Genomic DNA, 243,793 nt, shown 5'->3' on the forward strand with positions numbered 1-243,793 from the left:
CTTCCTCATTGTGCTCTCTACCCCACGCCCTGCGGCCCCGCCACACCCTGGAGGAACCCTATGAGGGGATGGGCACAGGGCTCGGTAGAACCAAGGAGCCTTCTCCGCCCCGTGTTTGTGAGGGTGGCGCACCAGGTATGGCCTGTCCCTCCCTTGTCGTCGTCGGACCCAGCAGGCTCTGCTGGACGAGGCTGCGGCCTGGCCCCTCATGTGTGCGGGGCCCGGATCCAGCCCTGAGACCTTGCACCGGAGGCCGGAGCCTGGCTGAGCCTAGGGAGTTGCTGTAGCCCCCGAGCCAGGAGCCAGCACCACGACTGGGGGGGTGGCCCCCACCGCCCCTGCGCCGCATCCCCGCCCCCGGCCCCACCTCGGGCTCCCACCTCGTTGGCCTCCAGGCTCATTCCTGCCCGGGCACCTGAGCACCTTCCACAGACCCCGCCTGGGGCGTTCTTCCCCAGAGTTTTCAGTGATCTGCCTCTTGCCATCGTTCAGGCATCAAAGTGAATATTGCTCTTACGGACTAAACACCCCCTTGCCCCCCACCTCCGACATTCTTATCCCCTAACCCTTATTATGTATTTGTCCACGGCCCTCAGCACAACGGGACTGATTTTGTTTGTTGCTTGCACGTTGTCTGTGTGTCTGTGCTCCCCACTGGGAGAGCAAGAACCCTGACTTGTTTGTCTCGCCTTCCCCAGACACCCATAGCGGTGCTAACACAGAGCGGGCACGCAGCCGTGTCTGCGATGTGAATGAACGAATGCGTGAATGAATGAATCGTCAGGATGGATTTCAGGACCCTGCGCTCCGTGTCAGCCCGCACAGGATGGGCTGGTGCTGAGCAGGGGCGTCTGCCAGCTCCCGCGGGGGAGGCTGGGCCAGGCCTCAGTGGCCCCTCGCTCTCTGACGCTCCTTCTCACACGTGACACACCGCCTGTCCCCAAGGCCCTGCTGCATTTCCACCACCCCAGGAGCCCTGCCCAGGCCGCCCCGCCCCCGAGCCCGCCTCCTGGGTGTTCCCACGCCCCACGGCTGCCACCTCCCCTGACAGACCCCTGCGGCTGCCCCCATGTCTCCCGTGAGACGGAATGCACATCAAGGGCAGAGAACACCATAAAGCCCCTTTGTGTCCTGTGAGCAGGCATGGACCGAACGAACAAGGTTCGGTTTGTCCGGACATCGGCTCTGTCACCCTGTGTTCTTGGCCCCCGGAAGGCAGGGCATGAGCGGGGCAGGCGCGAGGGGAGCAGCTTCTCCAGAGCATGGGCACAGTAGGGAAGGGCACACAGACTCGGAATAAAGACAGAACTGTTGGAGGGTACGGGTTCATTCATGCCCCTCCGGCTCCCCACGGGGTCCCCACGCGGCGCCAGGACCCAGGGAAGACAGGGCTGCAGGATTCAGTGCCCACTGTGGGGGGTGGGCCACGAGGGGGGCCCCCCGTCCTTCCTCCCCTCGCGTTCAGTCCGTGATGAATTGCCTCCGCCCTGTAACGCTCCAGCCGCGAGTCCAGACTTGCAGCAGATGGCTGCACTTGGAAACTGCAAGACACTGCAGAGCCTTCAAAATCACTTTATCCCCTTTCTTAACCCAGGACCCAGCTCCACTGTGTCTGCTTCGGTTTGGCTTCCAGAGGTGTGATGTTGGAATGACTCGGCGGGCATCACCCGGCCTCTCTGGGGCCCCCAGCGTGGGCTGGCCAGGTGGGCAGGCGCTTCCCCACCAGGCTGAGGTCTGCGGCTTAGGCTCCTTGGTTAGAGCGCTCCAGACAGGGAGCGGCAGGGCAGATCCCTCGGGAAGACTGTCTGTATGGCCAGCAGGGCGTCTGGGACCACGGTTCAAGGGCAAGGGTGGGGCCATGCAAACATCCCGGCAGCTGCTTTAGGTAATTATTAATTTTCATATGGAGATAGTTTTATTTTCTACTTGTTTGCACATATTGCAAGGATCCCTAAATGGGATTATACAGTCTTCACAGTCCCTGTTAAAAAAAAAAAATATATATATATATATATCCATGGCAGGCACACCGTAGCACTTTGGACGTAAGGGGTCACACGGCACCCATCATCTTTTACGCACAAATCTGTCACGTCTCCATTGAGTTCTTGACTTCCGATGTGTTCCCAGCGGTGGAATTACTGCGAAAAAAGGGACAAACATTTTAACAGCTCTGGAGCTGTATTGCTCAGTTTCTTCCCTAAAAGGTTGTGCTAATTGACAGGGCCCCTGGCGATGTGTTTAAGGGTGAGACATTATCATTTCCTCAGCATGTGCTAATTTAGGAGGTGCAAACGGCTCGCCAGGCTGCTCTCCCATGCACTTCCCCGTTACAGTGGGGTATCCGCGGCTGGCCTGCTCTCTGTCACCCACTCCTGGCGGGGACCTCTTCCGTGTGCCAGGCACTGGGTCTGTCTCTCCCGCTGCACCTCCTGGCCTTTCAGCTTCCGAATCCTCTCTGTCTGCAGTGCCTAACAGGGCAGGCACATGGCTGGTTCACGGAAGTCCTGCACACACCAGCCGGGCTACCGGCTAGACCCGGACACTGGCCCTGGCCTCTGCAGACTCCCTCCCCATCTCATCTCTGCAGGTGGCCTCATCTGCTCTGACCTCCCGAGAAGTGGCTGGGAGTGACCCGGCTGCCCCTCAGGGACCCTCGCCACGGCTCACCAGATGGGCCTGCGTGTCCTGGCAGCTGGGGATGTGTGGTCTAACGGAGCCAGTGAGTGGGGTCCCCAGAGCCCAGAGGTGTGGACAGCAGAGGGGCCCCCAGATGGTCTTCCTGCTCCGGTGAGCCCCTTGCCTAAAGCAGTAGGAGAACTCAGCTCTCAGGCAGAGAGCCCGCTTGGCCCCAGCTGGACCGGGGGTCACTGGTGCTCCGTATGCAGGGGGTGGGGGGGCAGGACGGAGCAGGGCTGGTGGCTGCCCCACTTGCACGGTCACTGACGGTCTTGGGAAGATTTCAGAAAGACAGGTGATCTCCACGGACACATTTGGTGAAGCCCCACGGTGGGCAAATCTCTGATTCCAGGCACTGGACCCATCGCTGCTGGTCGCCAGGGCAAGGAGCCTTGGGAGCCCCGGTCCCTGGGGTCACCTCGCAGACCCCACGGATGGCCCTTTAAGAGCCAGATGGCAACGCAGACGGCAAGTCCTACCCTCTAATTGTACATAATACTTTTAACACCCGGTCTTTTAAGGTTATTATTAAACTTGATACAAAATATTGGAAACTACAGGAAGCAATAGAACTGAAATTCAATCCTACAGATTCGCCAGTGATCACCGCTATTATATGTCCACACACACTCTCCCTCCTCATGATCACCGACAGCCGTGCGGGAGCTGAGCCCATGCATCCGGCAGCTGCCCGGGCTCGCACGCCGCTCGGCAGAGGTGGGGCCGGGCGCTGAGCCCACGCCTGCTCCGACCACGCGAGCGGCTGTGGGCTGTGGGCCGTGGGCAGTAGGGAACAGCAGGGGTCTGGGGAGGCCTCCCTCACTGAGCAAGGGCCGTTTTTATGTGCTACACGTCAGGCCAAGCCGGCGCCAACTGCCCAAGACCCCACTTCCAATCTAGCAAATAAGAGAGAGGACAGTATGGATTACGTTATATTTAAAACAAGCCCACACAATGCCTGTAATTTTTCATTCTGACTCCGTGATTATAGCCCGGGACCGGCTGGATCATAGTCATCCGCACACCGACCTGCCGTTGGGACACATCGAATTAAAGGCTTTGCTGCTCCTCAGGCTTCTATTTTGAACGCCAAGCCCTGGCAGGTAACGGGCCTTTCACGGGGCCAGTCTTGTTGCAGCTTCTTCCAGGCAGCCTGCACGAAGGCCAGGTCAGCACCGGCTTTGGGGAAGACCCCCAATGCTCGTGAGCCACTGGGCCCGAGCCAGGGCCCTGGAGAGCTGAGCGGGGCACTGCCGCCCTCGGTCAAGCTGATCTCAGCCTCTGCCCTCTCGAAGGTTCCTGAAAGCTGCTATACCTCCAGCCCTGCCCGGGGTCCCAGGGTCAGAGAGGACCATGGTCACAGACAGGCTGGCATCGCCTAGAGGGGCCCCATTCAGAAAAGAGGAGAAAAAACGCAAAGGAGCGCTAAGGAACCAGGTTTACACACACAACCCCTGGGACTCCCAGGGGGCTGCACCCTCCCCGTCCCGGGACCCACCCGGGGAGCACCACGTGTCAGCCCCACAAAGACACCTCCGACGGAGCAAGAGTGGGAGCCGGGCCCTGCTCGCAGACCCGCAGCTGCATCCCCCCTCCCTCCGCGTGGCTCCCCCACCGTCCCCCCCGCGTCCCGGTCGCTCTGCAGGAGACAGAATAGCTCCCTTTGGTCAACCGAAGGACTGGCCCTGCGCGTGCACACCTTGTCCGCTCGCATCTCCTGGCCAGGTCGGAGCAACTAGTTATCACAATAAGGCAGACACAAGGCAGGGGAGCCCAGAGAGACACGTGAGGCTCCGGTGTGAAGGAGTGGGCACTGGAAGCCGGTTGTCCGAGCGCCCCCGCCCCCAGCTGACCACACCGCTCATCCACAGGCAGCTGGCCTGAGACCACCCCTCCCCCTCCCGGCTGCCACTCGGGGGTCCCACGGCCGGGGCAGCTCGCAGGCACATGGGCCTAAGCCCAATGCCGCACCTGTCCTCCACACACCTGTCCTGCAGCACACAGCTCGCCTCGCCTCCGCCAAGCCCCAGGACAAGCCAGCCGATGCGTGGACGGCTCTCTTCTCCCGCCCTGGACCCGTCTTGCACACACTCCTATTTTAACGTCAGCCCTTCTCAGGGTTCACGTGACTGACCTACCAGAATTCTCAGGGCAGGGTCTGCTTCTGTCTCTTTATCGCTGGTTTGACATCTGGCACATAGCAGGTGCTTACTGTTTGTGGAAGGAAGGGAGGAAGGGAGGAAGGGAGAGGAAGGAAGGAAGGAAGGAGGGAGGGAGGAAGGGAGGGAGGGAGAGAGAGGAAGGAAGGAAGGGGAAGCAAGAGAAAGGAAGGAAGGAAGGGGAAGAAAGGCAGGAAGAAAGGAAGGAAGGAAGGAAGGAAGGAAGGAAGGAAGAGAGAGGAAGGAAGGAAGGAAGGAAGGAAGGAAGGAAGGAAGGAAGAGGAAGGAAGGAAGGAAGAAAGGAAGGAAGGGGAAGGAAGGAAGGAAGGAAGGGGAAGGAAGGAAGGAAGGCAGGAAGGGAGAGAAAGAAGGAAGGAGAATCTGCGCAATTCCTCATCCTTCCGACCTGCTGACTCGCGCAGACCCAGTGAACACGGCCCTCCCTCCCAGTCTGCGGGAGGGCTGTTTCCTTGGGCCCAGCCCGGAGGACAGGGACAGAGCCTGACGCCTCCCTGTGACCCCGTCTCTCAGGCATCGAGCGGGGGCCAGTCACTGTGGACCTGAATTGTCCCCTGCCTCGGAGACCCAGACTGCGGGCGGCACAACCTGGGCCAGCCAGCGGCCCGGTCACCAGGCTGAAACCACCACGGGCTGGCAGGCCACGGCGGGTCGCTAAAAATGGGAGCACTGAAATAAATCCTAACTTTAAAAAAGAAACGCACCCTAAAGGTGTTCTATTTATATGAAAATCAGCTCTGTTTTTAGGTAGCTACCCTCCTGCCTCACCTCCCAAAGGTGGGCCCTGCCCTCCCACAGGCCCCCTCCACACCCCACCCCAGCACCAGGGCTCTGCCTGCCCTTTCCCATCCTCTCCCCTGATTGCTCTCTGGGGTTTCCCTGGATTGTAGGGTGTGAGCTTCCAGACGCCCCAGAGGCCTGTCTCCTGCCTGGCCCCAGACTCTCTCCCTGCCTCCCTCCCTCCCTGCCTCCCCCACCTGCCCTTCTAATCCCTTCTACTCCAGAGTTCTCAGAGAGCAGGCCAGAGTCTGGGCCAGGGTCCTGGGGGTGGGGATGGGGGAGGGGCAGGCCAGAGTCGGGGCCAGGGTCCTGGGGGTGGGGATGGGGGAGGGCAGACCAGAGTCTGGGCCAGGGTCCTGGGGTGGGGATGGGGGAGGGGCAGACCAGAGTCTGGGCCAGGGTCCTGGGGGTGGGGGCGGGGAGGGCAGACCAGAGTCTGGGCCAGGGTCCTGGGGGTGGGGGTGGGGAGGGGCAGGCCAGAGTCTGGGCCAGGGTCCTGGGGGTGAGGATGGGGGAGGGGCAGGCCAGAGTCTGGGCCAGGGTTCTGGGGGTGGGGATGGGGGAGAGGCACGCCAGAGTCTGGGCCAGGGTCCTGGGGGTGGGGGCAGGGAGGGGCAGGCCAGAGTCTGGGCCAGGGTCCTGGGGGTGGGGGTGGGGAGGGGCAGGCCAGAGTCTGGGCCAGGGTCCTGGGGGTGGGGGTGGGGAGGGGCAGGCCAGAGTCTGGGCCAGGGTCCTGGGGGTGAGGATGGGGGAGGGGCAGGCCAGAGTCTGGGCCAGGGTCCTGGGGGTGGCGGTGGGGGAGGGGCAGGCCAGAGTCTGGGCCAGGGTCCTGGGGGTGGGGATGGGGGAGGGGCAGGCCAGAGTCTGGGCCAGGGTCCTGGGGGTGGGGATGGGGGAGGGGCAGGCCAGAGTCTGGGCCAGGGTCCTGGGGGTGGGGATGGGGGAGGGGCAGGCCAGAGTCTGGGCCAGGGTCCTGGGGGTGGGGGTGGGGGAGGGGCAGGCCAGAGTCTGGGCCAGGGTCCTGGGGGGGAGGGGCAGGGCAGGGAGTCCATCCGTGACTCAGTGGCCCCTTACCTGAGCCACAGCAGAGGAGTGTGCGGGGCTGGGTGCACAGGAGCCAGGTCTCTGTTAGGCCAGCAGGACCTCCTCCCCGCTTTCAGACAACTCCAGTCCACACAGGGCAGTGAAGAGTGGGCCTTTGGAGTCAGAACCATGTCTGGGTTGGCTCCTCTGGGGACACCCAGCCCCCTCCCCCTCCTCAACCTCTCCCAGCCTCAGAACCCCCACTGGCCAGACGGAGACCCCGCGTGTGTGAGGGTCACACCAGGCAGCAGGCAGAGCACAGGGGTCCACGGCACTCGGGATGCGGGGTTGTATGCTCCCCGAGGCCCCTGGCCATCCAGCCCTTCCACGAGCCCTCATCCCTGCACCAGCGCCTCGGCCCAGAGCGCCACGGGGGCCGAGGGTGCTCCCTGCCCCCCAAGGGCGGCCTGATGGGCCCAGGGTCCCAGGGCCCCCCCCCATCCGGGTAGCTTCCCCCTCCGCAAGCCGGGTTCTAGGAAGGGCCCGGTGGGCGCTGGGCCTCCCTCCCAGCGCAGGCTCGGGGCTGTGGCCAGCACCCCCCTCGCCACAGCGGTACTTCCCTGAGAGCCAGGCCCCACCGCAGGGACAGTAAGCTGAGAAGCCCTGTAGCTATAAATGTCAAGTGGCCAACCGCGGACGCCGCAGAGCCCGCCGTGGGCAGGAGGCTCCAGCCCCTGGAAGCTGGCCTCCCAGCTCTCCGTCTGCCAAGGCCGCTGGGACCCTGGAGGGAAGCCCCAGGCCCAGGGGAAGGCCCGGCTGGGGGCAGAACAGACAGGACACAGCGCAGCACTGGGTGGGCCCCTGTCAGGCCTCCCACCCCCCACCCCGGAGCATCAGCTTGTCATCTTTTCAGAGCTTTGTGCTTCTGTGGGTCTTATCCCTGCCTGGGGTGGCCCCAGGTCACAGCCTCAGACCTATCTGGAGCTGCCTTGGGCATGGTCAGGGTGACCTCAGCTGGGCCTGGGGCCCGTGTGGTCCTGACTGGGTCCTCCCAGGAATAGCCAAGCAGGAGGTCCAATGATGACCCAAAACTCTCAGAACTGTGGAAAGGTCCTTGTGCCCCTCACAGGCCAGGGTCCACCCTGGGAGCAGGGGCCAGCGCCCTGCTGTGGCCGTGCCTGGCCTCCCATCCACTCCCACCCTGCAGGCCTGGGCAGGTGTGCAGCACCCGGTGGGGGACAGGGTCCAGGGGAAACAGAGAAAGGGAAGGTGGAGCTCTCCTCTAACACCCCTACCCTACTGGACGGTCTGGTCTGTCCCTAGCACCAGCCCCTCTGCCAGTAGGCTAGGGAACTGGCCGAGAAAGCAGAGGTCACTCTTGGGCCTGTCCTGCCCGGCAGGGAGTCAGAGATGAGTCCCTGGGTCTCCGGAGGGGCCCCGTGCCGGCACCTGAGCAACCTCTCTTCCCTGTCCCTTGGCTGGAGGCCCTCAGGGAGGACATGGAGATGCACAGCTGGGAGGCTCTCTCAGCCACGTCCCCCACCCCCAGACTTGAGGGAGAGCAGGGGACAGAGGCAGCTTGGGGCTCCCAGACACAGCAAAGTCACTGGGGCCTGGCCCCGAGCCCTGGGAGGGGGTGGTGCAGCTGCCCAAGGGCACTGACCAGGAAATAAAAACGAGGCCGGACAGATGTTTACTGCAAAAAACACTCAGTGTTTCTTATTTACAGTGGACTTCACACCACACAGGAGGGCACAGAAGGACACTCTAATGCGCGGAAAAATGCCATCTCGTGTAGAAAGAATCGTAGTCATTTCTCGTCTAATCTCGTCTATAACTCTACTCTGATCTATTCGTTTATCCATGGTTTTAAGATTTTATTTATTTATCTGACACAGAGAGAGAGCACAAGCAGGGGGAGTGGCAGAGGGAGAAGGAGAAGCAGACTCCCTGCAGAGCAGGGACCCCGATGCGGGACTCAACCCCAGGACACCGGGATCAGGACCTGAACTGAAGGTTCAGCGCCCCTCATTTATCCAATTTAAAAGCAAAACTAACTATTGAATGAAAAAAAACCCGAGTCAGCCTCCACTATGTGCCGGATGTGGTCTAGGCACAGGGGACACAGCTCAACAGTCAAAACCCCATTGCCCTCGTGAGGCTTACCCTGCTGAAGGTGGGGCAGAGACAGACGGAAGAGAGAACTTGAGCACAGAATTCTATCATACGCTGGAAGATGAACAGAGCCCCAGGGAGTGGGGCAGGGGTGTACCCCGCAGGCTCTGGGAGCAGCAAGGAGTCCGGCTGAGTCCACAGTTCCAGACACTTGGCACCGCATGGAGCCGTGGTTCATTGTCACGGTGGGGGTGGGGGTGTCGGGTTGCTCTTGGCCTCCGGTGAATAGAAGCCAAGACGCTGCTGAATACCCCACAGGGCACAGAACAGCTCCCTACAGCAAAGAATTGTTCTGGCCCCAAACACCAACAGTGCGGAGGCCAAGAAACCCTGCAGAGGGAGGGAGAGCGGTAGGAGAGATGGCCGGAGAGGTAAACGCTGACCAGGTTGTTTTTGGAACTAGAGAAGCTGATTCGGAAATTCTTATGAAAAGTTTGTGAGAATCACTAGGGCGGGGGTGGGGGGCAGATTATGAAGAAGAATGGAGAGTAACTAGCTTCTTAGCATACACTATAAATATTCCTATGCCAGATGACTAGTTTCCTTAATATATAAAGAGCTCTTACAAATGAATAAGAAAAAGGCTTTTTAAAAAACTCTTGGAAAAAAGTGGGGAAGAGGGAGTTCACCAAAAAAAGAGACACAAACGGGTTGTAAATATGTGAAAAAAAATTGATGTTGCTCATTCTATGTAATTTAAGGAAATGGGATGAAAATCATGAGGTAGTATTTTTCAAGTGTCAGATTGGCAAAGATTGAGAAGTTTGATCATACACAGAGTTGCTCAGATGTGCGGGAATAAGGCCTCGTGCACAGTTTTCGGGAATAAATACTGGCCAGGCCTCTTTGGAAAGCACCTGGGGAGCATCTGTCCCAGGCTTAAGTACACACAGCCTTTCATCCAGCCCACCCTTCAGGAAAGTGCTCTCCCCACGTAGGTTCACGCAGATGTAAGGAGGGACACGTTTATTACGGTGTCAGGGAAACACTGGCAGGGACCCGGATGCCCGTCAGTAGGGGCTTGTTTCTGAGCTGGGCTCACGATGGAACACGGCGCAGCTTCCAAGAAGGCTGGGGCTTACTCCCGGCCACGCACCGGAGAGAGACCAAAAACACATGTCCACAAACAGGCTCGTGCAGAGAGCTTAACAGCTTTATTCACGATAGCCCCAAACTGGGACACCCCGAAGGTCAGACAAACCATGGCCTATTCACACCAGAGAGCACCACTCCCCAACAATAACAAAGGAACGGAATATCAGAAGTGTTTTGTTCAGCAGATATGTCAGACGGGAACAAGTATGTGCATTAGGTTCCATTTGTATGAAGTTCAAGGAGCGAAAGGGGCCCGTGCCTCGGGGGAGGGACGGGGTATTGGAAAGGGAGGGAGAAGGGAACGGGGAGGGGGTGTCGCTTACAAGGTGCATGCAGGTGTCTAAAACTCTGAACGGTACCCTGAAGATCTGTGGAATTCGCCGAATTTCACGTTACCTCAATTTAAAAACAAAATCAGCTATTAAATGAAAAGATAGTCACAATTAATAGGTCCTGAAATGGAATGATCTCCAAATAAATTAAGGGGGGCGTGGAAACAAGGACAGACGCTACATGGGGATGCTCCCCCGTGTGCTGAAGGGGACGTGCGTCTACGGCCGAAGCTTATACATAGGGCATGTTTCTGGAAGGTCTTGGGAGACACTGTGGGCAGCTCCCTCCTGGGTGGGGGCGGCGGGAGGCCTCGAGGTCTGTGCCGGAGGGACACCTCTCAACCCTGTTTTGCACTATGGGGGTTTCTTGTATGGGTTTGATGTTAACTTCTTAAAGACAAAAACTAGCCAAGCTTTCCCGATTGGATAACAGCATTCTGAGACTGAATTCTGGTATTTCTCGACCCCTGAGGGCCGGAAGCAGGTGCCAACGGCGGCCAGCCAGGGGCAGCCTGCGTCTCCAAGGATGGATGTGGGCATTCGGACAAGCAGACCAGGGACGCGAGAACCCGAGTCCTGAGTCCAGACATCGAGAGAAATAAAACTGAATATCCGAGTGCAAGGGTTTCAGACCCTGATGACAAGATTTCCATCGAAGGACGTGGAAACCCTTCCCGTGACGTGGAGGAGTGATCTTGGAGGAACCTTATTTGTTTTTATTTTTATAAAAATAAAGCTTCCCTGGCGATTTGGGAGACACAGCTTTTAAGAGGCTGTGGAACCAGAGGGAGGGAGCACGTTGAAGACGGGTTTCGGAGCCAAGAGGAGGGTTGTCATGTGCAGCTTTTAACCAGCCAGTCCGCCTTTGGTCTTTATTTCTACGAGCAAGGACGTGCCCGTATTCATTCCGAGGACTGGACCTGCTGCTGAGCTCCTGCCCGGCTCGGGGCCCAGAGCAGACCTCCTGCTGTCCGTTAGTGGCCGGCGTGAGAGGCATGATGGGAGGAGGGACCCGCTCACTGGCCCTGCCGAGGAGGGAGCCTCAGATCTTTCCCTAAGCAAGGTCTCAGCCCTGCGGGACAGGGAAACACCCCACTTCTGGGGTCGTGGATGAGCACCTCTGCAAGGCACGGGGCCCTGGTGGAGTCCTAAGTCGCTGGTGCCCAGTTCAGACAGCAGTGCTGGTCAGGATTGTGTGCTCAGCGCACCTCGGGCCCAGACGTCTGATCCAGGGGCTAAGAAGAGAGGACAGGGCTCTGGGGCAGAACCTCATTACAGAATGTAAGAGGCAAAATGTTGACGGGGAAGAGGTCTGAGAGGACTTCCAGCAAATGGCGAAGACCAGAGGGGGACCGAGTTAACAGACTCCAGGCCAAGCCCGCGGGGGGCGGGGGGCCGGGCTGCAGCAGCCCAGACAGGGGCCCCTTCCTGATGGAAACTGAGGCCCAGAGAGGAGCCTGGAGGGAGGGCAGCCCCTGAAAGGCTCAGAGTACAGACCCTGTTCGTCACCAACCCAACAGCACCCCCACTGTTTTCCTGCCAGAACCCAGACTTTGTGGTGGGTGCAAACCTCCCGGTTTAAGGAAAGGCAGGCCCATTCCCTGAGCCCAGGTGAGTCCTGATTGGTCTCCTGATACACTGACGACGCTCGATGCTGGGATTAGCCTTTGTCAACGCCCGAGTGGGGCTGTTACATGCGGAGGGCGGGCTGCCGGCCTCCCGAGAAAGGGGAGGACGCAGCAGGCCCCGTCCCGCCCCTTCCTCCTGCCTGCAGTGCACACGCGTGTGTGCGGCCTGCACGAGGCTCGGGTGTGGCCGTGAAGGCGCGGCCCCAGCAGCCGTGTCCCTCCGACTCCCTGTCCCGTCGACATTAAACGCCCGCCTGGTTCATGCTGCCGTCACCTGCAGCCAAACCCAGTCCTGATGGGCCCTAAACTCCAGAGCAGCTCCGGCTTCAGGAGAAGTTGTGCAGCATCAGACTGTGGTCAGAGTCCTCAGCCTGGGGGCCACTCTCCAGAAGCCCCCGGCCAGCTTGCTGCCAGCCGCGTGGAGCCCCACACCTCCCCCCCACTGCAGCCTGGTCACCCCGGATGGCCTTGGTGACCTCACTCATGACCCCTGGATGTGCGCCGACTGGCCGCACGGATCGCTCTCTCCTTCCCCACCACACGCACGGTGGCCCGCTCTGGGTCAGCCAGCGTCCTGGAGCTGGACCAGCAGGCAGCACAGGTCCCTGGGGCCACCCTCAGTCGTCCACAGCAGGAGTGGCCCGGCTTGCCTTGGAGGGGACGGGCAGCCACCCTCGCGCTCTCTCCAGCTAGACGCCCCACGCTGTCCTGAGCCTGCCTCTGAGGAAGCAGCTCACGTGACACCGTTCCCTGAGCAGGCAGGCCGTGGGGCAGACGTGCTCACGGTTCCCTGCAGACTCCTGGGGGACCAAGGCCCTTAACGGCTAGATGAGGAGCAGTGGACGCGAAGGTGGAAGGTCCGGTTGGGGCCCTAACTGCCACTAACTTAATACACAACTTTGGACACATGACTGGGCCCCTTGGAGCCTCGGGGTCCTCGGGAACAACTGAGAGTGACAACTCTAGTCTGTCTCATGGGGCTGCCGCAAGGACCCAGGGAGAGAGCCGGCCGGAGAGCCAGGGACGGGAGGGGGGCGGCGAGGCCCCTGCCACGGCAGAAAGCTGGAGCCAGCACCCCTCCCTGTGGAAGACACGCGGGGCCGTCAGGAACCATCCCACCGCAGGAGCTGGAGACACCCCGGTCCTCGAGGGGACGTCCCCATCCTCGAGGGCGTTTCCTTGAGTTCCCAACTTTCTCCTGCCCCGAACGATGCCGTCAACGAACCTAATACGCTCCTGTCCCCACTCCTCTCCCACAGAGAAAAGGAGGGTGGTGGGTGGGGGTGGGGGTCTGTCACATCTCTGTCGCAGGGTCCCCGTGGCCGCTCGGCAAGCGTTGCCCCGGCAACTTCAGATGCTCAGGGGCCACCGAGCACGGCTTGTCCTCAGCAATCTTGGCTGCCACCAGGCACGGCTGGAAAGGCCGCTCAGCAAAGGGGCACTCACACCCTGCCGTGACCAGCTCTGACGGGCCCCTGCTCCCGGCTGGCAACAGCCGCGTCCACTCTGAGCCTGCAGGTGGGAGAGGACCCAGATACCCACTGGGGGCCCCAAAGGAGCCATCGCTGCCTGTACTTGGAGTGTGACCCCAGCTGCGTGGGGTGGCCGGAGAAGCCGAGCCGCCAGGGAGAAGCGGGTGTGCTGGAGGGCCCCGGCCAGGGGGTCCAGCACACGTTGGCCCAGACGACAAAGGGGTGCGTGGGAGGACAGCAAGGGGTCCACCTGTCTGCTAAGACCGAGCAAGGTAAGCAGGGGAGCAGGCTAGCCAGCGGCGTGCTGTGGGCAGAGGCGGCCGGGAGTTCTCAGCCCAAATTCCTCATCCTTCGGGGGTGGCACTGTTCTCCCTGTGGTTCCAGGAGGCTCTGCTCTTAGTGGCAGGAAGCTGCCCAGGACCAGATATCGTGTCCCGGGGTGGGGTTGTCCCTTCAGGTAACAGGAGAGCCCGGAGGCAGCCCGAGGCGAGCTGCAGGAGGCCCACGTTCTCCTGCTTCCCAAGCTGGGATCTGATCCCCACCTCGATGACCCTGGGGCAAAGCGAGTGGACACCAGAGCCCAGCTTGGGGCCAGCTGGCAGCCTGCGTCCTGGTCCCTCTGCAGCCTATACCTGTCCCAGAGGGATGGCAGTCCCCCCGGGAAGATCAGACGCCCCAGTGTCTCTGGAGGCTCCCTCCACTTCCGCCCAGCAGTTGCCCGTCCCCGGCTCTGAACCTGGGCCTGGGTGGGTCTCCGCGGGGGTGTGGGCATCACTGGATCACTTTGGGGAGTGAACCCCAAAACTCTGCTGCAAGGTGTGCTGGAAGGCTCAGGGGTCCTCAGGAGGGCGGGGTGGTGTGCGGCTGTCCCTAAGTCTCGATATTCGTCACGTTAGCCCAGTCAGGGAAATGATCCAAGTCAAATATGACCCGTCCCCAGGTGTTGACCGCCAGAAACACACAGAAGACTCCAATTATGTTCATCATGAGTCCTGTTTTCACCTGGGGGAAAAGCAGGGTCAGAGTCAGCACCCCCTGGGTGGGCCGGGCTGTCCGAACAAGGGCGACGGGACACTGGGAGCCCTGAAGACGCCCAGCAGAGACTCTGCAATAACTAAGCCTCTGTTTCTGGCTTCCCCTCCCCTCACAGGTGACGAGACACAGCAGAAGAGAGGGGGTCCTTCTTTGTCCACATTGTTCCCAGGACGTCACCTGCTCCCAGGCAGTGGTTTCTCTCTCTCTCTCCCCCCCCCCCGACTGGTGTTACATTCTTGCTAGTTTGCAAAGCCCATCCTGGCCACATGGGACCCCGCCCTCACCCCTTCCAGGGGCTCGGCAAGGGCTCCCCAGGTGGGAGCTTCCGGAACCCACCTCTCAGCTCTGGGAGACAGAACAGTCTACGAAATTTGAGATCATTTCCAAAAAGAAGCAAAGCTGCATATAAATGCAGAGGAAGGGTACAGGACTGGACACATCGTATGACGTCACACGTCAGTAAGAAAGGGGGTGTCCGCCCCTCACGACAGAACGTCACAGCTGACGGAGCAATAGAAGCCTGCGTTACCATGTCAGAAACCTTGAGGTGTCCGTAGGCAAACACGATGGCGTTAGGTGGGGTGGCCACAGGCAACATGAAGGCAAAGGACGCACTCAGTGTGCAGGGAAGCATGACGTACAGCGGGTTGAGGCCGATGGAGCGTGACTGGGGAGAAACACAGAACTGCAAGGTCACAGATGCCCAGGACAAAAGCTCCCAGGACGCTCTTCCTGAAAAGTGTCCCCTAACGCCCTGGCTGCAGTCCCAGCCCCATGCCCTTTGTCCCATGACCCTTCTACTGTTTGCCATGGGCCTGGATAACAACTGTGCTGGACTCTCAGGGCTGACCTCAGAGCTCCCTCCCGGGGAGGCCTTTCTGAACCCCCTTGTTCATTCAGCATATATCTCTTGGCCACCAGCTGTGCCAGAGACCACGCTGGGCACTTAGACTGCACCGAACCTTGGGGTGTTCCCGCGGGCCCACCCCCTGCACCTGTCTGTCTGTCCTGCCCCAGACCTAGAAGGCCCACCTCTTCTTGCGTGTGGATGCACCTGTGCTTACACACACTGGGGATCGTTTTGCATATGGAATTTGGTATCCATCTTTTTTTACTCTACAGCCTAAAATTCAGCCACATCTAGCCGCCCCCAGTGCAGAGCAGACATTCACTAAATGTCCGTTGAATGAATGAATGATATAATTCACAATATGTTCTGACCTCTATCAAAATTCACAGTCCATTGTGCAGATGTGCACGCACATGAGGACAGACGCATGCGTGACATTGTATCAGCAAAACACTCAGGAGACAGACTCCTCGATACGCCAACCCCCACAGAAGCAGGGGTCCACTAAAACATACAAACAACGGGGCGGCTCACGGCTGTGTCTGATCTGCTAACACGGGAAGATCCCTGATCGGTGGTTAGAGGAAAACAACATGAAGGTGCGAAACGGAACCATACAGTGATGCCATTTGTCTAAAAAGAATGCGTGTGTGCGTGCGTGTGTGTGTGTGTGTAATACTTCCAGAAAGATATACCTAAGACATTAATAACAGAAGTTGTCCCTCGGCAGGAGGCTGGAGGGTCAGGGTCTGTGCACCCTCTGGGGCTAATGGACATTTTATGTATGATGTTTTGTGTGTATGACGTTTTCAACTTTAAACGCCCTTCAAAGCTGTGATTTCCTCCCAATGCCTGATGGTATTATATCGTATGACTCTACCCCCTCCTGCTATGAAAACATGTTTGTAACAAACAGTTCTGTAATATAGGCTTGTGAGCACCCCTGATGATCTTCCTAAGATATGCTCCCAGACATGAAATTGCTGAGTCCAAGTGCCAGAGCGGGCCACCCTTCCACGTACCCCTACTTACTCCAGACCCTCCGTCACCTCCCCGGCACTGGCTCACCCCTCCTTGCTGCAAATTCTGTCTCCTCGGCTTGAGAAATAATCAGCCACATTTATACATAAATTTTGAGTGCCTGGTTCTTGCTTTGCACTTCAGTGAGCATGGGGGATACAAAGAAGGACCTCGGAAGCGTGCTTGGGCTCCGGCCCCCTGTCTCACTGTCCCTCTAGGGACTCAGGTTATGGTCGCTGGTTGACAGCTTCCTGTGACATGAGGGCTAAGGGTCATCTCCCGGCAGGTCACTTACCATGGAGGCAAAGATGGGCAGGAACAGCGTGGTGGTGGCCACATTGCTTGTGCACTCAGTGAACACGGCAACCAGCAGGGACAGGATCAAGGTAATGGCTGCAGGGGGCACAGAGTGCAAGGGCTCCATCTGCTTCCCCATCCATTCGGACAACCCCGAGGCCTGGGAAGCACGGGAGGGCAGTCACCGAGGGCCGGGAGCAACCCTGGTCCTTCTCCAGGGAGCTCAGCCCCTCCTGAGCCTCCGACTCTCTCCACCCTCGCCCTGCTGTCTCCTAAGTCTGTTTCCAGCCTGGCCAGTCTACTCACTGAATTTTGGCCCAGAGTCACACTCAACATGCCCCAGCCTGCATTCATCCTCTCTGGCCCAGAGTCTGCTCCCCGGGGCTCCCCATCCACCTGCTGTACAACCTACGGGGCTGGGTGCCTCCCCGGGGGCCTTGTCCCCCTTACTCCTTATGCCCACTCAGCCACCCGGTCACCCAGAACATCTCACCACCTCTCAGCCCCCTGTAGCTCTTGATGCTCAGGAAAGGAATCTGAGCCAGAAACTGACGGTTTAGAGGGGGAGGGAATCTGAGGAAGGACAGAATGAGTTAGATGAAGGTACCGAGCACTGCCTGGGTCTCCCTCAGCCCTTCCCTGCCTGGGTCTCCACCCCACACTTCAGGGGGTTGCCCCACGTGTAGATCTGACTGAGTCACTCTGGCCTCAACCCTTCAGCGGTTGACCAGTGAACGAAGTCCACACCCCCTATCTTGACTCTCAGTAAAGTGGCTTCTTCGAGCCACACCAGCCTCATCTTCTGCTGCTCCTGAGCTAGATACTGCACGCTTATTCCTTCGCTCGGGTGTCAAGTCTTCCTGACATGCTTTTCCAGATATGACCCTCTCTCCAGGCTGCAAAGGCCTCAGAGCAGGAACGTTATCAACCTCCTCTGTCATTTCCAGGCCTGATCAAACATGGACATAATAGGAATGTTCAATGAATGAATACATGAATGAATGAATCAATGAGAGACGATAGATGGATGACTGAATGCAGAGGTGACCAGATGGATGGATTTATTCATCTAAAAGATATTTATGTTCCTGTTATTCACTGGGCTCCATTCTAAATGCTGAAGGAACAGCAGAAACAAGATAGACCAAGTCTGTCTATGACCTTCTACTCCTGGGTGGATGGATGAAGGGATGGATGGATGGACAAATGGATGGATGATGGAAGTCGGATGGATGGATGGATGGATGGATGGATGGATGGATGGACAAATGGATGGATGATGGAAGGTCGGATGGATGGATGGATGGATGAGCAGGTGGAAGAATGGATGGATGGGTAGATCAATAGATAGATGGATAGATGGATGGATGGATGATAGATAGATGGATGGATGGTTGGAAGGATGGATGGATGATGGAAGGATGGATGGATGGATGGATGGAAGGATGGATGGATGGATGGGTGGATGGATGGATGGATGGATGGATGGATGGATGGATGGGTGGATGGATGGATGGATGGATGGATGGATGGATGGATGGATGGTTGGAAGGATGGATGGATGATGGAAGGATGGATGGATGGATGGATGGATGGATGGATGGGTGGATGGATGGATGGATTGGATGGATGGATGGATGGATTGGATGGGTGGATGGATGGATGGATGGATGGATGGATGGATGATGGATGGATGGATGGATGATGGATGGTTGGATGATAGTAGCACCAAGTGGGCTCATCTCTCCATCCACCTCATTTCTTCCCTATTGAGAAAGGAGGGAAGTGAGAAAGTTACATTTTGGGGTGTTTTCTCCCAAAAGCTGTTCCTCTCCTTCTGTGCTGCTATATACCTAGATAGAGGAAAATTTTTTTTAAATAGAGAAAAAAATGTTTAAACGTCAGCTATATGAACGAAGAGTTCAGTGAATAGAACAAGATGGCGTGGTAGAAAGAGACCTCCCAGAACAGAATCAAAGCAGAGGTCATTGTCGCCAAACCCCAAAGGAGACCTCACAGCATACTCCACCTCTCTTGGCTAACTTATTCTCCTGGTCACTTATTCACTCATTGCTGTAATCGTTCAAAGAGCACTTTCTCTATTCCAGGTCCATCCGTCCATCTATCCATCCATCCATCTGCTCCTTGGTGACAAGACAGAGTCCCTGTCCTCAAGACACCTGCAGCTCTCTGGAGCAGACAGACATAGAACCAGAGCCCGCAGTGCAGGGGTGTGGGCGGAGGGACAAAGTTCTCTCATGCCCTCTTGTACAAGAGGAGCCCTGGCAGCCTGCAGCGGGGGGCCTTACCTCACATCCTTTGGCCAGCGCAAAGCCGCCCCCCAGCAACAACACGATGCCCCAGGGCACTTTCTCCTGGGTCACCTTCCAGGTCAGCAGTGCAGGGGGATAAAATGGAGTTTTCCTTTCTGAGAAGAAACCATAAAAACACACATACACAACCCAGAGCCCAATCAGGAAGCAAAAGAGATCTAATCAAGGGGAAATGAAGCCCATGAGCACAATGGGCAGCTCTCCTATCCATAAATCAGCTAAAACTCACAATAATCACGACATCTACTGCTGGTAAAGATGTGGTAGAAATGTTACACACACCTGCCGGCATAGAAATTGGCACAATCTTTTTGAAAAGTGATTCGGCAACACATTTTAAGAGCCATTAAGACGTATATAACTCTGACAATAATATTGCTCCTGGAAATTTATCCTAAAGAAACACCCTCAAAGAAAAAGCTATATACGTGAAAACATACAATAATATATGTTATAATGTATGTGGCATAATAATGAAAAATTTAAAACAGCCAGAATGTTCCATAAGAGGAGAACAGAACAGCCCCTCAACTTGATACGATGCTGTTATTGGAGAAAATAAAGTTGGAGGCTGTGTCTTTAACAGAACGTGTGCGCAGCGTAAAGATGCGAAAACCCACACGCCAGAGAACCAGAATTCAAGCTCTGTGTGCGTGTGTGTGTGCGTGTGTGTGTGTGGATTGCAGCCGTGTAAACACATGCATCTTAGCAAAGTCAGGAAGAAAAGTCAAAAATACACTGATGGCATTGCGGGAAATCGGGAACATTCCTCTGTTCCTGTTGTAATATTGATAAGATTTCCAACGTGTAATGAGCACAAGAGAAGAGAGTTTGCACTGAACAGTCCCCGGGGAAGGGCTGACGACTGTCCCCCTGCCTGGACGGAATGCCCCCCGCCCAGACAGTCAAGCCAGGTCTCTCCAACAGGGCGGGCTCCCTCCCTCAGGGCCCAACCCTGATGAGTGTGAGGCCTTACCCTCCTCGGTCTGGCCGCGGAAGTTGAACTGGGGCCTCTGCGAAGGCATGACAAACAGCAAGGTGGCCACGAAGGTGGCCACGGTGGCGTCAGACACGTACCTATAGGGGAGAGCACACAGGACGTGCCCAGCCCGGCTTCGGGGCCTCCACTCAACAAACCTACACTGTGTCCACAGGAGCTCTGAGTGCAAGGATGGAATGCCAACAGCCCACATCGGGAGTGCCGTACAGACGAAACCGTGGCTGGGAACCAGGACAGCCGCATCTCGGCCCCGCTCTGCCCCAGCGGGGTAACCCTGAGCCGCTCGCTCCCCTCTGGGTCTGTGTGGCTCCGGGGCGAGCATCGTGACGTGTTCCCATCAGACTGTCTAGGATCCTGGGTTCCCCGGGGTGTCTGCAAGGGCCCGGTGCTAACCCCAGCAGGACTTCATACGCAGCAGGTGTAATATCGGGCATCCCCCCGCCCTCATCGCCTGCGTCGTCTAGGAACCTTGCTTCCTTCTGACCCCAGAACAGCTCAGCCTGGAGGGAAGGAGCGCATACACTCTCCGCGGGTCTCTCTGCCTTCAGAGGGCGGAAAGCTGGCAGAGCAGAGGTTTGGAAGCAGGAGCTCCTGGCTCAGCACATCTCTCCCTGTCAGCCCCGCCACCGTGCCTGGCCAGCAGGGACACACCTGCGGGCTTGTCGTGAGGACCGGGGAGAAGAGAGTGGGCTGCAGAACTCAGGCAGGACGAAGCAGCCCGCGACTTACTTTGTCTCGCCCTCCTCCCAGGCCAGCGACACCCAGCCGGGCATGAAGCCGGGGTCCCGGGAGAACCACAGGCCGACCAGCAGGAGGAAGCAGAGCAGGACGTTGGCCTCGGCAAACGAGAAGGGCCCCAGCTTCCTGTACTCCTCCTGCAGCACCTGGTAGGCAGCCTTCTCGTGATTCCTGCTCTCCAGCCCACAGCCCCAGGACTTCCTAAAACTAGAGGGTGCAGAGATGAGAGGCCAGTGAGGCAGGCTGGTCGGCTCAGGGCCCGTCGGACGGTCAGATGGAAGCCTGGACGTCGGGCAGCAGGTCGTGGCGAAGGACACACGGTGTAGCCTCGAGCGAGCCTCTCCCCGGTCCTGTTTGCATCCCCTGCCGGCGCTACTCCGCAGAACGCGGCGGAGGCAGTGTCTGTGCCCAGCGCATGGCCCACGGTACCCGCAGAACCAGAGGGGCAAAGAGTGGGGCAGCCAGGCCGGACGGGGTCTCACGGCCAAGGAGGCAGAAATCGGCAGAGGTGGGGCCACCCCTGGTAAGGGGGACATGGCAGGTGCCTGGTCGCCCGGGAACCAGCAGCTCCCATCATCTGGGGGAGGGCCGGGAGAACATCGAGAGCCAGCTCGGGGGCGGGGTGCTTCCTCACCCGGCGGTGGTCCCGCCGGGGCCCGGAGCCGAGACGCCAAGCCCCATGATGGGGCGGCACAAAGACAAAGACGGGTCTAAGGAGCCGGGGGGCAGCTTGGGGTGGCGGGGGCGCCGGTGTCGGGTGGCCCTGCCCTTGGGGGCTTCCCGGGGGCCAGCGGCCACGGCCTGCCCAGGGTGTCCAGCAGGACCTCCCCTGGGGTGCTGGCGTGAGGTTAGGGAGGAGGAGGGGTCCGTGGACAGGTGCCGAGGGTACCTCGGCCACGGGGAGGGGCCGGCCAGGGCCACGGCGCCCAGGACGCAGGTCTGCAGGAGCGTCTGGGCATTCCAGCCCCAGGCAGCCTGAAGGCCAGGAGAATTGTCCCCAGAGAGCCCTCCCTGCTGGGAGTCCCTCCTGGGCCCTGGGGCAGACTTCACGGGAGGGCAGGGGTCCAGAAGAACCCCCATCCCTGATCCAGGGGACAGCGCGGTTAGCAAAGCTGGATGCAAGCCAGACGTGATGTCCTGTTAGTCCTGGGGGGCCAGTGGCCCCTGTGGCTGGACGTGGCCTCAGAGGCCATCCGTGCACCCAGACGGGTGGTTTTCCTGGATGAGGTTGGAGACAGCTGCCCTGACATTGCTCAGATGAGGCACCCGAGTGAGGGTGACAGAAAGGCCCCCCCCCACAGCTGCTGCAGGTGCTGCTTCTACAAGGCCTGGGGGCAGGGGCCACGGGGCCCGGGGCACGGCAGGCATGGCCTGGGCCCCAGAACATCCACTGCTATTCTCCTCAATCAAGGCTTCCTGGGGGCTGCCCCCCCCACCATGCTCCATGTGGGGTCGGCAAGGGCCCCTGAGCTGATGAGGCTGGCTGGCTGAACACAGCTGCAGGAGGGCTCCCCCATCAGAAGGCCGGGCAGGATTCCTGACGGTGAGACCCCCAGAGGCTAGCGGTGCCCCAGTGGCCTTGGGGCCAGCCCGGCGCCCCCTGCTCGCAGCTTTAGGGCAGCCCCCCACCCCGTGCTGTGGGGAGGCCACACCTCGTGCCCCCAACATCTGCTGTCCCTGGGCCTCAGGGCGGTCAAGGCCAGCAGGCCTTGGTCTCCCCAAGAGGGGACCCTTATGGACTAAACTGTCCCCGCAGGGTCACGGGTTGAAGCCCCACGCCCCAGGGTGACAGCATCAGGTGAGACTTTTGCAGGTAACTAGGTCCAGATGAGGTCCTGAGGCTGGAGACCCGGGGGGACTGACGGGCACCGGCGGCCAAGTGTAGGTCTGCACAGGGGCCGAGGGTCTCCTCAGCTGCTCTGACCCACAGCTGCTCGTACCCCCACCACCGGGGGCCAGGGACAGGGAGGGGTGGTACCAGCTCGGCCCAAGGGAGGCCCCAGTGAGCAGCTCATGGGAATCGCAGCGGGGTAGGGAGTTGGGGCCAGTGTCCCTGCGGGGGAGCCGGTCGGAGCTGGCCTTGAGGCTGAGGGGTCAGAAGGCCGGAAGGTAGGGAATGGCCTCCCAGCAAGAAGGACAGCAGGTGGGGAGGTGTGAGTGGCCAGGGGCAGCCAGACTAGCAGGGGTGCCTGGGGAAATGGCCGGGGCCAGGCAGGGAGAGTGCGCGCCGGCCAGCCGGCCCCGCTGCGTCTGGGCGTTTTGCAGGGGTGCAGGGGGCGGGGTGCGGTGTGTGCGTGATGAGAGCGCGCTCACCTGAACCTCAGGTACACACACTGGAGCCACAGCCAAGCCAGCAGCAGCATCACCAGCATGTTGGGGAAGGCGAACCCAAACCAAGAGGCGAAGTTCACCAGGTCTTTGCTGGCGGGAAACAACCTGAATGAAGGGAGAGACGCTGGGCCCACCTCCACGGCCGGGGCTTGGAAGAGCAGCTGGGCCCCTGGCCACACGCAAAACAGGCCCGAGGAGCAGCCGGCTGCCCTGCCTGCAGGTCCAGACCCCACTGGGGGCCCTGCAAAAGTCAGCGCCCGTCCCTCAAACGTAACACACCTTTGTGCCCACGGAAGCTGGGCCCGAGCTTCAGGGCTCCCGGACGCCTCACTCCCCGGGGAAAGTGAGTCTCCAGAGCTCCCTGGAGGCAGGCGGGACAGGGTGGGGGGACCTTCCCTGGGGCTGGCGGAGGGTCCTCGTGCTGCAGGCCCCACTCTCCAGCCCCAGGCCCGGCTCCCTCGACCCGCGGGTCCCCCTGCTGCCCTGGAGGACGTCAGGGAGAACCGCAGTCTATCATTACAGAAAGTCCTCACAAGTGTCTGTGGGCTGGGCTCCTGCCCACCTCCCAGCGGCCCTGCCTGCCTGGTCCAGGGATCCATCTGCACGGGAACCCTCGGGCCACCTGCCCGGGACCCTGCAAGGGCAGCCGTCCGCTGACACTCGGTGCCCCACGGGGTGGGACCGGCCCCACCTGCACACGCTCTGTGTCCCTCTGTGGCCGAGGTGGGAAGGTGCAGACCGGCCCTGTGGTCCACCTGGGGCCCCCCAAGGGCACGTAGAGGCAACAAGTAATCTGACCCCTGGCCCTTCGCTGACGCCATAGGGCACCGCTGTCCACAGCCAAGGTCAGCAAACCGGTGGTGAGGGGGACTTCTATTTTCTGCAAGTTGTGACCCAGGACCAGCATCATTTGCCACAACTTTAGCTCGGTGCTCAGTGCACAGTCTCACTCGGAGCGAGCGCCGGGGAAGAAGGGCAGGACTCGCCCCAGAGCAGAAAGCCAGCAGGCCTGTGAGGTCCTGGGCAGGTGTGGGGCTGCAGCAGGAAGGAAAGGTGGGGGTGCCCCAGCCCCGGCTCTCCTCACGTGCCCGCGACTCACTCATGCATCTGGCCCAGAAGCACCACGTTGGGTCCCGTCCCCGTCAGTGTGGCGGTGCCCCCGATGCTGGCTGCGTAACACACGCACAGAGTCATGGCCTTGCACATGCTCCTCCTGTCCTGGTCAGCTGGCCGCCCCTCGGGGGGGCCTTCAAAGGTCGCTTGGCTCCCTGTGGGGGGCACGCCGTGGGCTGAGCCGGTGCGGGCCTCCAGCTCCAGCTCCGGACCCTGCCCTGGCCTGAGGATGGGACGGGCCAGCCCGCCAGGTACGTGGTCCCCAGCCCGCTGCTCCCCTGTAGCCGGATCCCGGCTGGCTGAGCGCAGCCCTGGGGACGGGGCATGAAGGGGCGGAGAATAAAGCAGGCACTCTCTGAGCTCCCGGGGCTCGGGGCCTCGTCGGGAACTCCAACACCTGTGGGAGTGGAGGGGGGAGGGGCGCCCCGCGGGTGCTCGAAAGATGCCCAGAGGAATAATCGATGACGGCACCGGTTTCTGCGGTGGGCAGCAACCACGCGTGGGATCTTGCCGTGAGCTCTGCCGCAGGATCTAACTTTTATGCAACGGCCACGTTCCTAAAACTTAAACCCCAAGCAGCATTTTCTGTTTCCCCTGTTTGAGGGAGGGCTCCAGGTGGCAGAGAGGAGAGCGGCCCCCGCGGCCCCCTGGGCCCCTGGGCAAGGGCTCACCAGGCAGCTCGCCGGCCTTGCCCTTGTCTGCCAGCTCCAGGCCCCCCGGGCTGGCCTCGGTGGCTGTGCCGGTGGCTTCCATCTGCTGCAGCATGGCCTCCACGATGGGCACCATCATGGCCGTGGTGGCAGTGTTGCTGATCCACATGGACAGGAAGGCGGTGACGCCCATAAAGCCCAGCATCAGCCTGCAGAGGAGGGACGGGGAGGAAAGCCAGAGAATGCCCCAGGGAGCCACGGGGGCTGGGTCCCCCTGCAGGGGTGCCACGGGCCACGGCCGGCTCAAGACTGGATCGTGGCGGGGGAGGGAGCACAACGTGGGGCCTCCCCCCCCACCTCGGCCCTAGAAGCATTACTGATGTCCCTGGCTGGCTGCTGGGCACCGAGAGGCCTGAGACCCAGTCACGGCTGTAAGGAGCTCCCACCTTGCAAGGGCGAGCCGTGGAAGGGGCCCGGGGAAGCGGGACTTCCCTCCGGGCTGACCCCACCTCTCTCCTCGCATGTTGCCACCTCCACGCGGCAGGGGACCAGGTCCAGAAACCGTTCAGGAAATGTGCTCCCCTCACTTGTAACACCCCGTGGTCCCCCAGTGTCCACCTCTGTCCCCCACGAGAGACGACCGCCTCGTGGCCTTCAGAACCTGTCCCATGACATCCCTTCCCCGTGGCTTCCCTCCCTGCGCACGGCAGCTAGGGCTGAGCACACCGCCTCCACCCTCGCGCGGACGCGCGTCCCCCGCCGGATTTGGAGGAACTGTTTCCACGTCTGCTCCCTCCTTCTACCGTGAGCTGGGGAAGGGTCTGCTTCTGCTCCGTGGTCTCCATGACCGTCTGGGCCAGATGCCTGCCCGAGGTCACCGATCGGCCCGAGGAAGGGGTCCAGGGCTGCGCACCGCACCAAGGTTCAAGCTGCTGTCCGTGTTGGCAGAGCTCACGGACCCGTAAGATCAAAGGCTGGCACCCAGGCCAGGAGCAGGGCCAGAGTTTGCATGAATGAATGACATGGTGCTTCATGGTCCCATGGGGGCTCAACTAAAAGGCCCCCCCAGCCCCCAGGACGGCTCAAGCTGAGCTCACAGCGGGAGCCGAAGTGTGTGTGACCTTCCTGGATTTGGGAGCCGAACCTGAGCGGCACCCCAGAACGAGGCCCACCCACTGGCAGAGAAGAGCCGTCAGGATCCCGAGGCGGAGAACACTGCCACCCCTGAAGTCTTGAGTCTCTAGAACACGCAGTGGCCCTTCATTCAGCCCTGTAAACCCTCCGTGGCTCGAGGCCACGGAGCGTGACAGGTCAGGGAGTCACAAGCCCTCTGCACAGTCCCTGGCACACGGACGTCCCAGGAGGGCTCTGCCATGAAGTAACCAAATGGGGCCTCCCAGGGCCCGGCTGGGGACACGCCATCCCTGAGAGACCACACTGCCCCTGAAGAAAGGAGCAGCCCGAGTCCCCAGTGCAAGGGGCGAGGCTCAGACTGGCCGGTCTTGTCCCATGTGCCCATCAGCAGATTATTCAGCCCTTCCTCAGCTCTAGAACATGGTGGCAGGGACAAGTACCCCTGCCCCCCATCCAGGTAAACCGCTCTGTCCGCCAGGGGTCCTGCAGGTGCTCTCGACACCCAGGGGTCCAGCTCACATCTACTCCATGGGCTGGCTGGAAGTGGCCTGTGGTGGGCAGGGGAGGTCCTGCAGAGCCGTGAGAAGCTGAGGGATGGAGTGATGTGGGGGAAGGCAAAGTAGGGGCTTCTTTGCAGAGAGGGGGAGGAATACACGTGGCAGCTTTAGAGGGATGACCTTTCTGTTTCCCCTGAGCTGGATTGTTAGACAACCCTTTCCTGCATTCTGCACAAAACCCCTAGGGGTTTCAGGCAGGGCTTGATCCAGCCTCCGCCCACCTTGTTTCCTGGGGAACCTGCAGCCCCACCTCCAGGAAGTCTTCTGAACGTGCAGAAGTCTCGTTCAGAAGTCTCCCCGGGCATTCAAAGAGCCCTTACCCACTGCTGCTCACACGCCCCTCCGGTCACCCAGCTGAGACTGTCACGTGCCCATCCAGGGGGCCACCTGCCTGCCAAGCCCAGGAAAGCCGGTGGCCATCACTGGCCTGTGGGTGATCTGGTCTGAGCCCCCCCCCGCTCCTGTCCCCGGGGCCAGAGAGAGAAGGCATGCTCACTGTGCAGGCTTGGCCCCCACCCAGAGGAGCGTGCGCAGGGCTATCCTCTTGTGTAGATTCCAGCGCTCCACGGCCACCGCCATGATGAGGCCACCCAGAAACAGCATGTTTGTGTCCTTCATGTACTGGACACACACCTGGGGGACAGCATGGGGCCTGTCAGGGTGGCCCTGGGGCCCCCGGTCCCCAAGATGGGCGCACCGACCGGATGCTGACTCCAAGGGCCACTTGGAGTGGGGAGGGGAGGTCACGCGGTCTACGTCCGTGCCAGACGCACGGGGTCCCCCGCGGCCCAGGCAGCTCTGAGAGGGGCTTGGAGGGTGCGCCGTGGCGGAGATGCCAGAATCTGCCCGGGGCTGCTCACCTGCTTGGAGTCCAGAATCTTTAAGAGCGGGAAGAGCAAGGCGGGCATGAGGGAGGTGACGGCGAGAGGGATGACCTCGGTACACCAGTAGACAGCCATGAGGGTGATGACATAGGCGCACCTGACGAACTGCAGAGACAGCCTGAGACCTCCGCGGGCTGGCGCCCCCCTTCCCACCGCAGGTGCCGGGGGGGGCGGCCGGCTCGGGGGGGCCAGAGCAGGGCGCTGGCATCAGAGTAGGAGGGGAGGGTGTGGAAGAGCAGGTGGGGAGGAGATTATTACAGACCCCCCCACTTCTGACGGTTCCACCTGGCCATCCTCCCACCCTACAGCGTGTGGAAGCCGTTATGCACGCGGTAGGAGCCATGCTTAGAATTCTGAGTTTGCATCTTCCCCTGGGCTCTCCACGCAGTGTCCTCGTGGTGCTGGGCGGCTGCGCGCTCTCCGGGCCAACAGCACCCACACAGCCCTTCTGTTTGTTGCCCCCCGCCAGGACTCCTCCAGTGTGGAGGCTTGTGCGCCCCTGCAGGCTGATGTGCCTGAGCGTCCCAGCCACCAAACCAGCCACCAACACTACAGCTCCTACCTCTGACTCTCCAGCACCTCCCCCTTGCACCTTCACCGCGCCCACGCGCCTCCCACCCGGAGCCTCCCAATCTGACCTCCCCACACCCAGCACCGCGTGGCTCCCTCTTTCAATCTGCAAATCTGTTCAGGTCATTCCCTTGTTCCAAAGGCTTCTTTAGGACAAACCCAACTGCCTCAGCGTGATTTGGGAGACCCTCTGCGAGGAGCAGGCCGTGCAGACCAGTCCAGCCCCCCTCCCTGCCCACTAGCACCCGAGTCCCCACACTCCACTGGCAGTGCCCGAGGCTGGGCTCTGGGTCACCCGCACTTTGGCGCAGGCTGCCCCAGGCCTGGAGGGAGCGCTGGCCGCCTGGGTCCGCGTTTCTCCTCGGGCGCCTCCCCCCTGCCCGCCACAGCCTGGCTCTGTGCCCCCAGCAGTTCCCACCCTGGGGGCTGCCCCTGTCTGGCCCCTACCCAGCACACACACCCAACAGTGAGCAGCCAGAGAGAACCCGTGTTAGTGGATTCACTGTCCTCGGCACGCAGCATGGGCCTGACCCTCAGGAGACACTGCCCGAGCGCTTATGAGGGGAGTGGGCCGGCAGAGCTGAGCTGTCACCCCAATGGCAAGTGCACGTGTGCACCATCGCTCTCCTGTCTCCCACCAGAGCACCTACTGCGTGCACAGAACATTGCACGAGGACCCGGAAATTCTTCATCTGCATTGTGCTCTCTCAGTCACAAAAGAGAAGCTGTCCTTCGGCCTCCCAGGAGCGCCCCAGGGCACCTGCCTAGTGTCCGAAGCTGACATTTTGGCACTGATGTTCTGTGGCGGGGAGCCAGGCGGAGCAGCGCTGGGCGCCGCCTCCATGGACCCTGCCCCACGAGACGCCAGGAGAACCCTCTCCAGCTGCAACCGTACAAAGTGTCTCCAGACTTTGCTCAGGGTTTGCAGGGGTCAATGCTGTTTGGAGCCACGGGATTCCAGGCAGGACCACGGTGCGGCTGGAAGCCCAGGCTTTGTCACCAGACACGCCTGATCCCTGTCCACTGTCTGCCATTGTCTGGCCGTCAGCGTCCCACATGTCTCTGGACCTTGGTGCTGGACTGGGGGGTGGGGGAAAGTAGGAATGAGCCCTTCCGGGGCAGCCAATAAGGGGGTGCATCATAGAGAATTTAAAAACAAGGTCGCCTGGGTGGCTCAGTCGTTAAGCGTCTGCCTTCGGCTCAGGTTGCGATCCCAGGGTCCTGGGATCGAGTCCCACGTCGAGCTCCTGGCTCAGCGGGAAGCCTGCTTCTCCCTGTCCCTCGCCTACTCCCCCTGCTTGTGCTCTCTCTCCCAAATAAATAAAATCTTTAAAAAAAAAAAAACACAACAACCAGCAACACAGTCCACAGATCCTCCTCTTTCTCATCATTGTGCCGGAGCATTTCTCAACAACGTCACTGATAAAATACTTCCCCCGCTCCCAGCCCCAGCCCCCTCCTGCCTTGTTCCCTCAAGAGTACCCACTAACGTACTGTGTACAGAAAGTGCTTGGTGGCCTTTATCATCTAAACTCAGAAACAGTGGCATGTGTCGTCAATTTTCAAGGCACGGTTCCAGGAGGTGCCACGCGTAACCAGGTGGGGATGCGTCTGGAAGAGCACTTAATGCCGAGAGGGAGGTGGACAGTGGATTGACAGGGCAGCACCCAGCACCGAGTGGGGCTCAACAGCTATGCGTTCAATGCACAACTGACTAAAACCGTAGCTCGTTATTTGTGTAATTATTAACAAGCCAAGGTGTCCAGGACATGGTGCTTCGGGAAAATGTGGGTGAGGGAGCATGTCTGTGTGTGGCTGTGAGTTACGGCATTTGAGGGTGTTTTCATTTTTACTCCATACTTTGCAGACCTTGAAAACAATAGTTTTTAAATAATTTTAATAAACAGTACCATGAATGTATTGTCTATCTTATTAAAGAGCAATTTTTTAAAGAAAGGACCCAGAGAAAAGGCGGCAAAAGTGAAGCAGAGATGAAGCTGGCAAGGGAACAAGGTGGAACAAGACGGAGAGCCGCTGGGGGCCCCGCACCAGCGGAGGGGGCCGCAGTCGAGCCACTGCCCCACTCAGACAGGGCCGCCCACGCTGCCAAGAGCTCGCCGGCTTCCCGGGAGCCCTGCCCACGCTGGGTACCTCTGGGTTTCCTTGCTCAGCGGTGCGGCCCGCCGTGGGGGCTGGGGTGGGAGCTCTTTCACGGTGACCAAAACAAGAGGCACAAAGCCAAGAACACAAGAACACAGGGGTCCAGGCGCCTGATCCACCCAGAGGGAAAGCACCTGAAGGCCACCGTTAGAAGGACTCTCCCACCTGTCTCTCCTTCCCTGGCCTGATCCTCACTGCCGGAGTTGAGGGTCCCAGCTCAGGACCCACCTGCGTGCACACACGGGTGTGTAGAAGGGTGTGTGTGTCAGGGTGGAAGTGGGGTCTCTGTCACGCTTCCCCTGAGCAGGAAGGTCATCATTATGCCAGGGAAAATCACTCCCTGCCAGGAGAACTAAGACCAGTTCTCCTGCCTGGCTCCCTCCCTTTCTGCAGAGGAGATAAGGCTGCTCACAGTTGGGGCGGCACCGGGGAAGGGGGCGCCCACAGCTAGATCTGCTGTCCTTGGCCCCACCAGGATTATGCTCAGCCCACCCAAGGGTCCTCCCAGCCTCCCCCCCCGCCAAATCCTAGGAACTGGCATTATTGCTTTGGGCACCCTAAGTCATAAAGCATGGGAACACACCCGCTTGCCCATTGTACAGATGAGAATGCCAAGGCCCAGAAAGCACAGGATGGTGGCTAACGTCACAAAGACAAGTGAATGGTGGAAGTACCGTTCTCATGCAGGTGGGCTTCCTGACTCCCCCTCTCCCAGGACTGCCCGCAGAGCATCCCCTCAAGAGCTCCTCTGTTTCCCAAACCTGCCTGGGGGTGGGGGATGGGGTGGGAGGGTGGTGCCGGAGGTTTCCTGTCTGGGCTCAGAGAGAAGGCGCTGAAAGGGGGAAGGAGGAAGGAACAGCCAGCAGCCACAAAAGGCTTCAAAGGGCTCGGGCCTCTGCCAAATGGGCTCCCACAGCCCAGCGCAGCCCAGCGCAGCCAGCCCGGGGCCTGGACTCCCGGCCCCGCCCCCGCCCTGCGGCCAAGGCCATTCATCCTCGGCCTCCCTCCCGGGAGCGCTGGGCAGCAGGGCGAGGGACGCGGCTTCCCCTGCAGCCCTGGGTTGTGCCACCCAAGGCGCGAGCCTGGGAACTCGGCTGCCTCCTGCCCAGCCGTTGCAGGCTGCGGGTGGGCGGAGAAGGCCAACTCGGATCCGCCTTTCAGCCAGGAGAGGATTTGGACTCAGCTGGGCCTTCCAGGGCTTGGGAGCAGGGAAGAAATGTGGATCACATATGGGGAAACTGAGGCTCGAGAGGGGGCCAGGGAGTGGAAAAGACAGCACTCGGGATCCACTTAGGTGGTGATCTTTTTGTGTGGGTCCTTGACTGACCTCGGAAGCCACACACGGCTGGGAAGTCCCTGCTTGCTGAAGAGAGAGCCAGGACCAGAGGGAGGGAAAGACAGGCACCCAGGCTCCCTGTGGGCACTGGTGACATTTGGGGGTGAAGGGGAGGCATGAGGTGGTTCAGTCTGAGGAGATTCTGAGCCAGGGGCTGAGCCTATGGATGGGCTGTGTGGCCAAGATCTGTGCTAACTTCTAGGTTCCAGTGCTCACCGGGTTAGGTTCTTGCGCCCGGGGATCTGTGAACCCCAAGGTCCGAGCGCCCCCGGGTCTCCGTGCCCCTTGAAATGCTTTGTCGGCACCTCCCATCTGGCACCCGGGGCTCCCGAGTGCGCGCCCAGCTCAGCGCTCCAGCTCAGGGCCCCCGGGTTGGTGCCCACTGCTGGCGCACGGCGGCCGGGGTCCGCGGAGATGCAACTGACCTTGGCGGGCATCAGAATGACGAGCGGCAGCAGCAGCAGCGGGGTGATGAACAAGATCACGAAGGACTTGAACTTGGAGACATAGCTCAGCGCCGAGGCCATAGCGCGGGAGGGAGACCCACGGGAGAGGCGAGTGAGGGGCAGGGAGAGGCTCCGCCGGCTTAAGAAGGGGCTGCAGTCCGCGCGGATTGGGGGGCAGTGCCAACTCCGCCCCCCACCGTGGGGCCTCCCCGCGGTCACGGGGCGGGGCCACCCCGCTCGGGGTCGGTGGGGCGCGCCTGCCCCCAACTCCGCCGCCCGGCGGCGGCGGGAGGGGCCTGCGGACTCTAGCGCCTCGGACCCGCGCTCCAGGAGCGTCCTGAGCCCCGGCACCTCCTGACTCTCCAAGCCCTTCCTGCGCCGCCCTGGACAGAGGCGCGCCCGGGGCTGCGGACCAGAGAGGGGCGTCGGCCGATCTTTGTGCGGGCTCTGGCGAGCGCCCCCGTCCGCAGCCGCACCTGCCGGGATCCCATTCGAAAGTCTCCGCCGGCCCCTGGGTCTCTCAGAACTATCTCCCCAGCCCCTCTCTCCTTTTCCCCTTGTTACTCCCAGCCCTACCTCCCGCATCCCGGACGGGTCTCTGGCAGAGCCGATGATTGCGCCCCCGCGCCCTCCGTTCCGCAGGCCCTGCGCCCGCTGGCCACCCCGGGCCTCCCAGCCGCGTCCGTGCGCTGCTCTGGGCGCAGGACCCCTTGCCCCCCCCCCCCCCGCCCCTTGCCCCGTCCGCCCCGCGCATCCCGCGCGCTCTCCAGCGATCTCAGAGGGGGCCAGGCCTTGGTCCTCGGCAGACTGAGCGCTTTTCGCCCTCCAGCGGACACCAGCGGCCCGCCACGCCCGCCGACCCAGGCTGCTATTGCCGTTTCTCAGAGGGAGACCGGAGTCCACAGAGGAAGGGACTTGACCAAGGCTGCGCTGAGAGCGTTCATTCATTCGGCGAGCCGCCCGCGTACAGGTACTGGGCTCCTATTCTGTGCCAGCCCCCGTCTGGGGCACTGGAGACCCAGGGATGCAGACAGCCTTCTCTGTCACTTTCTTCTTCTTCCCTCCCCTCCCTCCGCCTGCCCCGTCTGTCTCATTCCCCAGTTCTCCGTTGGGGAGTCTCACCCAGCTTGTGACTGAACCCCAGACTGCCCCTTAGAGGTCACCGTCCCGGTGCGGGAGCCCCAGCTCTCCGCTTTTCCAACCTCTCCTGGCCTGGATGTGCCCGGGACCCAAAACAACACCTCCTACGTCAGATGCATGACTTTTCCTGTGACCTCCTCCCCCCATGCCCAACTCCCCCCCTGCAAGTGTCCCCCAGGCCCCTCCTACCAGTATATGTCCCTTCCGCATGTGTGTGCACGCAGAGCCTAGACCAAGTAGTTTCAACAGTAGAGAGATTTTTCCTTCACTAATTATGTTAAACACATGAGAAGTTTGAGGATAATATCTAGTAAAGGAATAAAATTATTTCTCATTTTTTATTCATGAATTTTATTTAGTTATTCTCAGGAGCTGAACATAAAGTTTTGATTTTTTAAAAAAGATTTTATTTATTTATCTGAGAGAGAAAGAATGAGACAGAGAGAGAGAGAGCATGAGAGGGGGGAGGGTCAGAGGGAGAAGCAGACTCCCCACTGAGCAGGGCGCCCGATGCTGCGAGACTCCATCCCAGGACTCCAGGATCATGACCTGAGCTGAAGACATTTGCTTAACCAACTGAGCCACCGGGGTGCCCCTAAAGTTTCGATTTTTAAAAAAGATTTTATTTATTTGAGAGTGAGAACACCAGCACGGCAGGGGGTGGGGGGCAGGCAGCGGCAGAGGGAGACGGAGAAGCAGACTCCCCCATAAGCAAAGAGCCCAACTCAGGACTCGATCCCAGGACTCGATCCCAGGACTCTGGGATCATGACCTGAGCCAAAGGCAGACACTTAACCGACTGAGCCAACCAGCCGCCCCTAAAGGTTCAATTTTCAAATGCAAATGTATTTATCAAAAAGAATGCTCCATTTTTTTTTTCAAATTCCCACTTACGAAGAACTTTCACTTTTGGCCTGTTACATTGCATGGTAACAAATGAAGTAATGAAAAAGAGTGTATCAATTTATATCTTGTATTAATAACTTATCAATAAATGGATTGATTATATTAGGTGTCAAACATTGTATCACAAAGTGGCTTCTTTGAGTATCCATCATCAGGATGTGTTCTGTTTTTTTTCCCCTGGGTTTTTTTTTTAAATAATTTCCTCAAAATAAGAATTCAAATATTAGAATATATTTCTTGAACATAAAAATAAATAGTTCCCTAACTAAAAACATGTTGTTACTGAGATACACAAAATTAAAATTATTTTGGAATATTTAGTCATAATGATATGTTGTCCATAATTGTGTAAAGCAACTTTTATCCCCGTTTGAATAATTTTAATCTTAGGGGTGCCTGGGGGGCTCAGTGCTTAAGTGTCTGCCTTCAGCTCAGGTCATGACCCTGGGGTCCTGGGATCGAGCCCCGCATCGGGCTCCCTGCTCCGCGGGGGGCCTGCCTCTCCCTCTCCCACTCCCCCTGCTTGTGTTCCCTCTCTCGCTGTGTCTCTCTCTGTCAAATAAATAAATAAAATCTTAAAAAAAAAAGAATTTTAATCTTAAAACTGAGGTGGTAAAAGTCTACTTATGGTATTACATTTTTTTCATTAGGTGGGTTTCATCAATTTGATCTCAGTTTCACTTTGCAGTTGTTACTTTCTGATCAGAATTAACTGGTATTGCATGCAGTTAAAATTTCTGAAAATTACCAACCTATGGGTGGATTTCTAAGAAACTGAAATGGGGATGTTGATGAAATAGAGATGAGAATTCTCTTAGATACACTAAGGTGGCAGATGCAATTTCTCATAAAAGCATACTCCGGAAATTATACAAATATAGTAACAGTTTTTCGATCCCACAGAATCCAGGTACAACCATATCAGAACTTAAAGCAGAACACTGGTGCCATGCTGAGCCTCCATGCCACCTGTTGAGCAAAGTTAATTTACAAAACCGTCTACTGAGCAAAAGTGATTTGCAAAACAGCCTCTGAAAGTACACCTGTTAATTTTTTATGAGAAAAGGTGACAGTGTTAATAAGAATGTGAAGCAAGCTTAGTATTTTCACAGGGTCATCACAGGGAGCTCTGGAAAACTCATACAAATCAGCATCGCTCGGTGCGAAGACTAGAATGCTCTTACAAATATTCATGGCAGATAACACCGCTGATGCTAAGTTCATTTTTTCAACCGAATCTGCCTCCCCGTCAGGCACTGCTATGCTCTGCACGGGGAGCGAAGAGGCAGAAATCATTGATCAACAAATTCTGTCAAAAGTGGCGTATAGGGGCGCCTGGGTGGTTCAGTCGGTGAAGCGTCTGCCTTCGGCTCAGGTCGTGATCCCGGGGTCCTGGGATCGAGCCCCACATCGGGCTCCCAGCTCCGCGGGAGGCCTGCTTCTCCCTCTCCCGCTCCCCCTGCTGGTGTTCTTCCACTACCTTCCCCACGAGGACCAACAAGGATCATGAACAATGCCTCCTCTTACACCCCGACTTGGAGGGTGAAGTTTGGCCTGAACTACTCACTGGCTTTTGGCATCATAACCCGGCGTGTCTACCGGGACAACCAGCTCTGACTTGGGGACCGTCCTATCTTGTCTTACGGAACTGAGTGCAGCGGTGGACACATGGCAGAGACCATTAAAATACCCCCCATTTAATGCCTGATGTACTTTGTGATCTAACATTTTGTAGAAGAGCCGCTCCTGAACACACAGAATGGACATTAACTTATTTGGATATAAATAGGCCAGAAATTGGGTCTTTACTCTACTTCCAACCTAAGCTGTTTGATCCCTATCGGCCGATTAGAAAAGGAACAGTAGATGCATGGACTCTATGTCCAACTTTAAAAGAACAGGGATGCCTGGTGAGGTGTATGGAGGACACGTCAGAAACGTAGCACATAACACACAGCCCTGTTCTTGGTGGTATACACGTAGCTTCTACTTCACACCACAGATTTTTACCCCAAGAGTATGGGAGCCTCTGCTAATAAAACCTCTCCTGGTCAGAGCGGAGCCTACAGCAGGAACCTGTGGCTTGAAATTTAATATGCAGGGCTTTTGAGATGGATCTAGACCCCCACAGCCTGCTCCGTTTTCTCCATCTTTGTTTATGCCGTTTACCACCTGGGCCAGAAGCAGATTCCCTAACAGAAAGCAACCCCTCTCAGCTCCTGTCGGATTGGGGGTTGGGGGGGGGGGAGTCTCATCGGAGGACCAAGGGCATCCACTTCTTCACAACTCCAAATCGATCAAATAAATTAAAGTTTAAAATTTTTGAAACCAGACAGTCTCCATTTAACACACATCCAGGGGTGGCCCTGTCGTTGGTGGGCACTCAGATGGTGACAATTAGCAACGTATTACAAAACAGCAAGGCATTTCACACAGAAGCCAATGGAGCAACGGAAATCTGACACGAAGCCGTCGGAGAAAACACGAAATACTAAAAAAATGACTTAAAAGGTGTGTCTCTAACTGGAGACTCTCAGTTGTCACGGTCAAGAGTGGCTGAGATGCAGAAATGTCTCCGAACAGCTGCAGTCTCAGTGCCGGCTGTCCGAGGTGACACGCCATCCCCGCAGAAGTCAAGGGGGTAGGGTCCCTGCTCATGGCTGTGACCCCTTGGGCAGCTGGGAGGCTGCACGGGCGGCCGAAAGGTAAACACCTTCCTAAGCATGTTTTGATGGAATAGAACCAAAATGCCTTTCTTGCCGCTGGACCTTTGGCCATCCCTGTGGTTGAGCTGCCTCTGCCCACAGCCTCGGTGACCCCTCAACCGGCTGCCTGAACCACGGGCCACTGGCCTGGGATAGTGTCCACTCTAAGCCAGACGTCACCCTAACCCACTGGAGTCGAGAGAAACACGACGTGTCAAAGCAGAACAGGTCTGACCATGCGAGGGAAGGGGTGTTATCCTCAGGCAGCAGGAACTATCAATAACCGAAAATGTGTTTGTCGCAACGAGCCTCCCCAGACAGAGCTGGTATATGTGAATCGTTAAGACACATAAAGGAACATTGGGAAGATGAGACGAATAGAGTCAAAATAACTCTGCAGGAACTGAAAAGAGGACAGAGACAGAAGTCGTGGCCGCCTTGAACGCGCGTGTCGGGCGGCTGGACGCAGGCTCACCAGTGCTGAGCCAGCCAGTGCCCCCCGAGCTTCCTTATGGTGATCCTTGCTTCCAAGTGTCAAAGAAGTCGAACGGAGTGGCTTACGAAGGGCGGGTTTTCGTGGCTTGGCGACTGGATGCGGTGCCGTGTCAACGAGTTCTCTGTTACGCTTGTATTGATGATACTGGGGTATGGTCGTTTAAACTGGCCATTGAAAGAATGCGTGTCAAATAAAAATACTCCACAGATACGACGGTATGTGACTGAGATCGTAAGTGACGTAGACTTACAGGCTGGACTGATATTTCTGTCAACCGAGATCTCTCCTGGGCATTCGGCCCTTAGTAGGAATGAGCGTGGGAGGGATTTGGAAGCACAGGGTGGATGCTGTGTGTTGGTTTGCTGTGATTTCAAGCCCACTGGTTTATGACAAAGACAACGAACGCTGGCTTTAGATTACAGAGGTCCTGAAATAAGAATGCTGAGCAAGGGCTGACGAGGGCGTGAGGCTCCCGGGTCTCCTCACACACGGCCGGTGGGATGGAGAAGAGCGCAGATGCTCTGAGAAAGAGTTTGGTTGTCTCTTATAAAGTTGTACATTTACTGTAAAACCCAGCATCACGGGCCTGCAGATCTGTCCTAGAGAAATGCAAACATATTCACACAGCAGCCTGATTGTAAGCATTCACAGCCCTTTGATGAACAGCAGCCCCAAGCTCGGAACGACGCACCTGCCCTTCCACAGGTGAGTGGGTGAACAGCCTGCCGTCCCCGTCCATCCCAACAGTGGAAAACCGCTCAGCAGTCACAAAGAACAGAGCTGGATGGATCTCAAGGGAATTACGCTGAGTGAAAAAATAAAACCACACCTGTCTCAAAAGGCGACGTAGAGTATTGCTCCATTTACTTAACACTCTACAAATAAAAACGTTAAGAGGGAGGCAGAACGGACCAGTGGTTGCGGGGAACTGGGTTGGGGGAGGTGTGGCTCTAAAAGGTGACTGAACATTCTCTACCCTGATCGTGATGGACACACGAATGTACACATCGTGCGTGTGAAAATCATCACATCCAAATACGACCTGCACTGAGCTGGTGCTATTCTGCCCGTGTTGAACTCCCCATCCTAAAACGCTCCCGGCCGAGCGGGTCGCCGCCACGGGGCCCGTCTGGAGGATGGCACTGGGGAAGCCTCCGGACTATTTTTGCAAGTCCTTATGAATCAAACGATTTCAAAATTTAAAAATCCTTTTAAAATTGCAGTGAATAAAAAACATACTTGAGGTGGGTGCATCCAATCCCTCCGAGTTCATAGTTTACGGCTGATATTGTAACAGAGAAATGGCATGGCCGGTGAGATCGGGGCATGCCTGGGGAAGCAGCTGGTGAGTAGATTTTCTTAGACTTTGGATATTTCCATTTGAGTCTATTTGCACATATCTGGGCACAGTACGAAACATTTCTAGGGCTAGGGCTTCTCCAGTGACTGGTCACAAGAACAGGTATTACTTGTTTCCACATATTAACTTAGGAACATTGTTTTATTTGCAAACACACTTTGGTTGCTGAAAAGCCAGGGCCTGGTTTGCTCAGAATATTGGGTGTGGCCCTTGGAAGGGAGTATTGGTCAGCTTCCCCCAGGTTAGGTTTTGCAACAACAAATATTGAGTCGAGGGCTGCAGGTGGGCTGGCTGGCTGGGTCTGCGGCTCTGCTCCCAGCTGTGGGCAGCTCCACACCCTCCTCGTTCTGGACTGTGGGTCCACGTCGCGTGCTCTCCCGTTCCGAGACCCAGGCTGAGGAAGCAGACACCCCCGGGGACGTGTTGCTCTCGTGGCAGAGGGCAGGATGAAGAGGGCTGGGGGGCCTGCAGCAGGGGCAGCCCACCTCACACCTCCCCCACCCAGGGAGCCAGAGCAAGGCTCAGCCAGGTCCAAAGTCAGGGGGCGGGGATGTACTCCGCCTAGAGGGGAGGTCGGCCAAGGGGGAGGAAATTAATCATAATAATTGTGAACACGTAATCCGGCCTACCACACATGACAAATATTATCAAGTGCAGGGGGTTACCCTTACACTTTTTAAAAGTGTACTGTGTGGAAACAGGATCAACTTCCAAGAGTCACTTGAGCTCAGTTAAAAGAGTTCCGTGAACTCAGAAGGGAGAGGTTTGCTGGAGGGAGGCAAGGAAACATAGCTGTTCAAAGGAAACATGAGGTCAGACGTAAGTGTGGACTGGACGATTAATTTGACAGTAAGGACTGACTTTGCCAATTATGTTATATGGATGATGCTTCCCGCAAGCTCACTGGGTTCGCTTTGCAGCACCAACGTTTTGACACCAGCGCGGTGAGAGCACACGATCCCAGGAAATCATTGTCTATCCCGTTAGATGGATTGAAATCAACAATATTGTCCTTTTCCCAAATCTTTATGAGTATAGGAAGTCTCGGGAGATGCCTCGATGTGAAGGTGATATTTAACTATAGTTGAAAATCCTAATAGAGCCTTTTGGGAGGCTTCTCCAAATTGCACAAGAAAATGACTCTTAAGACAAAGCCAGGTAATTTCCAGTTCTTCTTGGACAAGAACCCAACCAAAGTGTCAACAGATCCAGCACCACAAACAATTTTCCAAGATTGATCATTCCCTGTTTTGTGATGCACTTGGTGTGACTTGGGGAAAGTTCACAGAAGTCAGAGACGCTGCTTTCAGGAATGTTCTAGTCGCATCTGTCCATTGACACCGGCAAAGCTGCTCAGAGCTCACGTCTATTACAGAGAAGATGAGTACAATTGATGCTGAATCCCGACTCATCCAAATAAAAAGTGGCCTTCATCCGTGGACTCACTCAACACAAAAGAAACCCCATCAACCTTACTGTGCTGGCATTCCCATCAAATCCCACTTCCTATATACAACAATTATTTATCAAAATCTTCATGACGTTTCTGTGGCTTTGGTCAAATGTACACTAATAATTGTTGTTGTCATGACCCAAAGCAGAAGAGAGTTTGTAACATTCACAGCCTTCCTGTCATAAGAAACTTGTAAACGTGGATATTTCAATTTATGCACATAGTTTTTGTTGCAGAAAAAATACAGTTGGGAGAACCATAGAAGACTCCAAATGAAAAGTCCCTTAAGAGAGTTTTCAGGAGCTACATGGAGTGGAAATCGAAGACAAACAAGAAAAAATATCCACATAAAATTTTGGTTTATCAAGGAAGAGTTTATTGGAGTATTTCTGAAGTAGATCATAGCAAGTATTAAATTACTATGATATTTAGAGCTCAGTGGCTACATCTTGAAAAGCGAACGTGAAGCAGCAGTTTTATTTTTAAATGATATTTATGATAACTGGACATGACTTTCTTTGCGACTGTAAGTGGGAAGCATATGACATGGTTAATATCCCTCAACTTACAGGTACAGCAAATTCATATGATTCAAGCTAATATTTAAACTTACAATACAGGATTTTAGATGCCAATGTTAAAAATGTGGAAGGAGAAACATACTTTTTCTGAAACTACCTTAGGGACTATGAGCCAGGAAGTCCACAGACCACTGCCCTAGAGAAAAAGCTTCTCTTGCCCTTATGTACAAGGAGATACATATTTTTTTAAGTTATAGTAATAGTGTTTGCAAGAGCAGAAAAATCAAAACATCCAATCACAGGAGAATGAATGAATAAATGGCGGTATTTTCTCTTTCTTCGTTTTTTAGAGGAGGGAAGGGACAGAGGGAGAGAAAGAAGCTCAAGCAGACCCCTCACTGAGCACGGAGCCCGAGTCGGGGCTCGATCTCACAACCCTGAGATCATGACCTGAGCCGAAACCGAGAGTCAGATGCTCAACCGACTGAGCCCCCCAGGCGCCCCCAAATTGGGATATTTTCATGACAAATTTTTATGCAGTAATAAAGAGGGATGAGAAGTATACACATACATATGAACGAAGCTTACAGATATCTGGTGAGAGCTTACACTATTCGGTGAAATCAGTAAGTTACAGAAGAATTCTGATCGCATGATAGAGTTCATTACATTTAAATATCACATTGTGGTTTGCTTTGGGATCCAGACAGAAGTGGTAAAACTATACAGAATATAGGGATAAGTAAACATCAAATTGAGTCTAGTTCCAGCCTGGTGGGAAGGCGGCCAGTGTTCAGAGAGGGGCCTCCTCTGTGTCTAAAATGTTTTATTATTTCACTGGGTATGGATACAGAGATATTTATCATATTATCCTTTGCCCCTGTTCACAAATTTTAAATGTTGCAAAAATAAATGTTTATCCCATTTTTAAAGGGGCCTGCATACACCTTTACACTAGAAAAGCCTGAGCGAGGCTCCAGGTATAAGGTAAAGGAAACAATATCTCAGACAAAGTAAGAATCCGCTGTGGTCTCACTTACTGAAAGTCACCCCCCGCAGCCCCCCGGATGCCGGCGCTGCCTCGGTCGGGGCGGAGAGTGGCACCGGGGGGGAAAAGCCTGGCTGTGTGTTTTTAAGTAAGGCAAGCTTTGTTTTGTTTTTATCACGGTGTACATCACTGATGTTTGGATTAAAACGCGAACTTTGATCCCTCTTCCAAATTGATGCTGGGTCCAAAGTTTTGTGTCATGAAATAGTAACGTTGCCTTGACCGGCGGGCAAGCCTGAAACCACAGATCCGGCTGGGCTTCCCCTTTCCTCTAATTAGTCAGTTCCCTTCTTGCTGAATGGCATATGATTATTTTCCTGAGTCTTCTTCTCTTTCAGGTACGGCCGTCAACGGGAAAGATGGGGGGGTACCTTTCACTGGGAAAATGTGAACCTGCTTATGGCACGTTGCGTCTCACGGCCAAAGACGCCATAGAGAGTTCTTTCTATAAAGAAATCTGTTCAGGGTCCCGGGTAAGACATGTGTAGTGGACGGAGGGACTGAGGGGTGTGAGATATTTGGACACTGCCCAGGACAAGCCTTCCCTCTCCACAGTGTCCTCGGTACCACCGCTGTCTCTGCAAAGAGCCCGCTTTTCTCCAGCTCCCGAGAGGGACTGCTACACTCCTGCGTCCTGGGAACACAGAACTACCCCCGGCCGTCTCCACTCGCCGCCCACAGCCTCCCCCCCCACTCTTCAGTCCACGCCAATGCCGTTCCCGTTGCCATCACTGCGCTGAGACAGGGACCAGTGGTCCCATGTCGATGGTTCCGGTGGCCGGCCCTCTGCCCTGGGCTCGACGAGCTCCTGGTAGCACCTGACATTACCGAGCTCTGTCCTACAGACCGCACGCCCCACCTCCGGGACACCCCACTCTCTGGCCTTCCTGTTTCTCTCACCTCCCTGGTGGCTTGTCCTTGGGTTCTGCGGCTAGTTCTTGGGAAGCTCCGACCATGCAGGAGCCCCAGGGCTGAGCTCCTTCCCCAGTTCACCCAACTCCTCCTGAGCTCCAGGGTCGCATCTCCAGCGGCCCAGTTGGTGGGAATTCCTAACGGGCATCCCACCCATGAAATGTCCAGATAACTCCGGAATTCCCTTCCCAGCACAAACTGCTCTTCTGGGCGTTCCCACCTGAGTGCATGGAGTCCCGTGGGCTCCGCCTTCTAAACGTAGCCGGAGTGTCTCCCTGTCGTCACCTGCAGGGGAGCGACCCGTCCCAGCCCCCAGCCCTGGATGTGCACCCAGGCTGCCTCCCTCTCTCCCCCCTCTCCCGCGTGCATCCTAGCACGGCCCCTAGAGAACGTAAGCCAGCTCACTTCTCTGATGAAAATCCCTCGACTTTCCCCCCCACTCACCGTGAAGTCAATGCCGGGAAATGCTCACGGTGTCCCGTGACCTGGCATCCCAGCTCCCCTGTCTTCTCCGTGACCCCACTCTGCCTCACCCACAGCTCCAGCGGCTCCCCCTTCCTGTTCCTCCAACAGAACGCACCTGCTCCCACCTCAGGATCTTTGCAAATGCTGCTCCTTCATCCTGGAAAACTTCCCCTGCGTGTAGATCCGGAGGAGCGGCTCCTTCACGTCCTCCAGACCCGGGATCCATGCCACCAGGCGAGAGGACCTTTCCCCTCCACCCCACATCAAATAGCATCCCCAGGCACCACTAACAACCCCCTTCTGTGCTTTGTTTACTTTCGCAACTCTTCCCACCACCAGACAGGGTATGGCTTTACCTTGGATGGGTTCGCCCTCCCTCCCCGACTAGAACGCAACTGCGGTACCCACCATTGCCTCGCACATCGTAGGTGCTCAACAAACCTTGGCTGAACGAATGAAGGAGGGATGGGGAGGGAAAAGCCAGCATGACTTCCAGCTTTCCGGCATGGGTGACTGGTGGGTGGCAGTGTCATCCACTGAGATGGGGGTTCGCGGGGAGGGGGGGTGGACCTCTCCCAGTTGAGGTAACTGCCACTCTGACCTCTGACACCACAGATGGTCAAAAGTGGGAAGAAGAGGTGAGCCCAATCTCGTACACATCGCTCCTGAAAACAGAGGAGGTTGACCTAACTTCAACGCCAAGTCCAGACAAGGGCGGTTCCTAAAACGAAAAGTATATGCCGGGTGCGCAGGTGAACTTAATGCCAAATCCAGTCCAGCAAAGCACCGAAAATGTCTTTGTGCAGCACCCATCCTTAATTAGCAGTTTGGCCGCACAAAGAATTCCGTGCTGAAAACCACTTTCCCTCAGAAAGCCAAAAGAATTTTCTCCTCTGTCTCTTAATTCCAGTGTTTTTATCAAAAAGTCTAAATGCATTCTTGCTCTTGATTATTTTTAGGAAACCTGCTGTATATTTCCTCTCTGGAAACCAACAGGAGCTCTTCTTGAGCCCGGTCCTCTGAAATCTCACATCAAATGCCTTCTGGTCAGTATTCTGTGTGTGTGTGTGTGTGTGTTGAGCACTTGGAAGCTTGGCAAACTGATGTCCTTTCATTCTAGAAATTTTTGTTAAATTATTTCTTTGAAGGACGCCTGGGGGGCTCAGTTAAGTGTCTGCCGTCAGCTCAGGTCATGATCCCAGGGTCCTGGGTTCAGGCCCTGTGTTGGGCTCTCTGCTCAGCTGGCGAGTCTGCTTCTCCCGTTGCCCGCCCCCGCCCCCCGGCCTGTGCTACTGTGCTCTCTCTCTCTGTCTATCTCAAATAAATAAATAAATAAATAAAAAGTTTAAAAATTTTCAAAAATTGGGTGCCTGGGTGGCTCAGATGGTTAAGCATCTGCCTTCGGCTCAGGTCATGATCCCAGGGTCCTGGGATGGAGTCCCGTGAGGGCATCAGGCTCCCTGCTCGGAAAGGGGCCTGCTTCTTCCTCTCCTTCTGCTGCTCCCTCTGCTTGTGCTCTTTCGCTCTCTCTGCCAAATAAATAAATAAAATCTTTAAAAAAAATTTTTTTTTCGAAAATTATTTCTTTGTTTCTTCCTTTCCGTTTTCCTCAACTTTACCTTCCAAGATTTCTGTTGAGTCGTTTTTTATTTCTGCTATCACATTTTTAATTTCCAAGAACGCGTTTCTGTTCTTGGAATAGTCTTTTGTTATAGTATTCCCTCCTTGTGTCAGGAAGTATCTTTGCAAAAATCTCGTTATTTTGAAGACTTTCATTATGATACTGTTTCCCATGACAAAAAAAAAAAAAGGAAGTCCTAAATCCTAATTCCCAGAAGAATGAATTAACAGCTTGAGATATACATAACCATACAATTAGCTGTCTTTCAGTAATCAAAATGAGTGAACCAGAGCTGTATGTTTGAATGTGGGTAAATCTCAGAAACATAAGGCTGAGGGGGAAGTAAGCTATAGAAATATATACATTTTAACTCCATTTATCCAAGGATTAGCAACATGCAAAAATAACATTATACATTGTTTCCAGGCCCATGCACATGAAGTAAATGTTTAAAAACTGGGCAAGTGGGGCGCCTGGGTGGCTCAGTAGGTTAAGTGTCTGCCTTCAGCTCAGGTCCTGATCTCAGGGTCCTGGGATCGAGTCCTGCGGTCAGGCTCCCTGCTCAGCAGGAAATCTGCTTTTCCTTCTGCCTCTGCCCCTCCCTCTGCTCATGCTCTGTCCCTCTCAAATAAATAAAATCTTTTTTAAAAAATAAGAAGAAAAAGCCATGAAAGGGAATAATAAACTCCAAATCCAGAAGAATGGTTATATACAGTTACATATGAGGAGCAAGGAGACAGGAGACTTCAGTTGCTTCTAATGTTTTCTTTCTAAAGTTGAGTAGTGACTGAACGGATTTTTTGTTTGTTTGATATTTTAAAATATTCACAATTTTCACATTTTATATGAAATAAGTGAGGAGATTAGTTCAAAAATAACTTAGTTTATAGAAAGTTCAAAATTGTTTTAAGTAGGCTCTATGACATCGGGCTCAAACTCACCACCCTGAGATCAAGAGTTGTACATCCCCCCAAAACCATAACATACCTGGGAATAAACCTAACCAAAAAGGTAAATGATCTGTACTCTACAAACTACAGAACACCTATGAAAGAACTTGAGGAAGACACAAAATGGAAAAATATTCCATGCTCATGGATTGGAAGAACAAATACTGTTAAAATGTCTATGCTGCCCAGAACAATCTACACATTCAATGCAATCCCTACCAAAATAACACCAGCATTTTTCACAGAGCTGGAACAAATAATCCTAAACTTAGTATGGAACTACAAAAGGCCCTGAATAGTCAGAGGAATGTTGAAAAAGAAAAGCAAAGCTGGCGGCATCACAATTCCGGACTTCCAGCTCTATTATAAAGCTGTCATCATCAAGACAGTATGGTACTGGCACAAAACAGACACATAGATCAATGGAACAGAGAGCCCAGAAATGGACCCTTAACTTTATGGTCAACTAATCTTCAACAAAGCAGGAAAGAATGTCCAATGGGAAAAAGACAGTCTCTTCAACAAATGGTGTTGGGATTTTGGACAGCCACATGCAGAAGAATGAAACTGGACCATTTCCTTACACCACACACAAAAATATGGATGAAAGACCTAAATGTGAAATAGGAGTCCATCAAAATCCTTGAGGCAAACACAGGCAGCAACCTCTTTGACCTCAGCTGCAGCAACTTCTTGCTAGACACATCTCCAAAAGTAAGGGAAGCAAGGGCAAAAATGAACTATTGGACTTCATCAAGATAAAAAGATTTTGCACAGCAAAGGAAACAGTCGACAAAACCAAAAGACAACCAACAGAATGGGAGAAGATATTTGCAAATGACGTATCAGATAAAGGGCTGGTATCCAGAATCTATAAATAACTTATCAGGGGCACCTGGGTGGCTCAGATGGTTAAGCGTCTGCCTTTGGCTCAGGTCATGATCCCAGGGTCCTGGGATTGAGCCCCACATCAGGCTCCTGGCTCAGCGAGGAGCCTGCTTCTCCCTCTCCCTCTCCCTCTCTCTCTCTCTCTCTCTCTGTATCTCTGCATCTCAGATGAATAAATAAAATCTTTAAAAAAAAAAAAGAACTTATCAAACTCCACACCCAAAGAATAATCCAATCAAGAAATGGGCAGAAGACATGAACAGACATTTCTGCAAAGAAGACACCCAAATGGCCAATAGACACATGAAAAAATGTACAACATCACTCAGCATCAGGGAAATACGGATCAAAACCACAGTGAGATACCACCTCACACCAGTCAGAATGGCTAAAATCAATAAGACAGGAAACAACAAGTGTCGGTGAGGAGGTAGAGAAAGGGGAACCCTTTTATATTATTGGTGGGAATGCAAGCTGGTGCCGCCACTCTGGAAAACTGTGGATGTTCCTCAAAAAGGTAAAAATAGAGATACGCTATGACCCAGCAATTGCACTAATTGGTATTTACCCCAAAGATACAAATGTAGGGATCTGAAGGGGCACGGGCACCCCGATGTTTATAGCAGCAATGTCCACAATAGCCAAACTGTGGAAAGAGCCAAGATGTCCACCGACAGATGAATGGGTAAAGAAGATGTGGTGTGTGTATATATAATATATATTATATAAATATATATAATGGACTACTACTCAGCCATGAACTCTTGCCATTTGCAATGATGTGGATGGAACTGGAGGGTATTATGCTGAGTGAAATAAGTCAATCAGAGAAAGACAAGTATCATATGATCTCACACATATGTGGAAGTTAAGAAACAAAACAGAGGATCATAGTGGAGGAGAGGAAAAAATAAGACAAGATGAAACCAGAGAGGGAGACAAACCATAAGAGACTCTTACTCACAGGAAACAAACCGAGGGTTGCAGAAGGGGAGTGGATGGGGGATGGGGTAACTAGTGACCGGCATGAAGGAGGCACGTGAGGCAATGGGCACTGGGTGGTCTACGCAACTGATGAATCACTGACCTACCTCTGAAACTAATAATACATTATATGTTAATTAATTGAATTTAAATGAATTTTTTAAGATTTATTTATTTATTTATTTGACAGAGAGAGACACAGCGAGACAGAGAACACAAGCAGGGGGAGTGGGAGAGGGAGAAGCAGGCTTCCCGCGGAGCAGGGAGCCCGATGCGGGGCTCGATCCCAGGACCCTGGGATCATGACCTGAGCCGAAGGCAGATGCTTAACGACTGAGTCACCCGGGCGCCCCAAAATAAATTTTTTAAAAGAGTCACGTGTACCGCCAACTGAGGCAGCCAGGAGCCCCTAGAAAGACCAAATTTTATTGAAAATTGAAAGGTAACCTGAAAGGTCAAGTCTCTGTTTAGAAAAGTTAGTAAAATACTTTTCCCGTCACTGCCCCAACGTCCCTGCAGGTGTCCCCAGTATGAAGGAGGACAGTTCATGCTCCTAATGACGTTTCTCCTCTGGGCATCCCTGGGCATCCTCGAGGCTGCGTGCCGTCCCTGCTGCTCTCCCAGGCCCCCTCACACCACCACGGAGGGCCGAGAGGCCGCCGGGAAGGAACTAGAACAACACACTCAGCAGCACAAAGCAGATTATTTCAACACAAGTCAATGCCCCCCACGAGCCTCTGCCCATTCCCCAGCGGCACATAGAACAGCCATTCCGGCCCTTGTCCTCCAGTCCATCCCTCGGTATTTCTATATAAAATGACTAAACTTCTACTTTGTGACTTCCTAATTCCAGGCACTATTTGCTGACTTTCTATCATAAAAGATGAGTGTTCAGCCCAACACCAACCCTGCCATGTTGTGCCCACCCATTTCTCCTCTCCTTCCCCGTATCTTGTCAATATAGTACATCAGCATTTTGGTTAAATCAGTATTCAAATTATTAGGAGAATGGAATGTTTCCAAACAAGCTAAGAAAAATACTGTGTAGAAGAAGTGGGATGAATCACTTGGATTTCTGGTCCAATATGGAGACTTGAACACAGGCATTTAATTCTGTGCCTTCTTCAAATCCTATTAAAATGATAGAAATAAGATAAAAAAAATATGATCTCGCAAGGACCCACAGGGGAGGAGAAGAGAAAACAAAGCAGTTTTGAACGACAGAGGAAGCGTAGCTGACTTGACTTGAAACAAACGCGCTTGCGTGTGGGGCACAGACGGGAATGCGTGCTCACCCTCTAAGTTTTTACGGAGAGCCTGGTACGCCCCAAGCAAACACCAGTCACTGCGGATGTAAGAGGGAACAGGCAGACAAAAATACCGTCCTTCGTGGGGCTAGAGTCTGCTTGATGAACGATAGATAAAAAATAAAGCAAATATATAGAATAATGAGGAGGAAAGCCTGGACAGACGTAAAAGAGGAAATATCGCAGAATGAAGTAGAAATGTTCTGTGGGGTGGCCTGGAAAGACCTCACTGCGTGAAGTGAAGGAGCTGCCCATGCAAATTCCAGGGGTGGGAGGCTTCCAGGCAGAGTGAATGGCCTCCTGTCATGGGAGCGTGAGTAAATAGTTCACCGAACAGCAAGGAGGTCAGTGCGGCTGGAGCGGTGTGAGGGATGGGGCAGCGGCGGGCTGTGAACAAGAAACACAGCTCTTTGGCGAGGACACGAAGAGCAAGGGACCCTCGTGCACTGTTGGTGAGGATGCAGACTGGTGTAGCCGCTGCAGACAACAGTATGGAGGGTCCTCAAAAAATTAAAAATAGAACTGCCTTATGAACCAGCAATCCCACTACTGCATTATCTACATCAGCCAAGATATGGAAGTGACCCAAGTGTCCCTGGGTAGATGAACAGGTAAAGAAGATGAGGTGGACATTACTCAGCCATAAAAAGGAATGGGACCCTGCCGTTTGCAACAACCTGGATGCATCTTGAGGGTATGATGCTAAGTGAAGTAAGTCAATCAGAGAAAGACAAACACCGTAGGATTTCACTCATATGTGGAATCAAATAAACAAACAAAGAGCAGAATCAGACTTGTAGATACAGCGAACAAACTGGTGATTGCCAGAGGGGAGGAGGGGAGGGGGAGGCCCAGACTTGCCGTCACAGGATGGAAGGCACAGCGTAGGGTTACAGTCCCGGGTATCGCGATGGCGTCATGCGGTGGCAGGTGGCAGCCACGCCGGGGGTGGGGGGGGCGAGGTACAACCCAGACGTGTCGAATCCCTGTGTTGTACACCTGACGCTAATTGTGTGTCAACTATACTTCAATAAAAATAAGCAAAAAACACTAATAAATAAATGAAATTATTAATTTAAAAAAGGAACAAGACAATGGCTGTGGAGACCTCAAGACAGAAGCAAGGGCATCCCCACTTCCAATACGGCCAAACGACGATGGGATGGTCGTTCTTAAATGTATTAACTACAGATTCTGGGAAAAAGAAAAAATAATAACTTTTTTTTGAAAACTACCTGAAGGCACTGCAGGGAAAGCAACAATAGTACCACCCACATTCAGGCGAAGCCCGACATCAGTTAGCACCCGGGAGAAGGGAACCGGGGGGATTTCCATTCTCAAAGCGTTCGGGACGGGCAGGCCACCTGAAGCCGGGAGGAATTCCAGTTTTTCTGGCCCAGGGGGCCAGAGAATAACCACTCCAGCTGGAAAGTGACGGGGGAATCTGCGAGAGGAGGGTGTGAGAGAGAAGGAGCCTTAAGTTCTGCAAATAAACTCTGCCCCAAATCCCCGGATGACCCTGAACTGCAGACAGGAGGCGCATTTAAACAGCCACACATGAAAATCTGCACTGGGATTTGAGATTCGAAGTCTGCATTTGCATCCAATCAGTTAATTACCTGACAACAACAACAACAACAAAGTGGTGCTTTTCAGACAATATCACAGAATCCAGAATCTCTAAACACAATTGTCACAGTGTCCAAGATTCGATCCCAAGTTGCTCCTCAACAAAGAAGCCAGCAGGTGGGACCCACTCTCAAAAGAAAGCATATCTGTAGAGTCCAACCCCAAGAAGACCCAAAGGTAATCAATAGAGGTTTTGAAAACAGTTATTGTAGACAGGCTTAATGGCAACATAAAGGAAAAAATGTCTGTAAAGGATAAGCAGATAGGAAATCTCAGAAGATAAATAAAAACTATTTTAAAAAAATAAGTGAAAATTCTAAAAATTGAGAAATACAATATCTGAAATTAAAAATTAACAGCAGACAGGAGGTGCCGAGGGAAGACATTGAACTCGAAGCTAGAGCAATAGAAATCATCCCATCTGAGGGGCGCCTGGGCGGCTCAGTCAGTTCAGCATCTGACTCTTGATTTCAGCTCAGTTCATGATCTCAGGGTCGTGGGATCGAGCCCCGCATTGGGGTCCACGCTCATCGGGGACTCTGCTGGAGATTCTCTCTCTCCCTCCCCACTCGCTCTCTTTCTCTCTCTCTTTCTCTCTCAAATAAATAAATAAATCCTTAAAAGAAGAATTGAGTCAAAGTGAAGGCACTTTCAGATAAAAGAAAACTGAAGGAATTCATCGCCACAAGACCTGCACTACAAAATAAATAAAATGCTTTAGGTTGAAAGGAATGGCCAACGACTCTTCTTTTTCCTCTTGATGTCTTTAGAATTCGTATGGCCATCAAAAGCAAAATTTACGACGTTGTCGGGTGGAGCTATGGATTGGACTGTTTCCTCCCAAATTCATCGGTTGAAGCCCTAGCCCGTGCTGAGACAGTATTCGGAGAAGGGACTCTTAGGAGATAATGAGGTCATACGGGTAGGGTCTTAATCCAATAGGTTTGTGGCCTTATAAGAAGAGGAAGAGAGAGCTCTCTCCCACACGCACACACCCAGAAAAGGACACCTGAGCCCCCAGCAGGAGGTGGGAAGAGCGCCCTCACCCCGACGCCATTGAGCTGGCACGTCCACCCGCCCCAACCCTGAGAAACAAATTTCCGTCCCGCCCATTTTGGTAGTTCGCCAGGGCGGCGCACGTACACCGGCACAGGTAGGGTTTGATGCTCTGACGAGTCGGGGACGCAGGACGGGAGGTCAGGGACAGCAAACAGTCCTCCAGGGCTGCTCGGCCCTGCCTTTTACGTGAGGTGATACAATGTCAGCCCTAATTAGTCCAAGGAAAATCAAAAATGTATATTATAACTGTATTAGTTTCCTGTGGGTGCTGTAACAAGTCACCGGAGAATTCATCGTTGAAAACAACATAACATTTGTTCTCTTCGGTTCTGGAGGTCAGAAGTGTGAGCGGGGCTGCACCCCCGGGGGCTCTGGGGGCCCATGTCCCTGCCTCATCCTGTCGCCAGGGCTGCTCCCAGCTCCAGCAGCGGCGCCTCCCGAATCTCTCTCCTTGGTCACCACGTGACCAAGGACACACCTGTCTCGTCAAATCTCTTAAGAACACCTGTGATTATCCGTAGCCGCTCCCCCCCCCCCCCAGGACCCAGGACCATCTCCCATCCCCACGCCCTTAACTTAATCACATCTGCAAAGTTCTCACAACTGTGTGAGCCTCCGTCTCTCTCCCCCGGCACAGACTACCTGCCACGGGGCGGTGTTTTCCAGCCCGGTGTGGATCTGCCCGAGTGCCCTGCCCTATTCCCCTCCCATACACCCCCCTCCCCCCAGCGTGCCCGCGGGCACACACGCACGCACACACCTGAGCGGGTCAGTCCGACCTGACCGCCCCCGCTGACACGGGTCACACCCCTCTCACCTCCGCGGTGAAATTATATCTCGGTATTTACAAAATTCAAGCGCATTCCTTTCCTTCAGGCTTCGCTTCTGTAGCCTGTGGGCTCTCTGAGAGCAGAGACTTGATTTTATTTGAGAGTATCGTCCCTGAACCAGGTGCTTATAGGCCATTTGGCTATAATAAATTAATAAATAAAATAAAGTGGAAAATACAGTGGCCTATCCTCTGTCTACTGTATCTTGAAAAGCAAACTGGGATCGGGGAATAATTCACCCCCGACTGGGCCCTCTGCTCTGTAACATCATATCCCGCCAACTCGGCCTGGTGCCCACCTTATCTTTCTCCCGACATTTGGCGCAGGCACAGTAAGTGCACCCTATTTCAGATAGTTAAGAGATGCTCAGAGCATGAATTTTTTCTGTTTCACCCCCAGACAAGTGACAAGTGACAAAGATTTGATGTGCGTGGTCATTCGTCCTCTGTCCCCTGACCCAGCCTTTGGCAGCTGCTAGGGTGGCCATTCTATGATTGAGACCAAGGGCCCCCGAGCACTGACCCTGAGACGCCCCCTCCGGGGCTCCGGGGAAATGTCCGTGTGGAGACAAGGAGGGGAGCTGTGGTTGCTGATCGGGCCAGGGAGGCAGGCGAGCAGGTGCTTTAATGAGTGTACAAAAACGGACCTCAGACAGAAGGACGGGCGGGGGAGGCTCGGGGGCCACGGTCAGACGGGACGCCTGGAGCCGCTGCCTCTCACCCGGCAGCTTAATGACACACTTCCCCTCCTTCGCACGCCAGCCAAGCAGGAGCCAGCAGGGCATCCCCTGATTTTGCCGCCCAGCCGGGCCTGGAGACTGCCCCAAACACAAACACAGATATTCCGGGCCTTGAAGTTCCTCCAGAGACTACTCATTTGATGCAATTGCATGTGGTCTGATCGACAAACTCCCACCCAAACACACGGCCCTTGGAGAGACAGCAATCTCAATGATCATGTCTCCCGGAACTCAGGTCCACCCTGACCACAGGATCCTTCCCAAGGCACCACCGAGAAGTGTGCACAACGGCACCATGTAATTTCTGTCTGGGAAGTGAAATACCTTTGCCATGAGTTCATCGTCCTGAGCAAAGCGATCCCTTGAGGGAACGACGCCCAGCTAAGTTGGTTCTTGAAGCCGACCGCTGAAACCCTCTCCCAGGGTGTCCCCTCCCGTCTCCCGTGACCTTGGACACCTTTCACACACAGTCTCTCATTTTCAAAACCATGCATCCATGTTGTGTTGTCTTTCCTGTTTGCAGACCAGCCCAGAGTTGGCGCTCGGCCCTTTCCCTCCTCCCGGTGAAAGGTAAGGCTCCGAGGACTGGCTCCCGTGACAGCCCAGAACCCCTCCGGCGGGACAGCGGCCACGGGTAGCCACAGTGGCCTGGAGAGGAGTTCTGAGCTCACACGGGGCATTTCTCGTCGGGGGTTTTATGGGATGGGGCTGGGGAGGGTTGGGGACCAGCCAAGGGCGGCTGGCTGAACGATGCGATCATGCCCACAGCTCTGTCTCCTGTCGTGGTGGGAATGGGGACAGGCTCCGGGGCCCCCGAACGCGCCCGCTTCCACACTGTAAAAACAGCGATGGCTTGGGAGCCGGCGCAGTGGCCAAAAAGAAACTTGGCTTTGTCCATAATATTCCAACTTTTTTTAAAATGAAAGCATTTGTGCTTTAGTGATAGAATTATCAGTTTTGTTTAAAATCAAAGGCCATGCTGCCGGGTTCTGGGAGGGGCTCCTAACTTTTGCTCTAGTTACCTCGGACGCGGACCCTGCAGGTCGGTTCAGGACGGCCAACGCCTGACCAGCCGCCACCACCAGGCGGCTCCAGGGCCTCCTGGGCACCGCACGCGGGTCCCTCTGGCGGAAGGGACTGGTCGGCAGCCCAACAGAAGAGGCGGTGAGTCTCCGGTCACTTACTCGGGCAGACAAGCAGCGAACCACATGCAGGGACAAGGGACGTTGGTCCTCTACCAGCCCTAACATAGGAGTCGTTCCAGAAGGGACGGGATGGGGTGGGGTTGGGACGGTCGGCAAAGAGGGAACATCCTGGAAGAAAATGGGGATGTAGACGAGAAAGCTCGTGGTCATTTCCAGGTCAGCCCCCCCCCCACTGGCCCTTGCCCTCCGGAGGCCTCCCCACGCCCCCCTCTTTTCCTTCCTGGCCGTCCGTCTGTCCCGGGGGTCCTGGCAGGAGACCTGAGACCGTGGGAAAGCTCAGCTTCTTCATCACTGCCGGTCTTCACAGTGGCCTGGAGACAGACAGGAGTGAGCAGCCCCGACCGAAGTGGAAAGAACCAGGAGGCCAACCCGGCTCTCTCCTGGCCCGGAGCCCCTGCCCCGTGTCCAATAAGGTGGGTCGTGTCTTGCTGAGGCACCTAGGTCCCGGAGTCCCATCAACCTCGTTTGAACACCAGCTCTGACAGTCACGGTGCAACCTCGGGCAAATTGCACAACCTCTCTGTGCCTCGGTTTCTGTAGCTGCAAAACGGGGCTTTAACCAGTACAGCCGAGCAGCTGGGAAAGGCGCTGTGCACGCCGGGGCCGTGGGAGACATGTCGGTGTTCGTGGCTGGTTCGGGGCCCGAACTGAAGAGTCTGGCAGGAGGCTGGAGTCCCATCCACCCTCCTCAGAGCGGCCGCTCCCGGCCCCTCTGCAGACTTACCAGGACCCTCCAGCTCGCTCTCTCATGGTAGGTAACGCCACCGAGGCCCAGCGATCAGAAGAGTCTTGGTCCTGATCCTGAGTTGTTGTTGGCATGCCCCCCAGCAGACCAGGGTTTATAGCCTTTTCCCTCAATATTCTACCTTTTTATACCTTAAATTATTTTCTAGTAATCATAAGAATTGGCACGAGAGGTACTTAACCATCGTGTGTCAGTGACAACATGGAGTTCTTTATAAATGGTTCATCTTCATTAGGAACAACAGGCAGGTATTTTATTCCTGTTTCACAGATGAGGAAACTAGGCAGCGTGGACCGGGAGCCCCCCGGGGGACACAACGAGAGAGTGGCCGAATCCAGCGTGAAATCCACGTGGACATAGTTCCAAAGCTTATGCCCGTCAGCTCCACACTGGATGTCTCATTCAAAAAACAACAACAACAAAAAAAACAAACGTTCATTATTTTTGTTTTTCAAAATATAAAAAAGTCCTAGATTTTGTTGCAGTCAGCTGATAGAATACCATACAAAGAAATAGAAGCTAATCCTCCCCCACCGCCGCCCGCGGGCCCTGACACACCGACACCAGCAACCTGGTAGGTGTCCTCTTACAGCCCAGCCCTTGCTGACACAACCCTGAACAAGTTTACATGGGGCGCAAATTGTTTCTTATTCCCCACACAGTATCTTACTGTACGCATTACTCTGCCATTCGCCCTTTCACTTGATATATGATGCACATTCCTTACAAAAGAGTAGACCTAAACTGTTTTTTCTACCTTCTGTAAGGTGTCTCCAAAGGCACACGAACATATCATTTCACAAAGATGGACGAACTTCATTCTTGGTGGGGGGATTGGTGCCGTGCACCCTTGCCATCCACAATTTGTCACTTCTTTCCATACTTTTGTCCACCCTTATATAATGAGGTTGTCAGATTTAGCAAATAAGAAATGCATTACTTGGGACAAAAACAGTTAACAAAATAATTGCATGGGATATACTTATACTAAAAAAAAATCTTTCCCTGAAGGTGAAATTTAACCAGGCATGCCCTATTTCACCTGACAGCCCTGTTATATAAACACAAACATACACATTGGGAGTCTGATGATACACATTTCTTGGTACCTTAATGTTCTGATCCAAAATACCCAGGGACATGTCTCCAAGCCAAATGATGTGGCTCTTTAACAGGGCAATGGCATGGGTGTCCTCTAATCTGCCCCCCTCCCCATGAAGACAGGCCTCTAACACCGTCCCAAGCCCCCAGAAGGCCCCCCCATGCCCCGTCGATGCCACCTCTGGCTTGTGCTCTGGGAACTGGGGACAGCGATATGCAGAGACCGCCCAGGAACTGTCTCCTCCACTCTAAACACACCAAACTTTTCTGTACCCACTTCTTTAGGAGAGATGCTGGTGGCTAGCGTCCCCGAAAGGAAAGCATGTGGGAAACTTCAGCTAACGTGGAACCGACCGTTACTACCGATAGAAAAGACCTCTCTTTCCACGGGTCTTCCTGCAGACTCTCTGTGGTGGTCTTTACTCGTGAGAAGAGATGGGATTTCTTCTTTAGGTTTCTTCCTTTTAGAAGAAAAGGTTGGACTTTAACTGTTTTCCTTCTTTTGAACAGAGATGTAGGTATGCCGGAAAGCTACAGACAAACCAGGAGAAGAAAGGGCTCCAGCTCTTCGGCCGGAGAATCCCAGGCGTCGGGCATCTGGATCAAACATCTGGGGCCCCACAGTCCGGACACCTTGGGAGACCCAGGCTTGTCCCTGGGGAATAAAAATGCCCGCCCTGAAGGCTGTCCACCTTTCTTTAGATTCCTCACTGGTCTTTCCCAGTTAGAGATGGTGGCTGGTGGGACAGACGCGAGGCAGTGTCCAGGGAAAGGGGCAGAAACAGAGAGGGGGACAGAGGGAGGCTGTGCAGCACCGCTGGCCCACAGGGAGCCCTGGAGCTGTTGGGGAGAGGCCCGCCCCCCAGAAGCAGCCTCCCCACAGGACAACTGTGCACCCCCTTTCTGCCTGGCCTTTGGGGAGCCCCATTAGGGCTGCCGGGGAGGGGGAGCCAAGGAGAGTGGGTGTGTTAGATGCACCCCACCCTCTGGACGCTGGGAAGGTGGGGCAGTTCTCAAGCCCTGTCCTCAGGTAGGTCAGGTCGGCCAAGGCTTTCCTGTGGGACCGCATCTGAGTTGGGGAAAGTGGAAGCTGGGGCAGAGCAAAGCGTCCTTTCCCACAGGCCCGGGGCTGCGCCAGGACCAAGCGGGCCTGAGCCTGTGCCCCAAACTCCTCACAACCTCTTCCCTGAGAAGAGAGGGAAGGGCGGGGGCAAGGTGGTCCCCAGCCCCACCGGAGCGAGTGGACCCCTGGCCCCAGCCCAGGCCCCTACCCCTGCCCCACCCCCCACTCTCTGACCTCAGACCCTCGGCCCTCTGGGATCCTGGACCCAGATCCCCGCTCCAGCCCCCCAGACCCCCAAGCCGCAGCCTTGGCCCCCGCCCCCTTCACCATCTCCTGGCTCCCTGGACCCCAGACCCCAGTCGCCTCCCCTGCCCCACGGACTCCAGGCCCCTGGCCCCCCATCATACACTACCCCCTGCTCCCCCTGGTGCTCAAACCTATCTCCCGGCTTCCAGGAATTGCAACCCTGCCCCCGCCCCCAGCTCTGGCTCCCTGGACCCTGGACCCCGGCCCCCAGTAACACCCTCCCCAGCCCCCTCAGCGACGCCCCCCCCCCCCCCGCCTAGCCCTCCCATCTCGGACACCCTCGCCCCCGTGCCGGGATCCCCCATGGAACCCCTGGCCCCCAGGCACCCCTGCCTACGGAACCGCAGTACCCAGCGCCCAGGTCCCCGAACACTCCTGCCTCCCGCACGGCAGAACTCCCGCCCTCCTGGACCCCCGCTCCGGACCCCCAGACCCTACACCCCGCTGCCCACGCCCTGGTCTCCTGGCTCCCCAGCCCCAGCGCCCTGGACCCTGGCCTCCGTCCCCTCCTCAGCCCCCCCCCCCCGCCCCGTCATCTGTACCCTCACTCCCTCTGGTGCCCGAACCTACCCCTCCCCAGCCCCAGCGACCACCCCCCACGGACCCCCGGATCCTAGACACCCGGACCCGAGACTTCAGTCACCCCTCACCCCAACCACCCAGCGCCCTGCCATGCCCGAACCTCCCCTCCCATCTCGAGACACCCGGAACCAGGTCCCCCACCACCTCGGCTCCTCCGCCCTCCGCCCCGGCCCGCAAGCCTTCTGGGACACTCCGCGCCGGGCCGGTCCTGCCCTCTCCATGCACGGTCGCCGGCTCTGACGACCCCAGGTTTGGGCCCCGGCGCCCTGCGCCCCGAGGGGGTGGTGGTACGAGCGGAGGCCCGCGGACGGCGGCGCGTCACAAAGGCGGCCGCCCTTGGCGCTCATCCCCCGCGAGGGCGCGCGTCCCGGCGGGCGCAGAGTCGGCGACCGAGCGCAGGCGGCGCGGGCGGAGCAGGCGGGCGGAGCAGGCGGGCGGCTCGCGGTCCCCGCAGCCCAAACGGGGCGCAGCGAGCGGGGTGCGGCGAGCGCGGTGCGGCGAGCGCGTAACCGGCCCCTCAGCTATTCCTGGAAGCAAGCGTCCCCGGGCACCTCTGGGCCGAGGGTGGTGGGACTTCCTTAGCTTTCTTTCCCGGGTTGGCAGCTCTGGGGCAGGTGGACAGCCCTCGGCCTGAGAGTCCTTGGGGTGGGTTCGAATCCCACTTCTGCACTTAGTAGGGCGTTTGCTGGGAGCCTTCCTCAGCTTCCTCTGTTTCCCCATTTGTAAACTGGGTGTGCCCACCCCTCCCATACAGGGATCCTGCAGAATGCCTTGGCATCAACTTACTCCTGGCAGCGAACCCTGGTACAGTATCTGCTATGTGCCAGGCACTGTTCTGGCACCTTCCACGTATGGGGCTCATTTAACCCTCCCAACACTGAGAGGGGCAGCATTTTCGTCCCTGGTTTGCAGATGTGGGGTGTGAGGCACAAGGAAAATTAACTTGCCTAAGGTCATCCATAGCGGCCGACAGAACCAGGGTCCAACCTGCTAAGCTCCCGGGCCTCTGGCTGGCCTGGAGGGTTAGGTGGGGAGGGGGACGTCGCCGGTAAGGACCTGGACTTGTGGACCGCTTGCCACTGCTTTCCCAGCCTACCAAATATGTTCTTCAGACACCACCCTGTGGCTTAGCGTGTCCAGTGATTCCTCTGAGCAGTGACTGCCGGGCAAAGGCTTCTGCTGAGCTTGGGAACTGGTTTGGCTCTTCTTGAGCACCTTGCCCCGAGCGAAGCACCGAGGGGCCCCTAGCTGCCGGCAGCTTCTATGGATGAAGCAACACCCTACCCCTTCCTTCCATGTGAAAGGGCCGCTCCAAAGAAGAGTGTCTCAAGGGTGACACAGGCTGGGACGAAGATTACCCTGAGGGATGGATGCGGGCGTGAGGGGAAGCCAAAGGCGGCAGGGCGGGCAGTGGCTCTGGGACCCCCGTGGAGGCCGTGAACTGGACGGGGGCAGGCCGCCGCCACAGCCCACTGGGACGTCTGTCTGGATCTGGAGATGGGAGAGGCTGCTGGAGGCCTGGAGGGAAAGTGTGGGATGATGAGGGCAAGGCACCAGCGAAGACCCCGAAGGACCCCCCCACCACACAGGAGCTGGGGGGCGCTCGTGGCCGCTGTGGCGGTGGTGGGAGCTGGGGGCGTCTGGGAATCCGTGACAGGGAGAGCGGCCAGGAGAGAGGCGGGCATGGAGGGCAACATGACGATGCTCACCAGCATCAAGCACACATCTGGCAAAGCACAGGCACAGACCCACATCGACACCTCAGAACAGGTCGGTGCGTGCGACAAGGACAGCGGGTGGACGGGGCCAGCAGTGCGGACAGCAGTGAGGACAGCGACAGCAGTGAGGACAGCAGTGCAGACAGCAGTGAGGAGAGCAGTGCAGACAGCAGTGCGGACAGCAATGCGGACAGCAGTGAGGACAGCAGTGAGGACAGCAGTGAGGACAGCAGTGTGGACAGCAGTGAGGACAGCGACAGCAGTGAGGACAGCAGTGCAGACAGCAGTGAGGAGAGCAGTGCGGACAGCAGTGAGGACAGCAGTGAGGACAGCAGTGCGGACAGCAGTGAAGACAGCAGTGAGGGCAGCAGTGCGGACAGCAGTGAGGACAGCAGTGAGGACAGCAGTGAGGACAGCAGTGCGGACAGCAGTGAGGACAGGAGTGAGGACAGCAGTGCGGACAGCAGTGAAGACAGCAGTGAGGACAGCAGTGTGGACAGCAGTGAGGCCAGCAGTGCGGAGAGCAGTGCAGACAGCAGTGAAGACAGCAGTGAGGACAGCAGTGTGGACAGCAGTGCGGACAGCAGTGCGGATAGCAGTGTGGACGGCAGTGAGGACGGCAGTGAGGACAGCAGTGAGGACAGCAGTGCGGACAGCAGTGAGGACGGCAGTGAGGACAGCAGTGCGGACAGCAGTGAGGACGGCAGTGAGGGCAGCAGTGCGGACAGCAGTGAGGACAGCAGTGAGGACAGCAGTGAGGACAGCAGTGCGGACAGCAGTGAGGACAGCAGTGAGGACAGCAGTGCGGACAGCAGTGTGGACAGCAGTGAGGACAGCAGTGCGGACAGCAGTGAGGACAGCAGTGAGGACAGCAGAGTGGACAGCAGTGCGGACAGCAGTGAGGACAGCAGTGAGGGCAGCAGTGCGGACAGCAGTGAGGACAGCAGTGAGGACAGCAGTGAGGACAGCAGTGCGGACAGCAGTGAGGACAGCAGTGAGGACAGCAGTGCGGACAGCAGTGCGGACAGCAGTGAGGACAGCAGTGAGGACAGCAGTGCGGACAGCAGTGTGGACAGCAGTGAGGACGGCAGTGCGGACGGCAGTGAGGACGGCAGTGAGGCCAGCAGTGCGGAGAGCAGTGCGGACAGCAGTGAAGACAGCAGTGAGGACAGCAGTGTGGACAGCAGTGAGGACGGCAGTGCGGACAGCAGTGAGGACAGCAGTGAGGACGGCAGTGCGGACGGCAGTGAGGACAGCAGTGCGGAGAGCAGTGAGGACAGCAGTGCGGAGAGCAGTGCGGACAGCAGTGAAGACAGCAGTGAGGACAGCAGTGTGGACAGCAGTGAGGACAGCAGTGTGGATAGCAGTGTGGACAGCAGTGAGGACGGCAGTGAGGACAGCAGTGAGGACGGCAGTACGGACAGCAGTGAGGACGGCAGTGCGGACAGCAGTGAGGACAGCAGTGCGGAGAGCAGTGCGGACAGCAGTGAAGACAGCAGTGAGGACAGCAGTGTGGACAGCAGTGAGGACAGCAGTGCGGATAGCAGTGTGGACAGCAGTGAGGACGGCAGTGAGGACGGCAGTGAGGACAGCAGTGAGGACAGCAGTGCGGACAGCAGTGTGGACAGCAGTGAGGACAGCAGTGTGGACAGCAGTGAGGACAGCAGTGCGGATAGCAGTGTGGACAGCAGTGAGGACGGCAGTGCGGACAGCAGTGAGGACAGCAGTGCGGACAGCAGTGAGGGTAGCAGTGAGGACAGCAGTGAAGACAGCAGTGCGGACAGCAGTGAAGACAGCAGTGCGGACGGCAGTGCGGACAGCAGTGAGGACGGCAGTGCGGACAGCAGTGAGGACAGCAGTGCAGACAGCAGTGCGGACAGCAGTGAGGACAGCAGTGCGGAGAGCAGTGCGGACAGCAGTGAAGACAGCAGTGAGGGCAGCAGTGCGGACAGCAGTGAGGACAGCAGTGAGGACAGCAGTGCGGACAGCAGTGAGGACAGGAGTGAGGACAGCAGTGAGGACAGCAGTGCGGACAGCAGTGAAGACAGCAGTGAGGGCAGCAGTGCGGACAGCAGTGAGGACAGCAGTGCGGACAGCAGTGAGGACAGGAGTGAGGACAGCAGTGAGGACAGCAGTGCGGACAGCAGTGAAGACAGCAGTGAGGACAGCAGTGTGGACAGCAGTGAGGCCAGCAGTGCGGAGAGCAGTGCGGACAGCAGTGAAGACAGCAGTGAGGACAGCAGTGCGGACAGCAGTGCGGATAGCAGTGTGGACGGCAGTGAGGACGGCAGTGTGGACAGCAGTGAGGACAGCAGTGCGGACAGCAGTGAGGACAGCAGTGAGGACAGCAGTGCGGACAGCAGTGAGGACAGCAGTGCGGACAGCAGTGTGGACAGCAGTGAGGACAGCCGTGCGGACAGCAGTGAGGACAGCAGTGCGGACAGCAGTGCGGATAGCAGTGTGGACGGCAGTGAGGACGGCAGTGAGGACAGCAGTGCGGACAGCAGTGCGGACAGCAGTGAGGACAGCAGTGAAGACAGCAGTGCGGACAGCAGTGCGGACAGCAGTGAGGACAGCAGTGAGGACAGCAGTGCGGAGAGCAGTGTGGACAGCAGTGAGGACAGCAGTGTGGACAGCAGTGAGGACAGCAGTGAGGACAGCAGTGCGGACAGCAGTGCGGACAGCAGTGAGGACAGCAGTGAAGACAGCAGTGCGGACAGCAGTGCGGACAGCAGTGAGGACAGCAGTGAGGACAGCAGTGCGGACAGCAGTGAGGACAGCAGTGCGGAGAGCAGTGAGGACAGCAGTGAGGACAGCAGTGCGGACAGCGGTGCGGACAGCAGTGAGGACAGCAGTGTGGACAGCAGTGAGGACAGCAGTGCAGATGAGGACATCAAAGGAGTAAAACCAAAGAGTGCTCTTGCACAAATGTCTGTCCTGAACTGAGAACTATGCTTACCGTGTCCCTCAGCCAAGACCTGTCACCAACCTGCTGTGTGACCATAGGCAAGCCCCTTCACCTCCCTGGGCCTCAGTTTCCATCTGTAAAGAAGTAATTCTCAGAGTTCCTCCAGCCCTGCCTTTTTAGGCGCTACGTAATTTTGGGCCACTTGGTAATGTAGCCACTGAAAGCGTTGTGGAGCGGTAGGGCTTGCACCTTGAAGACGGGGGGCTTTGGAAGTGGTAAAGGGAAGAAGGAGAGTTTTCAGGCCGGGGAAGCACTGAAAGCAGAAGGTCACAAAGGCTTCGGCAGATAGCTGTAGAAAAGGCTAAGGGCTCATTGGCCTGGCTGTGCGCCAGCCTCCCTAGCCTGGTAGGGGGAGCACGTGCAAAACCCAAGCATCATCATGTTGCCCTTCCTCAGAAGACACTCTTCTTCTGAGAGGCCAGCTCAGAGACCTTCCAGCGCTCCCTGCCTCGTTACCCAGTTTCCAAATCGTGTCCTGCGAAAAACCCACAAACCCACCCATTCCTGCAGTCCCGCTGCCCTAGCCCCAGGCTCGGAGCCTGAGCTCTGCTCTGGGCCATCCTTCTTCCTCCTGCCTGGAGGGCCCTTTCTGTACCTCAAGACTGACGGCATCGCTTCCGAACAGGTTGACCTTGCCTGGCCCAGTGCCTCGGTTCCTTCTCTACCACCACCAGGCCAAGCTGGTCGGCTTCACAGCTCCTACTCACCCTGCAAAGCCCCACTCGGGTGTCACCTCCTCTGAGCAAGCCCGTCTACTTCCTCCTTCCCCAGACAGAATTAACCAGCCCCCGTTTGTGCCCCCTGCACCGCGATCATGCCCGAGCCTTCTTGCTTCTCCCGCTGTGCTGTAACTGAGTCCTGGGTGCAACCCCGGGAGACCCCCAAGGACCGAGTCTTTGCATATGTGCCCCTGCAAGCCGGATCCATGACTGTCCCCGCCTGCGCGGGCCCAGGGCCTGCTACCCATGCAGAGTGTCGAGTTCATTCGGCTGGGTCTAATTTCCGTTTGGTAATAATGGTTCTTCCTTTCTATTCCCCACAGAAAACGAGTGGTTGCTTTTCTTTTCTCATTTTTGAAAGCCCTGCCTACCACACAGCTGCTCTGGACATCCAGTTCCTTGATGGATGAAGACAGCCAACCGATCCAGCCCCAAGACCAGAGCTGCTGGGCCAGTCTGCCTGATGTGTGCCTGCGTCGTGTTTTCTGGTGGCTGGGAGACAGGGACCGGTCCAGAGCCGCCCTGGTCTGCAGAAAGTGGAACCAGATGATGTTCTCGGCTGACCTCTGGCGATACAGGACCATCACGTTCAGCGGGAGGCCCTCCAGGGTACATGCGTCTGAATTCGAGTCAGCTCTTTGGTACGTCAAGAAGTTTGGTCGTTATCTGGAGCACCTGGAGATCAAATTTCTGAACCCTTACAACGCCATTCTGACCAAGAAGTTCCAGGTCACCATGCGAGGCCTCCTGTCGTGTCTAGGCAAGAGCAACAACCGTCTGAAATCTCTGTCCGTCCAGCAACTGGAGCTGGACCGCCTGGTCTGGAGGAACAGCATCCGGAGCTCCTTCATCAAAAGCTTGAGCTTCTTCTTAAAGAAAGTGGGCAAGCACCTGGACTACCTCAACCTGAAGGGGGCCCGGCTGACCGTGGAGCAGGGCTGCGTGGTGCTCAACTCCCTGAGCTACTTGCGGAGTGAGAGCGTGGTGTCACAGCTCAACATCGAGGACTACTTCAGCCACCACCTGGCTGTGTACAGCAGTGCCCAGTTCACCAGGACCATGGCCACATTCCACAGCCTGGCGTCCCTGACGCTCAATTACAACTGCATCTCGGACGAGCTGCTCGAGAACCTGTGCGAGAACAATGCCAGGACCCTCTGGACCATGAACATCAAATGCCACATCCACGACCCCCACGGGCAGGTCATCTGGGGCATGTCCTGGGCCAAGCTGGCCAGGCACGCCACCAACCTGAAGGTGAACTTCTTCTTTGAGCGGGTCATGAAGTACGAGCGCCTGGCCCGGATCCTCTTGCAGGAGATCCCAATCCGGAGCCTCAGCCTGAGGAGCTGCTACTTCAGTGACCCCGACTGGTCGATGAGGCCCACGCTCACGGATCTCCTGCCCACCTTCCGGCACACTCTGCAGGTGGGTGGGGCCCGAGGGCCGGGAGGCTGGTGGGGAGCGGCCACCGCTCAGGTCACCGGCTTCCCCAGGGGAGAGGCTCCCGGTGGGGCCGGCATGCACTGGGTCCACCCTGAGGTTCTGGGAAATGCTACCAGGCTAACAGAGCAGCGTCCCCAGGCCCCCCAGGATCATGGTGGGTGACGGCAGCGCACTTCTCTGCGTGGAACACAAGGGAGTCTCTGGCTGGCTGCCAACCGAGGAAAGCCCCTGTGTGCCCCTTCTGAGCAAGAAGGGGCCCCCACGGGGGACGGCAGGCCCCCCCACCTCCCAGCAGCACAGGAAACAGAGAGTCCAAACCAGACAGACCGAATCACTGAGGAGCACCAAGGGGTGGGCTGTTCTCTAGCCGACCAGCTTCCCCGTCTATAAAACCAGAATCGTTTTGTCCTTCCCAAGGGCCGCGCAGAAGGCTGGGGGATTGATATCCGTTGCTACAAATACCACCAGCAGGGGGCTCGAGGGGCAGTGGCTGGCCAGGTGCCTGGCCAGTTGGCGGCAGGGCTGGGACCAGCGCCGTGGTCTCTGAACCCCAGATGCATCTTGCCAAGTTGGATGGAGTCACCCGCGTGTCCCCGTCTCTTCCCTGCAGCCTGGGGACCACCGTCAGCTGGGCCATGGGGCTGCAGCAGAATGACCCAGCCAGTTCCAGCATCTCTGCCCACCCCATCTCCCCTCTGGTACTTTTCCAGAAACTGACGTTCGAGTTCAACAACAACCACGAGTCCCTGGATGAGGAGCTGCACCTCCTGGTCTTGTCCTGTAGGAAGCTGTTCTACTTCAAGATCTGGGCTTTCCTGGACGTCAGGTTTGTGGAGCGGATCCTGAAGAGTCAGGAGGAAGGGCAGTGTTCCCTGCGCACTCTCAAGGTAGGGCCCCTGGCTCCCGGGCCTAGAGCAGGTGGCGGGGGTGCATCTGGCGTCAGGGTCAGGCGTGCGGCTGGGCGGCCGGACGGGCAGCGCGTCCCCCTCGTGTGTGCCCTGGGGGTTTGCTTCCCGGGAGGGAACCCGGAGCTCCCTTCCTCAGCGGCTGGGTTTGGGCCGGCCGTGCATGTCCCGGGCTGGGGTGGGCGCGGTGCCGCGGGGCACAGCCCCACCGTGTGCGCTGTGTCTGTGCTGGTGCAGGTAAGAATTTACACGAACAGGTACGAGACCAATGACGAGGACAGGACCCTGCGCGAGATCCACAGGAGGTACAGAAAGCTCATCGACGCGGAGCTCAACTACTTCGTCATCGCGTACCCCATGATGTAGCGAGTGCTCTGTGAGGGAGGCCCCGGCGCCCACCCCTCCCCCTTCCTCCAGGCTCCTTTTTGCCAGTTCAACCCCAGCTGACGCCCGGAAGGCTGGGATCGCTGGTGGTGGGACCTTAAAGTGCTATCTTTACCAACGACCCAGGGCTGGCCTCTCCTCTGTCCTGTGGCTCTGCTTTTTCACACCCTCCCTCAGGCACTCGGAGTTGTCCCTCACCACCTCACTCCCAGCACACAGCTGGGGGCAAATGCCCGCTGTCCCTGGTGACCCGCGGGAGCCCCCGGCGCTGGTGCCGCCTGCCCAGGTGGCAGTGTGCCCGCAGGTCCTCCAAGAGGCGGGGACGTTCCCGCTTGTCCATGCAGCCTGCTCCGAGCCAGAAGGGGCTCCTGACTCCCGCGTGGTGGTCTCCCAAGTGATGTCTTGTTGTTAAAATAGTTTGACCCGTGGATCCCCTGACCACAGGTCTGGAGGACACGGAGACTCCCCCGACCGGGGAGCGGAAGCAGGACCCGGCGCAGCCGAGTCCCCTGGGAAAATGCCGCGCGCATGAGGCCCGTAAACCCAGTGGTAGATGGAGCCAGCCACAGACTCGTGACCTCCGTGGGCCACAGCCTCCGGTTCACGCCCGTCCTTTTCCCACGTGCCACGCCCGGCTGTGGGTCTGCAAAGAGCAGCAGGTTCTGGGAGGAAACACGCAGAACTTCGACGTGGTCTTGACCCCGTCGATGAACAGGATGTGCATTCTGCCGCCCTGGTGTCTCCTCCAGGCTGCTGGGGGGAGGGGAAGCAGCCCTGGGGACAGATGGGGGCCACCTCCTCTGAATTTCCAGCCGGGTAAGGAAAGGGGGACCGTGGTCCCCGGAGGTGCTACACCATTACCCACAGGCAAAGTTACAACCAAAGGGCAGTTCTTGTTTTTGAAAAGACTCTCAGAGAGGGGCCTTCGACTGCGGGCTGAAGGGTCCTGAAACCACGCTGATTGCTGTGACCCTGAGTTCTGTGCCCCATTCAGGCCTTAGTTGCTAAGGTCCCTAACACACAAATAAAGCTGGGATGGGGTCCCGGACACTGAACCTAAGTGTCAATGGCCACATTCGTGCCTTGGGTGCGTATCGGCCTCCCTGGGGGCCAGCTTCTCTGTTGCACGTGGAGAAGGGAGCGCACGCCCCATGGAGTCTGCCTCGGGGAATGGTGATTTAATGCGTGTTCCTCCGTGCATAAGCCTGCCCCTAGGTGTTCCACAGATGGTGGCTTTCGTGGTGTTTAATGAGGAAACAGCCTCAGAAAAGGGGGCGGCTTCCCAGGGGTCACGCAGGTGTTTCAGCACCGGGACTCTCCCTCCCGCCCCAGCACTCCGTGGCACGCTCCGTGCGTGCGGGGTGTGGGGCACAGCCTCCCTGAACCCCCCACAACGGCTCTGGCAGGTGGAGACTGTCCCCCCTCTTTCAGAGCTAAGAAAATGGGGCTTAGCAAGGCGAACCTGCCCAAGGTCAGTCGCCCAGGAAGCGCAAGAAGTGTGTCAAAGCCACCCCGAGTCCACGGCCATTCTCTTAATGACCACTGACCGCCTCCCATGGCAAGGAGATTTGGAGTCGGATCTGCAACCTGTGTGAAGCGCAAGAGCGCTCGAAAGAATCGTGAAAACCTCCGTTTACTATGTTTAGCTTAGAAATGCTGCAGTGTGAGATGGAGTTCTCAAGAACCAAGCTTTCTGAGTAAAACAGATATGAATACAACAACCTTTATGACCTTGTTAGAAAGACGGATGTCACTGTCCCAGAAAAAATGTCACCCAGTGTAACCTGATAGAAACAATCTTTCATAAACACAAACACCCCTCTTGGTGGGTGCCTCCCCCTTCCTGCCTCCCGCCCAGACACCCCCCAGAGAGGGCGCTCACGGAAACTTCCACTCACTGGCCGAGCATTGCCGTGTGAGAAATCTGCCCGGCTTCCCTGGGTGGTGCTTGGATAATTAATCTGGTTCCCATTCCTCCACATTTGGCAAAGTACAGGTTGGAAAAAACCCAGCCTGGGCCCAAACCCACCCACTCGCTGTTCATTGAGTGAATGAAGACTTTGTCGAGGTGTGACTCCACCTTTGTTTGCAGCAACTCATTATTCCAAAGTCCTGTTTTGTCTTGGCCCATCTTACGAGCAATAAGACATGTCCTTCCTTAAGCAGCAAGACACGCCCCAATGTCATGGACACCATGCACAACTGATGTGGCCAAGCCTACCGTGTCCCGTCAGACCACAGGCTTACTAGCCAGGCTTCATTTGTCTTGCCAGTGGGGCAACTGAAGCTCTGGGAGGTGGACCAACCTGTCAGGGCCACACCCCAGGCAAATCCGAACCAGGGGGAGCCACTGAGCCCCCCCAGAGCTGTGTCCACAAGAAAGGGTTCCCACAGAGTCCTCACCCCCTGCTGGCCTCATCCCCAGGGACAGGCCCCATAATCCTGCACAATCCCATAATCAGCACAAGCTCAGATCTGTCTTCTAAGCCGGGGAGGGGCACTGGGACCCCTCCAAGCTAGAGCAGGAGAGCACCCAGCAACGTCCCTAGGTCGTCGGCCTGAGAGGGCTGCATATTTGCTCAGCACCCAGAGGTGACACTCAGCACCGGGGAGGTAACGCTCAGCACCGGGGAGGTGACGCTCAGCACCCGGGAGGTGACGCTCGGCACCGGGGAGGTGACGCTCGGCACCCGGGAGGTGACGCTCGGCACCGGGGAGGTGACGCTCGGCACCCGGGAGGTGACGCTCGACACCGGGGAGGTGACGCTCGGCACCTGGGTGGGCAGCACAGCTTGGCATGAAGCTGATGCCCTCAGCCTCGGAGAGGGCCTCTCCACCCCAGGTTAGGGGCACCCCTTGCTGATAGCACAGACTCTCTGGACTTAGACAGTAAACCTCCTGGGAGTGGGGACCACGTCTGAGACTGTCTGTGCCTCAAGACACCACGAGTGGAGCCTGGCGGCCAGACACAGAGACCGTCAAAGATGGGAAGGGGTCTGGGCCATCCGGCCAATTGTCCCTTTACAGGTGACCCTAGGAGTGGGAGGAGCTTGGCCGACCCCAGGCGTGGGTCACCCCTAAGCACGGGGAGCCGAATGTTAGCACAGAGTGTTGCAGCGGCTCCACAGGAGGGCCCATGGAAGGTGCCCCTTGGATGTCAGGAGTGAGGGCACGGCCGTGGGCCTCCCTGGGACAGCGGGAGGCTGTGGGAGGGGCCGAACCACCCTGAGTGTGGGACACGGACGAGAAATGCAGCCCCAGCTGCGGCTACTGCTTCGCAGAAATGACGTGGGTACGGGGTGGGGGCTGTGCCCACGGCTCGCTCAGCCCACGGAGCCCCACGGGCTGGGTGTGACGGGAACCTCAACCCAGCTGTCTCCAGAACCTACAGTCCAACCACTGACTTGAATCTGCGGCAGGAACGGGAGGATGTTTTCCTCTTTGGCTTTACTGTTACTTGAGAACGGAGAAAGAAAAATACTCCCAGTGATTATTAATCGATCTGGAGACCAACACCTCTCTGTTTACACTCAGGAGGGAAAACAATAGCCAAAATCCTCCCCGTGCCCTCCTGGTGCTAAAGGAGGCACCTCCCTGTCTCCCTCCGTGGCAGCCGCCCAGACCCACCTGCCCTGAGCAGCCCCCACCCTGCAGCCGACAAGGGCCCACGGTGCCCCTGCCAACCGGTGAACCGTGAGCGTCCCTGCCCCCCGCACCCCATGACCCCAGACTGTAGCCGCCTGGCCCACCGGCTCCCCAGGCCCCACCACTCGGCTGACTTCCTGGGGGCTGGACGGCCCTCTGGCCCCGTGTGTCCTCTTCACGTCTCCCAGCAGAAAGGGGCCCAGAGATGCCTGCAGGTGCCAGGCAGCTGGGGGCTCTGGCGTCAGGGCTCCCATCTGCTCTCTGTAAGACTTGAAGGGGGGTCTGAGTCAGCAGCGCCCGCATGGTCTCCCAGGGAAGGGGAATCGGGACAGCCAAGGGGTATCCGGTGCCTGTGACGAGGAAGACGGGCGCGTCTCCAGAGGGGAACCAGACCCGCACTCAGCGGAATGTGAAGGAAGGAAGGGTCCTGCACTGCCCCCCGGCTGCAAGTCCGTCATGTGGAGGAATGGCCCGCGCGGACAGACGCAGGGCTACGCGGGGATGTAACTCAAGCCAGCACTGCCCACCAGCAGCACGGAGCCATCCCCCCAAACCCTCAAGCCACACCCGGGGTTCCAGGCCCTGCCTGCAGTCGGCCTCCCTGAAATGAGAGTTCTGCACCCGATTGTGACACGGTTTACTCAGCGTCTGCCCCACGGGTGCTGTCAGCAGACGGCGTCGGGGCAGAGGCCCCCGGCCCACTCGCCCTGGTCGCCCCCGGCCCGCAGGGGGATGGACTTCCTCATGTGCATGCACAGCACCTCGTCGATGTAGATGGTGTTCTCCTTGACCTGGATCTCCTCCTGCAGGATCAGCTGCCTGCGATTCAGGCCCTTCAGCTCCACCTGAGCCCAGGCTAAGGCTTCCTTCAGTCTGGAGGAGAGGGGGCACAGGACCGTGACTCCTCTCTCTGCGTTGCTCTCTCCAGGGGAAGCCAAAGGACACGTGCCCCCTCCCTTCCCTCCAGACGGAGACTTCAAATCAGTGGCCCCGGGCAGAAAACCCGGAGAACCACCAACATTTAAAACGCCGACTTTGACCTAAACATCTGGGTTGGGGCTCTAGAAAAATGTAAATGTCAGGACGGGTTTTCAGTGTGGCTGCCTTTAGTGAAGGCTGCCCTGGGGAGAGACCCGAGCACCCAGCAGACTCCCCCACGCACACGCGGCCCACCTACCTGGCCACGTTGTGGGCAATCTCCCCGACCTCCTTGAGCAGCCGGTACTGCACCACGTCGCGGCACAGCTCCACGTTAGGCCGGTGTGTTCTGGTCTCCAGGCGTGTGTGAACCACCTTGGCGGGACCTTCTTGGTCCAGGATGGCCTTTTCCAGAACAGTGATGTTCTTCTCCTGGCAAGCAATCTCCTCCATGACCTTGCGGAAGGGTTGGAGGAAGTGAAGGCTGGTGGCGCTCACGCTCAGGTCTGTTGTGATCCCCAGCAGGACCCCACAACGTGCCTGACCTCTCCTCCCTGCAGCGTGACTGCCGGTGGGCGAGGGGCCGCACCCGCCCTCGGAAACTCGCAGGCGGAATGGACATGACTGGCCATTGTGGCATCGTCCCCTCCCGGGGGGTGGGCTCCCTGGAAGCGACCCGCTGGCCCGAGTTCTGCCCCTAGAAGCCTGAAGAGACCATACAACCAGTTTCTGGGGTTTCTCTGATGGTGGCTTTGTGCACAGGAAAAATCACTTAGAAATTACTTGGGCCTTTAGATTAATATTTAACTAGCTTAAAATTTAATTTCTTCTTTAAGCTTTTTTAGTTTTAACTTTGCATCATGGAAATTTCCAGACGCACACAGAAGTAGAGAGGATAATGACCCTTGTGTGCCCCTCATCAATGCAATCAATGATCAATACACAGCCGGTTCTCTCCATTCCAACCCTGCCCATCAGCTCAATTATGTCAAAGCAAATCCCAGATATTATATCCCATTAGTCTTGAATTGTTGAGTATGTGTTTTTAAAATAGGTCTCTTTTTTCTTTTAACCTAACTACAGTATCTTTATTACACCCAAAAAATAAATCTTTACTATCATGTAATATCTTACAGTATTCAAATTTCCCTGATTGTCCCATATATTTTTTTAAGAGTTGGTTTGTTCAAATTAGAATCCAAATGAGACCCACACATTGCATTTGGTTTTCTAATATTCCATAAGCTTTTCTTTTTTTAAGATTTTATTTATTTGAGAGAGCAAGCACCAGGGAAGGTAGGCAGAGGGAGAGAGAGAAGCAGACTCCACGCTGAGCGCAGAGCCCTCTTCGGGGCTCGATCCCACAGCCCTGAGATCACAACTGGAGCTGAAATCAAGAGTCGGCCGCCTAACCACCTGAGCCACCCAGGGGACCCTCTCCTAAGCTTTTCTTACGTTCAGTTCCCAGATGTAATACTACTTGTAAACTTAAATGTTCATGATCACTCTAAGTTAATTTTGACTAACAGTTGCTCCCACTTCAAACTTAATTAAAATCCTTTAAACATATATTTTAAGCAGCATTTATAAACGTGATGTATAACTCTTTATAAATGCTTGCATTGTCCTGGGGTGCCTGGGTGGCTCAGTCAGTTGAGCATCTGACTCTTGATTTCAGCTGAGGTCATGATCTCAGGGTCCTGGGATGGAGCCCTGTGACGTGATGGTGGGCTCCACACTCAGCCGGGAGTCTGCTTGTCCCTCTGCCCCTCCCCCCCCAAAATCAAATCTGTAAAAAACAAAAACAAAAACGCTTGCATTGTCTTAACAAAGCCAATGGAGCCCTTAAAAAATGGTGTCAATCAGACAAACCAGTGAAAATGATGACTCTTAGCTTCTCATAAACATGTCAGCCCTGTCTTTAAACTTAACAAAATGCCAACTTGAAATCATAGGCAGAAGTCAATTACTCAACTATGTATTTTAAGTGATAATTTTTTTAAAAGCAGCCTACATTCTCTTAAGTTTTACAAATACTTAAAATACCCAAGATACAGATTCTTTAAAACAAAATTACTATTACTATGGGTTAGCTCGGGAATCAGCAGTCTGGCCAAATCCAGTCTGCTGACTGTTTTTGTACAGATTGTGAAATTAAAAAAGAAATCTTCATTAATAGACTATTTCTCAGAGCAGCTTTAGGGTTTCAGCGAAGTTGAGCGGTGAATCCAGAGTCATGCACCCTCCCTCCCTGGATGCGGGTTTGTTCTGTTATTAACATCTGGGGTCAGTGTGGTGCTTTTGTTACAGCAGGTGAACCAACACCAACACGGTATTAACTAAAGTCCATGGCTGATGTCAGGGCTCACTGCTTGTGGTGGACATCCTGTAGGTTTGGGACATGCACAGTGTCATGCGGAGTGGCTTCACGGCCCTAAAACCGCTCCCCTGACAACCACGGATCTCACTGGCTCCGTAGTCATGGCTTTTCCAGAACGTCTCATAGGTGGGATCACATGGTACGGGCTTCAGATTGACTTCTTTCATTTAGCGATTGCACGTAAGTCTCCTCCACATCTTTTTGGGGAGCTTGATGCCTTGTTTCTCTTTGTTGCTAAATAACGTTCCGTTGTCTGGATGGACCACAGTTTCCTCATCCGTTCATTTACTGAAGGACATCTTGGTTGCTTCCAAGTTTTGGTGATGATGAATAGGGCCACCATAACCATTCACATGCAGGGTTTTGTGTGGACATGAGTGTTCGGCACCTTTGGGTAAGTACCCAGGAGTGAGACCGCTGGGTCGTATGCCTATGTTCATAGGAGACCACCAAGATGCCCTCCCTGGTGGCTACACCATTCTGTGCTCCCACCGGCCCAGAACGAGAGCCCCTACTGCACCACGTCCTCGCCAGCATAGGGCACCATCAATGTGTTGGGTTTGCTGTAGGCGGGCGGGAGTATCGCCTTGTTTGAATGTGCGAGTCCCTGGTGACATCTGAGCTTATTCACCATTGGCCCATCTCCTTTGGTGACGTGTCTGTTCAGATCTTTTGCTATTTTTTAATTGGCTTGTTTTCTTATTGTTGGGGGTTCTTAAAAGGATTTTACTTATTTGAGAGAGAGAGAATGACAGAGAGAGCACAAGCAGGGGGAGCAGCAGAGGGAGAGGGAGAAGCAGGCTCCCCACGGAGGAAGGAGCCTGATGTAGGACTCAATCCCAGGACCCCGGGATCATGACCTGAGCTGAAGACAGATGCTCAACTGACCGAGCCACCCAGGTGCCCCGAAACATAAGACATCTAAAACACAGTATCTCCTCACTGCAGAATTTCTTCACAAAAACGAAAATGAGGCCCAAAGTAAGACTCCAAGTGGCTGTTCTGTCTGCCAAGCAAGGACAACCCACCTGACAGTGAGTTCGTTCAGTCGGGATCGACGTCGGCAGCTGAGGGAGGGTGTCCAGAGAGTATCACCCTGTTGAAGACTATTAGTCTTTCTGCAGGAAGAGCTGCTTGGGGAGTTAAGGATGTTGGAACATCAGTAGTCAATAAGAAATGTGGCACGGGATTGTGCACGAGTTTCCTGGCTCTTCATGAGCGGGCAGGGACCTGATACTGCTCAGCTGTGCTTTATGCAGGAGCCCATGCTGTTTGCAGCAACTAAAGATTCAGCCTCTTGAGTGGTCACATTAAAACCGCTGGTGAGGGTATTTTCAAAAAGCTGAGAAAACACGAATTCAGTGCAACCTGAAGCGGAATCTGCTAAGACGTGGGGACCCTGTTGACAGAGCTTGTGGAAACACAAGCCACGTGGAGCTTCTGGGTGTCTGCTGTGCTATTCCTCACAAAGCACTTTGCAGAAAACATCTGCATCTGTCGTGTTACAGAACCAGGAGCGCCAACGATACACTCTGTGAGCTCCCATGGATTTGACCATCGTAAGTTCCATGACTTTTTGTCAGAAACAGAAGTTGACTTTCCCAACTACTCAGCAGTTCAGGGTTTCAGCAGTGGTGAAATTTTCCTGTAATCTATTTTAATTAGCTCAGGGCCAAGACTGAAATTCCTCTGAACAAGGACCATCCTCAGCCACTATGATCAAATACTGAGTGGCTTTAGTAGAGTCCTAAGCGACAGGTCTGCCCGTTAAACCCTACGCTTACATACTGCTCTTCTTGGGCAGAGCTGGTCTGAACGAAAAGACGTGTTCAAAGATGAAATGTGTAGAAGTCTCATTATAGATCAGGCTTCACATTTCCCATAGATTTTGATGGAAAATGCTAACTGTGAACCCCAAAAAAGCAAGATATTGGTGCTCCTCCAAACAGAATTACTTCCTTTTATTCAGTAAGCCTGTATTCCAAAAAACTAGACTCAATCATTATTATTTTATCTTCAGGGTTGGCAATGAGATGTTTGTGGATGTTTGTTTTCTTTCTTATTCTATAAATCCCATATAGAATTCCTTGATTTGGCCTATTGGCCCACAAAGCCTAAAATAGTTGCTATCTGACCCTTTATAGAGAAAGTGTGCTGTCCCCTTAAGATAACCTAAACCCTGGGTTAGATTAAACATTCCTTTTCTTAATTTTAAATCTTGCTGGGGCTAAAATATGCCCAGTAAGGAAACAAATGTGCCTCCAAAGATGAAACGGGGTCACCCCAACGTTGCCTTGGGGGCTGGTCTTCTCAGCCTCCTGTCTCTTCTGGCCACAGGTTGACCAGAGAGAGGCTTTTCTCTAGAACCAGGACGGGGTCCCCACATGCTCCCTGACCCAGCTGCTCACAGAGCAAGGCCACCCATCTGGGCAGTGCCACTCTCCATTGGCCAATTGGCCCGCAAGAGAGGGAAGAGTCCCCATGTTAAGTCCTATCTTCACCTTGACGGGACCCTGACTGATTTCCCCACTTGGTCTCTTCAGCCACGACACTTCTCAGTACGAGGATGATTGCAGATTAAATGTGGGCTAGCTCCTCTGGCGCGTGGGTTTTGGGGCCACTGTCTCTAGCCCACACCTGCCAGGAACCTTCTCTGGGGCCCTCCCACAGCTGAGGAAGAGGGTCCCATCCCCGGGGCTGCGCCAGCACCTGCAAGCCTAGCCCCAAACCAGACGGGCTGGAGTGCAAAATACACATCAGGTTTTGAAGACTTGGTTTTTAAAAAAAGAATGTAAACTACGTCACTAATTATGTACACTGATAACACGCTAAAGCAATATTCTTGGTGTGTTGGGTCAAATAAAACATGTGACTTTCCACCTTTTGGGAAGGGCTGCTAGAGACGGTGAATGGCACACGGGGCTGCATCCGATCCTCTGGGGCAGTGCTACCCAGCCGCCCCTGATGTGCGTGGGAGCCTGCCCGCCCTTCCTGCCCACATATCTCCTTCCGGACCCACCACCTATGCTCAGGACCCAGGGGTGCTGCCTCACGGGGCTCCGATCACTCACTATTCGGGAACCTTGCCAGCTCACTGTTAAATAGGCAGCTTGAAACTGACTGTGGTGGATGTATTTCCACCACAGAAACCTGCAAATGCAAAAAATCAGAGCCTTGTGTTTTGAATTGTTTCCTGAGTGCTGGTTTACCAGCATGTCCCAGGGAATGGAGAGGCACAAGGAGCCAGAATCCCAGGCCGGCCGCGGGGTGTGCGGAAACTGACTCAGGGAAATGTCAGAGTCACAAAGGTGGTCAACACCCTCCAGCCCGCGGCCACATCTCACGCAAGAGGAACTGAGGCCCAGAGTGGGGCCAAGTCCCCTCTGGTCCCCAGAAGCCCATGCCCTGCTGCAAAGACGGGGAGCTGTGAGCATACCTCCCCCCTGGTCAGCCCGCGAGCGCAAGCCCGGGGGCCGGCAGCCCGGCCCGGCGGCCCCCCTCCAGGGCACTCACTTTGGCTAGGTGGGTGGCCAGCTGGTCCCTGGCAGCCTTGGTCTCCTTCAGCCCGTTCCTGAACACCGTGTCCACCACGTCGCACTGCCTACGCAGGTCGTTGGCTGTCTGTGACAGGATCCGGTCCACCAGGGCCTTCAGCGCCAGTGAGTTGTTCCTCTGCCTGTCGGCCTTCTCCACGTTGCTGTTGGAGAAGTCCAGCCAGTCTTCCAGACTCACGGAGCTGCAAGGGAAGCCACACAGTCCCTCACAGCGTGTCTGGGCTGTGGAGGAGCGGGGGTCCCGAAATCTATGCTGGTGTCGAGCTTTATCTCCTAGGCCAGGTGCCAGACACGTGGGGACCCTGGGTGGGGACCCGCCTTCTGGTCTGCACAGCTGTGCCATCTCCCCACCGAGTGGTGGCTGAACTAAGGTCGCTCCCCCCAAATGCAAGTGAGAGATGCCGCTGGGGTCGGGGGAAGACAAGGCAGGCATGTCCTGGGCACTCTGTGGGGCCACTGCCCACCGTGGGAGAAGCCAGTGCCTGGTACCACCGTGGCCAGAGAAGAGGCTCACCCACCAGGCTGCCCCTCACGTGGTCAGCATGGTTGGGGGTCAGTGCAGCCTCAGACGGGCCCACAGTCTGGCTGCCCCAGCCTGACCTGACCCGACCTGACCGGGGAATACAAGCAGGGACGCGAGCAGGGCGCCCGCAGGAACCCCGGATATTAAGTGCACGTCACATTAAGCTGCTGCTTTTCGGATAACAGATTACACAGCAAACATAAGGATGGTGGTGATAAGTTGTCAGACCAGACGGCTGCGATTGTGCAACTTCCTACAAGTATGTAGAACACGCCCCCACACAGGTTGTCTCTGCGGGTGTGCCTGGGAAAGGGAGCCCGGGGAACTATCAGCCTGCCCTCGGGACGTCTGAAAACAGGACAGGTATTCAAACCAATTCTCACCATTTATAGGGATTTGACATCAGATGCTCCCAAAGCAGGACCACGGGCTGCTCAGGACCACGGGCTGCTCAGCACCACGTCAGAATAACCCTTGGGCTGCCCTCTGCCAGGGACGCAGGGCCCCACTCACCATGGCTGGACCCTCACGGCCAGGGACGGGGGCCCCACTCACCGTGGCTGGACCCTCACGGCCAGGGACGGGGGCCCCACTCACCATGGCTGGACCCTCACGGCCAGGGACGGGGGCCCCACTCACCATGGCTGGACCCTCACGGCCAGGGACGGGGGCCCCACTCACCATGGCTGGACCCTCACGGCCAGGGACGGGGGCCCCACTCACCATGGCTGGACCCTCACGGCCAGGGACGGGGGCCCCACTCACCATGGCTGGACCCTCACGGCCAGGGACGGGGGCCCCACTCACCATGGCTGGACCCTCACGGCCAGGGACGGGGGCCCCACTCACCATGGCTGGACCCTCACGGCCAGGGACGGGGGCCCCACTCACCATGGCTGGACCCTCACGGCCAGGGACGGGGGCCCCACTCACTTTGGCTCCACCCTCACAGCCTTCTCAGAGTAGTGGATATTCGGGGAGTTGTTGTTGAGGGAGAAGCAGATGTCGTCGATGGTCAGGGCCACAAACTTGTCCTTCAAGTCCTTCTCCAGGTTGTACTTGGCCGAGCGGTTCAGCCTGAAGGAAGGAGGCGTGGGGTCTCCCACTGCAGCGCCGGGCAGCCCCACAGGTTCCCGGGGGCAACGAGCCAGCGCCGAGCCATCACCGGGTCTGGTGTGGGACGTGGCACCTGCTTGCCTCCAGCCCACCCCCAGCACCACACACACTGCTGGACGCTGGGTGACGGCTTAACTAACTGGCCTGGATCTTCAAGACCCGCTGATGGGAGCGGTCCAGGAAAGGGCTCCAGTTCACCATCGGGGTGAATCCACCCGTCCCCATCCACGGCCGGTGGGCGGCTGTCACGTGGGGCTCAAGCTGCGTGTTGTGTTCCCACCCAGCCTCCTTCTGGGATGTGCCGCGGGGAGCTGCACCTGATCTGCTCGGACATCTCCTCCAGGGTGCGGGTCAGCAGAGCCATCACCCCGCGGATGATCTCGGCCTCCTTCACAAGCTCCTGTTCCACCTCATCGCGCACCAGGTCAATGCCGACCCGCTTCTCCCTGGCCAAGAGGAAGGGGGCTGGTCATCGAGCACACGCAGGGATGCTCAAGCCACGTAGAGCTACCTGGACCATGGGTTAGAGTATAAGGCAACCCATCTGGATGGCGCGGTCGGGGATGGGCATGAGTCAGGATCTGGGAGGCTTCAAAATATCCAAAACCCAAGGAAGCAAGATCCATCGGCCCCTGGTCACCTGGTCAGAAAAATGCCAGATGCACTCTTCCCCTCCATTTGGCCATGATTCCGGAAGACTTTTCCTTCTAATCTGTTCATTGGAAATGTCCTTTTGACTTAGAATTGTGAAGACATGTGTCTCTTTCCTGGAAACAGGACCTCGTCCTGATTTTTGCCAAGGGTTTGAACCCAGAAAGGTGCTCTACCATGAAATAACAATGCAACGTCCACATCCCCCGGGGCGGGCACTCACAACATGTCGGGCACCGGACGTGGAGGAGCCTGTGTCGGGGCTGTGACGGCGAACGGGTGGGGACCTGAGTGCCTCCCCCGAGCAGAGAACATCGCCCACTCACAGGACTTGAAGGAGGGAAATGACAAAAAGGTATGTTTGCACAGGGCTCTCTGGATTACAAAGTGCTTCCGTGAGGCTCTCTGTACTGGCACAGACTTATCCTCTAGGAACTGGACCCACGCTGCCTGTCCACAATAGAGACACCCAGTTCCCAATTTCTGCTGGTGTGGCCCTGTGACTAAGCTCCGGTCAATAGGCTGCACAGGCAAATGGGGAACACCAAACCCTAATTATTCCTACTTGCTGGAGCATGGATGGAGTGGCTGGAGCGCTGGCTGCCCTCTGGAGTCATGAGGTCACCTGGGGAGTGAACCCATGTGGCAGAGCCCTGAGACCACACCATGCCAGCCCCACACTGACTTCCTCCAGACTCCCTCACCCTGAGAGAGAAAGAATGGCCCTACTTAAATTCAGTGTTATTTTACAGTTTTCTGAGTCTCTGCAGCCAAACCTAGTCCTAACTTAACATTTAAAGTAAGGTAGTGAAGAGCTCCTTCCCCGCCCAGCACGCAGGCTCCGGAGAACACGTGCTCGCCGGCCTCGTTGGGACCCCGCCCCGAGCGCAGATGGATTCTACTCCCAGCACCGGGTGCCACATGACAGCGCCTCCCACCTGTATTCCAGGCACATCTGGGTGATATGCAGGGGCTCCTTCATGCTCTCCAGCGCGTTCACCAGCCTGGCCTGGTAGGTGAGCAGGTCCTCCGTGACGTACACCAGCTGCTCGAGCTTGTCATCCTGCTCCTTCTTCCAGAACCTGACTTCCTCGAGTCTCTGCTCTGAGGCACACAGAGAAAGCACACGGTGTCACACGTGGGTCAGTCCACGCCGGGTGCCGCCAGCTCTGCGGTCAGAAACGTAAAGACCATCCTCAAACGACCCCAGCGTGTTCTTCGCTGCCTGGCACCCCTTTCCACCCTGTAAGTGCTGATTAGGGGATGGCAGGGTGGAGGCAGCGGGAGGGAGGGAAGGAATCTCTTCTTGCAAGGTCAACACCCAATTAATGCAAACATCGTCCACGCTGGTTGACTCTAAATCTTTAACACCTGCTGTTTTTAATACCTTTTAATTTTATCAAAGGTCTAGACGTATGTTGTTTGAGAAGTCAACCAGCATTGGTGTTAGAGTTCTCTGACCCGTCCCCACCCACTCCTGCTTTCTGGGAGCAGTGCGGTTTTTTTTTTTAAGATTTATTTATTTATTTTAGAGGTGGGGGGGGAAGGGCAGAGGGAGAGAGAATCGCAAGCAGACTCCCCACTGAGCGCAGAGCCCAACGCGGGGCTCGATTCCACGACCCTGAGAGCATGACCTGAGCCGACAGCAAGAGTCCAATGCTCAGCCGACTGAGCCACCCGGGCACCCCAGGAGCAATCACTTTTTAAATGCTTTCAGAATTTCTCCTGGAATTTGCTCACACTGCTACTTATTCATGATCAGTTTAAATGATATCTACCAATTTCCTGTGACTGAAAGCCAGGATTTGCTCTCGGACAACACGCTCCTGTTCCTCGGTCTTCCCCGTAGGGCTGCATGCCATTTTGTCACAAAACAGCTCCACGCTTGTTTATGAGACCATAAATGCGTAAGCACTATTTGCACCTGAGCCGTGTGGTGCATGTGTACATGAGAAACTACAATTTCTCATGTACAATTTTCTGTTGGTTTTTGGAGGGGCTGGTAGTCATGTTTTTGTTTCACTTTCCAGAGACTCATGACTAATGTTTCCTCGGACTTTCTAACAGAACCATAAACACCCCCCAGCATTTTCAGCCCCATAAAGGAACCTGCTGGGTTTGCTTCTTCCCAGGACCTCTGCCCTGGAGCGCTTTCTCCTCCCGCCCTCCCTCCTGCTCGCTGGCGATGGTCACAGGTTCCAGAACCCCCTCACCCTGCACCTGCCACCACCCCCTTCCTAGCTACCACCTGCTCCTTCCTTCCCTCTCCACCTGCTGAAGCACGCCCTCCTCAGAGACGGGTGCACGCAAGGTGAAAGCGTGCAGGTCTGAAAATGCCTTCATTGTTTTGACTTCGGTTACGTGTCAATTTCTAGGTTGTAGGTGATTTTCATTTAGAGTTTTGATGACATGGCTTCATTTCCTCTAGTCTCCAGAGTTCCCGTGGAGACTTCCCGATTCTCTGTGTGACCCCAGCGCCTTTCGGGGGTCTCTTCCCTGTTTTCCTAGTATCAGCAGTACTCAGTCTTATGCCAGAAGCTGGAAACAGACCCTTTGGCTCGAGGGGATTTCCTAGGATTCCTCCGCAGACAGTTTCCTCTCTTCCTCTTCTCTGTGCCCCTCTGGAATCCCTGTTAGATAAGGAGCCTCCCTGTGGGTCCCCTAATTCTTACCCTTCCTCTCCTATGATCCATCCACCTCTTTGTCTTTGTTTCTCTACTTCCCGGAGAGTCTTCAACTTTCTCTTTCAACCCTTCTTTTGATTTTTACAAACATGCTCTCACATTTTTAATTCCCAAGGATGCTTTCTTATTCCCTGAGTGTTCTTTTTCAAGGTTCTCTTGTTTCCTAGATGCAGTGTCTTCTCCAAATTTCCTGAATATTTTAATGGCATATTTTTTCCTTTGCCTTGTGTGTCTGTCTGTCTGCCTGTCCAGGTGTCTGTCATGCTAGAGGCACTCCTCAAATGTCTCTGACCCTCACCTGATTATATTTGAGGCTACAAGGCTAGCGTGCTAACTGGGACCTCTTTCTGCGGGGTCTGGGTTTGCACTTCATTGTCCAGAGAGACCGGGCAGCCCAGGCATCTCTTAGATGCTCAGTAAGTGCATCAAATCCATAAGAAAACGAACGATGGAGGCTGGAAAGCAGGCTGGGTTACCATCCTCTGTCTTCGGGCAGTGAGCTTAAAGACAGAACCTGACAAACATATGTTTTCCCCCAGTACTTCAAGATACTCCATTGCCCCTCCTGACCACGGAACACAGACGGCAGCGTGGCTACACCTCGCCGTGGCATCCGGGCTGGGGTGCAAATGTAGCAAGTGGGGCATTTTACCTAGTTTCTTTTCTACATCGCTTTGAGACTTCCTGGTGGTCTTTTCAATCTCGTCCACAAGCCTCTGGCTCTCTGCCACCAGGCGTTCGGACCGCGACCTCTGGGCCTCCGCTCTGTGGTACTGGTTCTTGTTAGCGATGTGCCACTCTGAGGGCAAGAACTTGGGAGGAGGTTGTAGCAGTTTGGCCATGTCGGTTTTCCACAGTCCTGGTCACAAAGACAGACATTTGTTTAGTTTCACCGAAAGCAACTGGTCTTTTTTCATGTCTGTTTTTACTCAAGTGTGATATACATACCCAAAGGTGCATACACCATCATCTGTACACAAAATCTGTGTAGCCGGCAGCTCGGCTGCCTTCTGGTCAGCGCCCTCCACCTGCGCTCTCACGGTGCGACCACTAGGAATTAGTTTTGGTATTTCCAGACTCCGTGTAAATGGAATCGCCCAGTGTGTACTCTTATATCTGACCCCCTCCATTCAACATTATGTCTGTAAGATTCGTCCCCATCACCCACAGAGCCACGGTCTTTGGGTTTTGGGGTCTCTTTGCGGGACACTGACTACACCCCGCTCCCCTGTCTCTTCTCCTTTGTATGGGTATTTGGGTTCTGGGGCGGTGCTATTCTCACATGTGTCTTTTGGTGACCACAAGCACACATTTTTATGACTCATCAGAATGGCTGGGCCTAGGCAGTGTTCACTTTTAGGACATTCTGCAGACGGAGGAACCAGCCACATTTCCTGAACAGATGAACACACGTGGCATCTGTACACTCAGAGCTGGGTATGGGGCCCACCCAGCAGGTGATATGAGCCCTCCGCAGGACAAAGAAAAGCCAGAAGGTGGCCTGCGGGGGGCGGGGGCGGGGGGGCGGGGAGAGGGAGGGGCGTGCCCACCCGCTCCGCACCACCACCGCCCCCGCTCCGCACTAAGCCCCCCGGGGACAGCTGCCCGCCCACGGCCCTCAGGGCCCCCACCCTCCCACAGCTCCCAGAGTCCCTCCGGGTGCGGGCTCAAAATGCACCCGAGCAGCCCCCGGGGAGATGGAGAGGAGGCCGGCGGGGGCTGGGACGGGGTCCAGGCCGGGGCCGGAGGTTGGGCGGCCTGCACTCACCGCGGCGCCTGCGGGACCGACGGACCACACGCTCGCCAGCGGCTCCCGCAGAACCACCGGGTAAACGGCGCGTCTCCGTGGCAACCGGCGACGCGTCCCCCAGGCGAAGGGGGCGGGGCCGCGGCCGCGCGTCTCTGCACAGGCGCGACCCTGCGGCCGCGCGGCGGCCGGGGACATAGACTGGGGACACGGCGGTCCCCACCTCCCACGCCCGCGGGGGACAGCCATCATGGCCCCGAGCCTGGGGGCGGCGCCCTGCGCCTAGCCCTGGCCCCGCCGCGGCGCTCCCGGTGCTCAGCGGGTTGGGCCTGGACACGGGACCACCAACCCGGCGCCGCGGGAGGAGGTGCGAGAGGCCGGGGCGGCTGCGGCCGGGAGGGTCGGGGGCCCGGGGTCGGGCGTCGGGAGCAACTTGTCCGGCTATGGAATGAGAGGACAACGCTCGGGATACGTGCGCTAGGGCTGTAATACTGGTGAGGCACTCACAGGCAGAAAATAAAGGAATTAGCCAGTGGGGGAGAAATACGGACAGGGCGTCGTCCTCACAGCCCGAAACCCAGAAAATGGGCATTCAAATCTCCCGCCCATGTGATGGAACGCGGCACCCCTTTACAGCAGCCAATCGAAGGCCACGTCCCCTCTGAGGACAACCAATCAGAGGAGGCTTGGCCTCGTGAGGCCCGCCCCCAGGTCTCGCGAGGCGTCGGAGCGCCCGGGAGACCCGCAAAGCGTCATGGCTATTAAGCAGCCGCCTGTCCAATGGCATGCAGGGGAGGTGGTGTTTTACATGCATATTCATATTCATATCCCCGCCCCCCCCCCCAAGGATCGGCTACTTAAGGGGCGCGCGGCGCTTCACCGCGTGCGGGTCCCATCGAGGAGCCAGCGGAGCTGGATGCGGTCGCGGTGGAAGCTGCGCGCGGGAGCCGGTTGGGGGTCGTGCGGCTCCCGAGTGCGCGGGGCTCCCGCACTTGGGTGACAGAAGGGGACGGCGTCCTGGAAAGCCCGCCAGGCGCGAGGCCCCACCCTGGGGGCGCCCCCAATTTGCAGACCCGCAGGCTTCCTGGGACTGTTGGAAACAGGGTAGAATCGGCAGAAGTACTGAAATCAGCTCTGTGGGTTATGATCGTAGGTCACCGTTGTATCTGCATCCATGAGCAGAGGTAACCCTCGCCCTCCCCCACGGGGTAGAGGCGCTGGGAGAGCCCTGAGACCCTCGCCCGAGCTCTGGGATGAAGGGACCTCGGCCCCTCTCTGGGGGTGGTCCGCGCTCTGAAGGCCTAACGCTGCTGCATCTCTCCATGTGCTTAAGAAAGAAGGAAGGAGAAAGAACTCTCCTTTGCTATTTATTCTGGAGTTCCAGTGTAATTACAGGCATTTGAAAAAAAGAAAAACCTTATTTTGCACATGCAAGCAAGCAAAGGACTGAGCCCGGCAGAGGAAGTGTGAAAGAACTGATCATCACTAAACACTCCACGTGCGTCTGGCGCCAGGCTGTGGGTGGGGATTAATGGAGCATCCAGCACAAGGCTTAGAATCTGCTAAATTAGCAAGCATGCCACCAAAGCTTACAAAGTAGAAATATTCAGGCAAGCGGCATTGAAGCTTTACATGATTTTGAGATTTTCGCTGGTTGGAATAAAGCTGTGTTTCCCAAACCCGAGTCATTCTGGCACCAACTTCTTACTCACCCAGCCATGCACCACCGTAAAGTTACTTTGGTGTTTTCCCTCAACTGCACTCATTTTTACATGGAAGCATAATTATTTTAAAAGGAGGCTTTGTATCACCATCATAAAGGGAAACCAGTATCACTGGTATTATAGAAAGTGACCATAAGTAATATTACTATACATTTATGAATTCCTGTGATCAAAAAATGAACACACTTGAGGACCATGGAAGGCACGCGGTTATCTTGTTCCTCATGGTGCCGCTGTGCATTTCTGACGGCTTACGTACAGCTCATAGCTCTATTCCTTCAGACTTTCTAGCCACGGAGTATACGTGGTGCCAAAGTTCTACTCCCCTTTATTTCATTTTGCATGAAAGAACTTTGGGAAGCAATATTGGTGGTTTTTAAATCTATGGGTTTACTTTGGAATTTTTGAGATACCTTTGAAGAGAATCCGATGCTTGGAATTGCAAGGAACTTGAAAGGTTGTCTGATGTGAATATCTTCTGCAGCATCCACAGAGGTTGCCCAGTGCTTGAACACGCCCAGTGACGGGATGCTCATCACCTCCCAAGGCAGTCCTTCCTGGGGCTGCTGTGTTGGAAAAGCCTTCTGGTAGTTTCCATGCATGGGTGCTAGTTTACATCTTGGGCCATACAGAATAAGTCTGATTTTTCCTCCGCATGAGCTACCTTTACATATTTAAAAGCATCTGCCCTTTCTCCGCCAAGAATTCTCCAGGCTGACTATTCCAGCTCCTTCGACCCTTCTTTGGGTGATGGCATTTCTAAGCTTCCACCCCACCATCTCTCCTCCTGACTTGTCCCAGTTTACCTGTAGTCCAGAATTGTATGTAATACACCCCCTCTGGAAGGAGGTGGTGATTTTAATGGAGCAGATTTCATAGGATGGCTTTTCAGCATCAAAATACCCATAACAAGAGCTTTCGATCATAGCACACTTCACCAGGCCCTCCGCAAAGCTGAAATGAACTGCCAACGAGCGCGGCAGGAGCCCTGGGGTCACAGGGGGTATAGACAGGGGGGCTTCTCCTGCTTCTGCCAACGACCCTTGAACATGTCACTTCCCCTCTCTGACCATGTTCCTCATTTTGAACCTGAGAAGGAGGGCACTGTGTAACCCCAGAAGCCCAGAGCTACATTTTCATTAAGAAGGGTTTATTGAGCAGAGCTTTTTAAAAACACAGGCCTGCATATGTGTATCCATATCAGACTGACCCAATGAGGCATATATGCCACCTTCCATCAGTGCCAGGAAAGGCTCAGGCCACCTGCCAGGGGGCATTCTGTTGTCATGACCAGCAGCGTGCCACTCAGTCACAACACAGCCCACACCAGCTTTAGTGCGGATTACACGTGGGCTGCTATTTGTCTGACATCCCCAAGTATGACGAGGAATAAGAGATATTGTAAGCACATCTATTTTGAAACCAAAAATTTCCTCTCGCAAGCTTTAAAATAAGTTTTAAAGCTTGCAAGAACTTGAGTTTGTAAGCCTGGAAAATAAATATCATTTGCTACTCCTCAGCTGCAGAATTGTCTCATTATTATGCAGCTACATGTGTTAAATAAGGAGAAGTAATAGATCCTGAAGCTCATACAGATCCGTAACTGGAGTTCCAGGTCCACCTCAGCAGAGTCAACCTGAGCCCAAACTGGGGTGTTAAGGACCAGGAGCTAGAGCCTGTTCCCAAGCACTGAGCCCACCGTCTGAGCACTGTGCTCACTCACATGCTCAGGGGGACCCTGCCGGTCATTTCCACGGTGGTCCACGGTGGCCTTCTCAGAGTGGAGTGCCAGAGGCTTGACTGAGACCTTCTCTGAACCTGGCAATGCGTCGAGCCCGTATTTGCCTTCTGGAATCTGAGCTAAATGGCCTTCACTATGTTCTGTCCTTAAAGACGAGTGGGTGACATGAGGGACCCTGTGAGAGCCCCCATCCGTCTTGGGGAGCCGTCCTGTGAGCTCCTTCCCGCAGCGATCACATCCAGGCGGGAGCCCTGCTTCCAGCCGGTCCTGCCTCTGGACACCCGAGCTCCTGGGTCACAGCAGAATCTCGGTGGTGCTTTGGCAGTTTGACTTTGATGATGACAGGCGGTCCCTCATCTCCAAAACTGCTGGATTAACGTTTATGAAACGTCTTTTGTTTCCGAGCTTTAAGGGGTTCTTTTTTTGGAGACACTCCAAGTAGGTGTGTCTGTTGGATCAGACTCAGAGCACTTGCTCCTGACTGCTGTCTAGGCACCTAAACCAAAGGTCAAATGTGTTAAATATCCTGGGCTCCACCAGGTGCTCCAAAAATAAGGCCAGAGGTCACCAAAAGGAACTACGGCCTGGCTTTACAGTGATGCCCACACGCATGATGATATTCACTCCACAACACTGACAATAGAAAAGACCAGGACCAACTTACGATACCATCAAGAGCAGACTTGTTAAAGAAATTGTGGCATATCCTTACGTCGTAAACCGTAAAGCTATGAAAGAACAGGGAAGGTCCTTATGCAACCACATGAAATCCTCTGCAAGGGTTAATGTTCAACGAACAGACAAACAACAAGAATCAATGGGCAGGAATGTTGGAATCGTAGGCTCTTGTACAAAACAGGGGGGAGAAAATTGTGACCTTGGGATTTATAGTAAGAAAGTTGTATTTGGTCTTCATCTCTGTTCCCAGCTCAGTGCTCCTGAAACCCCTGGAAACTCCGAAGTGGCCAGAACACCGGGAGCCTCGTTGGTCCTATCGAGGGTACTCTGGGTGGGCTCCTGGCTGGCTCCCGGCTGGGGTCTGATCCGCAGAAGGGCGGAGCCAGGACTGGAAGCTTGGAGTTTTCAGCCCCGACCCCCGCTCCCCAGAGAGGGGAGAGGAGCCCCCAAACAGTTAATAATCAATCATGTCCTCGCAGGGACGCCTCCGTAAAACCACAATAGTCGGGGATTGGGGGTTTCCGAGCTGGTGAACACATTCACCCGGGGCAGGTGACGCACCCCAACTCCACAGGGACAGAAGCTCCCGTGCTCAGGACCCTCCCAGACCTCGCCCTGCTCACCTCTTCCTCTGGCTGCTCACCTGTGACCTCTATCATGTCCTTTGATAAACCGGTAAATGTAAGCAAGCATTTCCCTGAGTTCTGTGAGCTTTTCCAGCAAATCACCAAATCCAAGGGGAAAGAGGTCATGGGAACCTCTGATCTGTAGCCAAGTCAAACGGGAGCTGTGGGTAGCCAGGGGACCTACTACTTTCCATTGGCATCTGAAGTGGGGCAGATTCACGGGACTGAGCCCTTACCCTGTGGGATCTGGCGCTATCTCTGGGGAGACAGGGTCAGAACTGGGTCAGAAATCCAAGAACACAGAGCTGGTGTTGCCGAATCGCCTGCTGTGGGGAAAACCCCACACGCCTGGTATCAGAGGTGTTGTGAGTGTGGAAGTCACATGACAGCAAAGGAGACCCACAAGAGGAAAGACTACTCTTTTCTTAAAACAAAAACCTAGGCGTGTTTTCTTGTACACGCATAAATATCCCCGAAGGATGCATAAGGAACTGGTGAAAGTAGAGTAGCAGCTGGTGACCTTGGACACCTGTTTTTCTGCACCTCAGTTTCCTTATCTGTGAACAATGAACACAACAACATCTCTCTTACAGGGCACCATGTGCATTAAAGGAAATGTATGCAAAGATGGTCAATAAATACTTTTTGTCCTTTTTTTTTAGGTGCTTGGTGTCAGAAGAACATCATTTACCAGGCAAGGCAGTGTACTGTATTCAGTAAATGATCCCGGACGCCTGGGGGGCTCAGTCAGTGAAGTGCCTGCCTTCGGCTCAGGTCATGGTCCTGGGGTCCTGGGATCGAGCCCCGCATCGGGCTCCCTGCTCGGCAGGGAGTCTGCTTCTCCCTCTCCCTCCACTGCTCCCCCTGCTTGTGCTCTCTCGCACTCTCTCTCTCTCAAATAAATAAATAAATAAGGATTCAATCACTTGGTTACTTTTTTAAACAATTTCCATTTCTCTGGTGGAATTTCCTATTTGTTCATTCATTATGATTCAGCCCTCGCCCCATGATATATTTCCCCTTAACCACAAAAAATAAAACATGTTCCACGTCTATTTAATTCTCAAATTCCCTGTTTATCGAGAGACTGAAGAATCAGACCCAGCGATCTTCACAGGAAAAAAACTTATTATAATCTCTTAAAATCCTTTTTTTTTAAGATTTTTTATTTATTTACTTGAGAGAGAGCACATGAGAGGGGGGAGGGTCAGAGGGAGAAGCAGACTCCCCGCTGAGCAGGGAGACCGATGCCGGGCTTGATCCAGGACCCTGGGATCATGACCTGAGCCCAAGGCAGATGCTTCACTGACTGAGCCACCTAGGTGCCCCCAAAATCATTGTTTTTGACATTATTTCATCTTACATTGGTCATAGGAAGGTAGATAACACATAATCAGTATGTATTATGTTCACTGCAAATTGCTTTAAAGAAGAAGTTTGGCTAATACTTAAAAGAGCTTCTGGAATAAAATAACCACTCAGGGATCTTCTTAATTAAATAAATGAGTTCCAAAAAAATTAAAAATATATATATGATTACACTGGATGGCATTTCCTAATGAAAATACCAGAATTTTCCAGGAAAAGTCAAGTGTGAGGGCTTTCTTTTCTTGAAGGGCTTTCTTTTTCCACATAAATCGTGTATTTCACAGAGTTTATAAAGAACAGGCCCCTCAGTGCGCAGAGTACGTCTGGCCACACACCTGTCTGCTCTGGACGAGGAGATTATCCAACGTCCAGATCGGAAGACCCAGTTTCCAGGAGACAGAGGATGATAGTGGGTACAGGGGCCAGCCAGGCCTTCTGAAGAAGCTTGGGCAGCCTGGCCCGATCCTGGCAGCTGTAAGAGAATTAGTATTACATGGTAAAAACGATGTTATTCATTGTGAGTTGTGTTACAGGTTGACTGTGGAGTTGTTAATTGCGTAAATAATGACTCTTTCTTAGTGTTCTATTTCAAAGTACAGTTCAGGATGCCAAACGCATGTGCGGCGTCCGTACACACCCACGAGCTGGTACGCACGTGGGCCAGGGAGAGTCTGAATGGGCCACACCCTGGAAAATGTGGGTATGTTTACTCTCCTTTACCACAGAGTCTGATCTTGTGCTCCTGGTAGTTTTAATGACACACGCTACGGAATCTTGCGGACGCCGTCAAGCGTTTCTGGAACGTGGGCAGCCCTGTGCAGCAGAGCCCCCCGGGGGGCTCGTCCACCTGTGGGTTCCCAGGCCCGCCCCCGAGCTGCAGAAGCGTTGGAAACGCTGCATCTTCGCAGGTCCCTGCCACCCGGGGTCCCCCCTCAGGGCTCACTTTTGCACAGGAAACAGGACATAAGCCTCAAATTGTCTTTGCCCTTGGACCGATTCCCTCCGTTGATCTGATACAAGAATAGTTTTTTGTCCTGCAGCGGTGAGTTTGTTGAATAGATCCCTTGTGCTCTAGGAGAAGAAACGTCGTGGCTCCTCGCTCACCACCACCACTGCTACTGGGGGTTCTGAGGATGAAGCGGCTTGGATTTCACCCTGGAGGATTAACATTTCACAGAGCACATCAAGCCACTTGAAAGTCAAGATGGCGTGGGGCCAAGTGTGCACCGGGCTCTTTGTACGCCTGGTTTCTTGTCTTTGGCCATTTGTGGGGCGCCGCAGCTAAGGCTGCTGAACCGGATTAAAGTGGGAACATTCAAGGGTTGAACCAGCGGCAAGGTGTGCCCCTGGAGGGTAAAGCAAAGGCTGCTGACCCACCTCCTGCCCTTGTCACAATCAACTCCACACCCGGGGTTTAAAGAGAGGGGAAATGTATCCTCTTATGTTCTTTGTCTGGGGACCTGCAAATTAAACAGGCAAAGACAGAGTAGCAGGAGAACAGGCATACCATTTTTATTGATGTTAATACTTTTACATGCATGGGAGCTTCACAAAAAAAGAAGCAAAAACTCAAGCAGCTCGACTTGGGGGCTTAGTGTCATTTTAAAAAAGGGCCATAAATTGTGGGGAAGTGACTAAAATGTATGGGGGGAGTAATGGAAGATAAGGGTTATTTTAGGAAGGTCTGTTGATGCAGATTCACCTTGGTGTGACCCCCAATCGAATGACAACAATCTCCTTTCACTGGTACAGAGGAGCACCCCTCTCAAAGGAAGATTGATGCCCGGCTTTCAGGCAGATAAGGGGAAGGCAAAGGACTTTCCCCAACCTGCTGATTCCCAATTACTTTCAGCTCAAAATAATCCTGATGCCGAAGTGGCAGATCTCCCGGTGGAATTTCCTGACACCCCACCCCCACCCCCGCCCCAGCATCGTCAGCACACCCAGCTGGGGAAGGTGGGCTGGGGCCGGTACAGAACAGTGATTTCAGGCAGTCTTTCTGAGTCCTACCTGCCCCCATGCAGGACGGTTGGCCTGTGCGCCAGGGCACCAGTGTGGCCATGGACTCCCGGGAAAGCGGCTCTCTGAACCCAGGAGCCTACCAGGTAGAATCTTAGATGGTGAAGACCAAGCCTCATAGTCCCAAGGATTGAAAATGAGATAATGAGTAATTTTTATTTTTTTAATTTTTTTTAAATATTTTTATTTATTTATTTGAGAGAGAGAGAGAGAACGAGAGATAGAAAGCACGAGAAGGAAGAGGGTCAGAGGGAGAAGCAGACTCCCTGCCGAGCAGGGAGCCCGATGCGGGACTCGATCCCGGGACTCCAGGATCATGACCTGAGCCGAAGGCAGTCGCTTAACCAACTGAGCCACCCAGGCGCCCGATAATGAGTAATTTTTAGAAGGATTTAGTGAAATATGTGGATCAGCTGTAACTTCGGAGGAGCCCCTTACTCTGAATAATAAACAAAACCAGGCCTCAAGGCAAGGACACCGTTGCTCCGCGAGAGGGCGCCGTGGGGACGCCCTGTCACCGGTGTGGGCGCTCCCAGGCTGGTGGGAAAGGAGGCCAGATTTGTGGGAGACCCGCCAGCCACCAGCACAGACAGGATCAAAGACCACGCGTGCCACAGGGGCGTCCGTAGGACAGAGGACGTTCGGGGGTCTCAAGCCCGAAAGACTCTTTTTTAAATGCAACTGAGGGCCTTGATTGAGCAAAACGGAAGAGCTCCCCCTCACTGCCGTGTTGCCTGTTGCTAGGAGGCCCAGGCGGCCACAAACAAAGTCAGCCAGATCGCATTTCCTCTGCCTCAGCCCTTTGAGAAGCCTGACCCACCCCATGCCCTAGCCCGCGGCACAGTTGTGCTGGAGAACCAAGTCGGCCTGAGGGTTTCCAGGGGGGGATGGTAAAGGTTGCAGCCAGCCGTTTTGGAACTGCCGGCCAGGCTGGTCCCCGCCCCTCCCTGCCGTGGTGGCCTGAGCTAGGTTAGTCTGCCAGGACAGGCGGGAAGCAGGCCTGTGGGGGCCCAGCGCCTGCCCGCAGGCTGTGGCCAACCCGTGCAGGGCTGGGGTCCGGGCCTGGGCCGCCCGGGTCTAGGTCCTCGGTCCGAGATCTCTCCAGGCAATCAATGGCAAAGTCAGAACTAGAACCCAGGTCTCTTTGGGACAAATGAAAGAGTCACAGGCAGGAGTGGACCGAAGAAAACTTTAGGAGGGTGCCGACGGGGACACAGAATGACCATTTGCAGAGAGACGGGTTCGTGCCAGGGAGAGAGAACATTCCAGGCCGAGCTGGGCAACCCCGCATGTGCCAGAGCCGCCAAGACCAGAGGGGCGCCCCACTTCCTCCCAGTCCTGGCCCGAGCCCCACCGACCGGCACAATTCCCAGGAGAAGCCCCCAGAAGCCTGCTTCTTCCTTCAGGGCACAGAGCAGGGCTGTTCACCTGTGCCCACAGAGCCCCTAATCACGGACACCCCAAAATTATACTCCTACGTGTGAGGGACACCCTCAAGCACTCAGACAGCAGGCATGACTCACCCCCTGACTTTGTAGACTCTGCGAGCTGGGCGCCGTGCCCAACGGGGGCAAGAGGTGCCGGCCCCTCGGGGAAGGCTCGCGTGCACCGAGCGAGGGTGCACACCCCGCACGTGCCTACTTGTCTCAACCACTCTTCTCCTCGAGCAACACAGACAATTCTGCGTTAAAAGGCAACCCGCTTCGAGACAATGTGGCGGGCTCCTCGCTCCCCCAGCATGGATGAGCGGGTCCCGCAGGTGTCTGGAAGATGCAGAGGCCCGGGGGCCCCAGCGAGTGGAGGGGACCGGCCTGTGGAGCTCTAGGTTCTGACACGGGAGGCCCAGGATCCACAGCAGCGGGAACGTCTGAGGCCTGGTCCTAAAATCAAGGTAAACGGCGTGCATAGGCGCTGGTGGGACCCCTTCCTCCTCCTGCTTCTGATGGTGTGTGGACGGTCCCACAGACTTGCCTGCTCCCACAGCCAGCGCAGAGGGTCCCCGGGGGGCTGACGACCCCCGGGGAGAGGGCTCCCAGCTCTGACGTCACCTGTGTAGGTGTCCCCCCTCCGTGGACAAGCTCCCGCCCGGCCTCCCTCACCCGTCCAGGGGGTTGGGCTCAGGCAGAGAGGGCATCCGGGACCACCAGCTGTCGGCTTGAAGATAGAGACCCACACAGCCAGCAGAGAGGATCCAGAGAACTTTGAAGAATTCCGTCAGAGGAGTAGAGATGTCCACACCACCGAGCAAGAGGTGGATGCTACTGGTAAGGGCTTACCGAGAAAACAGGTTTGGATGCATTTTTGAAGGAGAGTAAGAAGAAAACAAAACACTTAACAAGAAAGTTTGGAAGATAAAACAAAAGGCAAAGAGACCTAAAAATAATAGTAATTGAGGAAAGATGAGAAGGAGGACCAGTCCCAGAAGTCCGGTGTCCAGCCGGTAGGAACGGAGAGAACGGGGGCTTCTGGCCGAAACAGTACGGTTTTCCAGAGCAGAGACCAGACGTCTCCAGGCTGGAAGGCCCCGCTGTGCGCCCGATGCAACAAATACAGACTCACGCCAAGATTCGTCATCGGAAATTCCGAGCACCCTGAGTGAGGAGGAGACAAGTCGCACAGACGACCAGAGTGGCCGCGGCGAGCTGTGGAGCGGGGCCTCTGCCCACGTGGCCCGGAGACCAGTGAGACGTGAGAGCAGAGGGAACGGTTCGGGCGCGCTCCGGCCAGACGCCCGCCGGCGGCAAAGGACACCCAGCACGAGGTTGGGCAACAGGACTCGCAGGCTCCACGCAGGCCGGCGCTGACGGGACACGCGGGGTGACCGCTGATGCAGACGGGCACCCGAGCGACCAGAGGAAACTGCGCGCCTGTGGTACGGAGACTAGCATCCGGAAACATTGAAGCGCTTGGGGGAAACGCTAAGCAAGTCACAGACACACGGTAATTCTTGGTTCCAGCAAATCGATGGAGAGAATGGCTCGTGCAAAGGGCCTGAGGCGGGGCTGGGCAGAAGGGGTGCACAGGGCCATGGCAGAGGGTCTGAGGGGCCAGGACGCTGCAGGGTTTCGTGCTGAGGGCGGCATGTCCTGACTTACCTGTCGGCAGGAAAATTCCGCCCCATGTGTTGAGAATAAACCGGGAGGGTGGGGGGCCACTGCCGTGCTTCAGGGCAGGATGCAGTGGGGGCTTGGATGGGGGGCCGGCCCTGGAGGCCCTGCCAGGAGGTCAGATTCGGGTGGACTCTGAAGGCCAAGCCCAAGTGTTTCTTGACGTATTGGCTGTGACGTGATGGAAAGAGGGGGTCAGAAACGGCTCCCAGGTTTGGGTCTGAGCAACTGGAATGATGAAGTTGCCGCCAACGGGGAACAATGTTCCCAATAACTATTGAGGAACCAACCCACACTTAGTGCACAAAACAACAATCACGTTACTATTATTATTAGCTCTCGTGGTTCTAGCGGTTGACTGGGCTCAGCTATGTGTGTCTCACTTGGTGGTTGGGGCTGCGGTCCCTCGAAGATTCCAGGAGCTGGGGTGCACACATCCCCCCTCCCCCAGTATCTGCATACCGTCTCCCCAGCGCGGGGGCCCCAGTGGCCAGACTCTGCACACGGTGGCCCAGAACTGCACAGTCACGCCCCACGGCAGAGAGGAAGCCACATATCACCCAGCTCCAGCGGGTCTGTTCCCTAGAATCGAGTCGCCGTATTCAAGAAGAGTGGGGATCAGTTTCCCCCTCTTGACGGAAGTGGAGTCACGGGATTTGTGACCACATTTTGAAGCAGATTTGGGAAGGAGAGAAGAATTCCGCTGGGGAAGGTTTTGAGTTGAACGCTACTTGCTGAGCCGACGGAAAGCAGACCCTGACTGTGACTCTAACCCAGACCGTGATGTGACCCCACCGGACGTGAGGGGGTCTCAGAGTGAGTGAGCCAAGCGCCCACCCCACTGTGGGAAATCTGCGTTAGAAGGAACCGTGAGGATGTCTCCTGGGGTGGGGGGTGGGGGGTTTGGATGCACCTTTTGGCACCATTTCACCTTTTACTCTGTGCACATTACTTCGCCAAAATTAGTTTTTAAGAGGATGCTAATTTTGTCTCAGTAAAATTGATTTTAAAAGGGCATAGGAAACAATTTCCATACGACAAGGGCCCTGTCTGCTATGCGTCTGTCCTCACACCTCCAGCCCGCGGGGACCCCAGAGTCCAGCCCGAGGTGGCCTCAGCGAGCCCCCAGCCCTGCAGGCTCGCAGGGCAGGGCCGGTGCCCACCTGGGAGATGGGAAGTGGGGCCCGGGGAGCTCACGTACTCATTAAAGATGAGAGGAGCCGGGTCTGCTGGCTCGCGGCTTAACGGTCTGTCCACAGGGAACACTGTGGTCACCCTCACCTCGGGTTACGCGGGCGGGTGGGTGGGTGGGGAGACAGAAGGGCCATGTTCTTGGAAGGGAAGTCCATCCTCTAAATTAAGTGCATTATTTTTTCCTGAATAAAAACACACCTGTCGTGAAATCCACTGGCCCAAAGACATTTGATACAGCAGCTGTGATGGTTCCCGTTTCCCCTGAGTCACCCTGCTCAGGTCAGTGGAAGCCTCTGGATAAAGTGACGAAGAAACATACAGATCTCCTCTGGAGTGAAATTCCTTGGCCTGGAGGAACCACAGAGGGGCACGGGGTACAGTGCGGGGCAGGGGCATCTCCCTGTGGGGTGGGGAGGGGTGGGCCCATAGCCCAAGCCTGCCTGGGGGCAGGAGGGAAACACCAGGGCGGGGCACAGTCACTGCCAATCCGTTAACCTCTGCAGACCATGACCAACGACCCCCGATCCGTAGTTAGTTACGCGAGGAACCTGCTCTGGTTACGTCAAAGCCTTTATTAACGCGGTAACGTGGCCTGACAAATGGTGTCCCCCAAATTTACCAACAGGCCACGCAGCAGTGGCCGTGATGTGGAGCAGTGTCCACAGGGGAGCAGACCCAGTCAAGGGACCGCCGTGCACCTGCTCTCAGCCCAGGGCTGCTCACAGGGGACAACCGACACAGCAGCGAGCTCTGGGGGGTCCTAAGTACCCCGCAGGGCAGCGCTTCCGCTGTTGACCATTCTGTGGGTGCCGGAGCCGGTGGAGGGGCCCCAGCCTGCCGTCCCTCCGCCGGCTGTGGGGTCTCTGGCTGGGTTCCCAGCACTTCTCTGCTCTAACCAGTTCGATTTTATTTTTTCCCAGTCTCAGGTTAATGACTGAAGGGAAGGACACGGTGGTCTCCCTGTGACGCTAAGAACTATCCTTCTTCCAAGGTGGTGACTAGCACCCTGGGGGCTGAAATCTGACCCTTTCCCCCAACGGAGGCTGCAGTCAAGCCTGGAGAAGCTGAGTTATAGCTTGTTACTTCAGCTTCATTTATGAGCACCTGTTGAATAAACAAACACTGACTGGAGCGTAACCTTGACCCCGGAGCCTCCTCCCCCTGGTGTTGGGAGTCTCTGGAGGTTGGAGCTGAAGCAATCCTGAATGAGAATGTCCCCTACAAAGAAAGGCAATGGTGCCCGATTCGTTCTGAAAGTAAGCACTTGGCCTTCAGAAACTTGGGCTGGATCGTGGGGCCCTGAACAGCAGAGTCATTCGGCCCGTTCCTCCTGACCTGACCTCGCACGGAGCAGCCCATCGCGCTAGCATGCATTCAAAACACTCACGGAGCACCTACTATGTGTCAGGCACTTGCCAGGCCACGGGGACCCCGGAGGGAGGCGGGCCCTTCTGCCTTCACATAGGCCGTGGTCCAATGATCGAATAAGGTGGTGCGTGCGTGACGTGGCAAAACCAGCTCCTGACGCTCCAGGCACAGAGGCGCGGAGGGTGTCTGGGAAGGCCTCCCCGAGCAAGGGATGTGTAGACTGAGCTCTGAGCACCGCGTAGGAGAGAGTCATGCGGACGGGGAGAGCTGCGGCTGGACTCACGCCAGGTTAGGTGGCCTTTGGGACACGAGAACCCGTCCAGTGCAGGTGACGGGATGATCTTTCCTGGGGGCTGTGTAGAGAACAGTGGCCAGTTTTAGGAGGTGATGGTTGTAATCCGAGTGAGAAGCGATATGAGTCAGACACGCCTCTGAGGCAGAGCGGGCGCAGAAACCGAGATGAAGAGCCACGGAAGTCCTCCTCACATGTAAAGGCTCTTAAAAATCAAGAGGAATAAATGAAAACTGGACAGCGACATGAAAAGAGGGAGGTCATAGGAGGAGGTGCACAAACGGCCCACATACACAAAAACCCACTCACGTTCCCTCGTAAGACAAGTATAGATCGAAACAACACGGGCACTACCTGCTAATCTGGGGCCCGACCGCCCCCACGGCTGACAACACTCGCCTGGGGGACAGCCCGGCTTCTCAGCATTCCTGCTGGGAGTGCAGGGAGGCGGCACCCTGTGGACGCGGTTCGACCCCTGCTGACCAGACAGGGGTCGAGCTGCCCCCCAGCAATCTCGCCTCCGGGGCTCCACTGTGAAGAGACGCCCGCGTGGGTGTGAACCGCACGCGCACAGGCCATGCTCCGCAGCACTGTCCCGGGAGCGCGGTGTCCGTGGCCACACGCTCCGAGGACAGCTCACCGCGCACGCACGCGCTGGAGGCCCCTGCGGCCGTGCTGTCCCGGGGAGGACAAAGCTGCACAAAAATGAAAGGCAAGGTCCGCAGAGAGTATGCACCACGGGAGTATGCGCCACGGGAGTGTGTGCCACGGGAGTATGCACCGCGCTCTCTGCAGTGTAAGAAAGACAGAAAATAAAAACAGATATGCATTTGCTTCTTTTCGTGGGAGAGGGAACAGAAGGAAAGACGGACACACAGGGAGGGTCAACCAGAGCTAAAGCAGAACAGGAGTGGACGGAGGACAATGAGGGGAAATACACCTTTCAATACAGTTTTGACTTTTGAGTTAGGTTAACAATGTACGTATCCAGAAAATGAAATAAGCTAATGGAAACGAACCCTCGACTGAATACGAAGAGAAACAAATGAACCTAACCGCATATCAAATTCATAGGGTGACTTCAGAGAGAAGACAAATAATGTGAGTAACTTTGAATCCGATATTCTGTGCACCCGCCCGGAAGGCCATCTCTGGAGGGAGTGAGGGCGTCAGCTTCAAAATTATGACCCGTGGTCTCTGTCTTGTAGAAGAAATGCGTACATACGTGGAAACTGTCGGGAGTCAGAGTATAAAGAGGAATTTAAGTACAGAATGGGGGGCAGGACAGATGAATCCTGGGGTGTTGGATTTGAACTGGAGGGACTGCTGTCCCTGGAGGCATCTCTACACAGACTGTCTTAGCCGCGTTCACCGAAGGGGTCTCAACACACGACACCCAGCGCCCAAATCCTGATCGATAGATAGGAGCTCCCCCTGAAAGAGGCCGGGATTTCTCAAAGAAATGGCTGATTCCACGTTCAGGTCAAAGGTCAGCCTGAAAGCAGGGAGGTGCCCGGAGACTGGCGGGTACTCACGGAAAGGTCTTCAGAGCGGTTGTCTGCCAGTGGGCAGAGAGCTTGAACCACGTAAGCACGATGCCCACGGCTACAACACACTGAACAAAACCGAGAAAAACACCAAGAATCCATGAGTTTAAATGGAGTTTAAAAATCACCATTTCCAATGCCCAGTATAATTACAGATTATAGAAATCATCCATCGACAATCCTAAGGGCGTTTGGTGCAATCAGCCAAGCCTACAGCACGAGCCCCTCACGTGCCACCATGTTTTCGTACTTGTGCCAAGCTGGTCTCACCTGCATCTAGTCGGGAGGAGCCAGAAACACCCAGCGTGGGATGCAGCCTGGGAGCAACCTGCCTGGGATCCTCCAAAGAGTCGAATGGAAAATAAGACAATAAATGAAATGTGCAGGGACTGTTCTAGATTAAGACATGGGGAGACATAGCAACCAAATGTAACGTGTGAACTCTGACTGGACCCTGGAGTTTTTTTTAATTTTTTAACAGCCGTGAAAGCCATATGGGGACAATTAGAGAAATCTGAACACAGCTTGTGCATTAGATGCATACATGTCTGATTTCTGAAGCATGCTAACACGTTGTGTGCATAGGAGAACATTTATATTCCCGGTGGGTACGTGTTTAAGTTTTCGGGGGTGGGCGTCATGATCTCTGTACCTTACGACCAAACGGCTCAGCAAACTGGAGACAGAACAGGAACATGGCAGAGTGTTAACAATGCAAAGGAAAACACACGTTCACCGGACTCTTCTTCCAACGTGTCTGTAAACTTGAGATTTTTCACAACGGAACCTTGGGGAACACTGATACTTCGGATGCTCTAGGACACTGACCAGGAGAGGAGTCTTGGGCCTCTCCCAGCAAGCCTTCCGTGAATGCCTAGTTCACGGCGCACGCAGGGAGGGCAGTGAGCGGCGTGGGTAGCCCGTCCACAATGCACAGGTGCAGGAGACTTGCGGATCCCCAGCTGGGGCGACACGTAGCGATCACACTGCCATCTGCTGAGGTAGCCAACACTGGAAAAGGAGCTAATTTTAGAGGGAAAGGAGGTGAAACACCCCATTCAGATGGACCTCCACTGACTCCCAAAGCCCACGGCAGCCTGGGGCTGTGAACCCCCGATGTAGGAGACAGAGCACAGAGCGTGGGAGGCAGGGAGCACAGAGGGGTGATGGATACAGGAAAGGAGTCCATGCCGCAGACCAGGAAGAAACAGGCAGCGAGGCGGGGGACCAGGAGGTGTGGGTGAGGCCACGGACACCAGGAAGAGGGTCCAACCCTGCCAATAGCACTAAGACGTCAAACACGCCAGGGACACTTGTGAGTGATTGACACATGGGTCTGTAAAAACCAAGCGCGTACCCCTGCCTACGTGACAGCCCTGGATCCACTGGAGGGATGACCCTGGGGAGTCCAGAGGCACCCAAACGCTGCTGGGCATCCCCCCCAACTGCCGCCAGCCCCATCACCTGCCCTACTGCTTCAGAGCCCCTTCCAGCTCTTTATCCCCACCTGGTCCGTGTCTCCCTCCCACAGAGGCTGCCCGGATACCCAGGAGAGCCCAGCATTCCCGTTCCCTCCTCCCTGGGTGTTCTCCCTTGTTTGGTGCTTTCCAGGGAAGAGGCAAGCCCAGGCATTTTTCATGTGCTCTTTGGGCCAAAGCAGGACCAAGAACCAAGAGATAAGAGATCAAAGGCTCCAAGAGCAAGGGAGATGAGACAGATAATCATTTATCTGTCTCATTTATCACTTAGTAGGAGCCCGTGATCAACAGTGGTGTAGAGGTAGAGCAGGCCAAGCGCAGGAGCACAGAGGGCTCAAGCTGGCCATTAGCCAGGCACAACCGATTCACCAGAACGCACAGATCGCCAGTCACCGGTTCGAGAAACCCAGTCCCGAGCCAGTTCCGCTGGGTCAGTAAGATGTCCCACCCCACACTGACCACCTTTACCGGGACTTTTAGCTGGCCACCCAATTACCTGGAGTCCTATAGAGCTGGTATGGCTGCAAACAGCATCCCCTGCTTGCCTCCTCCGGTTACCGGGCACCCACCACTGCGGCGGGGAAAGCTGAGAACTTTTCATCTTCTCGCCCATTTGAGAAATTCATTGGCTTTAACAAACTGTTCCCCAAACACCTGGCCTGTCTGTGCTCCTCTAACCAGCATGTGCTGTATCATACTCAGAAAGTGCTTATAAGCTCTCCCTTGCCTTGAGAAATAACCCATCAGCTGTCAGAAAAGCTAAAGCCCATCTTGGCTCTGGTGAAACGTTCATGTCAGGGAAACACAAGCCAATTTGGTCAGACTTAATAAGTTTTAACAAAAGCCAGGTGAAGGACTCTATCTGGAAAAGCAGGAGAATCTTACAAGCACTCTGAGAAATAATTTTCTCCGGGGAAGAAAAAAAAAATGTGGGACCGTTTGTACCGTGGTGAAAAGGCACCTGAAATTGGACGTCACAGAAGGGAACGTGCATGTAACCCTGATCTAACGCTGTGGTTTGCAAATGTCCTCAGATATGCTGCCTTCCTGCATTTTCTGCCCCAGCTTTGGAACCCACGGGCTTTGTGTCCTAGAGGGAATCAAGTTTAAAACCCACTAAGTCGTGAGAGCCCTTGCCAAAGACCACAGACAAGATCATCGCAGAACGTACTTTAAAGATATCTCGTCTGTGTCATTCTGAATGTGGGACATGAAGAACACCACTCCTCCGGTTTAAGGGAGATTGTTCCTTACTCCAGCAGGATCTGCTCTATTTTACGTGCAAAGGTGCAAGGCCGTGTCTGCATTTCAGGAGAGCTCCACTTAACACGTGTGAATACTCAGTAACATATAGAAATGCTTTTGTAGAGAGCCCTGCTACTCCCAAATTGGCTTTAGGTTTGAAACCCTAAGCTGCAGCTTGGAAAATAAATAAATAACAGGCACCGTGTCTTTGCTAATAATAGGGCTGACCCTCCTGACCCTCCAAGAACGAGAGGGAAAGGGAGGAGTTCCCACTGTGGGGAAATCTGAAGGCTGGAGTAAGACTTTAGCCCCAACAAACAAATCTGCGGAGCTTCTGCTCACCCTCCTGGCAAGTTCTGCCACGTCCCTCCTCACACCCCAACGAGCTCCCGCCACGTCCCTCCTCACACCCCAACGAGCTCCCGCCACGTCCCTCCTCACACCCCAACGAGCTCCCGCCACGTCCCTCCTCACACCCCAACGAGCTCCCGCCACGTCCCTCCTCACACCCCAACGAGCTCCCGCCACGTCCCTCCTCACACCCCAACGAGCTCCCGCCACGTCCCTCCTCACACCCCAACGAGCTCCCGCCACGTCCCTCCTCACAACCCAACGAGCTCCCGCCACGTCCCTCCTCACATCCCAACGAGCTCCCGCCACGTCCCTCCTCACATCCCAACGAGCTCCCGCCACGTCCCTCCTCACACCCCAACGAGCTCCCGCCACGTCCCTCCTCACATCCCAACGAGCTCCCGCCACGTCCCTCCTCACACCCCAACGAGCTCCCGCCATGTCCCTCCTCACACCCCAACGAGCTCCCGCCATGTCCCTCCTCACACCCCAACGAGCTCCACCATGTCCCTCCTCACACCCCAACGAGCTCCCGCCATGTCCCTCCTCACACCCCGAGCTCCACCATGTCCCTCCTCACACCCCAACGAGCTCCCGCCATGTCCCTCCTCACACCCCAACGAGCTCCCGCCATGTCCCTCCTCACACCCCAACGAGCTCCACCATGTCCCTCCTCACAACCCAACGAGCTCCCGCCATGTCCCTCCTCACATCCCAACGAGCTCCCGCCACGTCTCTCCTCACACCCCAACGAGCTCCCGCCACGTCCCTCCTCACACCCCAACGAGCTCCCGCCATGTCCCTCCTCACACCCCAACGAGCTCCCGCCATGTCCCTCCTCACACCCCAACGAGCTCCACCATGTCCCTCCTCACAACCCAACGAGCTCCCGCCATGTCCCTCCTCACATCCCAACGAGCTCCCGCCACGTCTCTCCTCACACCCCAACGAGCTCCCGCCACGTCCCTCCTCACACCCCAACGAGCTCCACCATGTCCCTCCTCACACCCCAACGAGCTCCCGCCATGTCCCTCCTCACACCCCGAGCTCCACCATGTCCCTCCTCACACCCCAACGAGCTCCCGCCATGTCCCTCCTCACACCCCAACGAGCTCCCGCCATGTCCCTCCTCACACCCCAACGAGCTCCACCATGTCCCTCCTCACAACCCAACGAGCTCCCGCCATGTCCCTCCTCACATCCCAACGAGCTCCCGCCACGTCTCTCCTCACACCCCAACGAGCTCCCGCCACGTCCCTCCTCACACCCCAACGAGCTCCCGCCACGTCCCTCCTCACACCCCAACGAGCTCCCGCCACGTCCCTCCTCACACCCCGAGCTCCCGCCACATCCCTCCTCACACCCCAACGAGCTCCCGCCACGTCCCTCCTCACACCCCAACGAGCTCCCGCCACGTCCCTCCTCACACCCCAACGAGCTCCCGCCACGTCCCTCCTCACACCCCAACGAGCTCCCGCCACGTCCCTCCTCACAACCCAACGAGCTCCCGCCACGTCCCTCCTCACACCCCAACGAGCTCCCGCCACGTCCCTCCTCACACCCCAACGAGCTCCCGCCACGTCCCTCCTCACACCCCAACGAGCTCCCGCCACGTCCCTCCTCACACCCCAACGAGCTCCCGCCACGTCCCTCCTCACACCCCAACGAGCTCCCGCCACGTCCCTCCTCACACCCCAACGAGCTCCCGCCACGTCCCTCCTCACACCCCAACGAGCTCCCGCCACGTCCCTCCTCACAACCCAACGAGCTCCCGCCACGTCCCTCCTCACACCCCAACGAGCTCCCGCCACGTCCCTCCTCACACCCCAACGAGCTCCCGCCACGTCCCTCCTCACACCCCAACGAGCTCCCGCCACGTCCCTCCTCACATCCCAACGAGCTCCCGCCATGTCCCTCCTCACACCCCAACGAGCTCCCGCCATGTCCCTCCTCACACCCCAACGAGCTCCCGCCATGTCCCTCCTCACACCCCAACGAGCTCCACCATGTCCCTCCTCACACCCCAACGAGCTCCCGCCATGTCCCTCCTCACACCCCGAGCTCCACCATGTCCCTCCTCACACCCCAACGAGCTCCCGCCATGTCCCTCCTCACACCCCAACGAGCTCCCGCCATGTCCCTCCTCACACCCCAACGAGCTCCACCATGTCCCTCCTCACAACCCAACGAGCTCCCGCCACGTCCCTCCTCACATCCCAACGAGCTCCCGCCACGTCCCTCCTCACACCCCAACGAGCTCCCGCCACGTCCCTCCTCACACCCCAACGAGCTCCCGCCACGTCCCTCCTCACACCCCAACGAGCTCCCGCCACGTCCCTCCTCACACCCCAACGAGCTCCCGCCACGTCCCTCCTCACAACCCAACGAGCTCCCGCCACGTCCCTCCTCACACCCCAACGAGCTCCCGCCACGTCCCTCCTCACACCCCAACGAGCTCCCGCCACGTCCCTCCTCACACCCCAACGAGCTCCCGCCATGTCCCTCCTCACACCCCAACGAGCTCCCGCCATGTCCCTCCTCACACCCCGAGCTCCACCATGTCCCTCCTCACACCCCAACGAGCTCCCGCCATGTCCCTCCTCACACCCCAACGAGCTCCCGCCATGTCCCTCCTCACACCCCAACGAGCTCCCGCCATGTCCCTCCTCACACCCCGAGCTCCACCATGTCCCTCCTCACATCCCAACGAGCTCCCGCCATGTCCCTCCTCACACCCCAACGAGCTCCACCATGTCCCTCCTCACACCAACGAGCTCCCGCCATGTCCCTCCTCACACCCCAACGAGCTCCCGCCATGTCCCTCCTCACACCCCGAGCTCAACCATGTCCCTCCTCACACCCCAACGAGCTCCCGCCATGTCCCTCCTCACATCCCAACGAGCTCCCGCCATGTCCCTCCTCACACCCCGAGCTCCACCATGTCCCTCCTCACATCCCAACGAGCTCCCGCCATGTCCCTCCTCACATCCCAACAAGCTCCACCATGTCTCTCATACCCCCACAAGCTCCCGCCATGTCCCTCCTCACATCCCAACGAGCTCCACCATGTCCCTCCTCACACCCCAACGAGCTCCCGCCATGTCCCTCCTCACACCCCGAGCTCCACCATGTCCCTCCTCACATCCCAACGAGCTCCCGCCATGTCCCTCCTCACATCCCAACAAGCTCCACCATGTCTCTCATACCCCCACAAGCTCCCGCCATGTCCCTCCTCACATCCCAACGAGCTCCACCATGTCCCTCCTCACACCCCAACGAGCTCCCGCCATGTCCCTCCTCACACCCCAACGAGCTCCCGCCATGTCCCTCCTCACACCCCGAGCTCCACCATGTCCCTCCTCACACCCCAACGAGCTCCCACCATGTCCCTCCTCACACCCCAACGAGCTCCCGCCATGTCCCTCCTCACACCCCAACGAGCTCCCGCCATGTCCCTCCTCACACCCCGAGCTCCACCATGTCCCTCCTCACATCCCAACGAGCTCCCGCCATGTCCCTCCTCACACCCCAACGAGCTCCACCATGTCCCTCCTCACACCCCAACGAGCTCCCGCCATGTCCCTCCTCACACCCCAACGAGCTCCCGCCATGTCCCTCCTCACACCCCGAGCTCCACCATGTCCCTCCTCACACCCCAACGAGCTCCTGCCATGTCCCTCCTCACATCCCAACGAGCTCCCGCCATGTCCCTCCTCACACCCCGAGCTCCACCATGTCCCTCCTCACATCCCAACGAGCTCCCGCCATGTCCCTCCTCACATCCCAACAAGCTCCACCATGTCTCTCATACCCCCACAAGCTCCCGCCATGTCCCTCCTCACATCCCAACGAGCTCCACCATGTCCCTCCTCACACCCCAACGAGCTCCCGCCATGTCCCTCCTCACACCCCAACGAGCTCCCGCCATGTCCCTCCTCACACCCCGAGCTCCACCATGTCCCTCCTCACATCCCAACGAGCTCCCGCCATGTCCCTCCTCACATCCCAACAAGCTCCACCATGTCTCTCATACCCCCACAAGCTCCCGCCATGTCCCTCCTCACATCCCAACGAGCTCCACCATGTCCCTCCTCACACCCCAACGAGCTCCCGCCATGTCCCTCCTCACAACCCAAGCTCCACCATGTCCCTCCTCACATCCCAACGAGCTCCCGCCATGTCCCTCCTCACACCCCAACGAGCTCCCGCCATGTCCCTCCTCACACCCCGAGCTCCACCATGTCCCTCCTCACATCCCAACGAGCTCCCGCCATGTCCCTCCTCACATCCCAACAAGCTCCACCATGTCTCTCATACCCCCACAAGCTCCCGCCATGTCCCTCCTCACATCCCAACGAGCTCCACCATGTCCCTCCTCACACCCCAACGAGCTCCCGCCATGTCCCTCCTCACACCCCGAGCTCCACCATGTCCCTCCTCACACCCCAAGCTCCACCATGTCCCTCCTCACAACCCAAGCTCCACCATGTCCCTCCTCACATCCCAACGAGCTCCCGCCATGTCCCTCCTCACACCCCAACGAGCTCCCGCCATGTCCCTCCTCACACCCCAAGCTCCACCATGTCTCTCCTCACACCCCAACGAGCTCCCGCCATGTCCCTCCTCACACCCCAACGAGCTCCACCATGTCCCTCCTCACACCCCAACGAGCTCCACCATGTCCCTCCTCACACCCCAACGAGCTCCCGCCATGTCCCTCCTCACACCCCAACGAGCTCCCGCCATGTCCCTCCTCACACCCCAACGAACTCCCGCCATGTCCCTCCTCACACCCCGAGCTCCACCATGTCCCTCCTCACACCCCAACGAGCTCCCGCCATGTCCCTCCTCACATCCCAACGAGCTCCCGCCATGTCCCTCCTCACACCCCGAGCTCCACCATGTCCCTCCTCACATCCCAACGAGCTCCCGCCATGTCCCTCCTCACATCCCAACAAGGTCCACCATGTCTCTCATACCCCCACAAGCTCCCGCCATGTCCCTCCTCACATCCCAACGAGCTCCACCATGTCCCTCCTCACACCCCAACGAGCTCCCGCCATGTCCCTCCTCACACCCCAACGAGCTCCCGCCATGTCCCTCCTCACACCCCGAGCTCCACCATGTCCCTCCTCACATCCCAACAAGCTCCCGCCATGTCCCTCCTCACACCCCAATGAGCTCCCGCCATGTCCCTCCTCACACCCCAACGAGCTCCCGCCATGTCCCTCCTCACACCCCGAGCTCCACCATGTCCCTCCTCACATCCCAACGAGCTCCCGCCATGTCCCTCCTCACATCCCAACGAGCTCCACCATGTCTCTCATACCCCCACAAGCTCCCGCCATGTCCCTCCTCACACCCCAACGAGCTCCCGCCATGTCCCTCCTCACACCCCGAGCTCCACCATGTCCCTCCTCACACCCCAACGAGCTCCACCATGTCCCTCCTCACATCCCAACGAGCTCCCGCCATGTCCCTCCTCACACTCCAACGAGCTCCCGCCATGTCCCTCCTCACACCCCGAGCTCCACCATGTCCCTCCTCACACCCCAACGAGCTCCCGCCATGTCCCTCCTCACATCCCAACAAGCTCCACCATGTCCCTCCTCACACCCCAACGAGCTCCCACCATGTCCCTCCTCACACCCCAACGAGCTCCACCATGTCTCTCATACCCCCACAAGCTCCCGCCATGTCCCTCCTCACATCCCAACGAGCTCCCACCATGTCCCTCCTCACACCCCAACGAGCTCCACCATGTCTCTCATACCCCCACAAGCTCCCGCCATGTCCCTCCTCACACCCCAACGAGCTCCCGCCATGTCCCTCCTCACACCCCAACGAGCTCCCGCCATGTCCCTCCTCACATCCCAACGAGCTCCCACCATGTCCCTCCTCACACCCCAACGAGCTCCACCATGTCTCTCATACCCCCACAAGCTCCCGCCATGTCCCTCCTCACATCCCAACGAGCTCCCACCATGTCCCTCCTCACACCCCAACGAGCTCCACCATGTCTCTCATACCCCCACAAGCTCCCGCCATGTCCCTCCTCACACCCCAACGAGCTCCCGCCATGTCCCTCCTCACACCCCAACGAGCTCCCGCCATGTCTCTCCTCACACCCCGAGCTCCCGCCATGTCCCTCCTCACACCCCAACGAGCTCCACCATGTCTCTCATACCCCCACAAGCTCCCGCCATTTCCCTCCTCACACCCCAACGAGCTCCCGCCATGTCCCTCCTCACACCCCAACGAGCTCCCGCCATGTCCCTCCTCACATCCCAATGAGCTCCCACCATGTCCCTCCTCACACCCCAACGAGCTCCACCATGTCTCTCATACCCCCACAAGCTCCCGCCATGTCCCTCCTCACACCCCAACGAGCTCCCGCCATGTCCCTCCTCACACCCCAAAGAGCTCCCGCCATGTCTCTCCTCACACCCCGAGCTCCTGCCATGTCCCTCCTCACACCCCGAGCTCCACCATGTCTCTCATACCCCCACAAGCTCCCGCCATGTCCCTCCTCACACCCCAATGAGCTCCCGCCATGTCCCTCCTCACACCCCAAAGAGCTCTTCCCCCACAACACAAGGAACATGCATATGAGTCTGAGAAGGCACACCGGCTCTGGCATTTGGAGCCCGTTGCATGAGCTGAAGACATATTAACTCCTTAAGGGAAATTCTAGAAGTCTGTACCTAAAATCCACCCTAGTTGAAAAGGGTTCCTGAATAAACTAACGGGTACATTTGTGGAATCTAAAGACATGCTGCTAGAAGCCTAGCACAAGCAACTGTGAACATAAACCAGCGCTCCTCAATGGGACTGCAGCGGAGCCGGCCGTTGCTGGCCGCGGTTACCCCACAACTTGCCCGTCAACGCCCGGAGCAGGGACTCGCAGTTCTCGCTCCCCCAACAGCACAGACGAGGGAGATGCACCAAGCAATGCGCAAATGTGGCTGTCCACTTCCCGGGCCGAATTTTAGGGACAGAAGCAGATAAGGGGTCGGGGAGGGAATTTAAGCAGATTTTCATTGGAAATGCTTGCAAAATCTCTTGTCCATAGGCCCCACGTCTACCAAACAGAAAGAACAAATCCAAAGTGAAGTTTGACACATCTTTTTATGTACAGTCAATGGTACAGATGCAAGTACTTTCCATAGATACCTGCAGCAAATCCCCTAAAAAAATGTGAATAAAAACTACCTAAGACATGTATCTATGACCTCACTGATATGAGGAATTCTTAATCTCAGGAAACAAACTGAGGGTTGCTGGAGTGGTGGGGGGTGGGAGGGAGGGGGTGGCTGGGTGATGGACACTGGGGAGGGTATGTGCTACGGTGAGCGCTGTGAATTGTGCAAGACTGTTGAATCACAGATCTGTACTTCTGAAACAAATAATGCAACATGTGTTAAGAAAAAAGAAAAAGAAGAAGATAGCAGGAGGGGAAGAATGAAGGGGAGTAAGTCGGAGGGGGAGACGAACCATGAGAGACTACGGACTCTGAAAAACAAACTGAGGGTTCTAGAGGGGAGGGGGGTGGGGGGATGGGTTAGCCTGGTGATGGGTATTAAAGAGGGCACGTTCTGCATGGAGCACTGGGTGTTATGCACAAGCAATGAATCATGGAACACTCCATCAAAAGCTAATGGTGTAATGTATGGTGATTAACATGACAATAAAAAAATAATAAAAATGTTTTAAATTGTAAAAAAAAATCAAAACAAAACCCTCCCTCTCTGCACAAAGGGCCTCGTCCTTCCCTAAAAGCGTTCACCTCCTGAGAGCCTATTCTTAGCCAGGATCCCGGGAAGGACGGGGCGCTTTGGGACCAGGCAACAGCCCTTCCCATCTCCCCAGAGGACCAGGGTGACTTGAAGGTCATCTGTTGCCCCAGGACCTGGGAGAGATTAGATGGTTTCTTCCCAAGACGTGGTCTTCCATGTCAGGCTATCGATGGAGTGTCGTCCCTGCTTCCTGGCAGAGGCCCAGAGCGAGGGAGGAGAGGAGCCTACCATAGCCTGGGGATGTACAGAACTCTGGGTATTGTGATAAAACACACCTGGTAACCAACGCGTCCCCGTGAAGCCAACGTATCAAATTCACCCGCGGGAAAACGATCTCACATTCCAGAATCCACAGGCAAGCCTTTTATTTGAAGGGAGATAATCACTTAGCACCAATCGCGCTCTCTGGTAGCTCCCCCTCTTCTGTGGAGCCCTGGCCGCGGCCCACGCAGAGCACAGTGCGCAGTGCCCACATCAAACAACACAGCGGGCCGGAGGGCGTCCCACACGCCACAGAACAAAAGTGCCCTCACACCACACAGCGGGGCTGCCCCGCTCGGGGAGCGCAAGCCGCCCCACAGTCTCTGCCCTAGCCATCCAGGCCCCACGGGCTTCATTCAAAGCGACGCAGGTGGTTGTACAGTGACTGGACGTAGGTGAAGACGCACATGGGGTCCGGCTTGTGGCCCATCACCATCATGTCCTCCACCTCGATGAGGCGCTCGCAGTTGGCCAGATTCCTGAAACACAGAATCCTGTCAGGACAAGGGCCCCGGTTACCAGCCCGCCCCATGGCCCTGCAGACAAAGCTGCGGCGCCCTCCCACCCCAGGGCCTTCCGATGACCCCGGGGGTCACTTTACTCCAAGGCAGTGCTGCCCAGACCCTGGCATCCAGGGGCCACCAAGTCAACTCACTTCACAGACTTCCTGGTTGCAACTTTCAGTGAAATTAAAGTTCACTTTCACTAAATTCACTTACAAGTGCTAGAATTCTATTAGCGAAATTTTAGTTTAATTTAAAAATGAAGTTTCCACTAAAAAATTCAATGTATGTCGACAGGATGTGGAAATTCGCCACAAACTACAAAACGTAAAACAAAGAAAGTAGTAAATTCACCCAGGCGGCTCCTAAAATGTCTTTTAAAACGTTTACGAGACCCGCGCTTGGAGACACAGCACACACACGCGAACGTGCCAGGGCTGCACAGAGGTGCTTTCTGCCCCAGAGATATCCCCACAGGGGCTTGTTTCTCCCCCCACCCACCCCACTTAACGCGGGCGGGAACCGCTCACCCGATTTCATGACCTGTTGGCTGACGGGTCCCAAGGGCAAGGTCAGGAAGTTGCCCACAACCCCCTCGGCCCCCCGGCCCCCCTTGCCGCACACTCTGGGAAACGCTGGTCTAGCCTTGAGCCCTGGTGTAGACGGGAAGCTGGGCGTTCCCTGGGCTGGAAAGCAGGTTCCCCGCCATCCCCAGCTCCCGTGGCAGCACCCCCAGTGACAGGGGTCAGCGCCGTGTCCTAAGAGCGGTGTCCTTCCAAACACTACCCCATGCTTCCCAGGGCGCCAGAATCGCGGGCCTGGCAGGGTCGGGCGGCACTGACTGGGCTCGAATGCCCACCCCCGGTGCTGTCAGCGTCCGTCCCTCTGCGGCCTAGTGCACTTCATGGTCCCAGGTGTGGGACCTCCTCCCCTGTGAACGAGCAGGTGACTGTCGGGGTTCACGACCTGGCCCGTCCTTCCTGACTTGAGGTAAGAAAGACATGTCACTTGTCCCGGCCTCCGACTGCCCCGGCTGGTGTAACCGCCCTGCGCGGGGTGGCCGGGGGGGCCGGCCCCGTGAGCCGTGCGGTAAATGTCGGCGGTGCCGGTCATCTCTGTCATCATGCTCCATGTAAGGAGCAAGCGCGTGGACGGGAAAGGTCGGCACTTGGAATCTGAGCAGCTGGGTTCGGAGGCTAGCTCTGCTCCTCACGCCCCCGTCCTGGGCTTGCACCCCGGGGCCCACGGGCCAGTGCTGGGGGCCCCACGCACGGGACTGGAACACGAGCTCAGGGCCCCGCCCTGCATGCTGGCCGGACGCCAGGCCTCCTCTCAGACCCCGAGTGTCAGTGAAACACAGACATCTGTCCTGGATGGGCCCACTGCCGCCTCCCCCTTGGTCTGGAGCGGGTCCCTCTGAGGGAACCCAGTGGCTTTGTGAGGTGACGGGGGGGCTTGGCCCCAGGCTGGGCACCCTGGCATCGCCGACGGGCCAGGGCGGGGCTCTGTGTCCGGGAAGCGTGCGCTCTGACAAAGGACAGGCCTGTATCAGTGCTTTGTTGGTGGGGAGGGGCTGCAAATCCAAGGCCTTCTGACCTGAGTGCACCTTCCCGAGCCATCAGTCAACATCTGCCCGCCTGCCCACCTGCCCGCCCAGGGCTGCCTCCCAAGATCCCAGATGAGCCGACCCCGCACGTGCGCTGGGCCATTCCCCCCGACGCTGGGCTCTGCGGTCCCCAGGTTAAATGAGAGCCGTATTAAAACCCTGACGTTCAGCCTGGAAAGAGAACCGAGTGCCGGCCTCCGAACACCGGGGAGGCGGCAGGTGCTCTCTCCTCGGTGGCCCTGGTCGGCTGGCTGTCCTCCAGGCCCAGGCCAGGGGCCCTCTTCCCCCAAGGCCAGGAAGTTGCCCTCACATTTCTCATGCTAGTTTGCCCCTGGGTCCCTCCTACCTATTGGCCCCACAAGTCCATCCTCGGCCTGATTTCTTCCCACATCTCACGGTGGAAGAGAACCTTGCGAGGATCTCCCTATTGTGCCTTTTCCCCGAAACTAAAGAGCTCAAAGGGCACCGGGGAGTCTCTCCTCTGCGCTGGTTCTAGCTTCTTTCCCGCCTTCTTACCAGAGGGGGCCCTTACCGGACTTCCGCGATCAGGGTGGCGGTGGGGACAGGCGCGAAGGCCTCCCCACGGCCTCCCCGCCATGACTCAGACGGGAAGCTGTGGGCAAGGTCCCAGCTTCCCAGCAAACAACCAGGGCCCCGGTCCCCACCCCGCCAGCCACACTGTCACGTCAAGACTCCTAGAAGCTGCATACAGAGGCTGAATGAGATTTTGGAATCAGGATATGAGAAGAGGAAGATGACAATCAGGGCGGAGTTTTATAACACTACGTAAGTCTCAAAGTATTAGAGGCCCCAAACGCCCTAAAAACTTGAGGCATAACTGACAGCACGTTGCATGAAGTGCACACCCAAGTTGCCGTTTAAATCAATAAGCTGCTTTTGTAAACGCCACACCAGCTTGTTGAAAGAACTCAGACACCACGGAACAGCCCGAAGGAAAAAGTACTACCACCTTTGAATGAGTTCACGGGGCCGCACCTTGCCTGGGGCTAAGAGGGTTCAGAGGATTCTCCGACTCCAGCTCTTTTCTGCTCTTCCGTCCATGCGGGGCTGGCCTGTGAGGGACGTGGAGGAGGGGCCGGAGGGGTTATTTTTATTTGCTTAAGCCTCCTCTAAATGCAGATGCCAGGCTCGGACTGCAGCCTCCTGTCTGGTTTCAGACAGACACATGAGCACTAGAAATAGCCTGAAGCCCCTTCGGCTTGGGCGTAACCGGAGAGCAGGACACATTCCCCACAGGGCAAGCGGGAGCCTCGGGCCACACATCCGGCTCTGGGCCTGCCCTCGGCCTGGGGCTGGTGGGGGGGCAGGGTGCAGAGGGCAGGCCACCACACACCCACCGCAGCCCCTTCCATAAAAGGGCTGGTCTTCCCGCTTCCCAAGCCCGGGACACCTGTCCAACAAGGGAGCTCACTCTGCTGTCAACACTGCATTGCTCGCACAGATTAGGCCATGGGGAATCTCCGGGGCCGTCCGTTACAGGGAGGAGGGGCAGCACCAACCCCTGACATGGCACAGGTTCCCCGGGCATCTTTGTGCTTCTACGGCCCTTGCTCACGGAAGGGTCTGGAAGCACTTCCTTCCTGATGGGAGGTGAACCCCGTGTCCGAGGGGCCTGTCTGTCCTCCATCCCGCACTGTCTGCTCCTGACCAGCCTGCCGTCCAAGGAACCAGGTGACCCAAGCTGCCCCTGCGAGGTCACCTCCCACAGGACTCCCAGGGGAGGCCCCTTCCCAGACCCCGAACAAGCTCCCCACACGGGCCTGCCCAGGGCACCCCCTCCCCGGTCCCCCTCAAGGCGGAGGAAAGCCGGAACTCATCTCAGGAGCAGGCAGACCACCCTCCCCTCCCCAGACATGAGCAGGCCACGGGGAGGCAGGGCCAGGCTGCTGACCCCGTTTGCTCTGGGGGGAAAGAAAGCAAAGCCTGGAGCGGCCTGCACCATCACCTCCCAGGCTGGGAGTAGAAGAAACGTGCGTTCCGAGTCTGGAGGCTCCATGAGCCCAACCCTGGTGCTGGGAGAGCGTAGCCGCAGACGGCTCTGGCTCCAGCTGCAGGGTTTGGGGCAGGCTGGGCGGGGGCGGGGGCTGTGTTCCCCGCAATCTGCAATGCAGGGATGCAGGGCCACCACTCTCCCTGCTCGGCCCAGCCTGCTCCAGGGCACGGCCCCCTGGTCTTGACGGAAGAGAGCTCCAGGGGCCACAAGCGGCCTCGCCAGCTGGGGTAGGCCTCTGCATGCCCGCATCAGAGCCCCAGCCCCGCACACGCAGTCCGCGGTTTGACCGCCACCCTGTCTAGGCTCCCAGCGGCTGGGCCTCCCCCTGCGAGGCACCCCTCCCCAACACCGTGCCGTCCTCCTTGGCTCTGCTTCACCACCGTCTGGGTCCAGTTGCATAACACGCTCCATCCAGAGCTGTTTCTGTGATTAGGATGACAGCTAATCCCAAGCAGCCAAGAAAGAGAAGGCTTTTAAAGGATACAAGGAGTTCTTGGGACCCCAAGGGGGCCCAGAGTCCAAGCGTGTCACCCGAGACCACACCACAAGGGCAATACCAACATTCCTACAGCTCAGCCAAGAAGCTCAGAGCCAGGGTCTCCATCCGTCCCCAGAGCGGGAGCTGTGGCTCGGGAGAGGGGCGGCCCCCTCAGCTTCCCTGGCCAGGCCCGGGGTCCAGGCCTGGAGTGCGGCCTCCCCCCGCTCAAGGCACTGGGTGGGCACGTGCAGGCTGCTCAGGGGGCTGATGTCACCAGGCACAGAGGCTGCAGCAGGAGAGATAAACACTCCCTCCAGGAAACTCGGCTTTGGGGGGACCTTCCTTCCCTCTGACCTTCTTCCCCTTGATTCCTGGAAACTGAGCATCAGGCAGCCCCAAACATCCTCCTCTGTGCCCCGTCTCCAGGTTCCCCGGCCCTTTGCGTCCTGACGGTGTCCAGCCAACAGGAGGCCCTGGTGTGAGGACAGAGCACTTTCTCCCAGCCCCCTGCCCACCAGCCACTGGGAGCTGGTCCATCCACGGCCCTCTCCCCGCAACTGCTCTCCGGCACCCCCAGAACGCCAGGCAGACCACCCCCAGGGGACTGCCTGCGTCCCCACCAGAACCCTGGTGCACCGCGGGCTGCCCGAGCCGACCACCAAATCCCAGCCTGGGGGTCCCAGAATCTCCCCCCACCCAACCTCCCCCCGGTGAGTGGGTCTCAGGAAGGGAGGCGGTTGCATATCAGATGCCAGAACAGCATTTAGAGAAGCAAAATCGACTTATTGCAGACTTTTTCAAAATGTCTCCCAGGCAGATGTTATTTGATTTCCTGCTCACCCAAAAGCAACGGTATGTCCCCACCAGCCCTGAGAGGACAGACCGGGTGCCCTAGGAGACCCCACCCCACGGCCCCCCGTGCCCTGTCGGTCAGTGGCTGGTCTCCCAGACCGCACACACACCAGGGGCCGAGTCACCCGGCAGGAAGGGCAGGTGCGGTGAGCCCTCCTCGGCGAGTCTGGACGACCCCCCAGCTGTCCAGGAGGCGGGCGGAGTGGAGGGCCTCCCGTCGTGCCTGCCCCATGCTCCCCCATCCCCGGGGCAGACGCCGGCTCAGGACCCGCCACACTCACTCAGCCATGGAGAAGGCCAGCTCGAAGTTCCTCTGCGGCTGCGTGGGGCTCAGGGCGCTGTAGTCGAAGGCGTCGGGGAAGAAGGAGTGCACCAGGGCGCAGAAGGCCATTCCGTCGCTCCAGCTGGAGGAGAAGTTCTGCAGGTCCACGTGCTTCCGGCCGGCCGGGGGTCAACACAGGGAGGTGAGCGGGTCCCCCCCCAGCAGCCCCTCCCGGCGCCCACCCGGTCCGCAGGAGGCCCCAGGGTTCCGGGCACGGGCTGTGGGCGGCGGCCAGGGAGGCGGCCGGGCTGGGGCGGGACCCGGGCTCACCTGGTAGCCGAGAGTCTTCTTGCGACACCATCGCAGCAGGAGCTGCTTGATGCTGCCGGCGCCGACCCCGAAGCTCTGGGACCGCTTCAGCTCAGCCCGCACCTCGCCCTCGCCCCTGTGCCAAGAGCCAGCCTGCAACGGGGCACTCCTCCTCCCGGGGCCGGCCGGGGTCCCCAGCGCGGCCAGCCCCCGGGAGGATGCCCCACCGGCTCTGTGCCCCCGGGGAGCCCCCTGACAACATCGGGCAGGACCGCCCTCCCTCCAGCCCCCAAGCCCCGTCTCTGTCCCACATTGGGGATCAGGGGTCCCGAGCCCGCAGGGCCCCCCTTCCCTTCGTCCAGCCGCCCCAAGGCCACCCTCACTGACAGGGTTCCTTCCTAGCCAGAGAGGGGGTCCTCCTAGGACGCTCCCTAGTGGGATCAGGCCGTCGGCTCAGTCTCCCTCCCTGCTGGGAGGACAGGCCCGGGTCCCACCCTGCACACCGCAGGCGTCAGGCTGAGAGCTGGATCCCTGTGCCAAGGACAGCCCTGTCTCTCCGAGGGCCAGGGTGTCACCCCACAGCTACCCCCGGGAGCCCCTGTCACGCCCAGGAACCAGGGAAGGCGGCGGAGGGCGGCCTGGGACACCCCTGGGACGGGGCAGGAGAGGGGCTCTCGTCAAGGGGGACAGGGCAGGGCCAGCTCTGCTGAGCTGCGCCCGCCAGGCCACCATTTGGGGCTGGGCCCACGCTGGGCTTGAGCGTCCGTACTTGCCCGCGGTACCCTGCTCCCACTTCTCAAACAAGGCTTTCCGGGCCTGTGCTCCCGACGTGCGGGGCAGCGTCTGCGACCTCACCAGCTCCCGGCGCCGGGCCTGGGCGGCGGCTGGCGGCGGGGAGGCCGGGGGCGACCGGGGCGGCGTCACCAGGGGTGGGCTGAGGAGAGAACCAGCGTGTCGGGAACACCCAGGCCCCCATGGGCCCAGGGTCCCCCCGCCCCACAGGGTGACGGAGGCAGAAGTGGCCGGAACAGAGGAGGGACCAACCTGTCGAGCGGTGTGGGGATCCACACCCTGCCCTTCCTGCCGGGTGACTTGGCCCCTGGTGCTGTGGGTTGTCCCAGCCCAACACCGGAGGGAGAGCAGCCCCTCTTGCTGGGCATAATCACCCACCCCTCAGCAGGTGCCAGTTCCTGTGGCGGGCAGGGCGGCGTACCCCAGACCAGCCCCACCAGGCCCAGACCCCCCCTCCACCCCCACTAGATAAGACCCCCTTTGTTTCCTCCTCGACAGTTTGCCACAAAGTCACAATTTTCCTTTATGATTGCAAGAAAAACCAAGCCCGCCCCCCACCCCCTCCCAGCTCCAATCTCAGTCCGGCTGCCCTGCGGGGAGCCCCCACACACCTGCCCCAGCCCCGGGGCCTCTCCAGTGCCTCCTCCGTCCCGTCCGGGCAGGAAGCACCCGGCGGAGGGAGCCCCGCCAGCCAGGACGAAGACAGCCTCCCACCTCCTCTGGGGGGCGGGAGACACCGGCTCGATCCTGGCCCAGACCTGATCTGAGGAGCCCACGCAGACACAGCTGCAGCCATATCCAAACAAGACTGTCGAGGGGGAGGCCTGCCTTGCCTCCCCTGCACAATCCCCCCCCCCCCCCCCGCACAGCCCTGCTGCCCTGGCTCTCAGCTCTGGCTCAGCACAGGGCCACTCCGCTGGTGGCCAGGGAGCGCGAGGCCATCGTGACCCACCTGTCGCTGTTCCTGCCTGTGGACGCTGCCCCGTAGCCGGCGCTCAACCGCGGGACGGATGGGTTCTTCTCTGTGGGACGAGGAGAGAAGAGAAGTAGCCCTGGTCGCGGGAGACCAGCGCCGGCCCCCCTCCCCTGCCCCGGCATCACTCCCTGGACAGTCAGGTGCCCCAGGCTCCACGGGCCCCACCTCGGCCAACAGTTGAGGGAGAGGAAGCTGGGAACATAGAGCAAGGACATAAAAGCTCTGGTACGTGTCCCCACCCTGCGTTTGAGGGCACAGGGCCCAGGGCCTCCTGAGCTGCGTATCCAGCAAGCACTCTGTTCCCCAACCCTCCTTCCGGAAGCCCCCGGGACCACCAGCAGCAGCCTGACCACAGGCCCAAGCCAGGCCCGGAGAACCACGCCAACTGTGCAGGGATGCAAGCCCCCTTCTCTCCGCACGGGTCTGGGGTCCTGACTGAGGGATGTCCCCGTGGGGACGGGCCGCACGGACGGGCTAGGGACGGGGTTGCAGTGGTGGGCACAGGTGGGGCTGTGGCATGGCCCCAGCTTTTCTGGGTCTCTTGCCAACCCCCCGGCCCATGAGCCCTGCCTGCCCTCCCAGCTTGAGGTGGGGTCTGCCCCCAGGCCACGCTCTCCTGCTCCTACCGCTGGGACCGGGGGTCCACGGTGTGGTGGCCTCACTGGGGCTGGGGCTCAGGCCCCCCAGGACGGCGGCAGACGTGGGCGAGACAGCTGCGGCTGAGGTCTCCCCCGAGAACCTCTCAGAGACGCGAGTGACGGCCGTGACGGGCTGGTGAGGCAGCCGCAAGGAGAGGCTCACAGGGCGAGGCTTGGGCGGCTCTGGCGCCGGGAACGTCTGGGCAGCCTCCGGGGGTCCATCGCCCAGACCTGGAACACGACCAGTGGGGTGGGGTGCAGGTCAGCCATGGCATCCGCAGGGGATCCAGAGCCCCGCCTCCAGGAGGACTCTAGACTCCCCGACCCTCCTCCCACCGCCTCCAGGAAGGCCTCCCTGACCTCCCCCTTCCGGGGACGCCTCGACACTCCAACCAGAGTTTGTGTCTACTGCAAACTGCCCGCACAGTCAGCTCAGTAAACACTAGCTAGCCTGTCAGCCACTCTATGCTTCTCCCTGCATGGACGATTCCTCAGCCCCTGCTTGCATTCCTTCAGAAACAGGGAAGCTCACCACCTTTCGAGAGCTCCCATTTCCCTCTGTGTTTAAAAAACTCCACTTCATCCTGAGCAAAGCCGCCCTCCTGGCAGCCTCTCTACCCGTCGGGAGTCCAGGGTCAGGCCACCTCCCAGCCAAGGGCTGGCCTGGCACAGATGCAAACCCCCAGCCACCCCTCCTGTGCCATCGGCCCCTACCTGCCCCCGGCTGGTGCCCATTCTCGATGACGCACGAGTCTGAGGCCTTCCTCGTCTCCAGCTCACTGGCTTCGTCCTGGTGATCCACGCTCTACAGAGACACACGCCACGAGAAGGCCCCGTCAGGTAGGGCCCACTGCCCACCCCCAAAACTGCTGTCTAAAGCCCCCCTCGTTCTGGGGGCAAACAACACTCGCGTTTGAGAGGCAGCCCCCAGAAGATACCGTAGTGGGCCCAGGCCACACAGCACCCTGGGGTGGACCCAGCCAGGCAAACGTGCCCAGGGTGCCAGGGACAAAAGATCGGGAACAAGGGTTCTGAGCCGTGTATAAGGTGGCCCAGCCTTCTCCCAGACTGCTCCCCAGGCCGGGAGGGCCAGCAGGGCTGCCGCTGTGGAGACAGCCATGAGCAGAAGCGTAAGCTTCTCTGGGCCAACACTGGGCACGGGGGACCGAGGACTTTTCGTTAGACCCAGAGCTACAAAATTTGCCCGGGTGCCTGGAGTATGGGGGCCTGACTGGCTCCTTGGGGCCCCTCCAACCCAGGAGCCACCGGGGGGCCTGGTGTCCCGGCCGTGCCGCCGACCGCCACGTTGCTGGGCTCAGGTCTTGCCCCTTCCGGGTCTCGGTTTCCCTGTTGGAGGCAAGGCGGCTCCACACGCACCCTCTGAGCGTCTCAGGGGTGTCAGGCCCTTTTTGTGGGCATGCCACTTAACCAACGCGCTCTGTCCTCCCAGGTGCATGCTAACAGCCCTCGTTTGGCGGACAGAACCCGGGGGCTCAGAGAAGGGGTGTGAGAAGCAGCTGATGTCTGTGGCCAGGAGGGACGTTCTGCTCCCTTCTCCCGGTGAGGGGCCGTGGGGAGGGCCCAGAGTGTCTGCAAGGCCGGGGTCTGGGGGTCTGCCTGACAGGAAGGAGATCGAGGCTGACCACTACCAGGCCTCTCCTCAGAGGCCGCGATGGGCACCTGGAGAGAGAGGCCGTCCCCTCCACTAGACACCGCCAAGGTCTGCAAGGTTCCCAGATGACTAACAAAGCCCATCCCGGGCGGGCCCCAGGCGGCTCAGCCCCTCCCGCACCCAGGGCCAGTGTGGCCACTCTGCTGGGGGAGGGGGGGGGCAGGTGTCGGTCGGGAGCCAGGACCCCGAGCACACACCGCCAAGCCAGCCCAACAGTCATGCCTGCGACAGACTTCCTCCAGCCCAGTGGGTCAGGGAGGGCTTCCCAGAGGTGGCAGCGCCCCAGCCAAGTGTGGAGTGAGCCAGGTGGACGAGGAGGGGCGGCCGTTCCCAGCAGAGCGACCCGTGTCTGCAGAAACAGGCGTGGAGGCTGCAGCATTCCCATCCAGCAGCGGGGGACGCGCCGTGCAGCCCCCGGGTCAGCCCGTGGGGAGGGGACAGGGGGCCGTGCGCGGGTAAAGGGAGAAGGACTCACAGCTCTGGGGGCAGTGAGCGGATGCGAAGGGCGGGGGGCGAGGCCTCTTCGAAGCCTGGGCTTCGGGTCCGAGCGGCGAGGAGGAAGGGAGGGGCGTTGGTCGGAAAACGAGACTTAGGTTTGGGACACGCTGAGTGTAAGGTGCCCCTGGGCAGCAGGGCCTTGAGGTCAGGGGGCGGCTGCGTGTCTGAGGCTGCAGGTGAAGAGGAAGGACGGGGGAAGGAAGGACGGGGGAAGGACGGACGGGGGAAGGACGGACGGGGAAGGAAGGACGGGGAAGGACGGACGGGGAAGGAAGGACGGGGGAAGGAAGGACGGGGAAGGAAGGACGGGGAAGGAAGGACGGGGGAAGGAAGGACGGGGGAAGGACGGACGGGGGAAGGACGGACGGGGAAGGAAGGACGGGGAAGGACGGACGGGGAAGGAAGGACGGGGGAAGGAAGGACGGGGAAGGAAGGACGGGGAAGGAAGGACGGGGAAGGAAGGACGGGGGAAGGAAGGACGGGGAAGGACGGACGGGGAAGGAAGGACGGGGGAAGGAAGGACGGGGGAAGGACGGACGGGGAAGGAAGGACGGGGAAGGACGGACGGGGAAGGAAGGACGGGGGAAGGAAGGACGGGGAAGGAAGGACGGGGAAGGAAGGACGGGGAAGGAAGGACGGGGGAAGGAAGGACGGGGAAGGACGGACGGGGAAGGAAGGACGGGGGAAGGAAGGACGGGGAAGGAAGGACGGGGAAGGAAGGACGGGGAAGGAAGGACGGGGGAAGGAAGGACGGGGGAAGGAAGGACGGGGAAGGAAGGACGGGGAAGGAAGGACGGGGAAGGAAGGACGGGGAAGGAAGGACGGGGGAAGGAAGGACGGGGAAGGACGGACGGGGAAGGAAGGACGGGGGAAGGAAGGACGGGGGAAGGACAGACGGGGAAGGAAGGACGGGGAAGGACGGACGGGGAAGGAAGGACGGGGGAAGGAAGGACGGGGAAGGAAGGACGGGGAAGGAAGGACGGGGAAGGAAGGACGGGGGAAGGAAGGACGGGGAAGGACGGACGGGGAAGGAAGGACGGGGGAAGGAAGGACGGGGAAGGAAGGACGGGGAAGGAAGGACGGGGAAGGAAGGACGGGGGAAGGAAGGATGGGGGAAGGACGGACGGGGAAGGAAGGACGGGGAAGGACGGACGGGGAAGGAAGGACGGGGGAAGGAAGGACGGGGAAGGAAGGACGGGGAAGGAAGGACGGGGAAGGAAGGACGGGGGAAGGAAGGACGGGGAAGGACGGACGGGGAAGGAAGGACGGGGAAGGACGGACGGGGAAGGAAGGACGGGGAAGGACGGACGGGGAAGGACGGACGGGGAAGGAAGGACGGGGAAGGACGGACGGGGAAGGAAGGACGGGGAAGGACGGACGGGGAAGGAAGGACGGGGAAGGACGGACGGGGAAGGAAGGACGGGGAAGGAAGGACGGGGAAGGAAGGACGGGGAAGGACGGACGGGGAAGGAAGGACGGGGAAGGACGGACGGGGAAGGAAGGACGGGGAAGGACGGACGGGGAAGGAAGGACGGGGAAGGACGGACGGGGAAGGAAGGACGGGGGAAGGAAGGACGGGGAAGGAAGGACGGGGAAGGACGGACGGGGAAGGAAGGACGGGGAAGGACGGACGGGGAAGGAAGGACGGGGAAGGAAGGACGGGGAAGGAAGGACGGGGAAGGAAGGACGGGGAAGGACGGACGGGGAAGGAAGGACGGGGAAGGAAGGACGGGGAAGGAAGGACGGGGAAGGACGGACGGGGAAGGAAGGACGGGGAAGGAAGGACGGGGAAGGAAGGACGGGGGAAGGAAGGACGGGGAAGGACGGACGGGGAAGGAAGGACGGGGGAAGGAAGGACGGGGGAAGGACGGACGGGGAAGGAAGGACGGGGAAGGACGGACGGGGAAGGAAGGACGGGGGAAGGAAGGACGGGGAAGGAAGGACGGGGAAGGAAGGACGGGGAAGGAAGGACGGGGGAAGGAAGGACGGGGAAGGACGGACGGGGAAGGAAGGACGGGGGAAGGAAGGACGGGGAAGGAAGGACGGGGAAGGAAGGACGGGGAAGGAAGGACGGGGGAAGGAAGGACGGGGGAAGGACGGACGGGGAAGGAAGGACGGGGAAGGACGGACGGGGAAGGAAGGACGGGGAAGGAAGGACGGGGAAGGAAGGACGGGGAAGGAAGGACGGGGAAGGAAGGACGGGGGAAGGAAGGACGGGGAAGGACGGACGGGGAAGGGAAGGACGGGGAAGGACGGACGGGGAAGGAAGGACGGGGAAGGACGGACGGGGAAGGACGGACGGGGAAGGAAGGACGGGGAAGGACGGACGGGGAAGGAAGGACGGGGAAGGACGGACGGGGAAGGAAGGACGGGGAAGGACGGACGGGGAAGGAAGGACGGGGGAAGGAAGGACGGGGAAGGAAGGACGGGGAAGGACGGACGGGGAAGGAAGGACGGGGAAGGACGGACGGGGAAGGAAGGACGGGGAAGGACGGACGGGGAAGGACGGACGGGGAAGGAAGGACGGGGAAGGAAGGACGGGGAAGGAAGGACGGGGAAGGACGGACGGGGAAGGACGGACGGGGAAGGACGGACGGGGAAGGAAGGACGGGGAAGGAAGGACGGGGAAGGAAGGACGGGGGAAGGAAGGACGGGGGAAGGAAGGACGGGGAAGGAAGGACGGGGAAGGAAGGACGGGGGGAAGGAAGGACGGGGGAAGGAAGGACGGGGAAGGAAGGACGGGGAAGGAAGGACGGGGAAGGAAGGACGGGGAAGGAAGGACGGGGAAGGAAGGACGGGGAAGGACGGACGGGGGAAGGAAGGACGGGGAAGGAAGGACGGGGAAGGACGGACGGGGAAGGAAGGACGGGGAAGGACGGACGGGGAAGGAAGGACGGGGAAGGAAGGACGGGGAAGGAAGGACGGGGAAGGAAGGACGGGGAAGGACGGACGGGGAAGGAAGGACGGGGAAGGAAGGACGGGGAAGGAAGGACGGGGAAGGACGGACGGGGAAGGAAGGACGGGGAAGGAAGGACGGGGAAGGAAGGACGGGGGAAGGAAGGACGGGGAAGGACGGACGGGGAAGGAAGGACGGGGGAAGGAAGGACGGGGGAAGGACGGACGGGGAAGGAAGGACGGGGAAGGACGGACGGGGAAGGAAGGACGGGGGAAGGAAGGACGGGGAAGGAAGGACGGGGAAGGAAGGACGGGGAAGGAAGGACGGGGGAAGGAAGGACGGGGAAGGACGGACGGGGAAGGAAGGACGGGGGAAGGAAGGACGGGGAAGGAAGGCGGGGAAGGAAGGACGGGGAAGGAAGGACGGGGGAAGGAAGGACGGGGGAAGGACGGACGGGGAAGGAAGGACGGGGAAGGACGGACGGGGAAGGAAGGACGGGGGAAGGAAGGACGGGGAAGGAAGGACGGGGAAGGAAGGACGGGGAAGGAAGGACGGGGGAAGGAAGGACGGGGGAAGGACGGACGGGGAAGGAAGGACGGGGAAGGACGGACGGGGAAGGAAGGACGGGGAAGGACGGACGGGGAAGGACGGACGGGGAAGGAAGGACGGGGAAGGACGGACGGGGAAGGAAGGACGGGGAAGGACGGACGGGGAAGGAAGGACGGGGAAGGACGGACGGGGAAGGAAGGACGGGGGAAGGAAGGACGGGGAAGGAAGGACGGGGAAGGCGGACGGGGAAGGAAGGACGGGGAAGGACGGACGGGGAAGGAAGGACGGGGAAGGACGGACGGGGAAGGACGGACGGGGAAGGAAGGACGGGGGAAGGAAGGACGGGGAAGGAAGGACGGGGAAGGACGGACGGGGAAGGAAGGACGGGGAAGGACGGACGGGGAAGGAAGGACGGGGAAGGAAGGACGGGGAAGGAAGGACGGGGGAAGGAAGGACGGGGGAAGGAAGGACGGGGAAGGAAGGACGGGGAAGGAAGGACGGGGGGAAGGAAGGACGGGGGAAGGAAGGACGGGGAAGGAAGGACGGGGAAGGACGGACGGGGAAGGAAGGACGGGGAAGGAAGGACGGGGAAGGAAGGACGGGGAAGGACGGACGGGGAAGGACGGACGGGGGAAGGAAGGATGGGGGAAGGAAGGACGGGGGAAGGAAGGACGGGGGGAAGGAAGGACGGGGGAAGGAAGGACGGGGAAGGAAGGGACGGGGAAGGAGGACGGGGAAGGAAGGACGGGGGAAGGACGGACGGGGAAGGAAGGACGGGGGAAGGAAGGATGGGGGAAGGAAGGACGGGGGAAGGAAGGACGGGGGGAAGGAAGGACGGGGGAAGGAAGGACGGGGGAAGGAAGGACGGGGGAAGGAAGGACGGGGGAAGGAAGGACGGGGGAAGGAAGGACGGGGAAGGAAGGACGGGGGGAAGGAAGGACGGGGAAGGAAGGACGGGGAAGGAAGGACGGGGAAGGACGGACGGGGAAGGAAGGACGGGGAAGGAAGGACGGGGAAGGAAGGACGGGGAAGGACGGACGGGGAAGGACGGACGGGGAAGGACGGACGGGGAAGGAAGGACGGGGAAGGACGGACGGGGAAGGAAGGACGGGGAAGGACGGACGGGGAAGGAAGGACGGGGAAGGACGGACGGGGAAGGACGGACGGGGAAGGAAGGACGGGGAAGGACGGACGGGGAAGGAAGGACGGGGAAGGACGGACGGGGAAGGACGGATGGAGGAAGGATGGAGGAAGGACAGGGGAAGGAAGGACGGGGGGAAGGAAGCACGGGGGGAAGGAAGGACGGGGAAGGAAGGACGGGGGCAGGAGGGGGCAGGAGGGAGAAGCAGGAGTCTTGAGCCCGAGCACAGCAGGGGAAGAGCGGGTCTGGGCGCAGGGCCTGGGAGGGGAGAAGAGGCGGCTACAGAGGACCAGCGGTGGGAGGGGCGAGGCGAGCAGTGAAGCCCGGGGGCGGGGGGCGTGTGTCAAGAAGGCAGGCGTGCCCGCAGCTCCCAAAGGTGGCCTGGTGTCAAGGAAAAGGTCGCGATGAGATCCAGACCCTACCTGTTGGGTTCATCAAGGAGCCCGATGGTGGGTTTAGGAACTGAATGGGGGGGAGGGGTAGCTGGGGGACTCTCTGCCATGAGGGGAGATGGCGGCGGGGGGTTAGAGGGGCTGTTCCTGCAGAAGAGGTGGGACAAGGGACCCTCTGCGGGGTCGGGTGTCTGAAGAAGTTAGAAAGGGCAGGACTCAGGTGACCCCTCGACTCCCGGTTCAGGAGGGTGGGGGAGGGGCCAGGCCCCCTTGCAGGTGCAGTGCAGGAGGGGGGTATCTGCGAGCACCCCTAGAGCTGGTTTGAAGCCAACTCAGAAGTCCACCCTGAACCCCAGCCCCTACTTGTCACCAGGGCCAACTCAGCTCTGGGGTCCCCATGTCCCCCACCCTCCCTGCTCTGGTCCAACCGGTGCCACAGGTCCAGGTAGGAGCCTGGAGGGACAGGCGGATGGTGAAACCATTTCTCAGGAATGTGGGTCTCTATGTGGGGCCCCAGATGCCTGCCCCTGCACGTTGCAGGTCCCCCACCCCTGTGATGCCCCAGGGAACCAGACGCCACAACCAGACAGGAAGTAGTTCTGGACCAGCCAGATTCCCGTCTAGGGGTCTCAGCTAGACTGCAGCCAGGGTGGGGGCTAAGCCCAGACCCCCCGGGTCCCCAGACCCTCACTTGAGGAGAGGGCTCTGTCCGTGTCACAGGCCAAGGGGCTCTTTGGAGACCACCTCCATCCCATCGGCACACAACCGGTGGTCTAAACCCCCACGTTACTAAAGGCAGTGGTGGAGTCAAGGTTTGGGACCTGGGTCTCCTACCCCAACCCAAGGCTCTGTCCACAAAGCGCTCTGGCCTTCCACAGAAGAGAGGACAACTCGGCACGAACTTGCCCCCAGGAGCCTGGGGCAGCACGAGCCCCTGGCCCTCTGAGGGGGAGGAAATGGGGGGACACTGGGGTAACCACCCCAGTAGGACCTCTGTGGGACAGAGCCCTGAAACCAAGGAGCTGGGCTGGAGCAGGCACACCCCTGGAGCCTCCAGCTCGCTCTCCCAGCATTGGGGGGCCGGCTGCCTCGGCCCCAGGTCCTGCGGAGTTCCCCATCTGGGCTTTGTGTGAAGAGGAGGGGCCCCCCTGCTAGGGAGCCCAGGCCTGGGGACATTGGTGGGGAGGCGCAGGCACGTGATTTCAGAGACCCCGGAGACACAGTCCTCTCTCTCACTGGTGAGTTTGTAAACACTTTTGGGAGGGCGGGCACATTTCAGGTGTTCTCAGTTCTGCCTGACCCGCCGCCCCACTCCGCGGGCAGCCCTGGAGTGACTGAGCCCACCCCCCAGACTGCTCCCCGCTGCCCCCCCCAAGGGGTTCTCAAAACTCAACCCAAACGCCTGCCTCCGGAGCGGTGACCTCTGCTATCACACAGTGCGTCTGGGAGGGGAGCAGATAAGGGAGTCTGGCTTCTCTCGCAGGCCGGCCTCGACCTGAGCTCCTGGCAGCAGTCCCTGAGGGCCTCCACCACCTCCACCCCAAGAACGCGCCGTGGCTTGCAGGAAACAACTCAGGCCTGGCCTCAGGCGGCCGCTGTCCACCACAAGCCCCAGCGGGCTGTGCACGCACGCCTGTGAACGGATCCGCTAACGGATCCCGCGGATGTCACTGTTAGAAGAACCCGGTCCGCCCACTGCGAGGGGCCCCCCCAAGCAGCCCGGCCCAATCCCCCCTGGTTTAGACATAGACAAAGTGCGGAGAGGCTCCCAAGGCCTCACGACAAACGTGACAAAAGCAGCTTCTGTCTGCTCCAGGCACTTGGGCCTCCTACAGGGAGTCCACTCTGGTTGCTCCCACTGCCCGGCCCTCTCCCTCCTCCCAGATCTTCCCTGGCTACAGCTCTGTCTTCTCACTCCCTAGCAAGGTCAAGGTTTATGCGCTCAAGAGTGGATTACTTGATCAACTCTTTCCCCATAAGTTCAGGGTACATTTCTACGCTATGTAGGACCCACCTCCAACACCTCCAACCCCCAGTTTGAGACGGCAGAAAGCAAAAGGTTCTCTACATCTTGCTGATATCAGAGGGGCGGGGTAAGCGCAGCTCTATCTGGACCCTCCCCCCACGACACAGACGCGGGGTGTGAAAGACAGCCGGCAGTCCGATGCCCAGCCTGAAGCCGAGTCCCTGTGCGTGACCGAGCACCCTGTGCATGACCGAGCCGCTCGTCACAGCACAAGTGGGGATGTGCACACAGCTCCACATGGCCCCCTTCGCTGCCAGAAACTGGCTGGGAGCGTGCGTCAGCACTGGGAGAGGTGGGCTGCGTAACAAGTGGGGACCAGTGCTTCCGAAGTCAAGCAAGGGGAAGCTGACCCCGCCCCGGATGGGGACCCTGACCACCCTCCCCCAAGTACTCAGCGATGCTTGCCTTTCTGAGGCCCGCAACCTACTTTCCAACTGGGTCTCCGCCCCTGTCCCCCAAAGAGCCACAGCATCCCTGCTGGCCCCTGACCCCAACCTTTTGACTTCCAGGGCCTGCTGGCTCCCTGGCATCTCCTCCATCTCCACCCAGGACTCCTGCCTCACCTTCTCCTTCCATGCACTTGCCCTGAAGACCTCGCCCACTTCAGGGCTTCAACTGCTAGCTCAGCTCCGGCATCTCCCGGACGTCCAGCCCCGACCACTCCCGGCACCCCAGATCCGTGGTCCACCTGCTCTGGGGCATCTTCCCGTGGATGTCCCGTAGCCCCTCACATGCAGCATGACCCCAGCAGATCTGTGACCTGGCAGCTCCCCAGGCAGGCTCCTGTCTGTGCCCAAACACCGCCTCCCCCTGCCAACTCCCCCTTGCAGACCTCGCCCCAAGGCAGCCCCCGGTCTCCATGCACCCACCCCCGCCCCAGGTCAGACCGTCTTCTCTCCTCGGGCCATCCCACTTAACCCACCCACCCTGTCTCCAGCCACCCTCCACCCCGCCATCCATCCTTGCGGGAGCTTGTGGATGGCTACCCTGTCCCTCCCTGCCCAGCCCCCCTCACCCACCACCCCCATAACCAAGAGGACCAGCTCACCTCTGGTGAGAATGCCCACTGAGGGGTACTGCTGAGGCAGATGACCGGAGAGCCCCCTCACACATGTATGAGCAAGCATGTGCAAATACACGCTCTTATACACATGACGCGGACGCTCTTTTTCTGAAACCTTGGGCCCCTGCTTCCATGAGCATGTGTGTTAGAACAGAAACAGCCGATGACACAGTTTATTAGGCACGGGTGAGCTCACAGTGGTGATTTCATACCATGGTTGTGTAGCGTGTTGTGCTCATAGGACAGAACCAGACACTTCACACGGAGCACCAGGCCACCCAGGGGCTCTGCCACCACCACAGGTTGAAGAATGTCTCGCCCCCAGGGACAAAGCCCAGCTCCCTTACCCAGCACCCAAAGGGCCCTCACAATTCACCCCTCCCCCTCATCCCCACCAGGCTCCCCTCTGGCCAGGCAGTCCCTTTAGCTCTGCTGGGCCCCCATGCACAGCCCCCATCCCACCTCCACCGGCCCCTCAGCAGGAGCCCTGGGCCTCCAGCACAAAGGCCTCCTGGGACACCCACTGGGAAGGCCCATCCGCGATGGCTGCCCCCACGGTTGGCACTGCTCTGTCTGGGGCCATTTCCCACGCAGCTGGGAGCTCCAGGGGTAGGCAATGATCTGATCCCCTCTTCCCGGCCCCTGAGGTGCAGACGAGCCCACACAGGAGATCTGAACATGAGGGACTGAACCAAGGAGGGGCAGCAGGTGCAAACGACTCAGAAACGCAGGAACGACCCTGGAAACCCAGCCCCAGAGCACATGCCTGAGCAGAGTGGAAAATCCCACCTAAGGGCCACCGCACACACCATGGAAACATTCTAACCTGTCTCTCCAGGAGGCCCCATGCTCAGCGGGGTGACTGGTCCACACCGGTCTCCACCACCCCCAGCGCGGGTCACTGACCCCAGGAAGCTAGAGACTGCTCAAGGCTGGTTTCCTGGCTCTCTTAACCCCCTGCCAGTTCCCAAACGCGGCTGCCCCGACCACATTGTGTCCTCTCTCCCTCTCTCACACACACAGGGGGGCCTGAGTTCTCAATCTGGGTTAATTAATAACGGGAGTCGTCAGGCCTCAGTGAAGCGGCAACGCGGGGGGCCCGTGAATGGAGGTGGGGGAGTCGGGGGCTGCTGGCCATTTGGACACGCCGGCGGCGAGGCCCAGGCGGTGCTGAAACGGTCAGGGGCCCTATCTCAGCGCCCAAGCCCTCAGCGTCGTGGGACAAAGGGGAGAGGGAGACAGAACTCCGGGCAAACAGGGCCTGGCTGCAAAGAAAGGAGGGGGCCCGAGACAGGTGCAGCGGGCAGGATTCGCCGGCCCTCTCTCACTCCGGAGTGGTGGCCGGACCCCCACAGCGAGTCCCAGCGGCCAGAGGCGGCACGGCCTCCAGCCCCGCAGACGCGCGCGGGCGGACGCACGCACTCGCGGAGGAGGGGCGGCCGCAGGGGGCGCGCAGCCCCACGCCCCCTGAGCCCGCAAACCTGCGCCCGCGCTCCGCGAGGCTCACCTGGCTGCGGCCGGATAGCGAGAAGGTGGCGTGGCTGGCGAAGCGTGCGCTGCCCAGCCGGGGCGCGCGGCCGGGGACGCCGGGCGCGGGCGGAGGACTGGGCGTGCCGGGAGTGCCGGCCGCGGGGGACGGCCCGGTCCCCAAGCCCAGCGCCTCCACCTGCCGCGTCAGGCGCTCGAGCTGCGCCTGCAGCCGCTGGTTGTCGCGCTGCAGCTCGGCCACGGTGCGCGCCAGCGGGCCGGCCAGGCGCAGCGCCTCGGCTACACGCCGCTCCACGCCGCGCTGCAGCCCCTGCATGTCCTCGTGCAGCGCGCGCACCGCGCCCTCCAGCGCTGCCTCGTAGCGGCCCAGCGCCTCGCGCACCGTGCGCGCCTCCTCGGCGTCGGGGCCCGGCTCCATGGCCGAGCGGGGCGCGCGGTCTGAGCGCGGGCCTGGCGGGGAGAGAAGTCGAGTTCCTTCGCAGCTCCGGACGGCGACTGGCCGCCGGGGGCTGTGTTCGCCGGAGGGGCGGTGGGAGGGGCGGGCGGAGGGCGGGGCGGGCCCGCGAGCCGGGGGACAGGGCGCCGCGCGGGGGGCGGGGCCTCGGGGCGGGGGCGGGGCCGGGGCGCGCGGGCGGGGCGTGGGGGCAGCGGAGGCGCCGATCGGGGACCGCCGGGCGCGGCTGTCCGGACGGGCGGGGCCGCGGGGGGAGTGCGGGTCCGAGATCCGCCCCCACCCGACCCCGGCGGAGCGGTGTGCGGCCTGGGCGAGGGGCGGCCGCCCCACCGGAAGAAGCCCTTGATCCCCAAGGGGACTTTACCCTGGAGACCACAGACGCGGGTTATGCATTCCCTCGGGGCTCTCACCCGCAGGGCCCGGTCCCGCTGGGGGTGGGGACTCCCCCACCGCTCAGAGAGACCTGAGGGCAGCAGTCGCCCCCAGAACTGCCGCCCCGACCCTCGCCCTGTCCTGGCCCCTGCCCTCTCTACCGTGTGGGCACGGCTCTCAGGAGCACAGACTCACCTGGGGGAGCTTTGCCTGGAATCTCTTGCACCTGTTGTGAAGACCAAGGGAGCAGGAGACCCGTGTGAGGTCCCCTCCCAGCCCCACTCTGTGTGGCTCCATCTCTGTGCTCTCACCAATGGTCAGAAAGGGCTCCAGCCTCACCAAGGGGCCCCTGGTGGGAGATCCTAGTAGGGGATCCAGGAGAGGCTGAGGTCTGGCAGAGAGGGAAGGGTGCACTGAGGGCTGAATCTCCAAATCCTGGAACGAGTGAGTTTTGGACTAATGGGCCCTGTCCCTCCATCAGAGTCTCAGTCACCTGTCTATCCACAGGCCAGGGCTCCCGCCACTACTCCCTCTTAACACTCCTTTCATGCCTAAACCCAGATATTCCTCCCCTCCAACCTCCCCCACCGACCAACCCCACAAGAAAGGAGGGAATGGAAACAATTTTTGCTTCCGGAGGACCGGAGAGATGATGAGCAAAGATACTCCGAGGTTCTGTGTCACTGCGATCTGTTTCAAAATAAAAATGGGAGCATCCCATCCTTTTCCCAAAAACCCTTCCTGACTAGCCTTCTCCTTACCAGGCCAGGCCCACCTGAGGGAGGTCAGATGCCTCAGGAACAGGAGGTCTGCTGGGCTTGTTCCTGCTGTGTTAGGCTTCCTGGACTGTAGATCAGCCTGACGGATGCTGAGCGCAGATGCCCCCCTGCTCCCCCCCACCATGGGGACAGTAAGGAATGCTGGGTTACCTAATCCAAGGAGCCTTCCAGCAATTATTTCATGAGAAAGTCAAGCGCCAAAAGGCATGCATGTTTCATGTGCGTGTGAGTGTGTGTTCCAAGCAGCCGTCTGCACGGGGTGAGGCAAACCGCTTCCTGCCTTCTTTCTCCAGGCAGAACCTTTGGGAGAAGCTGGGAGAGCCCTCCCCCCACCCCGACCCCCCACCCACCCCAGCCAGCACTCATGGCCCCTGCAGGTCTGAGCACGGGCGCTGGAGGTTGAGAGAGCCCATCCCAGCCAGAAAAGCCCATTCCCTTCCTTTGCAGGACCCGTGGAAGAACCGTGTGATGAAGTCCTGGGGGGCACTAGAAGGTGTGACCTCCTGGGCATGAGCCTGCAGCATCTATGGGGGTGGGCTTGGGCAGGGGTCCCCCCACCCTCTCCCGCCTCCCACCTCGGGTGAGTTGTCTGCTGTCCCCAGCCACCAGGAGAATATTTGGGAGGAGCTGCTTAGGGGCAGGGCAGGGCTCCCTCTGTCACGGAAGTGGGGACTCTGTCAAGGGCAGAGATGGGGCTCACTGTGGGTTCTGGGAAGGTAGACAGTCCAAGAAGCAAACCGACCCCCTCGGCTCCTCCCCCGCAGCCGTCAGACCACTGAGTCAGTAGCTGGATAGGAGCCTGGGAGAGGACAGCTGTACCAGGGGCCTGAAGAGAGGGGCAAAGGTGCAGGGACAGACGGAGGTGGGGGAGGGGGAACCAGGAGCTTCCGGGATGGGGAGGGGGCTGGGGGAGGTGGCCACTGGGCTCCAGCTCAGGGCCCGCCCTCTACCAGGCCGTGAGGAAGGCCAGGGCTGCCTACTGATGAGGCCGCACTCCCTCCACATTCACCAGCCCTGAGGTCAGCGAGCTAGTCAGGCTGGCCTCCCCCCAGGTCCAGGGGGGCTCTGGTGTGGTGTTTCCGGCCCCCCCTCACCTGGCGCCCCCCCCCCCCCACTGCCTGCTGGGCCCCTGACCTGCTTCTGTTCTAGGCTGGAAGCTGGATGTGAGACAAGCCTTCCCCAGGCCCCCGGCCTCCTGTCACTTCTCAAAATCAAATCCTTGCCAGGCCATAACTATGAAGTCAGGGAAGTCAGTCACGGACCTGAGATGGGGAAACTGAGGCCCTCTCCCTCCTGGGGCAGGACTTGGACCCCTGTCCTCAGATGGGGCACCCTTCTTCCAGCATGCTAGTCCCAAGGCACCTCCCTGGGGAACGGTCACCCTCAGCCAAGTCTGGACAGCTCCTGTGTGCTCCCCCGGCCGGCTGGGGGCTACACCCCCCCAGCATTTGCTCCCCCAAGGGCTCCAGCCACCCCCCCCCATGGCCCTCTGGCAGTGGTCCCCGAGGACCAGTCCCTTCTCCTCTCTGTCTCCCGCCCCAGGGACCTTCCTGGGGGACTTTTCTTGCACTCATCCCTAACCATCGTGGGCCCCCCTCACCTGCACGCCCTACCTGGGTAAAATCACCCGTCCCTACACCTGTGCTGATGACCTCCACTTCTTCACCTCCGGCCCCCCCCCACATGCCCACCAGCCTCCAGCCTTCTGCCCTGGAGGGGTCCCACTTGCTCCCAGACTCCTCAGTTCCTGAGATCACAGGTCACATCAGGATTATTGGGATGGGGAAGGGGTAGAAGGAGGGGAATGCTCAGACCTCCACACTCCTCTGCCCGCCTGGCTGGTACCACCCCTCCACCCTCTGCACCCCGGGTCCGTGTGCATGGGCGCCGGGCGTACATGCTCTTGCGTGAGCATGTAGCACCCCCTCCTCAGAGAGAGGGTCTCTGTCTCAGCCATTCATCCATCCCCACGCCTGGGACAGCACTGGCTTTAGAAAGTGCTCAGGAAACCCTGGGTGATTGGATGCCTGGGCAGAGGGGGCTCACCGGCGAGCCCGCGGGGCCAGAAGGACAGCTAGATGGCTGGACGGTGAGCAGAGAGACAGAAGAGTTGCTTGGGTACTTGGGAGGTGTGGGGGTGCCATTTGCCAGGACGGGTCAGAGCGTGCATTAGAGGGAACGGTGAGCCCTGGGGACTCCCAGGGGCTGCACACAGCCTGTCTCCAAGGTCACCTCTGCCTTTGCACTAGGGATCCCTCCAGGCCCCTGTGCCAAGAAGGGCTCAGGTTGGAGGGTCACAGGCCAGGCCAGACGGGCCTGCCACACCCTTTATGCAGCCCTCAACTTGCAGGGCAGCGAGCTGGCCCGGCAGTCCGGCTTCACATCCGGGAAGGTGCAGAAAGCAGCCACACCCCACACCTCGTCCTCGTGCTCCACGTCTTGGAGCCCTAGTGCACTCCAGGCCTGCATCCCCTGGTGGGCTTATCCCCACTACTCCTCCTCTCAAATCCTGAATCCGGCCTCCATCCTGGAAACGGTTGCCCTGTTATGAGAGCCACAGGAGTGGGGATGCGGGGCGTATATTTACCCTGTCCTGCCAGGCTGCTGGGCTCGGGAGCCAAGTGCAGAGGGAGCCCGGGGGAGGCTGTGCAGGAGCCCAAGCCCCAGGGCAGGCAGCCTTGGCGTCTTGTCTCCGGCTGGGACCCAGGAGAGGGGCACGTGGGGTTCTGCCAGTGCTGATCCTGGGACCCCGAGGCCCCCCGGAGTTCGGGCAGAGAGTCGTGTCCCTGGGTCACTCCAACCAAACCTCAAACTTTGTCGCTCCATCCCCAGGGGACCCTCGCCAGCCATACATAAATGTGTAGGGTTCATCTCTTCCCCATGCACCTGTGGGCGTGTCTGTGTGGGGGAAACACGGGCATTACGGGGTCTGTAATGCTTGCTCACGTACCTGCATACGCGCGCGCACACACTGTGCGGAGGGCACGTGTACCCGTTTGTAGGAGGCTCCTCATGCACTTGCTCGTAGGGGCTGAGTGTGTTTCTGCACACCCATGTGTGGGCCTACAGTACACGTACCAACACAGAAGCTGGGATGTGTCCATGACGCTGATAGGACACACATGCACATGCATGCACGTCACGTGTCTGCGTGTGCGGCCTGTATCAGACGTGTGCATCACTCTGTCGGCTCCGTCAAACACAACCGGGGCCCGTGTCCAGCAGACCCACAAGTCTCTCTGTCCCTGGAAGGGGCCGATCCTGGGTGCTGCAGGCTTCTCTGCACATAAAATGCTAAGGGCGGCCCTGGTTTGGGGACGCGGTGGTATCGAGCAGAACTTCCCAGCCCCCTGCACCCGGGTTGGGCCTCTGGGTCCCAGTGAAGGAGGAACTTCCCACGGGCCTCTGCTGGGGCTCAGGCTAGCCAGAGAACAAACACCACACATCCCGGCTTGGAGTGGCTGAGGTCCTCGCTGCCGACCCAGGGGCTGGGGAGGGTGTGGAGTGGAGACAGCTGCTTCCAGCCCAGATAAGGCTGTCCGGCTCACATTTTCCATTTCCAGGAGCCCCAGCCCCTAAGCCCTGGCCCCACGGCCTGGGGAGGTCTCCACTGCCTGCACCTTGGGAACTGCAGCCCCAAGAGGGGACACAGAGGTCTGGGAAGAGCCAGCACCCCGCCAGAGCATGTGCCGGGCCCCTGGGCTCTGGGGGAGGGTCTCAGGACAGTCTGGAGCCCTCGCAGCTCACATCCTGACCCTCAGGCCTCCAGAAGCCAGCCGGGGATGGGTGGAGGGAGGATGGCCCCTCCTCCCTGCACGGCACTGACTCTGTCCCGTTGCTCCTGCCCCAGGGACCCCGCCACCCAGGGGCCAGCAGTTGCCGTTCGTTCAGTGTTGTGGCGGGGGGGGCAAAACTGGGCCTCAGGCTCTGGGCTCCTTCTGCCTTCTCCCTGCCCCCTCCACACCTCCCACCCAGGGTCCTGGCCCCTCCAGCCGTGCTTGGCCTGCTCCCCTCCCCCTTCCCGGACTATTTATAGAGCCTGGCTCGGTGGCCTCCAGGACAAGAGCCAGAGGTCCAGGGCTCCGGCTCACCGGCTCCTCGGGCCTTCCCCAGGGGCCCTGCAGGCTGGGCAGTGTCTGCTTTCAGCCCAGCAGAAGGCCGCCAACCCAGAGTGAGCGGTGGGGGTGGGGAGGCCAGGCTGAGCTGGGGGGCCTGCTGGGGGACACGCTGGCCTTCCTCAGAAGCGTGCTGGAGACGAGTTGGGGCTGCGGTGTACACAAGAGGTCCCGGGGCCCACCAGCCCCTCCTCACCGCCTCCCCTGCAAGCCCCCAGAGGCCCCTTGCTCTAACAAAACCACCCCTCTGACCACAGGTCCCCCCACCGAGAGGGCATGCCTTCGGGTGCCTCGAAAGGCCCTTCCGGTAGAAGGCACGAAACGCGCCTCCACGCTCGCGCCCACGCTCCTCCCTCTGCCTGAAGCATCCCTTCCACGGTCCTGTCGGACACGCTCCCGCTCGTTCTTCCTCTTCACGTCCTCAGAGCCCAGCAGAGACACCGCCTCCTCTGGGAAGCCTACCCTGATGACGCCTGTCCCCACTCACCTCCACTCCCCGCCCCGCCGTGCCCATGGGAATACATCCCTTCTCTCCGGCCCTGTCTCTGTCCTCCGGTCTGCAGCTTATGTCTGTCTTGAGTAGTGATCTCTGTCTGGGGTGCAGGGCTGGGGGCTCCTGAACTCGCTCGCCCTTCTGCCCCCAGCGCCATCAGCCACTCCTGTTGGAGGAGTGAATGAGGGGCCGCAGCTGGATGAAGGGGCGCACGGACCAGTGATCTGCCGGAGGTGGACAGAACAAGGGAGAGAAAGGAAGCAAGAGAAACCCGTCCTGCGTCCCCTGAGCCCCGGGTAGCGGCCTGGTGTCCCTAGGGCGGGGAGGCGGCAGGGGCAGCCCAGGCCAGGGTCAGTGACATGCCGCGGCCCTGAGCAGCAGCCAGATCGGTCACCCTCATTCTTCCCAGATCAAAGTTCCCCCAGGGAACAGCCTGGAACCCGACACTGGCCCTGGGGGGCTGGGCCAGCTGGCCCCGCTCAGGAGGAGGGCCTGGAGAAGCAGAACACCTGTCCCCAGCTCCAGGGACGCCAGGCCAGCAGCCCAGGGAGGGGACCGGACGCACGCACACCTGCTCCATCCCCAGCCCCTCCCCTGAGGGCCCAGACCCTTCTGTCCCAGGCCTCCAAGGACTCCAGGCCCCCAGCAGCTCAGTGCCTGTCCCCACCCCCACCCTGCGGCCTCTCCCCTCTCCCAGAGGCTTCCACCGCAGACACCCCTCCAGGGACGCCTCTCTGTCTCTGCTCTCCACATGTCTGGCTCTCTCTGCCTCCCTCGGATCCCTGTGTCTTTCCATCCTCCTGTCTCCAGAAGGAGGGATGACCATGGCGGTGTGTTAAGCCTTGTTTCTAAGAACAAGCGGTATTCACACTCCTCTCCATTCTCCAGATTTTCCCTGACGGCAGGGTGGGGTGGGTGAGGGGGAGAGGGCAGAACCCACCACCTCCCCTGCAGCCAGGCCTCCGTGGTGCCCTCGGGCTGCTACATCTGAGTGGGCAGGGAGGAGGCGGGCAGAGCGGGTCTGGGGCAGGAGCCTGTGTCGGTGGGCCAGGCCCCTGAGTCTGCAGCTCGTCCTTCCTCCCTCCTCATTCACTGCGGGAAGTCCCGCCACAGCCAGAGCGTGACCTCACGCCCCCCCCAAGTGCAAGCACACGCTCACACACACATGTGCGCGCACGCATGCTCATATGTGCACACTTGCACCTACACACACGTGCTCACACACATGCACTTGCATGCTCACGTGTACATGCAAACATACACACGTGTGCTCACACATGTACACGTGCACTCACACACATGCACTCACACACGCATGTTCACACATGCACAGATACACACGTGTACTCACGCACATATGCACTCGCACTCGCACGCGCTCACACACGCGCTCGCACGTACATGCTCATGTGTACATGCTCACATGCACACACACAGGCACATAGTGAACACTACATCTGTGAGTTACATAAAATGAGAAGAAATGCATCCAGGCTTCAACCTTGACTCCCGATAAATGTGAAAATGTGCGTCCACCTTTATGTCTTGGCCCCAGACTGGGCCAGACTCCTCACCAACAGGTCAGAACGGCCTGACGCGAGGAGTTGCAATTCAAGCCGAGGAATGACACACAGCTCCGGGGTGCATTTCTGCACACCTGCTGGGGAGCAACGTTCAGCTGACCGCAGCTGCATTGTGCGTGGAAAGGTCTCCTTGCCGGTGGTTAGAGACGGTGGAAACCTTCAGTTCCAAACCAGAGACATGAGAGTCCCAGAAATGAGTAACACAAGAGGATGTGTTTGTAGACAAGAAACGGGGACCAGTCCTTCAAAGAGAGGGGGCAGAGGTCAGAGGCTGGCAGTCCATGGGGCTGGAAAGAGAGCGGAGCTGGGTGTGCAGCGTGTGGGCCACGGCAGAAGGGCTGAGCCGGGCCGGGGGCCAGAGCCTGGCCGGCGTCAGGAGCCCCAGTGTCTGTGACCGAAGAGAGACCAGACCCACGACATCCACCCTTAGGGCCGTGGCAAACACCAAAGCCACATGCTCGTGGTTGGGGCTCAGCAGAGTCACCAGGCTCAAAGGGACTGTCGCAGAGACACGACCCTCATGTGATGTGCAGGCCCACCGTGGACACTGCTGAGAAAACCCTGGTCGGGAGCCTGGCCAGATGCAGACCAAGCTGAGGCTGCTAGCAGGTGGCCCTGGGTTTTGCGGAATCTCTGGATAACCACATAACTAGGAATCACAGAGCACTGACAAGGCAAACAAATTTGGCAAATGGAAGGACTGCTTGCAGAGAGAGTCGAGTGTTAGAGCAATTTGGAAAGCACTTTAAAGTAGATATCTTTAAGGTCCCCCGAGAAACCAAAGGGATAGCAACCGTGAAACCACAAAAGGAGATTGTGAAGTAAGAGCGTGTTGGGCAACAAGGTCCATTAGGAACATGGGAAGTTAGAATTACAGCTAAAAATTCAAAAGGTGGGCTTACTGTCTTCACGGAGCAGAGCTGGAGAGAGCCGTGAGGAACGTGAAGACAAGCTGAGGAATCCCCAGTGTAGCACAGCACCAGGAGACCAAGAGATGGAAACTGCCAGAAACCATCAGGCACGAGGAGAGTAGATGATCCAGAACGGGGAGATAGGAGGGAAGGAGAGGCATTGCTGAAGAAGGAAGTCCTTAGACAGGGAAAAACTGTCACACACTAAGCATGATAAACAAACAAGCAGATTCATAGTTGTTTCACAGTTTGGCAAAGCTTCAGAACATCAGGGATCAAGAAAACAAACCCAGTACCGGAAAACAAGGAGCCCGAATATGGGGTACAGTGTCCTCACGGGCAATACTGAAAGTTGGAATGATCTTCCCAAAGGACTGAAGGAAGCTAAGCTTGCACCTGGAGTTGTGGGTACAGCAGTACTATGCCCAAGAGTAATGCGAAATTAACTGCATTTTCACGCATCAGCTAAAGGGCAAACAAACGTGGGTCCTGGAAGGGAACAGCATGCAGGGCAGTCAAGAGATGGCCCGTCAGGCGGGGCTGGTGGTCTCACCCTCTGATTGCAGCCAAAGCTGCAGCTGGGGTCCCCGGGGCTCAGGATGACAGGCTCTCACCTGCGGGGTCCCTGGGGGCTCAGGATGACAGGCTGTCACCAGAGCGTGTTTCACTTTCTGCTCCAGGACCTGGGCAGTTACCACCTCCAGGGGTGGCACCCACGGTGGGGGGTGGGGGGTGGGGGCGTGGCAGCAGGTGCTTCTCCCATCTGCCCCCTTCAGTGCCTCCGAAGGTCCCCCTGAACCTGAGCCCAAAGTGCCCACAGCAGAGACCTCAGGAGCACCTGCACCGTGGCCTTCCTGCCCCCCTCGCTCTGCGCATGGCCTGGAGCGCCAGGGTGGGGTGCGAGGGCTGGGGGGGGTGCCTCAAGTGAGGAGGACAGGGTTTGCGTCAGCACCCCCTAGAAGTGGATTTTCATGGGGCCCGTGTGGAGGGCTCCAGTCAGGCCTGCTCCTAGCTCAGCCCCAGAGTGAGGACGCCAGAACTGGTAGAGTGACAAGAGTTGAGAAATGGATTAATCATAGTGCGGAGTCTCAACCTCTGAGGAAGGAGTGTCTGTCTGCCCCTCCCAGGTTGAAAACTGGCTCCCAGCTTTCCCTCCCCTCCTTGCCCCACTTACCATTACCTCCCTGTTCTTCCCAGGGCCTCCCCCAGACCCTCAGCCCCTTCCTCTCGGGGCCCTTCCCCGGCAGCAGCACCCACCCCCACAGTGTGGACCTCCTACAGCCCCACACTCACCAGAAACACAAGCTCCTCCCCTCCCGAGGTCCCTCCAGCCCCAGTCTCTCTCTAGAACTCAAACCCTTCGGGACACTCAGACCTTCGTACCCCAGCCCCCCCGTCGCACCCGTGCCCTCCACTTTCCCACCGCGAGCCTGCTGGAGACTCCCTGGTACCTCATGTGGGACCATGAGCAGAGTATTTCCCTTTTTCCCAAATGGCCAGGTATGTGTAAAACCAAGCAAGCTGCCATGCCACCTCTGGCCAGCCCTCATCCCAGTGAGGAGGAAAGGTTGGGGGGTCCCCCAGGCCCCCTCTCTCCCCCCACCCCAAGCAGGCTGATCACAGGGCGGGGGCAGAGCCCGTCCTGCAGCAGGGAGCTCCAGGTCCAGCCAGGCCAGGGTCCCAGCAGCTGTCCCCGAGCACGGGGCTGCTACAGCAGGTGCTCCCAGAGGGGCCCCAGACGGCCCTGTTTGTGGGATGGCTGCGACTCATCAGGATGGCCAGCCCTGGCCACCCCCTCCTCACCAATTGCCCCAGACTCCTCTCAGCTCCTCTGGCCCCCCAGTTCTCCTCCTAGGCTCCCAATTCTCCAGGGGACTTTACCGCCCCTGCCCCGCCCCCACGCCCCCAGCCCCCCACCCTCCGCCACCAGACAGAACAAACAGTAGCGGGGTTGGTCAGGTTCAGTGGTTTCTGTTTGGGGACATGCGCAAGTCCCAGAGATGACGGTGGGGATGGTTGGATGGTGTTGTGAACGTGCTTGACACCACCCACCTGTACACTTAAAAATGCTTAAAATGATCAATGGTATGTATGTTTTACCACAATTTGAAAACATTTAACGGTTTTCCTGTATACGCTGTCTTCCTTGCCCCACACCGGCTGAGCCCCCTCCTTCCCCACTCCCGCTCCCCCCTCCCTCTGATTTCTCCCACCCCTTCCAGGACCTGCAGCCCCTCCAAGCCCCCCACCCACCTGAGTCGCTCCCCCTGACCCCACCCATTTCTCGTAGCCCCCTACAGTCCCTCCAAGCACGTCCTACCCTTGCCTGTCGAGTCCACGCCACCCAACAGAATCGCTCTGCCACCCCTGCTCCAGGCCCTCTGCTTCGGTCAAAATTTTCTGTGCATCCTGGGGGCTGTTTTTCCTCTAGGGGCTCATATGACGTAGGAATCACGACAGAACCCTGCCTGCCGTGGCTTGAACAGGGTGTGAGAATAGGATTGGCCTTGTCCCAGTGCTGACCAAGACCCCAGGACCGTAGGTGCCAATGACTCCCACGTTCCAGAGTGAGGGGAGCCTGCCAAAGTCAGACTCACAAAGGAGGCGTTTGGGAACCAGGTCCTGAGCTGACCACCGCCCCTGCCTTGAGCTCACAAAAGAGGCTGACCAGGCTAAGAGCGGTTAGAAGGAACTAGAGGTATCATTGCTCTGGAGAGATCTGTCCTGTGATCCTAGCAAAGGGGAAGGGGGGGTGTGCTGGTCCCAGACAGCAGCTTCACTAGGATCACGCGGAGAGTCAGTAACTGTTCATGTTCCAGGAACGAGGGGGTAACATAGAGAACAGGGCTCACACCTCAGACATCCGCGAAGGAGGACCTCCATTCCTGCCTTGGAAGGGTTAATGGCCTCAGGCAAGGCCCCCTCCTACTGTAAGCAATTAGGAGTCTGGCAGGAACACAGAAAACATTCTTTCAGACCAGGAACAACAGGCAGGTCCCTGGGAGAAGAGAAGGAGCAACGTGCCAGCCCTCAGCTGAAGCCGGATTGGGGGGTGGGGGGTGCCCAAACAGAGCCCCCAGTCTCACTGAGGGGAAGCAACTGGACTTCACAGGGCCAAGTGCTCAGGAGGAAGGAGACTCCAGAGAAAGCTCCTGGTGTCTGCAGAGCGTCTCCTGGAGGTTTGCTAAGAACTGACGTGCTTGTACATGAGCAGAAAGAACCACCGTGAAGTAGCAGGCCAAGCCATTGGTGGGGCTCACGCAGGAGTGGGGACAGTCCCTGCTTCCACCGGTCAGAATGGAGAGACCTCGCGGTACCTCGAGCACTGGGTAGAGTCTTCAGAAGGGTCATGCATTTCAGCAAAATGAAAGGCAACCTACAGAATGGGAGAAAATATTTGCAAGCCACATATCTATCTAATAAAGGGCTAATATTCAAAATACATAAGGAACTCACAACTCAATAGCAAAGAAACAACCCAATTAAAAATGGACGAACGACCTGAAGAGACATTTTTCCAAAGAAGACGTACAGAGGGCCAATAGGTACATTAAAAGGTGCTCTACATCACTGATCATCAGAGAAATGCAAATCAAAAACCACAGGGAGATATCACGCACACCTCCTAGGAGGTCTACTATCAAGAAGGCGGGAGGTAAATGTTGGTGAGGACGTGGAAAAGGGAAACTCGTGCCCTGCTGGTGGGCATGCAAACCGGTGCAGCCACTGTGGACGTGGTGTGAATATGCACACCACATATGACAGAGTATTATTTAGCCTCGAGAAAGAAAATCCTGCCATTTGCTGATTCACGGTCAGGCATTACGCTACATGTAATAAGCCAGACAAAGAAAGACACACACTGCGTGGTCTCACACATGGTGACTATAGTTGAGAACACTGAATAGTACCATTGAAATTTGCTAAGAGAATAAATCTCAAGCGTTCTCACACATACAACAGAGGTAATCATGTGAAGTGATGGACGTGTTAATTAACTTGATTGTGGGAATTCTTTCACAATGTGTATGTACATCAAATTATCATGTTGTGCACTTTAAATATATTACAATTTTATTTGTAAATTATAGCTCAATAAAGCTGTAAAAAAAAAAAGGAAAGGGAAGGGAAGGGAGAGAAAAGAAAAGAGAAGAAAAGTAAAATAAGAACCATGCACCAGTACATTTTATGGAAAAAAAAAAAAAAGAACCATGCACTAGTAGTGTGGCTAACTAGTCCCAGAATAAAAGTTGCCTTAACAAAGCTTCAAAAGAAGCGGAAAGAATAAAACTGATTCACAGGTTACATAACCACGAGCCAGAACAAAACCCATTATTCTTTAAAGAAATACAGCAGAATACAGCACTCAACAACATAAAATCCAGAACATTCAGCACCTACTAGAACATCACCAGACCTGCAACAGAATGGAAAAATGTGACCCATATGTAGGAGAAACAACGATTACTAGAAACAGACCCAGAGATGACAGGGATGAAGGAATTAGTAGATAAAGACTTTCCAACAGCTGTTTTGACTCTTATAAACATCACTGAGGAAAATTGGGGCAGAACAAGGAGGAAAATGGGAGGTTTACAAAAGAGACCAGAGTGTGGGACTTCTGGGGCGTGAGCACACTACACCCAAAATGGAAATACCCCCAAAGGGGTTATGACCAGATGGGACACCCCCGAAGAAAAGATCAGCGGACCTGCAGAAAATGCGACAAAAGCTGCCCAAAATGAGCCCCAGGAGAAAAGCCACCGGGAAAGACGGGAACTGAGTAACAATGGGCTGTGGGGCAGCATCAAGCCATCTCACTCACGTACACGTGGCTGGTATCCTGGGAGGAGAGAACATTGCAGAACCGAAAACAAGTATCTCAATACATCATGCTTTAAAATTTTCCAAAGGAAATGATGACCATCAACCCATAGATCCGAGAATCTCAACAAAATCCAAGCAAAGGAACAAAGAAAACCACCCCAACCCACATGGTAATCAAATAATCAAATTGCTTAAAAAAAAAAAAGCAACGTAAAATGAAAATCTCAAAAGTATCAAGGAGATCCCATTTGTTGCCAAGATGGAATGACAAGGACTGAATTTTCCCTCTTACCAACATGCTCTAAAAACGGACAAAATACATGAAATAATAGTTTTTTAGCAGTGACATTGGGAAGGTGTGGTTTGCCGTTGCCCCAGCTCCTTGCTTTGGCTTCACCGTCATATGGGTCTCACGAGATGCATGGAATAGCAGAGCATCACCCTTGCAAGGGGGTGACTGGGCTGCAGTAGGTAAAGATGCCCTATACTATAGACCCTAAGCCAACCAGTGAGATAGCGCAGCAAAACGCTATGGCCAGTAAACTAACAAGAAATAGAAATGGAGCCACAAGTGATATTTCATTCACCCAAGGGAAGTCAGAAAAGGAAGTAAGGGGCGCAAGTCAAGTCTGAAATAAGCAGAAGAAAATCATAAATATGAGAGCAGAATTTAATTAAGTGGGAAACAAAACATAATAAAGTCAATTATGCCAGAAATTAATCCAAAACCTGATTCTTTGAAATGATCTATAAAATGGGGGGGGGGGCGGAACTCTAGGCAGACAGATCAGGGGAAAGAAAACACACAAATTATCAGGAGTGAAACAGAGGACATTTCCACAGACCCTACAGGCTTGGAAAGGGTAATGAGGGGGTATCATGAACTATAAATTTGACTAAATGAAATGCATAAATCCCCCAAAGACACAAAGTGTCAAAACTCACTCAAAAAGAAGAGCTAACCCTTCTTAAAAGAAAACCCCAGGCACAAATTACTTCACTGATGAAGTCCACCAAACATTTATGAAAGAAATGTTAAAAGAAACATTTAGGAAATTAAGGAAATTTTTGAAAGAAAGGAGCTGCTCCTGGCCTGGTTTTTCCCGATACTCAAACTAGATAAGAACATAACCACAAGACTCGAGCAAATCAAATCCAGTAATACGTAACAAGATAATGCATCGTGACCATCAGAGGTTTATGCCAGGAATGAAAGCTTAGGTAAGCATTTGAAAATTAATCAATATAACCCAAATTAACAGTGCAAACCAGAAGAACTACAGGATTATCTCAATAGATGCAGAAAAAACATTTGACAAAGTACAACATCCACTTTAATGATTAAAAAAAATTTTAAAACCTCTTAGTAAATAGGAACAGAAAGGAACTTCCTCAACCTTATAAAAAGCAGCCAGAATAAACCTACAACTAACACAGTTCTTGACCATAAAAGGCTGAATGTGTCTCCTCTAAGATTAGGGGACAAAGACCAGCATATCTTGTCTGACTTCTTCGGTTCAAAATTGTGCTCTGAGTTTTAGCCAGTGCAACAGACAAGAAACAGAAGGCATGCATATTGGATACAAAGTCACAAAAACATACCACCGCTTAGAAAATCTTAAGCAATCTACAGAGAAACTACTCTAACTAATAAATGAGCTTAGCAAGGTCTCAGGATACAAGGATCGAGGTGAATACACAAAAATCAATTGGATTTCTTTACATGAGCAAGACATTATTAGTAGGGCACTGAGATATTTTTTAAAAATATCATTTACCATAGTAATTACAATTGTAGAAAACTCAGTACCATTCATGATAGCAGAAAACTTAAAAATGCTCAAGTAGATATTTAACAAAACATACAGCAGACTTGTACATGAACAACTGCAAAATATTGCAGGGATAAATTTAAAAAGTCCTAAACAAATGGCAAAATACACTGGTTCACAAATCATAAGAATCAATATTGTTGTCAGTTCACTCCAGGTGGGTCTAGAGAGTATCATCACCCCGATCAAAGGCATTACAGGCTTTCTTTCCAAAAAACTGCGAAATCAATTCTAAATGCTAGCCAAAAATTCTTTTAAAAAAGAAAAACTACCCTGGAGGTCCCAAACTACTTGATTTTGAGACTTACTATATAAAGCTATATAATCAAGACAGTGTTCTCATCGTGTAGGAAAGATGGAGGTATCTTTCCTGGTATCAGACCAGGGCTAATTATGAGCAAGAATAGAGTCCAGAAATCGGCTTATATACGTGTAGTCCATTGATTTGCAACAAGGGTTGAAAACCAGGAAGACAATAGTCTTTTTCACAAGGGGCATTGGAATAATTGGATATCTATATGCAAAAATAAAATGAACTTTGGTCTGTACCTCATGCCATTCCCCAAAATCAATTCAAAATGAATCATAGACCTAAATAAAACTGTAGCTAAAACTGGGGCGCCTGAGTGGCTCAGTGGGTTAAGCATCTGCCTTGGGCTCAGGTCATGATCCCGAGATCCCGGGATCGAGCCCCGTGTAGGGCTCCCTGCTCACTGGGGAGTTTGCTTCTCTCTCTGCCCCTCCCCCTGCTCACGCTCTCCCTCTGTGTCTCTCTAATAAATAAATAAAATCTTTAAAATTTTTTTTCAAAAAAGAGGGATGAAAACATGTGTTCAAACACTTGCACAGAAGTGTTTACAGCCGCTATATTCATAATAATAAAACAACGGAAACAACCCCATCTCCACTGATGGGCAAATACATTGCTGTATATAGACACATTGAGCGCTGCTCACGGTAAAAAAAAAAAAATAGGAATACATGCAACAACTTGGAGTCCTCTCAAAGGCTTTACCCTACGTGAAAGGAGTCAGATATGAGTGATGATACATTGTATGATCCCATTAATAATATGTAAATCCTCAAAACAGGAGTCCTTTGGTAAAGGCAATTAGCTTGGTAGTTGCCGAGGGCCAGAGGTAAAAGGTGAGGCCGAGGGGCACAAGGAAACTTTTTGGGTGATGTAGACGTTCTTTATCTTGATTGTGGTGTTGGTAAATGGCTGTATACATTAAAATGGGTGAATTTTACTTTATATACATTATATCTTTTTCTTTTAAAGATTTTATTTATTTATTTGAGAGAGAGAATGAGAGAGAGAGAGCATGAGAGAGGGGAGGGTCAGAGGGAGAAGCAGACTCCCCGCTGAGCAGGGAGCCGGATGTGGGACTCGATCCCAGGACTCCAGGATCATGACCCGAGCCGAAGGCAGTCGCTTAACCAACTGAGCCGCCCAGGCGCCCTATATACATTATATCTCAAAAAATCTGATTTTTAAAATGGAATGCATGGCTGACTTGCTGGCCAACGGCAGTTTCCAGAGCAAAGCGAAGGCAGTTCACTGCACCGGAAGCCGATACCCCTAAATCTATGGGGAGAAGGGCGCCGGCCCCCCGGGGACAGGTGCTCAGGCCAGACTCCGGGCGCCCCTGAAGCCTGCCCGCGCGCGCCCCCTGGCGGGACGTGAGATCCTGACAGCCAGGGACGGGGCGCCTGCAGCCGGGAGCCCACGAGGCTCACCCACCTGCGGAAGCCAAGGGGATGTGGGCGAGGGGCCGGGGTCGTGGTACCGGCTGCGGGGCTTGGGAAGAGCTTGCAAAAGAGTCCCACTATAGATGAGTCAGCTTCGTACACACCGCAAGCCCAGAGAGGCTGCGCGCCGGCTCAGGCGGTGCTGGTTGGAAGACCTTACCTGCCCCTCTCCCCTACCTCGACCTGGAGGAGCCAACATCAGTCTAGCGGGTGAGGAGTAGGGTCTCCGGGTGCAGGAGCCGGCAGGCAAGTCTGGAAGGGGTCGATCACACACACACTCTCTCACGCACAGGCCTTTTCTCCTGTCGCTGGAGGCTTAACCCAACACAGACCGAGAAGGTGCAAGGGAGAGGGTTTTAACCTTGAATGAACTTTTAAGTTTTGTTTTGGGAGGCCTTGTACTTTTTTTGCATTTTTCATTGTGGTAAAATATACCTAACATAACATTGGCCATGTTAGCCATTGTTAAATGTACAATTCAGCGGCACCAAGTTCACTTACACCACCGCGCATCCTTCCCCAGAAACCTCATCGTCCCTGACTGAAGCCCCTTGCCCACTAAACACAAACTCCCCACAGCCCCCCCACCCCCACCCCTGGAAACCACTATCCTCCTTTGTCTCCATGCGTTTGACCTACCCGGACGGCTTTCTTAATTGCAATTACTGAAATGAGACTTTTGTAACTTGAAGTGACCTGGGAATGTTTGCTGACAGAGACTGTCCAGAAAACGCACGGGCTCGCCCTGTATTCAGTTCAGGGGGTGGTTATGGGCCATCCCCGAAGAGCAAACTGCTCCTTCGTTTTAGAAATCTTGATTTCAATAATTGGCTATTTGGGCCACTAGTCTTTTCTTGCCTGCATTTTAAGTTCCCACTGTTACGTTTTAAATTCACTAATAAAGAGTGAGCCCCAGGCCCCATCCTCAACCCCAATAAAAGCAGAATCTCAGACCCCCTCACTGTGTGGCCCAGGTGTGCTCTGTAATTTCCAGGTCCTGTATGTAATAGACCTTTGTTTCTGCAGTTTCCTTTCTTTTTTAAGATTTTATGTATTTATTTGAGAAAGAGGACGAGGAGGGGGAGGGGCAGAGGGAGGGAGAGAGAGAGAGAAGCAGACTCCCCGCGGAGCAGGGAGCCCGACACGGGGCTGAATCCCAGGACCCGGAGATCACGACCTGGGACAAAGGCAGACGCTTCACCGACTGAGCCACCCAGGCGCCCCTGTTCCTGCAGTTTTCTGACGGCTCTTGAAGGGTGTCTCACAACATAGTAAGATCCACAAAGGCCCGTCCAGCCGCAGCATTGCCGGTTGACAGGCTGAGACCAACACCAAACAGCATCGTTGTCCCCATTCTGACTTGTGGACCACAGTGGCATTCAGAAATTATTAGCTTACACCAGCATTTAATAATCCCAGAAAGACATGATTATTTCATTTCCCAGGTGCACAATTACTATGGCAAATGGCATACACTCATTTTAACACTGCATCCTCTCTCTGTTCAGGTTGTTCCTGACTTGTTCAAAACCATTTTCAGTGGTTCCTGCAACTGGAATCACCTGGAGTATTGTTTTTTCATACCAATATTCTGGGGACCTCACACAGAATCACCTTGAGAGGAAAAGCCAGTCCTTCTACTCGTTCCCTCCTATAACCAGAGTCAAATCTGAGTGTGTCCCGGGGGTCAATTATAAAGTCAACCCGAAGAAAGGTGTGTGCACGCACCCGTGCACGCACCCGGCAGGCCTGAGCTGGAGGGGTGCTGAGCAGGAAAGCCTTCCCTGGAGCTTCAGGAGCCTGGAGGATTGCTGACCGCTGGCCCCATACCCTTCCTTGCCTCTGGGACCCCTTTGGTTGGATGGAGCAACCAGAGCCTGGAGGATGTGCTTTGTGGACTGGGGGACAACCCAGCCTCAGAGGAGGTACCCGTGCACGCCTGAGAAATGGGTCTGTGAGGGCATAATTCTAGCAGCAGTTCTCTGGGGGAGCTTTCAAAGCCTCATGATGACTGAGGCTCACTTGTGGAGATACTGACTCAGCTGGTGCTTGATGGTGGGGGAGGGGGCAGACCGGGGTCGTGGTATTTTATTTTTTTATTTTTAGTTTTTAAAGATTTTATTTATTTGACACAGAGAGACACAGCGAGAGAGGGAACACAAGCCGGGGGAGTGGGAGAGGGAGAAGCAGGCTTCCCACGGAGCAGGGAGCCCGATGCGGGGCTCGATCCCAGGACCCCGGGATCATGACCTGAGCTGAAGGCAGACACCTAACGACTGAGCCACCCAGGCGCCCCTGGATCGTTGTATTTTAAAAAACTGATGGAGTGTGAAGAGCACAGGGTGATATATGGAAATGTTGAATCACTAAATGCTACACCCGAAACTAGTATTATACTGTATGTTAACTAACTGGAACTTAAAGAAAAACTTTAAAAAAAATTGACAGAGGGGCACCTGGATAGCTCAGTGTTAAGCGTCTGACTCTTGATTTCGGCTCCGGTCATGATCTCAGGGTCCTGAGATCGAACCCAGCTCAGAGCCTGCTTAAGATTTGCTCTCTCTCCCTCTGCCCCTCCCCGCCTCAGGCACAGGTGCACACACCTGCGCTCCATCTCTCTCTCTCTCTCTCTCTCAAAAAGAAAATTGATGGAATTGTTCCTGTTGCAAAAATCACTAGAGGGCTAGATAAGGCAGCTGTCCCCTATGGTGGCTACACACTGAAAATACCTGAGAAACGTTTTAAACATACAGATGAATCACCCACCTAAGGATTCTGATTTAATTATTTAATTGGTTTGCCTGGATATTGGGGGTTTAGCTCACCAGGTGATTCTAATGTGCACCCAAGGCTAGGAGAAGGAATGAATGCATCTTCAGTCCTATACTCAGAGGGAGGGCCACCTGTGAGTGTGTGCGTGGGGTTGCTGGGTGTGAATTATGCAGACCGCTTTAGCATCGTGAGATTGAAGCCCTAAAGCACAGAGGGAGTAATTGCTTCCTGGACCCAATTCCAGTGGGGGGTGGGGGCGGGTTTTCAGACACCAGCGGGTTCTCCTGGCCTCCACTCATTTCTGACCCTGTGTACCCGGAGATAAGGTCAGAGCCCCTGCCCAGGGTAAAGGTTCAGTCCTACAAGACCGCGCACCCCAGCCCTGCCCACCGGATGGGCCAAGCGCAGGTCCACATTGTCGGCTGTGCTTCTGACTGACTAGCTGTGATTCAGAGGCTCCCGTGGCCCCTCCTCAGGTTCTGTTAATCTGCTAGAGCAGCTCACAGAGCTCAGGAAACTCATTTACTCATTAGATCACCGGTTTATAATAAAGGGCACAACTCAGGGACAGCAGGGGGGAGAGAGGCCAGGGCGAGGTGTGGGGCAGGGGCAGGGCCGCCGTGCCCCCTCCAGGAGCCCCATCCACCAGCACCCCCGTGCGCTCACCCTATTTTTGGCTTTCGTGGACGCTTCCTTACTTAGACACCATTGATTAAACCATTGGCTTTTGGTGATTGATTCGACCTCCAGCCCGTCATCCATCCGCACTGGTCAGTGGGGGGACTGGGAGTTCTCCTGGCCTCCAGCCTCCCCTTAGGTGGGGTCCAAATGCCACCCCATTAACAAACAAAAGGCACCTTTAGGTCTCAGCATTTAGGAAGTTGCAAGAGTTTTAGGAGCTCTGCGCCGGAAACAGGATGAGGAAACCTAGGTCTCTTCCTATAAATCGCGGTCCGAGGAAGGAATGCACGTCTCTGGAGGGTCCAGTGTGTACCAGGCACCGGCCTAAGGGTTTTCAGAGAATCTCCTGGTTTGATTCACGCCTCAGCTCCAGGAGGACAGATGTTGTCACTCCTGTTTTATAGAAGTGGCGTCAAGACGCCCACAGCCACGTGGTGAGTCCGTGGCAGAAACCGAACAAGATCCTAGGAAGGAAGGACCGACCTTCATTCTGAGATTGTAACCTCCCCTTGGTTTATGAAATGAGAGCAGATGGTCTTTGTGACCCCCTCCCACACACACATCCCCTTGGCAAACAAAAAGGAGGCGACCCTCTGCTGGTATCTCCATATGGTTGGTTCAGTTTTTATTGGGTCGAGAAATCAGAAACCCCGGAAACCAGCTTAGAGTGAGCTGAGGGGAAGTGGAAGGCAGCAGATGCCCATGATTTTTTGTGGGTCAGATTGTGGTCCCGGGATCACCCGGGAGTTAGGAAAGCAGATTCGTGGTGCCTACCCCAGACCTACAGGGTCAAAACTCGGATCTCACAAACCCCCTGAGTGATTCCGATGCACCCGAAGTGGAGAACACCCCACCTGCTCGTGAAGAGGCCAAGAGAAAGGGGGAGGGGCGGAGAACCACGCGGCATTGGACGATTTCTGTGATTGTTTCAATGTAGAAAATACTTGAGCTTTAAAAAAAATAAAATTGAATAAAATGTACTTCCAGACAAGAGCCTGTGCCATAAATGCACAGCTGGATGCATTTCCACAATCGGCACATTCGGGAAACCCACGTCAGACTAAGAAACAGCCTCCCCTGCATCCCAGAGACCCTCCTGTGCCTCCCCCCGTCACCACCTACCCTGCGATCTCTGTGCCCTAGCAGCAGACAGAATGCGTCGTCCCACCCGGCCCCGGCCCCGCATCACTGCTCGGGAGACGCACCTGTATTTCCGCGCTCACCTGAGGAGCGCCTGCCCACGTCCTGCAGCGTGACATGGGGCGGGCCGCATACCCGTACCTGGGAGAGTGTCTGTGTTCTCGCCCTCCAGGCGTTGTAGACAAGGAACCAGCGTGGAAATCATGAAGCTGCGGGACAGAAACGGTCAGTGAGGCCGTGGGGTCCTGGGCCAGCCGGGGGCCGGAGCCGGGAGGGGCTGGGGCCAGAACCAGAGGCTGCGAATGGCTTTCCCCTTGCAGTGGGGGGGAGAGAACCCAGTGGGGGTGGCCTCGATGTGGCCGCATGACATGGGAGGTGGGGTTGTCCACTGGGGCGCGTCGGAGGGTCGGGATTTGAGGCTGGGGAGCTGGAGGTGTGATGTGGTCATGGGGGAGACGGGTCGCCACAGGGGACGAGCGCGCCGAGCCTGGGGTTCACGGCGTGTCCCACAGCAGCCTTCTGGGCGGTGAGACCTCACCACGGAGCAGGTGCTGGGGACTCAGGGTCGGGGCCGTGGGCCCAGGAGGTCTGCAGTGCCACCCACTGGGCAAGAGCCGCACGACATGCCACGGTGTCACCTTCCCCACCCTCCAGGTTGCTCCCCAGACAGAGAAGGCCGGACTCACCCACACAGGCACCTAGTCACATGCTTAGCCCTGACCCAAGCCACACTGAGTCCCAAACAGGCGGGGGATCCAGCGGCTGCCTCCCCGGAGGGCGGGGGCTGGGCTCCTCCTTCCTCACGGAGCTGCACCCCCGTCCCAGGCTCCCCAGCCCCGAGAGCCCCCAGGCCTGTGCTCTGATGGGGCAGTCTCGCACGCAGCCTCCCTGGCCTCGTGCCCTGCCCAGACCTGTTCTAGATTCCACACCACCCTTCCCCAAGGCTGCCTCCACCCCCCCACCCCCCCACCCCGCCCCAGCCAAGCGCAGGCGAGGCCGGGACTCCACAGGGAGGCTGGCAGGCTGCAGAGCCGGTGTGCACACCGCGAGGCCATGGAACCGCCCGCAGGGCCGGTGCTCTACCAAAAGCTGCTTCTCTGGGACCCCAGCTTGGGGTTTGAGGACGATGAGGAGGAGGAGACATCAGAGCTGGTCGCTCCCGACACCCGGAGGCCCCACGACTCCTTGGGGTGAGTCAAGGAGGGGCCTGGGCACCCGGCACCTGAGGCCTGAGGCTGGCAGGTCCCTCCCTCCGGGGCCCCTAAGGTGGGGACAGAGGGCGGACACCCCCACTCTTGGTCCAGCTCTGGGAGCTTTCTGGGTGAATGGGGAGAAGCCACACACTGCAGCCCCAGACCTGGTCTCCACCAGTCTGTCCAAGGTCTGTGTGTCTGAAGGGACATTTGTCCCAAGCCAGGCGTGCCGGCTGCTCTGTCAAAGGTCCCCAGGCCCCACCCCTGGCGCAGGAGGCACCTGCTGGGCAGGTTGGAGCCTGGCTACACCCGGCTGGGCTCTGCTCCTCAAGCTGGCCAAGTCCACCTCAGGCCTCCCTCCTGCCTGGCTCAGCCCTGCCTCTCCGACCTCCTCCCCAGAGAGACTCCCTCCCTGGCTGTCCTGTTTCCCCAAGCCCCTTCCGATCCCCACGTCTCCTCTACGCTGTGCCAGGAGGCCCTTGTCCTTGGCGAACGTGCACTCTCGCAAGTAAGGCCACACCCTTTGGGAAGTATTCGCTGGGTTCTCTCGGGACTCTTGGTTGCCCCCTGCCCCAGCCCTGGCTCAGGACACCCGTCTCAGCAGGAACAAGTTTGGCGGGCTGCCCGGGGCCTGGGCCCGCCTCGGTGCCGCCCTGCTGCTGCTGGCTGTTGGCTTCTCCCTGGCTGCGAGGCAACTCTACACCAGGGGTAACCCTACAGGAAGCCTGGGCTCAGCAGCCCCCCGGCCCGGCGGGCACTCCCACCACCCCGGCGTGTACCACCATGGTGCCATCATCAGCCCTGCAGGTCAGAGCTGGGGAGCTGCTCCGGGGAGGGGAGGGGAGGGCCCGGGGCCTTGGTCCCAGGCCACTCCCCAAGACAGTGTCTTCCTGGCTGTAGCCACGTGCTCCCACCTGGGCCGAGAGCTGCTTGTCGCCGGCGGCAACGTCGTGGACGCAGGAGTGGGAGCAGCTTTGTGTCTGGCAGTGGTGCACCCTCATGCCACAGGGCTAGGTCAGTGCCCCACGACCCCAGGCGTGCTCGGTGACCTGGAACTCGGGCCCTGACCTCAAGGCTGCGTACTGGCAGGACCTAGGCTGTGGCCCCTGCTCCGCGGGGCACATGATCTTGACCCTGGGGCCTACTTAACAACCCCCGTCTCCAGGCTCAGAGAATAACTCCTGACTGCAGTTAGCAACCTTCACCTGGGGCCACTGAGTGACCCCGGCCCAGGGCCACTGAGTCCTGTGTGACCCCTCTGTCTCCTCCAGGTGCCATGTTCTGGGGTCTCTTCTACAACAGCACCTCGCGCACTCCAACTGCCCTGACGTCCGGCCCGGCCCAGACCCTGGGCCCTGGCCTGGGGCTGCCGACCGCTCTGTCCACCCTGCACTTGCTGCACACGCACTTTGGCCGCCTGCCCTGGCCGCGACTGCTGGTGGGCCCTGCCACACTGGCTCGAGAGGGCTTCCTGGTGGATGCAGCCCTGGCTGCGGCTCTGGCAGCCCGGGGCACAAAGGGCCTCTGTCCACTACTGTGCCATGCCGATGGGACGCCCCTGGGCCCCGGGGCTCGAGCCACCAACCCCAAACTGGCAGCTGTCCTGCTCAGAGCAGCCCTTGCCCCCACCCCAGACCTTGCCGGGGACGCCCTGCTGAGCCTGCTGGTCAGAGACCTGGGGCTGCAGGGGTCCCCATCTGGACCCACGCCCGCCCTGGAGCCCGCACTGCAGCTAGCCATGCCCCAGGGCCTCCTGTCAACCACCCCCGGCCCCTCAGCTGGTCCAGAGCTGCTGACAGTGCTGGAGGCAGCCCTGCGCTCTGGAGGGCCCAGCCCCGACCCCTGCCCAGTGCCCCTGCAAGCTCCCGTGACCCCTGTGGGCAGCGTCCTGGCCACCATAGACAGCAGTGGCTCCGTGCTCCTCCTCGCGTCCTCACTCAACAGCTCCTTTGGCTCCAGACACCTGTCCCCAAGCACTGGGGTTCTACTCAGCAACCTGGTGGCCAAGCCAACGGCCAGTGCCTGGGCCTGCCCCCTCATCCTCCATGGCAGTTCAGACGACACAGAGGCTGATGTGTTGGGGCTGGTGGCTTCGGGAACCCCGGCAGTGGCCAGAGTCATGAGTCATGCCTTGCTCAGTCACCTGGCTGCGCCCCAAACCCAGGCCCAGCCCCAGCATCAGCAGGGACCGACACCAAGCACTAGTGTTTGTGGCCAAGGGACCCTGCTCCAGGTGGCTGCTCAGGCAGAGCACGCCCACGTCTCCAGTGTCCCCAGTAGCTGCTGCACCTTCCAGGGGTTCTAAGTGGGGGGACGTGTCTAGCAGGGGGTGGGAGGGTGGGGGCCTTTAGCCCGGAGGCAGGAGCAGAGCAGACCCCGCAATGATGAAGTGCATAGACAGTGTGCGTGAGTAACGCGGTCACTGCTAGCTCAGGCCCACAACCTCCGGCCTGGTCAGCATCCTGGACTCCAGATCTGGCTCTTTTCTCAGCTACGGAAACCGAGGGTATTGGGGAAAGAGCCCCAGGACCCAGGGCCAGCCCTGAGTTCAGATCCAGCTCTGGGAAGGACAGGCAGAAGAGTGCCAAGCCCCTGCGTTGGCTCCAGGCCCAGCTTGGGGTACTGCTGGCCTCTCTGTCTTCCCCTTCAGGCCACTCTCTGCCAATCTCTCTCAGCTGAGCTGGAAACCAAATAAAGATCCAATCTCCTGGATGCCTGTGCCATTCCTGCTTCCCAGTTTCCCACCGGCCTGTGAGGTGCTTGGTGTCGTGGCCTCCCCCTTGGGCAGCACAGCAGACCCACACCGGAGGGGCAGAGCCTGGGCCACTGTCTTCCAGCTTCCCCTGCTCTGCTCACCCTCTGCTCCCGGGGCACCATGTACATAAGGTAAACGTCTGCACCTCGCTTCCTAAAACAGCAGAGCAAGGAAGGGGGTGACAGGAGGGCCAGTGAGGCCGAAAGGAGCTGGAGCTGGGGGCGTGGGACTTAAGGGGGGGCGGTGTTGGGCCTCCCACGTCCCCCAGGGCTGGGGTCTCCCGGGGTTACAACCCTCCAGAGACAGCTTCTGCATCCAGATGCAGGGGTGACCCGCAGCACTCCCCCTTGCAACAGTCCTCTCTGATTTCGGAGAACTCACGTCCCCAGCTCAGAGAACGGCACCACCGTCGACCCAGTCATGTTAACTCTCTTTCCTTCTCCCCCACATCCATCACCCCCCCAGCCGGCTCCAAGTTGGCTGGGCTCCGACCTGCTCATGTCACCTCGCTCCAGCCCACCACGGCCCCGAAGCATTCTTCGAGCTTCTCCCTCTGCAATCCTGCAACCCATGCCCCCCGCAGCGCCCAGGAATCTTTTAAGGATGTAAATAGGATCAAGGCTTGCCCTTGCATAGAACCCTCCAACTTCCCTACCGCGCTCAGACTAAAATCCCAGAGTGAGGGGCTCCCGGGTGGCTCCGTGGGATAAGTGTCCGACTCTCGGTTTCCGCTCAGGTCGTGATCTCAGGGTCGTGGGATCCACCCGGGTGCAGGCTCCGCTCATCGGGGAGTCTGCACGAGACTCTCTCTCTCTCTCCCTCTGCCCCTCCCCTCTCTCCAAAAAATTTAAGTAAATCTTAAAATAAATAAATAGAGGCACCTGGGTGGCTCCGACAGTTGGGCGTCTGCCTTCCAATGGGGTCTTGCTCCCAGGTTCCCGGGATCGGGTCCCGCGGCGGGCTCCCTGCTCAGTGGGGAGTCTGCTTCTCCGTCTCCTCCCCGCTCATGCTCCCTTCTCGCTGTCTCTCTCTCTGTCAAATAAATAAATAAAATCTTTTTAAAAAGTAATAACCCGGGCGCCTGGGTGGCTCAGTTGGTTAAGCGACTGCCTTCGGCTCAGGTCATGATCCTGGAGTCCTGGGATCGAGTCCCTCATCGGGCTCCCTGCTCAGCAGGGAGTCTGCTTCTCCCTCTGACCCTCTTCCCTCTCGTGCTCTCTATCTCTCATTCTCTCTCAAATAAATAAATAAAATCTTTAAAAAAAAAAGTAATAACCCCCCCACGCCCCGTAAATGCACCAGGGCGGGGCTGGCCCCGCACCAGACCCCGCCCCCAGGCGGCTATGCTCCGCCCCCTGCTCGGCAAGGCCCCGCCCCCGCGGCCTACCCAGCGCGCACGCGCCGCGACCTGACCCGGAAGAGGCTGTCCTCAGAGCCCACGTGTTCGCGGAGCATGGCGGAGATGGAGAGTCGGGGCCTGGCTGAGTCTGTGTCCCCCGGGGGCGCGGCCAGGAGCGGCCCCCAGCCCGCCGACCGCGAGGGCCTGCTGAAGCAGAGCCGCGAGTTCCTGGACTTCTTCTGGGACATCGCGAAGCCGGAGCAGGAGACGCGGCTGGGCGCCACGGAGAAGCTGCTGGAGTACCTGCGCGCGAGGCCCCAGGTGCGGTGGCCGGGCAGGGGCCGGGGGCCCCGTGCCTCCGGCCGAGGAGCGGCGGCGGCCCGGGGGGCTGGGGCTCGGGACGCGCGGTCGCGGCCCGGGAGGCCCGGGTGGGCGCGTGCGGGACGGCCGTTCTCACTGCTCGCCGCGCTTGGTTCGGCAGGGATCCGAGATGAAGTACGCCCTGAAGCGCCTGATCACCGGGCTCGGGGTCGGGCGAGAAACCGCCCGGCCCTGCTACAGTCTGGCCCTGGCGCAGGTGAGGCGGCGGCTCCTGGAAGCGGCCGGGCCGGGCTGCTCAGAGCGGTGGGGAGTGGGGAGGGCGGACGTCTCAGCTGCGAGCGGGGGCAGTGGTCCGGGCGCTCGTTGAGGTGGCTTCTGAGCTGAGGCTCGGCGTCCCCACGTGGGGGTGCGAAGGTGTCCGAGCAAGGCCTGTGTACAGAGAAGCAGGTGCGCTGGGAGGGTGCGGAGGTTTTCTTTTGGGCACGTGGGTCGACCAGTCTCCGTGGTACATTTACTGGGCATAGGGAGCTCCGGGGTGGCTTACCTTGCCTTTGCAAGGTTCAGGGCGCTCTCCCCTCCAGGGGCACTCAGCTGGTTATAGGCTGCCCCTGAGGCACGTGGGCAGCTGGGAGGGCATTCAAGACCCGGCCCCTTGAGAACCTCCTTGGGGGCAGCCCAAGGCAGGCCGTGCAGATAGAGCGGGAGTCTCAGCCAAAGGAGGTACTTTCCGAAGCCTGGGTGGGCCTGAGTTAGGGAGGCAAGATTGAGCTCCCTCTGAGCAGCAGTGTTCCCACACCAGCACTGTTCGTGGGGGGGGGGAGCAGTTTCAGAGGCACCCAGGGCCTCTGGGCAGAAGTTGATGGGAGACTTGGGAGGAGGTGGGGGTCTGCTGGGTGGGGCTGGACCTCCCCTCACTGGACCCCGCTCGCCCTCCTGCTCCAAACCCCTGGCAGCTGTTACAGTCTTTCGAAGACATCCCCTTGTGCAGCGTCTTGCAGCAGATACAAGAGAAGCATGACCTGCAGAAAGTTAAGAAGGTGAGAGTTAGTGGCCTCAGGGAGATTGGCAGCCCCAGGGTGGGGTTCCTTGGGCCCTTTTCAGTGATGCCTGAAATTCTTTTCTAGGCAATGATGAGACCTGCTCTTTTTGCAAACCTGTTTGGAGTTCTGGCCCTCTTTCAGTCAGGCAGGCTAGTGAAGGTAAGAGCTTTGGAGTCGGGGTGTGAGGCCGGGCTTGGGCGTGGGGGGACAGTGGCATGCCCTGCTCAGAATCTTCTTCCCTCTGTGGGCACCAGGACTCAGAAGCACTGATGAAGTCAATAAAGCTGCTGCAGACCCTGGCCCAGCACTACAACCACTTGCAGGAACAGCCCCAGAAGGCCCTGGTGGACATCCTCTCTGAGGTATAGGCTTAGCAGCGTGGGCCCTCGGGTAGAAATGCTGAGAGAGCAGGGGAGACATAAATGCTCTAGAGTAGCATCATTCTGTAGGAAGGTATCTAGTCTAACGCATTTGAAGTAAAGTTTCAACGCACAATCGGTGTAAAAGTTTGCAGAGGTTTTTTTATGTTCAGCTCACATCAAGTCACTAGACTCCAGTGCGTATTTTGTATTTAGGGCCCACCTCCCCTCAGATTAGGGCATTCCGAGAGCTCGGTGGCTGCCATGTTGGACGGCACGGCTCTAGAATAGCACCTGTCATGTGGCAAGCATGTTAAACACATTTGCCATTGTTGTTTTGGACAGAGCTGACCCCCCAGGGCCCCGCTGCCCTACTTGGGAAATGGAGGTCGGCCAGTACCTAGAACCCTTTGCTCTTGAGGAAGAGGCAAGGACCTGAATTCAAATCCCAGCTCTCCACTTGGGGCACCTTGTATAAGAAATGAGCTAGTCCCTTCGGGCGCCTGGGTGGCTAAGGTGGTTAAGCATCTGCCTTCGGCTCAGGGCCCTGGGATGGAGCCGCACGTCTGGCTTCCTGCTCAGTGGGGAGCCTGCTTCTCCCTCTTCCTCTATTCCTCCCTCTGCTCGTGCTCACTCTTTCTTGCTCTCTCTAACAAATCTTAAAAAAAGAGAATGAACTAGTCCTGAAAAAAACCAAAAGAATAATTAAAAGGGTAGCTAATTAGCATCAGTGGGATAGTTATTAAAAACCCACGTTCCCAGGACTGGAGGCGGGGTGAGGTTTTTAACAAACACCTTCTCATGATTCTGGTGCCTAGCAGGGTGGATGGTGGCTGTCCCGCCTCGGACTGGCACTGTGTCGGGGCCTCACAGAAGCCTTGCAGGTGGAACAGGGCCCATAGGGCTCACTTCACAGGGGAAGTGGCACAGGATGCTGGGAGGGAGCGACCCTCCCCGAACCTGTGTCCCCACCCCAGGTTCCAGAAGCCACGTTGCAGGCGATCCTGCCGAAAGTCCTCAAGGCGGACTTGAATTCAGTGCTGGGCTCCCCTGAGCACCTGGAGCTCTTCCTCTTGGCCCAGCAGAAGGTGCCGGAGAAGCTCAAGGAGCTGATGGGACCAGTCAACCTGTTCTCAGATGAGAACATCCCCAGGTGTGAGGGAGGTGGGAGGCTGGGCTCCCTCGGGGACCCTGTTGTCTGGTTGGCCCACGCCCCCTGAGTCCCCTACCCGCCCCCCCAGACTGGTGAGTGTCCTGAAGACAGCAGCTTCTTCTGTGAAGAAGGAGCGCAAGCTGCCCGCCGTGGCCCTGGACCTGCTCCGCCTGTCGCTGCAGGAGGGCAGGTTCGCCCGGTTCTGGAAGGAAGTTGTGGAGCAGGGGCTGTTGAAGAAGCAGTTCTGGCCCGCCAGGTGCGCGGGGCCCTGGTCCTCTGCACCCCCTCCCCGGCTTGGTGGTGGGGCGGGCTCGGGCCCCGAGCCCACCCAGCGTGGCCAGGCCTCTGACCAGGCTCTGCCATGCACCCCTCAGCTACCTGTGCTTCCGCCTGCTGGGCGCGGCGCTGCCCCTGCTGTCCAAGGAGCAGCTGGCCCTGGTGATGCAGGGGGACCTGATCCGGCACTTTGGGGAGCACACCGTCACCGCTAAGGTGGGTACCGCCCCCCCCCCCCCCCCCAGCACTGCCAGGAGGGACAGGCTATCTCTCGGGTCAGCCAGCTTCTTGAGAAGAGGCTTGCTCTTGGCTGCAGCATCCCGGGTCTTCCTGCCTCGGTGGTCCTGCTGGGGAACTGGGTGTCCCTTCCCTCTGGGTCCCCCCACCCTGCCCCTCCGAGTGGAGTTTGGCAGGGTCGGTTCTTCTGGCCTCAGGCCCCTCAGCAGAGGCGTGTATGGCCAGCGGCCCGCCCAGACCTCCCCCAGCCCCAGCTGGTGTGTTCTGGTGAGCAGTCGTCCTGGTCTGTGGCCGCTGAGCCCCGTGCGTGGCCCCATGCACTGGACAGGAGAATCAGGTGCTGGTTAGGAGTTAGGGTTGGGAGCCAGGCTGCCCCCCCAGCCCCTGGCCTGCCTCTCTTCTGTGAGACCGGTGTCTTCGTCAGAGGTTCTGTGAAGATGACAGGGTCAGAGCCCCTGGAGCGCTCACAGCGGGCTTCTGGGTGTGGGTGTTCTGGGTGGAGCGGGGGCGGGGCGGCCATGCGGACAGCTCCATGTCCCAGAGGCACCACTTGGAACCCTGTGGCCCTGAAAAGTTAGTGGCCGGTTTTTTTTTGCCATGTTTTTTCCATCTGTAAGATCACAGAAGGGGGTCCAGGGTGAAAGGTTGTCATGAAGATGAAACCTGCTGCCACACAAAGCCACGTGGTGTGGTGCGTGGCACGCAGTGCACCCCTGGGAAGTGTTCGGTGTTGAGCCCCACGGTGACACAGCTAGGAGCCGGTCAAGGGGGCTGATGGCCCAGCCTGGACTCTCCCTGAGCCTGGAACCCAGCCTGTCCTGGCGTGGGAGTGGATGGATGGTAGCCCACCATGATGCCCAGTGGAAGGCTGGGGGAGGGGCCCGGCCTGGCTGTGGACGAGGCAGGGGGCTTTGCCACGCCTCAGTCTCACCTGTTGGGGAGGAGGCTGGAGGGGCCATTGGACCCCCTTGGCTGGTAACCCCGGTGTTGGCCTCTCTCAGCTCCCAAACCAGTTCAAGTTTGCTCCGGAGATGAACGAGTACGTGGGTGCCTTCCTCGAAGGCTGCCGGGATGACCCCGAGCGGCAGTTGGCCGTGGTGGTGGCCTTCACCTGCATCACCAACCAGGGCCTCCCTGTCCTGCCCACGTTCTGGAGGGTCGTGCGGTCCCTGAATCCCTGCGCCCTGAAGGGCTATGTGGCCTGGCTACGGAACATGTTTCTCCGGCCCGACCTGGACTCCCTGGTGGACTTCAGCACCAGCAACCAGAAGAAAGCCCAGGATGCTTCGCTGCACGGGTGAATGGGCGTGCAGAGCTCGAGGAGCTGGGCTCTTGTTCCCAGGGGAGCGGCGGCCCCTGGGAGGGGAGGGGAGGCCAGAGCTGAGCCCCAGCTCTCCAGGAAGGCCTGAGTTTCCTCGTGTGTTCCCATGCTGGGGGTTGGGGTGGGAGATCTTGGAGTTTCCGTCTCCGAGGTGGGGCAGAGCAGTACTGTTTACCAGTAACCTGGCTTCCACCCGCCAGGCCTGAGCGAGCTGTGTTCCGGCTGCGGAAGTGGGTCATCCTTCGCCTGGTCAGCCTCGTGGACGCCTTGCATGCGGAGAAGGAGGACGACGTGATTGAGGACGTGGCCAGGTGGGAGAGGCTCTGCCTCCAGCCCCCCGTAGGGGCCAAGGAATTGGGTCTCTTACCTAGTCCTGGTTTGGTCTCCCTGGAGCCGGAACCCTTGAGGTCGGGTTGCCAGGGGGAGTAGGCCATGCTTACCCCTTGGGCAAAAGGTGGTTTAGGGAAAAACCCCGGGAGCCCATGAAAGGAAAGGGCCCAGGAAGCACAGAGCTGCGGGGGCCGCAGACCCCGGCACTGGCCAGGCGCCCCTTCAGCCCTCACCGTGGTACTGGGGGCGGAGGCGGGGGGCAGCCCGTGTTTGCAGAGGCCGCAGCACGGTTTGATGGGACAGCCTCACGTCTGCCCTGCCTCTGAGGGGCAGGTTCCAGTTCTCTCTGCAGCTGGGGCCAAGTCGTGTTCAGCTGGAGCTCCAGACTTGGGAAGTGGTCCTTCTGCCACCACCTGTTGCTGTGCCCTGGGCGATGCCCTCCTGGGAGAGGGCTGCTGATCCGTGTCTCTCCTGCCCTCCCCAGGTTTTGTTTCTTCCACTCGTTCTTTGAGACGAAGAAACCCACGGCCCAGATTCCGGAGACGGAGCAGCAGCTCTCCTTCCCCCTGGAGAGTCGGACCCGGGAGGTGGTCGGCGGTGCCTTCTTCAGGTGGGCCAGCCTCGGAGCGGGCAGGGTGGGGTGAGGTCACTCACGTTCTCAGTGTTCAGCTGGGAGGGCGCAGAGGCCCAGTGAGCTCCAGCGGGTCCGGGTGTGGGCGGCTGGGAGGGGGCCGAGTCCGCACCCCGGCCTGTGACCCCGGCCCTGCCCTTCCCCAGCCTGCTGCAGACCATCAGCACCCAGTTCAGACAGGTGCCGGAGCAGACCCAGAACGGGCAGCCCTGGACCCACCGCCTGGTACAGTTTGCAGACTTGCTGTTGAACCACAGCCGCAACGTGACCGCCCTGACGCCCTTCAGCACGCAGCAGCGCCAGGCCTGGGACCGGTGAGGGGGTGGGGTTTCCAGGGGGCAGGGGCACTCTGGGGTCCAGGGGGCAGCGGTGACCTGAGAGCATGCCCATGTCACCGCAGGATGCTGCAGACGCTGAAGGAGCTGGAGGCCTGCTCCCCGGAGGCCAAGGCCAAGGCCAGTGCCTTTCAGCACCTGCTCTTCCTGGTGGGCATCTACCTGTTCAAGGTACAGTGGCCTGGAGGGGTAGGGGCTGCAGCCTGGGGGCCTGGGGGCTCTGCGAGTCGGGACCAGGCAGTGGGCCCTGGTGGGATTACAGCTCAAGGAAGAGTCACTGCATCCACTTTCTGGGCCCTAGTTGGGTGCCGAGCTTCCCAGGCAGCGTCTTTTACCCCCACGGTTTAGCAGCAGGCGCTTCCTCCTATTTGTCGGCTGGGGTGATTGGAACACCCTGCAGAGTAACCTGGCCCAGGCCACACAGCTGCAGCCTGGGACGGGCACTCGGCGTTGACCGCACTGTCCTGCAGGACCCCCCCAGACTTGCCTTCCCGAGCAGGGATGGTGGGTGTGGAGGAGGAAGTGCATCCTTCCAGGAGGGCCTGCTCTGGGTAGACGTGGGCCCTTGGGGCGCTTGCGGGTGCTGTTGTCCACGAGGAGCGAGGCCCTGACCTCCTCCTTGAACCTCACCCACCGGTAGCCACGGTGGCAGGTGGGGATTAATGTGTGTCCTTGTGGTTCCCCAGCGTGGGGCTTTGCACCCCGTGGTCATGGCCCGTGTGTCGATGTTCCCACGCCCGATGACAGTGTCTCTAGATGTCTCCCTGCTGGTCTCTCGTCCCAGAATCTCTGACTGAATCTGGGGCTCAGAGCAACTCTCGACCCTCAGGGTGGGAGGCATGCCTCCCCCTCGGGCTGCAGGAGGGTCTTACGCTCTCTGGTGCCGCCTTCCGGCCCTTGGGCTATGGTCACAGCTTATGCTTCCAGACTTCAGACGCCCCGAGCCCGGCTTATGGACCGGTTACGTGTGTGTGTGTGGCGTGTGCGTGTGTTGGTCTCTGTGTGTGTGTGTGCACGTGTTTGTGTGTCCGTTGGTGGTGTGTGTTCACACGTCCATCTGTGTCTGCCTGTGTCGGTCTGTGTGTGCGTATTGGTCTGCGTGTGTTTGTAGGTGTGTGTGTGTGTGTGCGGCGTGTGCATGCGTGTTGGTCTGAGTGAGCATCGGTCTCTGTGTGTACTGCGTGAGCATCGATCTGTGTGTGCGGCATGCGCATCGGTCTGTGTGCGGCGTGTGCGTGTGTGTTCATCTGTGTGCATGCGCGTTCATCTGTGTGCATGCGCATCGGTCTGTATGCAGCGTGTGCGTGTGTGTTGATCTGTGTACCTGCGCATCGGTCTGCGGCGTGTGCGTGCGCGTCGGTCTGTGTGCAGCCTGTGCCTGCGTGTCAGTCTGTGCGTGTGTGTTGATTGTGTGCGCATCAGTCTCTGTACAGCGTGTGCATCACTCTATGGCGTGCGCGTGCGTGTTGGTCTGTGTGCGTGCGCATCGGTCTGTGTGTGTACTGTGTGAGCATCTGTGTTAGTCTATGTGCATGCACATCTGTGTGCGGCGTGTGCGTGTGACCTCTGCGTGTGCATTGGTCTGTGTGTACGGCGTGCATGTGTGTGTCGGTCTGTGTGTGCGGCATGTGTGTGTGTGCACACGCAGGAGCATCAGTGCCCCTTCCGGTCCCGGCGTTGGCCTCTGACGACAGCACGCACCGGTGGGTGTGGGACGCACTGAGCACCTGCCCACCGTGGGGCTCTCAGCTTGCCGTGAGCTGGGTGTGCGGCCCCCTGGATGAAGGGTGCTGGGCACAGATGGCCCGGCTGCACTCCACTGTGCCGGCCCCACGGGGAAGCCACGTGCTGTGCTGTGAGGGATCCCGCAGGCGGTCTTAGGCTCCCCTGACTCCCTGGGTGGTGGCTGCAGTCGGGGCTCACCCAGCGCAATGGGGCAGAAGTGGATTGGAATTAGCTCCAGTTGATGAGTCCCAGGCCTTTGTAGTGACCTTGCGGTAAGCGTGGGGGGAAATCTAGCCTTGTCAGGCGCCCTGCTCCTCCAGGCGGCCCGTTGGGTACAAAGGCCATGGGTACCTGGGGTCCTGCTCCCTCCCGCATGGTGGGGGGTGCTCGGCAAGACTGGGAGCGGGGCCAGCGCCTGAATCTGTCTTCGCCCTGCACAGTCCCCTGCAGAGAGCTCTGACCTCCTGGGGGACATCCAGACCTGCATCAAGAAGAGCCTGGCGGAGAAGACACGCCGGACCCGCTCCAAGGCTGCGAGTGGGTCATCGCCCCCCGGGGCAGGAGGGCAGGGTACACCCCAGGCCCAGCATGGACTCTGGGCTCAGCCTCTCCCACCTGCAGCCCCCCAGGAGCCGCCGTGGGTGGATGTGCTGGTGGAGATCCTGCTGGCTCTTCTGGCCCAGCCCAGCCACCTGATGCGCCAGGTGGCCCGGAGTGTCTTTAGCCACATCTGCGCCCACCTGACCCCACGTGCTCTGCAGCTGATTTTGGACGTACGTTGGGGCGTGTGAGGAAACGGGGTCTGGGAGAGGGCTTGCCCGACAGCAGGGTTCCCTCCTTGTCAGCGTGCGCTGCAGAGCAGGTGGGAGCCTCGCTGGCCAGTGCTGTGCATGGCCATCCCCCAGGGTGTGCAGAGGGCACTTGGGGTGTGCCCTTCTCCCCCAGGCTCCGTTTTCCTCCCCGAGATGGGGGCCTTTTGGCCAGAACCGGTCAGGGCCCGGTCAGGGGAGGTGAGAGGGTCTGCGGCAACAGATGGGTCAGCCGTCGGGGAATTTGTTCAGGTGCTGAACCCCGACAAGAGCCCGGACGAGGACAGTGTGGTGGTCACAGACGAGTCCGAGAAGCAGCTGGACAGCGGGGAGGTGCGTGCCCGGAGGGCGGGGCGGGAGGGCACGGGGGGGGGGGGGCAGGGGACGGGAGGCATCACACAAGGGACCCCGCAGGACAAGAGCTCAGGCAGCGAGGACGAGAGGCGCTCGGCCGGCGAGGAGGACAGTGACGAGGAAGACAGCGCCGAGGAGGACCGGGACGGCGACGTGGACCAGGGCTTCCGGGAGCGGCTCATGGCCGTGCTGCAGGCGGGGAAGGCGCTGGTGAGCGGCGGGCGGCCGGAGAGCCTGTGCCTGCGCCTGCGGCCAGCTGCTCAGCGGGCATGTGTCCCTCAGGGCGCGGTGGACGGGGAGGATGACGACGAGGAGCTGGGGGACGAGGCCATGATGGCCCTGGACCAGAGCCTCGCTAGCCTCTTCGCCGAGCAGAAGCTACGCATCCAGGCCCGGCAGGACGAGAAGAACAAGCTGCGGAAGGAGAAGGTGCTGCGGCGAGACTTCCAGATCCGGGTGAGCGCGGGAGCTGCCCCGCAGCACGCTGGCCGTCCCCCGCGCGCGCCCCGCCCCCCGCGCACGCCCCTCCCCCCGCGCACGCCCCCCCCCGCCCCCGCGCGCCCCCCCCCGCGCACGCCCCCCCCGCCCCCGCGCACGCCCCCCCCGCCCCCGCGCGCCCCCCCCCCGCGCACGCCCCCCCCCGCCCCCGCGCGCGCCCCGCCCCCCGCGCGCCCCCCCCGCCCCCGCGCGCCCCGCCCCCCGCGCGCCCCCCCCGCCCCCGCGCACGCCCCCCCCCCGCCCCCGCGCACGCCCCGCCCCCGCTGACCTGCCCATCCCGATCCCAGGTCCTGGACCTGGTCGAGGTGCTGGTGACCAAGCAGCCGGAGAACCCGCTGGTCCTGGAGCTCCTGGAGCCCCTGCTGGACATCATCCGGCGCAGCATGCGCACCAGCAGCTCCAAGCAAGAGCAGGACCTCCTGCACAAGACGGCCCGCATCTTCACGTGAGTGTCGCGGCCAGTGCAGGCCGCTGCCCCGGGGCGGGCAGCCCTCCCTGGCACCGCGGCCCAGGCTCCTTGCCAGACGTGTGGTCCTAGGGACCGGGGCCGTGGCAGGGGCTGGGTGGGAGACGGGAGCCCAGAGTGTGGGGGCACCCGAGCCAGTCTTGAGGTACCAGGGAGCCGTCACGTTCCCCGGGGCCGGAGGCCACAGGCGAGAGCAGAAGGTTGTGTGGCTCGATGGGCACAGGTCAGGCGGGGGTGGAGCAGAGCCTCAGGGACCAGACCGCAGCGGTGTTCTCAGCGAGAGCTTTGGCGGGGGCAGCTCTGCCTTTAAGAACAGGCAGGGGGTGGGCTGTTGGGGATGGGGGCCCCGCAGGAAAGAGGATGTGGGGGTGCAGATCTGCCTTCCTGAGCGCGGATGTGGCCCAGGGTCTTGAGGTGCCGAGCGCATGTCACGGAGGAGCTGGTGGAGCAGAACAGAGCGCGCACGCCCCCGACCTGTCTCCTGGCCGGCCCCGGGTTGCGTTTGCTCGGTGGGCCGTCCCCACCGCCTGCCGGGGCTGAGGTTGTTGCGTGACCTAGTTCTTGTGCCCTGAGCACCGCAGACCCGAGTCTTAGGGCCCGGAGGCCCCCATGCCATGGGAGTCAGGTTTGCCCCGGGGGGCGGGCTTAGCCCCGGAGCTGGTCTCTCCTCCGGCTCATCCTGGGCCTGCCCCTGCCACCGTGACCGGTCCCTGTCTCCCTGCCCGTGAACTGGGGACGCGCTGGCTCTGCTCGGGGAGGGGCACGAGGGGAACATGTGGTGACCACGCTTCGCCCCACAGACACCTGTGCCGGTCCCGGCAGTGCTGCCACGACGGGGGCCGCGGCGTGGGGTCTCTGTACGCGCAGGTGGGGCGGCTGGTGCAGCAGGCTAGCCGCCAGGCCGACACTTCCGTCTCCCTGTACCACTTCAACGCGGCCCTCTATCTGCTCCGCGTTCTGAAGGGCGGTGCCGCCGCCTCGGCCTGCCAGCCCCAGAAGAAGGAGAAAGCCGGCCCCAAGCCCAAGGGCCCAGAGGTGAGCCGGCCCTGGCCCAGGAGGCCTCGGCCGCTGGGACCAGCTGCCCCGCTCACGGAGGGGGAGTGGAGGCCGTGGCTCCCGGGACCCAGTGCTCAGCCCTCTGTGGATGGCCCTGCCCCGCGCTCGGGCCGGCATCACACGGGCGCACTCTCCCCTGGCGCAGGCCACCGGCTGCTTGGATCTGAGCCTCGTGACCCCGATCTACTCCTCGGCGCTGATCTCCTTCCTGACCAGGCGCAACAGTCCACTCACCATCCCTATGTTCCTCAGCCTCTTCTCCCGGCACCCGGTGGGTGTGGGGGCCGGTCCTTCCCGGGGCCCCTGCTGGGCCCAGCGCCCAGCTCACGGCCCCGGCATTCCTTCCGTAGGCGCTCTGTAAGAGCCTGCTCCCCGTCGTGATCCAGCACGTGACGGGCCAGGCACGGCCCCGCCATCAGGTAGGGACTTCCCGGATCCCAGCCCTGGGCCTGTCAGAATTACCCGCACGACTCGCCTTGGGCGGGGTGTTTGGGAGGCCCGGGAGGGACCCTGCGAGGGTGGACCCACCCCTGCCCTTTTGACCTGGCCGGCCGCTGCCCTGCCGTCGGCACAGGGTCACTGTCGGGAGGGGAAGCTTTGCGCCCAGCCCCCCCCAGGTGGCTTGAAGCACGAGCGCCTTAACGTGCACTCTCGGACCTGGCCGTCCCCTGGGGCCGGGCTGACGGGCAGGCCTGGGTCGGTGGGATGGGGGCTTGTGAGGCTGCGGGAGGGTGGCACTGAGCTGGTGAGCGGGCCGGGCACTGTCCCCACTGCTCCTGCCTGAGGAGAGGGCCCAGGCGGTGGCTGCGCCCAGAGCTGCCGTGACAGGCTGTGGGACCTGGAGCAGGAGCTCAGGGCCCGTGGGGGCTGCCTGTGGCTCCCCGAGCTCCGGGCCTGTGCACTGAGGCCCCCACGGCCCCCCAGGCCCAAGCCTGCATGCTGCTCCAGAAGACCTTGCCCACGCGGGAGCTGCGGGTGTGCTTTGAGGACCCCGAGTGGGAGCAGCTGGTCAGCCAGGTCTTGGCACAGGTCGTGGAGGTAAGGGCCATGGGGTCCCTGCCCACATTCCCATCCAGAGTGGGTCTCTGGCACCCTGGGTCTCAGCTGGGTCTGGGCTGCCCCCCAGGGGCGTTCCCTCTCTCGGGGCTTTGGTGTTGAGTGGGCGTCTCCCCCCAGAACCTGCGGACGCTGGGCGAGGCACAGACCAAGTCGGAGCAGCAGAAAGAACTGTCCTCCTTGGGGCTGCTCAACACCCTCTTCAGAACTGTCCATCAGGAGGTGGGAGACTGTCCCTGCACGGGCCAGGAGGCGGGTGGGCGAGCAGGGAGCGTGGGCAGGGTTGAGGGTGAGCCCGCCCCACGGGAGGACACCGGCAAGGGCCTGGCAGGCAGGTGTCTAGGCCCCAGGGGTGCTGGGCATGTGGAGGGAGATGCTCGTGGGCCGTGAGGCAGCTGGGGCGGCGGTTCCCAGTCCAGTCCAGGAGGGAAGGCCTGCCAGTCCTTAGCGAGGACGGTGGTTGGAGCTCATGTGCAGGGCGCCACGGGGAAGAGAGGTCTGGGCCAAGGCCACATGAGCCACAGGCACGCCCAGGGAGTAGCCCCCAGAGAGGCCAAGAAGAGCCAGGAGGAGGGGGGTGTTCTGGAGGCCAGTGGGTTTCAGAATTAACCCATTCAGTGCGCGGTAGGCGGGCGCAGCAGGAAGGTGAGCTTGCAGCAGAGGGAGGCCTGAGTGGAGAGCAAGGGGTCAGGCCTTGTGCCTGTGGGCGGCGGGAGCAACCGTGGCATGGGGGGGCTCTTCCCTCCGAGGTGAGGCAGGAGAGGCAGCGAGGTTGGGAGGACGGGGGACCCAGAGCCAGGAGTGCCTCCTGCGTCTGATCACTGCTGCAGCCACCGTGTGCCCTGCCCGCAGAAGCTGACCGTGGACCTGACCGCCGTGCTGGCAGTGCTGCAGAGCCAGCAGCAGAAGCTGCCGCAGGGGGACCGCGCGGCCGGCTCCAGCCGCCTCTGTGACCTCTACTGGCAGGCCATGAAGGCCCTCGGCGTCCAGTAGGTCCTGGGAGGGGTTGGGGATGCTCTCGTGCTGCGTGCGCTCTGACGTGGGTGGCTCGGGGTCCCGTGGGAGCGCGGGGGTGGTCACTCCCGTCCCCGCTGGATGTTCCCTTACTTGGCACGCGGTGTCCTAGGCGCCCCAAGGCAGAGAAGAAGGACACCAAGCAAGTCCCCAGCGTCACACAGAGCCCCGTTAGCACGAAGAGGAAGAAAAAGGGGTTTTTGCCAGAGACCAAGAAGCGCAAGAAGCGCAAGTCAGAGGGTGCCGCGCCTGAGGAGGAGTCCAAGCCCGCCGCCTCCGGGGGGGACCAGCCTCCCAGCAAGAAGAGGAGGAACAAGAGGAAGGCCCAGGGGCCACCGCAGGCCCAGGCGACACCTGCCACCAAGAGGCCGGCCCCAGACGCCACCAGCACCAGCCCTGGCACTCCTGCCACAACCCCAAAGCTGCAGAAGAAAAAGCGGAGGCTGTCCCAGGTGCACGGAGCCACGCCCGTGTCCCCCGCGGCACCTGCCGGCAAAAAGCAGCCTCAGAAGGATCTGCCGGAGAAGGGGGTGTCTGGCAAGACGCCCCAGTCCGCGCTGCCGCGGAAGAAGGCCAGGCTGTCTTTGGTCAGCAGGAGCCCCAACCTCCTCCAGAGCGGGGCTAAGAGAAAGAAAGCGTCGCTCAAGAAGGCCAGGAAGCCCTGAGCCACCCCCCCCCCCCCCCCCGGGTTTACGCTGCACGAAGTACCAGCGTCCGGCACCGGAGGGAGCGTGTCCGCAGGGCCCCTCGTGTCCCCACCCCAGGCTGCCCTGCCCTGGGAGCCAGCGCGGCGTGATTTAAATAGGTTTATTCCTTCATTTACAAGAGGAATATATTTGGCTTCTCTCTTAAGACTCTGAGATTCACAGTCAGCAGCTCTAAAAAATAAAGGAGCGGCTTGGCTTCCGGAAGGAAGAACAGGCAACACTTGGACCTGGTTCTTGCACAACAAGAAAACGTCGCTGGGGGTCCCACCCGGTAGGTGCCCCAGAGCCTGCGCACGCTGAAGCCGCACTAGCTGCTCGGCATGGGCCAGGCGGCTTGCGGGGGCTCCTGCGGCCACCTGGGTTCCAGCAGCCGGGCAGGGAGCGGGGAGAGGGGGAGTGCAGACGGCGGCCGGCCTGCGTGTGGGGCGGGCCTCGACCTCCCGGCCCCAGCCAGGGACAGGAAGCTTCGCAGGGTGGCTGCGTCCTCTGCAGCCAGAACCCTGGCTGCTGCTGTGCAGCTTCTGGGAATAGTCCCCTGGGTCCTGCCCCTGGAAGGGCCCAGTCTGGGGGCAGGAGTCTGTGCCAGGATGCCGGCGTGGGAGAGGGGAGGCGGGTGGCCGCGGGGCTCAGGCCTGGGGGATGTAGGTGGGGTGCAGATGCGCCAGGGCCTTCACCCCTGGAGATGCCAGCCCCCTGGTGGATGGCCCCACTGGGGAGGACCTGTGGGCAGAGAGCCAGCCGGGCAGCCGAGGCCCGTGTCCTCTGGAGGGAACCAGCCAGGCTCTGCCCGGAGTCCGTCCCCGAGCCGGAGGTGCCGCCCTGAGGCTGGACCGCCTTCTCTCCGCAGTCCGGGAGCCCCGCGTCTTCAAAGCTGCCATGCAGGGAAGTCCAGCCGCCTCGCCCCGCGGTCTGGGGAGGGCAGAGGCTTGCCCGGGACCCCATAAGGCGGGGACAGGCCAGGTTCTCCCCACACGCCCGGTGGGGGCCGTCTTCGTCCCGGGCCCCAGGGGGTCTGCAGCCCGGCCCTGGGGCTGGGAGTCTGTCCAGCCGCACGGCTCCCCCACACACAGCCTTCCGTGCTAGTTGGGGACACGGCCTCTTGGAGCCACGGCCACTCCACAGCCACAGACCAGAGAGGGTGGGTGGCCAGCCTCGGGTCCCACAGAAAGCTTTGAGGTGGCCCAGCAGGGCCAGGGTGCCGTGGCACGCCCCCCAAGTAGGGTGACAGTGAGGGCTCTTCGCTGTCCCAGAGACACCTAGAAAGAGGGGCCAGGTCACGGGGGGGCTTTGGGAGGAGCCAGCCCAGACCCCACACTCCCCATCGTCTTCCTGCTGTTTGAAAAAACAAGCCTTCCTCTGGGCGTCGAGGGGATGAGGGGGCGGTGACCTTGAATCCTGAACTGCTGGGAAGTGCGGCCCCTGGAGGCCAGGCCCAGAGGAAGGTCAGCTTCGGGGCCTGGCGGGCTTCTTGGAGGGCTCGGGAGGACGGTGTCCCAGATGGGGTAGGGCCCAGCCCTGCCCCCTGCCCCCAGCCCTTCTGAGGAAGGAAGGGGGAGCCTGCCCGCCCCCATGACCCAGCAAGCCAGCGCAGGCCACTTCAGGAGGAAGAGGGCCAAGCCTAGGTTTGGTAGGAGGTGCCCCAGAAGCTGCTCCTGCTTCCAGAACATTCCCCAGGACCCCCACAAGGTGCAGCCCTGACCCCGCCCGCCTGCACTCACGGCCTCAGACTTTGATGGATGCGGGCGGCATCACCAGCTGGTTCACCCTGGGGGAGAGACGGGCGGGGGTCAAGGTGGCGGATCAGCGGCGGCCGGGCCCGGGCACTGCTCTGGCACATCGCATCTCGGGGGCCGGCTGGCCGGACGTGCCGGGCAGGGACCTCGTCAGCCCCAGGGGAAGGTGGGAGAGCCCAGGGGTGGGGAGAGGAGAGACAGGAGCGAAGAGGAGAGGAGAAAGAAGTCAGAAAACCGGAGGAGGATGCCGGGCACCGCGCAGCTCCCGCTCTGGAAGCCCATCCCCCACCAGCGCGTCTGCACGCCCGGGGACCCTGCGTGCCCCCCACCACCAGGTGTCCAACCCCGCCAGCAGGCCCGCCCCGGCCCACTCACTGCTGCTCAGCCTTGGCGCGGTCGCCGAGGAAGAAGAGGGCCGTGGCCAGGAAGAACATGCCGCCCAGGACCACCACGAAGGGGCAGAGCATGAGCGCGTAGCCCAGGCTCAGGAACTCCCAAAGCGGGGAGTCCTTGGTGCTCTGGCGGATCAGGTCCGAGATCTGTGGGGGTGGGAGCGTGTCAGGGGGCGCCTCCCGAAGCCGCTCCCACCTGGCCGCACCTGTACTCACAAAGCCGATGAGGTAGGGGCTCCCGGCGTCCCCCAGCAGGTGGGAGGTGAAGCTCTGCAGGGCGACGGCCGTGGCTCGTCTCGTGGGGATCACTACGTACTGTGCGAGAGGCAGCAGGTCAGAGGTCAGAGGGCACCGCCACCGGCCTCATCTCTGGGCTCACCACACTCCTAGGGTCCCGCACCCCGGACTCCCCCGGGCCTCCCCACCCTGGCTGCTTGAGGTTCTGCCCTGGGCTTGTGGCAGGGAGCCCTGCAGGGGTGGCAGGAAACTGGGGCCCGGCACACAGATGGCTGCGGCAGCGCTAGCACCAGAACCCACAAGACCTGAAGACCACGCCGGTCCCCCTCCACAAGGACGCGGCGAGGCCCAGGCTGGCCCGCCCGGACGGCCTCCGCTCCGACCCCCGGGTGCCCCCAGCCCCCCGAGCCGGGAGCCTCCCAGGCCAGGCAGGCCCTCTGAGGCCTCGGAGCAGCGGGGTGGGTGGCCGGCCCACGGGGCCCCTCATTCCAGGGCTGGGGGGAAGGGCGGCTGGTCCGATGGGACTGCGTGGCCCATTTCCAGCAGTGATTAGTCATGTGGCTGTGACACTTAATAAAATGGGACATGATTTCCCTGGGACCCCAGAGGCAGGCATGGGGGTCCCGCCGGCGCCACAGACTAACTTCCTCCTTCACTCTCGGCCCCCACCACCGGCCTGGCTCCCCGTGCGGCTGAGTCAGACCCCCCACCTCCACCCACGGACGGAAGCCTGGCCCCCAGTGAAGCAGACATGCAGGGGAGCTCAGGTGAAGCAGGGCAGGCTTCCTGGAAGAGGAGAGCCGGCAGGACCCCCAGCACCAGGCCGACTCTGATCTCCTGGGCTGCCCCATATGTGGCCCCAAACCCCAAGGGACACTCCCCCCGCTGCCGCCCTGCCGGGGAGGCCCGCCTAGTGGCTCCCAGACACCCCACCGCAGGCCCCACGCTCCCTTCTCCCATCCCCTCCTGGCCCTGACCGGGAGGGCCCCCCAGAACAGGAGCTACAGGCACCTCGCCCCTCAGACTGCGTGCTGCGAGTTGTCCGGGCCACACCCCGTCCCGGTTCCTCCCAGGGACACAGCCCCTGCCACAGCTCAGACGGCCCTTTGTCCCTGGCTGGCTGGTCAGGCACCCATTGTTGGCCCCGTGAACACGGCCTCTGTCCGCCCGGCCCAGCCGCGGGCGCTTGGGCAGGCACGCCTGGGACCCGGGCTGGGCTGGGAAGGCAGGGCTCAGGGAGCTCAGACCCAGGGGAGGAGCTAGCCGGCAGCACCCCCTCAGGCCAGCCTGGCACTGCCAGCCTCTTGGCCGCACAGAGCCTGCAGACAGCCCCCTCCCCACCCAGTCCCATCCCCGTCCCTCTGCTTGCCCAGGGTTCTGCCTCCAGGCCCGCCTCCCCAGCTTGCCCGGCCTGCTGTCCACCCCCCACGGGCCCTGCCAGCCTCCCGCCCCTTCACCACCCTCTCCAAGGCTGCCCCAGGAGTCCAGAAGCCTGGGTTGGCCGCCTCACCATGAGGATGTCCGCGGTGATGGCCCAGTTAGAAAAGAGCAGTGTCTCCCCAACAAAGATGCAGATCTGTCCAGGAGAGACCAGAACAGCCATTGCAGCCCTCCGCCTGGCTGTTGGCAGGGAGCACCCCCCCCACACAAGCCTCCCACCCCTCCCTGGGGTCTGCAGCGCCGAGCGCGCAGGCTCACAGGAATTTGCAGGATACAGGGGGACTTCAAGGCATGCCGGCGGCCCGGAAGGACACCCAGGGCCCTGGACAAGCCCTGGACAGAGCGGGAACGGGCAGGCAGGTGCCTCCCATGGGGAGGGGCCCTGCGAGCCAGACTGCACGTCCTCTGCCAGAGGCCGAGCCCCCACCCGTGCACCCTCCACCGCACTCACATAGGCCCCCACGATGCTACTCTTGGCAGCCACGAAAATGAGGCAGATGAAGATGGCAGAGCCCAGCATGCCCACAGCACACACCAGCGGGTCGGCCCGCTGGGTCCGTAGGCGGCACCAGCGCGTGGCTCCTGCCCCCGTGGCCACACCCAGAAAGCCGGTAAAGCAGGTGATGGCCCCGAAGATGAGGCTGTGGGGACAGAGGGCAGTGGGGCACGGCTCGGTGCGGGGCCAGGCTGGGCGGAGGGGCCGGCGCTCCTGCACAGCACCCCTGGCCACCCCGGCCCCCAGCCCGGCCCCACCTGTCCTTGGCCCCACACGGCGGGTTGCTGCACATCTCTGCTGTCTTCTGCACAACCTGAGCGCGGTGCAAGTACAACGGGATCCACATGCCCAGGGCCCCTGTGGCGAAGGACACGGCCGACGTGGCCAGGGAGGAGAAGACGTAGCTGCGGCTGAGGAGAGGCCAGGGCAGCGACACTGAGTAGGGTCCCCGAGGCCGCCCTTCCCCGCCCCTCGGGCTCAGGCTGCAAGAGTTAGAACCCACTGGAGGCCCAAGGGCCACTGCCAGCACCCAGGGCTGCGGGCACCAGGGCTGCCCCGCAGGGAGGGTCCGCCCGCCTCCCCCGGCCCCGTTCCCGCCAGACCCTTCCCGGCAGCGCTCACTTGCGGATCAGGGCCTTCATGTCGCGGAGCCACGACGTGTGCACCTTGAGCTGCCCCCCGAGCTGGTCGGCGTGGCCCCTCTTGGTGGCCGGAACCAGAATGAGGATGAGCGTGCCTGTGATCATGCCCGCGATGGGGGACACCTGGTGGGGCAGGGGCACACGGTGGGACCCCAGGCTCCGTCGGCGCTGAGCCGCCAGGAGCTCCCGCCGGGCCGTCCAGAGCAGGGGGCGGGATGGGAGGGGGCTGAAGGGTGCGGGAGGAGGGGGACAGACAGACGAAGGACGCACAGAGGGACCGACTCTGGAACCACGATGAGGATGGGGCCTGGGGCAGTCCTGGCGGGCACGAAGCTTCCCGCTGATGAGCAGGTAGGTCGTGGCTTGGGAGGGGCCCAGGTGGTCTCCCCCGAGTGCAGCCCAAGGTCGGGAACAGAGCCTCAGAGACACCAGCCCCCCCAACCCCCGCTGGAGAGCAGGGAGGCCCGTCCCCACCCCCAAGAGGCCTGCGAGCCCATGGGCGGGGGAGTTCCTCTCCCTGTGCCCCATCAAGAAATTCCACGGAGGCTGCTTCCTTCCTGCTTTTGAGGAAAAAACACTTTGTCTTAAGCTTCCGCTCCTCCGCGAGCCTGGGGATCTCTGTTTCCTCTGATTGCACTGTCCTGGGGCCTTGGCAGACTCGCCTGAACCCTCCCTCAGGACAGGAAGGGGCTCCAGACCCCGGGGGCCCCCATGCAGAGGCCACATCTCGGCCTCCCCCGAGCACCGGCTGGAGCAGGACGCACCATCGCAGACCTGGAATGTCCTGACAGTGGAAGGGCGTCCCTCGTCCTGTCTGACCGGGCCCCTGAGGCTGCAGGACGACCGGGTCTGGCTCCCCAGTGCCCCTGGTACACTGATCTTGGGGGGCCCAGGCCCCCGAGGTGGAGGCCTGGAGGCTGAGGCTCTGTCCGAGTCTCTGGGGGACCCTGGGCGAGGGCTGGTCGGGGGTGTCCTTACCCGCAGGGCCCAGTGCCAGTCTCCGGCCGCCTGCTTGACGCTGGAGCCCGTGATGTAGCCCAGGCCACTGCCGAGGACACGGCGCAGGGAGTCAGGCCGCGCGCAGGTGATGCTCACCAGGGTGGGAGGAAGGCCACCCCCCGCCACCCCCCTGCGGGTGTTGCTCCAAGGCTGGCCACCGCGCGTTTGGGCCACAGAGCGCCAACCTCAGGGAGAGGCGGTGGTGGGACTTGCGCGGGGAGCCGGCGGGGAGCCTGCGGGGAGCCTCACCTGCCCAGCGGGATAGCGAAGTAGAAGACCGAGAGCATGAGCGTGCGCGTGTTCTTGGTGAAGAGGTCGCCTATGATGGTGGGCGCGATGGTGGAGTAGCTGGCCTCTCCGATGCCCACCAGGCCCCGGGACAGGACCAACAGCCAGAAGTGCTGTGGACGGGCAGACAATGCGGGGCTCACCCTCGGTCCCCACGCCGCTGCCCAGCCCCCGCGGCCTGGCAGGGACTGACCCCCGGCCTTGGCGGATCTGGCCAGGATTTCCACAGGTGGACAGCTGCAGGCGTGGCCCAGACAGATCCCTCGGTGTCCCCACTGCCTCCCCCCAAGGGCAAGACCTCCTCTCTGGGCTCTGGCCCCACCTCGGGAGCCGCATGTCCCCCCACCCTGACCCCAGGCAGGGCGGCCGGGCTGACCCTGGCAGCACGGGGGGCCCCGTGTGCATGAGGAGCGGGCAGGGCAGCAGGTGGGCTCTGCGCCCCCTGCCCCCACAGACACATCAAAGAGTGAAGCCCAGCTGAGCCAGGAAGGGTGAGGCCGTTCTAGCTGCCAACGGTCTTCCCCCTGTGATGCGCACGCGGCCCCTCCATCCCCCCAGCTGCCCAAGGCCTGAGAACCCAGCCTGGTCATCTTTCCCTGGCCCCACCCTGACCACCCATCTGGCCAGCTCCACCCACACGCTGCCCTCCTCCGGGTCTCCTGCTTCCCTCTCTCCCATCTGCCCGTCCCCATCCGGGCCCGGCCCCTGCATGGCCAGACTGCCCGTCCAGCCCTGCGCCGCGCACCGTCTGTGTCCCCCACCTCCTCACCTCAGCCCCTCTCTCTGGGGCTCAGCTGCCCACTGCCTATGCCTACTTTGCTGTTGGCTGTTTGTCTTATCTTGATTTCTATGAGCTTTGTAGGTATCGTGGGTATTGACCCTTCATGACAGATGCGACAAGCGCCATTCGTCACCTGCCCTTCCCCTTTGTTTGTGGGGTCTGATCCGATGCTGTCCAGCCTGGTGATTTTCCCCTGATGGCCTGTGGATTGCACATCTTGCTCAGGAAGGCCCGCCCCCTCCCCAAATGACGACAATATTCCTTAATGCATCATTTGCTAGGTCTTAGAAATTTCCTCATTCTCCTTGGTATGAGAGCGCGTGGACAGTCCCACGCCTCCCCCGGGAACCCGCTACATGGTGCGTCCCTTACACCGTGGCCCCACAACGAGCAGCAGTGTGTCCCCCGCATGCTTTCAAAACATGCACCCCAAAGGGACCATTCCGTGCCCTCTGCCCACACCTGGCTTTGCCCTCATGCACGTGTTCCGGAAGCCCATTTATGCTGCTCGATGTAGATGCAGTTCATGCCCCGGCTGCCAAGAGTCTCACGGCAGGAATGCACCTGTTTCTTCTGCACACGCCCCCTCTTCTGCTACGAGACCATCACGAACGCCGTGGCATGCGTGCGCCGTGTCCGCAGGCCGGGGTTCCTCTCTGGGGAGCGCACCTCGCCGGGGGCGGCTGGGGCGCACGCATCGAGGCTTCTGCGGAATCCTGGCGCTTCACTCTCCAAAGAGGCCCCGCGGCCAAGTCACTAGCTTTGAGAACACTTGGTATCGGCAACCTTAACTGTGGCCCATCTGATGGGTGTGAAATGGCATCTCGTTGTCTCAATTTGCATTTCCCCGGTGGCTGGAGTCGAGGACCATCTCCTCCTGGAGTTGCTCGGTTCACCACCCTTTGCCCACTTTCCTGCCAGGTTATCTGTTTTTTTTCTTGCGGATTTATAGCTCTAGATTCTTATACTTTGCTTTTTACTTCATTTTCACGTGTCTGGAACTGGTTTTGAACTACGGTTTATCTTTCATCCAGACGGAGAGGCAAAGCTGCCCGAGCCGCGTTCGGTGCACCTGTTGCCCGACACTGGGCCCCCGCGGAAGGGCTTCACGGTCAGCCCACTGTTGGGTTAGAACGGTGCTCCGTGAGGACCCACAGGGCGAGCCCCTTCCATGGGCATTTCCCCCACGTTCTTGGCTGTTCCTGGGCACGTCCTCTGCCAAATCAGCTTCAGAACCATACTGCCAAGGCCCAAGGAGGACCCGCGCGGGGTTCGGACTGTGAGTGCAGGGAGTCCACAGACTAACGGGGGGCGGGGGATCGTCTCTCTGCCTCCACCGGCCTGCCCGCACCCCCGGGGCTGCCGGCATCGCGGTCCTGGGCTCGCAGCTCCGTTCTGGAAGTGGCACCCAGGGTCAGAGGGCCAGGGGCCTGGCCAGTGGCAGGGCAAGGCCCAGGGGGCCCCAGAGGCGTCTGGTCCAGGCCCCATTTTTGACCATGGCCTGATCCTTCCCCATGAGGTTGTACTCAAACCTGCTGGTTCCTGTGCCCCTGCCTCCAGCCTCTCCCTGCTCCATGTCACCCCGACTCACCCCTGCCCTCAGGGGGAAGACCAGACCCTCCAACCTGGCATTCAAGGCTCTCCATGAACCTGGTCCCTGCTCTCCTTTCGGCCCCAAACACTCTCCCGCTTTGGGGACCCATTACTGCTTCCGTGGGTTTGCTCCCTCTGCCTAACCCACCCACCAAAAGGCCCTACCTCCCTGTCCTGCCTTCCCAGCGCAAATGTCACCTCCTCCAGGAAGCCTTCCCCGACTCCATGGATTTGAAGAGACTCTTGAAGAAGAGCCTCTTCAGCGAGGACTCCCAGCACTTTGTACTTCGTGAAGGCTGTGAGCATGGGGACTCCCGTCCCGTCTTCCCATGCCCAGCCTGGGAGCCCCCAAGGACAGGCAGAGGGTCTTCTTTACGCCCAAGGCCGAAAGTGCTTGAAGACGGATCCTGGTCTTCTCCCTGCACAGCAACCACCACAGGACCGTCCTTCCTCAGCTTGAACACTCCTAGTGATGGGAACTCACTACCTCTCAAAGCAACAGGTCTCCCTTGTGGAAGAAAGAACAGAAACTATGATTTGTTGAACCTGCCACGTTCCAGGGTCTGGGCACAAGGAAACTTCAAGCTGAGAAGAACTCTTTCCGTTTCACAGATGCAGAAGCTGAGGCTCTCCGGATCACAAGTCTGAACGGACAACAGAGTCGTGACATTCAGACCCAGAACTGCGGGAGCCGAGGGAGAAACACCTTCCTTAAGGCGAGGTGATGCCTGCCGCCCTCGGACTCTGACCCGAGCGGTTCGCTGGTTATTGCACAAAGAGCCAACTGTGTGCGGGGCGCCTGGCTGGCTCAGTCGATAGAGCACACGTCTCCTGACCTCAGGGTCATGAGTTCGAGCCCCACGTTGGGCACAGAGTTTACTTAAAAAAAAAAAAACACCAGAAAAGAGCAAACTGCGCAAGGCGCAGAGAGGCGTAGTGACTCACCTGGGGTCACACAGCGAGATGATGGCAGAACTCAGACTAGAACCAGAGGGCCCTGACCCCTAGACCGGACTGGTTCTGCGGTTCCTCCCCGAATCAGAGGCAGCTCGGAAAGAGGAGGCCACACAGGGCTGCAAGTCCCCCCGGCTCTGGTCAGCACGCGGGAAGGCCCTCCCTGTCTGCAGGGCCAGCTTATAAAAGTCCCTGAGACCCTCATCCCACTGCACTTGGAAGACGCTGTCTGGGGCTCGAGCAAGGAGGCCGGAACCCCAGTGTGGACGAGGACAGGTCAGTGAGAGTGGCCGGCACTGGAGGGAAGGGGACGTGCGGGGGGGCGTGCGGGGGGCAAGCCCGACAGGCCTCACCTGCTGGGGGATGAAGGAGCTGGAGAAGGTGACTGCAGACCAGAAGAAGATGCCGCAGCTGAGGATCACTTTCCTGTTGAAGCGGTCACCCAGGTAGCCGAAGATGGGGGCGGCCACCATGAAGCTGCAGATGAACACTGTGCAGGAAGGGGAGAGCGTGACGGGCGGCAGGGTCCCTGTGGCTGTGCCCAGGGGCCCTCACCGCCCAGCCTGAGCCCAGGGGCCAGGGGACAACCTCGGCTGGGGCCAGCGGCGGAGGAGGCAGCCTGGGCCCAGGGGAGGGCGATCCTACAGCCCCACCCACTTTGCTGCAGGCCCAGCTTGTCCATCGGGCGAGCCCTTGGGAGACTCGTGAAACAGTGAAAATTGATCTGTTTGGCATTTTACATGCCAGGAGCTCACCACCTGGCACTGTGTGTATGCTCCCAACCCCACCCCACCTTGCAGAAGTGGGGAGAGGAGACTTGCCCAAGGCCCCACTGGCGGCAAAAGTCCTATGGCGCTTTGATCCCTTCTCTGACTCCGAAGCCCCTGTTCCTTGTACCTCCCACACTGCTCTCCTTATTACACTTGGGAACGAGGGTCAGAGAGGGGAAGGGACCTGCCCAAGGTCATACAGCAAAGCCCCAGGTCTCCCACCCGCACTTCCAGCAGGCTGCAGAACGCCTCCCTGACCTCTGCAAACACAGTCTTTGTTCATTCACTCATTCGTCCATGCAACAAAACAGAAATTCCTGCCCTCTTGGGCAGAAGAAACCGATGATAAAATGAAAACTGTGGTGTGTCAGACGGTGACAAGGCTACGGAGGGTAACAGGGCAGAAACAGGAGACAGGAAATGTTGTCAACTTTAACCAGAAGGGTCAAAGGAGGTGACATTTCAGCAAAGACCTGAAGGAGATAAGGAGGAGATAAGGAAACAAATCATGCAAATATTGGGGCAAGAACAGCGAGTGCAAAGGCCCTGGGGCAGGAGTCTGCCTCGCTTATCTGACGGACAGCAAAGAGGCCAGAGTGGCCGGAGCAGAGGGACGGAGGGGGAGGCCAGATGGGGCAGGGCCTCCTGGCCCACGGTGGTGACCGTGGCTTCCGTGGCTGAGCAGGGCGGCAACCTGACCTGGTTTTGCTCTTCTAGAACAAGAGAGTGGCGGCTTGTCAGAGGACTCTGTGGGGATGCCAGTGATGGGTGGGGCCTTGGGGCCCCAGCTGGGACAAAGAGGCAGGGTAGGCCCTGGGGGTCAGGGGGCAAGGCAGCTCCCCCATGCCTCCCCCTGGAAGGCAGTCCCACAGCTGGCGGGCAGATGGCCAGACAATGGCCGAGGGTGGGCAGGCGAGGTGGCCAGTTGGCTGGGCTGCGACCGCCAGGCTGAGTGCACATACAGGCCTGGCTTCTCCCTCAGACCTGATCCCGGCAGGCGCGGGCGGGGAGAAGAGAAAGAGGGGGGGCGGGAAGGAGGGGCGGGGTGAACGAGGGGAGAGGCCCGGGCTGGAGGAGGCTGACTGTCCCCCCCTCGTTCTGGTGAGCAGGACGGTGCGCGTGTGGCTGCTGGGGGCAGAACCGGCATCGAGGGGCGTGGATCCGGGCACCAGAGACCCGGTCAGCTCTCTTCCCCAGCTGGGTGACCCTGCGCAGGTCGCCACCTCTCTGTCCCTCCGTTCAGTGCTGTGGCTGGTGTTTCACAACTGGCTCTCCAAAAAAGTGGGGGTGGGGGCACCGATGGGTGGGGTTTGCCAGCTGGTGTGAAGACGCCCACCGCGCTGACCTCAGGCCACCAGAGTCAGGAGGCGGCGTGTGCTCACCCGGCGCCGTGCACGCACGTCCCTCCGCGGAACAGGTGCAAGGGCCGTTAACAGCCTTACCAGCACAGGTGATCGCCAGACGCCGTGAGGTGCTGGGGGGGCGAGTTTTCAGCATTTACTACCTTGGTTTTGAATGTAAGACGTTTATAAGTTCACATAATCCACTGTTTAGTAATGGTTGTGGGCAACAGCCAGCTCACGCAATTCCTGAAAATCTAACAATCGCCTCCTCGTCTGTAAAATGAAGATAAAAATAGCAGCTCCGCGGTTGCTCAGAGTGCGGGATAAGATAGTGCCCAAGGTGCTTGACGCCAGGCCCCACCCAGAGCCCGCAGCCTCAGTCAACACTGGGCCCTTGTTTAGATTAGTCAACACAGGAATTACTTCCTCATATCTAGAAAAAGAATTTTCCTGCTGGGCCTGCCTGAGATCAGACCAGGAGGTGGGCCTTGTCAGGACTTAGAGGAAGACTTGTTCCCTCTGTGCCTGTCTGTGCTGGGAGGGGGGGGGGGGGGTAGGCAGAAAAAATCAGAGTAAGAGTGGCCCCAATCCATGGGTTGGCCAGTCTGGAAACCAGCAAGGAGGGCCAAGCAGAGTGGAGAGAGGCTTCATGGAGGTGGTGATACCAGAGAGGGGCACTGAAGGATGCATAGGAGTTTACCAGGATGATCATACTTAGGATCAAGACCATACACTAAACTATAAATCACAAGTCTTATGCGCAATACTGCATGAGGGTTAAGGCGGCAAGGGGTTTACTGTTACCAAGAACCTCAGTTGTCGTTACGGAACACTTACCAACCGCGGGTCTGAGCACATGCCCTGGACCTAAGCACCTCTCTATACTCTTCATCCCACAGGAAGGTACAGAGGCCGAAAGGAGTGATGTCACACAGCTCGTTGGGTGGCCGAGCCAGAGGTTAAACCCCGTTTGTCTAACTCCAGGGTCCTCGCTCTAAATCACACCACAGACTGCAGTGTGGGGAAGGGGGACAGCAGGAAGGTGGCCGGCCAGAGCAGGGGAAGGCGCTGGAAGAGCCCGTGGACAATCACGGCATGTCCACTCTCCCCCTTCAAGGAGAAGGTGGACGGGCCCAAGGGGAGAGCCGCCCCGGGCCACCCCCACTTGCTGCCCGCAGTGGAGCTGACACCTGGATCTCCGCCGGCCCGTCTAGAGAACGGCCGCCCAGGACTGCAGGTCGGGCTCCTGTGCGAGCAGGCACACCCTGTCCTCACTGCCTGGCCCCAACCGAGCTCCACCATGTCATCCCACTTTAGAGCTGGGCCACTGGCAGGGGGAGGAACTCACCCAAAAGGACACAGCGACCATCCTGACCCTGGACCCTTGGAGATAAGGGTGTCGAAGGTCAGGAGGGACAGCGATCGATCAGTCTGTGCAGCCCTCCCCTCTGCTTGGGGCCGACAAGAGAGGAGACCCGTCCAGGCCCTCAGGGACATCACAGGCCGGCGTGGGGGCCTGAACAAGATCAGGGCAGGGAGAGAAGGAAACCCGTTCCCGGCAGAAGGAAGGGCAGAGGACCTGGTACCTGGTGGGGGTGCAGAGGCTTACGTGGTCAGCGGTCACTCGGCTGGAAATAAACACAGCCGGGCTAGAAGCTTCCCTGCCCCCCACCCCCGGTCCTGCAGTCTTTGTCGGAGGAGAGCTTTCTGGGCAGCCGGGTGGCCCCACCCTGATCTCGGTAAGGGGCGGCCTTCCCAGAAGTTCCCACACGAGCACATCCTGTGGTCCGGGTGTGGGGAAGCCCTCGGCAGCTCACGTGTGCTGAGCCCGCAGGACGGGGACAATGGGGCCGGCAGGCAGGGAGCCAGGGCAGAGGGGGCAGGGCCTCGGAGCCTCTCTGTGGACAGGGGGTGCCCCCACCCCACAGGGCTGGGGAGAAGTCGGTAGGGGGCTGCCCAGGCTCCTGAGCCCCAGGGGCAGTGTGCTGGCTGAGGGCCTTCTCTGTGGATCTGCAGAGCGGCCTGCACCCAGGAGCCCAGGGCCACCCCACTGAGGACTCTGAGCCCCTCCGACCCCACCCGTGGGGCTGTCGAGCCCCGCTCGGGGCACACTTGGCCCTGTCGAACCCCGGAAGATGGTCCCGGAGATGGAGCGGCTGAGGTCTGAGCTGGGGGACCCCTGGGCTCCCCAGCAGTGGCCTTGGAGCTCGGGTCCAGCCCCGACCTCAGCCTGAGCTGAGCCAGGGCTATTTTTACAAAGTCCAGATCTGGCCAAACTGTTATCTGGGGAGACTTGCCATCCTCCATGTCCTGTGGGCAGGGAGGGTCACTCAGGCAGGCTCTGCCCACAGGACATGGAGGGTGGATGCCCAGGCAGCCGGACAACGGGGAGGACCCAGGGCAGCCTGGCCACCCCACCCACTGCTCGGGATGGAAGCCCTGGGCTGGCCCCTCAGGGCCCGGGGCGATGGATTCTTAGGCCTCCCTGGGACAGGATGGCCCCGGGGGTACAGCCCCGGGGGTGGCCCAGCTACGGCCTTGCTGGATGAAGTGGGGAGGGAGCAAGCCCAGAAGGAGACGGCCCCAAAGCAGAGCTGCCGTCTGGTTTCAGTCTGAGCTGGCTCTTCCTCTGTCCCCTGTCCCCACTCTGCCCCCATCCCCAGCCTGGAACACCCTCATGACTGCTCCAACCACAGCCCCGAGCTGCCTCCCCTCTCCCATGCAGCCCCACGCTCCGCCCCAGAGAGAACATCCTGATTCATACATCCGACGGGACCTGCCTGCCCCAAAGCCTTCTCTGGCTCCCCACTACCCCAAGACAAAAGCCAGATGCCTTTTGCAGCGTGACCCTGACCCCTGCCCTCCGCTCTCCCCACACTCCACTCACCGGAGCCTTCACTCTCCCTCCCCTTCCCTGGACCTGCGGCTTTCCTCAGACCCATCTTCTGATTTACTAATTTTCTCTTCGACTGGGTCTAGTTGTTATGTTGTTAAATTTCAGTGCTTACACTTTTCACATCCAGAATTTTGAGCTGAGGTCTTTGAAGTAGCTCCCTGCTCTTGTTCACTAAGGTGCTCTTCCCGTCTTGTAAGTGCTACGCTTCCTGTGGAACTTTGGAAACTAAGCTCACATAGCACTGAAGCCCTAAAGGCAGCTCAGAGACCGGTTTCCCCATTCTCCAGCGCCGGCTGGCCTCCTCCCTGTGGGCTCTGCTCATTTTCACTTTGAGTCTGTCCTCAGTAGGCACCGCTATCTGTGTCTCACACAGGCCCCGGATCACGAAGGCTTCCCCAAGGAGCAGCCCTAGATCGGCCTCTGCGGGGTCCTTCGTGTGGAAGGGCCTGGAAACCCTCCAGCTCTCTGCAGAGAGCCCGAGCCAGATGGACATGTCCCCTCAGAGGCAGAGAAACTGCCACTGGCCCTGGGGGCACAGCCCTGGGCTCTGGAGGGAAACCGAGTCACCCACGCGACGCTGGAAGCCGAGGCTGCACAGGCCCATCCTCAGCACAAAGAAACCCCGGAGCCTGGACACTGGGCCCGAGTGCGACAGCTTTGTGGAGCTTCATCGTGCCACTCTACTCTTTCTGTGTATTTAAAATTTCTCATCGTAAAAATGTTTACACTAAAAATACCATAACAAGCTCCTATGACAGATACTGGTCCCCAGGCTCTCTGCAACACTTGGCTTTAATACCGGCGCCCACTCCTGTTTTTCGGTTCAATTCTCTGCTTCTGGCACCTGGGAATTCCCCTGCTAGCTTGAGCTTTCAAGCTCAGCTATGTAATTTAAATGTTTTCTTGGCATATTTTCTCCAGCTCGGAGTGGGAGAAGGAGGGTGACTGGACATCCTATGCCCCGAACAAACTCTAACACATCCTTCAAAGCCCCACTCAAATGTCCCCTCCTCAGGGAAGTCTTACCCACCTGCCACCAGGCAGAGCCCCCCCCCCAGGCCCCCACGGTGCCCCCTGTGCCTGGTGGTGACTGGACATGTTTTCCGTTCCACTGATAGAGGGAATGTACTGGAATGTGGGGACAGAGCCTGTGGCAGAGCCCAGCCCAGGGCCTGGCCAGCAGCGGGCTCAGCAGCAGCTACCCCTTTGGGTGTAGGCTCTGGAGGCCCCTGATTTCCCAAGACAGCAAGAGCCGTAATCACAGAGGCTGAGCTTGGCTTCTGCAGGGACTCCGGGCCCGGCTCTGAGCTGGCCACGGTCTGCTACGGGACTGCCGAAAGCAGGCTCTTCCCAAGCCAGCTCTCAAGATCTGGTCCCAGGAGAAACAGCGGGGGCAGGCCCAGGCCTGACCCTCAGCTCCCCCCACCCCGTCTCTGGGCACAGCAGCTCCTGGTGCCCACAAATGAGCAGAAAACCCGGCTCTCAGCCTCATCCTTTGATCTGGGCAAACCGCAGCACCTGGCTGGCGCCCTCCACCTGGCTCCGACCTTATCAAGGGCTTGGGGAAGAGACAGGTGCCTGGGGCCCAGGCCAATTAGCTGATTTGCCTGGTTGCCCACTGAGTCACATCCTGGTCTAGCTTGCCCGGCTTCTAGGCTCTGGGGGCCAGCCCAGCTGCACGGGGGTGGGTTGTAGGGTGAAGGCCGTGGGTAAGGGACTCTGAGACACCACGGCCCAGAGGCAGCCACCCTGAGAACAGAGACACCAGAAGCTCAGACACCTGGGACAGGCCTCTCCAAGCCCGTGGCCGCCTGTGTGCCGCCCCCCAGCCAGGAAGATGGCCTACACAGAGTTCCCATCCCAGGCCCGCAAGTCACTCCTCCCTCGACCTCTGCCCCTTGGCCTGGGAAGGAAAGCTGCAAAGGGAGCTCCTGGCGGGAAGAACCAGAGAGGAGGGTGCTGCTGGCTCTTTTGTCCACCTCCAGCCAGGTCACCAGGGGTCAGCGGGGGCCGCCGTGACGTCTCTCTCTCAGCCGGGAAGGTGGCCACGGACATAAGCCTTGGGAGCCTCACCACCTCCCGCCTCTCCCCGGGAGCTGCACTGGCCCTGACCCCACTGGCGGGGTTGAGTGGAGGAAGCTGGGGCAGATCCTGGCTCCCTGTCAGGCGGCAAGGCCAGGAGGGGATGAGACTCAGCCGGGTCCCCAGGGACTCGGGGGCCATGGAGGGAGGGGGCTGGAAAGCTGGGCTCTCTCCTGCCATTCCCCCCCCCCCCCGCCCCGCCAACGCTACATCTGGCTGAAACGCTCTCTTCCAGGCTGAGTGGCAGTTACCGTGTGCTCAGAGCCCAGGAGGCTGGAGGCACCTGTCCTGGGGCAGGCTGCCTGGCTCTGGCCCAGCAGGGAGGCCCAGCAAGGGGGAGAGGGGGCCCGGGGACAGGTCTGGGCTCCTGTCCTGGGTGGAGTGATGTGGGCAGAGGCAGGGACTGGTCACCCTGCGGGTGCTGGACCACACAGCCCTGCCCCTGTCCCAGCTCACTCAACTGAATGTTGGGGCTGAGCCCTGAAACTCGCATACCCTCTCTTTGAGCCCCAAAGACCCCACCTGGGGACAGGGGCAGGCTGCAGGGCCTGGCTGAGCCGCCTGCTCTAGGAGCCTGGCCTGGCACAGCCCTCCCTGGAATGCTGCCTAGACAGGTCAGGCAGGTCCCTGGACAGAGCCAGCTCCCTCCACCCTCCCTCCCCGGGGAGCCCAGGCCGGGGAAGGGGTTCACACACTGGAATGCAGACCATGGACTTCCTCCCACACGTCTGACCGGGCCTCACAACAGATGGACTCCAGAGCCAAAGAGAATCAGAGCCAAAGGAACCAGGCCCTCGGCCACACAGCAAGCTGGGGGCCACGGAGTGGGTCAGGCAGGGACCAAGGAGGCATGGGCCCTGCCGTACGGGGCAGAAACGCAGGGATGACTGCTCACAGCCCGCCACACTGCCCCAGCCCAGGGGGCAGAGGACCTCAGGCCCAGGACTCACCCAGGAGCCAGGCTCTCAGGCCCCTGCCCGGGGACGGACCGAGGGGATTTCCTGCTTTGACATCTAGGAGAGGGTCCCCAGCCTGGTGGCGATGGAAGCTTTGGCCGGGGCGGGGGTGCGGAGACAGGGTCACCAAGGCCCCACTGACTCCGTCCAGCACAGCAACCTAAGGAGCTCCCTCCACCAGCCTCAGGGTGGGACCTGGACCTGTGGGTCCTGATGAGACCCCAGGACCCAAAAAGAAGGCTCATCTCTAGGGCCGTGGCCACACTCCTGTACACCTCCCACTGCCCCCTCAGGCTGCCGTCTGAGAAAGCACACATTCTTTCCAGTTCTTCCCAGCGAGTCAGGAGGAGACCAGCATGGGAGGGGCCTGGCAGGGGATGGGGGGCCTCACCTGACTGCAGCAAGCCGGCACCTCGGTCCTTGACCCCAAAGTGCTGCTGGATGTCCAGAAGGACGCCTGGGAGGGGAAGACAGAGGGTGCTTATGTGTGACACCTGGCCTCCCCTATCCCCCCAGCCCACCTAGGAGACCCCCAAGCCAAGCCCAGCCCTCAGTCCCCCTGGCAGGGCCCAACCTGGCCCCATCTACAGGACGCCACTCTGCCCAGTTCGCCAGGCCACCGGGGACTTTGCAGACGGAGCTGCCATGCTGCCCCCACAGTGGTTTCCATGCTCACCCCCAGGATAGGGTCCCACCCCCCCCACTCGGCCACTGCAGGGGCCTGAGGCACACAGGGGCAGGGCTCCTCTGGGGTCACCTGGCTCTGTGAGATAGCCAAGCCTCCCACCGGCCAGCCTGGAACTTTTGCCCACCTGTGGCCCCACCTGTGGCCCCACCGCAGCTTGGGTCCTGCCCTCAGGGAGGCCACAAAGCCCGAGAGCTGCCAAGGAGGCCTTCCAGCCGGAGAGCAGGCAGAGAGGTCACAGGCAGGGCTCACACCTGCTCACCTGCATGTGCACACGCCCACCCAGCTGTCCTTGGGGTTATCACCAGGACCCCCACTTTTCCGATACCAGAGCAGAGGTGCAGAAGGAAGCAGGCAGGGCTCCAGGCTTCTTCAGGGGAAGGGGATCCCTGAGGCCATGCCTGCCCTTCTCCCAAGTCCTGGCCATCTCTGCTCTCCCATTAGGACCTGGCATTTCGGGGGGAGGAGCAGCGGAGCAGGAGGGCAACCAGAAGAACTAGAAGTCAGCAACAACCGTGGGCAGACGGAGCCACGGCCGCATGGGGGCCAGCAACCCCCTGGCCCCCCCTCCCAGAGCTCAACCAGGCTCCTGAGCAAGTCCCCAGCCCTGCAGGCCCCAGGGGCCCCCCCTCGGCTTATCTCTGAGGACAGCAGGGGGCTGGGCTCCCCTGGGCCCCCGCACACATGTACGGAGAAGGGAGAAAGGAGAGGGGATGGGGCGGGCTGCCCCGGACGCCCCCCATGCAGGGGACCGAGGAAGGGACCAGGCCTGCCTTCGGGGCACCCCCAGAGCTCATCACGATGGTAGTGGATGGGAGCGGATCCTCCTTCACGAGGATGAAGACGGTGCACCTCTCTCAGCCATAACTGCTTTCCTGGTTCGAGCCCCACGTGACCCCATGGGGCCGGGACTATGCCCCCCTGGACAGGGAAACCGAGGCACGAGGGGTTAAGCCACACACCCCAAGTCACAGAGCAGGAAAGTGGGCAGAGTGGCACCCCCAGGCCTGCGAGAGGCTCCTGTTGGCGGCTGTCCTCCTGAGAGCCTTTTCCTGGGATGCGGCCCGACAGCCGAGAGACACTGGCCTCCTCCTCGTGAATGCTGAGGATTTACCATAATTACCCATAATGAAGAGGCTGTGTGAGGCCCAGTTAATGACTTAATAACCAGGGCAGGCTGTGGCCATGCCCCGAAGGCAGAAGCCAGGGGCCTGTCCTGGGCCACCAAATGGGACCAACCTTGGGGAACCACCTGCACTCACCTCCTAGCCCCAACCCGTTTGCGCCCACTTCTGAGCAGGGGCCTCCATTCTCTGCCCTCTCTCATGCCATCAGCCTCAGACGAGGACCCCAGCCTTCACCAGGACACAGGCTTCAGGTCCAGCCCCTCCAACCCCGCCACCAGCCCCCCATGCCATGCTCTAGCCACCCAGACTATTCATGGCCCCCCGACTGCCCACCCGTCCCCATCTACCCTGTAGGCTATTGCGGCCACTCCTTCAAGTTCAGGTGCCTCCTCTTCTGGGAAGTCTTCCCGGTTTCTCCCGTCCCATCACCCTCAGTGAGTCAGGTGGCCCCATGCTCCCCTGTCCATTCTGTAGCACTCGTCACCCTAGGATTAGCGAGTTTGACAGGGAAGACGTGTAGGGACATGGATACGCGCTCCTTGGGTCCACTGGGGCTAGGAGCTAAGAGCCACCAGTTGTCGCTGCTAAGGTCCAAGTACTGTGGGAGGCTCTGCAGATGCTCCTTCTATCCTGCTGCTGCCTAGGATTTTCGGCCCCACATTACGTGTCCCATGTGTCACACAGCACGTAAGGGTCCGAGAGGAGACTGGAAACCAAATGTGCTCTTCTGCCCCTGCATGGCCCTCCCTCTTGTCACCCCCCAGCCTAGGGCCCGGCGCCCAGCCAGCCCACAGTGGACGCTTGTGGACAGAGACGGGTGGGTGAGGGGACGTTCAGGAGCCACTGTAGAGCTGGGTGGGGGCGGGTCATCTGCAGAACCCAGAGCAGAGATGTCACACGTTAGGTGTGCAGCTGGGCAGCAGCAGGAGGGCAGGACTCCCCCTGGGCGCCTGGGCACAGCCAGGAGGGGGGCAGCGGGCTCGCTCTGGGGGAGGCAGGCCACATGCAAATGGTCATTGTAAAGACAGCATGTGTCCCCAGCAAATCAGAGCACCCTTGCTTCTTCGCCGAGACACAGCCTAGCCACCCCCGACAGCCATGCTCCGCCCCGGCAGCTCCCCAAGCCAGTGCTTGCCTCGGCCTCCAGGAAGCCTCCCCTGATACACACAGCTCCTGGGAGGGGGAGGACGCTTCACATCCAGATGCACGTCCTGGGAACTCTGGGCAGGCCAGACCCCAAGACAAAGGACCCCAGCAGCCCAGAGTCCAGGCTTGTGTCTGCAGCCTGGGATCCAGGAAGAACCCTCCCTGGGAACAGGGCCTCACTGAAGCCATAAGGGGCTATTCTCCCTCCGAGCAGCCAGGAAGGGGCCACGGCCACAGGCGGGCGAGATCCACTGGCTGCTGGCTCGGGAATCATGTGTCACAGTGGCTCGCCGGTAGTCTCGTATTTTCCTCTGGGCCCCAGCCTGGCTTGGGCCCACACACCCCTCCCTTCTTCCCACCACAGCCTTATTTTTAGCCTCTTTCCTGGAGGCTGAGGTTTGGTGGGTCCCAGGACGGGCCTCCCGCCCGGGAGCAGCCTCCGACAGCCCAGGCCAAGCCCCTCCACCAGCCTGGGGTGTGCAAGGTGGGGCCCCCAGCCACCCCACGGCCACGGCTGCCAGGCCGGCCTCTCCTGATCCCCTGCCAGGGTCATCCCCATAGGGGCCTCCTCCCTGACCCAAGAAAACGTTCCGGAGCAGCAGAAGTGCTGACCCCCGGTTCATACCCCTCCCAAGCCCCAGGGGTCTCGCCCCTTGTCCAAGGCAACTGTCCCTCCTGCCTCCCGGGGACTCTGCCCTGGGGCACCCCTGGCCTGGGCCTCACCTCTGCCCCCTGCACGGCAGCCCACACACGTGCGCACCCCTCTCTCGTCCCGGTGGCGACAACGGTCCTGACCTGCCCCCTCTGCCAGCCCCTCATTTTCTCTCCCGCTTTCACAGCTGAAGTTCATAAAAGAGCCCCCCCAACTCAGTGTCCTCCCCTCCATTCACTCCCCTGAAACCAGCCCTCCTGGAGGCTCGGCCCTATGCCTCCCCCCCATTCCCAGAGCGGCCCCGTGGTGCTCCCCAGCCCACAGCCCCATGAGCGGGTCCCAGAGAGTCCCCCTTCTTCCACACCGGCCCCCTCCCACACAGCCCTCGCCCATTACCCATGTCCCTGAGGCCCAGGTTCCGGGCGCAAGGAGCCGATGCCACGGCCCAGCAGCTGTCAACTGTGGCGAGGACACAGACTCACCGCGAGTTCTTCAAAATTCACTGGCCCGACCCCAGGATCAGTAACACTACCAACCCCAGCACTACCTGGATTAGCTCCCTGAAGGTGACGACTGTCTCCTGCCACCCCAACGACACCCAGACTTCCAGCGTGGGAGGCCCCTATGACCCAGGTCTGCACAACCACCTGTCCAGAGGGGAGGCCCCAGGACTCACGAACTTGAAGCTGCTGGCCCGGGTGGTCCAAGGCCCCTGGGACGTGCGTGTTACAGCCTGCAGGCCTCTGAGCCTTGACGACAGCCGGGCCCTCTTCCTGGGGGGCCCGCCTCCACCCGTATCCAGGGCCCAGACCCTAGGTCACGGCTCCCAGGGCACCCCCCTGACTCCCTCCCCTGCAGCTCTTGCCTGTAACCTCGAGAGCTGGCTGGTCACGGATATTCACGGTGCTACCCCACCCCATCCCTGCCAGCCCCCCGGTAGACCACAGGGAAGCCAGGTCCAGATCCTGACCCGCTATCAGGGAGGTCTCACCAAGGCCAAGGTAGAAGAGATCACCCGGACCTTGGGAGCCCCTGGCCCAGACCAGCCTCAGATGCAAGGCTGGGATGACGTGACCCCGAGGTCTCTTCCTGACTTGTCAGCCGGGGCCAGGCACGCCCCCAAACACAGGCATTGTCACCCCGCATTCACCCCACCTTTCGGAGCCAGCTCAGCTGAATTCCCAAGAGCATGGCCTCCAGAGGCCAGCTGTCTGGGTTCAAGCCTTGTGTGCGCATCCCACTCACCTGCTGTGTGACCTTAGGCAAGTTACTTAACCTTCTGTGTCCCCACCCTGCTCTGTGACGTGTCTTAATTTCAAGATCTGCTTCATATGGTTGTGGAGTTTAAATGGGTTAATCTATAGAGAGTGCTTAGAACGTTGCCTGGCACATAGTACGTCATCAGTAAATGTTCTAAAACGTCATCAGGGATCGCTAACTCGTGGGGCAGGAGCCCCAGGCCATGACCAGAGAACAGGGCAAAGTGCCCCCTCACTGTTCTTTTCTCCAAAATGGGGCAGACGGCTGGAAAGACGGGCCGAGGGACATGAAGGGATGGGCCGTGCCTGCCATTGGCTGGTCCGTCTCAGACGGACTGGGTCTTCTGTGGAGGCCTCAGAGCTGGCCCGCTCTGGAGGAATCACCCCTGCTCCAACACTCAGCCACAGCTCCCGCCCCGGTAATTACAGGAGCCAGAGGGCCTGGCTCTGCTGACCTGGCTCTGGATGGCCAGGGCTGCAAGCCACAGGCTGGCCCTGCGGGCACCACCGCCCGACCAGCCCGAGGGGACCAGCCAAGGCAGTCCCTGAGCCAGGACCAGCTTTCACACACACTCACTTCTAACCTGCCCCAGAGCTTCCGTGGGGCCACATCCTGCCCCCATCCCCTGGGGAGAAGCTGAGTGACCTCTGGGAGCATCTGGTCCCTGCTCTGAGCCTCAGACTGCCCATCGGACAGCTCTCCAGGACCCCATACACCCCTGCCGCATCCACCCTAAATCTCCTTCACATTTGTCATACATACACCTACATACACCGACCCTCCTACCCCACATCGCCTGACAAATCTGGGTCATTAATGTCAGAACAGCTTGGCGGTCATCTCTACAGGGATCATGAGGTTGAGGCCCCCAGCCCCAGAGCCTCGGCCCCTCAGAGAGGCCCCACCTCCTTCCTAGAGGACCCAGACTCCAAGTGTGTGCCCCTAGAGAACACTGCAGCCGGAGCACCCCTCCCTCTCTGCAGGTCCTAGAAAGGAGCCCCCCCCCCAGTCCAGACCCCCAGGGCTCAGAGCCCTCCCCGCTTCCACCGAGTCTCCGTGCCCAGAGTGGGCGGGGACAGGCAGCCTGGCCTCTGTCCCGTGGTTCTAGTCTATCATTTGGGGCCAGATTTCCTGGAACCAGACTCGGCCTTAGTAATTTGGGGGCTCTGCACAGCCACTCCTTCCCTGACGCGCCCCCCCACCTCTGGCCCTGGCTGGACTCAGAGACTCCCCCAAGACCACCGGGGCCACCCTTATCCTGACCCACAGACCTAGGATGAGGCCGGAGCGTGGGGGAGAGATAAGGCCTCGGGGCGGCTCTCTCCCCATGCACTGCCTGGGCAGCCGAGACCCACGGCCGCTCCCACCTCTCAGATGGCAGATGGAGATTCAGAAGGTGACATGGGGTGGAGGCTGCAGAGCCGGGCAGGAGTGGCCTGTGTTCCCCACCTCACCCAAGAGACCACAGAAAAGAGGCTGGAACCAGCCCCTGTCCACCTCCACACCAACTGCCCACACGATCGCTAGAAACAGTGAGTGACCGAGTAACAGCACCTCTCCCAGGCACAGTCCTGGACAGTCTACTAAGCCCGATCACGCTCCTTGCTTCCCGGGACCCTGTTTGGCAAATCCGTGCTTGACAGTGAAGGGACCGTGACGAGCACACGGAGCTAGCCATCTGCAGGGCGCGGACCCCAGCCCCGTGTCCACGGCCGTGGAGGGACGCCTGCAGGGGAGCCCTCCCGGCCTCCAGGCTCTGGCTAGTGCATCCTTCCTGCTCACTTCTTTTTTTTTTTTAAAGGATGTTAGCATTTTATTTTTTTAAGATTTTATTTATTTATTTGAGAGAGAGAGAATGAGAGATAGAGAACAAGAGAGGGAAGAGGGTCAGAGGGAGAAGCAGACTCCCCGCTGAGCAGGGAGCCCGATGTGGGACTCGATCCCGGGACTCTGGGATCATGACCTGAGCCGAAGGCAGTCGCTTAAGCGACTGAGCCACCCAGGCGCCCTTTCCTGCTCACTTCTTGCTCCAATATACACACCTCTGCCCTCCACCCAACTCCCCCGGGGACTGCTTTCACCAGCGTCCCGGCCGTCAGGAGAGGCCTGGGACCAGCCTGCAGGGAGACCCGAGAAGCCATTCTGCCCTGCGTGGGGGCGAGGAGACAGGGCCCCTCCTGACCACTTTTGCCCTGTCCCTCCCAGAGATGCAGGGCCCACAGCCTGCTGTGTGCTGTGGACAGAAGGGCAGCACCGGCCCCAGCAACAGGGCCTGGGCCTTAGCAGGGTCATCCCAACCCACCAGGGTCCCTCAGCCCGGAAGGATGGGCGGGGGTCAGGCAGGACCGGGTCAAGCCAACCCCGCCACTCGGCTGCTCAACAAGGGCCCCGCCTGGGCCGGCCCCCCATGCCTACGGGGCCACACAGATGACTAGGCTCAGCCCCTCAAAATGGGGCAGGCGCGCTGAAGGATGTGGTTGGGAGTTGGGCTCAGCCCACAGAGCTGGGGAAGCCTTCTGGAAGGAGGGCAAGGCACCACGGAGACCCACCATGGGAGACTGAGCTGGGCTGCTTGCAGCCACGGGGGAACTGGCCTGGTTGTCCTGGGGAAGGAGGGTGCAGGCAGAGCTGGGGGGGGGAGCGGCGCAGCAGGCCCACGTGCCTCACACGACCCTCGGGAGCAAGATCCTGACCACAGAAAGGAAGGAAGAGAATCATCGATCGTGCGTTCAGGGCTCAGAGGTCAGACTCTGCCTTAGGTGACACGGCAGGTATGGCACAACCAAGAACAGGAAGCAGTCAGGGCCCCACAGGGAGCCTGCGGACCAAGTCCGGGCTCTCTTGGTCTCCCTCCCTCTCATCCCCCTGGGCGGTGGCAGGACTTCAGGCCCCCACACCCAGGCAGAAACAAAAGCCACTTCCTGTCTGGGGAAGGACAGGAGGCCATCCTCTCTGACCGGTCCATCCTCCTGCCCGTCACAAAGTGGGAAACCAAGGCACGAGCTGGCCGGTAACACCCTGGGTCCCCAAGCAAGTAGGGCATTTCAAGGCACATCCTCTGATGGGCCAAGAGCTCAGCTGGAAGGTGCCTGAGGAGCCGGGTGCCGGCCCTCCAGGAGGGCCCGGCCGCTTACCTCCGTGCTGGCCTGCCAGACAGGCCCTCTGGAATGTGGCCCTGGGACACCCCGCCTGGTACAACTTCGCGCTGACGTGGCCGTGGCCAGGGCAAGGCCACCCAAGGGGACAAGGCCACCTGAAGGGGCAGGGCAACGGTGCCGTTGACCATCTCTATCCATGAAGATAGCCACAGAGCTGGGAGCCTGACTTGGCTTCCACCCAACCAGGTGACCCTGCACAAGGCCCTGGGCCTCTGTTTCCCCATTTGTCAGCTCCAGACAGAGAGCCAGGAGCCCCAGGCCGGCAGCCCCCTCCTGCACCCCGCTCAGGTGTCCTGCCAGGCCCGCGTGCCCGGCTGGGTCCCCGCGCTCAGCTCTCCTGGGTTTGTGCTAGTGAGCGGTTGCCATGGAGACCAGTCTCGGCTTCTTTGGCAGAAAAGGGCTCCCCCAGGGCAGGGCTCTGCCTCTCCTCACCAGCCCCTACCCTGCCCAAGTTCAAGTGCCCAGTCTGCCACAGGCTGGATCAGAGGAAAAAGAAACCTGGGTCTCAGGGAAGTTGGGGCAGGGTCTCAGCTCCCGACAGCCCCCCTCTGATGACGAACAAGGCCTGTGTCAGCTCCTCGGGCTGGGCCTGGCTCCGGGAGCGGAGTGATGCCTCCCACGTCCTTGGCTCTGCTTCCATTTTACAGATGGAAGAGTGGGAGCCCAGAGGCAGCCCTGGCTCCAGGAAGCAGAGCTGGGGAGAGAGGCCCCGAGAGCCTCACCTGACGGGCTCCCTCTTTCTCCTGAGCTGGCAGGCATGACTGGGCTCAGAGTGGGGAGCAGGGGGCTGCCAGGCCGGTAGGGGCCACGAGAGCAAGGGCCATGTGCCTGGGGGCACCTCCAACTGCCTGTCCCATCGAGCCCAAGGGCACGTGCCCGGAGGGCTCTTTCCCTGGCCGGAGCAGGGGGCGTGCATCCCCACCTCCACCAAGAGAACACTGCCCCGGGGCAGGAGCCCTGGTCCCACTCCTCTCGCTGCGTGAGCTTGAATAGGTGCCTGTCCTCCTCTGTCCACACAAGCAGATGGACGGAAGCGTCTAGAGGTGGCTTCTGGGCTACCTCAATTTTACCCAACTGAAGCAACCCCAGAAGAAATGCCAGAGCCAAGTCCGGACCAGAGCCAGGGCTGGCCCTCCTCACCTGCTTCTGAGGCCTGCTGCCCTCAGGGCGTTCTCATGGGGAGGAGGTGAGGCCATAATTAGCCGGGAATGCTAGGGCAGAGGCAGAAGCTACTGCAGTTTCCCAGGATGGAGACCGGCCTGGTGGCCAAGGGAGGGGTTCTCAAAGGGACCTGGAAGGGCCTGAGCCACACAAACACGGGCAGGGCGCAGGGGCCGGCCCGGCAGGCGCGGACACACAGAGGGGAAGGCAGCTGACATGGTGTGGTTCTCCTGGGGGGTCTGCTTGGCCCAGGTGCTTAAAAATATCCTTGCGTGCTCCACCAGCCCAGGAGGTGGAGAGGAAGAAGTGGTAACCCCAGAAGGCTCAGGGGATACCCCCAAGGTCACCCAGCTGGGAAGCTGACAGCCTGCCTCGAACTCTGGCCTGGAAGATGAGGTTTGAGCTGCCCACTGCAGTGGCCCCGGGCACTGTGGCTCTCACTGCCTGAAACGTGGCCAGTCCCGCCTGACACGGCTGTACCTGTAGGTCACACACCGGGTTTCAAAAGTCAGTGTGAGAAAGAGCAAGATGTCCCATGAATAGCTTTTATACTGATGACACGATGAAATATTTAGACATGTCAGATTGAATAAAATATATTAATTCATTTCACTTATTTCTTTTTACTTTTCTAACGTGGCTCCTAGAAGTATTTAAATTACATATGTGGCTTGCATGATATTCCTTTTGGACAGAGCTGGTCTATACCATAGGGCTAAAAAGGCACAGGACAGATTTAAAAGAGAATGGAACACCTTCCGTTCTTTGATGATGAAGCCGGGGCCACATGGGTGAGGTTCTCAGGGGCCAGGTGGGCCGCATGTCAAAGATAACAGAGCAATTCAGGGTCTGCATCCCCTCCTGTGTCCCCGCTGGGACAGCCAGCAACAGGTGGACTCAAGCCTAGGATGACCACTGCCCTGCCCTCCCCCTCCAAACACATCAAACCATAGTAGTTGTCAGAGAGACAGTAGATCTTCCTAAAAACTGAACTTGGGGGCAGGGGCGTGGGGAGTCTGCCATAAAGAGAGGGAGAGGGAGCCAGGCTTATCCGGAGAGGAAATCTGTGTACGTTGTTGTGGTTGAGTGTCGGGGGGAGGGGCGGTGCCTGAGCCCTGGCCGGGGGCAGGGAAGGATGCTGTTTGCACAGAGTTTTCCGGGCCTTCCTCCCCACGGCCCACGCCCCTCTTAGCTGCCACTCTCCATCCCCCCTAACCCATTCACTCGAAATTTCCTATCTCGTGCTCCCGTGCTGACTCTGGGACCCAGGGAGGGCTGGGGGCAGATAAGCGCCACACCTCCCTGATCCCACCCCCTCCCCTCAGTCCCTGGCAGAGTCCGGGTCCCTGAGAATACCAGGGAGGGGTGGTCTGCGTCCGGAAAAAAACAAGTTGTAAAGTGTGGCAATGCCAGAAGCAGCACCATGCAGTGTGCCCTGAAAGGTGGGGCGTCTCTTCCCAGGCCGAGGCTTGCTGGTGGGCCTAATGCCTGCCTATCTGCACTCCCTAGGCCGCCTCGGACACGGGCTGCACAGGGGCCTCTGTCTCCTCTCTGTATTCAGAAGCCCCCCACCTTCTCAGGCTTCTCCCCACTTTACGGTGACACCTAAGTTCCCAGGTCCCGGGCAACATGTCCTGCTCAGCAGACCAAAGAAAGAGCCCCCTGGGCACGGCTCAGCTCAGAAGCTGTGGCACCCGCGGATACCCGCTTCCAGCTCCCTGGAACGGGAGAGAACAGACGGCCAAGGGGTTTTGAGCGTGGGACAGGGGGAGGAGGGTCTCCCATCAGAGTTCGTCCCTCCTACGGGACACAAACCCCGTTCAACAGAGGAGACTGAGGCCAGGACAAGGGAAGAGGACGCAGGGGCACACGGTTCACGCCAGGACTCTGCTCTCCTCTCCCCCAGCCTACGAAGTTCTCTTCACAGGCTGTCCAAAATGCCTTTTTTTTTTTTTTTTTTTTGGTTGTTCCAGATTTTGCTAAATTGTGGTTAGGCAGGTTCTGGGCCAGGGTGCCATGTGTACCGTCGCTGCTCGCCTCCCACAGGGAACCCCCATAACCAGCCTGGCCAGAGTACTTTTCTCTCAAGGTTACACCATTCTCACCTAGAGGCAGCTCAGGCCACGGCAGGGCCCTACTCCCAGACCCCTGAGAACTGGGGGAGGGGGAGTGAGCCGCCGGAACCCCAGAACGCTGTCCATCGTCCAGGGGCCGAGGGATCAACCCCCTCACAAACACCAGCTGAGACGGGCCCAAGGTCACACACCAAGCACATGAGGGGCAAATCTGGGAGTAGAAACTAGCAGGGCTATCGACCCCCACCCCATCCCCAAGGCTGGTTCCCAGAGATGCTCCCACGGGACCAGGCGGCCCCCTCCGCAGCCCCAGTGGCCTGCGCCCTACCCCAGACCCCAAGCGCCATAGAGCAGGGGGAGGCGTCTTCAGGCCTGTAGCCAGGGCCAGCTGCAAACCGCATCCTGGGTCTCCAGGCGCCGCGGACCCGCCCCGCCCCTCCCTCTGCTCCCCGCAGCCCCGAGCCTTTGTCAGCCACGCGCTCACACAGACCCGCGCCGCCCGCGCGCACACACCCGGTCTCTCCTGGCGCACACTGGCAAGGGGCGCGCGCACTCGCCGCACGCACGCAGGGGAGTGGAGGCGGCGGAGGAAGGAAGGAACTGAGCCGCTACGGCCCAGACAGACCGCCTCGGCTGGGGGAAGGGGAAGAGAGGCCGGGGAACCTGAGGCTGGGGCGGGAGGGGGCGCGGAGGCAGAACACAGAGAGACTCTCGGAGAAGAGGACAACGGAGGGGACGTCAAGGGCTGGCGAGGACGCGCGGGCTACTCCGGGGATGGGGACTCCTTTTAGCCCCTGGCCCGGCGGGGCGGGGTTCAGGGGGACGGTCCCCGGATTGGACCCGGGATTCACCGGGCTTCACTTGCCCAGTTGTGCCTGAGCACAGGGCCCTTAGAAACCCCACGTAAGGCTTGAATATAGGGGCCCTGGGACCAAAGGCTTCCCGGAGTACTTCCAGGCGGGGGGCGGGGGGGGTCCTGGTTCTCGGGCTGGGTGGGGCCCCCGCTCACCTGCCACGGTGTACCTGTCCAGGTAGTTGAGCACGTTGCCCAAGCTGAGGATGGCGGCAGCTGCCCCCCGTCCGCGGCCCAAGCTGGCCGGTTTGGGCTGCTGAGCGCCGGGGCCCTTGGCAGCGGCTGCGCAGCTGGGGGTGCCGGGGGCGCCGGGGGGGCCGGACGGAGCCCGCCTCACGCTGCCCGACAGCGTCTGCACCTCATCGTCGGCGGCCGCGACTCCAGCGGCGCCCACTCCCCGCGCCCCGCAGCAGCCGCCACCTCCAGCCCCTCGCTGCGCCCCCCGGCGCCGGCGCCGCCGCTCCGCGTCCGCCTCCTCCTCCTCCGCGCCGCCCGCCGCCGCCGAGGCGCATTCCAGGCACATCATGCCGGCCGGGGCGGCGGGGGGCGCGGGGGGCGCGGCGCCCAGCGCGGGCCCCCTCACGGCGTGCGTGCGCCGCGGAGCCGCCGCTGCACCATCCCGGCCGGCCCGTCGGCTCCTGCGCTCCGGCCCGGCTGCGCGCGGCCCGCGTTCGGCGATGCGCCGCCGCGGCCGCTGCCTGAGCTCTGACAGCTGCGGCCCGGCCCCGCCCACCGGGCGGCGCCCAATCGGCGCGCGGCTCGGCCGCGGCCCCGCCCCGCACGTGCTGCCCGGGGCCGCCGACGGGGGCGCAGCGGGCCGCGCGGCCGCGGAGGCCTGAGCCTGGGCTGCCCCACTCCCCCGCGCGGAGGAGCCTCGGGCGCGCGTGCGGCGTCCCGGGCAGAGGCCAGAGGGTCTCGGGCGCGTGGGCGGGGCGCCTGCAGCAGAGCTACTCTCCCGCCCTGATCGAATCGGCCCGGGGAGAGCCTAGAAGCCTGACCGGTGGGGGGGTTCGGCCCGGGCCCCGGGCCTCCGCCAGGCGCAGACGGCTGTGTTGCCCACCGCCCCAGGGAAACGCAGCTGCAGCTCCTGACCCCTCCCTGGTCCCATTCCTGGGTGCGCGCCGAGACCCTCCGAGAAGCAGCCTCTGGCAGGGAGAGCCGAGCTCCCATGGGGCCTCCCCAAGCTTCAGACTTCCAGCTGTGCGCCAGGAAAGGGACAAAGCCCGGAAAGGAAGACCCTGGGCAGGCCCGTAGCCCTCTCTAGGTCTCTGTGTCTCTCCGGGGGTAGAGGGGAAGACAGGATTCAGTCTGGTCTGAGGGGTCACCACCCGCTGCGGAGGAGGGTGAGTCCTGTCTCCCGTGGAGAGTGGCCGAGTAACTTCTGTGTTCGGGGCCACAACCCATCTCAGAGGAGCTGTAGTTCTGTGTCCCACCCCCAAGCCCACCCCCTTCATCTGTTTGAGGCTTTGACTGAAATTAAAGTCCCACACAAAGTGCTGAGGACAGAATGTTAACACTACACAGAGCTTGGAAACCCAGAAGCACCCCATGGTTCACAGAGGGGTCCCAGAGCCCAGAAAAGACCCCATCATGGACATGCAGCTAGCCGGTGGCAGAGTCCGTGCTGACCCGGGGCTCTGATACCACCCTCCCGGGTTGGGAGCTCAGTTCCCACTGCGGGCTGTTCTGGACCCCATGTCCACAGGCAGATGCATCCCGCGAAAGTGTTGGCCACAGTGAGTCATGGCATAGCCAATGGGTGATGCAGCACGAGGCACCCTCTACCTGCTGAGAGCAGAGTTAATCCCCAGGCTGGTGTTTCTCGGCGCCTTTGAGGTGTGTTTTAAATTCTGCAAAGTGACTAAAAATATGCTTTGGTGTGTTGGGTATGGATGACTGTCACGGGAGGGCCAGGAAACAGACTCTGTTCTGAAAGTTCCCTGCTGCATCTTTACAGCTTGAAGCCGGATAAGGGAAATTCTGCAGGGCGCCCTGGGACGACAGGTGCTCAACAGGTCAGCACGACCTACAAGCTCCATGGGGCTAGGGCTGGGCCCTGGCAATGCCCCTCCTAACTGTGGGGTGGTACCAGCTAGAGGACAGTGCCCAGCTGCAGGGCTGCATCCAGCTGTGAAGGAGACACAACCACGGCTCAAAGCCCAACCCCAAGGTCCCCTTCCCACTCACCAAAATTCCTCCTCCTTTCAACCATAGCCCTGCCCAGGGAGGTAGCTTTAGCTCTTGGCCAGAAAGGGGAGCACTCCCTTTCCAGCCCCCAGTAGGCTCAGAGCGGGGGAAGGGCTCAGAGTTTTGAGCCTTTCAAATTTGGGGCACCTCTGAGCAGCTCTTCTTGCTGTGTGGGGGTTTCTGGGATTTTAACTCAAAGGCACTCTCTAGAGCATGTCTCTGGATGGGTACTAGGCCACCGAGGGCAGGACGACAGGGACGACAAGAGCCCTGACTGTGTGGCCCTGGGCAAGTCACGGTGGTCTCCTGAGAGCCTCTAGCAGTATCAATGGACCACCAGCCATAGGACTTGTAGGGCCCTTCTCCCCATCTCCCCGGTGAAGAAACCGAGCCCAGGGAAGAGAAGGAATGTGCCCAAGGTCACACGCCTGGTAAATGATGGGACTCACACTAAACCCAGGTGTGCCTGCCCCCGATGCTGCTGAGCTCCGCCAAGACACAGCTCCTCAGCAGCCCCAGAAGGTGAGGCTGATCTCAGTGATGGCTAAAGGGCTTCCGTGTTTGTTCGTGACGCCTAGACAGCAACAGGTGTCCGGACTGAGGGACTGGACTTCTCAGAGCCTTTAACCTGAGGGCGTACACTGTGAGTCTCCCGGGAGGAGGTAGAGGCTGCTGTGTCCCCATGGGGACATGACCCACAGAACATCCTGTAAGGTGTCTAGAGCTTTGCAGAGCACTCTCAGAAACACCAGCTTCCCTGAGGCTGATAACGGGGAGTTCAGTCCCCTCTGCCCATCCCCCAGGGCTCAGGCCTGTCCCTTCCCTTCTCGTGGGGCACACTCGCCCTCGGCAGGCTCTCAGCCATCATCCACGTGCCCTGGACACCCCAACCTTCATCTCTAGATGTGGCCTCATCCCCACACACCCCCCTCCAGATCTCTCACAGCTCCCTAAACTCAGCACAATCACAACTGAATTCATCATCCTTCCCTTAAGCCTGCTCCACCCTGGTGTCATTTATCTCTTGCCAAATGGCACCGTCATTCTCATTGTCACTGAGCAGGACACTTAGAGTCACTGGGGACTCCTCCCTCAACAACCACATCTGGGGCCTGTCCACTTTTTAAAATCCCAGTGTGCCATTGCCCACTCACTCAGCCCAAACCTCGCTGTGTCTTAACGTTTTTAAAACTCAGCACCACCTGCCCCAACATCCCCCTCCAGTCTTTTCCTTATTTCTTGCCAATAACTTTCTAGATCACACACACGACCCCATCACCACCTTGCACACAACCTTTCCACGGCTCCCCACTGCCCATAGGATAAAAATATCTAAGTTCCTTAACACCATCTCCAAGAGCCATCGGAACCCTTCACGACCATGCCGATCTCCAGCCTCAGATCCTACCGCCCAGCTCTCAAACTTACGCTCCACCGCACTGAGAATAGAGCTCCCTGAACTCACTGATGTTATACTTTCTGGAACCTGGAGGGGTGACAAGAATTGGGGGTGCGTGTGCATAGTCCCTGCTCTCCCCTCAATACAATGCCGTTCAGGACCACGGAGAGCATCACCTGGGAACCCCCTCCCCCTGCCCTTAGTCATGCTCTGCCTAGGGGGTCTACCCAGCTCACTGCTCCCACTTTCCCTCAAAAACCCAGCACAGACCGTGACTTCCTCCAGGAAGCCCTCTTTGACCCACCTGGAAAATTGTCATTTCCTCCTCTGGGATGCTTGAGTAACCTGTGTATGCTTCCCTCACACCAAACTCATTGTGTTGATTAAGTTTGTACATCAGCCCACCCCCCCACCCCACCCCCAACCGTGAGCCTCAGGGGCCCATACCACCTGATTCATCTCCACAGCCCAGTGCAGAGGAGGTGCCCAGAGAATGTTTGTTGATTGAATGAGTAAATGACATTTAGCAGGTGCACAGGAAGCGTGTGTTGATTTGCATCACGTATCTGTTGCTCTGAGTGACTCAGGAACCTGCCAGATTCCTCTCCTAGCCCCTCTGGAAAAGGTATTTTCTCCGACTGACTCCACCCTCCATTAGCTTCCATGGGCTCCTTGCCTCCGCCCTCCAATTACCTTTTCCACAGGTGAGCACCCAGCCCTAGGGAGGCGGCAGCCCCTCTCTGCTCCTGCTGTTGCCAAGCAAGGGACTTATCCGGGGCCCTCCACCCCCCCAGCCTGGGCCTGCCTCACGAGTCCTGCTCAGAATGCTCTGTCCCTGTCTCTCTCTCTCTCCTGCTCGGAACAGATGGCTCTGAGTCCCCACAAACACAGAAGTCCCTGTTCTGTCATTTGAACATTTTTAATGCTGTCTAAATGATAGAAGCTTCAGTCTCCTTCGATCATGGACTCAGACTATCAGAAACAAAGAATCCCTTGAAGGATCCTGAGCCCAGCTTCTTCCCGGTCCTGCCGAGAGGCTGCATCTAAGAGAGGGCCCGTGGCCTGCCCAAGATCATTATAATGGACACCACCTTCGTGTGTGTTTGTTTTCCTTTCAATGCTGTTCTGTTTTGATATTCAGAGTCCAACCCCCTTCCCGGCAGCACCCTGGTGTCCTGGGCTTAACGGAGCTAAACATCAAGGAATGGCCACAGGGTCCAACTGGACTCTCTTGCCCCGGGCTTTAAATCTTGAGTAGGGGGGCAGGAAAATAGGGAAAATCGTCTGGCGCTTTGGGGAAGGTCCCCAGTAAGCCCAGGAGCCCTGCCTCCCAAATCTGCATTGTTCCCATCAATTCTGTGAGCTCCTAATGTGCTTCCAACAAATCCCTCTCTTGCCCAAGACGCCCGCTCGGTTTCTTCGGCACACAGCCCTCCAACCCTGACCAGCAGAGTCACACAGGAGTGCAGTCCCGTACCTTCCTATGTGGGTAGAGCTTGGCGCCAGTGGCCTCCTGCCGGCTCTGTCTCAAGAGGCCGCATTCAACCGACACTTCACATTCCCACTCAGACATGGAGGAACGACGCGCACTGCAGGGAATGAGACGGACTAAACAGTGTCTGGTGTTGCAGGGGAATAAGCCAGGGCTGGGGTGACCATCTCAAGGCCTGTGCCCCACCCTCCAAGCCTGAGGGCAGGGTGGAGGAAGAGCAGACCTACTACCACCCCCTCACATCCTCGCACGCGGACACGGAGAGGAGCACTCTGACAGACACACCTGCGTGTCCCGATGACACCCGGGAGCTAGGATGCACGTGTTGTCTGGGATGGGCAGTGACCGTGCTGAGGGATGGGTCAGGCTTAAGGGCCTGGGCCTGCTGAGCCGTGCATTCCCCACGAACAAGGCTATCAAGAGTCTCGGGGCTTCTGGGGTTGCTCAGAATTGTCCTTTAGGCCAGACAGGTGTGATCGATTGACCACTCCTCGGCTCTGGCCTGAGCAGCTGGGCTCTCAGGGACCCACACCTGTGGCCCCAGAGCAGCGAGGCCTGAGTGACCGCCCCGTCAGACAGCAGTGGTGGGAATGTGAGCACACTCACTGGTCTCTCTCCCAGAGTCCGCCAGCCCAGGCCCCCACCCTGGCCCCAAACTTTAGATGAGAACACCCTATAAACTCCGAGCTGGGCATTCTATCCAGCTCAGTCCTAGCAAAGCCCCATCCTGCCCAACCCAGCGACCCAAACACCGGGATACACTGAGAAGAACCCTGAGTTCAGGATTCAAGCCCCAGGTCCCAGCCAGTCTCTCCTGCCCCAAGCACACACAACCCTGCAAGATCACAGAAGCCTTCTGCCCCTCCCCCTGCACTTCTGTTGGGCCCACCCTCTCCAGGGGGCGTGCCCTTCCCCCACAGCTTCTCCTGCTGTTTGCCCCCCACCTGCGCAGAGGCTCCTGGGGGACGGAACGCTTTCCTCTGCCCACAGGTGTGCCACACCTGGCCTGGTATTTCCCTGCCCTGGGTTGGACTGTGAGGTCCAAGGGCAGGGTCAGAGTCAGCGTCTCTGCTTACCACCTGTCTCTGGCAGCATATGGATGAGGTTTCTGATCTTCCTTCCCAGCCTCTGGACTCTGGGGTTGGGGAGGTGGGGTGGCCGTTTTGACTCTTGGGAAGCCCTCACCCATTTTCTGGGAACTGAGCCCCTCAGGGGTCTTTTCCAGGGGCGCAGGGAGTTAGGTTCAGACCCTGGAGCGGGTCTTCCGTGGGCCTGGACCCAGCCTGTGAGAGTCATACAATGGGGGCTGGAAAAGCCACATTCAACACCCCTCTTAAAACCCAACTGGGAGTCTGAGCTACGGGAAGTGTCCCAGGTCTCACAGCCCGTGGTGCCGAGCGGGTCCATGGCATCCTGCCCCCCCATAGACTGGGTATCTCCTTCTCAGGAGAAAGCAAGTGTGATCATGGGACTTATGTTTGGTCTTCATCCTGTTCCCGGCGCAGAGCTCCTAAAACCCTTGGAATTTCCTAAATGCTGAGAGACCTAAAGGTGCCTTTTTTTGTTAATAAGGTGGCATTTGGACCCCACCTAAGGGGAAGCTGGAGGCCAGGAGAACTCCCAGTCCCCCCACTGACCAGTGCGGATGGATGACGGGCTGGAGGTCGAATCAATCACCAAAAGCCAATGGTTTAATCAATGGTGTCTAAGTAAGGAAGCGTCCACGAAAGCCAAAAATAGGGTGAGCGCACGGGGGTGCTGGTGGATGGGGCTCCTGGAGGGGGCAGGGCGGCCCTGCCCCTGCCCCACACCTCGCCCTGGCCTCTCTCCCCCCTGCTGTCCCTGAGTTGTGCCCTTTATTATAAACCGGTGATCTAATGAGTAAATGAGTTTCCTGAGCTCTGTGAGCCGCTCTAGCAGATTAACAGAACCTGAGGAGGGGCCACGGGAGCCTCTGATTCACAGCTAGTCAGTCAGAAGCACAGCCGACAATGTGGACCTGCGCTTGGCCCATCCGGTGGGCAGGGCTGGGGTGCGCGGTCTTGTAGGACTGAACCTTTACCCTGGGCAGGGACTCTGACCTTATCTCCGGGTACACAGGGTCAGAAATGAGTGGAGGCCAGGAGAAAACTGCTTGGAGATGTGGGATCCCCTGCAAACACCATAACCGGTGCAGGCTTTTCCTTATAAGCTCAGGGGCAGCCTGTTTTATGCACTCCAAGGGTCAGATTGTGGGTGGAGGGGCCGGTCAGCCTAGCGGTGGCCACTCCTGAGGAAGGGCCGAGGATGGGGGAGCTGAGCTGGGGGGCCCAGCTCCCGGAGCTTGTCTGTCCAGCAGTAGGGGCAGGGAGGCAGGGTCAGGAGGTGAGCGTGAGTTTGCTGCTGGGAGGCAGGCCCCTGCTGGCCAGGCACCAGGGCAGGGGAGAGAAGCTGGTGCTCACGGGGCAGAAAGAACACGCCTCCCCACTGCTGCCCGCCTGGAAGCTGTTGGTCTCCTGCTGCGCCCAGCTGTGCTGAACCCAGCGGCAAGCGCAAGGCCCACAGAGCCAGCCCACCCCAGGTGCTGTGCCGGGGTCGGAGCATGAGAAGTGGGCGGGGGCTGGACTGTGAGCCCCCTCCCCCGCATGGTCCCAGGGCAGCTGAGTCTATGGGCGATCCGACGCCCTTCCTCCTCCAGGAGCTTGAAGCCACATGGGCAGCAGAGTGAAACCTCCCTCAAGACTATCGGACGCCCCCCTCTTGTTCAGAGGGTGACCCTGGCAAAGGGGTGTCCTGTGCCCTCCTGCCCTGCAGAGTGAGGGGTCCAGGGTGTGGAGTAGCCCTGCGCCCTGCCCCCAGCTGCTCTCTTCTTCCTCTCTGGCCCCCACTCCCAGCAGAGAGTGCGGACAGCTCAATCCCCAGCCCGGCCACAGGCACTGCCAGCTCTCCAGCTGGGAGTGAAGCAGAGTGGCAGGTGCGGCTCGGCTGGGGTCCCGGAGCCATGGCCAAACGGGGACAGAGGCGCTGAGGCCTCCAGGGCTGGCGGGAGGGGTGCGACAGGCGAGAGGGACCTCCTTGCTGGGGCGCGGGGGCCTCAGGGGTCCTTGGCGGCGGCACCTGTGCCGGAAAGCAGGGCTTGGCTCTCCGTGTCCTTGCTGCCGGGGGTCCCTGCGGGAGGAAAGATGCTCAGCCGGCCCCAAAGGAGGCAGAAGATGCCTTGGGAGCAGGCCGGGAAACCCCTCACACCTGCTGTCAGAATGAGCTCCAGATGCGACCCCTTCTCCTTACCTTCAAGGCCACCCCAAGGTCCCAGCCCCACCACTTCCCCTGGTGATGCAGAGCCTCCGGTGGCCCCCTGCCTCCACGCTGACACCCCTAGTCTGTTCCCCACACAGCAGCCATATATACAGCGTTCGCACTACAAATAAAACACGTTGGGGCCCATCTGCAGGAAACAACACAGTCTCAAAGTTGAGGCCACCGTCCCTACAAGGCCCCCAAGTGCCTGCTCCGGCCTCATCCCTACCAGCGCCCCCCTCACTCCCCCTCCAGCCACGTTCTCACCTCAGGGCCTTTGCACTGGCTGTGTGCCGAGAGCCCCCTCCCCCAGATAGCCGCATGGCTCACTGCCTCACCTCCTCCAAACCTCTGCTCCAATGTCCCCTGTGCAGTGAGGACCCCTCAGGACAAGCCTTTCAACAGCTGCAGGCTGCCCCCACGTATTCCCGTCCCCCGGCCTACTTTACGCCTCTCTGTAGCAATGATCACCTTGAACGTACTCTGTCTTTTGCTCTTCCTGTTTCTTGTCTACCTCTGTCACCTAGAGCATCCCGGGTGTTCACCCCCCTGCTTCTGGCATATAGTTGGGGGGGGCGGGTAATGACCACTTTTGAATGAACAAATTAACAAATCAGCCAGCTGCGGGGGTGGCCCGTGCTCCCCTCTCCTGTGAGGCTCAGCCCAGAGCCTGGCCGAAGTGGGAGGGCTGGGGGTACCTGTGTCCAGCTGCCGGGCCCGGGCCTGGTCCCTCTCCAGCCGCAGCGCGGTTAGCAGGAAGCAACCACCGGCCAGGGCGATGACGAAGGTGCAGCACAGGAAGCTCTGCTGAAGGCTGAGGAAGGACTGCAGGTAGGAGTCAGGGCGCCCGGCCCTCAGGGTGCTGGAGACCTGCAGAGAGAGGCTGCGTCTGCCAGGCCCGCCCGGCCGGCCAGCAGTGGCTGCCCCCCGCCCCCATTGGGAGCCACCCTTACAAGGCCAGTGAGGTAAGGGCTGCTGGCGTCCCCCAGGATGTGGCCCACCGTGATCTGAAGCGCCTCTGCTGTCCCCCGGCACCGGGGCACCACCACGGACTGCAAAACACAGGAGTATCAGGGGAGCTCCCCAAGCAAGGGCAGAGCGCGGGCACCCCTCATTGCCACCTCCTGCTCCCCGCCGGGACAGCCCGGAGCTGGGGCAGGCTGGCCAAGTCAGTGGGACAGAAAGGGGTCAGCGACATCCCACCACTGGAACGTCAGGCCCCTCCGAGGGGTGGGGGTGCCACGGCCCCGGATGAGGGCCCCTCTCTCGAGGGCTTGCTCTGGGACCGGGCAGGGACCAGGCAGGGCCGTGACTGCAGGGACAAGAGGCGGGAGTGCAGGCCGGCATGGGCACGGACGCCCGGACGCAGGGCACAGAGGGCTCGGCCCTTCTCTCGGGAAGTTCAAGCCTCAATGGGCAGAGGCCGAAGGCAGCCTTCCTGGAGAGACCCCCATGACCCCTGGAAGAGGGTATGAATTCTGGAGTCAGAGTGTCTGGGTTCCGATCCCAGACCCCCCACTCACTAGCTGTGTTACTTCACCGTCCGCATCCCCCAAAGGGATAATTACAGGACCTACTGGGGGATATGTTCATTATCATTCCTCGTGCGGACAGCAGACCGAAATAATGCCCTGTGACCCCGGGAGGCAGAAAACTTCCAGACCCTTCTGCCCGGCCGGCCTGCCCCCCTCCGGTCCAGCCAGAGCATCCCTATTTGTCCTTCAGGACTGACCCTCCCAGAGTTCGGGTGCCTGCCCTACAGCCCATGTGCCCCCCACCTGCACATGCACCCCCCACACTGGAAGGTTCCTCCGTTGTCCCCCCCCACCCCGACACCGTCTGGGCAGCAAGGCCCCAGTCGGACTTCTCTCAAGCTCCCTGGGGCACAACGGGGCACCAGGCTCAGAGAGGACTAGCCCGAAGTCTGCCCAGCAGACGAGTCCAGTAGAACCAGCCGGAAGCCTGGCTTGCCGCAAGGGAGGGGTTCAAGCAGCAGCCTCACAGTCCCAAAGGGGGGGCTCATCCCCAAGACCTAGGTGTCCATAACCTGAGCCCAGCGGAGATTAACAACCGGCATGTATTAGACGCTTCCCGTATGCATTTTGTAGATCTCATATATACATTCTCTTTACCCACTCAAGCACCCCAAGAGGGAGGCATGGTTATTATCCCCGGGTCACAGATGAGGGAACTCTCCCCAGGGAGGGAGGGTCACCTCTCCAGGGTCACCCCATGGGAGAAAGCAGGACTGGTATTCGCCCCCGGCCCTGCTCCTCCAGGGTCTGTTAGAAGCAAGGAGGAGCCTGTCCGAGATGCTGTGTGTCGGCTAGAGAACGCCTGGAAGACAGGACAAGCTCGCCCCGCCCTGCACGCGGACGACTGGCAGAGAGAGAGGGACGGGCGTTCCAAGGGGGAAGAGAGTGAGCAGAGGTGTGGGGGCAGGAGCCCCGCACCTGGGGGTCCCAAGACAGGCCGGTGAGACCGTGCCGCGGGGGCCCCTCTGTGGGGGACGACAGGGGGCCCCAGGTCAGACACTGAGCCACTCTGTCCAGGCGGCGAGAGAAGCTGGGCCTGCCCCCCTCACTGGGACCTGCCAACAGGCCAGAGAAGGAGCTGAGCTCGGCTTCGCACCGGCCCCGCGTGCCTCCTTCTTGACCCATAATTACGTGACTACGCACTGCTGGTTCTGGAGGGTGGGCCCAGGAGACGTCCATGCGGCGGCTTGGACCCTCAGAGTCAGGTCCCTTCCACGCCCCCAGGAAGTGCCGGGCCCAGACCAGGCTCTGCTGCCAGGGGCTGGAGCTGCGGGTCCCCAACCTGTTCCGTGGTATTGCTTCCATGTAGCCTGGGGCGGGGGGGGGGGGGGGTGGCGGTGGCAAAGCTGGTAATTTTAGAAGTTAGAGGCTTTGGGTTCCTAAAACTGCAGGCCCACTCTATTCTGAGACAAAGCACCTCTGTTTCCGACTCTCCTTTCTCAGAAGACCTGTTCCCTTTTTAGCATGGGGCATAACCCGTGCCAACCAAGGGCCCGCAGAACGTCAGAGCGGCGACCACCAGGTACGGACTCCCTGGCAGCCTGCCTCCTGCACTCCCCACTCAGCCCTCACCCCCCGCTGCCCTGGGGAGGGTGGGACAGACGGGCGGGCAGAGCAGGGAGCACTGAGACTACCAGGGCCCGGGAGGAACAGGAGGGTGGTGCCCTCCAGGGGCCCGGGGGAGCTCTGCGCGGGAGGCACCAGCGGACAGACCTGACCTGGGAGAGCAGGTGAGTTCCGCTTCCGCTCTAGTCCCTGATGCTGGCGGTGGGTCGGCTGGCTCCAGGCTGCCCTCATGGGGCCCAGACACACAGGGGGCTTGCGAGACAGCTGGAGACAGCATCAGTCAGGGGGTGCAGGGAGCTCGGCCTGGGGGGACACAATCCCAGCCTCCCTGGGAGCAGGACCCTCCAAGGGGTCTGCCTCCGGAGGGCGGGGAGGGGGTGCTGGAGGTGGGTCTAGAGGGCCTTGGCTGTGAGGGAGCCAGACCCTTTTCCTCACTGAGTCTTCGGGAGGCAGGGGCTCCTTGGGGTTCAGGGAGTGAGCCTCCCATCAGAGGGGGATGGGATCAAGGACAGAGTCTGCAGGGGGTTCGCAGACTGGGGAGCTGGCTGCGCTAGACCAGTGTTCTCCAGGGGCGCTCTGAGGAGCGTCCATATCAGGACCACGTGGGAAGGTCACGAGAAAGGCACACCCTTGGACGCCCGCAGAGACCCACTGAGCCAGACCCTGAGGAAGCAGAATTTGTAACAAGCTCCCCAAACCTGGTTCCTACGCTCACTGAGGTGCGAGAGCCCCTGGACCAGACGGCTTTTGCAGTCTCTTCCCCAGAGAGTCTGGGTTCTCCTTGTGGATCAGAGGGCCAGAGAGAACGGTGTCCCTTGCAGACTGATGCGGGGCATGGAGCCGCCACCGACCCCTTGGGACTATGCCCGATGCAGGGCCTCCTGGCTCCTGGGCCCTCCTGGGCCTCAGGAGCTGGGGCCTCCTGCACTCCTGTGCCCCCACACGCTTCCTGGCTGGATCCCACCCCCCCTAGACCCCTCTCTGCGGCCCTGCCCTCCTGCCCCTGGGGTGCCTCACCGCTGGAAACCAACACCAGCTTTCAGCGATCCTCCGAGGCTCCCACTACCACCCGCCCTCCGTCCACACAGCTGCTTGCCCTCTGGGCCTCTGTCACCTCCCACGCCTGCCCCTCTGCGGCACACACCCCGTCCCCCACAGCCTGCCCCCCCACCTGCGTTTGGCCCAAGACCGCTCCCTCCTGGAGCCGCCCCACTTTCTCTGTGGGACGACTGAGCTCCAAGGACCGCAAGGATTGGTCCAGCTCCCACCACCAAAGGGTCTAAAGGCAATCTTCCGCTGAGGGGCTTCCGGAGGGGGGAAGGGGGTGCAGAAAGCCTTCCTGGGATGGAGAGACTCGCTGCCTCCAAGCCAGGGGAGGACCCCAGGGAGCAGCTGGGGGCCAGACACAGCTCCCCAGCCGGCCGCATGGGTCAGACCGCGGCTGCCTGCCCTGTCCCCCCGTGCCTGCCCCTCCCCGGCCCCCGGCACACGCACAGCTCTACAGAGGTCCTGCCAGGTTAATCGTTCTTGCAAACACAGACACTGGGGGAACACGGCCACCGTCCTCGCACATCTGTGGGGCTGCCGTGTGGAAAGGGGGCAGCGTCATGGGGGCTGGAGGAAGATGCGGGGGCGGGTTTCAGCTCCAGCTGGACGTCGGAGATGCTGGCTCGGGGGTGGTTAAGCTCCCCGTGCCTAACAGTGGGCAAACCCAGGGGAGACGTTTGCCGGCATGTTCCCGTCTACTGAGGGCTCTCCCGCAGGCCACCTGGCTCACCCTGCCAGGCCGGTTATGATCGCTCCTTTTTATAGACAAGGAACTGAGGCCCAGGGCCATTCATCGGGTCTGTGGCTGAGTCTGGGCGGGAGCCCAGGTCCTCGGGCTAGAGGGAGGAGCCCTGTAGCTGATACGCCCCCAGGGCGTCAAAGGGCAGCACTGTCTACACCCGCTGAGCCTGGGCCATGGGGTGCGGGGCAGAAGTCTAGGCAGGGAGTGAGCATCCCATCAATGGCAGCATTCAAGCAGGCCTCAATGGCCCTTTCAAACTCAGCTTTGAGGGCTCAGGCGTCCTTTGGCAGCCAGGAGGCGAGAAGGGCGCGAGCCCTGGGAGGAGCCCCGGCCAGCACCCTTGTCATTTCACGCCCACGGTAACCCACAAGTACTTCACCCCGTTGTTCCCATGGGCAACCTGAGGCCCAGAGCCACACAGTGACTTGCCCAGGTCACACGCAGCTAGGAAGTGGCAGAAGCAGGGCTGAAGTCCAGGTGTGGGCCAAACCCTGGCACCGGTCACCTCAGGACGCTGTCAGCCCATCGCCAGGGTCCCTGGCTCCCCTGCGCACGGGGCTGGGCTATGCCAGCCTTCCAGGAGGCAGGAGGCGGCCCCTGGGGGTCCCCGGGTTCCGGGTCCTATGTTACGCACAAGGGCACAGCTCACTAGCATCCAAAGCCCTCCCCTGACATCTTATAGAGGGAGGCAGGGAGGCTGGACAGGGAGGCTGGACAGAGAGCGTGAGGCTCAGATGGGCCACACCAGACTCTAGACATACCACAGTCACATGGTTGGGCCGGCACCAGGCCTCATAGCCCAAGCCGGCCCCTTGCCGGGCAGCCTGGACGCACCTGGCTCAGTGGCTATAACCCTGAAGTCCCACATCCCCGTCCACACACCCAGAGCCTAGGCCAAAGAGCCTGCTTGCTAAGAAGTGTAGTCAAGGAAGAGGGGGGGCTTCAGACGGGGCCTGGGCTCCTGTTCTGGCTCAGTGGCTTTGCATGCTGTGTGACCTTGGTCCGGGCACCTGCCCTCTCTGAGTCTCCATCTGCTCATCAGCAAAATGGAGGTGATGGTCCGAGGATAAGTTTGAGTGTATCAGGATGACCTTGGACCCCTACCCCATGGTCTCAGAAGCCCCTCCCAGCCCTGAGCCAGACAGACTCCAGCTCCCTCCACTCAAGAGGCCCCAGGACCAGCACCCCCAACACCTACCAGCAGGATGTCAGCAACCACCGCCCAGTTGCAGGACAGAAGCAGCTCCCCGAGGGCCAGGAACACCTGTGGACAAGGCCTCCAGTCACCGACCCCTCCCTGCATTCTCTTCCTGCCTGCAGGGAGAAAGGGGCCGACGGGATTTGCCGGGGTAGGCGAGGCCTGAACTGTTTCTTCAGTTCCAGCAGCCTGGAGGGTGGGTGGACATTCCGGTCTGGGCAGGCTGGTGGCCGTGACCCAGGGGAGAGGGCCGGGCCCCCAGGCCCCCAGGCCCAGGCCTTGAGGTCCCTCCTGGGGCCCAGCAGGAGGGCAGTCAGGACTTCCAGGCCTGTCCAGCGCGCCTCGCCCCCATCCTGGCACCTGCAGGGCTGGCATAACCTTGTGTGCCCGGCCCTGCCCTGCCCCGTGTCTGCCGGGGACTAAGGGCCACCATGGACCTGTCTCGGCCAGTCCCTGAGCCCCCTGCCTCATGCCAGGGTATTAGGACAATCCTCATTCCACTCACTCAGGAAGAGCTTAATGAAGCAGCAAGAAGGGGGAGGAAAGTCATTTCTCAGAGCTTCCAAGAGCTTATTGCTGGAGTGGAATTAGTCATTCCTGGAGTCACGGGGCTGTGCCCGGGTCAGCCCGGGCTCTGGTTCCCAAAGGCCTGCGAACACCCAGGGCAGAGGAAGGGAAGGAGCCTGCTCCTCCCAGGCACCAGCCCGTCCACCCTCTCAGCCACCCCCACTAACGAGGGTCATGACACCCACCTCCCAGGCCCGCACACCCTCCCCCCTGCTCCTGGCCCTATGCAAGATGAGGCCGGCAGAGGGGAGTCAGGATGGGGAGACCTCGGGCGGAGGTGGCGCTAAGCAGAGCCCGGAGGGAGGGGCAGGACCGGCGCCCCCCCCCCCCCGAAGAGTCCCCAGGAGGCAGGGAAGGAGCTGGGATATGGGCCCCCTGTGCTGGGGGCCAGGGACGTGAGCTCCCTCCGTGCGACCAGCCCCCAGCCCTCCGCCCAGACTGGGGAACTCTGCGGCCCGGGGCCGGGCACCCATGGGGTGGGAATTGGGGTGTTGCTGGGGCAGGTCTCAGGTGGCTGCAGACCCGCATTCCAGCCCGACAGGGTCTGCCACCCCCGCCTCCTGGGGCCACAAGAAAGCCGGGCCGCCCTCCCCGCCCTCCCCACCCCTGGACAGCCGTCCGTTGCTCCTCACACCCCGCACCCTGGGCCGAGGAGCTGGTCTCTCCCCGGCTCCCCCACACCCACAGGACATACTGAAATACACCTTTTCCTTCCTCCAGCTGGAGCGGGGTGGATCCCAACCCCAGAATAGAGCCCACAGACGGAGGCCACAGCCACAAGCTGCTGGGGATGCCAGGTTTCCTGAGACACACCTGGAAACCATCCGGTCACCAATCCTCCACGCGCGGCTTCGCGGGGTGAAGGCCGGGCTGGGAGTGGCTGCCTCTTGGCCCTGTAATTACAGAGGCTCCCGAGGCGCCAGGAGGGCTCTCCCACAAAGGGGTGGGCCACCCTCGGCCTGTGCTGCTATGGCCCCCGCGGGCCGCATGCAAACTGGGTCTCGGAGCTCGGGGGCTCCCGTGGCCAACTCGGAATCCAGAGAACACCCAACCGAAAGGGCCCCGGTTTGGGGCTGAGTCCCCTTGAGGGACGTAGCCCGCTGTTCACAGCCCCGGGCTCCTCCTGGACGCCCTCCTGTGCCCAGAAGGCCACAGGCGCCTCCCACCAGCCGGTCCCCAAGCCCTGTCTCTCCTCCTGTCGGCCAGGACAGCCGTGGCAGCCAGAACAGACCCCAGGACAGGCTGCCCCCAGCAAGCTGTCTGGGAAAGCCTGCTACACCTGGCCACTGGGGCTGGACATGGGGGTGGGGGCTCCTACATGCTTGTGGTCCATTCTGCACCCTAAGGTCGCTCAGCTCCACGGCTCAGCTCCTCCGGCCGCGGCTGCTGGCCTGGTCCAGGCCTCCCGTCTCCTCCTCACCAGGTTCCCAGGCCCCGCCATGCCTCCCAACACCGGCCCCCGAGGGGACTTCCAAGTGGGAGGTCTGACTCTGCCCTTGTCCCCTTAGCGCCTTGCATGCTTCCCCACACCCTGACTCCGTCCCCGGGTTAGAGGGCCTGGGAACGCTGCCTGGAGCCTGAGAAACGTGGAGCCCCTCAGCCCCTGGCCTTTTCCTTTCAGACCCAGGAGGATTTCCCCCTCGAGCTGGGGCAGTGAGGATGAATGTCCCTGGCATTAGTCACCCCGGCCAGAGACACACGTGCTCCCACTCTACGTGCCTCCCATGACTCACGCACATGTGCTCACATACACTGCAGCCACACAAGTGTGCACAGACTCCTCACACGTCTGCACACGTACGCGGACACACACAGCTCACACCACAAGTACACACATGTGAGCCAACAGGGATGACTTCCAAAGCAACACCACCCGTGGCGATGGTACGGGCCTGCCGGGGTGAATGCGTGGGTACGCGTGTATTCTGGCGGCCTCGTGGACGTGTGCACACCTTGCACACACCTCTCCAGGTGCGCACACAGGTGGGCTTGAGGGGTGCGGGGAAGGCGGACCCCTGTGGCGGGGAGGGGCCAGTCTTCCAGCCGGCAGTGACTGAGCTCAGAACTGCGAGGATTCGATCCTAGGCCTCCCTCGGATCGACTCCCTGCCCCGTGTGGCTAAGCCGGTCAGGACAGGCCCCAGGCACACGCTGGCTGCCAGCAAGCTACCAGGCCGGCTGGCACACTTGGCCCCTGGGCCTGCCAACCGGTAATTGCAGGGACTGGCTTCAGGGCGCGAGGGCACCGCTCAGTTCCCGGAGTCTGGCAGCAGCCCCAGCAACCTGGTAGGCAGGCAGGTGGGGAGCGAGGCAGTGAGGAGGCTGAGTTCTGCCGCCCTCCTGGAAAACTCAGCAGACTGCAGCCTCTCTGGGTGGGTGTTGCTGCCTGTCCAAGAAGAGACACCTGCTAGACCCTGGCAGGGAGCTACGGCCCTCAGAGCAAGGGCAGGTGGTCCCTCTTGGTCCCTCCCAGGCAGCCCCTGGCCAGGCTGGCTACTCCAGTTCAAGATGCAAGAGAAAGAGAAGTCCCCCAAGGACCAAGTTGTAGGAGAGCCCCCCAGGGCTGGGGCACCTGCCCAGCCCAGCTGTCTGGGCCACCCCAGGGGCCAGAGAATCCTTGCTGACCCTGCCCACCTCCTCCGAGTCCCCTGGGGGCAGCCGGCGGGGCAGATACTCCCATCCCTGGTCCTTGCTCACGAGTCCTCAGGGCTGAGGAGGGCAGCGTCCCCTCCCTGAGGGAAAGGCCTTGGTGAGAGCTGGCTCTCCTGGGGCGGGCAGAGACTCAGAGTTAGGATCTCGTTTGGGCTGGAAGGGGCATTACACATCATCTGGGCAACTCCTCTGTAAAGACAGAAGGCTGGACTGCAGCGCAGGCTTCCCCTTCCCCCAAAAGCAAAAAACAGTAAGTCAGAAAAAATATGTTTTTCACCAAAGAAAAGAACAAAACCTAATGAGACAAACATTATATAATTCTGGAGTACAGCACTTCTCAGTCTTCCCAGAGCCCCCACAGTTGGAAGAAAGTGAACTGAGTAGAGGTCCTTTGTTCCCACCCCTAACTGGGAACCAGTGGGGAGGCTGCTGGGGAGAAATGGGGAAAAGTGGAGAAGATGAGCAAGGACCCGTTACGGATTTCACTCGAGGCCAGAGGGGCTCACCGGGAAGGTAAGTAGGAGGACCCTGTGTGCGCCAGAGCCTTTACTTAGCCCCCAGAGGACGGTAGGGCCCAGGGCTCTAACAAAGACTCCCCACTGCCTGCCTGGAGCCCCAGCGCCCAGCCCCAGTGAGGGAGGAATGGCCCCAGGGAAGGGTGGGAGAGCCTCTCCGCGGTGTTGAAGCAAGTTCAGCATCGGAGCAGAGCCGCTCACGCCCAGGCTCAGCACAGAGGACGGCGAGGAAAGGGGCAGAGAAGACTGGGACTCCCTTATCAATAGACCCAGCTAGCCCCTTCCCAGCCCGCACGTTGGAAGGCATGAGCCACCGGGAGACAGAGGCCCACACAGGAAGCACCTGCAGCCAGGAACCGAGGCCCTCAACCAACGATGCATAAGGGTCTGAGAGCTGCCAACAACCACCTGTGAGCATGGACATGGATCCCGCCCCGTCGGGCCTTCAGATGACACTGCAGACCTTGGGCCAGCACCCACCCCAGCCTAGGAGAGACCGTGAAGTGGAGGGCCCAGCCGGGTCCAGTCTGGCACCTGATCCCCAGAGGCTGTGAGAGAGCATGTGTGTTTCGTCTTAAACTGCTAAGTTTGGGGGTGATTTGTTACACAATAAGAGATAACTAATACGCTGACTGAGCCATTGAATTTCAAGAATAAATAATGAAATCTTCAGGTATCCAGCTGGGAAAAATGAGTCAACATTAAGGATTTTTTTTAAACATTAGGCTAACTAGGGGCGCCTGGGTGGCTCAGTTGGTTAAGCGTCTGACTCTCGATTTCAGCTCCCGTCATGATCTCAGGGTCATGGGATCGAGCCCCGCGTGGGGCTCCGTGCTCAGTGGGAGTCGACTTGGATACTCTCTCCCTCTGCCCCTTCCTCCACTCATGCTCATGCTCGCTCTCTCTGTCAAATAAATAAAATCTTAAAAACAAAACAAAACAAAAACCCATTAGGCTAACTTTATCCTCCACAGCAATATTTGATGCTAAAAGACAACAGAAGAAATGCAGAGCAACAGGGAAGGAAACTGTGATCCAAGAGTATCAGACCCAGTTAGATGTCGTTCAAGGGAAGAGTCCAAGAGAAGACAGCCTCACAGACGAACAGACCAAAGGAGCAGTCTCTCTAGATACAAACTACTTCACCCCAGAATCCACCCAGGTAGGAGCTGAACCCAAATGAAGACCAGGAACGGAGGGTGGTGGGCACTGAACCCATTCAACCTGGGACTCCCCCAAACATCTGTGAGGGTCATGCTTGAACTGTGGGGGTTGTAATCCAGCAAAAGTGAAAATAATCACGTAACATGAGCCGGGAGCCTGTCGAGAGAAGATGTGAGACAGACAAGAAGGCAGGTGCTGTCTTTCAAGGTCAGGATTTGCCACTAAGTCCAAAATCTTAAAATCAGTTTGAACTTAAACAATCCCTTTTACTTTGCTTCAATTTCTTCAGGTAAATTCATATAAATTAACTAAATGTATGATTCTATTTATGGGAAATATCCAGAATGAACAAATCTATAAGGACAGAAAGTGGATTAGTGGTTACCCAGGGCTGGGGTAGGGGTGGCTCGGGGAAACGGGGAGGGACTGATTAACAGATACGAAACTTCCTTTAGGGGTGATAAAAATGTTCCAAAATTGATGTGATGATTGCACAGCTCTGAATATACTAAGAGCCAATGAACTGCACACTTTGAAGGGGCGAATGGTATGGGCCGTGAATTACATCTCAATAAATCTGGTTTTAAAATTACACTACTATATGACCTCAGTTTAACAAAAATATTTATGGAAACACAAATTGGTGTACGTCTACAGAGACACATATGGAATGATGGTCACCTAATTAAAAAGCAAAAGCAGAAACAAACAGGCCCAGATGCTGAGAGCAGTCAATTCCGGGGATAAGAATGTGGATAACTGTTATTTTCCTCCTTGCGCTTTCCGCTTTGGCGTTTGCGTTCTACGTTTCCCGCACAGGGAGATACGTACGTAATAGTGCGGCGAGCGGAGCTGTCCGCCCCCCTCCGGACCCACAGCCTGGCCTGGAGCGTTCTGTGCAGTCGTCGTCCTCCCCTATGTGCACGCCCACTCCTGGCGACCGCGCTCAGCCTCGCGGCTTCACCTGACCGCCAAGACCGCTCTCCCGAGCTTCAGACCCAAACCTTGACGTTTCCAGCTAATGCCTGAAGAGGCATCTCGACTTATACACCTCGAGAATCGAATTCTTAATCCCACCCCCTCCGAACAAAGCACTGTCCCTCCCTCAGTGTGCCGGATCGGTATTTGGCAGTGCTGCCTGGGATGGCTTGCCGAAACCCAGGGTCACCCTGGCTCCCTCCCCGCTCTCCCCCGAGACCCAACGCATAACCCAAACATACCTTCTCCACACTTCCTCCACCCCACCTGTGCCCACGCCGCAAGCAGCTCAAGCCTGTCTTACTGGAAAGCCTCCTCACGGGGTTCCTGTTTCTGACTTTGTTCTCTCTCACTCTACCAACAACACGGCCGCTAGAGAGGCCCTGTCAAATCACAGGGAAGACAGTGGCCATGCAGTGATCATGCATCTTGGAGCCCACACCCTGCATGGCCACGGTGAACCCGGCCGGCCTGCACCTTGCACCGACCGACAAGATACGGAGGCAGCGGTGCCGTTCCTGGCCTGGGCCTCAGGAGCCGTGGCAGCCTCCATCCGTGCTTCCCAGGAGCGCTGCCCTGAGACAGCCCTGTGGGAAGGCAGGCCACACAGCTGAGGACGCTTCCACTCAGAGGAGAACCCGGGAGCCCACAGACGGACAGGAGGGAGGCCAACGTGTACGTCCAGCCCACGCCTTCTTCCAGGTCCAGGCGGCCACGTGAGTGAGCACAGGTGGAACACGCCAACCTGCTGAATCGTAAGAAATAGCAAATCATTGTTTTGGGGGTGATTTGTTATGCAGCAACAGGTCACTGTTACAAAACCACGAGTCAGATCAGTTCATGTCTGTGCTAGAGAGCCTGCCATGATTTCCCACTTCTCTCACACTCAAGGCCACGGTCCTTCTGTGGACAGGGCTCTGCACCCCACGGCCGTTGCCTCTGACCTTACGTCCTCTGCTCTTCCCCAGCTCGTGCCATTCCCACCATGTTTCCTTAAGCACACCGGCCATGCTCTCCCCCTAGGGTCTCTGCATCGGCTGCGCCCTCCTCACCGTACCCCAATATCCACCCAGTTCCGTTCCTCACTCTGCTACTTAAGTGTCACCATCTCGGCAAGGCCTCGCTGACCACCTGGACTGGCCCCAGTCCTTCCTCTTGTACCCTTTCCCTGCTCTGTTAGTCTCCACAGAACATATTCCCACCTAACGGTGCCTGGCACACAGGAGGTACTCAGGAAGTATCTGATAAGTGAGTAAACATTTCTGCTCATTCCCAGCCACCTCACCCTGCCGGGCTCTGCACCTTGAGGCCCTCGGGGCCCAGCAGCAGTTTGAGGGTGAAGACCCCACTCCAAGGTTTCTCACTTGTGAGGCCCGAAGAGCAGGTGGGACTAGAAGCCCCCTGAGGGTGGCCCACACTGTGGGGCTTCATGGCTGGGTGCCCGGAGGAGCCCAGATTATATTTACCCCAAACAGCCACTGAATATCCCCCTGTTCCCTCAAAAGCCCCATCAAAAAACTGAATCTCCCTTTGATTCTGAGCAAGAGCGTGGCTCGAGTGAAACACAGAAAGCAGCAAAAGTGATGCTGTGTAACTTTCAAGGGCTGGTCATAAAAGCAACGTGGCGTCACCGGGCCTTCTCGGGACCCTCGTCCTTGGGGGCCGGCCGCCATGTTGTGAGGAAGCCCCGGCCGCGTGGGGAGGTCACGGGCCGCTGTTCTTGCCAACGGCTCCAGCATCCACCACCTTTGATGGTCCAGCCCCCCTCCCCGCTCCACCCCCCCCCAGTTAACCTCAAGTGGGAAGGAGAGAAGTTAACCTCCCCCAACCCACCCAAATGGCAAACTTGTGAGCAAAACAAGTGTTCTTGTTGTTTTAAAACTGCTGGGTTTCATCACATCCCATAGTGACTAGAACAGGCATGGAAGCTCATTGAGCTCCTCAGGGAAACTGAGAGGTCGGGACTAGCACCCCACGTTACAGAGAACCGGGGCTCAGCAAGGCCGATCTCTTACCCCGGCTCATACAGCAGTGCAGATGCAGGAACAACGTCCAGCTCTTCCTGAAGCCTCGATGCCCACGCACTCCCATCCCGACTCCTGCCCCTCCGTCTGGACCACAAAGCCCACCTGAGGGGGGTGGCTGACATTCAGCTGCGTCCTCCAGCCACTGGGCCGGTAATGGTGGAGCCCTTACTTTGGGCTCCGAGTATAAACCTCTTCTCCTCTGAAGGGCAGTAGCTCTGGGAAGGAGGCCAAGGAAAGGGGTGTGAGCCAAGACCTGCTGTGTGTGTCTGGATCCTAATTAACAGCTGAGCAGCCCACTTCCCCTGCCAAGGGGCCTGGGAGGAGGGACGAGATGGAACACTGTGGAGGTGGGCTCTGGGCATGGGCTCCCCTGGGAAGGCCCCGGAACAGACTTCATGAGCTCAGGGAACCTCACTGCCAGGAAACATCCAGCACAGCGCGTCCCCAAATCCCTCCTCACTGAGCAGTGGGTCAGACACGCATGTGCACACAACACTTGGTGCCTGGACACACACGCGTGTGCACGCTCATGCACAGACGCCTATGTGAAACAGCACACACAGACATGCTCCTACACAGCACACACAGAATCAACCCACAGACACGTGCAATCCACATTCGGCACGACCACGTAGGCACACAGAGATGCATATACACAGGACACACATGTCCACACGCGTATCTACAGACCTGAATAGATTCACCCTACAGTGCACGCGCACGCGCACACGGGCCCGCCTTCCCAAGAAGCCAGATCCGTCTCCCCCGGACAGTCAGAGACAGGGCGGGAAGAACTGGTTTGGTTCCTGGAATCTGGGAAAGTGAAGGGATCCATGGACGGACGGACAGATGGATGGACAGAAGAGCCGCGAGTGACTCTTCCTCTTCTGAACACAAGTCAATCCCTCAGCCCTCTCTGTACACGCTTTCTGACATCGGCCCTGGATGTCCCCCAGATCTGCCGACGGGGCTTCCTGCTGGGCCGCAGCCAGTCCCCACCCGTTAGGGCTGCAGGGGTGACGTTGTGACCCCCAGCTGCAGACTCCATGTCTAAGTCCCCACCAGCATCTCCCACCACTGCGTCATCCAAACCCACTGCACCTCCACGGCCCTCTCCCAGTCTCCCTGGCGAAGAGGTCCCCGCGCCTCTGCGTTCTTTCACACCCCACACGGAGTCACCAGGACACCCCTCCAAGAATACTCGGGATCCACCCACGCCTCCCGCCTCCGTGGGGCAGCTCTGGCCCACGCCTCGCGGCCGTTGCTGCCCCATCCCTGTCAGGGCAATGGTCTAGCGCCGCCCACACCTGTGTCCACGGAAACCAGACTGATCCTACTAAATGTGGGCCGATAACTGAGGAACAATAGAGAAAATCAATAAAACCAAAGTTGGTAGCAAACTGACACCGACCAGGAAGAAAAGACAGGACACCGGTCACTGAAACCAGGGTGGGAGAGGCGCACGCCTGCCAGCCTCGCAGAGACTGGAAGGGGTTACTACGAACAACTGTACGCCAGCAAATCAGACACTTACACAAAGGTATGAACTCTTAGAAAGCCGCCAACTATTGAAAGCGACAGAAAAGAAATAAAAAGCCTTAATTGATGTATAACAAGTAAACACCGAGTCAGGAACCACAAAACTTCCCACAAACAAAAGCCCAGGACCAGGGGCGCCTGGGTGGCTCAGTTGGTTAGGCAACTGCCTTCGGCTCAGGTCATGATCCTGGAGTCCCGGGATCGAGTCCCGCATCGGGCTCCCTGCTCTGTGGGGAGTCTGCTTCTCCCTCTGACCCTCTTCCCTCTCGTGCTCTCTATCTCTCATTCTCTCTCTCTCAAATAAATAATAAAATAAAATCTTTAAAAAAAAAAAAAAAAAAGCCCAGGACCAGATGGCTTCACCGGTGAATTCTCAAAATGTCTAAAGATGAATTAACACAAATCATTCCCAAACTCTTCCCAAAATGAAAGAGGAAGAAGAACTTGCCGGGGCGTTCCGTGGGGTCGCCGCCACAGCCCACGTCAGCCTCTCCGGTGGCGATGGCGTGGCACGACCAAGACAGGCTCCACGCCGGGAACGCGAGGCTGGCTAACTGACACACAGGGCGATCCACGCACCGTATCGGTAAAGGACAAGCCACGCGGGCACCTCGACAGACCTCCCTCACTCTCAGCCCAAGCCGGTCCCAGCCAACGCACGCGGGCCCCGTGCAACCCCGACTTCCTGTCCTCCCGTCCGTCCCTCCTCACTGAGCACGGGGCCCTTGCAGTTCCTCAGACCCAGCAGGTGTGCATCTAACCCAGGACCCTCACGACCCACACCAGCCCTCCTGCACCTCCCGCAGGACCGCCTACACGTCTTCGCCCAACACCGCCTCCTGGGGAGCCCGCGGCCGCGCAAATCCGCCCCCACACACTCCCAAGCGCTGCATCCTCTGAAATATCGTGAAGCGCACTCCTTTGTCTTGCCTGCCCGCTGCCTCCCTCGGCAAGGATGTAACCCCCCAAAGACGGAGGCGCTTTAGTCCTTATCCACGGCCGCGCCTGCCGCAGTTAAACCAGCACGCCCCTCTGCAGGCCCTCCGTGTTTGTTGAATGACTGAATGATGTGAATGCCTGGCACTGTGTCTCGGGCCCAGTACTGAGGAAGATGGGAGCCGCCCTGGACCCCGGGGCTGGGAGAGCGGTCAGAGCATGAGGAAGACGGTGTGAGAGCACCAGGAGGGGAGCGCGGGTGGGGCCCGGCAGTCAGGGAAGCTCCGAGGAGGGATGGGGTGGGGAGGGAACCAGGACGGGCCTGCCTGGGGGACGCGGCCATGAGGGCCATCCTGGTAGTTCCCCGAGGGCTTCGAGCGCCAACAGGAGGAGCCAGACTGGGTTCCAGAGGCACCAAGGAGCCCGGGAAGGTCTGCGGTGTCACTGGCCACGTGAGGACAAGAGACTGCGGTAGGTGAGCAGCAAGGCAAGCAGCCCAGGAGGGCAGCTCCTGGCCCAGGTCCTGGAGAAAGACAGAAGGCACGCGCCACGCCAGGCAGAGGGGATCGGGAGAGGAGCGTAGGCCTGCACGTGGGAGGGTTCTGTGACTGGTGCTGGGCGGGAGGGAAGGAGCCGGGGCCTGGCTCTCGAGCCCGAACAACGGTTCAACGTCAGAGGCACAGACGGAGGCACGGAGTGGGCTCCTGCTCAGGAGGTCCGGAGGGTCCGCGCTGCTCCCGGAAGGCTGGAGCCTGGCCTGGGGGCTCAGTGCCACCGGTACCCACCAGGCCCCAACACGAGCCACGGGAAGGAGCGGCTTCCCAGCACCAGAGGAGGGGCACGTCCGGGGCCCGCCCGCCGTCCTGCCCCACAGCCCTTCACCCCTGGCCAGGCCTCAAGACGAATTTCTCCGGCTGGCTTTGTCAGCCAGGCGCAATGTCACTTCCAGACGAGGCATCCAGCTCTGGAGATGCGCCCGGCTGCAAAGGGGGAGACAGCTGTGTCCCCTAAACACAGCCAAGGAGCTGCCTCCCAGAGCCAACCGAGACCGTGGCAGAAGCAGGGCTGGCAGGGGTCCGCGGCCCCAGCCGATGCAGGGACAGGCCCGTGATGGGCCTCCATCTGCCCGCGAGGTCGGGCCCATGCAGCCCCGACTGCGTCTTCCGCTCCCTCCGCCAGGATGTCAGTGGGCACCCAGGCATTTACTAGCGCCTAGTGTATGCCGGGCTCTGCTCCCCCCCGGGGGCGACAGGGTCAGCAGGGCGTCTGCGGTGAGTCTCCCTTTCATCTGTCCTACTGTCCGTGTTGCTGTCTCTGGGCCTTAGTCTTCCGACCTGCAAGTGGGGGTGAGAAGCCCTGCCCCGCGCGGGTGCCGCGAGGGCTACATAGGAGCACGCGCAGAACGCAAGCCAGCAGGGCCTGTCTGCTCTCCAAGGGTTTTGGCAGGAGCCCACGCACGGCTGGACACGGGCAGGCAGCACCCGCCCTGCGAGAGACGCACCGGCCCCGCCCTCAGGCCTCGGGAGAGAAGCCCCCCACCCCGGCGTGTAGAGCGCAGGCTGCGGAGGGTTCACTTGAAGAATGCGGACGCTGGGGAGGGGCTCTGGGAGGCCCACCCCCAGACTGAGGACGCCAGCCACATGCTGACCTTCCCGCGCCAGAGGGCACCATGGGGGCACCCCAGCACGTCACCCAGGAGCGCGAGGACAAGCGAGCCGAGGCCCGTCCCGAGCACATGCAGGGGTCTGACAGACGCCACGGAGGGGGAGGGCCCGAGGGTCACGAGAGGGGACTGGCGACAGGGTCCGGGCAGGAACAGCCGGAAGGGCCCCCGCGGAGCTGAGCAGAGGGAAGCCGTGCCATGGAGGCGACAGGGTCACCTGCAGCAAGAATCAGACGATGCAAATACCAGAGCTCCCAAACCCACAAAGCACCCCCGAGCGCAGAGCTCGCCAGAGTCTGGGCCACAGCAAAGCGACTCTGGCCTCGGAGAATCCTGCCCCATCTCGGGCCGTCCTCGCCCAGACTGGAGGGGAGGGGGCCACCCTGGGGAACAGAGCGGAGGTGGGCCGAGCGGGACCAAACCAACAGCAGCTCCCTCTTGCCCCGGTGCCATGATCTGGGCCTGGACAGAGAGTACTGGGAAGCAGAACCAAAGTTTGGGTTGAAACGGGACCAGGCTTCTTAGTTCACGAGTGTAACTGAAGACCTGTGGGGTCTGGTCGTGGGTAGGACACTAGTAAAGCCGTTAGTGATTTGCCTTCTGAGTCCAGCCTGCTCAGGGGCATCTGTATCCGTGACGGGGGACCCCAGGACCTTGGAACGGGATGGGAGGGGGAGGGGAACCCGTCTGGCGGGGGCAGAATCACAGGTCCTTTCCCATCGGGTGAGACCATCAGGGCCGGGGCGTGGGGAGCCAGGGACACTGCTGGGCACATGTGTGGGGGGGTGCACACAGCCCCCCCATAACCACAGTGCCTGAGCCCAAGCATGAGCAGAGAATGGTCTGGAAAGGCTCTTGGAGAAGAAGCCTTTGCGCTGGGCCTTGCAGAAGGAGAAGGATTCAGGATGCCCAGGAGGGAAGGGTGTCCTTGGCAGAGGCTGGGAGGTGTGAGCCTGCGGCTGGAGTGGCCACGCTGTGGGCCTGGTTGACCTGCCTCACCCTGGTGACAGGATGCATGGCATAGTGTCAGATCGGCACCCTACAGGGGCCATGGCCGGTCTGGCCCTCACTCCCCTCGTCGTTCCCTAAGTCCCCTCGAGCTCACAGCATCCTCGAGGAATGAATGAGTCCCACTGTCTCCAACCAAAGTGTTAACCAGCGGCTCGGAGGACACCCTCTAGAGTCAGAGAGGCTCAGGCTCAAATCCCAGTGTTCTGTTCCTTCCGAGCTGTGCTACTCTTGGTAAACCTCAATTTGCACATCTGTAAAATGCGGGTACCCAATGCTCCCCGGGAGGAGTGAGAGACAGAAGTAGAGACCAGGCACAGTATCAGCCCATGGACGGGAACGACACACCAGGCCCCCCCCACCGCCCCAGGGGCCCTCACTTACATAGGAGGCCAGAAGAGTGACCGGGGCCAGGATGAGAGCCAGGTAGAGGCAGGGGGCCGCAATGAGCAGGCTATAGGCACAGATGAGGGACTCAGCCCGCGGGTTGACTTTCTTGTACCTCCTTGAAGCCTCTGCTCCCAGGACCACCCCAATGATGCCAGTCACCACAGTCAGAATCCCAAAAATCAAGCTGAGGACAAAGAACAGAGCAGGGTCAGTCAGCCAGGTGGGGTCAGCCCTGCTGGGGGGTTCAGCCCCCAGGGCAGGACCGAGTACCTATGGGGACTGTGGCTGTGAGCCCCTCCCCGTCCCTCCGAACCAAGGCTTCTGGGGCCTCAGGGTCCTGGTCAGGGACCCGTTTACTCGCCTTCCCCCATCCCCATTCCTGTCTCATCCTGGGGACATCACCGGCCATGGGGGTGACTGGCCCAGCATGCCTCACCTCCAGTGAGCTTCTCCAACCTCTCAGCATCCCAAACTGCCCCCCTCAGAAATCTCAGTTGCCCCACTCGGGCCCCAACCTCCTCGCCTTCTCGCCCCCACATGAATGGGAACGGAGGCACAGGAACATTTGTTTACTGAGCTCCTAGGACCCCCCGGCCCTCATCAAGCTTTGCCCACGCCCTCCTGAACCCCACTGTTCCATGCAGTCTTGGCACCCTCTCCAGCTGCCCCCTCCTAACTGCACTCCCAGTCCCTCCTTGAGCTGCACTTGGCCCCCTGCACCCGGCCCTGGGGAAAGCTGTTCCTCCAGAGCAGACTCCATACGGGTCCCCTGAGGGTGCTTTCTAAACTACAGATCTGCCCGACCCCCACCGAAAACCCTCCACCGGCTCTCAGACACCCACCGGATTTGTGCCAACTCACTATGATGAACGTGGCCCTTCAGGGTCTGACCCTGGTTGATTTCAACCCCATCCCCCAGCTCCAACCTCTTCTGCCCCCAGACGAGTTTCTGTCCCTCCTTCAGACTTTCACTTCTCCGTCTGGACACTTGACTAGTTTCCCCGCCTACCAAACTTCTACTCATCCTTCAAGACCCCTCACAAATATCCCCTCTCTGGAGATGCCTTCCCCTGCCCCTCTGCAGATTCCTTCACTCCCTTCAGCTCCCAGAGCACCTTCTGTTTCCACCATCAAGGTCGTTCACCAGACTGTGATGTCCTGGAGGACAAACACTGGGTTTGGCTTACTTTCTTGACTCCGTGCTAGCAGCACAGACAAACGTGAGCACACGAGCTCACGGACCCGTCCCAGAACTCCCAGAGCCTGAGCTGGAGTCCTGTGTCCTGGAGCTTCCCGCCCTTGCCGCACCCTCACCCTGGGGCTTACCCCAACCACGGAGGCTGTATTAATAGCTGAGGTGGGTGCAGAACCCCGACACCGGGACTTCTATCTACTCTGTGGCAGGCTGAATAATGCCCCCCAAGATGTCTGTGTCCTGATCTCTGGAACCTGTGACTGTTACCTTCTACGGCAAACAGACTTTGTCACTGGGATTACGTTAAGGGTCCATATTCGAGGGGCCCTACAGGCAACCACAAGTGTCTCCATGAGAGGGAAGCCGAAGGAGACTTGAGACACAGAGGACAAGGCAACAGGACCATGGCTGCAGAGACTGTGGACACGGCCACAAGCCAGGACACACCTGCAGCCCCCAGAGGGGACGAGGCAGGAGGACAGTCCCCTGGGGCCTCGGAGGGGGTGCGGCCTTGCAGAGCTTGGCTCTGGCCTGGTGAAACCACTCTGGATGCCTGGCCTCGGAGAACAGTTCTGTTGCTCTAAGCACCACGCCTGTGCCACTTGCCACGTGGGCCCTAGGACGTCATTGGCCACACAGGGTCCGTGGAGAAGCCAGGTCGGAGGACGAGGCTGAAGCTGAGAAAGGGGAACTGACTTGCCCACGGATGCAGAGCCAGCGAGCGCCAAACGAGAACGTGAGTCCTGTGACCCCCCCCCGCCGTGTGTCCAGGCTGCCACGGGACAGCCCCCCCGTGTGTCCAGGCTGCCGCGGGACACCCTCCCCCCGTGTGTCCAGGCTGCCGCGGGACACCCTCCCCTCCGTGTGTCCAGGCTGCCGCGGGACACCCTCCCCCCCGTGTGTCCAGGCTGCCGCGGGACTTTGAGACCCCGGTCTCTGTCTCCGGGAGATAACAAGCCTGGGGTAGAGCCAAGACCAACAGCACAATCTCACTGGATGCCCTCCTTCACTCCTTCCCTGATGCTTCCCCTGAGCACCTGCTGTGTACCAGGAGGCCACGGATGTTCACGTCACCAGCAGCCCCAGGCGGCTCCGGACGCTCCAGGATGTGGCGCTAGGAGCACCGGCTTCGGAGTCAGATGGGTTTGAGGCTGGCTCTGTTGCTTGGACAACTCACTAATCTTTCTGATCTTCCATCTCCTCATTCCATAACACAGGAACAATAGGGTTTATTATCATAAACCCTCAGAGGGTTTTTCAGGTAAAATGCTCCTTATTCGGCCTGAACTAATGTGATCGCTTAAGAAGTAACCATGGAAAAGGGAAGGGAGCTCCAGGCAGAAGGCCCAGCTCAGGCCGAGGCACAGACAAGTAACAGGGCGTGGGACATTCTGGACATCACGTGACGGCCCCTCTGGGCTGCAGTGGGGGAGATGGAGACAGAGGGGAGGCCAGGGAGAAGGGGGGGACACAGGGGTCGTGCTCCACAGCCCAAGTCGCTGAGCCTGGGCCGCAGGGACGGGCACAGGACGGAGGACACTGCCCTCCGTGTGGCTTCATCTCCCTCCCCAGCGTCCTGGCAGCTTTCCCAGGATGCTTGGTGCCCCAGATGAGGCAGGGAACACGTGAGTGCAGGTGTGAACTGCCGGAGCCCTGGAAGTGACGAGGCACCCCAGTGCCTCAGTGTGCCATCTGTAAAATGGCCTCGTGCTGCGGGTCCCATCACCCCACAGGCCCCACAGGCCCCAGAGAAGCCTCACCCCTCTACCAAGTGCCTTCCGGACCCCCACAGCAGCCCAAGAGTGGGGAAACGGGCCCAGAGGAGACGAGGCCGCTGGCCTGTAGCCACCCAGAGCCCCAGGAGCTCGGCCAGAGCTGGATCCTGGCCTGCTGGGCCGCCTGGGTCCCAAGCCCTGGGCTCTTCACTGAGACACTGAGCTCTGGGGCTCAGAACTGCCCGAGCACTTGCCTGCCAAGAGCCCCCTGACCTGGGCCAGGGGCCCACGGCTCCCGGAGACCCCTCACCTGTCCTGCTCGTTGCACAGATCCTGGAGGCAGGGAAGCTGAAGCCCATGCACCACACGGGCCTCAAACAGAAACTTGGGGGCCCAGAAGCCCAGTGCTCCAGTCACAAAGGCTATGGCAGTCACCCCAAGGGTCGACCACACAAAACTCCAGCTGCAAGAGAAAGTGTCCTGGCTGAGACCCCCGGGAGAGGGCTGGGGCTGCAGGGCCTGGCGGCTCCTGTCAGGCCCCGCCCCCACGCCTGCAGACTCTGGTCACCCAGGGGCTCAGAGGGCTCCGGGCTCCGGATCCTCGCTGACATTGCCTAGGAGCCCTGCACACCCCACTCCCCACTTTCCTTCTCGCTGGGCCTTCCTCCCTGCTCTCTGCAGAGCCAGCTCTCCCCATCCCGGAAGGCCCAAAGCCAACAGCACCTTCTCCCGGGAGCGGTCCCCTCTGCCCCCACCTTCCTCCAAGTGCCCCCTCCACCGGCCGCATGGCTCTGTATCAAAGAGAGCTGGGTCCCGTCCGCGCCCCACATTCCAGTAAATCATGAGGCCTGGGAGTGCAGTTGACGCCTGTCTGCCCCCCCACCCATGCCTGGGACAGAGGATGGACGCACTCCCACAGGCTTGCAGAGGTGAGTGATTAACTCCCAGCACCCTCCCGGCAACCCTGGGAGAACTACATCCATTGAATAAATGAGGGGAGTACGGTTCCAAGTCTCAGGTCACTCGGAGATAAGGCAGTGGCCAAGCCAGAGTCAAAACTCACACTGCCTCCCCCTTCCCTCCCTCCCAGCCCCCATCCTGTTGCATGGCAAGGCGAGAAGGGGGCCTCCAAGTGAGGCAGGGGCACCTCTGTTGGTGAGTGGGAGCTCAGAGGAGGAAGAAGACTATGAACATTGGGGCTCCCTGGAGGCAGAGAGAGGCAGGGCAGGGCTGCTGGGGCAGACGGGGTTCTCAGGGAGGAGCAGGGACACTCACTTTCTCCCCAGGTACCTGACATCCTCACACCAGCTGCTCCTCAGGGCCCCCATGGCCACCTCTTCCTGCTTCTCAGCAGCTCCCCGGGGCGGGTCTGGAACCAGCGCGATAAGCAGGATCAAGGCCACGGCTTCCAGGCAAGGCAAGACCTGGGCACGGGAGGGCCCAGGAAGCTCAGGACCACACATACATGCCCAGGACCCAGGAGATCCTGCCGGTGATGAGCCATGTGGCCCAGTGTCTGGGAGGGTCTGTGCCCTGGGGGTGGGGCAGGGGGCTCATTTCTTGGCTGCGCCCTCACCCCTAGGAGTACAGCCTCTCTGGGGAGTAGGGTCCCCTTGGGACTTCCTTTAATGTGTGCAATAGACACTACTGCCCTGGGGCCCATGAGCCCGGCCAGGAGGACTCACCACCTCTACCCGCCAGGCCCGTTCTACCCTGGGCTGCTCCCACCCTTGTCTGTCCCTCCCCGAGATTCCATGATGCAGCCGGGACCACCCCACCCATGTTACAAGCCACTTGCTTGAGCTCACACCACTAGCAAACCCAGCAGCCAGCATCTGAACCCAGGGCCATGACCTCCACAGTCATGTTCCATCCAATTTCTGAGCTGCCAATGTCTGACACCCCCCATGGCGCCAGTGACTGTGCCAAGTGGCTAAGGCCACTGGAGGCTGGAAAGTCCCTGCCGGCCCAGGGGGATCGGAGGGAAGAAGGGGCTGGACTCACTCGGAAGGCCCAATGCCAGTTCCCAGTTAGCTGCAGCACGGCTGACCCCAGCACGTAGCCCAGGCCGCTGCAACAGAGGGGCAAGGGGGATGGCGGGTAAGGGTGGGGGGCAGGTCCAAGGTTGCCAGGCCAGCCTGTGCTGGGGCACCCCACCCCAGGGAGCTGGCTTCCTGCTACTCACAGCCCTGCCACAGAAAAAGTGAGCCACGTGAGGCCCAGATGTCCACTGCCCTTGGTCAGATCACTGGTGACCTCTGGCTCCAGGCCTGTCCCCTGCACCACTGCCCAGTGCCGCCCTATCTGAGGACCCAAGGCTCAGCCCTGCCTGAGTCAGGCGGTTCCAGGAAACCTGGATCAGAGCTCAGAGGTTGGATTGCAAGTCCCACTCTGACCTACCCACACACCCTGCCCCGGGAGGTGCCTGGCCCAGCCCCACACACTCCCCAAGCAGGCCTTCCCAAGTGCCCTAGGGTAGAAGGAGCACCTGTATTATCTCTAACCCTTAACACAGCCCATTGGCCAGTGTTCTCACCCCCCTGTACAGACGAGGAAACTGAGGCCCAGAGAGGTAAAGGGACGTGGCAGGGAAGGGGGAGGGCTGGGAATCAAATCCCATCCCCAGTGCAGCTTCTGTCCCCAGACTGTGGGCCTCAGTCTACCAGCCAGGGAAGTGGGTCCTGGGTGGTACCGACCTTCCAACAGGGATGAAGATGTAGAAGATGGCCAGCACTCGGGTCCGCTGGTCCCTCACAAAGAGGTCGCCCAGGACGGTGGGCGCGATGGTGGAGTAGCTGGCAGAGCCTATGCCCACGACTCCCCGGGACAGGAAGAAGAGCCAAGGATGCTGACACAGAAGCCAGTGAGTCTGGGATCACCCACAGGGCAAGGGACCGGAGTGATGACACGTGCCCCCGGGGAGGAGGAGGGGGTGGGGCTGAAGACCCCTGGCTGGCCTCCCAGCCCGCGTTCCCCCCCCCCCCCGCCCCCACATCGCATGGGTGCCCCCTGCTGGTGCTTGCAGATACTGGGGGCCCCGGGCCCAGGGGAAGTCTTTTTCTGGGCTTCACCTTTGCCAGGCCCGAGGGTGCCCCAGACAGAAGCAGTCACAGGCAGCAGTGGGAGGTGCGGGAGAGGAAACATCTAAGGGGGTGCTCTCTAGGCCCTGGGAGGCACCCCTGCAGCCAGCCTGGAGCCCAGAACATATGGAGGCCGGCCCATCTGCTTTCCAAGGGAGGAAGCAGGTGGGGGCAGGACCCCAGGGACCTTGCAGGGATGAGGGGACCTACCTGGGGGGAGATGAAGGAGCTGGAGAGGCCTGCCCCCGACCAGAGCAGGATCCCAACGCTCAGCGTGGCTTTCCGGCCATGCCGGTCGCCCAGGTAGCCAAACACAGGTGCAGACAGCAGCAGGCTGCAGATGAAGACTGAGGGGGAAAGGCAGGTGTCACGTGCATCCCCCACTGTGGCCGATAGGCGCACGGGCCCGCAGGCCCCCAGAAGGGACCTGGCTCAGATGCCACAAGCTGGCACCTGCAGTGGGTGGGGGCCAGGAGGAGGAAAGGATACGGTGAAGCCTCCATCCCCGCCTAACACATAACCCAACGCCCAGAGTCAGGGGCACGGGAGGGGGAGTGGAGGGGTTGGGCTCGCTCCCCTCCGAGCAGCCCCCCAAGCCCTGGGAGGCTGAGCCCCAAGTGAAGGTGGAGCCCGTCCTGGAGCAGCACAGGGAGCCCCCAGTGCTCCCCATCAGGACCCTGTCTTTGCACAACTCCCCCCCTCCTCGCGCCTGGCCGGGCTGGCCTGACTCGGCTCTCACACCCCTGCTGGGGGCGGGGGTGGCGGGAGGCGAGGGAGGTCTGCCCGGGCCTGCTCTGCGGACCAGCAGGGTTTAGAAGGAGAGGTCGTCCCCGGAGGCTGGAAAAGCCCTGGTTTTCCGAAGTAGGTAGACCATTCCCCTGACACTGTCGGTTGTATTTGTACCATTTTTTTAAAGTAAACCCTTCTGAATTGGCGACTGGATTAGTGAATACATCTGCTACCCTGCGAGGACAAAGAAACGGCCACGCTTTTGCACGACTCTGCCGTGCGCATAGGTACCCTCGCGGCCCCGAACCGCCTCCACCCTCCGCGGGTGGAGCGAGGCGACCTGCACCCGCCTCCACCGGAGGCCCCGCCCCACCCCTGGGCCTCCATTCGCTGAGCGCAGATGATTGACATAGCCCGAGCCTAATGAGCGTCCAGACTCGTCCCAGCTCAGGTTCCAGCCCCTCCCACTCCCCCCCCTCCCCCGACCTGCTCTAGTATTAGGCAGAGCCATATGCAGTCGCAGAAATTAGGCCAGTTTTGACCTACAAAAAAACGGCAATTTTTTATTGGTTATATGGTTCGACCTAATACTCCACAGAGAATGGTCTTTGGTGTCAGTGGCATTTAGAATTTTAATAGCTACTGCCAAAATAGGCCTCCAAAAAGGCTGTATCCGTTTACACGGGCACAGAAGTTCATGCTCCCTTGCTGACATTTGATAGGATCGATCATATTGTTTTTGTTCATTTAACGGTTGAAAAGCAGACGGTGTCTCGCTGATGTTTTAACCTGCATCGTGCTTATGTGCAGTGAGTCTGAGCAGCTTCCTGTGCTCACGTCCTCTGCCCATTTTTCTATGGGGCTCCCTGTGGTTTGCAAATCATGTCTCCCAGTCCTTTATATTTGTTTTAAGGATTTACGATGCAAATTCTGGGGCTGAACTACCTGGGCTCACATGCTGAACCAAAGACTGCCTAGCTGTGTGACCTTGGGCAAATTCCTTAACTCTTCTGTTCCCCTCGAATCAATGATAGGAGATAGTAATTTTGCCTTCCACAGAAGGTTATGGAGATTTTAAATGAAATAAAGCATATAAAAGGCAGTGCCTACCTTTATGTAAATGCCTCATCAATGTTATCCACTGTTGTTACTAACTGCGTTTATAGTTTCAACCACCATCATATAGAAGAGTTTAGCTTCCGTGTACTCGAATGTATCAATCTTCGTCCCTCCAGGATTGTTTCTTGTTTAAGGCATATCTTCTCTACCCAAAGGTTATAAAAAATATTTCCCTACATCTTCTAATCCTTTTATGAGATTTGGGGTAGGGATCCCTTATAGGATATAAACAACCTCACCCCGCAGATGGCCTGAGACGGAGAAGCCTGCCCCCAGGGGGAAGGCACCCTCCTGCAGGTGCGCTCCTCCGCTCCTAGCAGCTCCAGATTCAGATGACTTCGGAGACAAAGGGGAAGGAATGAAGGAGCAGGGCGTGAGGAGAAGGACTCTACAGATGGCTGCCCAGATTCGAATCCCAGCTGTGTGGCCTTCAGCAAGCCCATAGCCTCTCTGCGCCCCAGGTTTGTCCTGGGGAAAATGGGCACAATAATAATCATCATCCCTGCCCTGTGGGGTTGTTGTGAAGCGTAAATGAGCTGATATTACAGGGTACTTGAGACAGTGTCTGGTCCACGGTAAAGGCCACATCAGTGTGGTTTTTAAATATTATCCATCAGGAGACCAACCCCAGGAGCCTCTGTCCCATTGGAAGGGAAGGGTCTGCTCCAGCCTACAACTCAGCCATGCCCTCTCAGTCAGGGGCTTCTTCCACTCTGAGCCCTGTGGACAAACAGCAGCGTGGGGCTTGGGGCCACTGCACCGCCACCGGGAAGGTGAAGATCCACCCGAGGTCACTGGAGAGAGAGAGCCTGGTCGTCAGGCCTCCAACCCCTGGCACCCTCCACATACCTCTCTGGGCTGCTTCACACACCATGCACAGCCCCAGGACACGCTTGCACACATGTGCGCATGCTTCTCTCTCCATGGCATCTCACTTATGGAGACCTTGTAGTAATAATCCTGCTCACCAAGGTTAGGACAAGGGAAGGCAGATCGTGACTCAACCACCGTTACCTGTTTAATCTAGAAGGTTGTGGGGACTGAGCCCAGAGGGTCTTGCTCTGGCTCCTCGAAGGTCAGCAGCTGCTGCAGGCCTCAGCCTCGAGACGAGCGGTTGGAAAAGACACGTGGTCTAAGGCAGAGGTCTGCGGGCTCTTTGCCCCAGTGCTTCAAGAAAGAAGCTTATCAACCCACATACCCACATGTGTTTTCAGCCGACATTTAAAATGTTTTCATCGTAAGTTTAAATAGTTGCAAAGGATGTGATTTCTATCATTATTGTATTTTTTAAGTATATTTTTATCCAAATCCTTGGGGCTGCCGATCACATTCATTCAATTGATGGGAAATGTCTGCTGTCTATGGACATTTGCTCCAACAAGTAAAGCCAGTCCTTATTTGCCAAATCAGTCCAACAAATCGGACTGATTGCCTGTAAGGAAGATGTTAAAATGTTGGCTTCATTTTTTCTAATTGAAATGAATGTGTTGACACCCATCCGTGAGACAACATCTCACTTCTAAATTCTAAATCATAGACTATCACACCAGCAGGACAGCCAGATATGGCTGGGCACTTTGCCACGGACTTGTGGCCTGGAGGAAACATCCCGAGCTTCTGTGTCATTCTCTCTGCCTGGTTTGCACGGCCTCCCCTGCAGAAGCCAAGCATCTGTGGGAGTCCCCTCTGCCTGGCACCCTGGAGGCTTTCCCACTTCAGGGCAGGGCACCAAAGCCAAACTCAGAACAGGGAAGACAGACATTTTCCTTCTTGAAGGGGAGGCAGGAAGGAGGAGCAAAACTTTTCCTCAAGCAGGTCCATTTTAGGGAAGAACAACACAGGCTTGCGGGTCTGTAGTGGATTCTCTCAAAAGTCTGCTCACGTGGTCCCTGGAAATTTTTTGTGTATCGCTAGGGGTCCCCGCAGAAACTTGTTCTGAGGTGTTGGGGTAGCGGACTGTTAGGGGAGGGGGCCCACAGGGAGGAGCGACACGTGTGCTAGTTACATGTTGAGTGTGTACCCCGTGCCATGACAGTGCATGCACACGTGTGTGTGTGTGTGTGTGTGACCTTGGAAGTGTGGCTGCTCCTCGCCCCTGGACTGACTGCGGGCCCCGTGGGCCCAGACCCCGGGTGAACCCATGTGGGAAGTACACATCTCTGTCTGTCTGTGTTCTGTGGGCCAGATTTTTCAGGGAAAGCCCACGGCGGGATTTCTCAGCCCCAGCAAGCGTCGGGCGCCCAGCTGAGCCGATAGGGTTGAGTGACCGCTCATCACGATCTGAAGCTCAGGAGCCTTTCTAGCCCCACGCCCCCTGCTGCTTTGCAGCACCTGCGCTCAAACCCGAAATGGCTGCTCGGACACCCGGGCTCAGCCCACAGGCTCCCCTCCTTCCACCCACACTGGCCCTCGCAGGGGACCGGTGGGGCTCGGCCTGACCCCCTGCCCCAGCATGAGCCTGGGCCCCAGCTCCGGAGCAGGGACTCGCTCCTTACCTGTCTGAAGCAAACCAGCGTTGCTATCACTGATCTGAAAAAAATTCTGTATGTCCAGCAGCATCCCTGCGGACAGATGGACAGCACTCAGGACATGGGAAGTGGCCTCCTGGGCCTCTAAGGGCAGTTACCCCCGCCTGTGGGACAGGGCCCCAGCTGACCAGCGCAGCACGGAGTGTGTCTCTGGGTCCCACTGCTCTAGTTCCCTCTCCGCCACGCCACGCATATGCAAGCGCGTGCGCGCACAGAGACACGGGTACCCATCAACACAGGAACACATACCCCAGAGGCCCAAACGTTCGCCCATGTTCATACACAAGCATCCACCCCGGCACACAGACTCACAGACGTGCGGACAAACGGGCACGCCCAGAGAAACGTGCCCTCAGAGGCACACACACACGCACACGGACTCTGCACGCCACAGGACTGCTCGCGTGTGCGCGTGTGCGGGGTTGCTGTACACACCCTCGTCAGAGCGACCGGCAGCTCCGAGTTGCTACACGGTGCACAGCTCACTTAGACTACAGTGTTAATGACTACACAGCCCTGCAGCCCAGGCACCAGCTCCAGACATTCGCGGATGTACATCCATGCGCGAGCATGGACATACAAAGACACGCATGCCCTGGGCTGCACACACGCACACAAGCACGTTCTTCCAGAGGCATGAGCAGACAGATGGTGCCCGTGAGAGCTTCAGAGACAGGTCCCACTTGGGTCCCAACTCCCTGAGGGGGGCAGGCTCTTTCTGCACACCAGCCGGGCTTCGGGAGCCCCTCCAAGGTCTTCCTGGGCCACAGGCCAATGCAGTGGGCACTCAGCCTAACACAGAGAGAGGAAACAGGCCCAATTCCCCGAAATCCCCTCAGCCTTTGGCAGCACTTCAGCAAGCGTTAGTCAGAGTGGAGGCACCTGCTTATCTGAGCTGAGAGGCTCAGGCCCCATCATTAGGAAGAAGAGCAGTCATCGCTGTCATTCAGCTATGAGCCGGCGGAGGGCCCAGCCCCTGAGCGGGGCCCTGCAGGTGTCCCCCTAGGAGGTGGGGGAGCATCCGCGACCCCAGAGGCAGCCCCCTCCCACCCCTCTGAGCCCCGCCAGCAGGCGGAGGAAGGCCCAAGAAGCAGAGAAGCCCCATATGAGATTTTTGTTCAGACATTTGCTTTGGGCCCGAATATCACAGCACGCAGCCATACAGCCTGTATGTCTTTCCTTCCTTTTTAATATTTTTAACTACACGAATAAGACGTATTCGTTGGAGAGAAAAAACAGAAACACTAATAAGCAAGCAAAGAGTTAAAAATTCTGTAGCATCCCACCCACCCTTCACCCTTAGCAGTGAGGACTCACTCCTGGTTTTTTCTGCTCCCGGCCTCCTCCCAGCCCTCTGGGGCCTTGAGCGGACCCCGCATCCTTCCTCCCCCCACTGCCCCACGTCATCTGCCCCCATAGAGCCACTTCCCACAAGAGCACGTGAAAACCACCTGCCCCCAGCCGTCCTGGCCGTTCACTCTGCGTGGTTTCACTTCTCCTGGCCTCCTTCATCCAAGCCAGCAACCTTGGCCTTGCTTCCCATCCAGCCAGAGGAAGTCCCAACAGGGAAGGGCCTCCACTGGCCGGACTCGGGGGGGGCTCCCCAGCCTGCAGGGCTCCAGATGCTCCCCCACCCCACACACACCCTGCCTCTCCACCTCTTCCCCGCTCAGCTCCGGCCCTCGGCCCACACAACCGCACACCCACTTGGGCCTCCACCTAATCCCCTGCAGTAGCCCCGGAACCGGATGCCCCCCATCTTGTTCGGCCTGCACCCATCTCACTCTACCCCCCCACCCCAAAAATTGTCTGTGGCTCACATTGCCTCAACAGAAAGCCAAGCTCCCAGCCTGGCAACCACAAGGCCTGTGACCTGGCCCTGAAGACCCTTTTAGAAGAGCTCCCTGCTGTCCCACCTCTGGTCACCTCTGCCCAGAGCACAACCCCCCACTCTGTGTGCCCACACCGACCCCTCACCCAACACCCTCACCTCACTCCACTTCCTGCCTCGCCAACTTTCTCAGCTTCAAGACCCAACCCAAATGCCCCCTCTTCTGAGCTCGGCCAGAGCCCTCAGTCGCCGTCCTGGGCCCCCCCCCACGAAGGTCCAGCCTGCTCTGGTATGTGTGTGCCCTCTGAGCTCCCCGGAGATGGACTCGCGTCTGCACACGTCTGCAGATCGGATCCTGTTCACTGCACAGCCGCTGCCTGGTCGGGGGCTGAGCCCGTCTCTGGTGCACCAGGGTCCTGGCCTCAGGGCCGCTGCAGGTGCCCCCTGACCCCCAACCCAGCCCCAGCCTGGGCTTCCCTCTGCCCCACGACATGGGCATTCCTGAGCTCCAGAACCACCAGACAGACCCTCCCTGGGTCTCCAAGCCCCGTAGTTCACGTTCAGTCAGTCAGTCTTAAATGAATCAGTGATGAAGAGAAAAGAGAGTTAAATCTGGAATGAATAAAGGAATGAATGAGTTAAGGGAATGTGTGAGTAACAAGAAGAGCAGGTTGAGCCCTGGGGCCTCCAGGAAGGAAGTCAAAATGTGCAAGGCTTGCGCACAGCCCCCACTGTCCCAGAAGCACCCAGCAAGCTATTTCTGGGCCCGGCTGCCCTGCCCTCCACAACCTCACTCGGCATTCCACCCAGAACCTCCAGGCCTTCGCCCGAAGGCCCTCACTGCGGTCCTCGCTCCCCCCACCGCTACCACGCACCCACACCTGTGTGCACAGGCCTAGGTTGGGGCTGGATTGGGAACGCAATGCCCCCCACCTCGGGCTTGGCTGAAACTCCCTCCAGGGGGGAGAACGGCAGGGAGGTACTCCACAAGAAGAGAGTTTGCAAGGCGGAGGGCACCGTGGATGCACCGTGCCGGCTGGAGGCCTGGCAACCATGAGTGAGTGGCAAGCAGGTGCTTCCCAGGGCGCTGCCCGCTGTCGCCTCCTCACCTGCAACGATGAACCAGTTCATGTAGTTCAGGAGGTTGATGTAGCAGAGCACCGCGGCGGCCAGGCAAGCCCTCCAGTGGGGCAGGCTCCAGGGGGCGGACGCGGTCCCAGGGGGGCACGGACCTGCGCCTGAGGCCCCAGGGTGCCCGCCCGGCCCGGTGTCCCAGCCCTCCGCCGACATGGCCCCAGCCTCACCAGCCTGAGCTCCTGACCCAGGATGGCTGCCGGGACAGAGGCACATCGGCTCTGCACCGAGTCACTTCCTGTGGGTTCCCGGCCTCCCGACCTCAAAGTAGCTGCCCTAACTGCCGAACATCTTATCGCGGGTTCCTCCTGAGCCCACCGCAGGCTGGCCCTCAAGGTTTCACTACCCCAGGCTCTGAAGCCTGCTGGGGGCCTACCCTGGGTGACAGGACATGATGTGTCCCCTCAAACCTCGCCTGCGGCTTCAGTGGCTACAACAAGGAAGAGAAGCTTCATGAGATGGGAAATGAGATGAGTCTCCGGAGCCCTGCTCTCCAAAAGAGGGTCTGGCTGCCCACACAAGAGACGGGCTGTGAGTGCAGGATGTGAGCCGGGCCAGATCCGGAAGGCTGGGTGTGGCCGGGAGAGTAGCACCCGAGTGTGAGCGACGCCAGCACCTTTTCCACTCCGGTGCCCCACCTGGGGAGGCAGGGGTGGTGGAGGGGCTGCCCCCGGGAGGACAACGGACTCAAAATCCAGGGGGAGGGGCAAGATATTGGCACGGTCTCAAAGTGTCTCTTTACAGAATGTTTACTGGTAGCGGGGGCGGGGGGAAGTAACCCTACAGTCGAAGAATCAGGCAATGTCTAGACCAAGGATTAAAGTAACACCACTGCCAAGAGCAGAGGGCATTGTGCGTCCCCCACCCCCACCCCCCGGGGGCCCTGAGCCGGCCACATGTCACCTAGGCAGGGTTCCAATCAGGAATGCATGACCCGGATCTAACGAGGAAACATCAGACACACCCAAATTGAGGGACACTGTTTTTTTTTAATAGACTGTGTTCTAGAGAAGTTTAAGGTTCACAGCAAAATTTAGCAAAAGGTTGATTTTCTGTAATCCTCTGCCCCCACACACACATAGTCTCCCCCATTATCAACACCCCTACCAGAGGGGGACGTTTGTGACAACTGAACCTACACCCACACATCATTGTCACCCAAGCCCATCGCTTACATTAGGGTTCACTCTTGATGTTGCACATTCTGGGGTTTAGACAAGTGTATGATGTGTATCCACCTCAATGGTATCACGCGGGGAAGTTTCCTTGCCTTAAAAGTCCTCTGTGAGCTGCCTGCCTCCCTGCCCACCCCTGGCAACCACTGTTTTTACCATCTCCATAGTTGTGCCATTTCCAGGAAGCCATAGAGTCAAAATCACACAGTATGGAGCCTTTTCAGACTGGCTTGTTCACTCAGCAATATGCATTTAAGGTGCTTCCATGTCTTTTCATGGCTTGGTAAAGTCATTCTTTTTCATGCTGAATAACATTCCATTGTCTGGATGGACCACACTTTATTTATCCATTCATCTACTGAAGGACATGTTGGTTGATTGCAAATTTTAGCAATTATAAATAAAGCTGTCAAAATCATCTGTGTGCAAGTTTTTGTGTGCACTCAAGTTTCAACTCCCTTGAGTAAATACCAAGGATTGCAATTGCTAGATTGTACAGTAAGAGTATGGAACACTATCTTTTTAAAAGGTACTCTATTTTTTATTTATTTACTTAAGAGAGAGTGTGCACATGGGGGGAGGAACAAAGGGAGAGAGAATCTCAAGCAGACTTGCCGCTGAGCGTGGAGCCCTACGAGGGACTCGATCCCACGACCCGGAGATCATGACCTGAGCTGAAGTCGAGAGTTGGACGCTTAACCGGCTAAACCACCCAGAGGCCCCTTAAAGGAACTGTATTACGCAAAAATGTCAAAGTCATAAAAGACTAAGGAAGACTGAGAGATTATTTCAGAATAAAGGAGATGGAAGAGCTGTGATAATTTAGTGCAACCTGGACCCCAGACTGGAGGGAAACGCGTGCTAT

At 59.0% G+C, this 243,793-nt stretch overlaps 7 protein-coding genes across 11 annotated transcripts; 3 read left to right on the forward strand and 4 right to left on the reverse strand.

Annotated features, from left to right (window-relative positions):
* Positions 1–14,231: 14,231 nt before the first annotated feature.
* Positions 14,232–32,410, reverse strand: SLC13A5 (solute carrier family 13 member 5). 4 transcript variants are annotated; one of them, XM_028125100.2, is made up of 13 exons: positions 32,371–32,410; positions 31,795–31,910; positions 27,280–27,408; positions 26,916–27,052; positions 24,750–24,937; positions 24,065–24,233; positions 22,948–23,070; positions 20,626–20,841; positions 19,873–19,973; positions 18,873–18,991; positions 16,562–16,723; positions 14,926–15,063; positions 14,232–14,363 (listed from the first exon to the last, which is right to left on the reverse strand). In XM_028125100.2, exons 2-13 carry the CDS (start codon positions 31,894–31,896, stop codon positions 14,232–14,234), a joined length of 1,716 nt encoding a protein of 571 aa, XP_027980901.2. In that variant the 5' UTR covers positions 31,897–31,910; positions 32,371–32,410. The 4 variants fall into 4 exon arrangements, with proteins under 4 accessions (XP_027980901.2, XP_027980902.2, XP_027980904.2 ...); XM_028125101.2 differs by lacking the exon at positions 32,371–32,410 and having other exon boundaries at positions 24,750–24,886; positions 31,795–31,896; XM_028125103.2 differs by lacking the exons at positions 27,280–27,408; positions 32,371–32,410 and having other exon boundaries at positions 31,795–31,896.
* A 31,227-nt stretch (positions 32,411–63,637) lies between these two features.
* FBXO39 (F-box protein 39) lies at positions 63,638–65,952 on the forward strand. The gene is made up of 3 exons (XM_028124818.2): positions 63,638–64,663; positions 65,392–65,568; positions 65,824–65,952. The coding sequence occupies exons 1-3, from the start codon at positions 63,638–63,640 to the stop codon at positions 65,950–65,952; spliced, it is 1,332 nt and encodes a 443-aa protein (XP_027980619.1).
* A 4,328-nt stretch (positions 65,953–70,280) lies between these two features.
* On the reverse strand, positions 70,281–82,283 carry TEKT1 (tektin 1). Its single transcript, XM_028125154.2, has 7 exons — positions 82,094–82,283; positions 79,696–79,861; positions 78,424–78,552; positions 77,924–78,067; positions 76,427–76,649; positions 70,793–70,989; positions 70,281–70,488 (listed from the first exon to the last, which is right to left on the reverse strand). The coding sequence occupies exons 1-7, from the start codon at positions 82,281–82,283 to the stop codon at positions 70,281–70,283; spliced, it is 1,257 nt and encodes a 418-aa protein (XP_027980955.1).
* Positions 82,284–110,072: 27,789 nt separating this feature from the next.
* On the reverse strand, positions 110,073–130,618 carry SMTNL2 (smoothelin like 2). The gene is made up of 8 exons (XM_028125024.2): positions 130,158–130,618; positions 119,128–119,218; positions 118,402–118,644; positions 117,752–117,821; positions 116,777–116,941; positions 116,029–116,143; positions 115,718–115,869; positions 110,073–110,462 (listed from the first exon to the last, which is right to left on the reverse strand). The coding sequence occupies exons 1-8, from the start codon at positions 130,554–130,556 to the stop codon at positions 110,336–110,338; spliced, it is 1,362 nt and encodes a 453-aa protein (XP_027980825.1). The 5' UTR covers positions 130,557–130,618; the 3' UTR covers positions 110,073–110,335.
* Positions 130,619–152,711: 22,093 nt separating this feature from the next.
* Positions 152,712–155,347, forward strand: GGT6 (gamma-glutamyltransferase 6). The gene is made up of 4 exons (XM_028124814.2): positions 152,712–153,039; positions 153,647–153,849; positions 153,943–154,056; positions 154,314–155,347. Exons 1-4 carry the CDS (start codon positions 152,903–152,905, stop codon positions 155,345–155,347), a joined length of 1,488 nt encoding a protein of 495 aa, XP_027980615.1. The 5' UTR covers positions 152,712–152,902.
* Positions 155,348–157,230: 1,883 nt separating this feature from the next.
* On the forward strand, positions 157,231–170,795 carry MYBBP1A (MYB binding protein 1a). Its single transcript, XM_088028064.1, has 26 exons — positions 157,231–157,457; positions 157,618–157,713; positions 158,411–158,494; positions 158,582–158,656; positions 158,752–158,859; positions 159,834–160,009; positions 160,098–160,265; positions 160,384–160,501; positions 161,524–161,819; positions 162,044–162,154; positions 162,658–162,783; positions 162,951–163,118; positions 163,205–163,310; positions 165,305–165,401; positions 165,486–165,637; positions 165,926–166,006; positions 166,088–166,237; positions 166,310–166,483; positions 166,813–166,970; positions 167,792–168,026; positions 168,193–168,318; positions 168,398–168,466; positions 168,972–169,085; positions 169,224–169,325; positions 169,956–170,092; positions 170,230–170,795. Exons 1-26 carry the CDS (start codon positions 157,251–157,253, stop codon positions 170,780–170,782), a joined length of 3,987 nt encoding a protein of 1,328 aa, XP_087884190.1. The 5' UTR covers positions 157,231–157,250; the 3' UTR covers positions 170,783–170,795.
* Positions 170,796–170,910: 115 nt separating this feature from the next.
* SPNS2 (SPNS lysolipid transporter 2, sphingosine-1-phosphate) lies at positions 170,911–242,322 on the reverse strand. 2 transcript variants are annotated; one of them, XM_088028065.1, is made up of 23 exons: positions 241,729–242,322; positions 238,756–238,821; positions 234,623–234,759; positions 234,029–234,180; positions 233,337–233,403; positions 232,608–232,756; positions 231,643–231,795; positions 228,417–228,606; positions 214,985–215,050; positions 209,850–209,948; positions 209,595–209,766; positions 188,817–188,882; positions 180,732–180,868; positions 177,012–177,163; positions 176,742–176,808; positions 175,744–175,886; positions 175,380–175,532; positions 175,078–175,267; positions 174,697–174,762; positions 173,166–173,264; positions 172,933–173,096; positions 172,543–172,589; positions 171,991–172,080 (listed from the first exon to the last, which is right to left on the reverse strand). In XM_088028065.1, the coding sequence occupies exons 1-22, from the start codon at positions 241,967–241,969 to the stop codon at positions 172,547–172,549; spliced, it is 2,772 nt and encodes a 923-aa protein (XP_087884191.1). In that variant the 5' UTR covers positions 241,970–242,322; the 3' UTR covers positions 171,991–172,080; positions 172,543–172,546. The 2 variants fall into 2 exon arrangements, with proteins under 2 accessions (XP_087884192.1, XP_087884191.1); XM_088028066.1 differs by lacking the exons at positions 209,595–209,766; positions 209,850–209,948; positions 214,985–215,050; ... (6 more) ...; positions 238,756–238,821; positions 241,729–242,322 and adding an exon at positions 200,699–201,068 and having other exon boundaries at positions 170,911–172,080; positions 172,543–172,713.
* Positions 242,323–243,793: the final 1,471 nt, after the last annotated feature.

Source organism: Eumetopias jubatus, unplaced genomic scaffold, assembly GCF_037043125.1.
Source record: "Eumetopias jubatus isolate StellerSeaLion01/CBP00866 unplaced genomic scaffold, mEumJub1_p1.0 scaffold_10, whole genome shotgun sequence".
Taxonomy (NCBI): Eukaryota; Metazoa; Chordata; class Mammalia; order Carnivora; family Otariidae; genus Eumetopias; species Eumetopias jubatus.

Excerpts from the sequence above, each read along its gene's own strand:
- SLC13A5 (XM_028125100.2), bottom strand. The coding sequence starts at position 31,896 with ATGGCCTCGGCGCTGAGCTATGTCTCCAAGTTCAAGTCCTTCGTGATC. Across the intron at positions 27,053-27,279 it reads AGATTCTGGACTCCAAGCAG|GTGTGTGTCCAGTACATGAA; the intron begins GTGAGCAGCCCC and ends GCTGTCCCCCAG. Across the intron at positions 24,938-26,915 it reads GTGGGGGCCAAGCCTGCACA|GCTGATGCTGGGCTTTATGG; the intron begins GTGAGCATGCCT and ends CCTCCTCTGCAG.
- FBXO39 (XM_028124818.2), top strand. The coding sequence starts at position 63,638 with ATGGATGAAGACAGCCAACCGATCCAGCCCCAAGACCAGAGCTGCTGG. Across the intron at positions 64,664-65,391 it reads CCTTCCGGCACACTCTGCAG|AAACTGACGTTCGAGTTCAA; the intron begins GTGGGTGGGGCC and ends GTACTTTTCCAG. Across the intron at positions 65,569-65,823 it reads GTTCCCTGCGCACTCTCAAG|GTAAGAATTTACACGAACAG; the intron begins GTAGGGCCCCTG and ends GTGCTGGTGCAG.
- TEKT1 (XM_028125154.2), bottom strand. The coding sequence starts at position 82,283 with ATGGCCAAACTGCTACAACCTCCTCCCAAGTTCTTGCCCTCAGAGTGG. Across the intron at positions 79,862-82,093 it reads CGATGTAGAAAAGAAACTAG|AGCAGAGACTCGAGGAAGTC; the intron begins GTAAAATGCCCC and ends TGTGTGCCTCAG. Across the intron at positions 70,990-76,426 it reads TGGCCACCCACCTAGCCAAA|GTCATGGAGGAGATTGCTTG; the intron begins GTGAGTGCCCTG and ends CCCTTCCGCAAG.
- SMTNL2 (XM_028125024.2), bottom strand. The coding sequence starts at position 130,556 with ATGGAGCCGGGCCCCGACGCCGAGGAGGCGCGCACGGTGCGCGAGGCG. Across the intron at positions 116,942-117,751 it reads ACAGGCAGGAACAGCGACAG|CCCACCCCTGGTGACGCCGC; the intron begins GTGGGTCACGAT and ends TTCTCTCCTCAG. Across the intron at positions 110,463-115,717 it reads CTGGCCTTCTCCATGGCTGA|GAATCTGGCCAACTGCGAGC; the intron begins GTGAGTGTGGCG and ends TCTGTGTTTCAG.
- GGT6 (XM_028124814.2), top strand. The coding sequence starts at position 152,903 with ATGGAACCGCCCGCAGGGCCGGTGCTCTACCAAAAGCTGCTTCTCTGG. Across the intron at positions 153,040-153,646 it reads AGGCCCCACGACTCCTTGGG|GAACAAGTTTGGCGGGCTGC; the intron begins GTGAGTCAAGGA and ends CCGTCTCAGCAG. Across the intron at positions 154,057-154,313 it reads CCCTCATGCCACAGGGCTAG|GTGCCATGTTCTGGGGTCTC; the intron begins GTCAGTGCCCCA and ends TGTCTCCTCCAG.
- MYBBP1A (XM_088028064.1), top strand. The coding sequence starts at position 157,251 with ATGGCGGAGATGGAGAGTCGGGGCCTGGCTGAGTCTGTGTCCCCCGGG. Across the intron at positions 166,971-167,791 it reads AAGACGGCCCGCATCTTCAC|ACACCTGTGCCGGTCCCGGC; the intron begins GTGAGTGTCGCG and ends TTCGCCCCACAG. Across the intron at positions 168,319-168,397 it reads GCCTCTTCTCCCGGCACCCG|GCGCTCTGTAAGAGCCTGCT; the intron begins GTGGGTGTGGGG and ends TTCCTTCCGTAG.
- SPNS2 (XM_088028065.1), bottom strand. The coding sequence starts at position 241,969 with ATGTGCCTCTGTCCCGGCAGCCATCCTGGGTCAGGAGCTCAGGCTGGT. Across the intron at positions 238,822-241,728 it reads GAACTGGTTCATCGTTGCAG|GGATGCTGCTGGACATACAG; the intron begins GTGAGGAGGCGA and ends ATCTGTCCGCAG. Across the intron at positions 228,607-231,642 it reads CTGTGCAACGAGCAGGACAG|CTTGATTTTTGGGATTCTGA; the intron begins GTGAGGGGTCTC and ends CTTTGTCCTCAG.